The 288,358-nt window shown below is 35.4% G+C and overlaps 2 protein-coding genes across 23 annotated transcripts; one reads left to right on the forward strand and one right to left on the reverse strand.

Annotated features, from left to right (window-relative positions):
* Positions 1-6,225: 6,225 nt before the first annotated feature.
* Phf14 (PHD finger protein 14) lies at positions 6,226-235,911 on the reverse strand. 22 transcript variants are annotated; one of them, XM_074064656.1, is made up of 21 exons: positions 235,423-235,911; positions 234,994-235,104; positions 227,173-227,963; positions 218,781-218,925; positions 198,107-198,266; positions 192,850-192,961; positions 188,394-188,531; positions 178,609-178,755; positions 177,675-177,945; positions 177,267-177,373; positions 176,116-176,211; positions 174,172-174,275; positions 171,733-171,864; positions 167,653-167,821; positions 154,231-154,281; positions 153,992-154,113; positions 90,259-90,285; positions 89,490-89,607; positions 82,189-82,248; positions 81,085-81,175; positions 46,535-46,737 (listed from the first exon to the last, which is right to left on the reverse strand). In XM_074064656.1, coding segments are annotated over exons 1-21 (2,961 nt in total). In that variant the 5' UTR covers positions 235,424-235,911; the 3' UTR covers positions 46,535-46,729. The 22 variants fall into 22 exon arrangements, 21 of the variants coding, with proteins under 21 accessions (XP_073920763.1, XP_073920766.1, XP_073920767.1 ...); XM_074064654.1 differs by having other exon boundaries at positions 90,259-90,288; XM_074064657.1 differs by lacking the exon at positions 90,259-90,285 and having other exon boundaries at positions 235,423-235,910.
* Positions 235,912-271,562: 35,651 nt separating this feature from the next.
* Ndufa4 (NDUFA4 mitochondrial complex associated) lies at positions 271,563-280,452 on the forward strand. The gene is made up of 4 exons (XM_020180319.2): positions 271,563-271,728; positions 272,722-272,810; positions 273,513-273,573; positions 280,159-280,452. The coding sequence occupies exons 1-4, from the start codon at positions 271,687-271,689 to the stop codon at positions 280,213-280,215; spliced, it is 249 nt and encodes an 82-aa protein (XP_020035908.1). The 5' UTR covers positions 271,563-271,686; the 3' UTR covers positions 280,216-280,452.
* The last annotated feature ends 7,906 nt before the right edge of the window (positions 280,453-288,358 follow it).

Consider the following 288,358-nt stretch of genomic DNA (forward strand, 5'->3'; position numbering starts at 1 on the left):
AATGCATTGTTATTAATTTTATTTTCAACTTTCCTCTTTGGGTGGAAAAAACCTTTTATTCAACCTTGTAATTGGGGACACCTAATACACCTAAAAACACAATTCAATTTCAGTGATAAATTCGTCAACTGAGCTAAATGAAGCTACATTTTGGGAAATGAACTCACAACATTTTCTGTAAAGTAGCTTAAAGCTTAAGTGTAGATAGTAAGGTATAAATGCCACACAATGGGACTTTTATATAAACTTCTAGTTCCATTCACTAAGAATAAATTTGTTTCTTCCTATCTCTTCAAGTTATGTTGGTCTCTTCAGGGAGACCTGGTTATCTTGGGCCAGGCCAGCGATACTTCTGAACATTTGTATATGAGTCTACATAGTGCATCTCTATTTGGGAGCTGTTCTGTTTGCTTTATGGCTTTCATCTTCCTGTCTTCATGCTCTGCATGATCCTGCTGCTCACTAATGATTTATTTCTCTAAATGAAAACAGAAAAGTATTATGTCCATTGCTAGACATTAGTTCCATTTTCTTTCACTTTTTCAGCACTGTGATTTCCTATAAATTCTTCCTAACTTAACTGGCTAACTAGTTAAGTAACTATATTAGTTAATAATATAAAGCACAAAGGCTCAGACATTTTTAGTACATTAGTCTTTTGATAAAAAGACAACCTAACCTGCTCCCCCACCACCACCATCTTAAATTTATTTTGTCTGCTGTTTCAGTTGCTATACATGCTTACCTTTTATACCCAGTTGCCTCATAACTTCTTTAAATATCTCTTTATAGACACTCATTGACTTATGATGGAGTTATGTCCTGATATGTCCATCTTAAGATGAAAATATTGTGAAGCTGAAAAATGCATGCAATACATGTTCTGTATCAAGCATAGCTTACAACACAGTACACCATAGTGTCTGCTGTTTCCCTGCCAATGCTGTCCAGCAAAAAGTTACACTTCTTTTTCACAACTTTAAACTCCAAAAAAATATAAATTGCACTTTTGTAATTTGGGAACCACCTGTATTTTGAAACTTCCAGAGCTGGATTTTTAAACTGTGACTCTGTTTTGTAATAAATTTAACACACATTCATAACAATTACCAATATATTTAGATTTATTCTTCCTTCCTATATTATACATCTAATTATCCATGATTCTTTTAAAATTTTTATCTTTCTTTGTCTGGCTCACTCAATTCTGACTCAGTTCCTCTCCTAGTGGCTTTTCTGTTCTAGAAAGTCTACCTTCCTGAGAACTATGTTTCCAATCCCCCACAAGCAAGGATATCTACATAGGTCCTCGGTTCTGCAAGAAGACAGTCCCAGATGAGGTCAGAGAGAGCAATTGAAGGCTGATGTAGAGACAGCTGTGGTCAATCTTCTCTGGAGAGCTGTAGCAGAGATCATGAGGTCCAGTCCTTGGCACTATAACTGCTGAGCAGCAGACGGGGAGGGTCATGGAGTTTTGCTGGCTCTGTCCAGAACATTGTGTTCCTGCTTGCGACTCTATTGTTTTGGGCTGTACAGCCTAGTAGACTTACTTTTTGACCCTCCTACAGGTTTTCTGAGATAACATCCTTTAAGAAGTCCCTTTCTACTTAAACCAGGGAGAAACAATTCTGTGCTTTGTCATGAATAAATCAGACTCAATCAATTTTTATATTTGAAAACATGTTTACTTTGCTCTTGACATTGATTCAGTGAGTATGAATTGATAGGCTTACATATATATATTCCCTCAGGCTTTTTATATTGTTCCATTTTTGTCTTGCATTTATATATCTGCTTCTCATTCTATTGTGAATCTGTTGCTTTTCTCTGGAAAATTTTTTTCTTTTTTTTCCCTTCTGGATATTTTAACCAGTTTTTTTCCTTCTTAATCTAGATGTTTTGAAATGTGTCTGCCATTATCTGGGTATGAATTGTTCCCTCCATCCTACCTAGTACTCACTGAGCTGTTTCAGTCTTTTATTTAAATGCCAAGAAATATTGTCTTTCCTCTGTTTAGAGGCCAATTTCTTGGCCTCTCCTGAATATTTTATTTTTTCCTTTATATTTTCCATACTTTTATTGACTGCATGCCTTTATTTAAGCACAGTCTCTGTGTTTTCCAACCCTTATAAGCATACAAGTCACCCTAGCATTTTATTGAAAAGAAAGATTCTGATTCCGTTTTATGGGATGGGCCTGGATCTTGTATTGCTAACAGTTTTCCAGAGATGCCAATGCTACTGGTCTGCAGACAGGACACGTTAGGCATTAGAGGTGCAGAGAGATGGGCAGTGACATTCTCTAAGGTCAGTTTTGAATCTTCTTCCACCACTCACTAGTCATTGACCTTGGGGAAATCGACTGTTAAGGACTAGTTTTTCCCTCTAGAAAACAAAGATCTTAATCTCCATGTTTCTGGCTTCTTGCAATGATTAGGTGTGATTTTTTTTTAGCCTGTACAAACCATAGGAGGCATGAAACAGTAAAAGGACAACCCCAGGCTTCTGCTGTCAGGGGTAAGCTTTAATGATGCAGGACAGAAGGTATCCTGGCACCCAGGCTTCCGCCAGTGATGAGGGCTCTATTCTCAGCTTCAATCTCAGCCATGAAACTGTTCTTTGAGTTAAAGGGATTAGAACAAAGTGTCCACACCTGTTTCATCCCCACATGGATGCAAACCCCACCCAGAGAATAGTAACAAGTACACCCTATTTCAATAAAGAATAACCTGCAGTGTTAGCCATACAAATAGAGAAAATAAATCATTCAGTGATTAATGTAGTATATTGAAAGAAAAAGTTTCTGTTAAAAAAAAACTCATAAAGGCACTCTTAAAGTGAAAATCATAAAAAGTCATGAGCAGAGAATAAAAATAAGAGCCTAATGTTTGGAGGAAAAGATTCTTGCCCTATAACCATTTGATTCTTATGGTTGCTCTGAACAAACATAGTGAAAAAGGAAGGAAGGTGGGGAGGGAAGAAAACAATGACTGAGTAACTGTTCTATACCAAGTAATAAGCAACTATGAACATGTGCTACGAGTTCCACCAGAGCTGAATCCCAAGCCCCGTTCTCTCAAGATGCCAAGAAGGGAGGACTCACACAAGAGAATAAATAGCACTCAGCAACACAGCATGAGAAGGGATAGGCCCAAACAAATGTTTTAAAAATTACTAGTATTACAAATTTAGTTATAGATACAAGTTTGGTTATAATCTTGCTGTTTACACACAAAGGCAAATGTTTGGTTACAATTTCACTGTTTCACTATTCAAATGCCAATTTAATTAGTAGGCCAGTTTAAATATTTGGTCTTGGCAATGATATTTTTAGAAGCAGAGAAGCTGGAATAACTTCTGTTAGACAAAATGCTATAAGGAAAAGATCACCAGGTATTTGAGGAAAAACAGTAGTTTCCAAGAAAAAAAATCTTAGTTCCACAAAAGCACAAAAGATTTATCATAAAATTGCTTAGCATTTTAGCTATGTTACTATCCTCTGAGAAGTAAGTCATGAATTATATTGCATGAAAAGATTTTGTCTCAAACAAAGTTTGGCAGGTTATTTTTAAAACTTGGCTAATCATTTTCACCAGTTTTCTTAGTGAAATTTTCTTAGAAAAATATTTTTCTTAGAAAAAATAACTTAGAGATTTGGAAGCTAATTCTATTCAATATAAGGTATAGTTTGCTATATAACAAATACAGGACCTTTTCAAGAATTTCTCCAAGCCATGTTCTCCTCACAGGAGGGTTGCATGAGAGAGACCCCTGATGGATTATTTCAGTCAAGGTTCAGATCTCTAGAATAGGTGAGATTGGTATGCTGTGCCCTCTATAGCATACACCTTCCGTGGAATGTCTTCTAGCTGCTTGGGCTATATGCTCACCAGAACACATGTAAAGTGCCTGGTACTAAGGTGAACTCAAATCTACATCTAGCTCTTTATTTCACCTCCCTCCCTCTCTCCTTCTTTACTTTCCATCCTGCTCCTCAGAACTAGATTCCAGGAGTAAAGAGGTAAACATTCTCTCCATACCTCCATAGTTTTTTCAAAGTGTGCACATCTATCTCAAATATAAATATATTTGAAAAAATACAGGGTCCTAATTCCCATAATTTGAGATAAGAATGCTACGGTCTAAATGTTTATGTTCCCTCAAAATAAATATGTTGACACCCAATCCTTAATCTTAGGGTATCCAGAGGTACAGCCTTTAGTAATTGATTGGGTCATGAGAGTAGAACCCTCATAAGTAGGATTAGAGCCTTATAAAGAGATCCTGGAGAAATCTCTCACCTGCCATGTGAGGGAACAGTGAGAAGGTGGCTAGCTATGGGACTGAGTCTGCTGGTATCTTAACTTGGACTTCCAGCTTCTAGGACTGTGAGAAATATGTTTCTGTTGTTTATAAGTTCCCCTGTTTCTGGCATTTTGATATAGCAGCCTAAATGGACTAAGACACTAGGATCAAGAGTTCATTGTATTCATTCATAAATATTTCAGATTTTTTTCTTTACTGTGAGAGGGAGTCAGAATTATATATATATATATATATATATATATATATATATATATATATATGTATGTATATATATATATACATACTTGAAGGGTAAGGGTGGTGTAGAAAAAAAATCAATGTACATTGAGGTAGATGCAAAGCCAAAAATCCATTTTTTTAAAGTTTTACAATAAGACCCTACACAAGCTCTGGTTCTACGCCAGCCCTGGTTTGTGCCATCTCTACCTAAGTCACATATAGCAGTGAGCTTCTTGTTTTGCCTACGAAGTAAATTCATCCAAAACCAGGAATTCTTGCAAGGAGAGTCAGGAAAAGAAAAAGGTCAAAACTGAATTTTCTAGAGCATCTTGGTTAAAAAGGGACTTGTAACCAACCAGACCTGGCTGTCTCTACACTAGACTCTATTATTGAATTTTCCAAACCTCATTTCCTGTAAAATGGAGCTAAAATACATCTCATAAGATTGATAAAATGAGTAAGAGCATAACCTGGTGCTTGGGATGTAGCATTATATCAGTCAGATACTGATGTATATAACAAAGAACTCTAAACTTCAGTGGCATGACAGCAATAAGCCTTTCTTCTCATACTTATAGATCTGACACTGCCTGTGGTGAAACTTGAAGCTGTAGGTATACAGGTAAGCTGAAGAGGCTCTGATCTATGTCTCTCTTCTCCTGGGATCAGCAGGCTCCTCAGGCATGTTCTGCTCACAGTAATGATAGAAGCACCCCCACAAAGTTACACCCCAAGTATTTGCTTATGTTAACCACTAACACTTAACTGGCCAAAGGAAATTACATCGCCAAGCCCAATACCAGTAGGGTAGAGAAGTGGGAAGGGAAAATGAGTATTTGCTGAAGACACAAACTATTATAGTCTCCTCCCTTGTTCATATTTATTCATGTCCTTCCCATATGCAAAACATAACTCATCCTTATGCAAAGATTCACAGAATTCTCATCTAATCACAGGCTCATGTTCAAAGTCTAGGATCTTGTGATCTACATTGCATCTAAACATGGTACTTCTTAATCCAGAGACCTCTTATTAAATAGGCAAGTTATCTGTCTAACACAAACTGAATGTTACTATGATTTGGATCTTAAATGTCTCCCAAAAGCTCATGTGTTGAAGGCTTGGTCCCCAGCTGATGGCACTACTGGGAGGTGGTGGAGACTTTAGGAGGAAGGACCTAGTTGGAGAAAGTTGGTCATTGGAGGCATGCCCTGGAAGTATATACCGGGACCCTGACCCCTTCCTCTCTCTTTCTGCTTCTCAGATACCATGAGGTAAGCAGCTTTGCTCTACCATGTGCTCCCCACCATGATGTTCTTTCCATCTCTACTCTCACTGACATATTGTTTTATAAACATACTTATTAAACACACCCTGATTTCTTTACATAAGGAACAACCTTCCCTGCTATCATTCTTACAATGGCTGCATTGGAAATAGGTGGAATCCTCCAAATGTCTTCTGGTATCACAACTAAATCTGAGGTGACATATAACAAATTTATAAAAGAAGAGTAAAGATACAGAGATTCAGCAAAAGGAGCAAACTTCATGATTGCATTTAGACAATCATCTATTCTCAGTAAGAAAATTTTAATAAAGATCTTCAAAAATATTCATGGATCAATTCACTATAACATAGTGAACATTGTTAATGAATATGAACAACCACAAATAATTATACTTAGACCCGCAGTGTGAAGAAAACAATTAACAGCCACTTAATTTAAAAATATGAAGGAAATGAATGTTCATAATAAATGCCATGCAATTATCTGAAACTATACCTTCTCACAGAACCATTGGGGAATCAAAAAATTTATTCACTGTCATCAGTAGACCTTCCAATATTGATACATAGAACTACAAAATACAAAGTTAAATAGAATTATCTAAACTTATGCTTTTGATCCTGTCTTTGTCATTGCTAGCACCAAGAAGTGGCTTCTGATTTCTTCTCAAATAAGATTAAAAGTCTAATAGATACCCCACACACCAGCCCCATACAAGTATAGAATATTCTCTGAATATACTTTTGATTCTTTCTCAGTTCCCTGTGGCCTCCTTTAGCTCTTCATTATCTATGACCTACATATGACAATTACCCTGCTCTATCAGACTTAATTCTTACTCCCTAATCTTTCAAAGCCTTGTTCCAATGCCATCTCCTCCATAAATCCTTTCCTAATTACTTGCTCAGAATTATTATTACCTTTTTATAGTTCATTATTTATTCCTCATTTGGGGATAATAATAATTTTTCTCAAATCATAACCAGAGTCTGATAGGTCTAAGTCAGTATCCCATTCTGAATGGCAAGTTTCACAGGTAGCATATGGGTCTTATCTCACTTTGTTTCTTGTACTTGGTGTTTATAGTTAAGTATATTTCTTTATTACTGAAGACTTCTAGCAATTGAATTATTTATAAAATGATCCTGATTTACCAATATGCTCATACCCCAATTAGACAAACTTATCCATCATACCCTTCATCTAACCTAATACTCTTTTTCCAAGTGATTCTACAGTCAATCTCATGATCTACATACCCTTCAAAACTTTCTATACAATTTGAAATAAAATCTATGTCCGTATAGTTGTAATACTACTGGAAATCATTTTACTTGTGACAATCTCAACAGATGCAGTAAGATAAGAAAGTTGGGATTGACCTAATTATGGGGAAGAATTTTCTAAAGAATCGTCACAATTATCTCATGATGAAAAATGTAAAAAACCAAGAAAAGCATATTTTGTTCTGGATATTGTAGGGTTTCTGTTTTAAATGGGTGGTAAATCTGAGTTACCTTTGGAATGGCATGTCCTGTCTAGCCACAAAAAATGATGTTCACAAAGTATTTGTTCTCCTAAGATAAATCAGTTGAATCTATTCCTCTGAGTAGTTCTTCAGAATGAATCAGTCATTGACAGATAAACCCATATCTCTGGCATTTGGAAGCTGAGGAGACCTTTCTAGAAGATCATAGACTGCAGACTGAGGTTGCTGCAATTGACATTCTGCACATGTGTGTCCAGAAACCAACTCTGCTTCCCTGTGCCCTCCTGTTTCCTCATGAGCAGGGTCCTTGACAAGGGAACGTCTCACTGCTGAATCTTCATCAAGGAGATGCCGTTAGGCCTGCATCCTTCCCAGTTGCATGCATTCCAGTGGAAAGTGTCGCAAGTCAGGGTCTTGCTGTGGAAAAAGGAATAGAAGAACTGAGTGGAGGTGGGTGGTTGCTGACACTATTTCCATGTGGTCTATTGCCACTTACCAAAAAAGGTGCATTCCACTTCTTTTTTTTAAGTTTCTGCAATTAAATATTCAATCTTATATCTGAGTGAGTTAAGAAGAAATATAAGACTCTTCTTGGCTAGCTCAAAGGAGACACAACTAAGAATAATTATCTGGGATCTGAACACAGATCTTTGTGCCTGTAGTGCTCTACCACTTGAGCCACAACTCCAACCCCTTTTGCTCTGATTATTTTGGAGATAGTTTCTCATTTTTTGCCCTGGCTGACCTGGACTGCAGCCTCCTATTTTAAGCTTTCTGCCGTATATGGGATGACAAATGCTTGCCATCACATCCAACTTTTTTCTGTTGAGGTGGGGTCTCATGAACTCTTTTGCCTAGGCATGCCCGGGACCACAATCTTAGCTTCCCAAGTAACTAGGATGACAAGTGCTCACCACCACACCCAGCTACAATGATTATCTTAATAAGGGATGTAATAAGTATGTGTTATTGGTATAAATACATAGTTTAAATCAGCTTTTCATACTGATCATCATTTGATGCAAATCTCTCTCCTTGTGTTCACATTCCTTATCTTCTTTCTGACATCTTATTCTAAACCTCTCCTCTGTACTCATTTTATCATAGTTCTGTCCCAGAGAAACTACCAGGTACTGGAATAATCTTGTGCTCTGCGGCTTTGGCCTAATGCATTAATAACTGGTTTTCTGTCTCCTCATTGCTTAGTCCTCAAGATGAGGTCCTATGGTTCCCTCTTTCTTTATTGACTCTGAAGTGTTTACTTGTGCAGTTATGTCTTCCATTCATCCTGTACCCAAAAGAAAGGACAACTATTAAAATGCTGCTTCTAGCCATTATTTTGATACCCAAACTATCTCCAAATCCTACTTACTAAATTTCAAGAAATGTCTCCTTTCCTCTCCCTCTTTGGAACCACCTCTGGCTCTTCCAGATTTCTCTGATGCTTCCTAACTCCTCACTAACTCCAACAAAATTGTTCCAATTCTCGTACCTCCCACTGTTGGGCTTATTTTGTAAAAACACAGACATGATACTATTTTTCCATTTAAAAATCTTTAATTTCCCATTTCTTCAAAATTAAATTGAAAACATGATTCTCTTAATAACAGGCAAAACTATTCATTGCTCTATCTTTCTACTCTCATCTTTTTCCACTGTCCCCATATACCCTTATCCCTAGTCCTCCCATACTTGTATTTGTTCATCTTGTGCCTGCTTTTTGATATGCCCTGTAATCATTGAGAGCACTTCCACCCCCCAAATTTATATAGGAGTTACTACTTATTCAGCAAGACCTTTGTGCAATGAAAATAATTCTTTCCCAAGAAGTATTCACAGGTGTGCCTTGCACTGTCTTTGTTTTGTGTTAGTATCTTGCTATTAATTTGAAGTATAACATGTTCTAAATGTGAGCATGTTACTGCAACATAGAGTGGTTTAATCAAAGTTTATATTCCCTTTACTAAACAAATGGTGAATGATAATAGGACAAGAGATTTCCAAAGAAGCCTTTATGGGCACATATTTATTCAGTTACTCTATCATTTTTTTTGAGGACTTACCATGTGTCAAGCCTTTTTAGAGTAAGCAGAGAATACAAAGATAAGCAAGACATTGTCATAAAGTTCACATTCTGAAGAGGGGGTTGTGGGATGAAGATAACTAACAATATAACCATGTACTATAATATTAATTAAAGATATGAATAAAAGGGAAAAGCTATAATAGGAAAGTGATAGAGCATTCAGGGAAGGTCACTCAAATCATCACATGCAATCAGGAATCTAAACTGGGTGAGAGCTCTCACCAGGCATGTAAAGACCCAGGAAAGTGTAAGAGCAAGGTCCTGTGGCAGGAATGGCCTCTCTGCATCCAAGGATCCATTAGTAGGCCTGTGCAGCTGGAGCTAAGTAAGTTGGAGGAGAAGGTAGAGGAGAAGACTAGAGCTGAAGCTAGAGGGAAAGATTGAAGGGCCAAGTCAGGGGCTATGGGTGAACTGACCATGCTAGGATTATTCCCTATCTATCTTCATGAAGTCGAGTCTGAAGGCATAAAGACTAGAAACAGAAAGACCCAAATGAGGCAGACTTTATGCTCTTTCACACCTGCCATTCTAGACCTTCCCAAAGATAAGCTGTAGAACAACCACAACAACTCCCAGGAAAAGAATTTACAGTGTTTGGAGGTTTTCTGCCTTGGTGGTCTAAAAACTGACCAAATCCCAGATATTGCAAGTATCCACCTCTATGAAACAAAGGGTACAGGGAAGTAAAAAGAAGCTGCACCAAGCCTCTTATTGGACCATAGCTACTCTGTTTGGAGCTTAAAACTATGTCCCACAAATGTTATAACGTAAAGATTACCCATGAAGCTAATTTAAAATAGATTTCCAGGTTCTCTCAGCATTCACAAATATGCAACCTTTGCAAATACAGAATTCACAAATAATGGGGATCATATTGGGTAAAGGAAGGAAGAAATTTTCATGTTTTGTTGGTGTTAAATAAGAGCCCTCTAAAATATCATGACTAGACATAAAAAAATTCCCAGTGGTAGCTATTAGTGATGATAGAATTTACCTTCTATACTTCCGTTGTTATTACTCTTCTAACTAATTAAGGGTTCTTTTAATAATGAATGTCTTTTAGAAGTGGCCACATTTAAGAGTTTTCATCTGTAGTTACTCAAACACATATTTTCTAATTCCTCCCCAAGTCACATGAAACTCTTTTCTGGATCAAAGTAGCTCAGAGATAGAGAGATGTTTAGAGAACTCCTCAAACATCAAACCCAGTGGCTGAGGTTAAATAAAAATGGGCAATGACAGAAGTATTCCTGAGATACAAGACTCTGTTTCGTTACAGCTGCCTTCCTCTTGTCATCTACATCTGTTAGAGTGGCCAACCCCAGTGACAGACAAGAACTAAATTTGAGATTTAACAGATTTGTTCTTAAACAACTGATCTTGCATAACAGGACTGAAGCAAGCTGTCAGTTAGGTCCCTCTCCTCTGGACCTATGCACCCTTCCCACACTGCCATTCCTGCTGACCTATTACCCTCTACATCAGAGAATAAAATGCTAGCTTGTGATCTGACTTGGTATTTTCCTTGAGACTACATAATTTGTAAGTCAAGGACTCAATGTCTAAAATTCATTTCTTTTCCTAACTTGTTAACATGTAGTGCTGGTTTATCAAATGAGATGTACTGCAGATTTTCCAGCTTAAAGTGCTATTAGAAATACAGATAACACTCTGTCACACATACCACAAATCCCACAAACTGACAAAAGGATAAAGAAAGACATGATGCAAAAACCATTACCATGGAAACAGCAGCTACGAGCCAGACATAATGGCACCTCCAGTAGCCCAGCTACTTGGGAGGTTGAGGTAGACAGATCACGTGAGCCTAGGAGTTCGAGGCCAGCCTACACAACATATTGGGACCCCATCTTTAAAAAAAAAAAAAATAAATAGTGGTTATTTCTCTGGTGATTAATTCTCTGGTGATTTCAAAGTTTCAAAATGTAGTTAAGCCACAACCAATATAACTCACATGTTTATTTACTTTTCTGTATGTATAGTGATGAAGCAGTCTTGAATTTCATCCCAATCCATGATGGACTTTGATGGGTATTTAGGCAATGATTTAATTTCAAAATAAACCTAGCTATCCTTGAAAAATAAATAATCAGCCATGATTTCAAGTGTCAATCTCCCTACAAACCTAATATTTTAAATACTAATTATTTTTATCAATTCCTTTTAACCAAAACATCTCCTTTCCTTCTTGCATCAGATAGAGCCCATTTGTCAAAAAAAACCCAATGTTATTTACAAGACTTTAATAGAGAAGAAAAAAAACAAGATTGTATTTTTTGTCTACTGCCTTCAAAATGACCATCCAAATAAATATGAAGGTGAGGTTCAGGACTATGTATTTACCACTATCCCCTAAATCTCATTTATTTGCAGATGCCATATTTTATACATATCAGATTAGAAAAATAAATGGAAAATTTCTAACTTAGTCTATCTTCCTGGCAGTAAAGACAAAGGGAAGATAAAAATGCATTCATAGGAAAATGTTACAAGCTGAACAAAAAGGTACTCTACCATGGCTGGTAGCAAGAAAAGGCATTACAGATGAATTTGTATGTCTTTTCCACACCCCATTCTAGTACATGTGCAAACCCTAATATAGTCCAGCAGATGGCATGAAGCTGACTCTACAGCTTCTGAAAACTGTAGAGTGCACATTCTGAAGGACCACAAATGTTAAACAACACCAATATACAACATTTGAGCTCTTTCGTTTTCTTTCCATTAAACATAGTTCTAGAATTGCCTGTCATATTCCATTTTCTCACTTCTTTTACTATACTGCTGAAGTAAATATGAGTGTTCTGTGTCAAAGTAGACAAAAAATAACTAGAGAACACACACATATTTATTCTGTTTAGTTTAATCTGCTATATCTATTTACCTTTCAATACACAATTAACATGCACAGTTCTATTGTTTTTCTATGTGACTTATTCGTAGTGGTATAACTTAAGGTAAATCGAACTAGCAAATGTGGAAGACTTTAGAATGGGAAAGAAGGACCTAGTAGTCTTTATGATGTCCAAAGTTCTCTTAATTATTCACCAAGTGCTGCTAGCCTTTGCTTCAACATTTCCTAAGAAGTATTCTATGAACAATCCAAATGTATTGTTTCTTATAAAATATCCAACAGGCAATGTTTCTCCATTGACTAATTTAGAAAATTACTCAAGAGGACACTGATTTTTACAGCAATGTTAATTGGAGAACCAGAATATCTCTGAAGAATAAAAACAAGATGCATTCTTTAAATGAATGGTCACAAAATTCTTCAACATTTTATTTTCCCCTAAGAACAATGTCCCAACTAATAGATTTTATTCTGTAACACTATACAGCCCATCTTGGGTAATTCTTAAGATTTTATTTGGTAGATTTTTTCATCTTAATTAGCAAGCTAGAGTGAGCATGTGTTTTCCAGTTACGAATATCAGTGTGTGTGTGTTTCCTGCTGACTACATCTGGTGCCTTCTCACTTCGTTGCAATTAATATTTTATATTGTAATTTGTTGGTCATATACTACATGTCCAGCTAGATCATAAACTTCACAAGAATATGCACTTTATATGCCCGGTATCTAGCAGGGCCAAATATGTGGAAAACGCTCCTTAATGCCTGTGAAGTAAAAATGTGTTCACTTTAATAAACATTCAACTGAAACCTTTCGGCATACCAGGTGTGTATAGGCCTTGTGAGTGTTCTTTTACAAATAATATCAAACAGCTAATAATGCCTCATGATATGTTCTTTCAGCTCAAATGCCTTCCAAGAGCTGAAGAGGCTCTTTCCAGTCTGGCTCCCCATTGCCTGCAAGAACATGAGCAACAGCTTTACATCAGAAACAAAGTAAGAAGAACCCCAACTCCTACTTCTTGGGAGTTGGATGGGGTTGAAATAAGCATGATTTCTTTTGAAATAGCAGCAGTATCAGCTTCCTACTGAAACAGCCAATCAGAAAGGGCAACTGACAGTAAATAGTACACTCCTCTTGATTGATGGTTATCAACAAGAATTCTTTCTTACCATTTCTAGGTGTTTCTTCATAATTCCACACAACCATGTTTACTTACCTTCTTTCCCCCTTCCTTGACATATTTTGCAATTGTTAAAATTCATACTGAACATAAAAAACAGGGAAAGGAGAACGTACTCAGTAAAGATAAGATCACATGACATAGACACATCTCAACTAGTCATTTGAGCCACCCACCTACTATTTTTCCAGGTATATACAAACATACTTAATACATGCATACTCATTTTTTCCTTTATTCGTTTATTCATATGTGCATACATTGTTTGGCCCTTTCTCCCCTTGCCCCCACCATTTCCCTCTTCCCCTGACCCCCCATACTTCCAGACAGAACCTGTTCTGCCCTTTTCTCCAATTTTGTTTAAGAGTAGACATAAGCAATAATAAGAAAGACAAACTGTTTTTGCTAGTTGGGATATGGATAGCTATACAGAGAGATTCCTAGCATTGCTTCCATGCACAAGTGTATTACAACCTGAATCGATTCATCTCTACCTGACCTCTTTACTACTTCCCAGTCACCTTCACAAATGGACCTCTGTCATTTTAAGGTTACTGTATTAGCTCCTCTGCAGTGAGGACATCAAACACTTTCAACTTTTGGGTTTCCTATCTATCCCCATTCTTCCTGTATGTGCTCTCCTCTTACCATGTGACCCAAGTCCAACAATATTGTTTCATTTGCCCTAGATCTAAGGTCCACATATGAGGGAGAACATATGATTTTTGGTCTTCTGAGCCTGGCTAACCTCACTCAAGATGATGTTCTCCAATTCCATTCATTTACCTGTGAATGACAAGATTTCATTCTTCTTCACAGCTGAGTAAAATTCCATTGTGCATAAATTCCACATTTTCTTAATCCATTTGTCAGTAGTGGGGCATCTTGGCTGTTTCCATAACTTGGCTATTGTGAATAGCGCTGCAATAAACATGGGTGTGCAGGTGCCTCTGGAGTAACCTGAGTCACATTCCTTTGGGTATATCCCTAGTAGTGGGATTGCTGGATCATATGGTAGATCTATGTTTAGTTTTTTAGGAAGCCTCCCTATTGTTTTCCAGAGTTGTTGCACTAGCTTGCATTCCCACCAGCAGTGTACAAGGGTTCCTTTTCCCCCACATCCTCACCAACACCTGTTGCTGGCGGTGTTTTTGATGATAGCTATTCTAACAGGGGTGAGGTGGAATCTTGGTGTGATTTTGACTGGCATTTCCTTTGTGGTCAGAAATGGTGAGCAATTTTTCATGTGTTTTTTGGCCATTTGAGTTTCTTCTTTTGAGAAAGTTCTGTTTAGTTCAGTTGTCCATTTCTTTATTGTTTCATTGATTCTGGGGGAGGTTAGTTTTTTGAGCTCCCTGTGTATTCTGGTTATCAGTCCTTTGTCTGATGTACAGCTGGCAAATATTTTCTCCCACTCTGTTGGTGGTCTCTTCAGTTTAGAGACCATTTCTTTTGTTGTGCAGAAGCTTTTTAATTTAATGTAGTCTCATTTGTCCATCCTTTCTCTTAGTTACTGAGCTGCTGGGGTTCTATTGAGGAAGTCCTTGCCTATACTTATTGCTTCCAGACTATTCGCTGCACTTTCCTGAACTAACTTCATAGTTTCAGGTCTGATATTAAGGTCCTTGATCCATTTTGAGTTGATGCTAGTACAGGGTGATAAAGAATGCATACTCATTTTTATTTTAAAATGGAATCACACACTATAAACTGTTCTACACCTTGCTTTTTTCAATGCACATGTTCATTTTAGTTCTTAGAAATATTTCATTGTGAATTTATACTATAATTTAAACCATCTCTTATTGGCCAACATTTATACTGTTTCCAATTTTTGACTAAAAGGTACTTCTGTGAACATCCTTCCATCTCTCTTTGCACATTTATATAGGCATATCAGTTGAGAAAATTTCCTAGTAGTGGAATTAAAAAATCAAAGGGAATTCACATTTTAAATTCTGCTACATATTTCTAAACTACCCCAAAGCAATGCAGCAAATGACTATGCCACAAATAAGTTATCTGAGCACTCCCCTCTTTCTCCTTGACAAGCTCCTTCTTCACATACATTTTATTATTAAGAAAAAGAAACTCTTTAATTATAAGCATTGATGGAAAATTTATAAAAGTATGAGAGTAGGGAAAGAAAAAAGGATAAAGACATTATTCTTTACATATCATAGATGATTATAACTTGTTATTCAATTATTTTTGTGACAGCAGTGGCCAAACACATACCATAACAAAATATGGGAGGATAGGAACATAATCAATATAAGTCTGAGTTCCAATTTGCTTTGTCTGTGAGTCTTCTGCTTGCTGAGATAAAGGAGGCAGGTTATTGGCTTCAACTAGGGGAAAAAACCCTATTACCCACAATTCCTTCCAATGTCTCTGCTCAGTGATATACCAGTGACAATACAATAAATCGGCTTCTTCATGAGAGCCAGACATAGTACAGGTTAGGAAGGTAGCACTTGCCAGCCTGTATCATCATACATCACCCGGAGGTGCTGCTGGCCAGGCTCTGGAGAGTGACAGTCCTCTGATTTTTCTCTTTTTTTGTCACAGACTCCTCCAGACATCACTGTCTCATCGAATGTAGCTGATTCTTGGCTATAATTCCCCTCTTTCTGCCACCTTCCATTACTTGTTCTCAGATAAATCTCCTCACTTTGGTAGCAAGGTTGAAAATACAGCCCCTTTCCCCTAGCACTGATCAATACCTGCACCAAGATAAGCCAGCCAGTAAAGGGTGGACAAGAGCAATAGGACTGGTTCTTTGCATGATTACTTGTGATACTTAAGGGGCTTCTATTCTCCATGGTATAATCCATGATAACACTCCACAGTTTAAGATGATGTGATCAAAAGTTGGTCATCATCATGATAAACATTTGCAAGAGAGGTTTTCAGGCACATTCCTGTTATCATTATTAATTTATAACCCAAATTTTCCAGGCCTTACCCTTATGGGTACAAAACAGAATCACGATACTGAGGTTAACGGTGATTTCAACGACATTGACTCCATGTACTTAGGCACTTCCCTATAACATATGACCCAATCATTTTGTAGAGTCTCTGGTGGATCACACTAAAATGTACACATACCGAGTGTCAGTTCCATCCAGAGTTAGGTTGTGACTGCCATTTGTCTTTGGTCTGCTCTATGTTCCTTTGCAACTGCTATCTCCAAAGACAATTGAGGATGCTGTACTACTTACCATGTTTGCTATGAGAACTTGAATATCATGGTCAAAGTGACAGTTGCGCCATCTTTTCACCCTTCCAGGAAGTAATGTGGTCCTGTTTCCCTTGAGGAAGTGGGATGATGCTCTCCTCCCAACACTCCTATCTGTATCTGGGTGTAAATGCAGCATTACTCACATATTTTGCCTCACATTCCCTCATGGAAACTGCACCAGCAGTCTCAGACTTGAGTCCCTCCTTGCAGAACTTTGATATAAGTCTCTAGAACTGGGCCATCAGAAGCAAAAGACTTGGCTTGGACCCCCTTCATTTCTGTTTCCTGTCTTCTAGAGCGCTACTTCTACTCAAACCTATTAACTCCTGAAAACAGGCTTAGGGGACCCTACCACTACTGGCTCCTCAGTGTCTTAAGTTGCTTCTATTTCACACATATAGTGTCTGATGCAATTCCATGATCCCCAAAAGAACTTACACAAAAAGTGAAAAGTAGGCTTATGCAATTAAAGTCTTCACTAACTAAATTGTAACCACTCTCTGGAATTGCCTTCTAGACAAAGTTGTCATTTTTGTTTAAATCAATTTAATATATCCCCAAATTCACAAAGCACATCTGAGCATGCTGTGTTCCCAACAGTAATGTTCCATGTAAAAGCAGTAATAAAGACAGTGCCTGGACTGAAGTATACAGATCTCTACGATCACTCCCTTTATCTTTCTCCAACTCTGGCTTCTCCCTTTCACACCCACATTCCAGTCATTCTGAATGACTTTCAGTTCCCCCCAAAAGTTTTCTTTTTCCATCCTATACCCCTTCCCAATAGCATTTAGTGCAGAATATATTCTTCTCCATCTGTTTGTCTTTCAGAACCCCAAGTCAAGGACCACTGCGTGAATTTGGATTTCCTCTCTTGCTTCCCCTTGCCTGTCAGTACCTTCAGAGATTTGATCACTTCCTCCCTGATGTACACCACCTGCCATAGATAGTGCTATGATAACACTACAATGTTGTATTTTACAGAACATATTAACCTGAAGGGAAAGACTATTTCTGCAGCAACTACCTCAATATCTGGTACTCAACTAAAGTTTATTTGATGAATTAATCTCTTAAAAACCAAATAAAAGCACATGTAAATGAAAAGAATAGTAATAAAACCATTTTCCCAAAATGTTTCATTTAACCATCAAGTCTTACATAACTTTTAGAATAGGAAAAAATATGGGAAATGGATGTAAATCCATAATATGGGATATTGTTCCTGATGCCCCCAGCATAGCCTTTGATCCAACTCTGACTGCAGCTGAAGTATAGAGATGCTAGGTGAGTCTTCCAGTGTTCTTGCCCTTTCTACAATACTGTATAGGCTCTGTGTCTGTACAACATGGCTCAAAGCAAAAGAGAATTAATGTCCTCCTCCCCAAGTAAATACTTGAAACCGCTGTATCTAGGGTGGACAATTACAGAGGCATACTGGATGATTTTTCACAGATTTGGGCAGAATTGAACTCTGTCACTTACACTGCTAACTTCAGTACCAATCTCTTCTTTAACATTGCCTTCTTCCTGCTTGTCTTCCCTCCTCCCTTACTTATACTTTGTGGGATCACCTTCTAAAAATTACTTGTACCCAAATCTTTATTCAGGTTCTGTTTTCAGTGGAATCTAAAAAAGGCTATGGTCCTTGTCCTGAATAACTGGCTCACTCCCTCTGGCAAATTAGTGCATGAAAAAATGTACCAGACAATGGAAAGGTACATAAGAGACTTAACAATTAAGTGCAATAAATGACATTTTTGAAACAAAAATTGTAAGTGGACTAAGGAAAGTCCCATAATGCTTTGTGCCAGGATAAGAGTATACAAGTCATGGCCTGGCTCCTGTGTACACAGGATCTCATAAATATCAGAGTCAGATTCTATTTGAGTTATACTCATTCTTCCCTGTAAATTCATTCACATGCATTCATTAAAGTACTTAGAAAACAAAAACCCATTCCTTAGCCCAGATGGAGGAAGATACTTGTTTTAACCAGCATTTCGTAATTTATGATTGCAGGGATTAGGAGCCAGCCTTCCGGCTTACTAACTGCACCTGATGTGACTCGGCAGGAAACTTCTACCAGAGATACACATTCTCCATAAGCTGGTTATCCTCATATACACTTAATCTTTTCCCAACCAATCCCCCCAAAAGAAAATAAATATTTGTAGATTAAAGGAGAACTGCCTTCTCATCCTTTACAGCTGCTGGTGTGCAAACTGGTAAGCACAGAGTGTTTAATTAATGGATAGATACCATTAGAGAGACAGCTGGACCTGCATCCAAATGAGTTTGGATTAAAGGTGCCAGGAGATAAAGATCTGAAAGTGGAAAAGCTGAACTGCAATCGGGTTCATTTATAAAAGAGGCTGTTAAAGGTCAACTGTGTTTTCTCGTGCTAGAGATAAAGAGATGCTATTAAAAACAATTGGAAAGTAATTCATAAGGGACCAGTAAGTCACTCATGTTAAATTAATTTGTCTTTCTGATAGCATTGGCACTCATGATGGGAAAGTAAATTTACGGAAAATCAAGATCTTTCAAAAACAGCCATTGATCATGTCTTTCCTGAAAGGCCACTAGAATACACTACTGCATGCCAGAACTGCTGGTACTCTCTGATCACAACACATCCATAGCTCTTTGCAGCCCCTGTCCAGGCAGAAAATTATCCAATTATTCCTAAGGATAGTAAGTGCAGTGGCATTTCTGTAGACATGCTGAGAAGCTAGAGCCTGCTGATGCCTTCCCGCCACCTCTAGTGAACTAATCTCTAAGCCCCAGAACAACCCATCAAGAACCTACTTCCACTCTCCTGGCACTCACAACATAATAAAACATTCTATCCCACTGTTCTCCATTTAAAAACTCCCTATCTGTGCCCCAACTCCAACACCCCATGGGTTCACACATTTGCATACCAGTATGAAAATGCTTTAGTTTACACGGAGAATGTATCTCTGGTTGTGACTGGCAGTTTATTTAACTCCCAATAGCAACATGACATATTTTCTTTGTTCATTTCCTCTCCTGGGTAAATCCTTCCATTCAAGCACTATGCACTCCTTTCCTCCTCTCAAGTTTCCTGACACCAGCATGTGACGTGACAAGGGGCAACTGCTCTTAGTGCTCAGAAATGGCAGCCCTTTAAGGCACATCTTCATCTTTTTTCTGGGCAAGATGGAGGTTTGTCTATTTGCTGCTAGGCATGGGGATGAAAACAGGAAAATCCACTCCATCAGACTGTGTTCTTCGTAGGCATAAACCTAGGGGGATGATCAGGTTCTCCCCCTCTGCTTGTTGCCAAAGGAAAACTGCTTGTTGCTCTCCTTTCTTTCTTGGGGTTGAAAACTTATTGGAATCTTTCCTTCTTTAATAACGTCATGGGAATAATGAGCAATTCTGCAAAGGTCTATTGTGAACAACCTGCCTTTCCAGGCACACACTAATGACAGCCCAGTGCTGTGAGCTGCTCACTGTTTTCCCAGTGTCAGTTAGGAGTATCAGCAAGGAGAAACAAAAGGGGGTTAGAGGCAGTTAATGTCTCCCATCTTCCATTGCTCATCATTTGCAGGTTTTAATAACAGCTTTGCAATTCAGAATCTGCACTAAAAGGAATTTCTTGATCAGATATCGCAGGGTTTCTTCTGTGCCTGTTCCCTTTGGAAAACTGGAGATATGGACACATTCAGCATTAACTGTACTAGAATTCGTGTACCTGGCTTATGTTCAGATTTCATAAACATGTTTCTAACAAGATGTGCTTTGGGCTGCAGTTGGTGGAGAAAACCCCAAAAACACAAGCAACAAGGTAAGGAGGCTTCTCCCTCCAAAGGAAGCTAATGAGAAATAGTCCATCAAAGAAGAGGCCAAGGATAACGGTTAAGCAGCAGCAGAAGCAGCTACAGCTTACTGAGAACCTGCTATGGTGTGTACTCTACTACTTGTTTTACTTCATTATCAAGTACTGCATATATTATGAATTATTGTTTTCATTTTTCAAAGTATTTAAGTAAAGCTTTCCTAAGATGAAATGGCTGGTAAATAGAAGAGACAGGTGGCACTGGTGCTCTTGTGCTAAGTGTCTGAAATCGTTTGTTGTGATTCAGAGTTTACCAATGAAATTATGGTTTGAGAAATAACCAAAATGTACAGACTGCATTTTTAGTGTTAGTCTGCCCAGTCCTCCTCCCATCTTAATGTGGAATTATTCCTGGGGAATATTTCTTCCACCATACCAGCCATTTTTCTAAATGGCATCTGCTCTCTTCTTACAGCCTCCCCCACCGCCACCCAGTCTACACTGTGTGGACCTAAGGATGCTCACCTGCCCAAGCAAGCCTAGTCCCCAGGACTCTCCCACCTGCATGGCCATGATTGAAGTGGGCATGTGAGAGAGTAGCAATATTAGTAATAACTGATAATATTAGTGATCTATGCCAGACAGTTTACAATTTAACTCCTCTTGTTCTCACAACTATTCTCCAATGTAGGTATGGTTACTATTCCCAAAATACAGAGGTGGAGAGTGAAATACAGATGACTACCTTGCCCAGGGTCACATAGAAAGTCGAAAAGCTGAGATTCCATTTGCATTAGCTATTGCCACACAAATTCTGAATTAACCACTCATGCCTGAAAACAGCAATCATTTATTCTCCCCAGTCTGGGGGTCAGATGAGTAGCAGCCGGGCTCAGTTGTGTGGCTCTGAAGGTCTTGGCTGAGCTCACTCATGCAACTGAGTCAACAGGGGTCAGCAAATGCAGCCTGGACCTATCAGGCCAGCTCTGCTTCTCTTGTGTCTTATGCCCTGCTAGGACCTGAGAGCTGACCCGGGCATGTTCTTCTCAGAGAACAGGCAGAAGCAGAAGAGGCCTCCTGAGGCTGGACTCAGAATCAGCACACTGATATTTCCATGTCATCCAAGCATGAAGACAAGAAGCAGAATGTGTAGTTGGTACTTTGTGAGGAGAACTTCATAGTCAAACAACAAAGATTCAGTGAGAAGTGAGGAATCAGTGCCAGTGCCACCATGTACCTCAAAAACTATATAATTCTTTAGGAATTTTCCATCTCAAGCTTGGGACTTTTTAGTTCCTTGTCAGTAGTAGCTAACATTGTACAACATGAATCTCTAAGCTCACAGCACTCACCTTTCACAATTTAAGAAAGAAGCAGGTCTTCAGAGGAATGTAGAGAGGATGCAGAGACAAAAGACTGAGAGAAAATTTCAGGGATGCCCAAGACCCTTGGATCAGCTGTCCTCAAGCCTCTGCTTTGTCCCTATCATTTCATTGTTTAAGTCTGCTTCTGAAGTTGTCATGACAAACTCTTGAAAGTTATTTGATTTGCTGTCAAACATTACACTAAAAAATCCTAAGCAATAATAATAATATTCTGTAACTAATTAAAAATAAACTGCAATGATTCATGCTAACACCTGAAACACTGAACGTACACTACAAAGTATGATTTGCCCTGGTTTATGTTAGAAACTGAATGTCAAAAAGAATGGAAAGGATTAAACAGCTAACCTCAAGGACCTCATTATCTAGGAGACACCATATACATGCAGCTTGTGTCACTAACAAAGCAAGTTGTTCCTAAAGGGGGATATAAGGAGGGGTGGAATTAAACTCTGATTTGGGAAAAAACAAGAATGCCTCATGGAGGAATTGGTATATGCTGTCAAGTCCTAGGAAATATGGAGGAACTCTATAATCTGAAAGTGAAAATGATAGGTGGAAGTGAAGGGCTTTGGGTAGGGAGAAAGTTGGTAAGGGTAATAGGCAAGGTCACAGATGTATAAAACTACATGATATTTAATGAAGGCATCAGCATCATTTGATGGCTGACAAATATTTAAGTGAAATGTTAGAAAGAAGAATTTGCCAGCATGGCTCTAAGAGTTTTTGTAAGGGAATGGGGGCCTTGTTTACTGGCAAAATTGTTCTGCCCAACTTAGCAGGCATTATGCCCCTGAAGTGCCATGGATTATCAAAGTGCCCCTTAAGATTGTCCTCTTCCTTTTATCTTGACACTGCACTTGTAAAGCAACCTTTTCATCATAATTTTGTTTCCTACATAGGCTGTCCTCTAGGGAAGAGAAGGAGCAAACCAACCTACAGTAACATTCCAAGCCACTTGGGAGTTATTTCTTTGCATAAATTAAAAAATTGACAACCTAGTTTATAAAACAAACTCTTGGGAGTCTAGTATATAATCAAGGGTCTTTATTTTGCATAGGATAAACAAAGGTTTTCTTGGAAAATGATCATTTGGCTCACAAAGGAGGAGTGTCAGGCACCAGGGATGCTGCAGGGCCTTCAGGGCATGGAATGTGGCTCCATGTTCTGCTTTCATCATTGTTTAGAGGCTCACTACGTGTGCAAAGATACTCACAGCTCACAAGCATAGGATCATGTGGTCAGAAATGGTTGAGAATCTTGCTCCAAACTCTGTAAAATGGAGGGAGGGTAATTCCTTGATAAAGTCAGTGTCATCACCTTTGTTTGTTATGAGCCAACTATGCTTCTTGCCCAATCAGCCCCAAGGATAATAGATGAAATTGAATCTGAACCTAAAAGTAGAGGTAAAGATAAGGACCCACCTCCACACTCCATACTTCTTTCCAAAGATGGAGTGTCACAATAACTTTTACTCATTTTTTGTTAATCAAGATTTGTGGTGCTTCAAATTTAACAAGTTCTGACAGGATGAAGTCTGTATAGGTCAACATTATGGGTAACCCATCTATGGAGAGGTGGAAAAATGGGGCTGAGCACCAAATGAAAAAAAGTAGATGTCTTTATCCCCTTTTATTCCCTGGGGGGTGCACTCATGTGCCTGCAACACTGACCCAGGATTTGGAATCAGCAGTGGCCCAGATGCTCGGGGAGGATGGCACTGAGAGGTGGGGCATCCTCACAGCATATGCAGCCAAGCTCCAGCTCAGCTCAGACAGCTGATTTGCTCTTACTCCTATTCAAGAATTTCAGCATTGCTTCCAAAACAGCACCAGCCCTACAGTACTGCCCTCAGGCAGCAAGGTTTCAGTCATGAATGATTTCTCTTACTAAGTTAAACCAGGAACTACTGAGGCAGGTCAAAAACATCCCATTAATATACTGCTATGTTAAGAGTAGTTAAAACATGGTTAATTGTACAACATTGTGAAAGTGAGGCATGAAACGCAATGAATAAGGTAATGGACATGGGAGATCAAATCTCTGTGGCTTCTTCTGTGTGTGCCCTTGAGCATGGCACAGCCTCTTTAACACAACGTCCTCATCTGTGAAAGAAGATAAGTAGACAAACTAATCTCTGGGAATCTTCCCATATTGTAAAATCTTCGATTGCACTACAGTGCCCAATTCCCAGCTTTTTCCAGGATTGATGCTGTAACTTGTTTGTTCTCAATGTGCTTCATTATTAATAAGGCTGGTGGGAACCACGGAGGAAGGAACAGTCTATATAACTGAGTCATTCTCACTAACTAATTTATACTGCACAGGAGAACATTCAGAGCTTCACATTCAGAATCACACAAATCTGTGTTCAAATTATGACTTCCACATTGCCCAGTGTGAGGGACACTGGGAACAGAAACAACAGGACTTGGTTCCTGCTTTTAGGGGATGTTTCCTTCTCCTTGAAATTGAATCTAGGAGAAACAGGAAATGAAGATGCTAGTGTAGTCTAAGACACCAAAGAGAAAATGTACAGGAGGCAGAGAAATAAGTGAGAATGGAGGCCAAGAGTTAAATAACTTTAAATTGGCAATAAAATTGGTACCTTTTTTGTTCTTTCTACAATGAGGACTAAAAACTCAAAAGTTTTTAACCTGTAAATTAGTGATGGTCTCAAAATGATTTTTCATGAGAAATCTCCTTTGAACCAGTTATAACATCTGTCTGATTCCCTTGCTAACAATGAGTTAAATAAATCCGTAACATGCATTAAATAAATCCGTAACATGCATTGGGGTTCAATTACAGTTCTAATGTTCTATGGACACAAATAAGAAATGGAGATAGCCAAATGAGGTGACTGCAACCTTCTCCTGCCACCTGCTGTGAGTAAGGCTATTCCACTCAACCTCATCCCCACTTTATTTTATTCACCTGGTTCTCCCTACATGTGTTATATATTGTTATCTTTGACAATTAAGGAATACTTTTTCAGGTAGCTGTCTTTTGTGAAGAAGGTGGAACAGTGCCTATGGTTTGCAATCACCTAGGACTGGGCTTACATCCTGAACTGACACTACTTTACTCCAGTTACATCATCTTCCTTCAAAAAGATGTATTGAAAAGTATCCAGCAATAAGTGACTAATAAATAATCTATAGTAGCCTATCCAATGAATCACTAGGCAACAACAAAAGAGTGAGGAGGCTCTTATATAACACAATAGAAAGGTCATCACGATATTTTGTTATGTTGAAGAAGCAAGATACAAAAAAGTTGAAGTAGCATGTCACCTCTAGGATAGGAAGAGAAGAAAAGAATATACTTTGATATATTATTTGTATGTACTTTTGTATTGCATGTATAAAGAAACTTTAGAAGAAATCCAATAAATTATTAAAGTAGTTCACTATAGAGCTGGAGTGAAAGAGTTCAGAGCAGGGTAGGCAGAGATGAGGTGGTAAATAGATTGTCAATGTACACCTTTTAGATCAGTTTGAGTATAAGCAATGTGAATATATTGCTTATCTTAAATTCAAAAGAAATTTGGCATGTCTATTTTTAAGGCAATGCAAGGTGCTATTGTAAACAAATCAAATAAATCACAAAACTCAAAGGCTTAATGCATGCTCATTTCTCAGACCAAAAGCTTGTGGTCATTTGGGGATCCAGTCTCCTTTTGAAATAGCTCTCCATCTCCACCTCCACCTCTGCATCTGACTGCAGGGACAGGAAAGGAGGCATGGGCCTGGAACTGGTGCAATCACTGCTACTCACATAACTGACCAGAATACAGCCACGTTGCCAGCCCTGACTGCAAGGAATGCTGGGAACAAATTTGGTGAATAGGTAGCCTCTCTCTGACACCAGTAGACTGAAGGTCAGTGTTCCATTTATGGATCCAAGGAAGTATGAGAAAGAAAATTATTTGTTTTAAAATGCTCCCAAAGTGGGCATTGCTAGTACCAGTGAGGTGTCCAGGATGGAGGTTGTATTTACTTAGGGAATTCAGAATGAGCAAATAGGTAACTATTATCCAATACATCTCCAATTGAAATCCCTGAGTTGCTTAGAGACACCTTTCCGAGTTATCTGATTCTAACCTTTCATTACCTTTGAGTTATTTCTACGGACATGCAAACGAATTGTCTGGTGGAGTGTCAGCCCTTTTCCTTTAAAAAACTACTATGGTTTCATTTGAAAATTCATTTCAATATTCCTGATCTATAAATTTATCTATCCTCTAGATTCTCCTTTGAACCAGTTATAACATCTGTCTGATTCCCTTGCTAACAATGAGTTAAATAAATCCGTAACATGCATTTTTTATCTCTATGAAAGTCATAATTCTAGACTTTTGAAACATGTCCAGTAACATCATTAATTGTTGAGGTTTTGTGTGGCTGGCTTTTGTTAAGCTATCTTATTTTCTTTCTTTGGTTTATTTATTGTTTTCTTCTCTTTAAGTTATGTCTATCATCACTGCCAGACAGGCTGTTATGTACTATAGCATAAAATTAAGGTAATGAAACAATTTTACTATCTTCCACTTCCACCCCCACCCCAACTGTTAGGATTCTCTGCTTGCATAATATCATTAGAAAGCCTGTTTTGCTGACATTTCAAGCTCCCACAGAAAATGCTGTGAATCTTCTGAGAAAGCCTTATTTGCAAGATTTGTTCAACAAAGAGGTTGGATAAGAATCTTGGATTAAACCTTCAAAGCAGCAGGCTTTTGGTTATTTTTTCCAGATTAACCTGGGAACACTTTGAAACCCTTGTCCTAATCATAATATGATTTTTTAATTCATTGGTTTTCATGAGAAACACTTCCGTAAACATATTTCTTTATAGATTTCCTTCTAATTAGCAATCTCTTTATTTTGCACTAAAATTTCCATATTTAAACTTTATCTGCAAAGGACATTTAGTATGAAGTATTAGAGAATTAGGCAACTAATGAGAAATACATTTTTCCTACTGATAACATATCAAAATATATTAGTCTACCCATTAATTTCTAGCTGCTTTGCCTCCAGGAAGCTCAGGGCCAAATTTGCAACTTGACTTTAACAACTCAGTAGGACCTACCTGTCTGCATTCCACCACTCTCCAGTCTTGGAGTTTATATGTTACCTGTTCCTTCCTTTATTTATTTATGTTTATTTCTTTTTGTTTTGTTGTATATATTTCATAAACCATCTTTATTTCTTTAGGGAATAGGTTACATATAAAGAATAAATTTGCATTGATAGATTATACATGCTTCTGTTTAAAATCTTTTATGAGGTATTCCTGGGGGAATCACAATTTCTCTTATCATTGTTCTTTCCTGGTGTATTTCCTTCAGAGACAATCAGGCATTCACATTAGATATCTTATTTAACTTATTCGTGTGCTGTGTAACCATCAAATATACTTTAGAAATGGAAACAAAATCTCATCAGTCTTTTTATAGACCTCTCATGGGCTTAAAAAAAAAAGACCTGGCATTATGTTTATAGGTTAAGAATGCAATTGAACAGCTTACATCTCAAGGACTTAGGTTCAATCTACTGCACTGCAGACCCTGTTTGAGAGGTAAAAATTTCATAAAAAGAACCTGAAGTGTTGTCTTAGAAGGCAAAGGAAAACAGTTTTGTTTGTTGCCTTCCTGCTGTAGTGGGGAAGTCTCATTTAATACTATGACATGAAAAGCACACTAGTCTTGGAGCCCCAAATCTTGATTCAAATTCTAGTTTTGTACTCATTAAACTGTAATTTCCTATTCTTATAAAATATGGATAATAATTCACTTCACTTTTAGACTGGTTGTGAGGATTCAGGGTCAACACATTTGACATTGAATTGGGTTCCCTGATCCTTTTCTATTTTTCAAAAAAATTATCTCAGTGTATGCACGAACCCCCAGACTTTTAAAGCCTCTTTCTTCACGACTGGCTACCACACTCGCACAACCTTTAGCAACAGAAGTTTAGGACTTTAGATTTTACAGTACTGGGGAGATACCTGGCTGAATGTTTGGACATAATTCATTTTTTCTTAACTAATTATGAGGAGACTTTCAATTACACATTTATTTACCTAGTAGTGCCAGACTGTGTTTTCCAAAGATTGCCTATGAGATCTTCTTCGATGTGAAAGTAAGGAATAGGAAATTAGGTTTGTGAAAGGATTTGATACTCAGTTTTAGAGTCTTTCACTTTCCAACATGGACTCTAGCATTTCAAATTATCCTTTCAATTCTTATCTACAGTTTTTTTGGGGATGGACAGGAGGGATACCTTTTTTTGTAAGGAGAAGTGGAAAATCAACCTGTAGGTTCCTCTCCAGGAGTAGTCTCTGGCAAATTACTTTGGGGGTGAGGATGTGTTCCCTAGCTTTAAGGCTACTGCTTTTGGCAACTACTACTTTGGGGTATGATCATAGGAAAACCAGTCACAGGTCTTATATATTAGTAGAAGTTAAAAAATCAAAAATGGTGCTGGGTTCCTATGGTGGTTAATCTTGACTCTCAATTTAATTGGATTGAAAGTTTAGTAAAGCCACCCTTGGGGTGTCTGTGAGGGTGTTTCTAGAGCTGATTAGATCATAAGGCCCCTGTCCTAATGAAAGATATAATCCATTGAGGGACTGATGGATTCAAAATTTGAATAGACTATTGGGAAGTAGAACTGTGGAAAGTGGGACTTAGAATGAGAGAGGAAATGGGTCACTGGAGGTATACCTTTGATGGGTATATCCTGACCCTGGACCCTTCCTGTTACTCCTCTTTTTTTTCCTGGCTGCTATGAGGTGAGTGACTCTCTTCCACCACACCCTTCCTCCAAGATGTTTCTGCCTTGCCACAGGCCTAAAAACAATGGAGCCAGACAACCATAAACCAAAATAAATGTCTTTCCTTAAATTGTTCATGTCAACTATTTTGTAACAGTGACAAAAAGTCTAACAGCTCCATAATGGAAAAAAATTGGGGCAACTCTGATTCAACAAAGTTTCCTCATTGTATTTCTCAGAATATGTGCCTCTCTAACAATGTGGAGGATATAAAATGCAACATTTCACTAATAGATTTGGATATGAAACTTTTTTTTTCTAATGAAGCATGATATAAGAATAGTGTTCAATTGAATGTGCTTCCATACAAACACCAACTGTTTTAGTGATCTATTGCTGTATACAAATTGCCATAAACTTAGCTAAAAACAACACACATTTATTATCTCACAGTGTATATGGGTCAGGAGTCTGAGTATGACTTAGTTTGGTCCTCTTCAGGACTGTGATCAATGTACCACCTCAGGGCAGCATCACATCTGAATGTTTGACTGGAAAAAAATTCACTCCTCAATCAGATTATTGGCAGAATTTGCTTCCTTGCAGTTATATAGCTGTAGGACTGAAAGTCTTGGTTTCTGGCTGTCTGTGACCTGTAGGCCATCCTCTGTTCTAACAGCCCCCTTCATTTCCTTGTCACTTGGATGATCTTTCATTAAAGCCAACAAATGAGCAAAATTTTGTCTTTGTCTGTTTGGTTTATAAACTGTTCATAATCCATAAATCCATATAAACAGTTTATAAGCCACTGTGTGGCTTATAAATTACAGAAATTGATTTCTTACAGTTTTTGAGGCTGAAGAGTCAAAGATCAAGGTCCCCAGAAGATTCAATGTCTGCTGAGAGCCTGCTTTCTGGCTCATGAATAGTGCCTTCTCACCGTGTCCCCAGCTAGTGGAAAGGTCAAGGCAGCTCTCTGGGGCCTCTTTTATTTGGGCACCCATTTTCATGAACTTCCCAAAGACTCCACTTCCTAATGCCATCACTGTGGGCATTAAAATTTCAACTTAAGAATTTGGGGAGGGCACAATACTCAAACCATAAAAAGTCACCTCACAAGTTGAAATTACCTTCTTACATAATTGCACAAATGTGCTATGTTGACTCTTTCATTTTTTATCATAATAAGTTGGCTAGAAGCACATGATAGGTTTTGTATACACTCAGAGATAGGGATTTAACAAAGGCATAAGTACCAGGAGATATTAAGTGCAGAGTTGAGAACTGAGAAGTCTAAACGGCCCAGACTAAGAAACTCGAAAACACTCTAGCATGGCTTCTATCCACTCAAGGCTGTGTCTCTAGGGTGAGGACTATGGGCTGCTTTAACTACTTGCCTGAGAAAGCTCAACATTGCTAAAGAATTTACTGTTTCTTCTAGCTAAATCCTAGCCATGGGCCCTGACCTCCTTTAAGCAAAGTACTTTGGAAAATGTATAAATCCTTTCTTTGTCCCTTTGAAATATAAATCTTCTACAATCCAGGAATGTCTGGTCAGCTTTCTCTTTGACTGGGGCAGCCTTAAGAGTTTGCTGGATTGCCTTACTTAGAGATTTGTGTATTATTGTGACCTCTATTGTGACCTACTCAGTCCAGCAAAACTAAACTTCAATGAGCACTTAGGGATTGTGTGTTTGTAAAGTGGCTGAGGCACTTCTCTCCCATAATAAGCATGATCCTGAATTTATTTATTTTAAAATCAATTAACAAAAATTAAAATACCAGGGGACCTGACTCTGTCCCATAGACTCTCCTGGTTAGTGGTTTGACGTACACACTTTCAGAGGAAAAAAATAGTCTCAGCCTTGCTGGAGAAGACAAACTAAGCAGTGTTGAGTAATACACCATTAACCAGCCTTCTTTAGCCCTCAGGGGGAGTTCATTCTTTTTTCCTTGAGGCATCAGGATAATCCTGAGCAGAAAACTCCTCCATTCACCCAGCTTAAGCCTGAGGTAGAAAAGCCAGTAAAATACAAGGAAGATCTGGAATTGGGCTGTATAGGAAGTATGCTTGCCTGACAAAGACACACAAGGCTTTGGGTGTTTATTTGAGCCCTTCTGTTAAAAGGAACCAGAAGTGACAATAGTGCCCTCCAGCCCCTCTCCCAGGCCACAGGCCACCAAAGAGCAGGGCCTGCCTCTGGTGGTTTCTAGAAGAAGGATCCTGTTCTGCAGGTATCTCTCCCATGAGCTCAGAGAGCTAGTTCCTCTTCATGCCTCCCAATACTGTCCCTCCACTCAGCTCCTCAGAGGGTAAATGTGATTTGTAGATCATGATGCATTAAACCAAGAGGAAAAAGACATAGAACAGGTGCAGAATGAGTACAGAGCAAGAGGGTTTTGTTAATGGAGGTATTTTGTTTTAATCATTTTAAGGGAAGCTGGGAGCTATTGTATTTTATAATATACTATATATAAACTATGGGTACTGTGACCTGAAATCTCCCTTTGACATTTTGTCTGTTCATTGAACTGCAGAAAAAGAAAAGCAAACCTTTACAAACCAGAAAAATATATCTTCCTAGAATGTGTTTAGAATACTTAGAGTTAATCTGTGCCTATCTTTTCTTTTCTCAAAGTTTTAGAAATAGCCTGATTCTTGATTTTTGTCTATTTAAAAAGTAAGTGGTTAAAGATTCTGTGAGAGCATTTCACGCATAGGTTTGTATCAGCATTAGCGTCCTGATCAACATGAATTCTGTCATTGTAAAATACGATTCTTAGGCTAAGTAATATTATTCTAAAGCTACAACAGCCCTAAAGTAACATCAAATTCTACACTGATTTTTTGACTCCTCTTTTCTATTTTCTGCTATTTGGGCCTAGTTTTCAGTAAGACTCTTTCTTCACGTGTAGACAGTCTCATTTGTATTTTTAACCCATTAGTGGTTTGGCTCTAAATTTTTCATCTCAACATTGCTCTGGGTGCATTACATCTCAGATTTTGCTCTGAGCATTAGTCATGGAGCTGGGGCTTCCAGGCGTAGACCTTGTACCTTGCCGCCTTCTCATTCAGGACCTCTGTGGACTGTCCTAGTCTTCATGATTCAGTACCATTTCCACAGCAAGCTTCTCTGACTCACATGGCCTTTATCATGAGCTTTTCTTTTCTTATTACTAGATTATAATATATATTTTTTCTTTTCTTTTTTAAAGCATTATATTAGCATATATCAGGTGTACAGGGGGAATTCATTGTGACATTTCCACATATGCTTACATGTATGCTTAAGTTCACCCCCACCATCTCCCTCCCTGTCCCCACTCCCCCACAATTACAACAGGTTCCATTGCTTTATTTCACATACATATATAAGTACATCAACCATATTCACCCTCCTTTATCCCCTCCATTCACCATCCCCCTTCTCCCAGGTGCCCACCCAGAGCAGGACCTTTTTTACAATTCTATTATATTTTCAGCTCATTCAGGAGTAAAATGTTTTAATAAAATTATACATGATGAGACAGAAGAGATATTCCATAAATTCGGAACTTCTGAGAAAATAAGTTATCTATAATGTACCACCATTCTGCCCACTGTTCCTTTAATCTTCAGAGATAAGTCTTTGTGATTCTGGTTTGGGAAAAATACCTTCTTCCAAGGGCCCAGCTGTCACTGTGCAGACCCTAACACTCTCTGTCCTTGGCTGATGAGATTTGGGGAACATGTGACTGAAAAATTAGAATCAGTAGATGCTCACAGGGCTTGTTATACTTCATGTAGAAATTATATGCTGAGGAGTTTCAGAAAAAGAGGTTCACAGAGAGGGAAAGAAGGAAATAGATCTCTCTTTTTTCTCTATTTTTTTGGCAGTACTGGGATTTGAACACAGGGCCTTCTACCTGCTAGGCTGGCACTTTACAACTTAGGCTATGCACTTTTTAAATTTAATTATTTTTTAGATAGGGTTTTGCACTTTCTGCCCATACAAGCCTCAGACCTTGATCATCCTCTCCCCATTCTCTGCATAGCTGAGATTACAGTCATGACCCACCACTCCTGCCTTGTCTATTGATATGAAGGTCTCACTAACTTTTTGCCCAGGCTGGCTTTGACCTGTGATGCTCCTGATCTCTGCCTCCTGAGTAGCTGGGATTACAAGCATGTGCCACCATGTCCAGCCCAAATCCCAAATTGGTATTTTCCCCTCAAATTATGTTTAGTGATTAGAGATGGTCCATTTTGTTTGATTGATTCTTAAATATTTGTTAATAAATAGGTGCTTTCCATTTCTAGAGTTATATTTCTAGACATTTTAATTATATCCTATTAAAAAGGAAATAAATAGCTGGAAGACTACAGAGGGCAATGCCTGCTCACTCATCAACTCTCTCCTTATGATTTAAAGAGGCTCAAGGAGATTTTTATTCCTTACAAATAAACTCTGAGAATTTTCACAATCCTCTTTTTATATTTAAAATTAAGCTTGATTTTTATTTTAAAGATACAGAACTTACGTTTCTTTCTGCTCCTTCTCCAAGACCCAGTTAAACTGCAGTCCAGAAATAAAGAGGGTAGTCTGGGATGTGTCTCAGTGGTAAAGCACTTGCCTGAGTAAAGTGTGTAAAGGCCTGAGTTCAATCCCCAGCACTGCAAATAAATACATAAATATAGGATTTAAAAATCACAGGGACGAAGAGAAAAATAGAGGAACTTTGCAACAGTAGGAAATAGTGATAAGTGGTAATTGACTTAAGTAAGCAGAGGAAGCTGAGACCCAGGTACCAGCAGAGGGGATGAGGATCAGATACTCCATGAAAATTCAAGAACCAGAGCCAGCAGGCATTAGGAGACACTAGCATGAAGAATGAAAGTGAAAATGAATGAGCAAGGAACATCACAGTCAGGTGAGCGTCCCTCCAGCTAATGGGAGTTCATTCTCTGCTGAACTTTCTCTGGAAAGGCTCCAGACCAAGGGACACCAGTTTCTTCTAAGAACAGAGGGAGACACTCCCTACTGACCACAGGGAATGTGAGTGAGTGTGTGCGTGAAGAGACCTCCACGACAGCCCTAGCTCCCAACCCCATCATACTGCCTGGAGACACACAATTCCAGGCATGCTTCCTGGAAGAAATGGCCAGCTTCACAAAAAACAATCAGAGATCCTAACATCTGGAGGATGTTGCTATCAAAGCCTCTTGCAGGAGCTCAGCAGCCTACCAGCTTCCTACACATGCACAGCTGCTAAACCAAATATGTGAGCAGGCAGGCAAAGATTTCCACACGCTTGAACAAACTCCAACATGAAATGGGAGACAGAACAGGAAAAAGAGTATTTGGGGGAAAAGGGGAATAAATGGCAATGCAAGATACCCCTTCAGCTAAATGAGTGTGGAGCTGTGTGCATTGACAGGAACATCTGAGTCATCCAGAGCAGCACATTTGAAGGCCAGAGTCCTTCCTTCGAGGAAGAAGGGAGTTGGGAAATGTGAACTTTGTGAGAGAATGGCTTCATTCATTACATGGGAGAAAAAGAAACTAATGATTTTAATTGAAGAGCAACTGACTGCCTCAGTCATAGGAAAACGCAATGGGGGGCCTCAAAAAAGTGACTTTGAAAATGACCTGAGAGAAAAGCAGACAAAAGATTTGAACAAACATTTAGGCAGAAATTATATATAGATGACAAATAGGCACATGCAAAAATGTTCACTGGTCATTACAGAATTGCAAACTAAAACTATAAGGGGAAAAACCCTCACATACCCATTTGAATGGCGAAGCACAAAACCAAACCAAACCAACCTGTTGAGGATGTGGCGATGTAGAGCTGTGGTAGCCCTCGTGCATTGATGGTGAAAGCGTAAAATGTTACAGTCACTTTAGCAAACCTTGGTTACAAAGTTAAATCTACATTTACTCTCTGACCCAGGAATCCCACTCATAGGCACACTCAAGAGAAATGAAAATGATGTCCTCAAAAAGATCCTTACATGAATATTTATAGCAACTTTATTTGTACCACTCGAAGGTCTCTCTGCTGGAGCACGGATAGCAAACTCATACATCTCGTATCACTATTGATACATCTACTGTTCTAAACAGGTACACTACTCAACAATAAAAATGAAAAATCTTTGGTATATGTAACAATATGGGGGATTTATTTTAAGTAAAAGAAGCCCCATTCGAAAAGCTACGTACTGTATGATTCCATTTAAACCCTACTGTGAAAAGAGGATTAATGATTGCCAGAGGTTGTGGGGAGGAGGCATTGACAGCTGGCTACAACAGGACACTAGGGAATTTTGGAGCACGATGCAACTGTTTCCTGTCTTCTGGTGGTGAGAAATTTGAATTTTGTTGTATCTAAATCATAGGTTTTAGAAATGAGGGAGAAATGAATGAGGCTTCTGGTTTGGGTAACAACTGGAGAGCGATATCGCTGAGGGTAATAGGAAAGTGTGACCAAGCGGCAGACAAGCAAGCCTAACACGAAACAAGACAGTTTCTGCCTCTGCAAGGAGAGTTGAAGTGGGCAAGGTGGTGGAACTTCTGCTGCTGACCGCCCCATTGTATGAATGCACCAGAGGACATGTGTCCATTTGCCAGCTGAACATTTGCATTATTTTCAGGTTTTGACTACTAAATAAAGTCTCTAGCATCATTTATGTCTCTCCTCAAAGATCTGGAGGACCCGTGTTCTGCATAATTGACAGAGTAGATTTCCTGAAATGCAAATGTAATCATGCTATCCCCTGATTAAAATTCTCCACTGGTTTCTTATTGCCTGCAGTAGTGATTCTGCACAGTCACTGCATGCTAGAGTCACCTGGAGCATGTGACAAGGTGTGGGACGCTCAGCCCACCTCCTGACTTAACTCACCAGAGGATGGAGCCTGAGTATCAGTGTTTTAAAAGATGCCCATGTGGTTTTAACTTTTAAGGCTTATATTTTTTGCAAGCAGCACTATTAAAATATAATTCATATATTGTGCAATTTATCCATTTAAAGTGTATAAGTCAATGGTTTTCAGTATACTCCGTCATTGATTCTTTTAACTTGTGATAAAAAATATATAACATAAAATTTGTGATTTTAACCCGTTATGTATACAGTTTGGCAGCATTAATGCTGCCAAATTTACAATTTACAATGCTGCACATCCACCACAGCTATTTCCTCAGCTGCATGTGATTTTAACGTTTCCAATTCTGCAGATGTAAATCCAAGTGCCTTGGCAAAACCCAAAACCTTTCACCAGAAGGTCTTGGCCTACCTGCACTTGGTTTGCCCTGTACTTTCCTGGATCCAGACATGCTCAATAGGCTTTAACCTTTGAAAACTCTTTATACTTGCTAAGGCCATTTTGTTTCTTTGAAAAACTACTTACACTACTACTTCTGATAAAATTGCATGCCTTCAAAGGCAGACTAAAATATTATTTTTGAGTTATTTAATCATGACAATTTTATACATTTATATATACATATATGTACTGATTTTATATATATACATAATATAATCTCTAATCTTTATTAAAAACCTGCTTAAGGTTTTGAGTAAGCCTCATCACTACCTCACTACTCATTTTCTTTGGGTTCTGAGCCAGGTGAGATGCACACAGAGAAGTCAATTAGATCTTTAAAGTATGACATTGGTCTGTTGCAAATGAAGCTGGACTTTAACTTGAAAATGGGCTGTAAGCTTTACACTTGTGACTCATGCCTGTAGTCCTAGCTACCTAGGAGGCTGAGATTGAGAGGATTGAGTCTCAAGGCCAACCTAGGCAAAAAGTTAGCGAGACCCTATCTCAACAGAAAAAAAAAAGCTGGGCATGGTGGCACATACCTGTCATCCCAGCTACGTTGGGAAGCATAAAACAGGAAGACTGAGGTACATGCCACCCTGGGCAAAAAGCAAGACTCTATCTCCAAAATATACAGAGCAAAAAGTGGTGGAGGTATGGTTCAAGTGACAGAACACCTTCCTTACAAACTTTGAAGCCCTGAGTTCAAACCCCAGCACTGCCAAAAGAAAAAAGAAAGAAAGAAAAATGGAAAGAAGGAAGAAAGGGAGAGAGGGAGGAAGGGAGGAGAAAGAAAGAAAGAAGAAAGAAGTGGGCTTTATACTATTATGTTACTGAATTGCAGTGGCTGACTCACCTGGGTTCAGGTATGAGGTTGTGTAGCAGAGAAGTGAAGCAAGAGGTGTGAAACACAGTAATCCAGTAAGTCACAACTACAATGGCTGCAGCTAAAGAGAAGCAAAGAAAGCAGCACTATCCAATTATTCCCTAAGACTGTAGGAGGTTTGACAAAGTCCTTAAGGACTAAGGCAGAAGCAATTGGTAAAGAATAAGGAGCCTGCCTTGCAATGAATATTGATGAGAAATCTAGATATTCATAGAAAAAAGAAAAAAGTTGGGCTTTTACCTTACACCATGTAAAACAACTAAAAATGAACAAAATATCTAAATGCAACAGTTTTAATAGTTTTTATATTAAAAATAGAGCTGGGCATGGTGGTACACACTTGTAATCCCAGTACTGTGGAGGTAGAGGCAGTAGCCTGGGCTACATAACAAAAACCTGTCTCAAAAACAAACAAACAAAAAACAAGCAAATGAGTCACTGATTTCTCAGCACTAGAAATGCAATTGGAAATGATGCCATACAGAGTCAGAAGTAATTAGGAGGTGTGAGTTGATTCTTCTTCAACCTCTTCTCCTTTTCCCACTGCTCTCAGCAAAGAACACGCCAATGGTGAAGATGCAATATGAACATGTGAGACCATAAGACAGCTCTCTAAGAACTGCCAAAAAGAGACACCTGTTCTATCTCAGCAGTGATAGAGAATGAGATGTATATTTTTGTTGGTTTGAGCCACTGAGATTTTTTGGATTGTTTTCACAGCACATGCTAATCTATCTTGACTAATACACTCATGAAGAATTCACTCATCGTATTATTCAGCTGTTTTCTTGTGCTATATAAATGAAAAGAGGATATGGAGCTCTATGGGAGATTCTGCATTTTAAAGGGAATGGCATGGACAGCTTGATTTTGGAGGAGACTAAGAAAAATGCAGGTGTGAAAGAAAGGTTCTGAACAGAAATTTTTCCCTAGGGAAAGTATACTGAGCTGGGATGAAAGAAGCTCAGATGTCTAGAGATGCTGAAGGCAAGCATTCTACTAAAACACTTTCTGTAAGACTATTCCTGACTGTCAGAACTAGATACAATTAAATATAAATCCCCAATCAATGCATGCCAAAAAGACATAGTCTTTAACAAAAAATTCCCTAGGAGAAAGAATCCTAACCCTGAGCAGATGTTCCACTTGTTAATTTAATTTTTACTAACAAGATAACAGTTTTGAAGGCATGGCTGAATGTACCAGTTTTGTCCCTTGTTAGTTTAATCAGAAAGCTATCTCGGTTCAATAATTCTCTGGGGATTGGAATGTGTTCTTCATGATTTGCAGCTCTGATTAGTTCGATTTTTCTGCCTAAGGTGTAAAAATGCGAATATGAACTGTGAATCTGTGTAATTTCTGCTTCTTATATAATCACCATTAAAAAAATCAAAACAAATATCTTCTTTCGAGTCTCACTAAAAATGCACTCTGAAGTGCATGAGACAGAATGTACTGTTATCCAATCTTCCACTGTCAAATTACCTACTGCCTGCCACACATTATTAAAAACAAAGCAAAATGTGTGTCCTCCATAGAAAAATGTTTATTAAATATATCCAATCACAAATTAATTGGTAAGAACAGAAAAACAGATATATTAAAAAGGATAGTAGTCTGGGATCTGCTTAAAGATCATCCAGTAGAAACAGGAAAAAGAAGATAGGTAAATAAAACAGGCCTGCCCCCCCAAAAAAAACAATTGCTGAATCTCACTTCTTGGGAATTCATTACACTCTCTAGTTTTGTGTATTGTGAAATTGTTGATAATAATAAATAAGAAATGGTAGAGAGATTGTGAACTTATAGAGAAAAAAAACCCTTCAAATATATCCACAGTTCAAGGACATAGCTTACAGAATTAGATTCCTTAATCAAAGAATTTCATTGCCTAATGTCAAAAATAATAATGATATTTTGCAAATAATAGGTTTCCTTCTTCAGAGCTCCACTACATGTTATTTCTTCATGGAACACAGAATGACAGGCTCCTGCAGGGGTGATTACCTCTTTCTGATCGTTAGGTACTACTTAAAAAGCCACCTTGCTCACTGGTTTGAAATCTGAATGTCCCCACAGAGTGTATCTATCTTTAAAAGCACCAATAATCTTACAAATTAGATTCAATACTAATTGTAATCTTTCAAATTAGATTCAGTGTTAAAAATAATAGTTGGAACTGAGCTGCATGATGAAGATACATTTTTTGCTTCTAATATATCCACTAGGAAGGTTAATATATTCAGATTTACACATATCTTTAATACAATTATGCATTGTTGCTAGAAACCATATCTTTCTTTGTGTTTGAAACAACACAGATGTGAAAATGGTGATTATTTTTACTCCACTGCCAGTATCAGTATAAGCAGAGTACATCATATTTTCTAGTGTGAGATACTAACCATCTGTAGGTGTAAATGAAAGATGTAAACTAAGAGACACAAGTGAACCTTTCAAACATCAATGTGATGTTGGCTGTGTTATTATGAGCCTAATGAAATCCAGTGCACACCAGAACACATAGGCGTCATGCTGGGAAACCAATGATCTAGCTCTCATCCTGACTGCAGGGCAAAGAATATCTCATCAAAGCTATAAATTTCGAGTGTGTTCCCAAATTTAAAGTCCTTAAGGAAAATGGCTTTCATGGCTCAACAGTTTTAAAGGGTTTCTCTTACTTGACTTTGTAACTGGGAAATTAATAGTTTTTCTAAAACAAATCAGAGTTATACTGCTGCTGATAGCACTTAACTTTCTTTCCAGATAACAAAGCCATGGACTCCACATTGAATTCACCATGGGGAGAAATTTATTACCTGCTCTGATTGCTCAGGATGGTCTGTGATGGAGAAGAAATTTGCTCATTCGTGGCTATGTAAAAAGTTGTTTTCTTGAGATAATGTGCAGTGGAGTAGTTTTCTAATCAACTTTCTCCATTCAGAGCAAATCTTATTTAGCTCAATATCAGGAATATTTGCTGCAGTTCCAAGCAATGTTAGCACCCAACCAATAGAAATAGGTAGAGGTCTCAGGAACCCTAGGCACTGTGGAAATGTCAAAGCAATTAATTGAATTCATTTCTTCTTTTTCAATAAGCTTTGGAATAAATCTGATGTAGCCATGTGAGAGATGCATCTCTTTTTTTGTGTTGTACACTTTCAATCTAAAGACAGTTTGTTACATCTGGGGAAAAGGAGACAAATTATAGTGGATGTAGGAGAATATAGATGTATCAAATATTCCAATTGATTAAGCACAGAGGAAAATCATTAGTGATTGTTTTGCAGAAAGAATACATATACACAACATGAATAATAGCTATTTTTCAAAAATTATTAGAGAAACAAAATTACCTAGACTCACCTCATTTCATCTGTATGATCAGAATGTTACAAATGAAAAATCACTATGACATGGTGTGTAAGGAAACACAACTCAAATCAGTCTCAGATATTTAAAAATTGGGCTGCTGGGTGCACACCACTGCTTTCCCTTTCATTCAAACTTTCTGATCGAAAGAAAATGGATAGAATTTACTAGCAGATATAGTCACAATGTAAATTTTTATTTTTTGGTGGTATTGGGGTTTGAATTCAGGGCTTTATGCTTCCTAGGTAGGCACTATACTGTGTGAGACACAATTTTTGCTCTGGTAAATTTGGAGAGAGGGTTTTGCTCTTGGCCAGGTCAGCCTGGATTGCAGTCCTCCTGTTGTATGCTTCCCATGGTACTTGGGATGACAGGTGCAAGCCACCTTATGCAAACTTTATACCCACACTGGCCTAGAACTGTGATCCTCCTGATCTCAGCCTCCTGAGTAGTTTGGGATGACAAGTGCAAGCCACCATGTCCAACTATTGATTGACATGGGGTTTCATGAACGTTTTGTCCAGGCTGTCCTCAAACTGCAACCCTCCCGATATCAGCCTCCCAACTAGCTAGAATTATAGGAAAGAGCCACTGACACCCAGCTAAATATATTTTTAACTGAAAAGTTCATTAAAAAAATTCCTAAAACTGAACATGAAATCTTTTAAAAAGCTTTAATTACAATGAAAGTTTTCAAATAAGGTATACTGACATTTTTTTAAGTGTCACATTTATAAATTTTTTATATTTCAATCTATTTTTAGTCTTTCATTAGCATTTTTGTAGACTGATTATTTCTAAATTTTATACTGTTTTACAGATATAAGGATGACACCCTAATTTTGTGACCCATACTGTACAGATTAGTATGACAAATATTCCTGAAAAGAATAGGCAGTATGAACTGTGACTTTTATTTAAAGAAAAAGATAATTGGCTCATATTTGGAGCTATTATGAATAAAGATGTTAAAAATATCCATGTATAAAGCTTTGTATAAGCATCATTTGTTTTTCATTTCTCTTGTCATTATTAGATCACAAACTAAGGCTATATTTAACTTCATAAAAGATCGCCAAATCCTTTTCCAAAATGATGTACTATTTTGTATTTCTGCCAACAATCTTAGACTCCCAGTTGCTTTATAACCTGGTTAATATTTCAGTATCAGACTTAAAATTATAGCCCACTACAGCCCGGAAGCACTGTTCAGTGCAAATACAATAGGATCCACCTATGTGAATTCAAATTTTCTATTTAACTACAACTTAAAGTGAAAACAGTTGAAATTTTATTGTTCTGAAATTTATTTTAGTAGAATAATTTAGTGGAATTCTGGAACTCTTTTCATCACAGCTCCCTCCCTCCTCCTCAGAACTCTGCCTGACAACATTCAGCCACCTAAGCCTGGACAAATTCATGCCTCCAGTTCGGGGCCCTGCTTAGGACCCCTTCTTTTCCTTCACCCTGTGGTTATTTCTAGGGAGAAATCTCAGGCAATTGTAAAAAAAAAAAAAAAAAAAAGAATAATTTAACCAAATCTATTTAAAATAGTATTTCAACCTGTAATCAGAATATAAAATATTGAGAAATTTTATATTTTTTTTATATTTTAGCTCCAAAATCTGGTATTTTATTCTTATAGCACATCTCAATGTGGACTAGTCACATTTCAAGTGTTTAACAGCTGTATGCAGCCAGTGGTGACTATATTGGATAATACATTATAGACTTGTTACTTGCTGTATACTGGTTACTCTTTGCCTTTTCCTGATAACTAATGATGTTGAATATGTTCTCATGTGCTTGTTGACTATTTGTATATCTACTATTCCTTGTCTGCTCAAATGCCCATCAACAGGATGGATACGCAAACTGTTGTACATTTACATGATGAAAAAATACTCAGAATAAATGTGAACAAATCAAATGTTTATGCAATAACATTATGCTGAGAGAAGGAAGCCAGGCATAACAGATACATACGATATGATTCTATTTGCATGAAGTTTTAGAACAGGCAAAAACTAATCAAGAAAGAAGGTAGACCAGTGGCTGTTATAGAGGTGTGTGATTGCAAAACTGACAGAACTTTGAGTGATGGAAATGCCCTATATCTTTTAAGTTTTTTTTTCTTTCTCTCAAGTTTAATAATGTTCTTGTATTTTAAAATTCTTTGCGTTAGGTGCACCAAGGTAAACTGAGGAAACATGTAGGGTGGAGGTGGGATGATAAGGCTCATGATTCTTGAGGGAGCACCCATGATGAAGGGATCTAGCTGTTCTTGGTACAAGTGGGACTGGAGTCTCCTGGGTTCAGGGACATGGGAGGAGAGCTGGTCCCAAACCAATGGACTTTCAATGTCACATACTTGAGTCAAGGCCTGCAGCCATATCTTCAAATCTTCCAAGTAGCTCTTCTTGGTGCAGAAGGACAAATTTAAGACCATTCACTGAAAGCAGTTTTGACAGGGACTTTCAACAGTTCACAGAAATCAAACTCTCCTAATGCTCTATATCTTGATTGAAGTGGTTACCTGCATATATACATATCAAAATTTACTAAACTGCACATTTAAAATGGGTGCATTTTAAATAGGGGGCTGTGGCTGAAGCCTGTAATTCTAATTACTCCAGAGGCAGGGCTCAGGAGAATTGTGGTTCCAGGACAGCCCAGGCAAAAAGTTTGGAAGACCCCATCTCAACCAATGGCTGGGTGCAGTGGTACATGCCTGAGCATAAAGCAAGACCCTATCTCAAGAATAACCAAAGCAGGAGGGGTTGACGGTATGGCTCAAGTGGTAGAGTGTCTGCCTAGCAAGTGTGAGGAGGCAATGAGTTCAGTTCTAATACAGAAAAAAAAAGTGTGCATTTTATGTAAATTGTACTTAACTGATCTAAAGAGTTAAAAAATATGTTAGTAGTATCTGCTCTGTGCTCACAAGCCCAGAGCAAAGAAAAATTACAGGATCCTTTCCTTAAGAATTATTAACAAGCTCAAAACACTTACAGAAAATAGAATATGTCTTGTCATTGAATGCCTACTGACAGCACAGTGATTCCAATAAAGTTTGGTTGAATGAATTTAAGAACTTGGCAATCTTAGTGGCCAGCAGTTTCCATTTGACAATGTTGTGGTGCAATGGCCTTTCTTGTTACTGCTGTTCGTTCCCTAGACCTGGAGACTGTTATCCTGAAGGTTTTTTTTTTTTTTTAATCGTTTCTAAGTGTGATAGAGACACATACTGATTGCCACTCATTTTATTTTTAAATTCTTGGAAGATAAGAAGAAACAACTCTCTTCATGAGAATGAAATTCTGTAGAGAGGGTAGATTTTACAGGCATCGAGAATTATAAAGGAATTCTTATTCTCTAGATATTCTTCAGGCTGCCTTAATGGTGGTTGTGTGGGCAAAGAAATGAGTTAATAGGGGAAAAGAGATAAACAAAATAGGTTGCTTTTGGTTGTATAGTGGTTTACCTTCTTTAGAAATCAGCTTACATAGATCATACACCCATTATTAACCTTTATGAGAACTTTTCCTAACTATGTATAATCTATGTTGCCACAACCTAGATTAGAATTTTTATAGCATAAGTACTTGGGTTTTGTGTTATGGACTAAATGTGTTCCTTCCCTCCTACCACTGCCTAAATTCACATGTTGAAGCCCTAACACCCAGTATGGCTCTATTTAGAGTAAGGAACTAATATTAAGGTTAAGGGGCTCTCATCCAATAGGGTTGGTGTTCCTATAAGACCCTTGAGGTTACACCCCCCCACCCCCATGTATGCATACAGCAAGGAAAGGCCATAGAGGTGGCAGGAAGATGATGACCTTATGCAAGCTGGAGAGAGAGGCCGTCCCCCATTCTGGCGACTGATCTGGGATTTGTAAGTTTCCAAAACTGAGAAAATAAATTTCTGTGTTTTAAGACACACAGCCTTGGGTATTTTGTTATGGCAGCCTAAGCTATTATGTAATATATTCTATATAATATAAAAACACATACTATGCATAATTTGGATTTAAATAAAGTTATGGACTTAAGATGATATCATGTAATTTCCTTGCAGTGGTGTGAGACTTAAACATATGTACATAGAGATGAAGGCACAGTTCTTAAAAAGCTGAGTAATTTTCCTAAAGGAAATTTAGGATGATTCTATTACTTACTTCATAAAATAAAGGATGTGTAACTTTGAAAAACTTTTGAAAAAGGAGAACTTAAAGCATTTTAAGTGGTTAATGATATCACTTAAATAGAAGTACTTAAAATGCCCTTAGGGAGCCAGGTGTCACTGTGTCTTTCACCTTTAACTGCTCATTTTAGAAATGCAGGCACCAAGAGAGCAGATCACAGAACACCAAGGACTGAATGAAGTCTATTAAAAATTTTGGCCAAAGATTTCTTGAAAACTCATAGAGAAGCAACAGATGCTTTAATAGATGCTTTGTTCTATCTTAAGCAGGAACTTAGAAAAAGTTTTTAAAAAAACTTTTTCCAAGTTACACACCCCTTATTTTATGAAGAGAATCATCCTAAATTTCCTTTAGAAAATTACTCAGCTTTTTTTTTTTTTCCATGTTTTGGAGCAACCAGAATGGTAATTATAATGGTTTCCTATATTTCACTTAAACCAAAGTCTTAAAAATGAATTGAAGTATAGCTAAGAAGTTGGAGGAGAGAATTAAAGGAGAGGCAGCAGAGATGAATGAGGAATTGAGAAAGACTGTGTGCATTTTTAGGAAAGATAATGGATCTTTGTGATATCACAGTATCTTTGTGATACCACAGAGGTGTGGTATCACAAAATGATGAAATGTGGTATTCTAGAGTAAGAATGTTTGGGTTTGAACTTTTTCTTTGCTAATTACAAATTACATAACTGTGGCTGATTTTTTTTCCCAGGCTAGGCCTCAGATCATTCCTAAAATGGCAAAAGCAATAGTGTCAAACTTATACAAGGATAATTCTGTGGTGTCATGCATGCTAAATAAACATTTGGCATAGCTCCTGCAACATAATAGTGCTAGCTATGACAGAAATCATGTCTTGCTTCTTTTTAGGTGACATTACTGATGTAATACCGATCTGTGTGAAAGTGGGTATTTTCAAATAAATTGATGTGGGGAAAATAGCCACATTAATTTTTTGCATATGTTCACTGCAAAGGCCCTCTGCTCTGTAGACTCTGAAGTGTCTTCTCAGCCACCTTTTCTCTGACACAAATCTTTGCTCCAAAATTCTTCCAGGGTGTCTGTTCTGTGAAGTGCAGTTGCTTTCCTGATCTCCACAGTTAGATTATTAGAGGTGAGTATTCTTCAGTGACTATCTTGCTTCACCTGTTTGTAGTTTTTCCCCATTTCAGCCTATTGTATCACAGGTGCCAGCATGTCCAACTGTCACACAATTACTGAGCTTGTCAGATGCATGTGATAAAAATATGGCTCCAGGCAAATACACTGATTCCATGCTCACAGGGAAGCAGCTTTATGCTGGCATTCTCTTACACACCTCCCAAAATTCTGCCTCTCATTTTAAGAAGCTCTGGCTTCAATAATCAAACAAAGACATCTGCCCAAACCAGTTGGCTCTGCAAAAAGCAAGTAGATTCATGGTACCTGCTGTAGTTGGCAATGATAGCTTAGAAATTAGAACTAGGGAGGATAAAATGGTTGGTTACTTTGAACTGTAATACAGATAAGGATCAGAGGAATTTTGGAAAATTCCTAAGCCAAAGAAATACATGCAGAAATTGTTCTTGAAATAGCTGAGAAAAGTGTGTCCTGATATAGTAGGTCCTTAGTAAATATTTTATAAACTAAAAATCATGGCACCACCTCTGCAATAGAGAATGTTAAACTGTCATTCTTTTCTATCTTTCCCTGCAATTCTAGAGCATCATGTGACACATAAATTAATGAAATCAGAAAATGATATTTCATCTTACAGCACTGGATGGTTTTAAGTGTTTTCATGTACACGCATTCTGTTCACTTTGAACTAAATTGTTTTTTTCTTTATATTGATAAATGGAGCTCTGGAAAGGCCCTTGAAGAATACAACAAAGAATAGTAAGAAAAAAAAAGACTCAGAATTCTCTTTTAGGTCATCTAGATGTGTTAACACTTAGGTTACAGACAAAAGAAAATCCTGTGGTCTCAAATTTAGTAAAGAATTTTCCTTCTTTAAAAAAATATTTCAAAGGTCCAGCTTTTAAATCAAAGTTAAATTGCTCTAAAAACTATACGAATTCCAAATGCAAGCTCCTGCTTCAATGACTTTATTGAGAACATGTTTGCAAATTAGATTGTACAATTTAACATTTTACAAATCAGAAATTTTATCTGCTACTACATAAGTTGCAAACTTTTCAAAACACTACAGAAAATTCCTTATTTCTTTGGATTTTTCTGTTCCATGCTGAGTTCCTGAGATACATTTTTTCTTTCAGCTTCATTTTCATCTTCCTGTGAAATAAATTTTAGAAAACATTAAAATATAAACTTAGGGTAGATTGTTAGCTGTACTTAACACATTTTAACTGTATTTTATCTGTAAAATTTTGAACTAATGTGATTCCAAAAATACTAAGGAAAATATTATAAATACATAAGATTATGTAATTTTTAAATGTGTATAGTATGTGCTGTTTTATTCTACACTTTAACTAAAATTTCTAGGCTATGTTTTAGATGCAACCAATTTATCAATGCCCTAAGAATTATAAATAGCTGCTACTGAAAAGTGTTCTTTGTAGGGGATGAACCAGATATTTTTACTTCACTCTTTGATAAAAAACAATAAATTTAACATCTATGACACTTTATGTGCTCCAGCATGGCATTTTGGTCCCATCTAGCATACTTTCTTGACAGGTCTGTCAATTTTCCAATTACTTTTACCACTATATGTTATGTGAAGATCAGTCAGGTCAGAAATAGGAAGCATGGGCATGTCAGGCTGTAGAATGCTTACAATCTTCTACAATTTCGATTCAAAGTGGTGGCCTCATAACTCACATCATGTTCCTGTGGAACACAGTGAATAAATGAAGTGACATCATAATGTCTGCCAGTGCAGGAATGAAATGCGTCTTGTGTTTAATATTAAATGGTGACCTTCAAAGTATAAATAATGAGTCCAGAAAATATTTCATTTTACAATTTGTAGCTCATATCATCATACATGTTCCTTCAGCAACATCCAAGTACAAGGCAGTCTTTTGCTTCTGATGTATGACCTAAGAACTTTCATTTTCATTAACCAAAGTAAAAGGTATTACCCCTGCCTTCACTGAGTTAAAGCATGAACAGCAATTTCTTAAGTATCTCCAGATAATAATAATTCAGTTATCACCAAACGTATCACCTTGTATCTCTTCATTTTATAAAACCCAAATTCAACTGAATTAAATAACTTTTGAGCTCTGTTTAATGAATTGACTTTATTAAATAATGTAAATCAAGGCTTATATTTTTGTTTTCTATGTTTCGTTGCCTAATTATTAAGCTGGAGAAGGCTTCCTTTATGTGCTTTTTCTGTCTATCTGTCCTTGTCTCTCTCTCTGGTGGGAATGGGGTACTTATTTATTTTGATGGTACTGGGGTTTGAACTCGGGGTCACACTTGCTAGGCAGGTACCCTACCACTTGATCCACTCCATCAGTGTTTTTTTTGTGCTGTTTTTTGAGATAGGATCAGTATTTGCCCAGGCTGGCTTCAAACTGCAAGCTTCCTGGTCTCTGTCTCCTGGGTAGCTAGGATTATAGGCATGTGCCACTGGCGCCCAGTGGGACCTGGATTTGAACTTAGGGGTTCTCTCTTGCAAAGCAGGTGCTCTACTGCTTAAGTCACACCTCCAGTACATTTTGCTCTGGTTGTTTTGGAGATGAGGTCTCACAAACTATTTGTGCAGGCTAGCCTCAAACTGCTATCCTCCTAATTTCAGCCTTCCATGTAGCTATGATTACAGGCACAAGCCACCACTGCCTGGCTTGTGCTTTGTTTCTTTAAACTCAACACTATCTGTGATTTACACATCAGTAGAGAAAATAACAGTATTACCAACCAGTCTGAATCATTATAGGTATGTGAGATGCCAGCAATAGGGTTTTGAATGGAATCACTTTGGCAATGTAACTTTATGTATTTTTCCAAACATAATGTATGTTATTTAATGTTTTTCCAATTTATCTTTATATTCAACTGACTCTTGAAGATGTATTGATGAATAGTGGCTTCTACTTTTAGACAAAAGTTCCTGGAGATTCCATCTTAATTACATTGTATTAGGAATCAAATCTTACTCTCCACCTTCCACTGCCTTCTTCAGGTGAGACATTGTCAGAGGGTAAAATCAGCAGGTAAAGTTGACAAATTTTGTTAGGTTGCAACAACTTTGTCAAGATGCTCCTCAAGGCGGCTTCATCCCCTTCATCTTATATTCTACCACTTACAGTATAAATTAGGGTACAATAAGTATGCAACTGGAATCCAATTAATATTTTCTGAATTATGTGGATTAGCAGACTAACAAATGAGTATGAGAATGCTTTTCCAAATGTGTGATTTGGAAAAGCGTAACATTGTCTTTATCCAGGAGTCACATTTTCAGCCATCCTGACTTACTATAACAGTACTGAAAACAGAAATAAGCAAAAATGTGTGCAGCAGTATGTGCCAATGCAGCCAGTATCAAGCTCATATCCTTTCATTTGTGGAGACTCAAATGGAGTCTTTATCATATGGATAATCGAAGTTTGCATACTAATATGATTTCTTGGTTTAACAAGCTTTATCTATTTTTTTCAGCAACCTTCAGTGCACTCTAACTCAAAATAAAATTGTAAAGGCTTGACAATAAACCTGAGGACTAGGAATTATCTACTCACTTTCTTTTCATATTTAACTGTGAACACAAACTATAGGACCACACTCTTAAGTGAAAGAAAATGTTGCAACATCCATTAATTTGAATGTAGCTTAATATATGGGTAAGATATAGACCAGTAAATAAGTATTTTAATATAATATCAGTCTTTTGTTGAATTTATTTTAATAATAAAGTATAGCTTATAAATGCATGCCTCTTCTACATTGCATCCTGTTTTGGAACAGGTGTATATCTGTTTCATACCATTATGTTGATGGCTTGTCTTAAAACATTTTGTCTATTTATGTTTTTAAGTAGCTTATATAACTAATAATAGCTAGTTCATTTCTTCTTTTATACAAGGATAGCTGTGCTTAGATGGAGAAAAGGACTATAAAGGGGGAGAGCAAAGCAATCAATTCTAATTGTTACAGTGTAAGATTGCTGTTGTTTAACATCATCAAAATAGTAATAGATTTTGATATAAACAAAAGCTTTAGAATTTGATCCAGTAAAAAAGCACCAGAAAAAAATATTTTTGGAAGTGTCCTAACTTGTATATTTAACATTACAGGTCAACTTTTGTAAGAACTTTAATTGCAGGTCAAGATTAACAAACCAGTTTTGAAACTGCAAAAGAAGAAAAAACAAAGCATTTCTTTACTACTGGATATTAAAGACAGCAAAGATGGCAGGGTTTTTTTTTTTTTTTCTTCTTCTTCACTCTTTCCTGAGATAAGACATCTGTTTGTTTCCCAATGAAAGAAGACCCTTGCTACATGGATCATTTTCTTAGTGACAGCCCTGACAAGTTTGACATTTGTTTCATGAAATGTTCTGAAGCAACCAGTGAGCAAACATACACTTTGAGGGTACTGGATTGCAGCGTGGCTTCTCTCTCCATGTTTAAGCTTGTTAATTCAACTCCAGAAAACATGCTGATTGTAACAACCTTGTACATCTGACAATTATATGGGGAATTTTAAGAATACACACTCATATAACAGCAATACCCTTAACACCAAATGACCAAACATGGTTCCTTAAGCTTTTTTGGTCTTTTTACATTGACAGAAAGGAGAATGGTAATTTCTAGGCACACAAGGAATTTGTAATGATGGTCTAGTGCCCCAGGTGGCAGTATGAGACTACAAGAGTTATTATGACAGAGAAATAACTAAAAATACTGAGTATTTATCTAAAGTAAATCCTTCCTATCAATGAAAAACTTTGCAAGATTCTGTTTAAATGCTGTTCATCTTGTACCATCAATTTGGGATTAAGGAGCCTCTCTATTTTTCTTTTACAAATACGGAAATAGTTCAAATATTTCTCAAAATAGTTCAAAGAACTGATGTCAATTAAAAAAAAAACTATTCATCCATCCTTCTTTTCCTTTCTCTTAAGAGGAAATTAACTCCTAGCAATGGGGAATTATTTTAGCACCAGAATTTCTATTGCACACCTAGTATTTGGTGTCAAATTATAGTCTGTGAATAGAGACGATTTTATTTTGACCTTCTAAACTGCCATGTTTTAAATGATTTCTTTTAAAGACAGGATTAGATAAAGGGACAATGTCCTTGTTGTTTCTTTACAGTCTTAACAATGGCTATATAAGTAACCCTATAATTGGGAAGCCTGGCAAACAGCACCTTAACCAAGTGATCAAGGTTAACATCACCAGTATATGTATTAACATTAACTCCTGATATGAGGCACTAAAAAGGCCACATCACATTTGGTCTGTAGTATTATCTTTCCCAATAATGAATAATCTCAAAACTAATCATAAGAAAACATCTGATGAATACTCTACAAAATAAGTGAACAAGTAGTCCCCTAAGTGTCAAGGTCACAAATGAGAAGACTTGGAACTATCACAAACTTCAGCAGACTGAGGAGACATGATAACTAAAGGCAGTGTGAAATCCTGAAACATAAAAAGGGCAGCAGTGGAAAAATTGGAATTTAGTTATTTTAAAAATTATCTCAGTTTTAATTTTCTGGTCTGTAATGGTATGATATAGCTAGCAGTAACACTACAGTTAATGTAATGATGGGCAAATGGGAATTCTTTGTACTATTTTTGCAACTTCACTATAAACTTAAAATTATTTTTTAAAAAGACTAAAGAACAGAAAATAAAAATGGCTACTTAACTAAAGTGTCCGAAATTTAGATAAAGTGCCTAAAATTTGTGAGCAAAGATTGTACAAGGAAGAAAACCTCAAGGCACCCATAGCTCCTACGTTTACATTGCCAATACAAACTGCTTGCTTTTTATTGCTCTACATAAAATTCCTTTCCCAAGGACCTAAAATGTTCAGAATGGTAATGTTATTGATTTTTATTTTCTTGTATGTGCTCTTCTGTTTTCCTTACTTTTCCACTGTAAACATGGGTTGCTTTCGTATCTAGAAAACATGTTTTCTTTTATCAAGTCCCTTTATAATCTGGCCATCTGAACTAAGAAATAAGTTAGAACAATGGTTATCCATGTTAACAAACACAGTGATGTCAGTTGCTTTTAGTTTGTGAGATCTGCATAGCAAAGACATGTAGTGCTACAAATAGGAAAAGAAATAAGAAGGTACACATAAGTACTGGGTTTAAGATGTTTAAGTTTTTAAAAAATACTTTAGGATTTCTAATATATTTCTTTGACTAGAAAAGGAACAGTTATTGATATTAGATTCAAATTAATATTCAAACTTTTCTGAATATTTTAATAATGTAAGTACATGTATGTTTTAGGGAAAATATTCTAAATGTTGGAGTTACAGAACAAATGAGGAAAAGCAATATATAACTTACTGCTTCAATTTGTTACAAAAGCTTCCTTCTATTATTCATTTAAATCATACATCAGCTATAACTTCCAACAATATTTAAGACTGCTTTAATACAGAAAATATGCTATTGCTGCACAATAAGGAAAAATTTATCTTAATAACTAGAAAATACTGATGATAATGAAAATGTTTTAGGCAAAATGAGCTCACTGCATGCCTCAGACTAAAATTAATTAGAGTTTTTAATGTTTCACAATTCCACCATAATTCTTTAAATGGTGCATTTACTTCATAGTAATAAACACTTGGATCGTTAAGTAAAGTGCAAAATGTGTCTGATGTGCTACATTTAACAACCTCTAGCCTCTTTTCCTGTACTTCTGCAAGTTTTCCAACGCACTGAGTAAGCAATGGAAGACCATAATTAAATGCCCTGACATTGCATATTTGAGATTCTTATTTCATTTAATACAAAGGCAATTAATCTACCATTTTACAAATGAATTCCAACTTTAGTGGGCCATGATAGATACTGAAGTGAACTTACAATAAATGCTTAATTAAATTTACTGTAAAAAGTGTATGCAAAAATTTTTATGACAAGTGGCATATTTAATTAAAAATTCTAGAGCGATACTACAAAATTAAAGTAGCATGGAGCATTCTTAGTAAAACCAACTGAAATATAAATGTCATTAAGTAGAATCTAGGGAAGGGTGTAGATCAGTGGTACAGTGCTTGACTAGCATGTGCAATGTCTTGTGATATTTTTTTCCCAGAAGGGGGGGGGGGAATGGGGCTATTTTATCTGTACTTACACAAACAAAAGAGAGTTAAAGGAATCTCTTTTTTATTTAATATGACAAAATTGTGCTTTATTTCAGCAGTAAATAAGACAAGAAAGTAATACACTTCTAGCTTCATGTATGAGAACACATGAATATCTATTTCTTTTGTTCAGCAATCATTTCTCTCTAATTCATGATTCTGGATCAGATCTAGTGAGCTTGTTTTTCTGAGTCTTTAGATGCTCCTGTTACTTTTTACTTCTTTCTGGTGCTTTTGGTAGCAACAAAATGGGGCAATTAACAGTAATACTTTGGGGATTTCTCATGTATGATTTGGGACCATGGCCAGGGAAGAAAGGCCCTAAGAATTGCTACTGCATTTTGGAAGATATATTTAAAGTAAGTGGAAAGTCAGTGAGTGGAAGGGGTATCAGGCATAACAGGTAGTATAAAACAAAGGACATGAAATGAACCGACAGGAACTGTGAGTTAGGGTAGACTCTTAGTGAGCATAAACCTAGCTTATATTTTCCCATAAATATTAAAAACAACAACAACAACCCACAAGGATGAAAAACATGTCATGCTAAGGGGAGGACACTAATGAGAGGGGGCAGCTAAAAGAAGGAAGAAGGTGAATATGGTTGATATACTTCCTATACAAGAAGATAGAATTTTTAAACCTGTTGAAATCACCGTAAGAAGAGGGCTACGGTAGAAAGGAGAAAAACAGAGATGAACCAATTTGGAATATAATATATATATATATACATGGAAATGTCACAATGAAAGTCTCTGTATAGATACCTTAAACAAACAAAAATGTCATTTCTTTATTAACAAAAATGGAGAACAGGAAGGCAAAACAGGTCTTGTCTGGGGGATTGGTAACAGTGAGAGGAAGGAAGATATAAGGAAAGAATGAAGGAGGGTGAATATGGTCTAAATACTGTGTAACCCATGTATATAAATGGAAAAATGAGACCCACTGAAACTATTCTAAGAAAACGAGAGGAGGAGGGATAAAGAAGAATGATGGAGGGGTGAATCTGACTAAGATATTGTAAGCACTTTTGTAAATGTCACAATGTGCCCCCAGTACAATAATAATGTAATAGGAAATAAAAAGTTTCTGGTGTGAATTTTAGGGTATTTAAGCTATGGCGCTAATCTGCAGGAGCCAAGAATACTATTAATAGTCTTTTCTTTTTCTGACAGATGAGTTCTTGTACAATGAGCATGTCTGTTAACCCGAGGAGTGTGAGGACAGAAAATTCTGTCTCTAGGTAGACTCCCAACCACTGGGAAATAAGCACAGAAGTATGTGCTAGAAATTGGCAGGAGAGGTAACTTTCCTTTGTAACAATTTTGGTTTGGTTTAAAAATTGTGTTTGATCTTGAAGTTTTAAAACTGATTATGGTCAGCATTGACTGTAAGAAAAAACAAAGCAACCCCCCCTCAAGTTTCACAATGGGTCAACATAAATATATTTTCAAATGAGGATGGCACATGTTCAATACATGAATTAAAAGCTTATGATAACCCAGGTGAGTGGTTCACACTTGTAATCCTAGCTACTCAGGAGGTAGAGATAGGGAAGAATCATGGTACAAGGGGCTACCCAGGGGAAGAAGTCGGTGAGACCCTGTCTCAACAAACAAGTCAGGCATGGTGGTGCATTTCTGTAATCCCATCTACACAGAAGGTGTAAGTAAGAGGATCACAGTCTGAAGCCAGCCTGAGAAAAAAAATGCAAATCTTAGTTGAAAAATAACCTAATAGCAAGAAGGGCTGGAGGCATGATTCAAGTGGTAGAGCACATAGCTTGGCAAGTGTAAAACCCTGAGTTAAAAAAAAAAAGTTTAGGACATACTGTGAACAAGACAATTTTAAAGAACAAGAAGTTCTTTAAAATAGTCTTACATAAATTATCTTCTATTCACTAAACAGAACACTTCAAAAATCACAAATTTCTTACTATTTAAATACAAACATATATGTGATACATATAAACTACTTTCTCCTCAGATCCTCAAAGACAGCAGACATTTATCAAGTTATATGGTTTGAACTTTTTGTGGTAAGTATAAGTGGAATTTTAAGTTCTCATAAATAAAAAAAAAATTTTACAGAATTAAGATAAGGAAAAATAGTGTGTAAAAATGTTCCAGATAGGCTATATTGCCAATTTATAGTTCCTCAGCCAACGGATTTCTATGTTGGGTAAAAAAAAAAATCACTGGTTTGTCTCACAACAATTTTCAGAGACACATGTACTATGTCATGTGACTGGAACTAAGTTCATCACACAAACCAGAAAACGTTGCTGGGGACCAGCTATTTATCCAGATGAGCTGTCTCCTGGGTGATGGAACTGGCCACTGTGGAAGAGGAGGCATCTTCAACAGAAGATACTGATAGACAGGTATTGTCCTTCACTGAATGAGGAGCAACTGTAACATAGACTGAAAAGGCACTAGATGTTTTAAAAGATATTTTTATTTGCTTACTCAGGTCCCATGTTTGCATTTTTTTGTAATTTCTTTTTGGCAGCACTGGAGTTTAAACTCAGGGCTTCACACTTGCTAGGCAGGCACTCTACCATTTGAGCAACTCCACCAGCCCCCAAGTTTAGTTTTGTATCAAAATTCTATAATTCCAACAGAAATTATGTCATTATGGCCATTTTAACTGATACCACAATTAGAAAATATTAAAAATATTTTATATTTCCTTCATTGAGTCTGAATGTTTTACACAAAGGATAGTTGCAGTATATCACTGTCAAACAGAATTTACATAAATGATGGTATGATAATCTTCATATCACTTCAAGATAAATAAAAGATACTTAAAAAGTAAAACATAAGATACACTCCCTTAATAAACATTGTATTATTTATATAGTAACTTAATTTTACTGAATGAAATTTATAAGATTCAAAATGAAAATTATAATTTTCATTAAGACATAAGATAGTTTGATTTAAAGTATCCCAATATTTAAAATTCTCTAAATATTGTTAAGTATGAAGCCAGATAAATTGTAAATATCTTAAATTGAGAATTTTGAGATCAAGAAACAACTTGGTATCTAAGTAATAAAATATTCAGCTAACAGATTTTTCAGTTGAAATATAAACTATCTCAATTTAGGATGCCTTTGATAAACAAAACCTTCATTAAGTAGGAAAATATCTAGGTATTCACTGATAAAAATTACATCAAACTCAAAGGTAGGTTTTAGGCTAACCTGATAGCAACTATGATATAGATGGGTACCTATTTTATTCTCTTACATGTCTCCTTAGAGTCTTCAAGCATAGAATAGTAAAGTTCAAACATTTCTAAGAGATCTTACCTCAGTGTATATATGAAAATAGTGATTACGAGATGGACAAAAATATAAAAATAATTCTTTACCACTTAAAACTGTCTAATGACTTAAAAGTAAAACAACTCTCTGAAATCTCTTTCAAACTCAATTGATTAAAATACTGTATTAAAAAAATAGTAACTGTAATGAAGAAACCTGACAAATAGTACTCTAACTGATGACTGAGGTCACATCACTGAGGCAGTGCACTAAGATACCACAGCAATTCTGGGCCGTGTTTGTGATACACAGCCATGATCTAATCTTGAGGAAATATTAAACAAACCCACACAGAAAGTATACAAAACAGCTGAATAGTACTCTTCAAAAACTAAGGATTAAGGTCATCACAGGCAAGGAAAGTATAAAGAATTCTCACAGACTGCAGGAGATTAAGGAGACATGATTGATGAAATCCTGTCCAGAAAAAATACACAAATGGCACAACTAGTAAATATCTAAATGCATGTAGTACTACGATCTATTTCTTAAGTTTGATAATTTTTCAACGTCTGCATAAGTTGTGGACATAAGGAGAAGCTGGGAAAGGGTGTATCAGAACTCTGCATACTATTTGCAAAACTCCTTTAAATCTAAAGTTATCTCAATATAAAAGTAAATGCAGACAAATAAATAATCTTTGTTAGATGATTAGAAATAAGTACACTTTGGTTTCAAGTACTATAAGGTCACATGTCAAAATAATATGCACTGGTAATCAGTTATGGATAAAGGGGTTTCAGAATTTCCATAATATGAACAGCTCATTACAAACGCCACATTATAAAGCAGTATTTACTGCCTGTTAGAAAAATGATAGCTATTCAGTAACATTGGACAAGCCGCACCAATAAAATTCATTGTCATGTTTTTTTAATTCTTGCAGTTTAAGAACCATAAGAACATGATTCCATGTTATGGAAAAATGTATTATGATTGTTTTCCAATTGTAGTTTCTTTACATAACAGATGTTCTTATTAATACTGTCATTTTATTTCAGTGCCATTAATCAGGTGTTTCAAAATGATGTCTTACTATAATCTAGAGGAAAAGAGATTCTTTAGCTTAACAAAAACAATTTCTCTACAGAAGCATTATGTGATCTAGGACTGACTTAATTGTGTACAAAATGTCATAGAAAATAAAAATGTTAAGGAGGATAACCAACTGTCGGTCTTGATTGCATTAAATAATTTTCTCATTTTAGAAGAGTCTGGATGGAATACATCTTGGCCTTGACTCACATTTTATCTTCTTAAAATACTATCTCTTGAAGTACCTTCTATTCTTAGAATCCTCCTGTCTTCTTCTACAAAAATTGGACAATGATTGTGTGTCAGACCCTGGACAAGGTGTGGAAGATCACAAACATAATAAAATGTTTTACTGTCTCGGGATCTCCACTCCAAAGTGGTAGCCAGGCATGCAAATAATTATAATGTGATGGAGAAAGTACATGATAATGTACTTAGGTAGACAAATGACATTGAAAACAAACCATAACATTATAGGAGAGTGTTTAATAGTTAATACTCTACAGAGATGGGTGATGACATCACAATAAGACACCCTTCCTCTGTCCAAAGATTAGTATCATGACTTGACAAAACAAATTATTTCTTAATGTAACATAAATGACTTTTATTCAGATAAACTCAACACTCAAGATGATAGCTTTCAGAAATAAACTCATTAGAAACTAAACTTTAAAACTTTACTCCCAAGTGAACAGACTAAATTGTCTCACACATCCTATTTCAAGTTGAAGGCTATTCCCCCAGAGTGAACCCACTAATCTTCACTGTTTTAGTGGAAATTAACAGCTCATTAGATGACCAAGTAACACATTTCCTATGACACATTAATTTTTCAAAGATTAAAGAAGTAGATTTTGCACTAAGAAAAAGTAAAAATACTACTTTAGAAATTTCACAAAAGCCCCCAAATGGCACTTTATTACTAGTGTCAAAAGTAACAGCCATGTTTCCATATCTTGAATTTACAAATGTCCTCTTAGCTACTGTTTTGCTTTTTAAAAATTATTAAATGTTGTAAGCTGTTTGTTTTAAACTGTTACCATAACAAAATGATCTACTGGTATATACTTAGATAATTCAAAGAAGTAGGCCATTTGGAAAGCTTCAAATCAATTATAAAGCTTGCCTGACAGTGCGTTCATTTAATCAATTGCTTCTTTAAGTAGCTTATCTTTTTGTTGGTATGAAGTACCTCCCAATATTTCATAATCCAGACTGTAAGACTATTAGGAAAACATTATTTCATAAAATGAATGGCATTTTCAAAAATCCTACTTGAAAAAAGATATCCAGCAAACTATATAACCTGTCTATCTATCCCCACTGTGACTGAGCATCAACTAACTATGTGTGGGCGCTGTGCTAGGCGCTAAGAAAATCCCTGTGGTATATGAGACAGATGTAGCCCCTGCCTTATGTGGCTTACAGTCTTTCTCTAAACCAATTACTCAAGTACCTAATCAGTGAAATCATGACACATGTAAGAAAAATACAGGACTATGAGACCTTTAATACAAAGACCCAGGAAAGTACCCCATCCTCCAAGAAAAATGACTAATAAACAGTGAGTCTTGGAGGATAAGGGGTTGCCCAAACAAGAACAGAGGGAAGTTTAAGTAAAGGAAACAGTAAGAAGGGTAAGTCAGTGGAAGCTCAATAAGAGAGAGGAAAGTAGTGGGAAATGACATGGAAAGACAGGCAATGCTGCTTTTCTGGTTCTGGTACTACACAGTGCTCATGGTTGGTTATATGACACTTTTATATTTGTCTGTTTCTTCTATGCATTTTTGGAGTGGTGGAAACCTGGGCTTTGTGGTCAGTGACTGACAAATCTAGATTCAGATCCTCACTTTGATGCATACACTATTCAAGACTACTTTGAAAAAATCACTTTAACCTTTCCAGACTTCATCTTTCTTATCTATGAAATAGTAATAACTATCTGTGGTTGGTCCAAAGCAAGTGCAGTAAACTATTCCCTCCTCTTTCTAGGGTTAACTTTAATGACAAGTTTTCATGAGTCTGCTAATGATATACTGGTAGGTAGTGGGGATCCTCTTCAAAAAGTTTTTTCTTAGTTGACTTAACATTAGCTAAAATTATAAATAACTTTAATGCTATTATTATATTAAATAGAACCCAATTCCAATAATTTAAATTCTATCATGAGCCTCTAGCAGTTTTGATTGAAATTTCTCCCAGTTGTCCTATGCATAATGTTGTAACTGCAAATTAATGTAAAATAATGCTTTTTCTCCTTGAATAAAAGAACAATCTTCATATAGCCGACTAACTGAAATAAAGACAATCTAGGTAGGACCAAAGACAGTAATGATATGTAGAAATTATACAGATACGGTGTGTTGAATTGACTTAAGACCCTTTTAGATATAGTTGCTTAAAAGGAAATAGACCATAAATATATACATAAAGTATTCTTATTTTTTAGAAATATTGAATATTCGTATTGAAAGACAAGTTGAAAGTAATTTATCTTCCTAAAGTTTAAACTTTGTTTCTTCTTGCATATATAAATGCCCAGATAGCTAAAGATACTCTAAAGGACAATATTTCAAATTGAGGATGTCTATATAAATATGGCAAATATAACAGTCTTCATATAAATATAAAAGAATTATTGAATACTTTATAGTCCAACCCACAGGAATGAAGCTTCATTACAATGTAAATTAACATAAATAACTTATTCAAATCTATTTATTTCTTTCTAATGTGTTTGACCATCATTATTATAGCAGACCCTGCTGGAGACATGAACTGGTTTTGAATAAGGCATGTAGGGACACCTACTGGGAAGTTTCTGGGAAAGTACCTCATTAAAAACAACAACAACAAAAAACACGAGACAGGAATCACTTTCATTGGCTTGGCTCTATACATTATTATATAGGAACACAATTCTTGGAGTTTTTATAGCCAGCTTGTGACTGTGTGTGTAGGGGGGTGAGGGGAAAAGTCAAAATACTGATTACAAAGGGAGGACAAAGAAAATGTCTTCCTTAACCAATTAAGTCTGTAACTACCTAATATTCTCAATATGCATAGTATGCCATGTTAAAAGTAGTTGAGCTTTCTGTTAAAGAACCCTTACCAATACAACATTGGATCTTTCTTTGGTATCTGAGTTTCTGAGTTTTCCCTTATCTTTTTTTTTTAATAATGTAAATTTAGTTTTCTTTTTGGTTTACAAAAAAACCTTAATTGACACATAATTATTGTAACTATGAGGTACAGTGTAATATTTCAATTCATGTATACAGTATATACTCAACAGATCAAAGTAACTGGTATATGCATCACCTCAAACATTTATCATTTCTTTGCATTTTCTATGTGGTATTTTTTTGAATAAACATGTGTCAAACATTTATTTAGCTCATCAGTGAAGGTATTAGAGGATGCTAACAAAACATGATTCCAAAAGCAGAAATGCCAAAAACACCAGCCTTAAAACTCAAAAACCTGTTTATTTCAATGGGCATAAAATATTTTCCAATTCACTTAAGATAAAAAAAATATAAACAATCACAACAAATCCCCAAAGATTATTATTGAAAGCAGACAGGCCTGTCTCATAATATGTTAACCTGTGAGTGTAGTACGAGGTCTTAATTAGCACTTTAAGTCCCCTTATGAAGGTCAGTACATTGAGAGCTATACAGTATTCAACAGCAACCCAGGCCAGAAATTAAAAGAATGTATGCTCACTGCCTACATTTGTCACATGCCACCCCTCTCCATCTTCAAAGCAGTAACAGGGAGCCAAATCCTTCTCACACTTCAACTATCCCTTCCTTTTCCTTTATTAGGGAGTGGAAAATACTTTCTGCTCTCTCCTACCTCATACACCCAGTGCTGGGGGGTAGAACCCAGGGCCTCATGCATACTAGGCAAGTACTCCACCACTAAACTACACTCCCAGGACAGCTTTCTGCCTACCACACAGTCCTTTCCATCTAACAGGTATTTTAAAACATACAATTAATTGTTTTCAACCACAATGCCATCTATTTTATGATGACTCTTCAATTTCTATCTTTAGCCCTAACACCTATAACAAGCTTTAAACTATACGTAACTACTATTAGATATCTTCATTGGGCTTTTTTTAAATAGGGACCTCATACCATGTCTGAAGTCAAAGTCTTGATTCCCCTCCCTCAGCAACCCTCTGTCCTTCAAAGTCTTGTGTCTTTCTTGGTCTATAATACCTAGTTGCTCAAACATAAATGTCATTTCTTAATTTCTTTCTTTCTCTCATAACTTTTTCCTAACTCCTATTGTTTGTATCACCAAAGGGTTTCTATCTAGTGATTACCATCTCCATGTTATCATCTGAGTTCAAACTATAGTTGTTTCCTGCCTAGATTACTCTGATAGCTTCCTAATAAGCTTCTGATTCCATTTTAAACTTGTATACCTGTTCTTTATATAAGAGGTAGTAATCTTTGTAAGTTATAAATTGTACCACAACCCATCCTTGTTTAAAGCTCTCCAACAGCATTGTATTTAGGAACTTCTGACTTTACGAATGATACCAGCCTTCCTTCCACCTCTCAAGCAGATTGTTCTCTATATAACATTTATCACAATGAAATGATCATTTACTTGCAAATTTATGCATTGTGTATCTTCCTTGCTAGCAGATTTCCTTTGTCTTACTACAGTATACTCAGGAACTGTGCTATTCTTATCATATTATAGGCTCCCAATGAATATTTCTTAAATTAGTGAATGAATTCCATTCTACATAGAAGTATATGAATCAAACAACTTTTACTTTCTGAGTACTTACTAAATACTAAGTGTCTACATAAATTATTTATAGTCCTCACAAAAGCCAGAGCATGTATCATTATCATTTTCATTTCCCTTTAAGGAAATTCAGGATTGGTGACATTAAGAAATTACCCTTGGTCACATATTTATAATCAGAAAAGCTGGGGTTCAAATTCAGCTCTGACTCCAGTATTTTCTTTTCAGAAGACCATGTGTACAATTAGAATTGCTCATGGTCAATAAATTTTATCTCATTTTTTTAAATTTTTATTGTTTTATTATTCATATGTGCATACAATGCTTGGGTCATTTCTCCCCCCTGCCCTCACCCCCTCCCTTACCACCCACTCCGCCCCCTCCTTCTTCCCCCCACCCCTTCAATACCCAGCAGAAACTATTTTGCCCTTATCTCTAATTTTGTTGAAGAGAGAGTATAAGCAATAATAGGAAGGAACAAGGGTTTTTGCTAGTTGAGATAAGGATAGCTATACAGGGAGTTGACTCACATTAATTTCCTGTGCATGTGTGTTACCTTCTAGGTTAATTCTTTTTGATCTAACCTTTTCTCTAGTTCCTGGTCCCCTTTTCCTATTGGCCTCCATTGCTTTCAAGGTGTCTGCTTTAGTTTCTCTGCGTTGAGCGCAACAACTGCTAGCTAATTTTTTAGGTGTCTTACCTATCCTCACCCCTTCCTTGTGTGCTCTCGCTTTTATCATGTGCTCAAAGTCCAATCCCCTTGTTGTGTTTGCCCTTGATCTAATGTCCGCATATGAGGGAGAACATATGATTTTTGGTCTTTTGGGCCAGGCTAACCTCACTCAGAATGATGTTCTCCAATTCCATCCATTTACCAGTGAATGATAACATTTCATTCTTCTTCATGGCTGCATAAAATTCCATTGTGTGCAGATACCACATTTTCTTGATCCATTCGTCAGTAGTGGGGCATCTTGGCTGTTTCCATAACTTGGCTATTGTGAATAGTGCAGCAATAAACATGGGTGTGCAGGTGCCTCTGGAGTAACCTGTGTCACAGTCTTTTGGGTATATCCCCAAGAGTGGTATTGCTGCATCAAATGGTAGATCAATGTTTAGCTTTTTAAGTAGCCTCCAATTTTTTTTTCCAGAGTGTTTACACCAACAGTGTAAGAGGGTTCCTTTTTCCCTGCATCCTTGCCAACACCTGTTGGTGGTGGTGTTGCTAATGATTTAAAAGCTTCAAGTATTTTATTTTAAAATAAGTCAGTTTTTAGATACTAATTACATGAATTTTGAAGGTACTCAAAAAGATCCTAAAAGTTTGTCTTGCAGAACTGAAAAAAGCAACCTTTAAATCCAAAAGTTTGACAGTTTTGTTCCTTGAAAAACAAACTGGGATTAACTTGGATATGTGAAAACTTGGATAAACATAGCAACTATCTTTGTAGTTTTTCCAAGAACAGGAGTCCCCTTATCCACAGAGGAACAGTCTAATAACTTTGTCTGTGGATACAACTGAACACTATGTACACAAGCTATACATACCTCATACCTATCTACCTATCATGAAGTTTAATTTATAAAGTTGGCACAAGATTAACAATAGTAACAATAAAATGGAACATTATCTAACAATATACTGTAATAAAAGTTACATGAATGTGGCCCCTTTTCCTCTTTTCAAAACATATTTGCACTGAACTCCACCTTTTTTTCTTGTAATGTAAGCTGACACAATGCCTATGTAATGAGATGACGTGACTGACGTGAGTGGCATTGGCACTGTCATTGTGATGTGCATATGAGTTAATAATTAATGGGTGGGTAGTCTATACAGTGTGTGAACATAGAACAAAGTGATTGTTTACATTAGAGGCAGGTGGAAATGGAATAGTGCAAGATTGCATCCAGTACTCACAACAGTGATCAATGTAAAACTTATGATTTATTTATTTCTGGAATGTTCTACTTGATATTTTTTGGACTTCAGCTAACTGAAATCACAGAAAAAAATAAGGGGAGGGGGAACTACTGTATTTTGATAATAGTTAGGATTTGTTGTGGCATGTTTCCTAAACCTCATGAGGATACAGAAATAGGAAAGGAAAAAATGTTGCCAGGATCAGCATCTGAGCAACATAACATTCTGTCATTATCTTGAGATGACTGTTCACCGGTCCTAAAAATAAGCTCATATAAAGAGGATTTACTGTCAGGGTCCATGGCTTTCTCTATTCTTTGACAGCTAGTAACACAAAAGCTTATTGTCCAGAGAAAACAGCTCTCATTTGTAAGAAGAATCATGCGTCTCTACAGAGCCAGGTCCGTGCAGGACTTTTAGGGCTCTTGGAAACATGGAGAGTATAAACTCAAGGGTCTTAAAGGAAAATTCCAGTACAGTATTTAATTGACTATAAAACTGATGCAATGCTATACTTAAGAAAAAAATAAAGTTATATATTTAGGTTTGTAAAAAGGAGAAAATACACAAAAGTTAATGATTTCACAGTGAAGTATATAGCAGCCACACTGTTTCATCAAAATGTAGAGGCTCAGAAAATGTAATTTTTCATAATTCTGATGTTCAACAACAAATCAGAAGATTTAAATTTATAACCCTCCATTGCATTACAAGATATTTTTCCTAAGATTTTACTTATTTTTTTTAGATGACTGGGTACCTTTTATCGTAGAAAATACATAAATAGAATATGGCTACTTTACTCTAATTTTTCTTTAAAATAGGAAATAAACCATTTGAATGTTCGTAAATTTTAATTTCTGCTTGAAATGCTTGCTGATATATATATAATTTCAAAAGTCTGATTAAAGCAGGAATACACATGAGTAATAATAAGCTCTTGGGACTGTGATATCATCTTATCCCCTCTGAATGTAGGTAGTCTGAATCACTGTTAGGATTTAGTACATGAGGGGTATGCTTCATAATTTGCATCACGTTTCACTCATACCACAAGCAGCGAAGTAAATATGTAGGAATGCGTTGATTTCTGGAAAGCAATATAGAAAAGTTGGGATCTTTTTTTTTCTTCTCCTTTGGTTTTTTTTTTTTTTTTTTTTGTGATAGTACTTGGGGTTGAATTTAGGGCCTCATGCTTGCTAGGCAGTGATCCTACCACTTGAGCCACTCTACCAGCCCTGTATATAAAACTTGGTAACAGTATTCAGCTCAAAAGCTGGCATTACACATTAGAAACACTCCAGCTAAAGTCAATAAACACATCACTATTATTTAATCTTGTTTTGGAGACAGTCAGCATAGCCAGAAAAGAGAAAGTATAAAATTATACAAGTTAAACCCACTCCTATTTGTTGTATATTTAGAAATTACAAAAGAATCAATTGAAACATTGTTACAAACAATTTAGTGAAAATGTCTATTGATAATATGAGAAATACCAATGATAGATAAAACAGTGAACTAGATTATTCAACACAATGTTTAAATTCTGTATCAGATTCTTTTAATTATCTCCCTTAATGGACTGATTAAAACAGGGAACACTGTCTCATTACATATATTTCCAGGAAGAACAAACTGATACATTATAAAACCATTTCACATTCAAATGACAAATCTAGTGCCACGGTAAATTACAACAGATTTTCAACAAATTTCTTTTGAAGATTACATTTCTCTCATGAGGGTCACAGGATTTTTAGAGCTAGCAGATACCTTTGGAAAAGATCATTTGATCCATCCCTTTTATTCTGTGGATAAAGAAACTAGTCCCAGAGGACATAAATGACTTTCCCAGAGTCCTGCAGCTAATTAATGGTAGAGCTGGAATCAGAATTCATGCCCCCCTAAATTGCAGTAAGGAACTGTCTACCATGGGGAGTTAATATTGGCTATAATCAATTGATAATATTTAAATCAAATGATAACAGAGCATATATGAAAAAGTTTGTGTGTGTATCCTATAATTCAACATATACTATAGTGAAAAACAATTGTTATGTTCTTATCTTACACAAAGTATCTACATGAGCACAGCAGACAAATAAATGTATAGGCTTTGGTGTTAGATAAACCTATGTGAATCCTGCTTTAGCAATTATTATTGGTATGCTCTTCGGAAAGGCACATAGCCTCTGAGTCTCAATTTTCTTAGCTGTAAAATACAAAAAACAAAAACAAAAAAGACAAACTAAACCTCCCAAAATGACTTTAGAGCTGGGTACCAGTGTCTGTAGTCCTAGCCACTTGGGAGGCTGAAATTGGGAGGACTGAGGCTCAAGGACAGCTGGGCAAAAAGTTTGCAAAACCCCACCTCAACCAATAGCTGGGTGTGGGGCATGCGCCTGTCACCACAGAGATGGTGGGAAATAAAGATAGGAGGACCGCAGTGCAAGAGGACCTGGGCAAAAAGCAAGACTCTATCTCCAAAATTACCAGAGCAAAAAAAGGGCTGGAGCTATGACTCAACTGGTACAGCACCTGACTAGCAAGTGTACAACCTTGAGTTCAAACCCACGCACTGCCCTCCTCCCTACCACACACACAGAGAATGCCTTCAGGTTTAAATAACAACAAAAATGAGTTTGTATGCAAATTATATAAGTGTTTGGAACATAGTAGATTCAAAACAGTGCTGGCTATTATTACAAAGTTTAAAATATATTTTCAAAAATTGTGGTCCAAAGCTGAACTCAGATGCACAAGATTGGAAAAATGATTTTTCTTCTAACCAGAGTAAAAATGGTAATTTTTGCTTCTTGTTCTTAACTATAGTTGTTTATATAAATGATAACTGTCATAATTTAAGAATTATTTAAACTTGTAATACATAAGCATTTTCTATTTGTTCATTAACCTACAAATATGTATTATATCTCCTATGTGCCAGGTTGGTCTAGGAGATGGTAAAACAATGTAAGTAATCTTTGACTTCAGGAAATCTTAAATTCCAATAGGGAGAAACAAGCAATAAACAGATTATTATCAGTAAGAAATATGTTAATTGGTAAATGAAATTATTGTTACAGTGGAAAAAATGATGAAGAGACAAGAAGTGTGGGGGCATACATTTCCTTAGGCAAGGTAGTAAGGGAAGACTTTTCATGAAAGAGGTCAGACCTCTTTGAGCTGAGATGTGAATGATCTGAAGGAGCCGGTCATTTGCTAATTTGTGAGAGAACACTGTCTCTCACATGGGGAACAGGAGTCAAGGCCCTAATGCAGAAATGAGCCCAGAAGGTGTGAGAATCATAAACGTCAGGATATCAGGCATGAGATGAAATGTTCAATTGACTACACAAACCAATACTTGTTATTCAACTTGTAATGAAGCCGTTGGGGGAGAGAGTTAAAATGTTAAGTAGGATGACTTGATTTTGAGTGTTTAGTTTACCCCAGTTGCAGTATAGAGAAATGGTAGAGACTATGTAAAAATAAAAATACGGAAATGAGAGAGCAGGCTATCAGAATACATGGGGAATGATGGTGACTGTTGTAATGCATAAGTAGTTAGTAAGAAGGGAAGAAAATGTGATATGCTTTGGAATTACGGTGGGCAGAGATGAAGGGAATAAAAAAAGCAGAGAAACTGGGAATGATTCCTCTGCTTTTTGACTTGTGAAAATTGTGGAACTGAGTTGAAAAAAGGCTATGGTTATGGTCAGAAGGATCAAGAACTCTATTTTGTCAACATTGCTTGAGATTATCGTTAGGTATTTGTTGGAAATGTTAGGTGAAAATCTCAATGTATGAATTTAGATTTTAAGGAAAGTGTCAGGATTGGTATTAAAACTTTGGAAGTCCCCAATTTTATATTCTGAGACTATGTGCAGTCATACAGAGGATGCCCAAGGACTAAGCTCTAGTAGTAACACAGCTTCAGCATAGGTGGAGACTTCACCTGAGAAGGCTGAAAAGGAACCACCAATACTGAAGAAAACCAAGAGTACAAAGCTCATAGACATCAAGAAAAAAATATCAAAAAAGAGTCAATGAGTCAAATGATGTTCAGAGGTAAAATTATTCAGACAGAGGCATAAATACTGATTTGACAAGACAGAGATTTTAAGTGATGCTACCAAGAACCATTTCGGTGGAGCAACAGAAACCTAAGTATGGTTAAAATACTTCAAAGAAGGACTGGGAGCTGCTGTTTTGTACATTGTCCATTCTGTTTTCATTTCAAGAACATGAGAATAATAACTAGAGTTATAGTAGCTATCTTTGAACCATAATGGAAAAACCAAAGAAACACAATTACAATCACTCCTGATACACTTTAGCTGATGACAGTACTACCTACTTCTGAGTGTTTTGTTAGGTGTTATACTTTACATATCCTTATATTTAATCAAACTTTTCTTACAACATAAATATATACCTCCCATCCCAAGCAGAATATGATAGATGCACAGTTTCTTGCAAACTGAAAATCTTGCAGCTTTCAGTTTATTAAATAACAAACAGGAGCTGAGGCATTGATTTGCATAAAGAGTTGACTGTATTTACTATGAACAGAACACCTTCCAGCATGTCATTTTATGTTTAAAAGTCCTAATTGTGCTGGAAATGACCATATGGAGTTCAATGTACATATGGAAGGAAAACTCACACACACAGCTGACTTCTATGAATGCTTAAAAAATGTAATCATAAGTTTCTTTATACCTGCAATCACAGATAGACAAACAGAAAGACAGAAAACTCCAAATTCTTTTCCCAATTTCAAATTAGTGTTCTTAGAATTCTCTCTCCATGTCTGTAATTAGGAAGTATATAATACTTTGTACCATTTCACTCATTTTTTATAAATACCTCCATTTCTGGAGGAAAAAGAAAAAATGGAGATGAACAAAGGAAGTCTTGAATATAGACAACTGTTTAGAAATACTGCAATTCAGAAATGGGGCAATCGTAGGAAAAAGGATGAGGACAAGGTTAGAGCCTCTGAAAGAATGGGAGATATGACAACATGTTTGTCAAAGGAAATATTAAACAGGTGAAGAGATTCCTCCTAAAAGAACAAAGATATTTCCTATCTGATATTCTTGTGGTGATAGTCTCTAAAATAAATCTTATACTAGAGTGAATGAACTTGTTCAAAGAACACTGTAGGCATCTATAGAATGATCATGATGAAACCCCCTTGTTCTATTAATGTATGCTAATAAAAATTTACTACTAAATATAAAGTCTTAGATCACGATAAAAGTATTTGATTTCAAAATATTATTTTATAATATGTAAATAAATATTGTGTTGTAGGAATTCTCATACATTTTGACTGCAAAGCACTAGAAATTATCATAAAACAGACCGTCCTAAGCTTTAGTTTCTAATAACACATTTAATAATATAATTAATAATAGTTTACAATGAAAAACTTAAGCTCAAACATTCAAGAGTTTATCTGCTATTATTTTAAAAATAATTTGAATATCTAACTTTCCTCAATTTACTCTCCAATGCTAATCAAACAAGTCTAAAATATGGTAATGTCTAACACATTAGACATTAATGTTAGAAACAAAAGAGAAAAAGATTAACATGTGTGGTGCTCTATTATGGTAATTTAGTTAATTCACTGATTTAATTAAGTAGGATAATAGTAATATTCTAGATATCTATAATGCATGTTACTTATCATGTTCTTTTATGTATTTTGATATAGCACATAGACCTATCTGACTAGAAAAGTAGTTGTTCAAATAATCTGAAGAAACTAAGTTTACTTACATAAATTATTGTTGCAAAATTACTATGAAACTGCTACTTGCTTTAGACAACAGTAGTATTAAAGCTGGAAAAATCAGCAAGTTTATATTACCATAAAATAATTTGGAAATGTTAATTTTTTTGCCTCTAATGAAGTAACTGGCCAATCAACATTTTGGAGATTTGCACATGTTCAGCCTATTTAAGTTTACAGCTGCAAGAATGATACCACAGTGACTTTTTAAATACATAATTTTCAGAAATGAAAGTTGATGTACATAAGAATTGATTTTCCTCCTATGGCCTAACTGAAATGACCAGTGGTATTTTAAAAATGAGAGACAGATGGAGAGAGAGAAAAAAAAAACATATGTCTGTAACAGTAATGAATTAAGAAAATTCCTACCACATTCTAAAAATAGCAAGTATATTTGCTGGGACTAAAAATCAGGTTACTTTAATAGTACCTTGGATTTTCTTCTACAGCCTTCACGCCCATATGTATTTGACAGATATCAAGAGAACCAGTTATGTCCTGACAGGGATACTGTTTTTCCCACCCATTATCACTTGGGTCTTTTACTTACAAGATACTCAGAAAATATTGTCAAATGAAGGCAGCCTAAGCTAGAAAAAGTATTACCAATATCTGAACAACGTTTGTGTTAGTCAGCTTTGTGCTGCTATAAATACCACAGACTGGGTAATTTATGTAGAAAAGAAATGCATTTCTTACAGCTCAGGAGGGTAGAAAGTCCAAAATTGAGACCCCAAATCTGGTGAGGACCTCCATGTCATGACATCACATGGCAGAAGGTAGAAGGGCAAGAGAATATATGAAAGCAAGAGGGGAACAAAACATGCTTTTATAGTAAGCTCTCACTTCTGGATATCAATATTAATCCATTCATGAGGCAGAGCCCTCATTACCTAATCACTTCTTATTAGGCCTTACTTCCTAATACTGTTGGTTGGGGGGTTAAATTTCCAAAACATGAACTTTGGGGGAACCCATTCAAACCATAGCAGTGGTAATATCTGGAAGGTAGTTTATCACTGCTGTTTTCTTTATCTATTTTTCTAAATCTTCCAATAATTCATAATGAATGTGTTACTTACATAATGAGATAAAATAATACACTAAAATGTAGCTCTTAAAGTAATCTGCTACTTTAATTCCTTATTGAACAAACCACAAATAAGGAACAGTATGAAAAATAATTAGAATAAATTAATACTGCACATTCATTTACAGGAAACATTTATGCTAAATCAAGTTTATATATTTTATTTACAAATGTCTATAGCACATCACCTTCAAAAATTGTCTAGGGATACATTTTAGTGTATGATCACAATTCTATAATATTTTGTTTTTCATATAATTCTATAATATTCTGCTATTCATTGCTGACAAAACCAATATGAAACCAAAGTTATGAAATATAAATCTAAATTCCCAAATTAAGGCAGATATTTCTGACACATGAAAATTTTTATAATATTAGTTTTTTAAGTAATGTGGATTAAAGAGCATATAGCTTGTTCCTATCCTGTACAAATACTGAACTGAACAACAAAAATTCAAGCAGTAGTAATTTATAGTCTTACATTTTGCATTAGCATTAATGTCTAAGCTTTTCAAACTGATAAACTTTTAAATGTTAGACAATTAGTAAGTCATAAGTAGTGTTATCACTGTATATTAAATAAAATAATAATCTGTTTTTGAGAACTTAAAAGTAAAATATATGAACAATTAACACATAACTATTTACTTATATATTATATATTACATTTCAGGAATATTATGAAAATCTTGCATTAAAATATGTTACTAAAGCAAAAATCTTACCAACAAACATTTTTCAATAAAACACTTCCTTTTTAACTTTAATATATGGAAGATACATTTTCAAGAAGGAAAATGCTGATGTTATCTTGGTTATAAGCTTGCTGGTGAAATGATTTAGATAGTTTTCTATACAGCATCAGTATAAGGCCTTTCTTTTCAAGCAATGAATTATAGCTGATACTTCAAATCTATTCTATCTGTATCTCCTAGTCTAGAAAAATGAGAAAACATAAGTATTTATTCTATATAAGCAGAAAAGACACAAAATGCAGATAAAAATGATCCATTATGAAGCAGTGAATAATTGCTATCTGTATCACTATAAGGACAGAAAAGGTCATCAAGTATTTCTACAGGCTTTAAACGTGAGAATACCTAAGGTTACCAAGAAAATAAAAAATATGCAGTTTTATATGCTTGGGGTAATATGTATTTAGAATTCATAGATTTTCATAAACAATAAATTTAACATTGTTGTCCACAGCGCATTTTGGAGAAAAATCAATCAAATTATTTGCTTTAACTGAGAAGTACTGGTAGCATCAAACCAAAGCAAAAAACAAAATCTAAGAAATCTTAATCTAAAAATAACAACCAGTGAAGTTTTTGTTTAAACTTCACTGTAAAGTAAAATGGCATTTTACTTTGCCATTTTTGATATATATATATTCAAAACGGTTGACCACTTATAATTTTCGAGGAGAATAATTCCAGTAGTCTAATAATCTAATGAAAACAGGCTAGAAGCTTACTCTGTCCTTTCATGAAGCACTATTTTTCAGTTTTGGCACACAAAAGGGTAAGGAAAAGGAAGTAGGTATAAAAAATCTGCATCACAACAAAAATCATATTAAGTATTAAAATTTCTAGAAATAAGCTCAAAACAGGCTTAAAAATGAATACAAAAATCAGAGATTACATACTACACTGATGCAACACAAAACTAATTACAAAGAATAAAATCTGTGTGTCAGATTAAATTTCTCTGTGGGAACCACATATCAAACAATGTTTTTGATGAAAGATAAACTATCGCATATCACAGTGGAAGGAAATTTCAAACTAATTTACTTCGTATCAAACTAATGAGAAATCTTAATTTTTTTTTACCTATACCAAACAATAAAATCAACTAGCATAATCATGAAACTTTGGGAACTGTGTAGGACTATAAGAAATTTAACTACAAATGTATGTCATAAGCACTGGACCTTAGGACTACACACACACACAAAATTACAAAATGTTAGGAGTTGGTATTCCTTGAATAATTTTTTTATCTTTATTATTTGCTCTTCAAGTTTTATATGAGAATATACTACTTTACAATTTTTGAAAAACACAAGTTTCACTGAAGAAACCAGAGAATTTCTCAGTCTCCTATATGTAATGTTATATCTATACATACTTACGTATTTACTTTTTCTTACTTTAGCAAAGATATCCAAAATATTTGCAGTCTATGAAGTGTAATACAAAGAGTTAAGAATGACAAATGCACTACTTGAAAATGTCAACACTTTGTAGGATATTATAATGACAGGATATGGCAAAAGATATGCTAATCCCCCACTGTCTTTTTTTTTTAAGGTTAAAAAGTAATAAACATGGAAATGACTTGTACATAATAAAGGAAAATATAATCTATTTTTTACTCGTGAATGCTGACAGAATTTCTGAGTATCTTAACTCATTCATAATACAAAATAGTTTACCAGCATAGTTATATTATTTGTAGGTTAAAATGATTAGATATGCTAGAATAAAGAGATAAAAATAGCTTGCAAATGTAAAAAACCTAATACTGATTTTTCAGCTCATATAAATATGAAGGGTTCTAAATCCTTTCAGCTTGCATCTTGAAAAAGATTGCTTGTACTTAAAATGCTGACATACCAGAACTATTTAGCAGCCACTCTGCCACCATAGCATATAACAGATTTGGCACTGTGGAAGTTGCAACAGCTGCTAACTATAGCCACACTTACACTGACCTTAATGTGATGAAAAATGAAGGATTTTAAAATACAAGAAATGGAAACAGGACTGATTTTACAAAGGAAAAAACTAGTTTTGAAGTAAGATGATGAGGAACTTAAAGTATTCAACAACGTTACTTATGTAAAACAACTGCTTAATAATTTTTTCCTGCCATTTGTCTCTCTCCCGCTCTCATTTTTTTAAATACCAGTAGCCTTTAACAAGACAAGCCAGAATGTATCATAGTTAATTCTTTACCAGTTTTCATACATCATTCTTTACCTTGATCGGCCAGGTGAAAATTATGTAAGCTATAAATTAGCTTTAAACAAGCTCTCAAACAGGCTGAAACTGGTTTTCAAATTAAAGAGCCTTCAGTATATTACAAGGTGCTGTCATTTTATTACCCCAATCAATTCTGTGTGGCCTGAGGTGGAAGGAAAATGAATGCTGTCTTCATTTGCAATGGGTTTATCTCCTACAGCAGACTCTGGAAACAACTGTAGCCATGAAATGAAAGTTAAAGTTACACTTAACATTAACAATGCAGGAAATTGTTACTCCTCAACAAAGTTGGAGTGTTTTAATGGGAAAAAAAACACATTGCTTTATTTTGAAAAATATACGAAACTAATACTTGGTTAAACTTAAATTAAAAAACATTTCCAACAATTACACTTAAGCAGCATGGTATTAAAATAATTTTAAATGGCCTTCAAATAAATAAGTTGAAAACACAATGGATATGCTATTCTCAGTGCTTCAAAAATACTAAACAGTTTATAGATTCACATTTCACTTTCATTTAATGAAAACCATTTATTTTTCCTGTGGAAAGAAGAGTGACAAAGGTACTGATCAGGCTCACCATCATCGTCACCAGACAAAACAGCCCCATCAAAACTTTAATAAGTAGTTATATATTATTATCTGCATTTTAACAGGAGGAACTGAGGTACAGAGAGATTGTGTCTCTTGCCTGCTCACTCAGCGTCAGAGCTAATTTGATTCTCTGTATTGCTGAAGACTATCTGACTAGAGTACAGGTACACTACACCCATACAAGAAACTAATTTCTCAGGACACACTGGGTCAAAAGGAGTATGAGGTACATTAGTGAGGGAAAGAATAAAACCAATGTGACCGACTCCAGAAGGGTTCATCACGAAAAGAGTGGTGAGTTCCACTGTTGGCGGTTAAACAAATTAGCATGTTTCTGTGTAAGTTCAGCAACACACATCTGATAGGCAGGTGCCTTTAGTTCTTAACCACTAAACACATTCAATGACAACATCACTGTAACTTCTTAAGTTCTCAATGGTAGACTGAACTAAGAGTGGACAGAAAGAGCATGGATCAACACTGACCTGGTCACACCTGTCAATAACAAGCTGGGTAACTACTTTTCTGGGTCTCACCTTCCTTATCTGTAAAATAAAGCTCTTGGACTAGATCAATATTTTTCAAATTATTTAAGCATATGAGTGGTAGTAAAACTAATTTAGTGGATATTGTCAGCTTTTTTTAGTCTAAAAAGGAAAGAAAAAAATTATCAGCATGCTTTTTAATCCATGCAATCTTTAAATTATATCTAATAAATGATATAAAATAAGTATCTCATTAAAAGTCTGCAAGTAATTGATTTAAATGATATCTTGGTTTCCATATAGGTGCTAATTCTGGTATAATTTAAGAAATCTCTGAAAATGAAAAAATGTTAGTCTTCATGAGCTTTTTAATAAAGTTTCGAGTTTATTGTCTTTCTTGTCTTAAAAATACATATTGGCAGTACTCAGCTTCTAAACAAGTTAGATTCTAAAAGTTCATTGTTAAGTTGATGATTTTAAACTTAGGACTTTTTCCCCAGAAATCTTTTAAGTAGGATCTAGCCCAAATATAAGGCCTATTTCAAATTCTGACTCGTGTCAAGGAAAGGAGAGAAATAAGTACTCCTTTCTTAGGCACTGGATAGTCTTAAAGAATTAAAGTAGAAAGGTAATGTGCCACTTTCTCTTTCTACTTAGCACTTTTCTGCCCAAGTGATTAATATGTTAAAATGCCCTACTTCATTACTGGTCCTGGTAAATATTACCCTTAAATTCTTCCACACTTCAAAATTATTTCCTACAAACTCTTCTATTTATTAAAATATTTCTGTCAGTATAATTGTATTAGAAGGTAAGCATCCAGGAAGAATAACTTCTTGATATGTGTGCAAAATAATGTAATAATGGTGTATGGCTTTGTGAGATAAGAATCCTAATGTATAATGAGTAGAACTTGAGGAAATTGCAAAGTTTAAATCAATGACATTGCCCAGAACTATACACTGCAAGTTCTATTATGAAGAAGAGTGCATCCCTTGGGAAGTTGCTCCTAGAGATAAGTATTTTCTCCCCTTTTCTGATCCTTAACATCTTCTAAAGGGCTTCAAAAAGAACTCTGGTGGCTACAGACTCATGATATAATATTTACAACCCTTTATGATATGGTCTAAATCTAGTACTCCAGCTGGTGGCGTGGCTCAAACAGTAAGAGCGCCTGCCTAGCTCCTGTGAGGCCCTGAGTTCAAACCCTAGTATTGCCAAAAAAAAAAAATAAAGAAAAATCCTATTTCAATCAAGTGCTTTAACCACTTTGCATTAAAAACATGTTAACTGAAAAGATTATGCTTTCTCCACTGAATTGCTTTTTCTGTCAATGATCTTTATTTATACATGTTTATTTATGCACTCCCTATCCTGTCCATTGATTTGTCCATTCTTTCAGTAAATACCACACAGTCTTGTAGCTTAATAATAAATTTAAAGCTGGGTAGTATCAGTCCTCTAATTTTGTTCTTTCAGTATTGTGTGGGCTTTACTGATCTACCCTTCCATGTAAACTTTAGAATCAGTTTGTCAATATTCACAAAATAACTTACCAGGAGTTTGGTTGAAATTGTACTGAATCCACAATTAAAAGTTCAGAAGAACTGACATCCTGACAACATTGTGTTCTCCTATCCATTGGCATTGAATATCACTCCATTTATTTAGTACCTGGATTTCTTTTATCAAAGTTTTCAATTTTTTTTCGTACAGATCTTTTAAATAGTTTCTTCAATTTCTACCTAAGTATTTCATATTTTTAGTGCTAATCCAAGTGGCAATTATATATTTAATTTCAGATTTGAACATACATGTCTCATAGCACAGATACTGCCAACAGGAATATGAAAAGTTGCTCAACATCATTAGGTATCAGAACAATGCAAATCAAAACCAACATATATCCATTAGGATGGCAATTATCAAAAAGGCAAAAAATAACAAATGTAGATAAAACAGAAATCTTGTACAGGGCTAGTGAGAATGAAGCTGGTACAGTCACAGAAACAGTATGGAAGCTTCTAAATAAATAAAAAGTAGAACTGCCATATGATCTAGCAATCCCTCTTCCTTTCATATCCAAAGACAATGAAGTCTCATTATAAAAATCATAGGGAACATCCACATGCAAAAAAAATTAATAATAATAGTCTAGACACAGACCTTACCTCTATCACCAAAATTAACATGTATAAAACTCCAAGAAGATATCATAGCATCAAATCAAGGGAACCAGGGCTTAGTGATTACTTTGCTTAGATCAATACTGAAAGTATGAGAAAAAGTTAATTAAGGGCTGAGTATGGTAGTGCATGCCTGTAATTCCAGCTACTTGAGAGGCAGAAATAGAAGGACTGAAGTTTGAGGTCAGCTCAGGCAAAAGTCAGTGAGATCCTATCCCCAAAACAAGCTAGGCATGGGGTATACACCTGTCATCTCAGCTACTCTGGAGGCAAAGAGAGGAGGATCATGGTCCTAGGCCAGCCTGAGCAAAAATATGAGACCCTAAGAGAAAACCAAACTGGTCTTTTCTGCATGTCTGTATCATGGCTTGCAGAAACTTATGCTACAAACATCTGTGTTTCAAACAGCCTTGGAACTATAAAGCAAAAACTGCAAGCTGCACCACATGCATTGAGTCTAAGCAAAATAAAGATTTTAAATAATTTCAATAATAACTAAGAGAAAAAAACTAACAGTGGAGAATTAAATGTTTTATGTCTTAGAAAAAATATGAATAATATCCAGGCTCCTTTTCTTCAAGGGAGTATGAAAGAAACTCTGTCTTAATAGAGTTTGCAATCTAGCTGATAAAAAGAACTAGACACAAAAAGACAACAGTATAAAGAAGTATCTACTAAGGGCCAAATGCAAAAATGCAAAATGAATTTAATCCTAAGGATTGTAGGGAAACTAGGACTTAAACTGGATGCTATGGTTTGGATGTGGTTTGTTCTTCAAGGGCTCAAGCGTTGGAGGCTTGGTCCTCAGTGTGGCAGTGTTGAGGTGGTAGAAGGACCTCCCACTGGGAGATCTCTGGGGATACTGTCCTTGGAGAGAACTGATGTAGTTCTCATGGGATGTTGGTTAGTTCTCATTAGGGCTGAGACTTTGGCTTCCTGTCTTATTATGTGATCACTTTCTCAGCACCTGCTGCCATTGTTGTGATGCCACCTGCGAAGAAGGCTCCATTGGAGTCAAGCCAATGCCAACACCATGCTTCCCAAACTCCTTTTCCTTATGAAGTATTCTGCTTCAGGATACTATTTTATTAAGTAACATAATGGAATATTACACTGGACATTTAATTTAAAAACAACAATAAACTTTGATGAGGCCTTTTGTAAAAGAGCTCTTAAAGAAGGGAAAGAAGGGGAAGGTTAGGGGAAGAGGGATAGAAAAGGAGGGAAAGAGGAAGAGGAAGAAGGAAATGAAGATTGGACAGAGTAGTTCTTTCCCACATTCCTTCCTTGGATTTTCTGACCTGGAAATGTGATCTTTCAAAAAGAGTGACTGGAGAAAAGGTTGTAGGATAGTGCAATGAGAATAGAAGAATAAGTACTGCTGGGGGTGTGGCTCAAGTGGTAAAGAGAGGCCCTAGGTTCAATCCCAAGAGGGGATAAGCAGGAAGCGGGTGAGGAGGAAAATTATAGATACCAAAGAGAAAAAGTGGCATTTATTTTTGAGACAGGAAATAAGAGGTTGATGTAGGAAAAGAAAAATTTTGATTGAAAAGATAAAAATAAGGATATGACATCCTTTTCCTCAGTGAAGTAAGAGAGGTTATCTCAGTGAGGGTACTGAGAATAAAACCAAATACTTGAGATATGAGGCAAGGATCTGAAATATCTGTTATAAAATATCTGATAAGGAGCTACCAATGAAGCTTGGGCTCGATAAAGAGGCATGAATTTCTAGTAAATCTAAGTCCACAAATTTCTCTAGTTATTTCTGTTTCTGGACAAAAAAAGAAACATTTAAATAAACCAATGAAGTAGATCCAAAGAAAGTTGGACAGTTTTAATAGAGGACTCTAGTGTTTATAAAAGCAAACATTAAAATGCTAGGTCACAGTTTTTTTTAAAGGAGAGGAGCAGATGAAAAATGGTCTTAAAAGAGTTGAGGAACTGGTACAAATTTTTGAAAAGTAGAGGCCAGGTATGGTAGCTCACACCTGTAATCCCAGCTACTCAAGAGGCATGGGTAAGAGGGTTGCAGTCCAACGCTAGCCCTGGGCTTAAACATGAGATTCTGAGAAACAGCTAAAGCAAAAAAAAAAGGGGGCTGGGGGCATGGCTCAAGTGATAGAGGCCTGTCTACCAAGTGTAAGGCCCTGAGTTCTAACCCAAGTACTGCCATCTTTTTTTTTTTTTTCAAAAAAATTAGAAAAGTGTAAGTGATAATTACAGAAATAAAAGGAGATAGATAGAAAAAAAAGATCATGATTCAAGTTATGGTGATAGGGTATTTGAGAGTCCTATTGTCTCTTTTTATTCTTTCTAAAAATGAATTTGAAGAGTTTTTGTTCAAAGTTGTCAAACTCAGACCACAAGATATTTTTTCATGTTGCTACTGTGGGTTTAAAAAAATACAACTAACTGTATTGACCCTGTTAGGGAGGTTCCTGCCCTAGGAAAGCTTTTTACTCATAAAAGAACACAAACATACATAGCAAATAAGAGTGCCATGTTTCCAGCTGCTGCTTGGAAAGGTGAAGGAGGAAGGGGTAGAAAGGAAGACAACATTTGGGATTTTGGAGCAGTTAATTCATGAACAAAGGAAGCTTATCTCACTGCAAAAGTTAGGTACATGTGCAGTAGACTTGGAAGCACACAAAATAAATGAAAGATTAAGATGGTATCCTTTAATACAGTTTTTATGCTTTAAACAGATGAAGACAGTGAAATTCACAGGGAAAAGTAGGAAAATGTCCACACAGCACTATACCTTCTGGGAGATTAGACTTTTCTAAAAATATCTACCTTTTTCACACTCCTAAAATAACTCAGAGGGAAAAAATAAATTATAATTGAACTAATGACTGGATTGTGGGTTAAATTTTAAACGGAGTTATTAAGTAATGGTTTGTTTCTGTGGGTTATTGAAACTGATGCAGTAATAAAATATGGTAATGGTGAAATGCCCCATACTCATGACTTGTTTTACTCTGCCTATACATCTTGGAAACTTATTTATAAATATATCTAATAATCTGAATTATATATCTCTCTTAGAAGTAGACTATAAATAATATAATTTGTCTTTAATAGTTGAGAGGCCAGACCTCCCCTCAAGAGTACAGAAGTGAACAGATTGCTGACAAAAATGCCTTCATGCAGCTTGAACTTCTCAAAGTGATTCTAAAACTTTTTAACCTCTATATGCATACTTTAAAGAGTTTTCAAACCAATGAAGCAGATAATCATTTGTAGCTGTTACTGAAGTACATTTAACAACAACAACAACAACAAAGCCCACTTTAACGTCAACGAAGGTATAAGACTACAACATAAACCTTTAAGAAACCTTCAGAGAAAACATTAGATTAGGTTGTATCTTAGGTGACTGGAGATAAGGTTTAGCATACAAATATAGTACAAAGGAAAAGAAGAAACAGTACATTTAACCTACAACAACCTAAAGAAGTTTGAAATCACACACACACAAAAAAGATGGCTAAGCTAAGTTACATGTACAAATGCAACAGAATAAAAGCAGTTATACAAGAACCATTTTAACTTTTTATAGGTAAGGTAATAATTTCGTACTCTTTGGTTAACAAACAAAACTGTCAGCAAAAATTTAACCTAAATGAGTCTAAATGACATTGTATTTAGTATTAGTTTACTATAAACAAGGTATTTTTTTTTATTGAGAGGGATTTTTACTGCAAAGAAATGTTGATACTGGGAACAAAAAAGCTACAAGAACATTCTAGTGTGTACACACTGTGGCTGACATTGCACAAGTCAGAATATTCTTAAAATATCTTTGCAAAGAGACTGAATGTGGCTAATTGTAGTTATTTTTCACAATATAGGTTTTCACAGACTTACAGCTAGTGACATACATTAAACAGTAAGTTTTGACTCAACTAAAATATAGTGCCTAGTGGCTAAAAACAAGAAAAATCTATCCACTCCACCCAAGCTCAACAGATTAGGTGCTGGTCTACATAAACCATTCATGTTGTTAGGTGGCACTTCCCTTAATACAGATATATATTTCACTGAATTTTAAGAAGTAACTGGAGGAGCTATATCACCTTCCACATCCATCTGCCCACACTTTAGAATAGGAGCGTCTTCACTCAATTTTTCGGTTTTAGGAATAATCTCTAGGTTTTCTTCTCCTATCTGTTAAAAAGACCAAAGCAGATCCAACTTACAAATAAAGATATTTTTTCTTTCCTATTATTAGTCATGCTTATTTACAACAGAACAATTATCTAAATTTCTACATTATAAAAATCTAAAATGGCTTTAGGACAAAACATAAACTGAAAATCTCTTGTGATAAGAAATAGAAAATATCTGTTTCAAAACATATATGAGCGCTAGCTTCTAAACACAGGCTCTGGAATCAGGCTGCTCTGGGTTTGAATCACTACATACCACCTCTAATCCTTAACTTCTCTGAACCTCATTTTTTTTTTCCCATCTGGATAAAGGAGATCAGAAAGGTAACTATCTTAAAGGCTGTACTGAGAATTAAATGGGATTATACATTTAAGTGCTTAGATAATGCCAGGTGCATAGTGGTGCTCAATAAATGTTAACTGCTATCATTATCAGTAGTAGCATGAGTATTTTCTTATTTTAAGTATCTTCATATGACTTGGCCTAGCAATTACACTGAGAGTAAACTTCAAGTTAATAAATAGTACACAGGCTTTAAAAGTTGGATTAGAAGACAGTAACAACATGGAAAATTGTTATGTGTATATGTATGTATATACATACATACACACACACACACACACACACACACATATGAAGGAAAACTATTGGGCTGGTGGAGTGGCTCAAGCAGTAAGAGTGCCTACCTAGCAAGTATGAGGCCCTGAATTCAAACCTCAGTGCCACAAAAAAAAAAAAAAAAAAAAAAACATGAAGGAAAACTATAACATAACAAAAAGTGTTATAATTTTTAAAAAGTAGGGTACCACCAAAAAAAGAATTCATGAAGGAAAACTATTACATAGCAGGAAGTGCTATAATTTTTAAAAAGTAGGGTATAGTAGGAGGATATTATCATAAACATGGGCAGAAATGTGTTATCTTGAGGTGTAATAATTGAAGGTAATTTTAACTATTTTTCTTCTCTATTTTAAAAAAATTCCAAACATTTCACAATGATCATGTCTTACCTTTATGAGAAGATATTGAAAGAAACAAAATGTAGATAATTTTTTTCCTGACCCAACTTTCTTCAGAAAAGTGGAGCCAGAGGAAATAAAGAAAAAAGTAAGGAGAAAAAAGATGCATTATTCTTTAAATCAAGATTTTATAAAAATCAAGACTAGTTTTTTAAAATTAAACAAAATTCCTCTTTTTTTGTTTTCTATGGTTGTACACTGCAACATTTAAAAGTTTTTACAGTATATCAAATATGTCATAGTTGAATTCACCTCCTCCATTATTCTCCTTTATTCCTCCTCCTCCTATTCCTGGAATAGTTCTACAGGTCTCATTTTTCCATTTACATACAAGTGTACACAAATTATTACTTTCTAGCTTTTAAAATTACACCTCAAAGAGTCTTACACAAGGAATACATTATATTTAACCATATTTCCAAAATAATCTTTTACTTAGAGATCAAGCAATACATATTTTAATAAATACCATTTAATCTTTGTAATAAAAGAATGCTATATAGAAGAAGTGGCCAATTAAAATTCATTGATAAATTATGTTTTAATCATTAGACAAAAGAATAATATTTTAAAAGGCACAAAGTCTTTGTTCTTAGAAACATTCGATCAAAGACAGTAGACAGATCATGAAATGTTAAATCTCAAGTTTTCCTATAGCACTGAGTTTTGATTACCACTGCAGTGAGAAAGTAAGACTGAAATCAACCTAGAGAAGCCTAGGAAAAAGACCAGAAATGGTTTTCTAAGAAGGTGGGAAGCCAGTAGAGAACAGATTCACTTAAGACAGGAAGAAGTTTTTAGAAAGGAGGAAATTGCCAACAAAGTGGATGAAACATGAAGTAGAATAACAGGGGAAGATTCAAAACCTGGCAGAGCCAGTGGCTTAAATATGATGGCATATTTGAGATCATGCTCTTAATTAAATAAATACATAGTTATATGATCTTCTGCATGATTCCACAAGACAATTCTATATTTAATGTGATATATGAATTATTATTAATATACCTCTTTACTCTAGCAAGAAATTAAAGGATGTTTTTCTGCATGAAAAAGTCAGACATGAACTTACTCTAATGTAGAGCTTTAAAAGAGACAAGATTTTTACTTGATAATATATGAAGGCAAAAAATGAAACAGAAGTTACTTTTGAAATTACTATTGAAAAGCATTTCTTATATTAGAAAACCAGAACATTAGCACTAACTTTGAACTTTCAATCTGTAGCTAAACTGCTTGCCATTTACTGGCCACTTTTATTACTCCATGTTCTGCCCTTCAACCTTTTTCAAATGGGTAACCCGTGCCCACTAAGCTAAAGCAACTTGCTGAAGGTCACAAGTATTGTCAGGATCTGAACCCAGTTTGCTTCTTTTTTTAAACTCAAAAACTTCCTCTACACCATTCTGCATACTTTTATTTTCTATATAATTTAAACTACTACATTTCCTTACCATATTAATGCCTCAGCTTAGAACTCCATCAGTTTAATCACAAATTTTTATGCAAAAAGAATTATTATCACTTAGATATAAAACTGCTTATGACCTAATTTCAGAAATGTCAAAAATGAACATATTAAAAATATGTTCATAAATATTAATAAATATTTAAAAATTAGCATAATGCACTGTCTCCATCTTACAATCTATAATTCCTTCTTGATCTTAGTAAAGATCTTCCTAGAAATCAAGATTTGAATGTTTCAATAAATTTGATTTCAGAACTCAATTCCATTATCAATCGGAGTTCATTCTTTGAACTTTCTTAGCTTAGATTTGATTATCTTAAAGCCTACCTTACTTATAAGCAAGAGTATATACTTCTTAAAGTATGATAGATACGTTTGAAAGAAAAAAATTGAGTATTTCTACACAATGATGAAATAATTTAACTTAATTAGAAGAAACACATTACTGTGTATATCTGTGGAAAATATGAAGTCTCTGTTGAAGTCAGAATTTAAGCCTTTCTTACTCTTCAGGTGTTACTTTCACAACTCTGAGAACAGGCTAGTTTATTTCAACTGGGAGCAACCAACTATTCACAATGAACATGTCTCTATTCTTCACACAGTGTATAAACACTGGATTAACAAATGTACATAATTATTATTATTTCATATTCCTGATTTATACAGTGTTATGATCTCTGATGCAATGGGTTCTTGTACAAACAAGTTTTAGTATTTCAAGTGCTGGGTTAATAAGGTTAAGATATTCTTTATTGACATTTTAAAAGCTGTAATAAAATATTCTTTAGCTCAACTCTCAGATTTTTGGTAGGTAACTGATATTTTTCTCTAAAATAAAAAAACACATAAAATACTACTTCAAACTAAAAGACAGCAGGACATTGTGAGTTTGAAAGGTGTTTTTTGTACATGGCACCCTACTGTACTTTGATTAATTGTCTCGGTTAGGATTTAGTTTCTTGTCACATATGGTATTCCACAGCAGGCTATGTAAATGCATCAAGTCCACATGCCACCTAACTTAGAAAATGGCTTGGTTTTTAAAGTTTGTACTATGTATAACTTAGAAAGTCTTTTAATATTTCAATTCTGCAAACTACTATAGATTAATTTAGAAAGAATTTGTTGATTTGTAGAGGTTTTAGCATCTTCCTTTTTCTGTGAATGTGATATAGAAATATATCAAAATATGTGTATCATAAACATTGATAAATTTTACCCAGAAGAAATCGTATTTTCAAAAAGACCCTTAAGGAATACTTTGCCTTGATTTACCAAAGTGCATATTTAATACGTGTCAGTTCATGGTTCTCATAAAATCTACCTCAGGTTATAGAACTAAACAGATCAGGACTGATTCCAATTCTATTATAAAGAATAGCCAGATTAAAGTATAGTATATAAATGTGAAAAAATAGCATAATTAAACCTACTAAAAAGTGTTAAAAGAGGGGAAGGAGAGCTAAAAAACAGTAACATAGATTGGGTGAATTTGATCAAAGTATATTGCATACATGCATGCAGCAAATATCACAATGAAATCCCTTCGTACAGTTTATTTGTGCTAATAAAAATTCCTTAAAAAGAACGGTCAGCAAACAATCTTGTTTGCCAAAAATTGTTACTTGATAAACACTTTTGTGTAAGCTCCAATGCTTGTACAAATGCTACACAAGTACAGAATTAGGACAGTTATGTGTTATAAGTTTTACCTGAAAAATTATTTCTCTATCAACCATACTAAATTCAGAACTTAAAATTCAACTTAATGTCACAGAAAATCCCAGAGGTCAAATGAATAGTTAAAATATTAAAAAGTCCTTTTTTATGGGTCAGTTATATGCTTCAAATTTAAAAGAACTTTAAAAGATAGTTCATTTTAATTTTATATTTTTCATAAATCTTCACAATACATAAAATTCAGACATTCAATTTCCAATATTACCAGGTTTAATTAAATGTGCTTGTTTAATGTATTGTGGCAAAATACTTCTTGAGGAGAGAGTTCAGTTCTTCAAAAGGCACAAATCTCAGTGACTTTACTTGAAAATAAATATATTTATATGTTGCTTTTACAGATCAGTTAAAGAATTGTAACTGTTAAATACAGAAAATGTGCAAAATAAAACAAAAATTTTTAAATTATATTGTCCTTACTTAGAGATTTCTAATTCAAAAGATTACCACGAAATAACACTGCTTCAGCTGTGTGTCATGCATTTGTATCTCAAGAAATTTCTCCATAAGAGATTTAGATGAGATTTCTATGCATGTGAACCCACAGTTTATAACTGCTCAAAAAGCAGAGTACACTAAAAGAAGAGTTAACCAAATGGAAGTCTTTGAGCTAAGACACCTCATGTTGGAGCAGTCAGATAAACCACCCGTCATGTATACTCTATGGCTTCTCACAAAACAGAGCTTAAGTAAGGATGGATAGATATGATTCTAACTGGCAGTTTCTGTAAAGTACAAGAATCCTCAGTGGCACCTGTGAATGCATATGTCTTGGAGGAAGCACTTTTTGCAGAAACTTTTATACATGTTCATTTAGCTATGTCAAAATAAGTTTTCATTTTGGGTATTTCAGCAGACACAAATTGTTGAGATCTGTATCAAGTTTATCTTGGGAAAGACTGAACAGTAATTATGCCCTATTTTTTAAAAATACAATACTAAGTCTACTTTATATTTCACATGTATGTAACACAACACAATGCTAAAATGTCAATATGTTAAAAGTTTGCTTATAGGTTATACGCATTGTTACATGTTTATTTAAAGATTATAAAAAGTTAATAATAAGCTTCAAAACTTTGTTAAAGATTCTATAAGGTAGATAAAATAGTGGTACTATGACTACTCAAAAATCACCTAAGATTATGTAAAAATATAAATACCCAACACTATTCCCTCTTTATCCGCTTCCTGCACGTTCAAATCCAAGTCACTGGGTGGTAAGCAAAATGGCGCTCCAGTACTGTAAGGATGATGTGTAACAGGAGACTATTTCCATATGAGGGGGACTGATCGCCTAAGAATATGCTAAAAAAAAATAGGAGCCAATTTTCTGCCAGACAACAAGTTATAAAGATGGAATGAGAGAAAACAAAAGTATTTTCAGTATCTATAAATACATAGAAATATAGACATAAATGTGTGTATGTATGAACATATACATTTATACGTCTAGTCCTTCACTTGGTCTAATGAAAAGAATGAGGAAGAACACCTTCCCAGTAACAATAAGCATATAAGATCTTGGGTTCTAAATACCATTCTCCATTAAAAGGAGCCAGAGTTCCTTGGAGAAACAGCTAATTCCAAGAATAGAGCAATAAGGAAGTGTCAGTCAAGCCTGGAACACCTTCAATGGAGATTCACTCAAAGATAGTAAAATTATGTGTAAAGGATACAAAAATTAGCTTGAAGAAGCCCTCTTTAACCAAATTTGGGACAATGTGACCATCAACATAAATAATAATTAATAACCAATATAATCTACTGAATAAAACAAAACTGACTACTCAAACAAGTGATTAAAATTAACATTTTTTCAATCAAAATCCTGCATAGAATGCACACAGTATTACATCTGGTATTCTTATCAAAGATGCATAAAATGAATTTAACCACAAGAAAACATCAGAAAAATGGAAAGTGAAAGGAATTCTACAAAATAACTGCTCCATATTTTTCAAAGTTTAAAAGTTATGGAAAAATTATGGGACTGTCCAGAAACACTGAGACTATAAAAACATAAAAACTAAATCCAGTGCATGAGTCTAAAATAGATTCCTTATCATATGGCAAAACTCGAATGAAATTTTAGGATTACATGGTAATGTATCAATGTTAATTTCCTGATTTTTTTGGTTACATTTTGGAAATGTAAAACGGTGAAAAAACACTACTAAATTTAAAGAAAAGGTGTGATCAATTGTATTTTCAGAACAATTGCTCTAGTAGCAGTAAATATTTATATAAATATTTCCTAGTAAATATTTCCTATCTAAATATACTATACTATTATCAATACTAAGAACATTAAGCATATACCCCAACATACATATATATTTTTAAATTTTTTATATACCTGATCTTTACTACTAAAATATGTTAATTATAAAACATACGCAGCCATGAAAATTACAATTGGATGTTATATATAATTAACTTGACTGAAGGTCACTTTTTGTCATACTTCATTTGTAGGCCTCTAGTGAAGTGATCAAAGGAAAATGAGTCTGGCAGAATTATTTAAATTGTTTCTAAAATACAAGAGACTGAGCACAGTATCAAGGCAATAACAGTAGCGAAAAGGAGCTAACAATAGACTGGAGAAGCGTTTAAGGAAGAAAACGTTTACAGGACTCAGGAAGAGAGTTGCTATGTGAGGTAAGGATGGGTTAGGCTTGAGAATAACTCCTAGTGTTTGACTTCAGTGAATAAATGTGAAGTAGAGATGGAGAAAACAAAATACAAGGAGATAGAGAAAGAAGAAAATATACTGCTTTTCCAGGCATACAGTTTTAATTTACAATAGAAACTATTTTGTGAATATCCAAATAATTTGTTTACAGCTTAAAAAAATAAAGCTGTAGAAGACCACTGTGGTAAACTATATAATATCATTTTAGGTAATGATAAAGACTATTTTTGATTCAACAAACTGACAGGAATTCTTTATCAATTTCAATTTACTCTAAAGAAGACAGAAAAATATATTTAAGTCATATTGAAGAAAGACTTTATGTCCATACTACGACAGACACCTAAATTCCTCTCTCTGTGTGTGTGTGTGTGTGTGTGTGTGTGTGGTGAGAGAAAGAGAGAGAGAATGAGAGAGAGAGACTGGGGATGGAACCCAGGGCCTCCCACTTATGCTCTACCACTTGAAACACACTTCCAGTGCTTAGGGTTTTTTATTTTGATCTTGACATAGAGTCTTGCTAACTTTGCTCAAGCAGACCTCAAACTCACGATCCTCCTGCTTCCACTTCTGGAGTACCTGGGATTATAGGCTTGCGTCCCCATATCTGGCCTCCTTTGTCTTTTTTAAGGGAAGGACAATTTGATCAACCCACAGCTGAAGAGAATGTCTTTATTCAAATGCATTCGATATTTCTGTCAAATGAGTGAAAGTATCAAGAAACGAGCTATTTATTCTTTCACAAACTTTAAAGATTCATATGCAATAATCTCAAACTACAGGTTGTTACATTTTAAGAGTAAAAGATTACTATTCAAAAGACATGATTTCAGAGATTGTTTTAGGGGATAAACTATTAAAAAACCTTATTAGTATTTTATTCTTTCTACTTAGCTAAAATAAATATCAGAAAAAATATGAAAACTAGAATTTTTTAAAGGAATAGGCCTTGTGAAACATCCATAACATTCTTTATACTGACTGTATTTTAAGATAAATCATTTACAAATAAAATTAGATTTTATTGGTTAGTCTGTTGGCTAACATAATATCTTGTTACTGAAGCATAATTTTCCAGGCATTGTCTCCTGTGTTACACTACCAGAAAGTGACTATTTTTTTTTTGTTTAGTAGAACACTATTTAATACATACAGTAATACAGAAAATACAAGAAACAGCTAAATATTCCATAAAGGAAATCCATGTAGGGCTGGTTTTTTTCCCTTAATTTAAGGGCAATAAAATCACAAGAATATATTCTTAAAATGATCATCCTTCATATTTCAGTTCTTTTTAAAGGTAAGAAACTGATGTGGTAATATGGAAAAGCTGCCAAAATGAATGGAACTAATTAATTCTTTTTCTTACAGACTTTTCTGACTTACCTTAGAAGATGAAGAATCACACTCCTGACAAATCCATCCATAGCCTGTTTGTTTAGGAGACTTTTTTAAAGGAGGATCCAAACAGCCAAAATGGTAGCAGAGTCTGCATTCATCACACCTGAAGGGTAAACATATTGACAGAATATCTAAATAATTTAAAAATCATTTATTTCAAAGATAAAAGGGCAGCTATTGCACGTTTCAACTCTAATATTATTAATTCTATCCTTTGCTCACAAGATTATTAATTTAGTATTTATGACAAAAGCAACCTACACCTGAGATAAATGTTTTAGGGAAAATGCAACAATAATATATTGACAAAACAAATATTATTCAGAACATTTTAACAGTAGAAATGTTATGAGCATATGAATGAATGTATATGTATAATTTTAAGTGCTCAAAAGTAACAACCACAACAATTTCAACTTTGAACTGAAAGAATTTCAAATTATTTGCCCATTAGACAATTTTAAAACTTTCACTGGCATAACATACATTTAATTCAAGGTTATGAATTCAATCCAATACACTATAATTATTTTAAATGTTTTAAAATTCTAAAGAATTCCAAGCTGCAATCAAATATACAAAGAGGTAAGAAACCACTCTGAGAATTTAATTTTATTCTGTCAAAATTATCTGTAAGATATCCAGTTCATCTGGATTTTCACAGTACTTTCTAGTACATTTTAAAAGTTATTAGCAAATGTTCTGATAGTGTCTTGCCTCCTATGATGTACAAAATCTAAGAAAACTATCATACCTATTCTTCGTTTCAGACAATCTCATCCTGCTGACAATGAAGAAAAATCTGTATTATTTCAGTGTTTTGTAAAAAGAATTTTGCATCAATTGGATAACAAGACCAAAATTTAACAACAAATAGCAAAAATGTATACATCTTAAAGAATGAGTTCTTTGTGCTTTTAAAAAAATTTAAAAATCATGTTTTCTTAACCAATCTATCAATTTTTTTATTATTCATCTCTTACTGATTTAAAACATCAAAAGTCAACAAACCTATAACTAAGAACCCGAGGGAAAAATTTCTAAAACACATATTACTTGAATAAAGTACAAAATTACTACTTGATAACCTTTATTAGGAACTAATTTATGCAAATAACACATAAAGAAAAACAACTGACTTAAAGAAATCACAGTGAAGGAAACTAAAATCTATTCTTCTTGTAAAATCTCTTATGCTCCAAAACCTAACCTTCAAAGGACCAATTTTGGGAATCAAGAGATTCAGAAAAATAGGCAACTTAAGTCATATTATTTCAGGTACAAAAAAGTTGAAGACACAGTGATATGTCATAAATTTAAACCATTTTTTCTCTACAACTTTTCCTTTATAAATAAGTGTATGTACTTTTCCAAAACCTTTTAGACTGAAGAAATGAACCTGGCAATTACATTTACTATAATTCTAGCTACAAGAACAGACAAAATCAAGTAGGACTAAGTACCTTACTTACTATGCCAATACTACAAATAGGCCATTAAAAATACATTAGAAAGCAATTAAAATATTCAAGTATCTGTTGTTCTAGCATTAAAAATAATAGATAATATGTAGCTAATTCCATGTTCTTTCTCCATACAACTAATGTGCATTTCAATAACTAAAATTTCAATTACATTATACATATGGGTATAGAAGGCATCAGAGTATAAGCATTTCTGAGTTTATTAGAAGGTTCAAATTTCTAGATAGCTGAGGGCATACTACTTCAAATATGGAGACTTTCAATAACCTTTAATGGGAAAATTTAAAAGAATCACATTATTTGTTTCATCAAGGGAATACATTAAATATAGCCTATTCTGTCTTTGTCATATGTATCATCAGCATGATTTTATAGATGCTGCTATATGTCTGTGTCAAGTTTCTGTTGTTTGGATAGATTTTATGTTCACCTTTTCCAGATATTCAGAGTCTTTATTTGTTTGAAGACTATCAGCTACTGCTACCTGATACTATCAGTGTATTTGTTTCTAATTTTCCTAACAATAACTTGTAGATTCAGAAAACAAAGCACTAAAGCTATTAAGACTATGCAAATTGACAGTAAAAAAGACAAGAAAATGATAACTTCTACTATGGTAAGCACATGGACTCAATTCTGGTGGTTAACTATGATCTTTTTTTCTTAACTTCAGATTTTCAGGCAATTTTCAGTATTGTTCAGACTACCAATAATCCTAGTTCTTGACAGATGAAGAGTTATAGTATTAATGTTTTCACAGTTCCCATCAAATTACAACTGCTATATATTTACTTAATAATTGCATAATAATTTAGACATTATTTCTCATATATAACTCAAGGCAACAATCACAATGAATGTAAAATAAACCATAATTCATTATTCATCACCTTCATGTACACAGGGATTTTTGTTGGTATACCTAAGGATTTCCATCTCATTAATTAAGAACAAGTTTGGTATACTGGTCTAGTTGCAATCTGTTGCTGGTTTCAATTACTTGTAAAATAAAGCTATTTTTCAGTTTAAGAACTAATGAAAAAAGAGAGAAAAAAGGTTTTATTTATTAGCTCTATCAGGAGACAATTTGAAGTATATGCCATTTTGAAATTACTTAATCCTTCCTTACTGATTGATCCTTCATTAGAATATCTTTCAGAATGACTTACTTGACATGTGGAACTGTAATGTATTTTTCACGATTCCAGAAAATTAGAAAAGTTCTCTAACATTCTAACAGAATTGCAACTCTAAAGACTTAATAGCAAAAAGTAGTGGTTAATGCCCCAAAAAGCTGCCAAAATCCAAGAGAGAAAAAGAAAAAAACAAGGAAATAATCTCATCTGGAAAATAAATAGTTTTGTTGATAAAGAAATACATACACAAATACAAAAGCCAGCTCTTTGTAGAGATTTCTAAAATTATTTTTATTTGACAAAAAAGTCTCATTGTTTCCATTCTAGAAGATTCAATTGAAAAAAGCCATAGTTTTATGAGCTGTTAACAACTATGTCCTGGATATGAAGCCAACTCTAGCAGGATTTGTAAGAATTAATATATCACAGACAAATCTAAGCAATGTCATTAAGAGCCCTAGAAACTGAAGTACAAGGTAGATGATCAAAATGGTGAATTGTTTACTTCACACACGTTACACACCACACACAAAACCTGACTGTGATACAAATGAGATCAGTTAAAAAATGCAAAAAATAGAAACTTTATATGAATCTATAATCACCTACTACCTGTAATAGTTACTGCTATTGATCAGTTTTATTTACAATTTCTAGATCTAATATATACTTGAAAACACTAATTGCAGCACGCATTTAGCAAAGCAAATTGTGAATGAAATGTTTTCTAAAAGTCTGCAAAAGGAATCACTGACCACAAAAGTATAGTGATATAATACAATATACTTTATTAAACACAAATATCTATGTAATAAAACTTTATATCAATAGCACATTATGAAATAGGAAGACAATGTCTTAAAATACTAAGAGATTATAGAACTAACCTACAAAGAAACACTGAGTTTTTAAAATAAAATGCAACGTGAAAGTTCAAAGAAGTATCTTTAAAGTCTCTAATAAGTATTTCCACATAAACACTATGCAGCATTCTAAAATTTTAATTTTAAATAGATAAAATGAATATCATTTATAAGATATTTGATTGTTTAGATTCTTACTAAAGATACTTCCTATATACTAGATTAATATTAGATATAGATATAAATAATAAGGCAATTTTATATGGTCTTTTACACATTGATTTAATAAAATGCAGCGACCAAATAAAAATAGCTCTATATGCATTTAAAATACTTACTTAGCATTATGATTAAGTATAGCACCCTAGACAAAGAAGAGGAAGAAAATGATTTATCTTCACATGTGCTATGATCCATACAACAGCATTCAATCAGGAGTTTATTGACTACTGACAATATGCAAATATGAAAAAAAAAAAAAGGAAACAACTGATACATTTCTTCCTGTGCTTAAGAGACAGGTTAATAATCAGTGTTCTGAAGGGTTTAACTCTTAATTTCTGCTAGGGAAATACATTAAGTAATAATTTTAAAATCTGAAACACTGAAGTGCACCTCCTATGCAAATAATTTACAGCCAGTGATAACCTGAACTTCCAGGAAAAAGCAAAATCTATACCATAGACTTGAAAAGGAATGTACATTTTTTTATGATAAAGTTGATATTGATAATCATAGCTATGTTCTAAGTAAATGGAACATTTTATTTAGATCCCCTCCAAATGTACACAAAGCTAAATATAACAACTTACTCTGAAAATGTATATCATTACACCTGTTCACTTGAAAAAATAAGTATCAACAAAATTGATGAGTTTAATTTTCTGACTTTTGCATCATTTATATGTAAATATAAATACAATAAAAATTTTAAAATTAGTCTTGAATATTGGCATTACTTAATACCTCAAACACATAAATCTATTAATGAGGGATGGATTATTTCATTGAACAGTGACCAATTACTTCACTTAAACGTCTTAATAGATGGACAAAGTATAATACAGGCTTTCACACAATTCTGCATCCTACCAATATTGAAATAACACTATCAATAAGTACAATAGTTTAGTCCTTATAACTTACAACAATTTTAGTGCAAACTACCTGTATAAGCACTTTCAGTACAAAATAAATGAGACTGTCTTTTAAATAAAGTTTCACAAATATCAAACTAATATAGAGACTTCAACCTATTTCATTATTGCCACTATAGATTTCTATCAATGCAGTAATGAATGAGGAAAAAAATTGTTTACACATAAAAGTACATTAACTGAAAAAATGGAAATTTATTCAAATCCAAATCCATTTAAAGAATGGGATGAATTCAGTTATCTACATCTGCAGCAGCCAAGTTCAAGATTAAAAGTGAAAGGAAGAAAATAAAGCAACTCATATGAAAATATACAATAAGACCAAGTATCTCTTCACAGCATGAGAGAATGATTAGACATTTCCATACCTGAAACTCATCTGCTTTGTTCATTAATAAACTGATCTCCATCTGCTCATTCCCTTGGACAATTTTTTAACAGTATAACCTGCTGTGTTCAAGCTCCATATAACTGCATTTTCCTGTTCATAATTAACTAATTAAGCTCTAATCAATAGTGTATATCCCGATTTTACAATGTAAATCAGATAAATGAGATAATGGCTAGGGGTCAATCTCATTTTATTTACAAAGCCCAGCATGAGCATTCAATTTCATTACATCTTATGTACCTGAACAGCAGTGAATCTTATTGGCAGGACTACAGAAAACCTTGGAGTAAGCATTACAGGAAAGAGGCCTGTATTTTTGTAAAGTATTTTCAAAGCATGCCAGTCTCAGGTCACAATCCTGTAATGTTACATAATTTTACAAAGTGTTGATTCAGACAAACAGAAAAAAAAAAAGATTCTGCTTGCATATGCCATGCAATTCTAAGTTGAGTCTCCTAAACAAATTTCAACTGTCAAAAACAATTTCAGAAAATTAAACAATTTTGAATAACGTAAATATTCCATACTGCTGCAGAGTCCATCTGAATTCTTGAACAGATATTGGTGAAATACTCATAAAATATTCTCATATTGTGAATCAAGTAAAAATTACTGGTGAGTTTTGTTTAGCAAGTAACTTTAAATGCTTAAAAAGAGTGGTTTCAGTTGGCAGAGTAGATAGCTCAGTGGTGGGTTTTATCTCTACCACCTCAAGTGGTTTCATTAAGTAATATGATATAAAAGTGGGGAAATAGGATAATGAATGCAAATATTACTATTCATTGGTGAGCAATCTATTTTAATGTAAGTATAAAATCAGATAAGCATTCAAAACACATGAATAACACATAAATGATGAATAAATATAATTAATAAATATGAAAATAACTTCTAAAATTAACATGGATAAAGGCTAATACTATGTTTTGTTTTCATTTTGAAATACAACCTTAATTTCAAGTCATTTTTTTTTAAAGGAAGTGGCAAATTTTGGACAAAGGCTATATCCCTGATTCCTTTCTGTGTCTTTCCCATAAGAGTAAAATAAAATTTGAATAAAAATAAGGAAGTTATATTCTATGTGTTGTAGAAGAAACTACAAAAACAACTTTATCTAAAAAGAAATATTTTTTAAAATTTAAGGGTCCTTTTAAAGAGACAGACCTAAACCACGCTTAATATTAATCAATGTTAATATAACATATAATTTTTTGAAAAAATAATGTATACACATGTTCTCAAAGTGTCCCTAATCAGCTAAGTGAATACCATCTAAAAACTTGTTACAAACGCAGATTTTCAGGCCTCGTCTGAGACCTACAGAATCATAAACTACAGGGAGACAGGGAGAGAAAGTATGGTGGGCACAGGGAGGTTTCCAACAATCCTTCCTGTGATTCTGAGGCATGATAAAGTCTGAAAATCACTACTATTTACTAACTGTATCATTCCTGTTTGCATCTGAAAGACATTTAATTTCCTTTCTGTTATTTTATTGTTTTTTCCTTTCCCTATTCTGTGGCAAATAACCACCAGGTAACTGATGTGCCATTTTCTCTTAAACATGTTTGTGAACTATGAACCATTTAGCAATATTTTCTTAAGTACACATTAATTTTCCCCTTTGAATAGTAACGGACTAATTATGGGCAGCAAATAATTTTGTACTATAGAAACATGACAGTGTTTAGGAGATTAGGAGAAATTCTACTCCTTTCAAAAATTCTACCCTTTTACAGAACCTATCCTCTTATGAATTATGCAGTTTATATTTGTAACATGTAACAAAGGTCCTTGAGGCTAGCACCAGACATGGAAGAGCATATCCACCAGTGAAAACTGCAAGATGGAGAATGATAATTATGAAGTACTCTAATCAGAATCTAGGTGAAAAGGATTTTGATTTACAGTGAGACCAAAACCACAATAACCTAATGATTTCTCAATAAATAAATAAATAAAAAGACCTAAAATAAGGTAACCATTAGTATTTTCTCACCATATATTAAGAGGGTCAAAACCTCATACATTAGCATAGTTCATTCAGAAAATGGTAATCTGTTATTTTTCTTAAAATCAGCTGGAGTTGAGTCATAGTAATAATTACCAACTTTTTCTTAAACTTACGTAGTGATAAATAGATCCTTTCTTATTATTTAAAAAACCTACTGCTTTTGTTAATGACTAATATTTTTCTCCAATATTATGAGATCTTTCAGTAAGTTAATAATACGTTTAGACATAACTTCATACATATTTTACTTTTATTAAACATCTTAACCAATTACATGGTTCCTATAACTATAGATTACTAACATACAGCAACCTTATAATTACACTTGCACTTGATTATCTATAACATTGCCTATTCTATTCCTAAAGTTTAAACTATTTTCTATTGCCACTATACCTGAAAAGAGATCCAAAATACACTTATAAATCAGGAAATTCCAAGAAACATGTTGACAATTTACACATATATTTGCATTTCAATTTCAGCAAAGAGTCTCTTCTAAATCAGTTCAAGATTGAATGATGGAATATTCAACAGATTTCTGTCGTTGACTTAAAATTGGATGATTAAAGCTTGAAGATCAAATTTTAAATCTGTAAACCCCTGCAAAGATACAGATGTTGATGAAGATCTTTCAGCTGGCAGGTTGTACAGTCAACAAGGTTTGTATCTCCCTCCTTATTTCACAACTTTGTATTTAAAGTTGAAAAAACTAAAATTATACTGAACACAGAACGTTCATATTAAATAAAACAATAAGGACTGAATAAATTTGGCTATTTCTAAAAAATACCTAGAGATCAACACAGATATATTTTTATTCTTGAGCTTAAAATCTGAAGTTGTGAAAATTTCATGCTAATATTAGTTCTTTCACACTATGACTAATGAGTCAAAAAATAGGATGTCATATACTTCACATGTCTTTCACTTTTGCTGAATATTATAAATTGAAATAAGCTTTAATAAGAGTCTGTAGTTGTTCCCCAATACAGCAGCATTTCATATGCAAATATCTGTAGTTAAGTTGGATGAAACAGATTATCAGACTAATGGAAAGCATTGTCTTTCTTGTTTGTTACTGGTGTTATTCAACAAGGAGAGCATAGTGCATTTAGGTGCCACAGGCTTCCGTAACTCTTCAGTGAGTCCAAACATTGTATACCATCATTTGCCAGAGAAGCAAGAGGAAAAGACATTTACTTAATAGGACAATTCTGACAAGACATTTATCCAATATGTTTCAACAATGCACGTATCAAATATTTCTGATTAGTGAGAAAAAGGATAAAGGAAAGGAAAAAAATCCGCACTGGCAAATTAACTGCCTTGTCAGTCCAAAAAACAAACCAATGGATTACATTCTATCCAAACCTGACAAGCAAAAAGCAACTTTTTGCAGTGATAAGCTTATGGGAAGGACAAGAGAGCTGTTCTCCTTTACTGTATGTATTCTATTGAGAGTGTTATCCACTTTTTAAAATCACACTTATAAAAGAGGTTTCCGGGACTGCCTCCGAGGATGAGCTGTGGCAGAGTTGGGTCTCATGAAGGGTATCTACACAGTAAAGTGATAAGAAAAGAACATTAACATTTAAAGATCATAGCAGCTCTGCACTATGTCTTATGAAACATACTAATAATACCACAGTAGATTCAAATAACATGATTTGGTCCAAAGAGATAGATAATTTAAACCTAATGCCATGATCTTTATAGGTTCTCATTAGTTAAAATTGAACTATTTTATCTTTGAAATGCTGAGTTGCCTCCTCTTGTATTATTCTTATTAGTTTTGGTTGTCAAAATAAACCTATTTTACTAAAACAAAAAATAATATAAAAATACGAAAGGCTTGTATTTATAAACATATATGATCAATAAATGTTTTTAAAAAATAGCAGTTTGCTGGGCTTTTTTTCACCAAATATGGCCATTTAACAATGCTTAAGAAAGCATGCAACCTTGGTGAAAACAAGCAAACCTAATGTTACAAATATAGTCTCAAGGAGAAATGTTCAAATGATGTTTACCCCCGTGCCTATATGGCCTTCCTTTTTAAAAGACTACATTAAAAATATTTGGTTACCGTTATTTGCTACCTTTGTATCTTTATTTTCAGAGGAGAAATCTTACGGGCTTAATTATTAGAAATAACATTTTTTGAGTATGATAATCGTAAGAAATTATATTTTCCTTCAAACATTTAGATCTATATAGATGAGGTGGAACTCAATAGTCACACATCAGAAAAATTTTATTTTTTATATTTAGCTACTAGAGAGATGTGTTTAATGCTTCTAAGTTCCATTGAGAAAAAGAAAGTGAAAAGTGGCACACAGAAAAATCTAAAGTACTAACAAGAGCTACCATGCCAAACTGAATAACCTGTAAAGAAAGTGAAAACAAAGCTTTACAAGAAAAAAAAAACAAGATGTAAAACAATTTTCAGAGAAATGCTGTATTTACCAACACATAAAATAAGAGAAAGAGCTGAATTCTCCTGTTAAGTAATAAGATGCATGCTAACTTTTCTGAGTATGTACAGCACATTCTGAATCTGAAATTTTGCTAAGCAACTGGCTGCAGGTTAAGCACTACTGGAAAAGCATAATGCAAGAGGAAGCAACCTCATCCCTTACAACAGAAGTGTGATTCTTAATTATATGCAAAAATAATGGACTGACAGACAACTGAAAAATAGTTGTGTTTGACTTTGATACTCATTTGAGTATAGATGCATTAAATACCCAGGAAATCCTCCTCAAACTTCAATTAAATACAAGTTGAAGTTTAACTATGAGAAAAACTACAAAGCTGTTGCTAATATTCCTCCATTCTAAATTTCATTTAATATTCCATATCTCTTAATGCCAGAATAAGGAGTATGACTTGTGTTGGCTACTATCTCACTAGTACAAAAGACTGTGCAGTATTTTAAGTCAAATATCAAGTTTTGGCCCAGTATTTACTCCGTAAACACATAGTAATCTTATCTGCAAACTAGTGTAGAAAAAAGAGAATTAACTTTTTTCAAATGGCTTTGCTGATGCATGCACCAGTAACTAACAATGTATCTTGTATTGTAGTGATTGCCTGCCAAAAGAAATATCTACTACATTTGCCTCAAGAAAGTCAAACACATTAAAGCAGTGCAGTGGGGTGAAGCAGTATGCCTAGTAATTAGTAGATGAGCTATAAAGTGAAGACAGTTCAGAACAGTCTCTAGTTGTCCTACTTTCTAGTTGCGTGATCTTAGGAAAGTAAATCTTCTCAGTTTCTTCACCCACAAAATAGGGACAAAATCAGAATCCATCTTATGAGACAGTTGTGAGAATTAAATGAGATAAAATATGGAAAACACTAACAAAATGACTGGGACATGATATCCTCAATATATCTTGGCATCTAATATTTAGCAGTCCAGTACATTTGTAAAACACTACAATACTATTTTTGTGGAAGGGAAGAAATTATATTTTACTTTAAGATACAACAATTTACATAATTAATTTTAATATACACTAGGACACTTCCTATTTTATATTATTTAGTGTCTACCTCAGTCACCCTGTGTCTAAAATGGAGGCAGGCATACCTCGTAGGGACTGTAGGAAGAACTGAGTGAGATAATACACCTGAGAGCAGGGAACAAAACGGGAACCTAATATTAGCATTACTGTAACTCCCAGGCCCAAAAGACTTTTTAAAGCAACACTTTTCTGTGGTAAAATTAAAAATGTTTAAAAAAAATTAGGGGGTTTTTGGGCTGGACACATAGCTCAAGTGGTTTAGCACATGCTTAGCAAGCATGAGGCCCTGAGTTCAAACTCCTGAGTTCAATACCACAAAATATATCTATAGATAAATAAGATATCTATCTATCTATCTAATCTTCTATCTATCCTTGTATCTTATTCCCTACATACCAAAATCTATCAAACTCCAAAATTTGTATCTAACCCTATTTTCAAATTCATTTAACCTCTTATTTCATTACTATTATATAGTTCATACATCCAAAGCAATACAAAACTATAATAAATCAAAAACTCATTATAGGAGTAATATATAAAACAGGATGCTCATGAAACACCTTAAGAAAAGAGAAAAAACAGAAAACACAATAGCTTCTAATGCCAGAAGTCAGATTACACTTGTTTTGTGTGACTCCAAGGGTTGGAATTTTTAAGAAAAGACATGCCAGCCCACTTGGACAGAGAAATTGTCCCTTTCTGACCAGAGCAGTCTCAAAAGGGAGGCAGCTTATACTTGTCTTTGGCAGAAGCTTGTTCTCTGCTGCTTAGTAGTGGTACTGGGCAGATGATTCAAGCATTGGATGACTGGTGAGATTACAGACTTCTGGGTTCTTTTTAGAACTAGATATTTTTTGCTTTGGAATCTCTTGAGTTATAAAAACAAAATTTGAGGAAAATGAGGTTAAATGCCATCATTTTGCCCATGATAAAATGACTTTAAAGGTAACTTGATTCAAGGTCATTCATCTAGTCCATAGCAGAAGTGTGGGTACAGTCTCAGTCTTTCGAGATGATTAATATAATCATTAATGTATGTAATAAATAATCTTTTATTTATTACAATGGAAAATAAGAAAAAACTACAAAAATGAATTTTATTGAGGAATGAGTGAAATGAGAGATATTTCATTGCTATACATGCTTGAAATTAAGACATTTACTATTCTAAAACTGAGTATCCCAGAAATACCACACTTCACTATGTAATGTATATCATGTTCAGGCTCTTTTAAGTCTAAATTATGTGTCTGTTCTACACTTATTTTTAAAAGAAGAAAAATGTAAATATTCAAAATTCATACTATATAACAAAATAGCCAAGAATCACAAAAATTCACTTAAAGGTTTAGTGTTTTAAGGTAGACTTTAAAGTCAAAGAATGTCATACAGTGTGAGGCACACTAGCCATTCCACATGTCTAACAAAATCATCAAATCATCTTAATTATAGGAGAAAAGGTATACCAGGTAAACATTTTCTTTTTAATCCATTTTTTCAGAATATCACCTTAATAAGAAAAATTCAGTGGTAGCTGGGCTACCTTCATTATTTAAACATGATTATTATAAAACATAATCATCTCTTCCCCAATCATTACCAATAGAAATATATCCTTAAAAGCAATTTTATTTCATTCACAAAACCAAGTATATTTTCTAATTTCTTCTTTACATTCTAATCTTTTCATGATGCACAATGAAACATTTTAACTCTAAGACATATAGCCACGTTTGAGGCCCTCAGTTTAAACTTCAGTATCACAAAAAAAAAAAAAAAAGACATAAAGCTTAAATCATTGATTGTTCCTTTTTTGTTTGTTTTGCTTATTGTTTGTTTTGTGGTAAAGGGATCTAACCAAAAGTCTATGGATGCTTAGGAAGCACTTTACCACTGGGCTGCATTTACAGACTTTGATTTTTAGACAAGCACTTGCTATGTAGTCCAGGCTGGCCTTGAGCTATTGATCCTCCTATCCCAACCTCTAGTGCTAGGGTTACAGGTATGCACAACCATCCCGGGCTGCAGGTAACTTAACAATGGTGATACAAACCATTCAGTCTTAAACTTTAGATTATTCTTTGTTGTAAGCCTTCTGTTGTTCTAAATTATTCAGTAAATAGTCAAGATGGAATAACAGTATTTAAGTATTTAGAGAATGAATTAAAGAAGAGCATGGTACAGTGAGGAATGAAGAAGAAAGAGAACACATGACTTAGAAATCAGTGAAGATGCTAAGAGACCTTACTCAATGATTGGAGTTCAAGTGCTTGCCATTTTATTTGGCAAGATAAAGACCCAGAGGTTGGAAGAATTGATATGGTAGAGCTGCAGAACCCAGTGACACAGTAGTAATAAAGGTGAGAAGCAAGGCAGACAGGGTAGGACCTAAGCAGGGGCTGTCAGAAGTGAGAAAGAGAAAGAAGAAGAAACAACAAAGCAGCTAAGATGGATGGAGTTACATAGCAAAGAATAGACACTGGACATTGAGAAAGGTCTCAAGGATACCAGATGAATGGGAAAGGGAAAGGATGCATGTCAACAAATGTTATGAAAGAAAATTGCTCCCTAAATATTCTGGTATTTTTGGCTTTAGATAATATCCAAGATATTTTTTTAAATATCTTGAACAAAATCATTTAAAATTGTGCATAAAAGTAAATACACTAAGATGCTGTACGATTAAATTTATTTTTGTATTTTACATAATGTATAATTCTATAATGCAGAAAACTTTAAAATTTTAAGTTTCTATTCAATATTCTTTAAGTATTTTTAAATTAATGGATTTTATTTTTTTAGGACATTTCAGATTTACAGGAAAACTCAGCAAGTAAAACAGATTCACATATATATCCCCCTATACACACACACAAACACACAAGGCCACGCAAACCTCCCTTTAAATTCCAATTATTAAAGTCTACATTTTTCACCTCATGAGCACTTTGATGACTTACGAGTAGCGAAAGATGAATGAGATAGAAATAGAGATAAACATGCTACAGTTTAGGAGTATGCATACTTCATTGATTCTCATTCAGTGCAGTGATACTGAAGGAGTCACTGAGTTGGATACAGTTCATAAACAATGAACTTTGAGATTGTGAAGGGAAGGACAACTTTCATCCTCCAGCAGTGTGGATCTTTGGTTAAGAGAAAGTATTCAAGCAAGAGCTGAAGAACAACGTGGTAGGGATATTGTTGCAGGAGTTCAAAAGTTAGGTTAAGTTTTTGAATAAGCTTGATCATTCAGATTTTCTCCAAGTCCTCAATTTCTAATTCACCAAGGAGTTACACTGGGACTTAAAATCCAGTGCTCAATCCTGCTTAATTATAATTCCAACTCCAATCAGGAGATTCAACTATAATTTCCTATAACAGATCAGGTGCCAGTTCTCTTTTAAGTATAACTCTGAATCTACCAACATTAGCTTTCATTGATAGAATATTATCTATTCTAGGTATCAAAGCAATTCTCACAGCTATAATATGGTAATATAAATAAAACAAGTTACAAAGTTCTAGATCTACTATTGTTGGAGCAAGATACTATTGTAAAGTACTAGGTACCAAGATAAAAACTACTGAATTGGCTTAAATAATTTGAAGATGAGTTTTCCACACTAGTATTAGGGTAAGTTGATATTCCAGAAAACCCTGGGATGAAAATACCAAAAGAAACTGGCAAATTCAAGAAATGACTTCAGGGCCAGGTATGGTGGTACATGTCTGCAATCCCAGCTACCTGGCAGGTGGAGACAGGTTTATCATGATTGGTTACTAGTCAGCCTGGGCAAAAAAAAGTAGTGAAAATTCATCTCAAAGAACAAGTTAGATGTGGTAGTACTAGCCTGTAAGCCCAGATATTGGAGAGGTACTGGTAGGAAGATCAAGATTCAAGGCCAGCCCCTGGCAATAACTGCAAGACCCTATCTAAAAAAACAATAAAGCAAAAAGGGCTGGGGTGTGGCTCAACTTGTAAAGCACTTGCCAAGCAAGGTCCTGAGTTTAAACTCCAGTACTGAAAGAATATAGAAACCTTGGGGGCCACAAGCACAAGGATATTTACATTCACTTTTATCTATAGACCACGTGGTAACCCAAATAATGGCTCCTAGGAGTCCATGTTCTAATCTCCAGCGCCTGTGAATATGTCACCTTACATGGTAAAAGGGGTTCTGCAGGAGTTAATAAGTTAAGGATCTTGATATGAGGGGTTGTCTTTGGGCCTGACATAACCACAAGGATCCTTAAAGAAGAAGCAGGAGTCAGAGTCAGAAAGCTAAACAGATGGGACTACAGAAGAGGTTATAGTGATGCAAGGAAGGGATCATGAATAAAGGAATGCATGGAATCTCCAATTCTAGACAGGTCAATGAAACAAATTTTCCCCTCAACACCCTAAAAGGAAACAGTACTACCCTGCTTGACAAACTGAAATACATTTTGGACTTTTGTCTCTAGAATTATATGAGGAAACGTTTATATTATTTTAAGCCATCAAATGTACGATGATTTGTCACAGCAGCCATAGAAAACAAATACAGACCACCCCAAGTACTTCAGGTGACGATCTAGGCAAGGTGGTGCAGGCCTAGAGGAGGGGAGCACTCACCATAGTGGGAAAGACAAAAACCTCACTCAGACCCTTCTCCCTTAAGGAATAAAAGTTATAAAGAAATAAAAATTATAAAGGCTGTCAACCCTGTTGCCACATAGAAATCTCACTGTAGAGAGAAATATTCTCTGCTGTTGGAGGAGGAACAGTGAAAAATCCTGGACCCAGAATACCACACCTGTATGTTTAAAGAACTCCTACCACAGGAAATGGAAACGAAACTCTCCCACACACTATTACCAAAGAAATAAGACAGAGTATAGGTGCTATAAGAAAGAGACACCAAATCATTGAAAATGTCCCCATACAAGAAGGAAGCTTCAATTCTTTGCAGCCTAATGGCTGAGTTTGAACATGGAAAACAGAACTCCTTTTGCTTCCCTCACCCATCATATTAGCTGGCACAGATTAACCAGGACCAGCAGTCTACTGCTAAAGGGGAAGAAAGGGATCAAGCAGGCTTCCTCAGTATTATAGGCATATGGAGAAATATAAATCTTAAAGGCAGAACAGATACTTAGGAAAAAATACTCTGGCACTGTAGTAGATAAATCTGAAATCTTTGGTACACTGAAAATAAGCAGAACAATAAGAAAAGATAAGACCAACTTAATTCCAGACTAAATTTACTCAATTCCATTACATTGAAAGCCTAAAAAAAGGGGGTGTGCTCTTTTGGTCAGTTCATGATGTCCAGCATTTAATCAAGTTATAACATACTGAAAAATGAAGAAGTGGAGGAGGTAGGAAGGAAAGAAGGGAAGAAGGGAGGCAGGAAAGAAGACTAACTATCAAGAAAAAAATTGATCAACTGAATGAACTCAGGGATAACAGATATACTAGAATTTGTTCTCTGGTTACAAAGAATTTAAAGTCGAAATCATTAACAAAAAAATGCAAACATTGAAATAAAACACAATAACCTATGAGTTCAGAGGAAATAATGAGGAAAATGTAAGTTCAGAGACTAAAACCTGAAACCTAGTTTTGTATGGCAGAACCTTATCATACTTTCTAATTATAAGAAAACCAAAGGTCTTAATTAACAGGCACCCTGAAAGAGATGGTCAAATACTGCACTATGTCTGAGATGTCTAGTGCTGATGCTATCACCAATCTAGTTAATGGGTCACCATGAAGAGTAAAACAAACAAATGAACAAATCTTACACCTAGTTTTTAATTTTGCGTTGAGAGCTTAAAAGATTCTGAGTTTACCAGTATCTCAGCTTCAACATTTTAAAATACTATTTTGGCCAAGACAACTGCCTCCTCCCAAAAGATTCTAAAGGTTCTATGATCAGGCTCACCTATATAGAAGGAAGTACTTGGTTTTATGAAGTCCCCACATTGGGGCAGCTCCAGAATAGACTTCAAAAACTTATTGAGTTTAGACAAGATATGGAAATTTGCATAAAAAGCAGATGATATTTAAATTTTAAGGTATCATTCCTCTGTTACTTACCTTTGCATATCTCCACCACCAAGTCTGGCACCTGGTGTAATTGGAGTATACAATAATCACTTGCTCATTGTTGAATAAATGAATGAATGCTTTTATAAAATTGTTCCCACATGGTTAGAACTTAACAACATGAAAGAGTAAATCTAATGGCCAGAGAGAGAGAGCTGATATAGGCAGTATTTGGTAGTATCTAGTGAAACAGGTAGAGACCACTTCAAAAAAAAGGTGGAAGACAAAAAGCAAATAAACGTTGTACCCTTCACTTGTTATGCACTAAAAAGTATTCCTTCTCCACGAAATAGAAAGGGAACGAAAACTGCCAAACACATTTTATGAAGCTAGTATTACACTTATCCCAAAACCAGGCAAAGACACCTCCAAAAAGGAGAACTATAGGCCAATCTCCTTAATGAACATTAATGCAAAAATCCTCAACAAAATGATGGCAAACCGAATTCAGCAACACATCAAAAAGATTATTCACCACGACCAAGTAGGCTTCATCCCAGGGATGCAGGGGTGGTTCAACATACGAAAATCAATAAATGTAATAAACCACATTAACAAAAGCAAAGACAAAAACCACTTGATCATCTCAATAGATGCAGAAAAAGTCTTTGATAAGATCCAACACCATTTCATGATAAAAGCTCTAAGAAAACTAGGAATAGAAGGAAAGTACCTCAACATTATAAAAGCTATATATGACAAACCTACAGCCAGCATTATACTTAACGGAGAAAAACTGAAACCATTCCCTCTAAAATCAGGAACCAGACAAGGATGCTCACTATCTCCACTCCTATTCAACATAGTACTGGAATTCCTAGCCAGAGCAATTAGGCAAGAAGAAGGAATAAAAGGAATACAAATAAGTAAAGAAACTGTCAAAACATCCCTATTTGCAGATGACATGATCCTATACCTTAAAGACCCAAAAAACTCTACTCAGAAGCTTCTAGACATCATCAATAGCTATAGCAAGGTAGCAGGATATAAAATCAACATAGGAAAATCATTAGCATTTCTATACACTAACAATGAGCAAACTGAAAAAGAATTTATGAAAACAATTCCATTTAAATAGCCTCAAAAAAAAGTCAAATACCTAGGTGTAAACCTAACAAAAGATGTGAAAGACCTCTACAAGGAAAACTATACACTTCTGAAGAAAGAGATTGAGGAAGACTATGGAAAGTGGAGAGATCTCCCATGCTCATGGATAGGTAGAATCAACATAGTAAAAATGTCGATACTCCCAAAAGTAATCTACATGTTTAATGCAATTCCCATCAAAATTCCAATGACATTCATTAAAGAGATTGAAAAATCTACTGTGAAATTTATATGGAAACACAAGAGGCCACAAATAGCCAAAGCAATACCTAGTCAAAAGAGCAATGCAGGAGGTATCACGATACCTGACTTCAAACTATATTACAAAGCAATAACAATAAAAACAGCATGGTACTGGCACAAAAACAGACATGAAGACCAGTGGAACAGAATAGAGGACCCAGATATGAAGCCACACAACTATAACCAACTTGTCTTTGACAAAGGAGTTAAAAATACATGATGGAGAAATAGCAGCCTCTTCAACAAAAACTGCTGGGAAAACTGGTTAGCAGTCTGCAAAAAACTGAAACTAGATCCATGTACATCACCCTATACCAAGATTAACTCAAAATGGATCAAGGATCTTAATATCAGACCACAAACTCTAAAGTTGATACAGAAAAGAGTAGGAAATACTCTGGAGTTAGTAGGTATAGGTAAGAACTTTCTCAACGAAACCCCAGCAGCACAGCAACTAAGAGATAGCATAGATAAATGGGACCTCATAAAACTAAAAAGCTTCTGTTCATCAAAAGAAGTGGTCTGTAAACTGAAGAAAACACCCACAGAGTGGGAGAAAATATTTGCCAGCTACACATCAAAGGACTGATAACCAGAATATATAGGGAACTTAAAAAACTAAATTCTCCCAAAACTAATGAACCAATAAAGAAATGGGCACGTGAACTAAACAGAACTTTCTCAAAAGAAGAAATTCAAATGACCAAAAAACACATGAAAAAATGCTCACCATCTCTAGCAATAAAGGAAATGCAAATTAAAACCACACTAAGATTCCACCTCACCCCTGTTAGAATAGCCATCATCAGCAACACCACCACCAACAGGTGTTGGTGAGGATGCGGGGGAAAAAGGAACCCTCTTACACTGTTGGTGGGAATGTAAACTAGTATAACTACTCTGGAAAAAAATTTGGAGGCTACTTAAAAAGCTAAACATTGATCTACCATTTGGTCCAGCAATACCACTCTTGGGGATATACCCAAAAGACCGTGACACAGGTTACTCCAGAGGCACCTGCACACCCATGTTTATTGCGGCACTATTCACAATAGCCAAGTTATGGAAACAGCCAAGATGCCCCACCACCGACGAATGGATTAAGAAAATGTGGTATCTATACACAATGGAATTTTATGTAGCCATGAAGAAGAGCGAAATGTTATCATTCGCTGGTAAATGGATGGAATTGGAGAACGTCATTCTGAGTGACGTTTTAGCCTGGCCCAAAAGACCAAAAATCGTATGTTCTCCCACATATGTGGACATTAGATCAAGAGCAAACACAACAATGGGATTGGACTTTGAGCACATGATAAAAGCTTTAGCACACAAGGGAGGGGTGAGGATAGGTAAGACACCTAAAAAACTAGCTAGCATTTGTTGCCCTTAATGCAGAGAAACTAAAGCAGATACCTTAAAGCAACTGAGGCCAATAGGAAAAGGGGACCAGGAACTAGAGAAAAGGTGAGAGCAAAAAGATTTAACCTAGAAGGTAAAACACATGCACAGGAAATTATTGTTGAGTCAACTCCCTGCATAGCTATCCTTATCTCAACCAGCAAAAACCCTTGTTCCCTCCTATTATGGCTTATACTCTCTCTACAACAAAATTAGAAATAAGGGCAAAAAATAAGGGTATTGAGGGGGTGTGGGGGGAGAAGGAGGGGGCAGAGTAGGTGGTAAGGGAGGGGGTGGGGGCAGGGGGGAGAAAATAAATAAATAAATAAATAAATAAAAAGTATTCCTTCAACAGCTATGTCACAAAACACCAGATTAGGCCACAAGGCCAGGACGTTTTACGATTAGGAGCCTTTATTACTAAACCAAGCTAAAACTAATGGGGTACCAGATGGTTACACAAATAACAAAGACAAAGGGAAACTGTCACCAAAGAAAAACAAAAATAAACTCTAGCTTCACTTGCTCTTGCTTGATTTAAAAATCATTAAGTTTAGGGGTTACATAACTGAACAATACTTTGTCTCCCATTAGCCTCACTGCAGGTTATGACAACAATTTCCCATGTTACTTTGCAAAAATTTAAACGCCACTTTTGCTAAAAATATTAACTCTTTACTGGAGCTTACAGATACTCCACTTATAGATAGCTAAAATGGGATAAAGCCTGGCATCTCATATAGCATCTGCTCCCTTTAGGGTCAAAACCCTTGGGTCAGACTATTTAATTCTGCATGAAGACATGATGATCACTGAGAAATGTTTTGTCCAAGATTATAATAAAAAAGTTAACTTGGCCTATTGCCCAGTGCAGCTGTTATGTGCACTTTCTCAGCAGCTCAAGCACCTTCATCACTAAGACTTACAAGGAGCAAACTAAACCTGAGGCCTGGATGTTTATACAGGCTAATGATGCCAGCTGTAACTCAGCAGCAACTCTGCAGAGTTGACCACTCATTAGCCCACCAAATTCATGGCCAGGATGTTTGTGCACAACAAGAACATCTTTTGAAACTCTGTCCATGAGTAATGCAAAATTACTAGATCAGTACAGCCCAGGAATAAAAAAAATCAGTAAATCTTGTTGTTGTAACCTGATCATGTCTTTGATCAGCATTAGCTCCCTTCCCAGAACTGACTGATTAGGAATCTTCAAGAGTGGAGTCCACTCCAATTTTTGTTCCTTTTTTTACTTTTTTGCAATTCCTTCCATAGGCAGTTTGTTTGCATTCCAGTTCAAGCTAAGAACCACCACAGCAGGACTCTGGCTTAAAAAGACATTCTATGTAAAGCAGTGGTTCTCAAAATATGTCTATAGAAGAGCAGTGTCTGCATAAATTGGGAACTTGTTACAAATATGAAGTCTAGGTCATTACCTCAGAACTTCCAAAACAGAAATTCTGTATTTTAATAAGCCTTTCCAGTGATCTGAGTACACTGTGAATTTTAAGAACCATCTTAACGTAGACAAAATTCAGCTGATATGAAGGTAACCACAAAGAAAGAGGCATAGAAACAAAAGCCAACTGTTTTTTTAAGGAAAGAAAAAATTACTCCATTGTTTTACTTAGGTAGAGAACTGACTTTCAGTAGCAATAAGTATTACTTATATTCATAGACACAGTTGGCAAAACAAAGGCTTAAAAAAAGAACAAACAGCACAACATTAAATAATTACATTTTTAGAATCTTCAAGTTGAGCCAATGGCTCAACTAAGCCAAGCACATCAATCCAGTTCATTCAGTTCTTCTGCTCTTATAAAACATGATTTCTTACCACACTTTCACTATCTACTCAGAGACACAGTGGCTTAATTGAAAGTTAAGGTAGGAAAATTAGCATTGACTACTTGAAGGTTAAAGAACAAATCTATGAATAGTTACCAACTCTATTTCAAGAGTTTTATTCCTCTCTAAATTTATAATCCCGAACTTCAAGTGTTATCTGTATATTTCTAACTCAACAAACCTCACAACCCTCCACAACACCATCCACTTTATATGTTTCCCAAAAATAATCATGCCACACATTTTTCCATTACTAGTCTACCCGTCTCTCAAATTATTTGGCTTAAAGTCAGCCAGTTTGTTTTAAAATGCCTGTTTTCCTTACCTCCTTTTTTGGTTAACTACCTGTTGTACTCTCAGTGTTTTTTGGATCACTCTAATCCTTTCCATTTCTGCTTCTATCTTCTACCAAGGTTTCTGTCACTAAAATTCTAGCTGCCCACTGCTTTATCATATAGATCCCTTCAATATTAATTCTCTAAAATGCTATCCTATGTATTATCCTGTGCCTTTGGCAACCCTCTACCAGGATCCTTAAAAACTTTAGCCTGAATAAAGGCTCCCATTTACCTCTTCTCTAAACCTACAGAATATATAACTCCTATAGTCCTGCCCAGTGTATTTATTCATGTTCATTCTTCCTCTTGAAGAACCCTCCCACCACATCAATCACTTAAAACCTACTCATTCTTCAAGATCCAACTCAAACGTCACCTTCCTTCATTCATAGGAAACTTCTACCTTAGTCTTTTAGGAATGATCTGATCTTATGCTCTTCTAAGTTCTTAGGACGCTTATATGCTTCTACACAATGGATGAATAAAAACAGTTTTCAGAGTCTTTATGACAGATTAGAATGCAAATCTAGTGAGAAGGAATAGCCACCTTATTTTTAAAATGGGAACTATTTCTTTACAAACAAAAACTTCAAAAGAACAATCAGAAATCTTCAGTCAGTATGCTCAATGCTATACATGAAACTCAACTTTCCTTTGAAAAAGATCGACATTTATAAGCCATGTCACAACAAGGTTCTTGATATAATCAGGCAATTCTGTGATTCATTAATAATTTATACAAATGAGTAACCTAAAAGGAAAAATGTTAGTCTGAAAGTTTTCAGTCACTTAAAAGGTAAGCTACTGATTGATGAAATTCCACCTGGATGTGACTACATCCCATTGACTTAGGCCTTCCTAGGTCTATCTTCCATGTACAGGTGTGCTGATCTGATTCACTGCACAAGTATAGGGAATGCCTAACAGTTTCATTTAAAGCAATAATCCTCTGCTTGATATTACTTGTAGAGAACATACTTAAAGAATTACTTTCTTAGAATCAATCAATCCTATCAATTGATTGTGATTTATGAATTAAATCACACTTATAGTTCTTCTTACATTAACCTAGTACTAAAAATATGACACATATACATATAAAGAAGGCAAAAAACTGGACACTAAAATCACATAAGGTTACAATTTCAATAGAATAATCATGTGGTAATAATCAACCACATAAACTTGATCCTCTTCTATTCGCCCACAGTACTTTTCTCAAACCGCCTGTGTATTTTAGGAATATAGATGTAATGTTAAATAATTCAGAAAAGACTGTTCCTACAGTTTGAATTAAATCTTTTTAAGTAATCACACCCTGTACAAATAATATATGCTAATAAAACAATTTTTAAAAAGAAATCATAGCACAGTCAGATAAAGTTCAAAGAAAAATTGTAAGTTAAAGAATTGACAGTACCTAAGAAAGGCAGATAAAACTGGGTTCTTCACTTTTTAAAGTTTTTGTAAACATATGTTCTTTCTTTCACCAAAAAACTAGAGTTAGGATGTAATAAGAAAATGGTTAAATAACAGCATACCCTTGTCTAGGATAAAACTAAATATAATAACCAATTTGGGTAAGTGAAGAAAAGTCGTTTTTTGCAAAGAGAAAATAAAGTCTGAAATTGATAGTTTAACTTTCTGATGACAACACATGCAAGGGAGAAACGTTTGACAGAATCCCACTTTTCAAAAAAAAAATGCAAGGTTTTTAAAAGAAAACTCCAGATTTGTTACTAAATAAGTATTTTGAAATTTTTGGTAAGTTTTTCACTTATTTATGTTGCTGTTGCTAATTCTAGTTTTATTAACTAATAAAAATAACAGCTACAGATGAAGACCATCTCATCCCAAACCTATTCTTTATCCTGAAGCACTACAGCCTTATCCTGTAGTGCTTCAGGTAGTGGTGGCTGATACCTGTAGTCCCACCTAGTCAGAAGACAGAGATTGGGAGGATCATAGCTCAAGGCCAGTTGGGCAAAAAAAATTATCAAGACCTCATCTCAACAAACAAGCCAGACATGGTGGTCCTCACCTGTGATCTTATCTATGTAGAGGCCATAGGTAAGAGGACCATAATCTGAGATTAGCCCCAGCAAAAATGTGAGGCGTTACCTAAAAAGTGATAACTAAAGCAAAAAAGGGCTGGATTGTGTGGCTCAAGCAGTAAACCGTCTGTCTAGCAAGCATGAGGCCCTGAGTTCAAACCCTAGTACTATCTTGTCCCCTCTCCAAAAAAAGGATAAACAATGAATTATAAAATAACATATATGTATCTACTTATTCACAAAATGTGATTTACTATCAAAAATATTTTAATGCTTTAATTTCAGAAGGGGTTAGACAATTTTACAACCAACCATTCTATTTTAAGAGCAGTTTCATACAATGCAAATTAAATGAGCAAATTGTCAAGCAGTATATAAAATACAAAAAATAATTAAAATAATTGTGATAATAGCAAAGAAAAGTAAAGAGTGAAAAATATTTGCCAATTTTACTTTTGTGTACATATGCCAGGGCTGAAGGAGTGATTCGAGTGGTAAAGTACCTGCCTAGCAAGCATGAGGCCCTTGAGTTCAAGCTCCAGAACCACAAAAAAAAAAAAAATTATATATATATGTGCCAAAAAAACTAGGTACTTCTAAGTGCTTAATATTAATTTTAAATACTATTCTCAACAAGCAGTCAGCCCTTATCTGAAATGCAAACCTCACCATTGAGATATATTTTTGATTTGCTAATATATCATTCTCCACTATCTTCCTATTCTTCATGGTTCTTTTGTTGTACCTGGGGCAGTGTTTAAACACACATTGTACCCAAGAACCAAGGAACATCTGGAATACTCCATTCACTGGAAACATTTTGGTGCCGTGACTTGGATCTACTAAAGGGATAAGTCCTGTTCTATCCCCTCCGTTAGCTACAGCACTGCCTTCTGATCCCTACCTTTTTGACTTTCTTTCATGTCTCCCTCCCTTGCCTATCTTCTGCAGCAACTGAACAGAGATACTGTTCTAGCTTTCTGGAATAGTGGTAGGTTCTCAACATTGGCTGAGACCTCACTTACCATCCCTACTTTATGTGTTGACACTTTGCATGTTTCATGGAATTTGATCCCTTCTCAGCTTTAACCCAAACCTCACTAGATTAGACTTCTCATTATTTGTATGTTTTATTAGTCATCCCTTCAAAGGTCATAAGGTAGAAAGTAAGGGAATCCATGGGAAAACTATGCTTTCAGTTTTGCTTGGACTGAATGCAAATTAGAAAACATATGAAAGTTCCCTCTAGCCAGGAGACCCAAGCTAGTTTCCCTGACCCTCCAAGATTGAAGGCCCTGGCCACTCACCAAATACTATGGGCTATTTATTTAAAGGGGATAATGGAATTTAACAATGTCCAGTTGTGGGGTGCTCATCCTAGAATGAATAGAACCACCATGGATCACAGAATGTATGCCGTATACCCAGAGATAGAGAAAGATCACACAGCAGAGCTTCTGACAGAATTGTTTGGGCTCAGGGACATGCCAGGAAGGACAGCTCCTACCCTCGGGTCACTACAGGAAGGACGAATACTTCCCCTATATATAGTGTGTGTACTATACTAAGTACACATTGAGGCAGTCTCAAAGTGGATGTATTCAGAGCCTTGTATGGTTGGGTTATGTGATCTCTTCCTCTCTTTTACAGAAAGAGGAAAAACCTTGGAATTCACCCTGGGTTGTATTTTACACCACTGGAAGAAACTCGACCCCTATGCCCCAAGTGAAAATGTTTTGGTTCTGCTTGATCCCAATATTCTTTAGGAGATGGGGACCAATGGGTTCCTAGATGAGAACATCATACAAGTAAACCTATTCAACAGACCTTTGAGAAAATCGGTTCTCTATGTCCCAGCATTCATAGCTTTATGCATGAATCTTTGGACAGATTTTAAAATGCAAAAGAAAGTTGCCATTCTCTTACATTTGACCCTTTCACCACTCCCTAATATAGAAGCCCCACTTCCAATGGAGATAAACCGGTTTTCTCATCCAAAAGGGAGATAGATGCCCTACCCAACTCTTCCTCTAATTAAATCTAAAGCTCATGTCTATGCCCCAAAAATGTGTGAAAAGTGCTTACTTTCCCTCTCACCGTGTTTGACAGTTTATATTTGCTTTCTTCCTAGGTCCTTACCTAATTGTCTCGTCGATAGCAACAATACTGTCTTAAAAATATTGTTCTGCTCTTAGTAACATTCTACAGGAGACTGGCTTAAAAGGACAAATATTTTGTATTCTGTCAAGATAACTAGTTTGTTCTCTGCTAATTTTTCTAGGCTTTTGGCTATATAGGAAACTGACTCTTAACAAAGTCAAGGTTCGTGTAAGTATCATTTATGTCAAGGCTTCTAAATGGCCACTTTATAACTGTGGTTAAACAAACAACTATTATTTTAAGTGATTATAGTACATTTAACACTTCCTATGTCTGTGACTAGAGATGTATAGAGTTATGGGGCTAAACTTTGTCTATGTTCTGTAAAAATTATATACTTAAAAGCCGGACACCGGCGGCTCACATCTGTAACCCTAGCTATTCAGGAGGCAAAGATCAGAAGATAGCGGTTTGAAGCCAGCCTGGGCAAATAGTTCGCAAGACCCTATCTAGAAAAACCCTTCACAAAAATAGGGCTGGTGGAGTGGCTCAAGGTGAAGGCCCTGAGTTCAAGCCCCAGTACTGTCAAAATATATATATATATATATATATATATAAAGTGAGCACTGAAACTTTGGCATTTCTGCAATTTGTCATCAAATACCATTCAAATCGGGAAAACATGCCATTTGAACAATCTTGATATTTAAACCCTGGCTCACATCTGTTTGTCTTAACTAGATAAGCATTATTGTATATAAGCAACCAGGAAATAAGTCTATTTGTAGTCACTAACACTGTCTCCTAAACTTGTAAGAGGCCTTAAGTTTTGACTTTTGTCTGTGCTGCACACCTATTATCTCACAAAGAAAGAAATTTTCTTTAAACATTCTTGTTGGTTTTGTTTTGTATTTTCCTTATAAAGCACTGAACAATTGTGTTGACATTCTGCAGCAGGGAAACATCTAGAAAAGCAACCAAATCAGTATTTTTGAGATGCTATGATCCAAGTAAGAGAAGCCTAAGAGCCATTTCTTCTAAACCTCTTCATTGCTTGAATTTGGCCAAAAGGGTTTTATTGCATTGACTTCAAGCTGTAGATTCACCTCACATGTGGTATCAAGTCAGAGTAACTGGACAAATCTCATCCCAGTAGCAAGGGATAACTGAAGCCAAACTGTTCAGACAAATAGTTCAGAGAGACTGTTGAGAGACAAGGGGAGATGTTATCAGAATCAAAATAAAGTCAATCCAGGCATGGTGCTGCATGCCTCTAATCCCAAAACCCTGGAGGCTGAAACAGAAGGATCATGAATTAACAGTCACTTATGCCAGCCTTTCCAAAAGTTACTAATGTCAAAGTTATAGAGAAAGGGTGCTGATGTATGGTTACTGACACCAAAAGTCCTTCCATGTACCTGACAGAAGGCAAACTCCTATCTTTTGACTCCCTCTTACATTCTGCTTTATAATGGTGTTTATTCTTTGCTTACACAACAGGTTCTTTTCACTTCTATATTTCAGCAATTACAACTTGTTGCCTTGTCACATACTAGTTTGTCATTGGCTAGGAAACATACAAAGCCAAATGGGCCAACACCCCAATTCCTTCAAGACTGAGGAATGCTTAAACACAAGAGAGTTACAACAGGTACTTAAATCTGGTTTTGCTTAAAAACAAACAAACAAAAAAACCAGTGACTCTTCATTGGACCTGTAAATGCTCTGCCTCCATTTTGTACCTGACTCCTATGCCCTGAGCATTGTCTTTTCAGGTCACTTTGGATTCTTGGAAAAACAGAATTGATGGATGAACTTTTGGTGACGCGAGTCCAATCTGCCCCCAGGCACCAAAGACTTTCTTATCCTGATAAGGCTCTGCCGGGTCAATCCTGAGATAATAATCAACTGGATACAACTTTGACTAAGACTGCACATCCCTCCTGCTCCCCTGCTTCTAATTCTGTTTATCTGATTCAGGCCTCTAATTTTTAATGCTCTTGTTAAATTTCTCATCCCTACACTGCAGAATGCCATTTTGCTATTGGATTCAATGGCCAATAGACTCCTGTTGGTTCAGCTACGAAAATATCATATTCTCAGCTGGCTCTAAACTCAATCAACTTTCCTGAGTCCTGACAACAAGCAAGACTCTAGACCTTAAACACCTATCACCCCTATTAGCAGGAAGAAGACAGACTGATCTCATCATCCATACCCCTCAGGTTCCTGAACTAATGAGGGGGGAATATTAGTGTAGGCATGTAAGTAGACACAAACAGGAACAAGGAAATGCTCCACACTGCAAGATTCTATTCTAAAACCCTAGATGGGCCCCACCCTATATATCCTCCCTATGGAGCATGGGACCCCCATCAAGGTTGAGTGTGTGATTTGAGGATTTAATGACTAATATATGACCTTCCACTGGCAACACTAAAATGGGAAAGTCAAAGAGGATCAAATGGGACTCAGAATCAAACACGAAGGTATATGAATTCCCATATCCTGGCAGCCACTGCACAGTGTCAAATCATTCTGAAAGGGGCACAGGAAATAGTACCAATTTTCACACCACCTAGTAACTCCACCCTACTGAATAAAGTTTAATAGATCCATCAGCTTACACCCAGTCAGTCCTTATCTGAACTGCCCACTTCACCCCTCAATGTGTACTATTGCTTTGCTAATAAATCATTCTTTACTATCTTCAAAAAAAATCAGAAAAACTTTATGGGGTAAGTGTTACTTTTCTTATTTATCAATACTAAGGCTTAATAAGACTGTACTGTATGAGTAAATCACACACTGTTATCAGAAATTATTTGGGGGAACTTAAGACAGCCAAACACTAGAACAAGAAGGTATAGAAAATTAACAAAGCAAATACTTTCATATATAGGATATAATACTACTATAAAGGAGTAGAATTTTACAGGATGTTACTGTAAAGACAAAAGCTCAAAAATATTTATCAGAAACTGATCCGCAATTTCACAGACTGATCAGACCAAATAAATAAAATGCTACAGGATAAAAGTAGCAGGAAAATGTGGAAACATAATGACATTCAGTGGCATGACCCTGTCGGAGATCTACTATTCAAGGATTTACACAATGAAAAAACAAGATTTTTACAGTTAAAGCAGAAATTGTTCTCATCAAACAACACTTAAAATGATGAAAACATATGCACTTCATTTTTTAAAGTACTGTGTATAGGGCATATGACCTGCCTGGAACTGAAGGGGGGAGGGGATGAAGGGTGGGGGAAGGAGGCAGGGTGGAGAAATGACCCAAACAATGTATGCACATGTGAATAAATGAACAACAACAAAAAAAAAAACACAAAGGGCAGACAAAGTGCGGGAACAAAATAAGAACGAAAAAACAGGAGCAACAAATAGGAAACATCACCAAATACAGTAGGTATTAATCCCGCTTTATTAATAAGCACTTCAAATGTCAATGGTTAAAAGATTGTCACAAAGATTAATAAAGTGAACCAAAAATAAGATCCAAAAAGAAAAGGTGCTAAAAAAAAAAAAAAAAAAGATACAATGGCTCTTTAAAAACTCAGATTATAACTTAGTAACAGAATCTATATAAACAGTTTGATAATGAATGCTGAATTTAATAAATCTGATTTCCAACCCTAATGCTAACTATGTGACTTTTTATATACCATCCATTCAAAAAGAAAATCACTGAAAGACTATAGCATGCCAACAATTACCCTGATTCTTGAGATTTCCAGAGAAGTAAAACTGTATTCACATCACAGACTGATGTGGGGAGGGTAAACTGAACAAAATGTAAGACTCTAAAATAGGAGAGATTCAGTACAGTGTGACAAGCATCATCATACAGCTATGCATAAGTTGCTAATGAAGTATATCATATTGAGGGGGAAGACGATCTTTGCTTAAAAAGTGGGAGATAGGCTGGAGCGATGGAGGCTCATGCCTATAATCCTAGCTACTTGGGAGGTTAAGATCAGGAGAATCACGGTTCAAAGCCAGCCCAGGCAAATAGTTCATGAGAACTATTTCAAAAACACCTAACACAAAAAAGCGTTGGTGGAATGATTCAAATGGTACAGCACCTGAGTTGAAGCCCCAATACTGCCAAAAAAATAAGTGGGAGATAGAAGATTTAGGAAAGGATTAACAAGGGCTTACAGCAAATGTTAAAAATAAGCAGGAATTTACCAGGCAGATAATACTGGGAATAAATGTGAAGCAGAATGAAAGCCAGTAACAAAGATATAGAGGAATTTAAAGAGTATTCCACAAAGTCCACATATGTAAGTATGGTTGGAATAAAGAGAGTTGATGGAGGGCTGGTGGAGTGGCTCAAGGGGTAGAGCACCTGCCTAGCAAGTATGAGGCTTTAAGTTCAAACTCCAGTGCTACCTAAAAAAAAAAAAAAGAGTTGATGGATAAGTGACAAGAGTCTAGACATTTTCCTGAAGACTTGTAGGGCAGACAAAAGTAATTATGTAACATGAATATATGTAGAAAGGGGGATATGGGATGCATTGCCACATTTCTCTTATATGTGGATGATAGATACAAAGGATTAATATATACACAAAAACAAATGTGATCATATGCACATTTATATAGAAATATAGAGAATACGTTCATAATGGTCAGACTATTCAATGGGACTCAGGGTAGGAGGAAGAGAAAAAGAGAATGGTAAGAGAATCAACAATACCAAAATACGTATCATCTGTGTGGTTGATGACATAACAAAATTTAATAAAACCTGTTGAATAATGGGGGTAGGAGGAAAAGGATAAGGGGGCGTAATAAAGAGTGTTAATCTGATCAAAGTACAGTATATTCACAGGTGAGATACCATTAAGAAACCCCTTTCAACAATGAATGTTTCCATTGAAACAATGAAGTACAGGATTGTAAAACAACTCCTGTTAAGGGGTAGGTACTTATGGGAGTGGGAAAGGGTAAATGGAGGGGATAACAGAAGGTGAGTATGGTTGATGTACTTTATATACTTATATGAAATAGAACAGTGAAACCTGTTGCAATCATTTTAAGCTGGAGGTAAAAAGAATGAAGGAGAGAGTGGTGGGAGTAAACCCAACCAAGATACAATGCAAGCATATTCAGAAATATCACAATGAATTCCCCCATTCAACTAAAAAAGAATTTTTTTAAAAAAAGAAAAACTATAAAGAGAAATTTTAGAAGGTTATCTGAAAAACCTCAAATGTATGCGTTGAAGCAGAATTAAAGATGCAGATGAAAGGATGGGTCACTGTGAGATTTAAGAAACTGAGTCACCAGTTTGTATATTGATTCTCAGGTACCTAAAGAATCTGGACTGGAGTGTCTTACAGGTATTTGGCTGTACAAGTCAGAAATTAAGGAGGAATGGAGGGACAGCCTAGTTACAAGTAAAAATTAAGGAGCATTCAGCATTAATGTGACACTTAAGAGATGTTAAAGGAATAATTTCATGCCTAACTCACTTACCATCCAAAAATAATACCATGTTCATTTCTTGTTCCCTTTCGATCTATATACGTACATATTCTAAAATAAATTTCTTCATTCCTACGTAATAATCTTGTAATCTAAAAGATGTACAAAATCTTACTGATTTTCAAGTTTTATCCTCCTCTTCCTATACAATGTTTTAAGCTATTTTTATTTTTGAATTTGTGAGTTTTTGGTAGGGCTTATTTTGCTGCAATAAGAAAGCTATATGTGTCCTTTTACATAGCATAGCATTTCTTTCTTTAAGTATTTCATTGTGATAAATTCCCAGCATGAGGGTTATTGTGATAACAAAAAGAATATTTATAACACTAACATAGCCAAAGTGGTAAGAAAACTGAAATTTCTCCTTAAAATGAAAAAGTAGAATTATATATGAAATAAGCTAAATTTATAAAAAGCATTTTAAAATTCCTGAATCAAAAATATTGTGTTATTCTTACTAGTTGTTAGTATCTGAAACATTTGATAATTTGTAAAATTCTCACGCTAGGAAATAGGTTGTCATGTATATACTTATATATGAAAAAATACAAATTTCATTCTAAAGTTAATAATAACTGCATAAAGATTAATTTTTATACTACAAGAAGCAAAGCAAAACTATATTAGAATGTGTAAAATTATGTCCCAACAACAGTAATTATCCTGGTTAACTTTTAATTTTTATATTAGTTTTAAATTTATTTAATCTTTTTGTCTCTGACTTCTGAAAAGAATAATTCTTACATATTTAAAATTCTTGTCCAGTGCCAGAAAACTATGTGTCACGATATACACACATACGCACACATACACACAGACAAAGCCACGAGCATAAATGAAGTCACCCAGAGACTAGTTACCATGTGAGAAGAATACTGGGAGTCATTTGGCTAGTTTACGGATATAGTTCACATCAGCAAGAGACTCTGAAAAGAATTACTGCATAGGTAGACTACTTAGAAGTCAATCCCTGGAGTGAAGTTAAAAAAATATGGCTTTACAGCACAGTATCTATATCTAAAACAACAAAAATAATGGTGAAGAAAGGAGGGTAGCGCTTTCTATTGTTATAGAATTACCCCAGAAAGACAAGTCAGGACTTTTCAACTTATTAATAAATTTCTTTCAGGTTAGAATGAAAAGCAGACATAGACAGTTGTATATTACAAAAAAAGCATAGCCTTATTTCTTTAACGCTAATCAAAATTAAATTCAAATACAGCAGATATAATTTAAATGACTAATACCCAAATAATGAAAATGGACAAAAAGTAATGGTAATTATTTCAATGAAATAGGTATTATAGTTACAAACACAGAGGAATATTATGGGTAATAAAACTCATTTAAGAATTTTAGACCAGGTGGGTGGCACATGTGTGTAATCTCAGCTACTCAGAGCAGAGATTGGGAAGATGTTGGTTCCATGCCAGTCCAGGCAAAAAAACATTAGTGAGACCCCCATCTCAAGCTAAGCTATTGGTTGGCGTGGTGGTACATGTCTGTCACCAGGGAATAGGATCTAGGTTTGAGGCCAGCCCTCCAAGGAAAAACCACAAGACTTTATCCTAAAAAAAAAAAAAAAAAAAAAAAAAAAAGCAAAATGGACTGGAAGAATGACTCAGTGATGGAGCACTTGCCCTAGCAACCACAAGGTACTAGCAAACCCCAGTATAGCAAAAAAAGAAAAAAAAAAAACTTTAAGTGTGAACAACATAGCCCTGAAAACATGAACTGAATTAGATAAAATATATTAAAATAAAAAATGATGACAAAAGCTACCATCCCAATCTAAGGCTTCAATATTTTATATATAAAAATAACACAGCTAAGCCAAATTTCCATTAATATCTAATGACTATAACTTTATATTAAGTATCAATTTAATTAAAATCCACATTCTTTTTTCTCTCTGGATATAATGAAGTATATAATGTGAGAAGTATTAGTTTGGGGCCTGGAAATTTGATATTAATTCAATTATTCAGATATGGTTCTTACACGCTAACCAAGACATATGAACTGTATGTATAAGTGACTGAGAAGCTCCCATTCCAGAAGAAAAGGGAAGTGTATTTCATATAAAGGACATAACATAAACAGTAAAACCAAGATGATACACAAGTTGGTGGAGTAGCTCAAGTGGTAGAGTGCCTACCTAGAAAGTATAAGGCACAAACCCTGAGTTCAAACCCCAGTAGCACCAAAAAAAAAAAAAAAGTTCATATACAAATAACAGTACAGATTTAGGAAGGACAAAAATCCTGAGATGGTCTAAATATAAGTAACCTTAAGCTGTGAGTAGCTGGAAAAAAAGACGGACGTCAGTTTTTAGATGGCCTTAAAAGCCTTGTTATGTCTGAATTTATCTTGAAGGAATGGGAAGTCTCTGGACAAATTTAAGCCAACAGGACTAAGCTCATGTTTTAGTAAGACACCTGGATAAAAGCTAGAAATTGTCAGCTAGGTAAGATGTTGGTAATTCCAACAGTCTAGGAGAGAGTTGACAAAGGCATATAAGCACTATGTACTTGTATTCATGTACTTGTCACAACAGTTCTAGAGGGAGAAACTATATTCTAGATTACATGTAAGAAAACTAAAGCACAGAGACTGTGTAGCTAGATCAAAGTCACACTCATTAAGAGTTTAGCAAGGATCTGGAACTAAATAATTGGCTTCATAATTAAAACACTTAACCGCTATGGTTTTTTTTTCTTAAAGTGCCATTTTGCTACTAATAAGAAACTGAGTAAAAAGCATGCACTATGAAAATCAGAAAAGATAAAGTTTAAAGAAGGAAGATTGGTTACCAGTGTTAAATGATGAAATGAGGCCAAATGAGTATTTAGAAAATAAAAATGCCAGTAACTTCAGCAATTTAGTTTACAAGTGATTTCTAAGAAACAATTTCTGCTTTGGAATCAATCACCAAACATGTATTTCAACCTCAAATACTATAACACTACACAAAATGTTACAACATTGAAAAGTAACTTCAGGATGTTTTAAAATTAGCATCCCTGATATTCAAAATTGGTCTCAGAAAACTTAACAAATTTTTTTAAATCAATGTAAGAATACGACATATTCTAGTAAAGCAAAACAGCATTTTATATGAAGCTACTGCCACAATATATGATAAAAAATAATACTTTTAAATAAGATAGTATCTCAGTAGCTCTTTCAAAACATTTTAAGCAAAACTGTACATGATCATTTAATGGGAAAGACACATAATATGCATGACCTATCTAGGTAATGTATACCATGTTAGTTGTTACTTCATAATAACACATCACATTAGTTTTTCTTTTCAGATATAAATATCACAACATATGATAAAAATTTACACTTCAAACTGGGGGAAAGTAGCATTAGCATATATAACAAAAACAAGCAACCAAACAAAAAAATTCAACAACCTGAAAGAAAACGTTTACAACTTATACAGACGTAATAAGCTCATTAAAAAAAAAATCTTCCCATGAAGAGGCAAGGGATATGGAAAGACAATTCACAGCTAATAAAATCCAATGGCATCAATCTCAGTTAAAACATACAATCAAAATGCCAATTTCTAACCATCAAATTGACAAAAATCTGCTATGACATCACTACACATTCATGTCAAGTAGGAAATGAAACTATTATCTATTAAGGTGGAAAATACAAAAACACTTGGGCCTAGCACACTCACTTTGGCGTGAAAATTAAAGAAAAATAAATATTTACTAATGCAGAAATATTATAGTAAATTATGTAATAAGCACATTACGATATATTTTCTTGCTATTTAAACATTGATTTAGCTCTATTCCCAGAAAAACGTTCATTATATGTTATCAAGTTTGAAAATAAAGTAAGCTTATAAATGCTTGGAGAAGGGGTAGAAGGCCAGCCAGTGGGACCTGAATATTTTGTTTGTACTTAAGGTAAAGAAGTATGAGTAATTATACAGCAGTCCCTCTTATGTCCACCAGGGATATGTTCCAAGATTTCCAGCCGATGCCAGAAACGGTGGACAGTACTGAACCAAATGCATCTATTTTTTCCTATATGCCCTTCAGTATTGCCACATAGTACCACAATTAATCTGTCCTCCAGTTTTATGTTTCTTTGCCTCCTTTGCATCACTACTCTTGCCCTATAATGGACTAATAGTGCATATAGTGTGTATGCATGGGAGAAAGGGAGGATTCCTATCCTAGCCAGGACAGCACAAGATTTTATCATACTACTCAGAATGACATGCAACTTAAAACCTATGAATTGTTTCTGGAATTTTCCTATTTAACATTTTCATTCCATATTCAACTACAGGAAAATGAAACTAAAGATAATGATATTCATGAAATAATTATGCTAATTTGGAATATACAAAATAAAAATAAAATTCACTCGTTTCATGCCTTTCCATTATGGTTTTATTAAACTAATGTTGTTTTTAATGCTATTACAAGAGATTCCATGGTTCATCTGTATTGTGAATTTCCCCAGTCTGATCTGCCTTCTTATCTAACACCCAAAGTCTCCTATCAGAATTCCACATATGTTATTAACTTTTTAAAACCAACTTTTCTGGTTATAAAAAATGCATTTATTATTTTAAGAATCTCTGAAGATACACACAAAAGGTTTTAAATATGTTATAAAATTAAGACCATACATCTTAAGCAAAAATGGGATTTATGTGTGTGTGGTGCTGGGGATCAAACCCACAGCTTCACACATACTAGGCAAACAATACCATTGAGCCATATTCTTAACACTTTAAATCTAATCCCACAACTAAAATATTCTTTATATAAATGAGTGAGTAAGAGAATAGAAGCTTATGGTATATCCTAATTCACCTACCCATTCCCCTAAGAATAGGTATTTATGTTAGTTCAAGATAACTTTTACTATGTACTGAACACCATGAAGAATATTCTTACATAAGAATTGTGCTGATATCTGAATATTCCCTGGTAAGATTCCTACAAGTGCTGCTCCTTTAGAAACAGTATTCTCATGTTTACTGCCTTTGATTTACACTGCTAAAATATTCTTCAGAAAAGTTATGCCACTTTAATTTTCTATTACTAGGACATGAGGGTACTTTTAACTTTTCATGTGATTGTCTTATTTCCCAAACAAGTGATACATTTCTTGCAAGTACTTATTTTTATTTTTTGCTATCACCTTAGTCCAAACTGCCAGCAGCTCTCTGCAGTCACTTATGGTCATCTTCATAACTGTTCCAGCACTATAACACAAGGAATAAGTAACAATAACTAGTTATTTAATGAGATGAATGAATGAAAATATATTGGCCACCTCCTTAGAATTTTCCTCTGAACTCAAAATTCAAGTCTTTGTACAGGATGCTCTCTAATGGACTTGCTCAGCAAGACATACTTTAATCATCTCACTAACAAAGCCCTTAGTCCTTTGTAGTTGAAAGGATAAAGATATATATCCACACCACATAATGTCCTAATTAGTTCTTTTGATCTAGAGGACAGATGTTTGCAAGGATTAAATAAGACAAAAAGGAAGGTAAAGGAGTTTTGAAGAAAATATAAACCATGCCATTCTGAGACACTGAGGAGAAAAAGCAACAGAATTGGTTTGTCAAAAAACTAAATCTAATTACACCTACAGAGTTCATAAGGTTCCCAGTTGAAACGTTATTTAGTTTGGTGAAAAGCAACAACTAATGGCATACTGGCAGAGAAATTCTAATTTCTTTAATTGAAACTATCATTTTTATGAATATTCAGTTAATTCTGTGGGGAAAAGAACGTTTAATTGGATGCACTTTTTAAAAAAAAGAGATACTAACAAATGTATATATGAAAAATAAATTCTCAAGTTTTTTTTTTTTTTAAATAACTATGCTACGAGGTCCACACCCAAGTATTCCACATCAACAATAAAGCTAAAAATGTAATGGTGCAAAAGCCTTATAAACTGCATTTTGGAAAGCTGTTTTTTCTATCCAACTACACTCTTCACAGGTATAAGTGAAACTTTATTCACTCCCATTAGTAGAGACACAGCATCTCAAAGTTAACAGGTATTCATCTGTTAGATCACAAAGCCTATTCACACTGTTTCCTTGTAATCCGCTCTAAAACTATACACCCAAAGTGAAAACCAAAAGGACACTGTTGCATTTACATGCAATAGTTAGGTTTATCCAGTAACCGAAACTAAAGTTTTTCTCATTTATTGATGTCATTCACAATCAAGGGTTGCTGGAAAGAAAAAAAGAAGACAATGGAAAGTATTAACTTTAAAAAACAAGTCATGTGTAACAATATAACTGAGCTAAGTGATTTTTATGTACCGTTAACATAGTTTAAAAGGGAGAAAACCACATTCCTAAAATATTTTTATTAATTTATTTTGAAAACAGATTCTCATTATAGAATTCAGCGCTTGGTCACTCTTCCCCTACATTCCTATCCTAAGTTTGGTTTCTTTTTAATGAAAAAGAGAAAGTCAGCAAAATAAAATGCCACCATTAAATCATTTTACAACATTTTGTGTCAAAAATGTAATGGAAAATGCACACATCAAGGGAAAGGTTACTATTGTTCCAGAACATCTTTTCACTTGGTTCATGGCTCATCCTTCTACATAACTGTGCAGGAACTACTGATGGCTTTCTCTCTCAGTTTAATGTGGCATTTGAAGGATTACGGCATTTTCAGGAAGCCACAGTGCAGTGATTTTAGTAGTTATCTGGCTGAAGTGATGCTGTGATTTAGAATAACCGCTGCTGTTTATGTGCAATGGGAAAAGCCAGCTATCAGGCTAATTCTCACAGCATCCTAATTCTTGATTATGTATTTCTTAATAAAGCATAAGGTCATTTTAGAAAAAGAGAACAGAATTAAAGGAAATTCCTTCCTATTAAGAATACCAAAATACAAAGAGTCAATTCAGAAATTGCTAACTTTAATCCATTTCATTAAGGATAAATGTGACTTCTTCTTGAATCGTCTAATGCTTAAGAATTAAAATGAAAAATGAAAAATGTAAAACAGTAAATGAGAAAAAGCTATAAACACCTAGATAACAGGACAAATTTATCTAAAAACTGTTTATTTAAAAACTTAGCATTTTATTTTAAAACTTAATTTGTGTTTGAAGGATAGACTGCAGGAGGTCACAAAAGGTGATAATTGGCCAAGAAGACACTTCTCCTTCCCAGGAAAAGTCTGTTTGTACCTGAGACATCTCCACCCTCGGGCAATAAAAAAAGGCTATAAAAACCCAATTTCCAACCTGACCCACAGGACCACCAGTTTCCATGTCCCCATGTATCCTTTCTCTTCTCTTTTCAACAAATAAAACCTTTCTGACCTCTGCTGCTTGAGGTCACCTGTTTTCATTCTCAGAATGGACCCAAGGTCCCCCAACAACTCAAAATTCCTTCATGTCATCTGTGTATCATCTCCAGCGACCTACAAAGGGACACTTCTTCACCTGACGTCGATATAGGTTGCACCAAACTAGAGGGGACTGACTGCCTAAGAAGTGGCTGTGGTCCTCTGGCTCTCTGATGGAGTCTGTCCTCCAGAAGAGCCCCCAACCATGACTTAGCTACAGTAGATCTCTCAGGCCACCTCTCTCTCCTCTCTCCTTTCTCCTCTCCTCTTCTCTCTCTCTCTCTCTCTCTCTCTCTCTCTCTCTCTCTCTCGCTAGGAAGGCTTTCTCCCTTGGGAACCTGGGGAAAAAGCTCTGTGCCTTCTACAGTTGTTAAGGCAGGCAACCTGAGAAATCGGGGTCCAGCCAGGGGCATTTACCAGACTGCCAATGCTATGTGGGTGGAGTTAAACTTCAGTGCACAGAGGCTTTTTTCCTCTCAACTCTCAGTTCCCTCCCTCCTTAAACTCTCTCCCTTTCAGACCTGACCCACTTAGGAGGAGGTCTGAAAACAGCTGGTGGGAAGGGAAGTTTCTCTTCAAGTTATAAGGATGCCTTGGCCTGGGGAACTTCCTGGTGACACCTGAAGGCTAAAGATGCAACTTCCTGACCCGCCCTGAGGCTCCAACGGTGGCTAAGTATCAGACCCTTCCAGCCATGTCCCTGGCAAACAATAAGATCACTACACTTTCTTCACAGTTCCCGCGGCCAGAGTGGAGGTCACCCCTCACTTCCAGTGTTCCAGTACCGTCTTCAGCTTCTCATTCCTCTTTCCCAAGTAGATCAGGATGAGTGGCCTCCCCGTTCGTTCTAAACAACAGTGGGCTTCCTTCTTCAGTCTGGGAGAGATCCCTACATCCCCTGTGACAGACAACAACAAGTACTACTCTCTCACTTGAGCTTAACTGTTTTTGTTAGGCATCTGGTTGATCTGGTTAAGCAGGTTCCCTTAGTCTCCCCTCAGGGGAGAAAAGAGTTAAGAGGATAGAGATCTCAAAGTTCTCCATTTTGTCCCTTACCACAGCAGGGGAAAAAAAAACCAATGCCTTCAGACACTCCCTCTCTTCTTACAGAAAATATATATGTCTCATATATAGTGAGGACAAAAGTCTACCTCATCAGGAGTCCCCGTCCACACCTCCGCAACTCCACAGAGGGTCCTCCCTCTGGCCACGCAAGCCCTCTTGGTTACTTTGATAGAGTTGTTTATAAATTACAAGACTTCAGCTGTAAAGGAGAACCAGGTACCTGGGTCACAAGGCAAATAGGCAAAAAAAAAAAAAGATCAGGGTCTCCAACAGGGTGGCTGCAGCTGGATGTACCTAAATGTCTTCCCCATGACCTCAGCCACAAGTGGTAGTGGTGGAAGAGCACAGGAGAGAGGGATGCCCTCTCCCACATAGAGCATCTCCTCACCTAGGGATGCCTAGGTAAAAGGAGAAAACTCCTGTTAAGATGATCAGTTTTCCCTTTTTACATGGGGAATCAAGCTTCCAGGATCCCAGAAGGATTTCCCCCTCACCTGCATACTAAAACATTGGAAAGACCTTGATCCATAAAGTCTTCAATGAAAGTGAATCAAGTTTTACTGCACCCAGGCCACAATATCCTCTGGGAGATGGGGGAAAATGGCCAAAAGGAGGAAGCATTAATTATAATACCATTCTTCAATTAGATATGTTCTGTAAAAAGGAGGGAAAGTGGACTGAAGTCCCATATATTCAACTTTTCTTTTTTCCTAAGAGACCACCCAAAATGGCTAAGCAAATGCAGGCTAGATCCCAGACCATGGTGACCCTTTAAAAAAAACCTCGAAATGCCCTTGAGTATCCAAAACCAAAAAAGTCATCTAATGTGCAAGGGCCCCCTGTCAAAGGGGGCCTCCCCCATGACAGAAATCAAATCTCCAGGGGAGCCACAGGGAATATAGCCAACCCTGAGGAGAGTGGTTGATGCCCCATCCACTCCCCCTCTACCTCCTTACCCAGCTACGTCACACACCCAACATCGTCGCATGGTACTCTACCCCCTCCAGTTAATTCCTGGAAAGGAAAGGGCTCATGTTCCTTTTAGATTAAGTGAACTTAAAGAAACTTAAAAAAAGATTTTGGAAATTACACAGAAAACACAGATCAGTACATCCAGGCATTCAGAGAAGTCAGCCAAAACTATGAACTGAGGTGGAAGGATGTAATGCTATTGTTATCTCAGACTCTCACTTCCTTGGAGAAACAGCTAGTACTAAAGCAGGCAGCTGCAGCTGGGGATGATTAGCACTTAGATAAATGTGGCCCTGCAGGCCTATCGCAGACTGAGCCCTTACAGAAGGAGGAGGGGGAGGGGGAAGAAAGACAGAGACACTGGATACCTAAAAGGGAAACCGATTCCGAATTACCACAGATCAGGCAATGTCTAGGTATGATCCTAAGTGGGACCCTGAAAATGACAAGGATGAATGGACCCGTAACCACTTCATCCACTGCATCCTTGAGGGTCTAAGGAAAGCCAAGATAAAACGCTTTAACTACTCCCAAGTCACGGCTGTACAGCAAAGATCCTTATGAACTCCAGTAGCTTTCGTACAGAGACTTAAGGATGCATTACAAAGGCATACCAACATTGTACCAGAGTCATAGGAGGAGGAGATTATCCTAAAAAATTAATTTCTAACAGTCATTACCAGGTATCTGTAGAAACCTTCAGTGGTTGAAGGGAGCAGAGATCTAGACCAACTGGTCTGTGTAGCCACATCTGTATACTATAATAGGAACTTTAAAAAAGAAAAGAAGGACATGGACAGGGAAAAAGAAAGTGTGGGGGGGAATGGCAGGAAGCTCTGATCACAGTCTCAAGAGAGGTACCCTTGGGGCAGAGTCCAAACCTGAGGACATGTTTTCAATGGGGGCAGGCAGGCCATTTTAGGAGGGAGTGCCCCTGGAGGAAGCCACCTCTGAGACCCTGCCCCATCTGATGGGGAAATCACTGGAAGGCATATTGCCCTCAGTTCCCAGGGAAACAGAGGCCAGGGCCTCCCATCCAGGCTCCTGTGATCACCATAAAAGCAGAGGAGCCCCAGGCAATACTTAGTATTAAAAAGCACAAGGTCAGCCTCCTTATCCATACTGGAGCCAGCATTTTAGCTATGCCTTTCTCTCCTGGACCCAGGTCCTCCAAGAAAATTACTGTTCAGGGCGTATCAGGCCAGCCCCAAGAGTGTTATTTCACTCAACCTCTAGCCTACTCCTGGGCAGATTTCTATTTCTTTCATTCCTTTTTAATTGTCCCAGAAACCCCTACTCCTCTGGTAGGGTGAGACCCTGGGTGAGACCTTCTATCTTAATTGGGGGTATACTCCTTTTACCCCCAGGAGAGTACTTTTGCTTGCCCCTGATAGAGGAACAAGAAGACTCCATGGTGTGGATGGATGAATATACTGTGGCACAGGGACACACAGCAGTCCCAGTCCTAATTCATCTCAAGGACCCCTCTTGGCTTGCCCATCAAAAACAATATCCTTTAAAACAAGAAGTTAAGGAGAGACTAATTCCCATAATCAAAGACTTAGAGACAGAGACTGCTAATAGAATGCTCCAGCCCACATAATACTCCTATTCTCAGTGTCAGGAAGAGACCTAACAAATGGAGGCTAGTCCAAGATGTCCACCTGATCAATGAAGCAGTAGTGCCTTCTCCACCCTGTAGTTCCAAATCCCTATATGCTTTTTGCCCAAATACCCCCAAGTACTGCTTACTATTCTGTCCTGGACTTAAAAGGATACCTTCTTTTGCATTCTCTTACATCCTAACAGTCAATCTATCTTTGCCTTTGAGGATCTCACACGAAAAGCTGGACAGGTAACCTGGACTGTCCTCCTCCAAGGATTCCCCCAAACACAGCCCCATCTATTTGGGTTGGCTCTAACCCAAGACTTGGCAGAGTGGCAATATCCACAAGCTACTCTACTATAATATGTAGATGACCTCCTCCTCTGTGGACCAAATGAGCCTGTCATTTCACCAGCCACTGAATCCTTACTAAACTTCCTAACAGATAGAGGTTATAAAATCTCTAAAGAAAAAGCCCAATTGTGTCAGTCTAGGGTTACATATTTAGGTCTTGCCCTGGAGAAAGAAATGAGGGCTCTAGAAGATAGTTTCTGTCTGATCCTGATATTTCCTCTACCTAAGATTCTAAAACAATTGAGGGACTTTCTGGACAGGATACTGTAGAATTTGGATACTTGGATATGCAGACTCAGCCAGGCCCTTATATCAAATCTTTAAGGAAGCACAGAAGGATCCCCAGCCCTTTATTGAATGGGATGACAAGTCAGAAAATGCATTCCACTAGCTTAAAAAGGCCCTTTTTAAGGTCCAGGACAGCTCCAACCCTGAGTCTCCCAGTTCAGGACAAGTTTCAATGATATGTCTATAAAAAGGAAGAACTGGCTGTGGGAGTGGTGACACAGCTCCAGGGCATCACTCCCCAGCCAGTGGGCTACTTAAGTAAAAAACCAGATCAGGTAGCCAAGGGAGGACTAGGATGGCAGTTGCTACAGTTAGCCTTCTAGTGCCTAAAGCTCAAAAACTTATCCTAAACCGGCCCCTGACAGTTTACACCTCACACGACCAAGGGGAAATTTTAAACTCAAAAGAGAGGTTACTCTAATAGTTTAAGGGATAACAGCATTGATTGCAGCCCTAGCTGGGATCAGCTATGGGGGTGACTGCCAATTATGTAACTATAAAAACCCTAACCAAAGTAGTGGAGGGCATCTCAGACCAGGTAGGCCTTGCCATTTAGGACATACAAAAGTCTTTAAACACTTCAGGCACTGTAGAGGAATGTGAAGACTACATTGTCCAACAGGCTAAGTGGCTCCAGGAACAGTCCCTCGAAACTCAGGTATCTACACAGGTATGGGACCAAATAAAATCCTGGCTCCCCTCCAGGACATGGTTCCTACCCTCTGTGGGGCCTTTAGTTGCCATTATTCTCATACTTGTGTTTGGGCCTTGCATTTTAAATTTACTTGCCAAGTTTGTTTCCTCTCGCCTAGAATCAATCAAACTACAGATGCCCCTGATGGAGATGAAAACATGGTCCCCTGGATATCCCCTCTGGTCAGCCTTGATGCTGCAGGCTCCTTCATCACCCCCTGTCAGGAGGAAGCAGTCACTGAATACACTTCCCTTGTCCCTATCCCTAACAGCAGTTAGGGTGTTCATTGAGAGGGGGGACTTGAAGGATGGACTGCAGAAGGTCCCAAAAAGGTGGTAATTGGCCAAGGAGACACGTCTCCTTCCCAGGAAATGTGTGTTTGCACCTGAGAGACATCCCCACCCTCAGGCAATAAATAAAAGATTATAAAACCCATTTTCCAAACTGACCTACGGAACACCAGTTTCCAGGTCGTGCTGCATGCCCCCATGCGTCCTTTCTCTTCTTGTCTCAACAAATAAAATCTTTCTGACCTCTGCTGCTCAAGTTTGCCCCTGCTTTCATTCTCAGAGCAGACTTAAGAACTCTCAACAGCTCAAAATTCCTGCATGTCATCTGTGTATCATCTCATTTTAAAGTAAGCTTTTTGGATTAAAAGAAAATACATTCAACTATAAATCATTTTTAGAAACTTAATAATTAAAAATAAATGAAAAGTGACTTCCTTATTATTAATGCAGATATTTTTGACAGGCTATGGTCTATAAAATGTATAGCTAAAATCAAAATTAAAAATATATTATGGGTTAATAATATTATTAAAATAGCACTGGTTGGTGAGATGTTTATTCTATAAATTATTCAGAATTCCTTACACTTGGATTTTACATTTCCAAATTTCTTTTTCTTCCTCATCTTTACAGTATGACAAAAATAATGGAGTGTGAGAATTAAAAGAAAATTTTCAAAACAAACTAATGCATCGTTCATTTATATATGAGGTAACTGGTTCCCAACGAGGCCATCTGCATGCCTCATAGTTTCACAGACTTGCTGCAGAGCCTTATTAAAAATTTTCAACCTCTTATTTGATTGAATGATTGATTGCAGTGCTGGACACCAAACCCATGGCCTTGCATATGTAAGGGCTCTACCACTGAGCTGTACCCTCCACTCCTAATCTCTAAATTTTAACCCTTTGCTATTACTCCACATTTTTTTCTGCTTATTAAGTTTTCAAGGAAGGCTTATTTTCTTATTGATTTTTTTACTACTAAGATAAACATTGACCTAAATAAAAGCAGAGATAGGGTTAATAGGTTTTCCCTTAACAAGAAGATGACCACCCTGATTTTACTTGTCAACAAACAATCTCTATGTGTCAATAACATTAAGAAGAAAAGTGAGGTTATACTAATTGCATAAACCACATCTAGTGAATGAGTAGATAAGGTAGAATGTGGAAAAAATAGATTTGACTGCTTCTCTCTTGTATCCTTAGAGAAAACAAAAATTTGAAAGCATTTTTGCTCAAATACCACAGTGTTAACTAAAAAACATAACACATACACACACTCTTTAATATCTGAACAAGATGACCCATTATGTTATTCTTAGATTATATCTCCCTTATACTTAAAGTCTCACTTCCACGCATGCTGAAGAGAAAACCAGCTTAATGATGCAAAACTTCTCAACTGAGGAACAAACTGACATTTATTTTATGAAGATTCTGAAATAGACAATGTTCTGATTTTCTATGCTTCTAAATTTCAAAGGAATGGAACTCATTAGCTATTGTATGGCATTGTTACACTCATTTAAATGACCCCTGCTCTGTAATAATAATAATAACCCTCAGATCGCAGGTAACTAAGAGGATGAGTATATGTCTTTGTTTTTTGGGATTTTGTTTATGGTTTGGGAGGTCTGAACCCAGGGTTTTGTGCTTGCAAAGCAGGCACTACAGGGCTGGGGGGCTGGGGCTCAAGTGGAAGACCACCTACCTAGTAAGTGCAAGGTCCTGAGTTCAAACCATATAAAGCCAAAAAAAGGCAAGTGCTCTACCACTTGAGCCACAGTCCATTTTGCCCTGCATATTTTGAAGATGGAGTCTCTGGAACTATTTGCTGGGCCTGGCCTCAAACCATGATCCTCCTGATCTCAGCCTCCAAAGTATCTAAGATTACAGGTGTAAGCCAACGTTCCCTGGCTGGAAGAATGAGTTTATATCTTACCCAACCAAGGAACTGAAATACAAATTATGCTGAGATTATAGAATCTATAGCCAAACTGCTTAAGTTTGAATATCAGTAGTACCAATTTCTAACTACATAACTGTCAGGAAGTTCCTTAAACTCCTTATGCCTTGGTTCTCTTACCAGTTCAGTAGTGATAATAATATTACCTACTTCTGGGTGGCTAAATGACTTCAGATGAGCATATAAGCTGCTTGATACATCTTAGACATCATGAAAGTTCTTTATTAGAGCTATTCTTGTCTGCATATGTAGAACATTTACAATTTACTAACCAATGTACCAAATCCTTTACTTGTATCATCTCATTTAATCTTCCATACAGCCTAAGTAAAAGACAGAGTTCACAAGTAACAAACCCAGGTTTCAAATCCAGCTGAGTGGTATAACTCCTCAAACCTAATCATTAATTATACAATATTGCTTCCTAAAATACAGATAGTTTGAAATTCAGTAAATGCTAGGCTCCCTTTTTAAATATCTATTATTAAAAATATTGAGTTGAAGAAGGAATAAAATGGGAAAACTTTTTTCACATTATATAAAAGAGTCCCTTTAGCATTTTATTAGAAAACAACTTATAGCATAAAAGAATTTTTGGAAAAAAATCTAATTCATACATAATCAGAAGCATGTCTACATTATAAATAGAAGGCAACCACACCATATGACCACTCAGAATAAAAAAGTGGGTCAGGAAAGGAATAGGCTGTGAAAAATCAGATGATAAAGGAATGTCTGCAGTGACTATCAGAACTGGAGAAAGGGCTAAAACTATAAACAGGTACAGCACTGTGTAAAGTGGTAGGAATACTCTAAAACTAGATGGGAGGAATAGCTGAACAACACCATAAATTTACTAAAAGTCATTAAGCTCCACAGTTCAAATGAGTGGAACTTTATGGGATGAAAATCAGATTTAAATGGAGTTCTTTAAACTAAACAATTTCATATTTGTAAAAGGAAGCAAAGCAATTGTGTTGAATTTGTTTTCTACTACCCTAGCTAAATGAGAGACAAAGCAATATAAAACTGGCTTCCATTCTAAGATGCTTAATTAAGAAAAGTAATCACATTCTATATAATTCAGGTTACAGAGTAACCTGAAAGTTTTCACACAGGAGCTTGTGATCAAATAAACAAACACAGGTAGTAGGAACTTGGAGTATCACATACTATCTGAATATAAGAGCTGGTTTGTTAGACTTCAGTTGTAAGGTCCTCTCCTAAAATAAAAACAGAAATCTTCTTACTTGTTGCCACTTTTTTGCTTATAATAAGTATATACTATCTTAAAGTCTGTTCCTAATTTTGAGTTTTTAAGTTTCTAAAAGTAAAAAAACAGTAAGTTACTAAAATACTAAATTTGAAGAGATTATAAAGGATTTCAATTGTATAGCATTGTAAATATGTACAGGTATAGCAATTCATCAGTAACATAATTTAACAAGCATTTATTTTGAGTTGACTACATGTGCTATGCAGAACTACACAGCTATCAGGAATAAAGACCCAGACCCTGCTGTTAGATAGTAGAAAAGAGTAAAACTGATTCACAGACAATACCGACACAATTTATGAATATATGGATGACAAGATGATGTGGGATCTATGAGGGTTCCAAATGCAATCAAAGCAAGAAGACCTATATGGGCAACACAGATAAGGAAAGGTACTTGAAAGAAGTAAAGTGACAAAGTCTTACAAGAAAGAAGAAAACATGCTCCAAAATGTTGCAGGAAGCAGAAAAATCTTAAGCAAATAGTTGTAGGATATACACAAGAGAGGAGCATGACTAAGGTAAAGACAATGTTGCTGACATATAGCAAAGGAGTAGCTGACAACTTGGATCAAAGGAAGAACTTCCTCCAAAACCAAAAACTTACCAAAACTGATGTAAGATGAAGGAGAAAAAACTCAATAGTTTTCTTTTGAAAGGTATAATTTTTCTAAGAAATTGAGTTAATTATTTTAAATTTTCCATAAAAATCCCAGGTCTAGATGTTTTCATTGGAGAAGTCTATCAAAATCTAAGCAAAAATATATAGAAATAATATTTTAAGTCAATGCTTTAAAAACAAACTCAGAAAAGGGAGACACTCTGCAACTCCTTCCGAAAGCTAGTATTACATAATAAACAAGTCCTATTAAATACATTACAAGAAAAAGAATTAACAGCATAAGACTTTCCTCAACAGAGATGAAAACCCCTTATCAAAACATTAGAAAAGACAATCCAAAAATTTACTTTAAAAAAGAGCCAAACATTGTGACCAGAAGGGGTTTATCCCAGGATTGCAAGGTTGGTTCAATTTTGAGTCTTCTGTGGGAAAGGGTGGAGAAGAGGGATAGGGGGAGCTCAACTGAAACACTGCTCAAGCCTCTGTGCCAAGTCCTTCTTACTAAGGATACTTAAGACATTTTGTTTTCTGAACTCTGACTTAGGAGTTTTCAACTTCCTAGCTCTGTCCTCTTGTCTTCTAGTAGTACCTGGGTCCATAAAACAACAGGAAACTTTTGTTTGTGGCTCTGTCAGCAAGGAGACTAAATCCTTCCTCTGGTACCTGTCTACACAGATATACCTGACCCTTACCCAGAGTGTTCAAAGCAAGGAGCAAGGGGCTTGTGACATGCAGGATGTCAGCAATTTTTGTTGTTTGGCCTCTTACCTAATTAATCACATGACAGCTCTGACCTCTACTGTGAACAGTAAGAAAATTTTTAAAAAATTAAAAATAGCTGTAAAAGTTAAACAATTAGATGTAATAAAAGATATGTAAAAATTCTACATTGAAAACTACAAAAACATCAATGGAAAAAAAAAAGAGTATCTTAATATTTGAACAAATGGAGAGATACACCAAGTTTGTGGATTGGAAGACTTAATACTTGAAGATCTGAGTGCCTCCCTGAACTCACCCATGCATTCAACACAAACTCTACCATAATCCCATAGTTTCAATATACATTTTGACTTTTAAAAATATTGTGATTAACACACACACGCTTCCAGGCTCATCCACTATCACCCAGCAGATGCACACAATACAATGTTTGCCTTTTCACTTCAAATCCCTGTCCTCTGCCCATCTTGCTGACCTCTCCACAGTGCACCCCACCCTGCTACTGTTGGTTTTTCTCCAACATCCAAACCAAACAGAACGTGAAAAGTATTTTTGTACCCTGTGTAACAAAATATTTATGCATCAGAAAGGATTTTTCATGTGTGTCCCATTAAAAAAAAAAATAATAATAATATATATATATATATTTATGTATTGTGATAAAACATGTTATGTTTATATAACAAAATATAGCACTCAGCTGCATGGTACTAAGCATAAATTAACAATATTGCACAGCCATCAATACCACCCATCTCCAGAACTTTTTCACCTTCCCCACCTAACATTTTGTAGCTATTAAATACCAACTCCCAATGCCTCTCAACCCTGGCAATTACACTTTACTTTCTATGCTCATTAATCTGTTTTAGTTACCTCATATACATAGAATCATACAATATTCACCATTCTGTGACTGGCTTAATATAAATGTCAATTTTCAAACTGTCTCCAGTGTTCGTTTTTATAACATGTTTTTGAATTTCATTACTTTTTAAGGCTGAATAATATTTCATTGCATGCTGCTTTTTTTGGACATCCATTCACCCAAGAAAGGATAGTTGCAGGGGAGGGGAGAGGGAGAGGGCTAGGCAGGTACTCTACTACTTGAGACAGACCCCCCAACTCAAACTTTTACTTTTGTGAGGAATTAAATATTGTCTTCCACAGCAACTGCAAACAACTTTGAACTTATAAATGGAAAATATTTTCTTCCATTCTGTGGGCTGCCTTGTTATTCTGTTGATAGTGTATTTGATACAAAAAAAAATTATTTGCTACAGAAAAGTTCTTAATTTTGAATAAAATACAATTTATCTAGTTTTTGTTGGTGTTCTTTCCTGTGCTTCTGAAGTTATATTCTGTTCTCTCTCTCTCTCGTCTCTCAATAAAAATAGGTTGTTTCTAAAATTTATATGAAAATGCATAGGAAATGGAATAAGAAAATAACTCACTATAAGGTCTCAGTGATCAAGACACTTGATATTAACATGGTAAAAAGAAAAACAGCACAATAGAATAGAATATACAGTCAAATAATAGACCCACATTGAAAAAGTCAACTGATTCTTAACAATGTCACCAAAGCAACTTAATGTGCAAAACAAGTATTTTCAATAAATGGCATTGGACCCATAATAATCAAACTTATAACTCTACTTAAGACCATATGCAAAATTAATTTAAGATAGCTTACATATTGCAATATAAAAGCTGAAACTACAAAGTTATTAGATGAAAACAAAGAAGATAATCTTCATGACTTGGAGCTAAGCAAAGAATAATTAGACTGAAAAGGAAATAATAACTATAAAAAAATAGTTGGACTTCTGCAAAATTAGCAACTCCTGCTCTTCAAATGGCACCACTAAGAAAATGAATAGGCAAGCTACAAATAAAAGAGAATATATTTGCAAGGTATACATCGGTTGAGCTTCCTTAAACCAAAAATCTGAAACCCAAAATACTCCAGAACCAAAAAAAATCCAAACTCTGAAGTACATCTGATTTCAAGCATTTTGAATAAGGGATACTCAACCTGTATTTGAAAAAAGGACTTACATGAAGAATCTATTAAAAAATCCTGCAAAAGGATGAGTTCACAAAAGAAGATATACCCATGCCCATGAACACAGAAGAAAGGTGCTAATCATCATTACTGACCAGGATACGGTTAAATGAAAACACAGAAAATTCTCCTACACATCCACTGAAATGCCTAAAATCAAACAAAGATTAAAATTTCCATATATATGAAACAAAGTAAGATACACAACTTATCTATAGTGGGGAAGAAAAAAAACAGAAAAGATGTTGCCTTTCAGATTTTTTAAGCAATGAAAATATTCTATACCATAATAGGAATGGGGATTATGAGAGTGCATTCTTTTGTAAAACTTTCCCAACTTATTCCCTTACTATTTAGGCATTTCATTCTATGCATCTTACCACACATATGCACATACACACACACACGCACATAAACAAAAATCAAACAACTACTGAACTGTTTACTCTTTGCAATGGTTTAAGAATAGGAATTCTGAATCTATGTATTTTTAGTTTCAGCCAATAGGTAAATATATTGCCCTGAAACTAAAAATGAGGGAACTTATGATGAAATCATTCATAAGTATTAATAAAAGGAAACAACATTTCCATGAAACTATTTATAATTATTTCATCATTTCATTATTATTTCAGAATTTACAACTTTGGGGAAATGAAACTTTTTTTATTTAGTTTCCATCATCTGGATTTAAAAACTATAAAACAAAACATATATAATAATAACTATAAAGGTTCAGTTAAGGCTTTTTATTCCACTTAAATTTTTTCTTTTATAGATCTATATTAGTTAAGATTATATTTCATCAAAGTATCTACTTAAAAGAATATCAGCAAGGAGGATGTATTATAAAAATTCAAATATAATACTTGTTCATTTTTTCCTACTCATGTTCAATTTAAAAAGGAAGGAAAATATTTTTCCTAATTCTGGCTCAGGATGATCACTCTGAACATTGCAGTACTACATCCTGGAACTATTCATATATTAGGTATTATTAGTATTCTTACAAAGTTTTACTTTTGCTTTTAAGCTGATTGAAATAAAAAAATATAGGTTTTTAAGTTAATATAATTAAATGGACAGGTTTTCAAAAGCTATTTTATTAAATAAGCACTTCTAAACTAAAGGATACCACATAAGGTAATTTCTCTTTTTTAAAACTTTAAAGAAAAAAAATTATAAAAAAAAATACAAAACTATACATAGAAAGAACTGCTCTGTCATAGACACAAATATGTTTCATGGGTGTCTAAGTTTTAATTTTTAGACTATGTTTAAACTAAAGATGAATATTAACTTTTTATCTCACAGTTTTATAAAGTGTTTGAATATTCAGTTTCAGCTGCATTATCATTTCCTCCTAGATAGAATTTACTTACTTTTATCATGCTTTAAGCTTAACTATGGATGTAGTCCATATACTGATTGTGAGTTATCTTACCAGTATTATTTAATGCTGAACAATTACTATTAAAGCTTCAGTAGCAGGTGGAACTTACAACTTTAAAGCATGTAACAAGATCTTTCTTTTGCAGTTTAACCCATTCCATATATCACTTGATAGCATATCTGTCTAGAATGAGTGGTAGAATGCAAGCTTTTATCCCTGGTCTATGGGTTAACATGTAGACTGGTCAGGCCTCTGTGCTATTTCTCTGTATCTAATTTTCAACCATGTTCATGTGCCATACAGACCACATGAGCTCAGCTAGTAAAAGTACATTGCAAACAAGACTAATGTCCCAGCTCCATCCTCTGAGCTCTGTTCCAGGTGTCAGTTGCACTAAACATTTGTGTTCACCCATTAGCGCAATAAACAGGTATTAAGCATCTTCCATATGCTAAATCATTAGAAATAGGGATTAAAGAAGAGATTATTAATAGTCTGACAAGTACTTATTACTCTACCTTGAAAAATAAACTCAGTCTACGGGCAATACCATTTTATCTTTATAAACTTTGTAAAAGCTAACATATTAAAATTTAAATAAAATTAGACTCCCAGTCGAGGAAAACAAATAAATAAATTAAAAAAGTTAAAACTTTAAAGAAAAACTATTCACCTAAACAAGATAGAAATCTATGAAGATTTTCTCAAATTAGGGACACAATGATTTTAAACACTCCAAAAAGTATAGAAAGAAATATTTCTAATTTATTGAGTTTTTATTTTATTTAAGTACTATATAGTGCTATTATTTAGTAAATAGATCAGAATATGCTTTAAAGCAATGAAAAAGTTATTTAAAAAATAAACATACATATTAATGATTACAAACCAAAAGTCCCAAAGAGGTCGTAAGAGAGATCCAAGATCGTGGCTAGGGTAAAGAAGAAGAAAGCCTAAGCTCCGTGATTCCAGGAACCTCCTTGATAAATTGGAGCGAGCTGCACTAGGGTAATTATGACTGTTTCTAGCCAAAATAATAACTGCCATCACATTAGGTGAGGAAAAAAATTCACAAAGACAGACCCTTAAATCAGCCTTTAATTACTCCGAACAGCTGCACAACCAACAATGCAGGTCTGGCCCCAGGGAAAACACTTCCCCTTCCTTGCCGTTTCTCTCTCTTTTTTTAATTTCCTCCAATTAAAGCATCAATTAGAATCAAACTCTGTGACATCCTGAACCCTCAGCCTGTGGAAAGCCTTGCGACACCGTGCTGCACGGAGAAAAGTTGGCCCCATTTCTACCCACCAGCGCTGGTGCCAAACTTGCTCCCATGTTAATTGGCAGAACGAACAGGCCAGGGACAGAAATAGCACCCCAAACTAGCTAACTACCAAGACCCTGTCAACACAAAAATTAAACCAAAGAAAAGAAAACAGGCAACTAAAACCACCAACTAGCCTATCAAAAACATAGTTGCACAGCACCAAGTGGAATAATGGGAAGAAGGGATGGAAATCACTCTGCTCAAGAAAAATAATTCAACCCAGGATTCAGTGGGAAATGAAGAAAAGAAATACCTGGTTCCTGACCCCAAACAATGAAAAATGTCACGAAGGAGTCCAGCAATTCCCACAAAAACACCCTCAAAGAAGAAACCTTACAAGAAGTCACTGTGAAATTCATGAAGAAGATACTACACATGGTTATCCAAAAACTGTAAGGTACACTCAAGAAATTTCAAGACACCAAAAATAAAGAACATGAGAAGACACAGAAACAATTAAATGAACTCAGAGACGACTTCAACAAACACCAAGGTGAAACACAGGACACTATAAAAAGTGAGATAAATGAATTAAAGATGACAACAAAAAACATAAAAGAGGAGTTGCCCAAAGATATGGAAAACCTCAAAAAAAAGAATCAAACAGAAACAAAAAGCACAGTGGAAGGCCACTGTAGCAGACTAGAACAAGTGGAAGACAGAATCTCAGAACTCAAAGATAAAATAGAAATTAAAGAAAAAACAGAAGAAATCTTAGTCAAACAAAGGAATATGCAAGAACTCAGCAACTCCATTAAAAGACCAAATCTGAGAATCATGGGCACTGAAGAAGGAAAAGAGGTAAACGCAAAAGGGATTCATAATATATTTAATAAAATAATAACAGAAAATTTCCCAAATCTCAAGAAAGTTTTGTCTATTCAGATATAAGAAGCCTCCAGGACACCAAACAGACTTGACCAAAACAGAAACTCCCCATGGCATATTATCTTTAAAAAAACAAGCAGAGAGAACACAGAAAGAATACTGAAGGCTATAAGAGAGAGAAAAAACATATAAAGGTAAACCAATCAAAATCACAGCAGATTTCTCAACAGAAAGCTTAAAAGCAAAAAGGAGTGAGGTATTTCGGGCACTGAATGAAAATAATTTAAGCCCTAGGTTACTCTACCTAGAAAAACTATCACTCTAAATTGACAGAGCAATAAAAATGTTCCACGATAAATAGAAACTAAAACAATACGTGACCATTAAGCCACCACAACAGAAGATTCTCCAAGGAATCCTGCACACAGAAGATGAAAGCAAACAAAGCAACAACAGAACAAGAAGTATCAAACTACAGAAGAAAAGACAAGTAAGCAGAGAGTAGCATTGATTCAGCTGCATATAATCAAATCTGTAAACAACAAAAACAAAAAAATGGCAGGACACACCACACCCCTGTCAATATTAACACTGAATGGTCAATGGACTTAACTCCCCCATCAAAAGACACCTTTTGGCAAACTGGATTAAAAAGGAAGATCCAACAATCTATTGTTTACAAGAGACCCTTCTCATTGAAAGAAACAAACACTAGCTTGGGTAAAAGGCTGGAAGAAGATTTACTAACCCGACTGCCCTCAAAAAACAGGCAGGAGAATCAATATTTATATCAGACAAAGAAGATTTCAAACTTACATTGACCAAATGAGATAAAGAAAGACACTTCATACTAATAAAAGGGTAAATAAACCAAAAGGAAATAATAATTATCCACCTATATGCACCCAATGTCAGTGCACACAATGTCATCAAACCTACTCTAAAGGACTTAAAAGCACATATAGACTCCAACAGAGTGGTAGTGGAAGACTTTAATGCCCCTCTATCACTAACAGATAAGTCACCCAAACAAAAAATCAATAAAGAACGTCTAGAATTAAACCACACCATAGATCAAATGGACCTAACAGGTATCTACAGAATTTTTCTTCCAACATCCACACAATATACATTCTTCTCAGCAGTCCACAGAACCTTCTCCAAACTTGATTATAACTTAGGTCACAAAACAAGTCTCAGCAAATATAATCCCATGCATTCCATCTGATCACAATGCATTAAAACTAGAACTCAACAACAAAAACACTAGCAGAAAATACGTCAACAATTGGAAGCTGAATAACATATTGCTCAATGATCAGTGGGTCATAAATGAAATAAAAGATGAAATTCAAAGGCTCCTGGAAGTTAATAAAAATGAAAACATGACCTACCAGAACCTATGGGACACAGTACAGGCAGTCCTAAGAAGAATGTTTATAGCCATGAGTGCATATATTAAAAGAACAGAGAGAGCTCCAATAAACAACCCAATGTTTATTTGAAAAATAAGAACCCAATGCTCCTAGAAAAATAAGAACAAGCAAAACCCAAAACAAACAGGAGAGAAATAATAAAAGTGTTGAAATTAATGAACTAGAGACCAAAAAATCTATACAAAGAATCAACAAAACAAAAAGCTAGTTCTTTGAAAAAATAAACAAGATTGACAAATCCCTAATACCAACATTCTTTAAACTTTTCCACGAAGTAAAAGGCAAAGAGCAGTTCCTAACCCATTCTATGAAACCAGTATTACACTCATCCCCAAACTAGAGAAGGACACCTCCAAAAAGAACTGCAGGGCAATTATCTTAATGAACTTAGATGCAAAAATCCTCAATAAAGTAATGGCAAACCGAATCCAAAAACATATCAGAAAGATCATTCACCATGACCAAGTTGGCTTCATCTCAAGAGTAGTTCAACATACGCAAATCAATAAATGTCATACAGCACATTAACATAAGCTTGATCATCTCAACAGATGCAGAAAAAGTCTTTGATAAGATTCAACACAACTTCATGATAAAAGCTCTAAGAAAACTAGGAATAGAAGGAATGTACCTCAACATTATAAAGGTTATATATGACACACCTATAGCCAACATCATACTTAATGGGGAAAAACTGAAAACTTTTCCCCTAAAGTCAGAAACAAGACAAGGATACCCACTCTCCCCAGTCCAGTTCAAAATAGACCAAGAAATCCTAGCCAGAGCAATAAGGCAAGAGGAAGAAATAAAAGGAATACAAATGGGTAAAGAAATAGTCAAAGAATCTCTATTTGTACATGACATGATCCTATACCTCAAAGACCCAAAAAACTCCACCCAAAGACTCCTAGACACCATAAACAGCTTCAGCAATGTAGCAGGATACAAAATCAACTTACAAAAATCAGCAGCATTTCTAAACACCCACAATAAACAAATTGAGAATATATAGGAAAAAATTTCCACTTAAAATAGCATAAAACAAACATGAAATACCTAAGAATAAACTTAACAAAGGATATAAATGACCTCTACAAGGAGACCTACAAACCACTGAAGAATGAGATCAAGGAAGACTACAAGAGGTGGAAAGATCTCCTGTGCTCATGGATTAGCAGAATAAACATAGTAAAAATGGTTATACTACCAAAAGCAATCTACATGTTCAACACAATTAACATCAAAATCCCAATGACATTCATCACAGAGAGTGAAAAATCTACCCTAGAGTTCATTTGGAAACACAAGAGATCATGAATAGCCAAGGCAATACGCAGCAAAAAGAGCAATACTGGAAGTATCACAATACCTGAGTTCAAACTATAATACAGAGCCATAGTAATAAAAACAGCATGGTACTGGCACAAAAGCAGATATGAAGACCAGTGGAACAGAATAGAGGACACAGATATGAATCCATACAGCTATGCCAACTTATTTTTGATGAAGGTGCCAAAATCATACAAGGGAGAAAAGACAGCCTCTTCAACAAATGTTGCTGGGAAAAGTGGTTTTCTGCCTGCAGAAAACTAAAATAAGAACCATGCCTGTCACCCTGTACTAGTACCAACTCAAAATGGATTAAGGACCTTAATATCAAACCCGAAACCTTGAAGTTAATACAGGAAAGACCAGGCAATACTCTGGAAGCAACAGGTATAGGCAAGGACTTCCTCAGTAGAACTCTAGCAGCCCAGCAACTAAGAGAAAGGATGGACAAATGGACCACATGAAATTAAAAAGCTTCTGCACAGCAAAAGAAATGGTCTCTAAATTGAAGAGACCACCCACAGAGAGGGAGAAAATATTTGCTGCCTATACATCAGACAAAGGACTGACAACCAGAATATACAGGGAGCTAAAAGAACTAAACTTCCCCAAAATCAGTGAACCAATAAAGAAGTGGGAAACTGAACTAAACAGAACTTTTTCAAAGGAAGAAGTCCAAATGGCCAAAAGGCACATGAAAAAATGCTCACCATCCTTGGCCATAAAGGAAATGCAAATCAAAACAACAGTAAGTTTCCACCTCACTCCTGTTAGAATAGCCATCGTCTATAACACCACCACCAACAAATGTTGGCAAGGCTGAGAGGGAAAAGAAACCCTCATACACTGCTGGTGGGAATGTAAGCTAGTGCAACGACTTTGGAAAACAATATGGAAGCTTAAAAAACTAAACATAGATCTGCCATATGATCCATCAATACCACTCCTAGGGATATACCCAAAGGAATGCAACTCCAGTTATTCCAAAGACACCTACACATCCATGTTTATTGCAGCACTATTCACAATAGCCAAATTATGGAAACAGCCAAGATGCCCCACTATCAACAAATGAATTATGAAAATGTGGTATTTATACACAATGGAATTTTACTCAGCCACAGTGAAAAATAAATTTTTTCATTCGCAAGTAAATGCATGGAACTGGAGAACTTCATTTAAGTGAAGTTAGCCAGGCTCAGGAGGCCAAAACCCGTATGTTCACCCTCATATGCGGACTTTAGACCTAAAACAAATGCAGTAATGTTATTGGACATGGGTCACAGGCTAAGGGGAGAGTGCCTACAGGAGGAATAGGGAAAGGAAAGGAAACCTAAAACCTGAAAGTGTTTGAGGTGCCCACTGTAGAGGAGCAAAAAAAGTAATCTTAAACTGACAGAGGCCACTATGGGAAGTTGACCAGGAAGTAGTGAAGAGGTCTGGTAGAGATGAACCAATTCAGGTTGTAATACACATGTTCATGAAAGCAATGCTAGGAATCTCTCTGTATAGCTATCTTTATCTCAAGGTAGCAAAAATGCTATGGCTTTCTTATTATCCCTTTTGTTTTCTCTTCCACAAAACTGGAGATAGGGCAGAACAGGTTCTACCTGGAAGTGAAGGGGGTGGGGGAGAAAGGAGGAGGCAGGATGTAGAGGCGGCACAAACAATGTGTGCACATATGAATAAATGTAAACACAATAAAAAATTTTTTTAAAGAATTCATAATTATATTCCTTTGTTCAACTTTCCAGTAATTTTTGGTGATTCAACAGTTCAGATTTAGAACATCAGACTTTTCTTCCCTTTTGATATAAACCTTGTTAAAAGAGTTAATAAGAAAAGGGGGAGGGTGAATATGGTAGAAGTATTCTGTATACATGTATATAAATGGAAAAGGAAGACCTACTGAAATTATTCCAGTTACAGGGGAGTGGTAGGATAAAGGAGAATGATGTAGGGGGATGAATTCAACTATGATAAATTGTAAGAAATTTTATTAATGTCACAATGTATCCACAGAACAGCAATAATAAAAATAAAGTATAAATGAAAAAAAGAGCTAAGAAGAAAATTTCTTTAGGCTATGAATTATTCAATATCTATATGTCTTTAGAGGATCTTGCTATACTATTTTATTATTATCTTCTATAGTAAATCTAAAATGAATATTAGGAAGATTAAATACCTTGTCAAAGATTTTTTAATGTAATTTCTTATGAAATGTTTAAGCAGCTCACCATTTTATAGTCTTTGCTTAGTGATGAGGCAAGAACAAAGAAGAGTAAGACAATGACCATATTCTGAAGATATTTCAAAGAAGGAAGCAGTGTCAAACCTATACCAGATAGAACACAGCCAAATTTGAATAAAGGGGTATATTACATAGATTGTAAAGGTGACAAGGTTACCATAATCAAAATCAAAGCTTTTGAACAATCCTTTAAAGAAATAATGGTATGATATTAATCAATTATAGAGAAATACAAAATGAAGCAAAACAAACACCTATTCTGAAGCCAGGTGGAGTGGCACACACCCTGGGAACTCAGGCAGAAGGATTTCAAGTTTATGACCAGCCTGCCCTTGCACATTAAGACTCTGTCTCAAAACAAAACAGAAAAATCTATCCTGGAAAAAGTAAGTTTAAGTAAAGAACAGAAACAAAGTTAATCTAAAAAATGTCCTTATGTAAGAAATGTCTATTTTTAAAGCATATGGAATTTTTAGAAGACAAAAACCACTTTAAGAACTAGACAGGCATCAGTGGCTCATGTCTATAATTCTAGCTATGAAGACAGAGGTCTGAAACAAGCTTTGGCAAATAGCTGCAAGACCCTATCTCGAAAATACCCCATCCAAAAAAGGCTGGCAGGGGGACTAAAGTTCCTGCCTACAAGCATGAAGCCAGTACCCCATCTCAAAAAAAACAAACTGGATTTGTTGCTTAGTTTTATTTTATATACATTTACATCATTACTTAATCAGATAACATTCCTATCCTAACTGTTTTTTTTTTTTCCATTTTTCTTTTATTATTCATATGTGCATACAAGGCTTGGTTTATTTCTCCCCCCTGCCCCCACCCCCTCCCTTACCACCCACTCCACCCCCTCCCGCTCCCCCCCTCAATACCCAGCAGAAACTATTTTGCCCTTATCTCTAATTTTGTTGTAGAGAGAGTATAAGCAATAATAGGAAGGAACAAGGGGTTTTGCTGGTTGAGATAAGGATAGCTATACAGGGCATTGACTCACATTGATTTCCTGTGCGTGGGTGTTACCTTCTAGGTTAATTCTTTTTAATCTAACCTTTTCTCTGGTTCCTGGTCCCCTTTTCCTATTGGCCTCAGTTGCTTCTAACTGTTCTTAATAAGAGGCAAAACTAGATTTCATTTTAAAGTAATCGAGTGATCCATTTTTAGTGATGTGAAATTCTATGAAAATAGTAACTTAATTATAATCAATTTTAGAATTATTATGGGTTTATTCAAATCAAGGAGAAAAGCTTTTTCATTATGAATTAGGCAATTCACAAGCCTTCAAACTAGTTAGAAAATTTAACTAAAACTAAAAAAAAAACAAATAAATCAAAATAATCGAAGATTGTAATATTACATATATGTATATGAATTCTTGCTGCTGTTCCTAATGATTTACGACATAATCAAATTTAGTTGGGAAGGAAGTATTCAGAAGCCAGATATTTAAAATATGAAATAAATAAAAGTTCTAACCACATTGCTTAGAGACTAAATTGACATACTAACTTTGCAACCAAAATGGTTCAATACCTATATAATTTTCCATGTATTCAAACAGGAGGAGAATCTAGCAAGTAATTAATAGTATGGAATTAGCTGTAAGAGTAAAATAGCTTTCTAGACCATTTCCTATCCTCAATGCTTCTGAATAATGGCTACAATACAGAATAAAATTAAAGGTACTATTTAAGAGGACTCATAGATGATAGGATTATTAGCTTTACAAAACTTTTTTCTATCTTCTCTCATTAAATAATAAAATGTGCCATATTGAGTTTACTAAGCTAATATAAAATTGTGGTTTAAAAGTTTTTTTTTCCTCATTCTTAATTTGATAGCATAATTAAAAGCTTACAGAGAAGAAAAAGTCTACTTATGTATAAAATATGTCTTTTGAAAAATCAAATATATTCAAAGAAAGGAATCACTTCATTTCTACTTTTGCAAAAATGAGTTAAATAATCTCAAATCTGTGGTTTCTATTTTCTTACCTCATACGCATACATACAAAAAAATTACTATACTTTAGTGACATGAGAAATCCTTCACTATTAAGACTTTCAAACACCTCTATCAAACACTTATTTAGTAACTCAATTTGCTCTCAGATTAGAGTTTGTTAATTCAGTGAAAGAATAATGAGCCATTACTTATATGGAGTTTACTTAGTAAGCATTTATCAAACATTTAATGAGCACTAAATGTGGAAACAAATATAAATAAGGCATCACTAAGTGGACAAGTCCAAGTCCAATAAAGAACACCTCTCTCAAAAGAGATAAATGCCTAAAAAGTTCTTCAATTTAACACACCTTCAATTTGGCCTTTAGCATTTAAATTGCACATTACCATCAATGAGTATGTTTTTAATGGGAAACTCCAGGTAATTTTTAATTAAACATAAAAAGAAGATGGCAAAATGGATGCACTATTAAAAAATCTTTAAGATACTATAAACCATCATTTTCTGTAGAACCTTGGTAATTTTCACATTTCCCACATCTAGTGGAAATAGCTAAGCTAATCACTCTAGAGAACATGTAATGACAAATTTCAAATTTCCTTTTGCCTCTTACATTCTATAAATAATTGTATACAAAAACAGGATATATATTTTTTTCTGATAGGTTGAAAAATCAGCATTTATTATTACCAAAAACATATTTACCAATCATAACCCTATTTTAACATAAACATATATTGCATCCTTTGTGTAGCTAAATAATACTTAATTTTATAAAGTGATTTTACCATCACTTCACAATTTTTCACAAAATACCTAATTAAACAAAGTAAGATTTTGACTACGTACAACAGGAGAAAAACTGAGGCATGGAAATACTAAATTATTTATAAAACACCTAAGAAAAAGTTATAGGCAAAGCAGAAAACAACAGTTAGAACCTAAACACAGTTTAATGATAAACTGCATGCAATTTCCTAGTATGAAAAAAATACATGTAAATTCACATAAAAACATATACACGTAACTGAAAAAGCAAGAAAAATAAGAAATTTTCAAGACAGCCTGAATTACATAGAGAAGTGTGGTTTTTAAATTAAGATTGCTAAAGAGCAGGTTCTACAAAGTTATGGATATCAGTTCAAAGAAACATGAGAAAATAAGCACAGTAGAATTTGGAGGAAGAATTCTTAAATAGGTAAGGTTAATTCCAAAATAAATGAGATCCAAGGCAAAATGGCAAATATTAACTATAAGATTATTTTTATGAAATCCTATACCATTGCTTTATAACCAGCTTATCTTAACCTCAAAAATATTATTAAAATATTTTAATTCCCTCTTCACTGTCTCTTTAAAATTTTTAAAGATAATTTATAGTGTTATCTTCTTAATAAGACAAAACCAAGAAAGATGACTTGGTATATCCATCATTTCTAGAATAATAAAAATATTTTTACCTTCAAGAAGGCTTTCACAAAATTCCACACTCAAGCATATTATAATAATGCAACTAGAAATGATATTTTATAATAAAAATTAATGAAATAGAGAAGAAAGTTTTAATACTATTCAAAAATCTTATCAAGATTAGAAGAAAGACAATACCTACTTTTTCAACACAACTAAAATATGATGTGCTGGAAGTAACTTGCTATAAAATGATTTTCAAAACAAAAATCATATTCATATCCTAGGTTATGTAAACACATGCAAAAAAGTTATGAAAAAATGTATAAATCCTATAGCAAAAATTCCCGAATCATAATACAACTGAAAAAATTTAGTAAGAGCCAGGCACTGGTGGTTCACACCTATAATCCTAGCTACTCAGGAGGCAGAGATCAGGAGCATCATGGTTCAAAGCCAGCCCATGCAAACAGTTCACAAGACCTTATCTCAAAAAAACCCATCAACAAAAGGGCTGGTGGAGTTGCTCAAGGTGTAAGCCCTAAGTTCAAACTCCAATATCTCAAAAAAAAGAAAAAAAAAAAAAAACCTTAGTAAGAGGGTATATATTTATAAAGATTCAAATAATTAAAAAAGATCACCAGGTTTTTAAATTTGTAACTACTATTTCACATTAATCACACTCCTCAACGTTACCCCCAACCCCAATGAAATTTCCCCATATTAAATTTTATTTATGATAAAAGATTGTTATTTTTGTTTCCTTTTATAGCTTCATAAATGCCATTATATTATGATTATTTTGGGATCTCACTTTTGACACACTCCAAAAAATTACACTGCAATTCGAAGCATTCATGTGCATCTCCTGAACTTGGAACTACTTCAACCTACATGAACAATTTCAAAAAACATTAGGCAAATATTATAAACTTTCTCAACGCTGTTGAAGCACTTTGTATTTCTTTTTTGTATTGTATTTTTATTTTCTCCTTATCTTCTTTAAGTGATAAAAGATTTGATTTAAAAAAACTAATGAGTAAAAAATCTAATTTTAAAACTACATGCTTTTGTTTGATGAATTAACACAAATAGAAATTATATTATCAATGGCTGAAATAAATGACATTTTCAAAATAGATATTTAAAATCACATAACAATAATAATATATTTGTTTTATTAACAAAATCTTATTCTCTTTGAAATGTTCAATTTCTGGGTGCCCAGTGAAACCACCTATTTTCCCACCTCTCCCAACACTTTGAGTAATTTCTTCACTTCAGCCAAAGGGGAAAATAGCTGACATTAGACATTCTAACCCCTTAGGAATAGCCACTGTGCAGCATCTACTGAGATTCCTGATTGGCATTATGTTTGATTAAAAAGAAAAAGTACCAAAACAAAACAAAGAAGAATGCAAAACAAAAACCAAAATCTATCTAGGCCATCTTTTCACCTTTCTTTATTTCATAAGAGAGAAGCATTTAACACATTCATTTTGGTAAGCAATAAAGAGTTACTGAAACTCTTGCCAATTAAAAATCTGCCTTACCATCATTGCTAATAATCATCAGCTTTTTATAATATGCTAACAGAGTAGTAACTTTATGGCTTTATGAGATAAAACATAATAATCTTAGTACAAGGGAGTTAGATTAAATTATTTTTTGGCTTTTATGTACAAAGCATTGTCAACTTCTCTTGTCAAGAGAAAATTAATTCTCTTGTGTCAAAATCTAGATTATCAACATTATTTACATCTAAATCCAGAGTATAACCATGTATGACAGGTTAGTAAGTGGCTAAAATCTGTCTCTGAAGTATTGTACTCATTAAATTTTTATGAATTTCCTATACTGTAATATTTTTCACTTTATCTGTGATGAAAAATGATGAACATGGGACTTTAGTCACCTGTAGACAAGGTCTCAACATTCCGCTTACCTGACAAGATTTTCATTGTCACCAGTTCCTCTGCAAGTTGCACATTCAGTTCTTAAATCTTCAGCCTTGGGCTTCTTTTGTAGCACAGACTGCCTTTGTCTTCTTTCTCTAGGAACTCTTTCCTGCCATACAGTGGAGAACAAAAGGGAAAAAATTAAAATATGAGGGGACCAAGAATGATTTTAAACAAGAACGTTCCTCAAAGTTCAGATTATAAAAAGTGCTTAACTTATTCCGACCTCATGTTTTTCTTCCTCAGGAACAAAGCTTCGTTTTCGTCCTCTGGTTCTCTAAAAGAAAATGCACAAAAATATCTAATGTTTAAATAATGATAAAAACCAATTTTCTTGGTTAAATGTTACTGCTTAAGTCACACTAGGAAAATTAATATTTTTAATTAATGTTGTATTGCTCCACTGCATTTTGTTATAATTTATGTCATACAAAAAAAAACCATAACAAATTAAACACACTTCACAGTTTTGCTTTTAAATAAACAAGTACCTGATAGGAAAAATACATTTTCCAAAATTATTCTGAAGGTTTACTCTCAACACTTCATACTTATCACATAACTATGATTTATTTATACCATTTCAATTTTCACAACCTATTGCTTATCATTTCCACAGATGAAATGATGAACCTGGAGTCATATCACACCTATTGTTTTCCTATACATATGCATATCTGTGCAATATAAAAAGACAATTCCTGAGCAGCCATTAAAAAATAGAATGCAAAGATCTCACAAATCCCCAAATCCCAGTTAAAACAGAACTAAAAAAATATACATCCTATTTCAGAACATATTTGCCACCTGAAAGGGCAAATTAAAATCTCCACCCACATAGCACAGTCTCTAGATTATAACCCCTATATGCAGACCACTGCATTTCAAATAAAGTTTTGGAAGAGTAAACTATATTACAGAGAAAATATCAAATTACTCATTCTATTTCTATAAAGTTCTGAACATAATGCTCAAAAAGCCTTCAAACATTTCTACAATCTTTTCATTCAACCATTTTTCAGGTAACAAAGTAGCAATTGTATCATGTACTTCTGAATTTTTCAAGTAGATATGCTAATGCTCCAAATCATACTTTTAATTCTTTTGAAAAATTTAATTGCAGGGTGATTATTCCCTATTCAAAATACTTGAGAAATGTTTCAAATTTCAGATTTTCAGATTTTAGAATCTTTGCAAAGACTCTACCAGAGGGCATTCCTAACCCAAACACACAAAATTTGAAATGCTCCAAAATCTAAAGCTTTATGAGAACTGTTGCTCAGAAAATTTCAGATTTTGAACCAGTTCAGATTTCAGATTTTTAAATTAGAGATGTTCAAACTATATTTGCCACTTCTGCTAATATATTAAATCTTTAGCATATGATACGATTCCATCAGTTGAAACTTTCTTCATAGCCATATGCAGTGTAACAATGCATATTTATCATACAGCAAAATGCCAATTAGTCATTCTAGCATACAATCATCAATTCTTTTTCTATAGCCATGTATGTATTTTTATTGAAGTGTTACTTTAAAATGAACAAGTTTATTTGTAATTATCTAAAACAGTCATTTTAAATTAAGTGCATATATTACCAAATGATAATAACTGACGCATGTAAGTAGTAACTGAAAACAAAAAATGTAATTTCTAGCTAGAAAAAACAAGAATATAAAATCATACTATCTCAGCTCCAAAGAAGCACTCCAGAGGAAAGACTTGCTGGTTACACACGATGGAATGAGAAATAAACCTCAATCTGAGGCATCCCAATGCCTAACTTAGTGATTTTTCTTCCATGTTAAATCCAAGGTTAATAATTGAATCCTAAATACAGATAAGTAAAATTATTGAGAAAGCAGATCTCTTATTCTACAATTCTACATATTACTTAAATAAGCAATAATATTATTATGCTCAGTGAAGATTTCTCACAGTTCAAAACAAGTATATTAGAGAATTATGCCCAGTGGAAAGGAAAATTCAGATTAGTACAATGGCCAACATGACCATTACCAAAGATAATTCATAGCATATTTCCTCAGTGTTAATGAAATTACTAGTATAGTTTTTAAAAGATTGCTAAATCCAAACTTAAGTACTCAAAGTACCAAATTGTTCAAGCAAGAAAACTGTGAAAGGCACAGATTTCTTTCTAGTTTTAATGACGTGCCACCAACTAAAAGCATTTAAGAACTCATAAAGAAAAACATAAAAACTGTCTAAGATTACAACAAACAAGGTTTTTGAAGCATGGTGTCCTTGAATGAATCACAAAAGAGGAGTTTATCAGAGGGAGAAATGGCACCAAAATAAGCAAAAACAAAAACAGTAGGTTCAAATAACAAATTATAGTTATCAAAGAGCTTGCTTAGTATCTATAAGAAGTTAGCCATTTCATAACATATCTTGCTCTTGACATGAACTACATTAGGAAAAAAAAGTATCAGGATGATAATTGTAATATAGATACACTGTCTAAAAGTTCCAAAGGATTATGAATTAGAGATTCAGTTCCAAGTTTTTCCACATTATGTAGTAACTATTCAGTTATTAAAGCTAAATGAAAGCTTTAAACTCACTTGACACATCCTAACTTTTTTTGTTTTGTTGTTTTTTTAAGAATTTGATTTGCGATGGAGGTTTGGATCAAGTGGCAGATGAGTTCAAACCCCAGTACGATCAGAAAAAACTTTACTTGCTTAGAGAACAATCTGAGCTATTGAGGTCACCTGGTTCTTAGTGAGTCTATGGTACATTTACTTGAGAAGAAGTCGAAAATATTCATAGAAGAGACTGGAATGTATTAGATACAATGTATCTAAATTGAGAAAGAGTAAAATTATTACTGTTACCAGGCATCATTTTAATTCATTCTTTAGAGCTAGGCTTATTTCAATTTACCAGTAAGTCAAAAGTATGATGATTTTTCCAAAGTAAAAATAATTTATTTGACAAACTAAATTTAAAAGTAAGACAGTACTTCAACATCTTTAATATTACTAAACTGGGCTGCATATATTCACTTCTGAACTATTTTCTCTAAACTTGTTAAATCTCATTGTTGACGAATCAACATTTACACAAATAACAATAAATTATATATGGTTGGACAAGTAAGAATTTCTCCTTAAGTAATTTATATTATACATACTACAATCTTATATGTGACCAAACTTCCAAATTCAATGATAATAAGGACAATTAAGTAAAACACTGAAAACCTCTGTCAAGCTACATAATGTCAAATTTATGCAGTGGAATAAATGCCAGTAAGCTTTGTGGCAGCTATTCAAAATGTCTAAATATTACAGTTTATTCATATGTACACATGTATGTGTATAACTCGTAAAAATATTTGTTTCTAACTCATGAATTTATACTGAAAGCAAATCAGAGTTCATAAAATATCAAAAAAAATTTCTATGATACAGGAAAACAAGATGTGAACAAAGTGCCATCTATTTCAACTGACTATCGACAACCAACAGATGGAACAGTGAGCAGCACCAAAGTGGGTGGTTTCCCTTCTGTCAACTGGCTTTGGAGTTTATTTTTATCTAATTTAATTTATATTTCAGGGTTAGGGAAACACATGGAAGGATAAAAATAAAATGATTAATCTGGCTTAACTAATATAAAGTAAAATAACCATGGATATAAATACATAAAATAAATTTTTATATTATCAGAAATGAAACCCTTTTCATACATAAATAATATGGACAAAATAAATGAAATCTTGAAGTTCCATACTTCTTCAGTTTCTTTATTTTATAATCCCAGAAATAAATGAAAGTGGTGAATTTCCAGTAAACACAAAGTAAAACAGTAACCTTAATTTCTAAATAAGAGTACTTGAGATAAGGAAGACTATGGTAGGCCTCTTCCAATTGGCCAAAGTGAGTTAAATATGTTTTAGTCCACCACAAAACTGTTTGCTAAGGTTTGTTCTAAGAACCTACAACAAAGGTTTTACAATTGTTTAATCTTGAGTCTACTTATGAATAACTCTGGTTAATCCTCCATAAATATACCTTCTTTTACAAAACTGCAGTAATTCAAATACTAGTATAAAGACAAGTAAAATAAGACAATGAGATACAATGCACAATGTATGTTGGTCATTTCAATAGAATAAAATTCAAATGTTTCAATATTTTTCATAAACTGGCATCCAAATATATATACATATATAGATACGTGTATTTATTTGTGTGTATATATACATCTGTATACATATATCATATATTCATCACTTCAGCCCTAACATTAAATGGTTACTTTGTAGATGTACAAAACTAGTTCAAACATAACTGAGGTGAAAGTAAACTCTAGGATATTTTATTATCTCTCATATAAAGACTGTCACTTGGAAGAGGCTTAGTATTAGTAGTTTATAGTTTAAAACAGGAAAGAGATTAATTCCCTTTCCAAAATAATGATCTAAAATAAATACTGCACCCTATCAAGTAACAGGGCTTTCAGTGAAGACTGCTAAAAAGTACTTTGACTATTTATTGCAATTATTTTGCATAAAATAAAATATATAAAACATACCAAAATTTATGACTCAGGAAGAAAGTCTCAACTTCAAAGAAAATAAAAGATGATGCATGTGTGAGTGTTATAAGACTATGAAAAGATAGGTCCCAGCAAGTCCTTTCACACTTGTATAAAAGATAAAAGTCACCAGATAACATAGAATGTAAAGAAAATGAAGAGGAAAATGTGAAAGCTTTCAAGTTACATTAAAGTTATTAGAAAAAATGCCCAAAACTACAAACATCACTTTTAAAGTAACTTCAAAAGGGACACGGACAAGCTAATTTATATTTCTTCAAAAGTAATTTCCTTGCCTGAAAGGAAGAAAACATTTCCACATAAAAAGCAATGCAGAGAAAAAGTCTCAATAACAAGGTAGTTAAATAGAGGTACCCAGGGCTGCCTTACAGTAATCCTAAAGTTTCACCAGTGAAATATGATGATAAATCCACAAGGAGAGTGCATTGATTCCACTGAGGTGAACACCCTGGAATGAAGGCCCATGAATGTACACGCATCCAAACTAATGTTACATAAACAATTACTCATAAATATAAATACAACTAAGGTGAAAAATAAAATCATATGCTGCTAAGCTCTTTCACAATCTTGACTAAAACCTACTTATCAAAACTGCTATTAAATGTAAGACAGTCATATTTTTAGTAGCTTTAATATGGATAAAAACCTCTACAATAATTTTGAATAGGAAAATTTTTAGCAAAAACTTTTTTAGTGCTCTAAGATTTTGCAACAATTAGACTTGAATGAACCACAAAACAAAATAAAAAGCAAAGTTCAAGATTGATAAAGAAGGGCAAGGGGATAAAGGAATCAAAAACTGCTCCTTAGCCAGGTTCAGAAAGCCAAAGGCTACATGTTTTCTCTCATAGGTAGAATACAGACCCAATACAAATACAAGCAACATTATGAAAAACAGTTCACACAAAGGGGAAGTCACATACAAGAGAGGGAGGGTAAAAGAACAAAGTTAAGAAGGTAAATATCGTTCATAATATGCTTGATATACCTCCTAAATACAAATGAATATAGAATTTTTAAACCTGGTGAAATCAACGTAAGAAAAGGACTATGGTAGAAAGGAGAAAAATAGAGGGGATAAGCCAATTCAGGTTATAATACATGTAAATGTCACAATGAAACACCTGTATCTTAAACAAACAAAAATTTCATGTTTTTTTCATATATATAGATAGATAGATACATAGATAGATACAGATATACATATACATATATATACAAAAACAGAGAAGAGGAAGCAGGTCCTGTCTAAGGGGCTGGTCCAAGTGGTTGGGGAAAGAATTTAAGGAAAGGGTGTAGGATGATGAATATGGTGTAAATATTATGTACACATGTATGTAAATGGAAAAATAAGATCTGTTGAAACTATTTCAGGAATGGGGAAGGTAAAGGGCAATGATGCAGGGGATGAATTAAACTATGATATATTGTAAGAACTTTCATAAATATCACTATATACCCTCTTCTAATCATCTGATTAGATGAGGCCCTCTTCCATTTCATAAACATCATGTTACCTGCTGGGACAATTTAACCATACTCTCTAATGTACACTGTACTTTCGAATCCATATAACATTTTATTTGAGTCAGGTTTACATGGAGGGCAAAGACTGGCTCTTAATATTGATGCTCTATTCAGCATCCATGCCAATGCCTTAAATTATTTGTTGCTCTATAGACATTTGATGAAAATATGAGTAGGGTTCTAGAGTAGAACAGGAAGTCCACAAGCAAACTCTAGAGGGTACATATGCAGATTATAGACCTAAAACAAATGCAATAATATTATTGGACATAGGTCATACACTAAAAGGAGCCTACACATGGGAGGAATAGAGAAAGGGAAAGAAACCTAAAACTTGAATGTGGTTGATATGCTTACTGTATAGAAGCTAATATAGTAATCTTAAACTGGCAGAGGCCACTATGGGAAGGGGACTAGGAAGTAGTGAAGAGGTCTGGTACAGATAAACCAATATGGGTTGTAATATACATATGCATGGTACCAACATGAGGAATCTCTCTGTAGAGCTATCTTTATCTCAAACTAGCAAAAATGCTGTTTTTCTTATTGTCTCTTATGTTTTCTCTTCAACAAAATCAGAGAACAAGAGGGCAGAACAGGTTTTGCCTAGAGGCGGGAGGAGGGAGGGTTGGCCCAAATAATGTATATACAAGTAAATGTAAAAATGATAAAATAAAATTTAAAAAACACTAGAGAGTATTAAAAGACATGGACTCCCAGACAACCAATTACTGTTCTATAACAGAGAGCATTTCAACTCAGGAATAAATATGGCCAATCCTACTAACGCAAAAGAAAACCTGCCTATGCCTACAATTTTGAACTTTGTAAAGAAAATATAAACTAATATTTCTACATGTTAAAACAAAAAAGTTCATTTTAATGTCTTATCTTCCCATTTTAGACTCCGAATATTTAACCATGAGACAAATAAGATAAAGAGCAAATCACTGAGGCTGAGAATTGTGTTCCATGCATTAGAAATCAAAATATGCTCTTAAGTGTTGTGGGAAAGTGCTGGACATTAGAAAAATCAAAAGAAGTAAAATATTTGCAAAGGTAAAAAAACAAAACTCTTAAAACTAGAATATTATAAAATGATAAAATGGACTATATGATATCAGACAGTGAACACATCACAAATCAATGAAACAAGCAAACTACAAGGTCAATGAGATTACAATGTATTTTGGTTCAGTGTCAAATGAATGATCCTGGAAATGTGAAAGGAAGAAGAAACTAGTGAGAAAAAGTACTATAGTAAAATTCATAGTCAAAAGATTAGGACCACATAACATATTAATAAGTTCAAGAAAAAGACTTTTTTATTACCCAAGTAATACAGGAATCAGAGACAAATGCTACACATAAAAATGATTATTTTACAATTTTTAAAAGGAGGCAAGATAAATAAATTACATCAGTCTAAAAATAGACTTTTATGTAGGAGATGAACAGTGATTCTACAAAGACTAAAGATTTTTATTCCTACAATAAATGAAAAAATGCATTTAAATTATCCCCAATTATTCCTACTGGCTCTCAGAACAGATTACAAAATTATTAGGAAATTTTCTCCACAGTATATAATTACATATCCAAAAGTCATTTTATAAAACGATATTATCATATATACTAGATGTACAAATCTAAACCACAGGCTCAGATATAGTTAAAATGAGAATAAACGTTTCAATCATTTCTCTTCTTTACACTTAGTCCTCTTATTTGTAGTAATAAAAGAGTTAATAGTTACTGAGAAATTGAAATAACAAGATGAGGTATTTGCAGAAACAATCTAAGGCATCACAAAGTCAAGTCTCTGGAGCAGGAAACAGGGTATGAAAAAGGTTCTAAAACTGTATCATTCTTCTTTACTAATTAATAATTGTTTCTTGAACTGCCCCTATAATTCTATTATACATCTCACTGATGTTTTACTAGGTTTTTGTTTGTTTGTTTTTGATAAAGCAAAAAAAAAAAAATCCGCTATTATAAGTTCACAATATGTACCCTCACAATAGATAGGTTCAGAGTTCATGAACTAAATTGGTGAAAGTAATGTTGGGAAGAATTTTTGCCTTTAATTTTATATTTAATTATATTTTTAAATTTTTTACAACAAAAAAGTATTCACATATTTTATAGTTAAGATTTTAAAATAACAGCAACATTACATGTGATAAATTTCAAAAAGAATTGATAATATACTAACAAACATGAGATATAATGCTGCAATATGGTGCAAAGAATGCCTGTATATTTGTCTAGGAAGAATATTTTCTAAAAATGTAGTATTTTTTTATTTTCACGTGAAAACAGTTCTTTTAATATGTTATTTTTAATACTAAATTTTTAGTGTTGTATTTTTTTTCCCAAGCAAATTTTCTAGCTGATCATCTTGGGTTAGAAAAATAATTTTGGAAAAAAAGCAATACTGATACTGTTCACCTCGAAAAGCATTTAAATCTTATGGAAACTACTGTCTCAAAATATACGGTATTCTTTCAAATTTCTATAAATCCTTATTAAGGAAAGCAGAGTAGAATGAAATGAAAAATGACCTGTCTCAATATCCAAATAATACAAGTATAGTTAGGCTTGCCAAAGTGTTCTATTCCCTGTTGAACTCTGGCCATGATAAATGTCAACAGGAAAAAAGTAGATGCCATTCTTCTAACATCAACAAGGCAAGTATTATAGTATAAAGATAAGTCTATGTACCTATGTGCCTTAAACACTGATAAAACCGAGTGAACAGATCAAAAAGGTATTTATTGAGGGGAGGTGGCCCAAACAATGTATACACATGTGAGTAAATGTAAAAACGATAAAATTTTTAAAAAGGTATTTGTTGCTTAATCAAAAAAGGTGAGTTGCAATAAGCCACATGCTTTGGGTAGATTTAGAGTGACAAATTACAAAAACAAAAAGGAAAAAAGTGATGTTGATGTTCTTATACTATTTTGTCAAGGAAAACTATTAACACTCAACTAAAAGTACAAAGAAAAAGAGTGCTGATTCTAACATTTAACACGACCAAACTCAGATATGCAAGTTAGTATATATGTGCCTGGCTAGAAAAAGACAAGAAAATTCCTCGGTCAAAATATGAAGATCATGCTTACTAAGTATGCCACCTAACAATTAAACGTTTGACAACAACTCCATTTATACATCAACTAAATGTTTAAGCACAATCCTGAAAAAGACATGAGTTATTAATGAAGGCCATCTGGATTTGATTCCTTTTGTGCTACTATCTATACAACCACAGTTAAGTTACTTAAGCTTTCTGAGCATCAGTTTCAATATATGTAAAACAGGAGCTATAATATTTGAATACCACTTTATGTTTTAAGAAAGGGAGCAGAGTGAGGGATTAGTAAGTGTTGAGCCCTCAACAAATGTTAGATGTTATTACTGTTATTAAAATATCTTATATAAAAGTAAACTAATCCCTCTTTCCTCTTCTGACTTGCCTACCTTTGAAAAATACAATGAAGTAAAACACTCAAAGGTCAAGAAGTAGGAAGAAATACAAAATATAATGGTTGGTTTTATTAGCATAGTAGCATCACATCAGGATTTACTCAAATATTTCAACCTGTGAATTCCTTCCCTCCCCTTTCACACACTTACTAGTATGATGATGTTTTTAAACAGAGATATGAAGTATGAAATATGTGAAAGTAATTGCACCAGCTAAAGAAAACTACTCAATAAAAACAGGGCTTCAATCTAAAGCTTCCCTTACCATTTTATGTTTTTGATGATTTCTGAACGATTCCACAGATGCAAGAGCTTCAACAATAAAAGTGCTATCAGCTTAATTATAATGGAAAGTTTGAATTTTTAAAAATACTACTATTCCAAGAGAATACAGATTACCAAAATAAGAGAAGGATCATTTTTAGTGGCATGAAACAACGTGAAGCTCCTTTTCTAAACTGCACAATCACTGTGAACTAGAGGAATATAAAAATTGATGGGCTGGTAGGGTGGCTCAAATGGCACCTGCTAATCAAATGTGAGGCCCTGAGTTCAAACCCCAGGAGCACAAAAAAAAAAAGTTTCTCAAAAAGTCCATTAATGATGAAGTCAATGATGATCATGTTGAAAAGTTAAATTAATAGAATATGAAAAAAAGTCCATTGAGTGGCATATTATTTTGAAATGGAAGATATATATTTGATACATTGTAAGACCCTTTTGATAAATGGTATGACATACCCCCACCCAGCACAACAATAGTAATAAAATAAATAAATAAAGCTTTGTGTATATAAGGATTATATTATATATCCATGAAAGTAAATTTTTGAGAAAATAGTAACACTAATGGGAAAATGAGCTATATTACCATCATTAAGAACAGGAAGATGAAAAATTGACAGAAACTATTATATTTAGAGATGGGTTATCCCAGCCTGAACTAAAAAACAAAAAAAGTTAAATAGGATAGAAGAACACAGTTATGTAAAACTGTAACAAGGAGAAAGGTAAATCAGTTATTTCTTACAAAGGTTGCTGGATACACAAGTTAGTAAATTAAATGTTCATATGCCTGGATTTCCATAATTAATACTGTGCAAAAAAAAAAACCACTAAAGCACATAGGTTTCAACTATTCCACCTATTGATTCACAAGAAGTTAATACAACTTTGAAATACAAATGAAAAAAAGTATCAGTAAGGTCACAAGAAGAATTCAATTCAAATGGTATGATCAAGAACAAGATGAGTGATCAATCTTCTGAAACTCTCATTTTTACATTCTTGTTCAGCTTGGTGTGGTCCCTGACAGAACTGAACATTTTATCAAAGGCTTTCTGAATGGAGTAATGGGGAAAGAAGGGAAGACGTGAGGGAAAGAAGAAAGGCAACAATCATAAATGTTATCTAGTTATTTTCAAACTTTACTCTGTATAATGATAGCATCTAGGAAATTTGCTTAGCCTCAAACCTTAAATTCTAACTCATCAACTCTAAAATGAGTCCAACGTCATCCACATTTCAGTACACACCCCAACTGATCCTGCTGCAAGTAATCCATTGCCTCTAAAGTACCATGTCCAAATTGTATTCTCTGGTACAATACATCATATGTCTTGAAAAAATGAGTTATTTGATAAAATAAGTTACAGAAAAGAATTAGTAACTACAATAATCATGTTTATAAATAGTAGGATTTTTTTTGCACCTTCAATATGCATTTAATTTCCCATGAATGACAAAACAGTCACACTGAATATCCAAAAATTAATGACTGGTCATGGAACCCTCTCTTTTATGTTTTATCCAGCAGTATTCATAAAAAAGTCTAAAAATCTTGAGGCAAAGAGTAAGACGAAAGAAATTGGATGAGAAAATGTAAACGCTTCCTTATAATGCTAAGCGAGAAAAGCAAACAGGTAATGGAGGGAGAAAAAAAAAAGAAAACACAGAAGGATCCTTTAATCTTAAATAATACTGTTATGAACATGAATTTATAAATATAGTGATACCACTATAATATACCTAATTTCCTTCTATTTTATAACTCTAAAGTTAAAGATAACACTTGCCAAAAGAACTTCAACAATAAAGAATCTGGAAAAATAATTTTTCAGAAGATGATAATCTTACTAGACATATAAAGCAGTAAGAGCTTTTCTCTAAGATCTTAAAAATAGCTGTAGATACCTGACATCAAACAATTACACAAAATATTTAGAAATGGAAACTAGCAGGCTTATCTTAAAAAGGAACATTCTCTCTAGTTCTTTGTAACAAGAAACATTTTTAAAAGCTTAAAAAAATGTTTGAACTAGAGGAGATTACAAGCAAAACTATTACAATTTGCTCTATATAAAATATAGCTTAAAAACTGTTTGAACTATTACAATTTGCTCTATGTAAAATATCAAAACTATACTATTTCAATTAGCAAAGAAATACAAATTCCCAGATTTGTGTCATCAGTTTCACATGAGCCCATAACACAAAACTGAATAAAATAATATGAGTGACTTCTCATTAAATAAGGTAATCCAACTGATAACAAACAGGAGTTATAATGGATTTAAACAAAAAAAGAAAATTTTGAGACAACTGTAACTTTAAGGAAAATACACAAAGACTCACAAAAATGAAATGGTAACAAAACAAATGATGACAACTAGCCCTAAAAATATTTCTATATCTCCCTCAAGGACAGATTTTTTTTTTTTTTTGAAAAATGCCTGGCCTTGGCTCAAGGCAGAAAATAAAAAATGTCTCCCCTAAGAATTCATAACTCCAAGCCAACCCTTAAGGGTTTGGAGCAGAAATTTAGGTTAATGATGTAATAGAAGACACACATACTAAGTTTTCATTTAAAATAATCTCAGGAAAGCTCCAAGATCCTGGTAATAATGAACATAAATGCTTTCTGGAAGAAATTCTTCAAATCTTGGCCTCCAAGAATTTTCAAAGAGATAGAAACACAGGCAAAAAAGATTTGAATGCACATTTCCCAGAAGAATATATAAACAGATGTACAAAATTATTAGCATTAAGGGAAATGCCAACTAAAAAGGCAATATACATTTTTCCATGCATTACTTTGGAAAATATTTAAACACTGGATGAGTCTGTGAAGCAACAAAACATCACCCATTGCTTGCGTGAATGCAAACTGGTGTGGAAAACATATGTAATGATCTAGTGAAGCTGAAGATGCAAACAGCCTATAAGTCAGCAAACCTACAACCTTAAAATATACCCTGACACCCTGCAGGAGATGTTTACAAGAATATTTAAAACAAAGTTACCAGTAACAGAAGAACAAGAATTAATATAACTGCCTATCAGCAGAACTAAAGAAAAACTAGACAATGAGCTGCTTTCAATAGACAACTATTCATCGGTGAAAAGAAATGAACTACAACTGCATGGATTAGTATATATGAATAAAACCAATGTAATGTTGGTCAAAATATCAAGTTATAGAAGAAAAACGTTTGACCTCGATATAATATTCAAAATCTGCAAGATTAAACCACATATTACATATGAATGCATAGAGTTGTAATGTAATTATAAAGCAAAAGACTGGGAATGAGAAATACAAAATTGAGGAGAGAGATTATCTCTGCACTAGACAGGTGAGACCGCTGCGGGATTCATGGGGACTTCCAATGCCATGATAATGCTCTGTCTTTTAAGATGAGTGGTATGGCTCAGTGTTACAGTGCTTGCCTAATACATGTTCCAGGCCTTGGTTTTGATCCCTAGCACTACCAATAGGGAAAAAAATACTACAGTCAGCTGAGTGATGAACACACTAGTGGTCATCACTATATATTGTCAATTGAACTCATGAACTATATAAACTCTCAGGTAAATACAGTAGCATTTCATAAAATGGAAAAGTAAGTTCATTAACAAAAAAACAGTATCAATAAATGCTTCTTTGCCTTCTGAGTAAATTTTTACCTTTGTCTTTCTCCCCTTTTAAATTTTGGCCTCAGAATGTCATGATTATAATAAATATGGAATAAATTACCGTGTTTCTTATTGGAATCTTCTTGGGTTCTGGTGGAACATCCTGTGGAACAAATTTCACTGGTTCCTTAATTTGCCTCCGTGATCGTTTGGTCCCATCTGGTAAGGTTTCCATAGCCATGTCTGCTTCCATATCACTGCTCCCTGCCTGGTCACATTCTGAGCACTGCCTGTGTAAATTTAACACAACAAGCTTTAGCCATAGTTTCTATAAATACAAAATCCAGATATATGTGAAGGAAAAATATGCTCAGATAGTACAATAATGACAAAATATACAGAAATGCACATATACCTCTTCCCAAAATGACTACCAGGAATACATGAATCAATCCAATGTGTCCCATAAATATCATAAGAACACATGCAATAATGGTACATATTTCTTATTCAGCACTAATTAAGATAGTAGTTTCCCTTTGGAAATCATGACTTCTCCTTAAGTTACATACTATGACATATGAAAATCACAATCCTTCATGGATCCTGATTCTATTTCTTATCACAGTTATTATATTTTTAACTAGTTAGGGACAAACTGTGCTAGATATAACACTTAAAGAAAACTCCACAGAAACTCTAGGAAATATTTTAAAAAATGGTAAGTTATATATTGACAATAAAAACAGAAATCTTGTCACCAATTATAAATGACCATCTCAAAAACTTACAACTACTTGTTAAAAGTAAGTTTCCTCCAACTTTAAAGGAATAATCAGACAATAATTTTCTAAAAGTCTAATTTAAAGTAGTAGTCTCTTTATAAAAAGTTATAAGTAAAATTATATATATTTACATATGTTTATGTTTGTATCTTTGAATAAAATTTCTGATAATCAAATATTTTAAAGATCTCTTATAATTTAATTCATGTTCCATCAAAATTTGTATCTTCCACTCAATAATACCATAAGCTAAATATCAAACATTTAGTTTTGACAGTTTTAAATTCTGAACTCCAATAACAAAGTTAAATAAAAAGTGCCATTTATTTGGTTAAGGCAAAGACAATACTACCAAAATGCAAGTTAATACTTAGAATATTAATTTAAATATTTTTAAATTTCTGACTATTTAAGCATAATAAGGTAACAAATATTTAATAAGAAAAACCTGACCAATGAGAAAAAAATACATCGAATTATATCACAAAAAAGGACTGACTTCTCTGCCATAGGCTTTAAAATATGTATTACAACGTGATCATTTCTATCAGTTGAATGAGATGTAGTCAAAGTTCTCAAACAGTTACAATTCATTTTTAATATATACAAATCCCTGGAGTACAGAAACAAGTAAGCTTTTATCTGAATCACTTTTTTTTAACTGAAATATTTTCACTTTTGTTTTTTTTTTTTTTTGTAGTTATTACTCATTAGGATATTCCTTAATCATGCTCATCCCCATCTCCACCAAAAATAATATAAATTGATAAATAATTAATATAAATTTACTCTAGAGCACCTAAAGAGAAATGCAGTGCCCTGAACCCGCAAAACATTAAACAATTCAGAAAATCCTATTTTCAGACAAGTGCCACATGATCCATGCCAGATTGCCTACACAGATGGATACTATTTCTTCTCACTTCTTCAGCAATCTATTAAACACTATCATGTTCATCTTCTAAATATCCTTTAAGATACCTAAAAACATCTCTGCTACATTAACTGATATACAAGATTCTGTGAAGGAATAAACTAGAATAAAAGCAGAGCCCATCCAATTTGATGGAATCATATAACCTTTTAAAGGAAAGTCATAATAATCTTTCAAAATATCAAAACAAATACTTGACTTCTTTTAAAAATATACTATCCTGCTATTATCCATGAATGTAGATAAACTCACTTTAATCCTATATATATTTACTTAACACATTCTACTAGAAAAGAGACCTAAAATCTATAATTCCCATGTAAAGTATTATAGATAAGTTTAAGTAACAGAGATGGACTCATGTGATGGATTTATGTAAAAGAACAACCTGTACTTTCCTCCTGAAATATCAAGATATTTTTTCAATTTGCTGTATCTTCTCCATGTTCAACACCATACAACCACAACTTATGTTCAAAATGGTGACCTCAGGGAGTTTTAAGAATCTTAATCACTAAAGAAAAATAATTTTTACTGTAAAATAGTGCTAAGACAAGAAAGTTAAAGAAAAAAAAAAGATTTTATGAATCGTAAATGTAATATTTTCCAAACATTACAGATAACTCATGGTTTACTTTTATCCCTCTACAGTCTTCAAGAAAAGCTCAGAAAACACACCACAGTTTTTTTGGTTTTGGATTGGTTTGTTTACTTGCTTTGTTTTGTTGTTTTTGTTTTTAACATTTTTCCCTCTCTTTTTAGTGGAAAGTCTTGACAGGTACCTACATAAAACTTTAAAGAGTTGGCTCTAATATCATCTCCTCAGCCAAGTCACACCTCAGTTGTCCCCGAATGACAGAAGTATCCCTTTGAAGAACAGGGAAAAACACTGAACTCAACTTCTAAATTTTGACTTCTTAAAATTGTTACACGTGACCAAAACTTTAAATTAATAGTGGATGTAGATATGTGTTATTTAATGTACAGTAAGTACCCCATTCCAAAGCTGAAATTCTAAGAGTTAACAGGGTTAGGAAGTAAGAGAAAAAAAATATTGTCAATGGAACGTTACCAAGAAAAACAAAGAAAAAAATATTTTGTAAATACTTCATGGATAAAGGAGAATGGTAGAGGGGGTGAATTCCAGTATGATATATCTGATATATTGTAAGAACTTTTGTAAATGTACAGTGTACCCCAATCCAGCACAATAAAACAAAAATAAATACTTCATAGAAGTAAAAACAAATAGCACTGCTAGTTAAAGTTGGCATAATGGGGGTTTAGTGTATTAGCACAGGCTTGCACAGCATAGAGACGGCAAAAACAGAATCTGGTAACATTCAGAATGTATACCAGCGGGACTTGTGGAAGTTTAACTAAAGACTGGGTACAGTCACCAAATAAGGAACCAGGGACCGGACCCTTACTCTACTGAAAGGATTAGCAAGAATTACGCAGGAACTAAAACAGTAGTCAATCAGTGACATGCTAGTAAATGTGTAACACTGGCTCTCTGAAGGAGCGGAGGAAAGCCTTCATTTGTAGCATTTTTCTAACGTCCATTAGTATGAATACTCCCAATCATGGCGTTTCCAAACTACCACCTTGGCATCACAGAATGTGAAGTGGAGAAAAGATGTGTAATAATAATCATTACCCAGTTTTTCTACAGTACAACACAATAGACTTAAATAACCTCAAGGACACAGATACAACTTCCTAAGAAAATGAACAGAAAAGTAGTCATGAGAGATGAAACATATTTAATGTGCTTGAGGAAGATGTAACCTTTTGAATATACTACTACTCAAGGATTTGGGATTTGCTCTTTTCTAAAACTGGAAAGGTGTTCTACATGAAAAGAATACTCATGTTCATTTCTATAAGAAATCAATCTAAAAAACTTGAACACCTCTCACTTGGCCTAAAATTAAGGATAAAACTCATGATAGATATCATAAGCTTTTATGAAACATCTGTAGTGATTCAACATGGTTAAATCAATGAAAAAACTCAAAAGTTTTGTAAATTTTTCTAGACTTTTGAAGAATGACTGGTTGAACACAAAATTCACTCAATTTTAAAATAAAAGATAAAAGCATTTGAGAAATTCCTAATGATAGCACAAAAGAAAATTATAAATATACCACACAGAATAGAGGCCTTAATTATGAAGCCATTGCTAAGATAGAAACCCATTTGCTATCCATTACTAAGATAGAAAAATTAACTAAAAATTATTTTCTTAAAAAAAAACTGTATATACAGAAATGTGAAAAATCCCCTTACTATCCTCAGTTTAATATACACTAGCAAAAAATAAACTATTAGAATTATAACAATATGCTATGAAAATATCAATTCAAAAGTTTGGTGAATACTTACATTATGAATCAATATGATATAGTACTTCCTGTCACAGTGCTAAAGGTAGAAGTAAACCAATTCTAACATCTAAGACCCACTCCATTTTACTTACCAATAACTGTTCTTAGTCTTTCTTGGCATCCTAGTAAGAGGAGGATCCAGACATCCAAGATGGTAATGGAGTTTGCAGGTATCACACAATAAAAGAAGATGTTGGTCATGGTTCTTCTTACAAATTCCACAACTTTGATAAAAAGGTAGCAAACAAGGGTCAGACTAATTGTTATAGTGAAACATAATTTACTTATAACATCTGATAAATTTAAAATTTTCCATCTTAGTATTTCTTTTGTCAAGGTATCTTTTCTTCTGGAATGATGTATTTTTATACCACAGACCTTTTTATAATGTTAGTAACTGTTAGTTTTAAATGCTTTGAGAACATAAAAAAATAGATCTAGTATAAACTTAAATATTACTAGAGACAAACCTTTCAAAGAAAGCAACATTAAAGCTATTTCTTTTGACATCTTTAATTTTAATTATTACTTAAAATCCATTTAACATTTGTTCAACTTCTCTTCAGAAATAAAATTATGAAATAAAACAATTTTCTTACTTTTAAAACCTCTATGAAACTGAATTAATTACCTGACAAACAAAATTCAGTTTATTTTCTACCATTAATTATAAATCTTTCATATAGCCTTCATCATATAAACAAGATACTGACACGTGTGTGTGTGTGTTTGTGTGTATGTCTTTTCAAAATCAGATTCTGAGCCTTAAAATATACCAACTGATATTTGTTGAAAATATTAAGGAGTTTTACAGTTGTTTTTGTTGCTAGTTATTTTAGGTGTGTTTTTTATTTGTTTGGTTTTAGGAAATCTAACTTTTCTCATGGAAAAGGCAATTTAACCACTCCTACAAACATAAGCAGCATAAGCCTGAAAATTTAGGTTATATTTATATGTTGAGAATGTACAGGATAAAGGAAAAGTTGTTGAGAACCTAAAAGAACCATCAGTGCATAAAAAAGACCAAAGAACCAGGATGTTGTGGCTTTCATTCTTTTTGAGTCATTGTTTTTGGTTTTTTATTGTGCTGGGTGGGAGTACATTGTAGCATTTTTAAAAGTTCTTACAATATATCAAATATATCATACTTGAATTCACCCCCTCCACCGTTCTCCTTTATTCTCCCTACCCCTGATATCACGTTTTTAAAATATTCCTAGAATAAAAAAGCCAAAAAGCAAATCAAAACAACCAGTACCTGACCTCAGAATAATAAAAGGAAAATCACTCTGAAACAAATATGAATTAAGTCATAGAAGTCAAAAGTATAGTGATATGACTGATGGTTTCAAAGGAACCAACCATGCTTAGGAAAACTGTATTGATTAATGCTAATGTTTACATTGTACATTACTTATGGGCTCTTCTCATATTTTAAGAAAGTTACCTGCTATAACCTGTGGGAAAAGCCTCCAACAAAGAACAGAGGGTAGTCATGGAAACTGTTATTGTTGCTATTGCTGCTATTTCTAAGAAAAAAAGTGGCTGTGGGAAGAATATTTATGGATTTAACAGATATGTGTAAGTACATGCATATGTATATACATATATGTATAGTTTATGTGCATATAGACACATAAACACAAACATCATTTTCTAAACTTCTTTCACTTAATATAATCAATATAAATTACACAAAAAAAGTGAGCTCTTAATTTAGATACAGAAAGAAGTGAAGGCTTAATTTAGATACAGAAAAAGTCTTGATTATCTAAGATTACTATAATGGTGAACACTGTAAAAACATTGAGTACAGAAATTAAAAACTGCGTTGGTGGAGTGGCTCAAGTGGTAGAACACCTGCCTATCAAGTGTGAGGCCCGGAGTTCAAACCCCAGTGATGCCAAAAAAAAAAAAAAAACAGAAAGAACAAAAATATTTCTGGAAATAAAAGTACTGCACTGAGCAATACTTTTAGGATAGGCACTATCCTAAAAGTATTCATTACTTTTAGATAGTGAATATCACTTTAAGATAGTGATATCTAATATCACTATCTACAAAATCAATATAGACTGTATATATGATATTCATCATACCCACAAACAAAACTTTCCAACTCATCCAAGTAAAATAAAATATAAACTTTCATTTGTTTATTATGTTGGTTAACATAATCAACATCTATGTAATTATTATGAATAAATTATAAGTAAGTTTAAATAATTAAATTTAAGACAATAATTACATTTTAAAAGTAACTTTTCAATTCCCCAAAGAGAATTCTTCATTTCTATGGAGCTTATGCAGATATATTCCTAGTTGCTTCAAAGACAGAAAAAGCCATTTATCTAATCTTATTAAAGAGCAACAAAAATCTCTTCTATTACTCAATCTAGAAAGCATCTTTGATAAAATGAACCTCAATTAATTTCTGATATGGACATAATTCACTCTTAAATAACTGACTCCGTTCTAGTAAGAATTAGTTTAAAAATACACAATATCAGTCTATCAATTTCACTACTTGCCTATACAGGACTGTAGGAAGAGTAGATGTCTTTTGTGTGCCTCCTTCTTTTTTACTTGGTTTTCTCTCCTTGGGTGCTCGCAAAATCGCTGGTATGTTCAACTTCTATTGATTTGAACAAATGCAGTATATATTGTTTTAAGGATGAAATATAAAGTAACATTTTCCTATATTTTCCATTCAAGTCAACTAAATATGCTAGGACTGTGAAGGGTATATCTGCTTACCCAGCTATTATATTAATGAAAAAGAAATAAAATGAGATTTTGTCTAACAGTTATTTCCATTATAAACCCATAATTACACACTTTTATCAATTTTCAGGGACACACTAAAACATTATGAAAATTAAACTACTTTAAAAGAGTAAAAGATGAGGACAAGCACATAGGAGGTTTAAAAAAAAATAACACAGCACACTTGACAAAAAAGAATATTGAGGCCGTTTATTTTCCTCAACATCCCAGATATGTTGGTGCTCCATAGGTTAATTAGAAAAATTATCTTATTGGACCAAGCTCTCCAACAAAACGGATGAGATTCTCTTTGGGCTTCTACTAATCTCTAGTATGCTGGCTTCTCAGACAGCAAACATCTATCAAAGTCGTTTCTTAGTGGTCCAGTGGATCCACATCTATTCAGCCAACTGGAAAAAAGTATCGTACAAATGGTACAAATGAATCCTACCTCTGCTGTGCATTTTACATTTGCACAAGGAAATGTACAAACCTCTGTGAACAGACATTTAATAAATGAAAAATTTTTATAATAGATAATATTTTATACTACATAGCATATTATAAAACAAACTTACAAATCAAGTCAGAAGATAATGCTACTTGGCAAAATAAACTACAGTTTGTACTCAACATTGCCTTCTCTAAATATCAAATACAAAGCACCATAATTTTCCAAAAATCCATCAACAACCTATCAACAGAAACAAAGGTTAATTCTCCAGAGACAATTCTTCATTCTCACTTTTTAAAATAAGTTATTCTTTATGGTACAAGCCATAATACACTCTGTAAATAAAAGAAATTCTCTTCAAAGCTAGCATGGCATAGTACAATTCAGTATGTATTACTTTATAAAACACATAATATAACATGTAATACATATACATGAATTATATCATGAATTTGACTCTGTAAACCTCTGAAAAAAGTGCAATGAAAAATATCTGCTCTTTGAAAACCCTCCATCTCAAATAAAACACTTTCATAGTGAAAGAACCATAAAAAGTAGGTGTCCATCATCCATACTTAAAAAATATAATTGAAACTGCTTCAAAAAAATTCTTATCAGTTACAAAGACTAAAGAAACATTCAAAAAATTCTATTTTGCAATATTCTTCTACCAACACCAAGAACTTTAGCAAGCTAAGTGTTCAAGCATAAAGGACATTTTTTTTTACTATAATGACAATAATAGCTCCCACTGAAGGGAAAAAACTATACTTTAACATTTAAGTTTCAAAGACTATCTCTTACACAGCTCAAAACCAAATTAACATGAAAATGAATCTCTTCAGTTTGCCTTTTTAAAATTTAAATCCAAATAAAATTTTACAAAAATGAATACAGGAACATGAAAGGAAAAATTGTGAGAAAGAACTAAAACTGATAAAGGAAAGAAGAATGTAGTAGGAGAAACTATGCTTCAAATCTTAGCTCATCACAAATGACAGGTCAATCAGTTAGAGCAAATGAAAACATTCTGTAGGCAAGATAGCTGCAGAAACAACCAAATTAAGCTACAGGTTCTCAGTGGGTGGCTTCCAATGCTCTAGATGTATTTCAGGCAGAAATCATTATCCTGGAGGATTAGGCTCTGATCAAACACAATGCTGCAGTTAGTGAAGTGACAGCTGTGTCAGAAATCTGGTCTTTGAAAGTCATACAGAACGTACGAACTGAAGAAAGCAACTGGAAAGAAACTAACCTGCCCTGTGATTCGGCCTAGCAAGGCCCATATTCCTTGTCCTTCACTTCGAAGTTTTCCATTCAGGTTTTGTAATTCTTCTAAGGATTCGCACAGCTACAAAGTAAATAAATCAAATAAGTAAACTTCTTTGGATAGAAATTTAAGTAATTTACCAATAAATACCCAAGAAAATCTACATTTATATTCCAGATACTTTTAAAAGATTCAGATCACGGAACTACTTTTGACACATAGGGCTATACAATTATTTAGCAGCATCAACAGAAAATGAGCATTTTGTTCCACGCTACCATTTTTACTAATGGTGATACTTGTACATTTATATAGTTCATTATAGTTTGCAATATAATTTCACACATACTCTGCTAACTAATCACTATGTCCCTATCAAGATGCATTTTCATCATTTGTCCCATGACAAAACTAAGAATCACAGAGACTTTGTGATATGGCCAGGATCACAGAACTACCAAGAACCCCCAGTTCGTCTGAATCTGATCCCAGTACTCTTTTCACTACAGTGTGGCTAATTACTAAACCTTATGTCCTACTAATTTTTATCAGTTAAACTGTTTTCTAGTAGTAATTCAATACAAGTTTTAAATGTTCATGTTACTTAGTACTAGGATTTTATTGTACCTCAGATATAATGAGATACAATAAAAACTTACATTGATAATTATTTTTTGCCAAAGTAGAATTGTAATATAATTCAAACTAAAAACAGTAATTTAAAAAGTAACTTTCTAAATCTTCTACAAAACTCAAAAAGAGAAACTCTGTAACACTGTGTAGATTAGAAATAGGGATGGAGATAGATCTGTTAGTCTTATATCTCAACTCTGCAACTTGATTGCTATGTGAGCATGGGCAAATTACACATAAGCTCCTCAGAACGTAGCTCCCAACCCTGAAAATGGGTGCAATAATCATAACCTACACTACAAAGGAGAGGACTAAATAAATTACTGCACGTAAAGACATAGAAAGTGCTCATAAGAGACAGTAATGATAATGAAGATGATGAGAAGTACAAGACACTAAAGCAGAACTGCAAAATGAAATAAAAATAGAAATGCCATAAAATCACAAAAGAAATCTTAAACAAGATTTATTATATTATGCTGTGTATTTTGTAACCGACTTACCTTGTTATATTCTACATGAAGCTTTTCTTGCTCATTCTCTAATTTATCCTTTATATTCTTTTGTTCAGCCATATTTTCCTGAATTTGAATCATGCGCATATTTCTCTCTATTTAAATTAAATATCCAGTTTACTTTAGTAGAGAGTAAAAACTAATATAAAAAAAAATACACAAAGAAACTAGCCATAGATATGGTCACATGGGTAAACCTACACTGTTTAAACACTTATAAATGTATTGAAAAAACATGAACCTAGAATTTTACAAAAACCTACAACTTAAGAAAATAAACATATGTAATGTAGTTAATGACTTTCTAAAATTAAATATTTTAAAATTAATTATCAAATATTTTTATTAGCATATTATTCTTAGTGCAAAGGTACATGTGTCATTGTCTATACTGACCAAAATAATAATTCACAAAATCAGCTGTGAGCGCTGGCTGCTTATGCTTTCTTCTTCCATCCACACTAGAACTAGTATCAGAATTGTCCACTGGAAAGATATCTGTACTGATCCCCATTAATTCTGCTTTCCGCATCAGTTTACGAATGGCTGAAGCACTACTAGTGAGTGGTCTGGGCAGTTTTTCCCTGGGAACCCAGGCCTGAGGTCTGGTAGATCGAGCCAATTCTGCCTTGGCACGATATTGCTGAAGCCGGGCATTGATCCTTGCCTGTAGGAAAATGTGCACAAATTTTAAAAGATAATAAAATGGAACATACTTATTATGATTTTTACTTCTGTGCTTTGAAAAAGCAAAGATAACTACAATCTCCTATTCAAAGCAAATTATATGTACCAATGGTCCTTAAAGTATACTGTATAGTTCTGGAGTTACAATAAACTAGATCCATACCTAGTTACACCTGTCCTCATTTATGATTAGAGCTGTGACAAAATGGTTTGAGTAAGTTAATCTCTCCTTTTAATGCCTATTACAGCCTCCACATATTAACTTCATGTACATAGAAGTAAATTTTGAATGATGAACAAACTGATGAAATCCTCTGGATAAATAAACATCAGAACACACTAAAAGAAGATCTAGAACATTTGCACTGGTAAAACAGTTTCATCTCAGCTACTTTTGCAATGTGGAAATATACTTTATAAATAGCTGCTCTGTTTAGTAGATGAGAAGGAATGTCTTCAACCACAAACTCTACGAACCATTTACCTTAATCACAAGCCACTTCTTAGGTAACCAACCAAATTACATAATTATATTTTATATGCTCACATCTAGATGTCAATCACACATCGCTGACAAACACACATGAGATGTGAAATTTATAATCTTAAAAAGAAAACAGTAAGTTTGGCATGATTCCCATACCTGTGCTTCTGGCGATAGCTGCTTCTCTCTCTCTTGCAAAGACATTTTACAATAGGATTGTAGAGCCAAGTAGTTTTTTCTCTTCCACTTTCTGTCTAACCTATCTGCATGTTGCTTACAATAAGCAAAAAATGGATCTGCTATATCCTACACAAAAAGGGGGTAAAGAACATTTTTACTCCAGTAAATCATTAAAAAAATTGACTATAAAACCATACTTCCTTTTTGAAGAATCTCCTAGTATTGGTTACTCCTATAATAAATTACAAATGTTAATATTCATACATCAGGATAAAGAGTACTGCTTTAGAAACTTAACCTAATAATCAACTTTAAATTAACAATTTTTTATGCAAAGGGCCTTGTGAGGATGAGGGCCATACTTGGGCGATCCAGTACTTGCCGAGTATGTGCAAGGACCTGAGTTTGACCCAGCACCACAAAGAAAGAAAATAAAGGGCCTTGTGGATTCCAAAATACTGAAATCAAACCTTATGCATTATTTGGGTATATCTGTATAACTCTTTTTGAAAACCACAGTTTAAAACAAGATTTTAATAACCTTTGTTAGAAACCATCAATAAACATTATATGTACAAAGATTCATATTATAAAACAACAATATATTTAAAAAAATACAGGTAGGATTGGCCAAGACAAATAAGTGGGGCATTTTAAAATTACTAGCAATGCATGGGCAGATTCTACCTGGGGGGGAACACACTAATGAGTTAAAAGCTCTCTCTATTTGACTCCGTGAAAGAGAACAGTCAGGTAACAAGGGAAAGACTATATTCTGAAGAGAGAGGAAGAGCGTCAGGAGCCATAAAGAGGTAACAGAACAGGACAGCTGAAAAGCATGGGGAAACAGAGAGGACACAGAGAAAAGAAAGTCTGCAGCTACAAATCCAGGTCCCCAGGGGGAAGAAGTCAAACCTACAACCACAAAGTAAGCCAGGTGACCCTGGAGACAGAAAGGCAGAAGAGAAGCCCCAACTTCCTTTCAGCCTTCACCCACTGCAGGAATTTAATATGGCAGTGAGTACTCCTGCTTAGTAATAAAAGCAGAGTAACAAAAACAGATAGTAATGGAATAAAACAGAAGATCCAGAAATAAAACCACAGTTACCACCATCTGATTTTTGTTGTTTGGGTTTTTTTTTTTTTTGGTAGTACTGGGGCTTGAACTCAGGGCCTTCACCTTGAGCCACTCCACCAGCCCTATTTTTGTGAAGGATTTTTCAAGATAGGGTCTCATAAACTATTTGCCCAGCCTGGCTTCAAACCACGATCCTCCTGATCTCTGCTTCCTGTGTAGCTAGGAATACAGGTGTGAGCCACTGGTGCCAATTTTTAACAAAGATGCTGAAAACATATGATGGAGAAAACCAAGCTTCTTAAACAAATGGTGCTGAAAAAATTGGACATCTGCATTTAAGGAGACTGAAACTAGATCCCTACCTCTCACCCTAGACAAAAATCAATTCAAAATAGATCAGACTCTTAAAGTAAGACCTGAAACTTTGTCACTACTAGAGGAAAACAAGGAAATCACTTGAAGATATTGGCATTAGGCAACAGCTTTCTGAATAGGATTCTAATAGCTTAGGAGATAAAAGCAAAAACTGAAAAATAGGACTGGGCACAGTGACTCAGGCCTATAATCTGAACTACTCGGGAGGCAGATAATGGAAGGTCTTGGTTTGAGACCAGCCCAGGCAAAATGTTATCAAGACCCATCTCAACCAATCAAAAAAAATAAAAAGGTGGGTGTGGTGGCACAAACCTAGCATCCCAGCTATTTAGGAAGTGAATATAGGAGCATCACTGTCCAGGCCAGCCTGGACATAAATGTGAGACCCCATTCAAAAAATAACAAAAGCAAAAAGGACTAGGGGAATAGCTCAAGTAGAGTGCCTACCTGGCAAATTCAAGGCCCTGGGTTAGAACCCCAGTACTGTAAAAATAATAATAATAATAATAATAATAATAATAATAATAATAATTGACAAATGAGAAAATACCAAATTAAAAAGTTTCTGAAAATCAAAGGAAACAATTATCAGAATGAAGAGACAGCTTACAGAATAGCTTTTGACAGCTATTTTTCAGACAAGGGATTAATATGCAGAATACACAAAGAACTCGAAAAATTAAAAACGAACAAATAATTCAACTAATAAATGAACTGAACAGACAGTTCTCAAAAGAAACACAAATGGGAAATAACATGAAAAGCACATGTTCAATATCCTTAGCCATAAAGGAAATGCAAATCAAAGCAACTTTGAGATTGTACCTCATCCCAGATAGAATGGCTATTATCATCAATAACATAAACAACAAGTGCTGGCAAGGATATGGGGAAAAGGAACCTTCATAAAATGTTGGTGGGAATGTGATTTGTACAAGTACTGCAGAAATCAGTATGAGGTGCTTCAAAAAACTAAAAATTGGACTATCACATATCCAGTTATATCACTGCTGGGCAAATATCTGAAGGAATTTAAGACAGCCTGCAATAGGCATATCTGCACAGCCATGTTTATAAAGCACTATTCACAATAGCAGGGTTATGGAACTGACCTAGGTACTCATCAAGAGATGAGTAAATAAAAAAATGTGGTATAGGTACACAATGGAGTGTAACTTATCCATAAAGAAGAATAAAATTATGTCATTTGCAGGAAAATGTATGGAACTAGAAATCATGGATATTAAGTAAAATAACCTTTCATGCACTGCATGACGTCTCTCATACTTAGAATCTAGACCTACAAAAAAAAAGAATGATACCAATATAAAACAGGAAGACTATTTGAGGGCATGAACCAATGGGAGGGGAGGGTAAAAAAAAGAGGGTAAAGGTAGGTGAAATGTGATCAAAGTATTTCATACACATGTACAAAATAGATAATGCGGGCTGGCAGAGTGGCTCAAGAGGCAGAACACTAGCAACTGTGAGGTCCTGAGTTCAAACCCCAATACCACCAAAAATATAAATATATGTATCTTTAAAATAGATAGTAAAACCCATAAAAACCATTAAAAGGGGTATAGGGAAAATAAGAAAGAGTAATAGAGGAGGTGAATTTGATCTAAGTACATTATATGCACGTATGGAAACATCACAGTGAAACTCCTTAGTACAATTAATATACACCATTCAAAAGGAAAAAAATGTGGTAAATACACACTATGGAGTGTTATTGAGCCATCATCATGTCAGGTGAAGTAAGTCAGACTCGGAAAGACAAATACCACATGCTTTCTCTGGTATGTGAAATCTAGGTCTGGAAAAAACAATACACGAACATAAAAGGGGGACTTTTGAAGGGTGGAGCAACCTGTGGGAGGTGGGAGGGAAAAAAGAGACGGTGGGAGAAAAATATGTTCAAAGTACATTACGTGTATGTATAAAAAGGTTGTAATGGAATCCACATAAAAATTTTTGTAAGAAAATCAAAACAGAGGATGAGTAGGAAGAGAGGCCATAAGAAAGAGCAACAGAGGGGGTAAATATGACCAACATATACTATGTGCATGTACAGAAATATTACAATGAAATCCCTCACTTGGTACAATTATACACACCAACAAAAAACATGTAAACTAAGGGCTACGGGCATGACTCAGAGCATTTCCCTAGCATTCAGGAGGCCCTGGGTTCAATCCCAGAACTGCAAAAGAATGCTGCTTTCTTTCATTGCATATAAGGTAAAGCCACAGTAATGTTTAGGTTTTAAACAGATAATCCATTTTGATGTAAATGGAATAACAACAAAAATAATTTAATTCGAAACCCTGACTAAACAACGTTCTGATTATTTTAACTCAACTCCCTAAGAAATATGAAGTAGCAACTAAGCCAATATTAACAAGACCCTTCTGAATGGCAGGAAAAAAGCTCATGAGAAATAAAGCTTTGGCCAAAAAGTACTACTAAAACAAGATGACTGGATTAAAAGGCAAAGACAGACTAAGAGATTAGGGCAAAGAATATAATGCCCAGAAAGTTAAGAATTCTGTTATTCTAAAGCAGGGGAGGAAAAACTGGAAAAGGTGACATTTCTACTTTTTCCTTTCTTTATTCTCTTTTCTGTCATTTAATGCCTGCTACAAAGATGTGTTTCATTTGGTGTTAAGTACCTGGGTATGCAACAGTGCTGGAAGTAAACTGCTAGCTTCTTAGCTGTGGCAAACTAAGTTAGCAGCTGAGCCCCAAACTTGTCTTCCCAGAGCTTCTTACTGCAAAGCTCATTTCTTTGACAGAAAATGAAACTATGAGATTTCACTTTCCCAGTCATCTCACTGGTAAGAGTGGTCACAGTGATTGTTTTGGCACAGAAGATGATGAAAACTACTATGGTGGACATAAAAGAGAAATTTTCATTCTTAACAATAAAAGAACCCCATTCCTCCTTTTCTGCTTTAAATGCTAGAATGAAGTGCTTAGGAATTCTCATAATGATGTTGAGAACAAGAACTCATAAATTTAAAAACAACAACAAAAACACATAAATAAAAAAAGAAAAAGAAAAACATGATGATATTGGTAGAACAGGAGGGAAAAAATTATCTTGGATTGTTAAGTTGCTGAAACAACCTCAGAACCACTTGTGACTGGATTTATCATTTGAGATTGTTAACATACTATTTAGGCCACTGTAGTTAAGTATTCTATTACCTGCTGCTGAAAACCCAGGAGTCATACAAAAGTTCAAAAAGATAAACAATAAAGACATATGTCTCACATATGTAAATATCATAATGTATCCCCTGTACAACTATTATATACTAATAATAAAAAAGAAAAAAATATGCATTTGTAGTATACTACAAATGTGGCTCCAAAATTTCCAGAAACTTAAATAGGTTAATATAGTCAGTTAAATATTTGTAACATTCACACACTCAAAACTAAACCCATTATTTAAAAAGCTACACACAGCTACACTTACAGGGACTCATTCAAAACACCAGTTATTTTAAGCTACAGCCCTATAAGAATCAATACAAGCAGAAAGGCACCTTTTCAGTACTTCTCTTGTCTACCTAAAGGTAGAAGCTGGTAGAAGTAAGGTTGCCTCTCTCTGGGGAGTATTATTGGCAAAGACCACTCATGCCTGCATAAATAAACATTATCACACATTGTCTTGTCTCCTGCTTGTTCTCCTAGAAACTAACTTGTTCTTAAAAAAGCCTTTTGTCCACTTGGCCTCTTCTCTGTTAAACTAGAGAATGTCATGCTCCGACCCTCCATCTTTGGCTTTTTGGAGAGTTGTACTTTTCTCCTAAATAAATTTGTGAATAAATATGAGAACTGTGAACTCCTGTATAAATATGCGAATAAGAATCTGCCTTATCTTTGGCAAATCTGTCATTTCTCAGTTTAAGCCACAAGCCTCTATATAAAACTTCAGAGGAAAAGTTTTTCCTCTCTCTTTTAGGAATTGAGAGAAAAATAGTAGGTAATGCACTAAAAAACTGGTTCATCAACATTATCAGTTAATACAGAAGAAAAAAATGGTTTTCAATAAGAACAATAATATAAGAAACACATCAGGAAGGAAAGCCTTGTAAAAGGGTTTGGACAAGAGAATGACAACATCTAACTTAGAGATTAATGGGACTGTACTGACTGAACCAAAAATAGCCTCTATTCCATACTGAAGGGGTTAGCAAACTACAACTTGGTGGCCAAAATTGACCCTGCCTGTTTTTGTAAATAAAGTTTTATTGGGATGCAGCCATGTTCATTCATTTACGTATTGGCTACTTTCATACTGCAGTGGTAAAGGTAAGCAAATATGACACAAATCATCCATCTGCAAGGCCTAAAATATTTACTACCTTGCTCCATATAGAAAAACTATGCTACCCTCTGCTCTACAAAAGCAAGAGCAGGAAATGAGATTATTATATTAATTCAAGAGAAAAATGGTGACTTGGACTAGATAGCAACAATACATTAATAAGTGACCACATTCTGAAAATACTGCTGTGAGAATGTGGAGTGTGAGAGAAGTCTGAGTTAACAGCTGTAGAGTTAATCTAGGATAATTTTTAAAATAAAGCATGAATTTCCAAATAACTATGAGGCATACACATATACAGGCCACTGGAACGCCCATAAAAAATGACTAAATTTAAGCAATATAATGTCTTGACAAACTTATTTGAAATTATTTAATCCACCAAAAGTTCATTACTGCCAATCCTGGTTCTAGCAATAATAAAGCATCAGTTCAGTAGTCAGATCTAGTTTGAGTCCTTGAAGTTTAATCCACAAATGATTTCAATCCACTATATCAAAGGTTGTAGAAAAAAATCAATAAAATCTACAATCTTACATTATTTGAAAGAGAATTTTCTAAGTAACAATGTAAAATTATTCAGTATTAGCAAAAACACATTTTAATTACAGAAGAAACTCCTAAAGTAATCTGTAATATTAACAAAGTGAATCAAAAAGCATACAAACTTCAAACAGGTCTTCACTAATGTGAAAAATCACTATGTCAGAAGTTCATTTTAAAAAATCTGGTAAGGTGTACAACCTCAGTGGATACAACTGAGGTGTTTATCTTTCCCACTTTTTTTTAACCACCTATATAAAATGGCAATGGAAAAGTAAGACAACTAATCTGATAATCAAGTTTAAAAAGAAAAACAAACACTTCGTAGAAAGTTTACACGATAAAAAACTGAAACAGAAGGCAAGATACTCTTACAAACAATTGATCCATTTTAATGTAAAATGTTTCTTAATTTAAAAATACTGTTACATGGTGATGGACTGGCTCAAATGGTAGAGTGCCTGCCTAGCAAGCATGAGGTCCTGAGTTAGAATGCCAGTGCCACCCAATAAAAAATGCCGGGTGCTCATGGCTCACACCTGTAATTCTAACTACTCAGGAAAAAGAGATCAGGAAGATAGAGGTTTGAAGTCAGCCTGGGAAAATAGTTCTTGAGCCCATCTTGAAAATACCCATCACAAAAGAGGGCTGGCAGGGTGGCTCAAGTGGTATACCAAGCACCTGCCTAGCGAGCATGAAGTCCTGAGTTCAAACCCCAGTACCACACACACACAAAAAAATGCTGTTACGCTACATTCATTCCAATAGGTAAATGAACAACTGTGTACAAATAACCAAAACCTTCATTTTAACAGAATGAGTACTGTCAAATGCAAACCTCACTGATATCAACTCATACACGGTCTTGAGTTTTGAAACACTGTTTGGAAACCTTTATCAATTTCCAATTCTTGCCAGGTACGGTAGAGCACATCTGTAATACCAATATTTGGAAACATAAGGTAGGAAGACTACAAGTTCAAGACCAGTCTGGACTACACAGTAAGACCCTGTTGAAAAGCATGAAAAAAAAAATCCAATTTTTTATAACAAACAGGAATATATGTAAATACACTTAAAATCACTTCCCACAAAAAGAAATACAATGACCAGTGTAGCAAATTAGGAGGAAAGTGACATTTCCAGCATCCAGGACATCTACCTATTAATCATGGGAGGCAAGAAGGCAATGAAGAAGCCTCAGGCCCAATTTCCACATCCTGATATATTTCAAGTAAATTTCCCCAAGTTAGCTGATAAACACAGACGTACAGAGCAGATTGCACACTACTTGTCTAGCTCATACTGTTTTGCTTGCTTCATGTTAATTTGCATGCGTTTAGATGGAAAGGCACTCTCCAATTGCCACAGACCCTGTTTTGCCCTGCTGTCCTATCTTTGGCTTTTCACATTTTTGTTTATTACCAGGTAATCCTCGGGATTTATAGAGTCCTCTATGTCTAACTTGTATTATCCCACTGTGCCTCTGTCCATCATCCAAAATTGTAGCCATGATTAATCCACACAAACCTACTGTATAATTAGCCTCGATGTCTGCCCAGTAGCTGTGAAAATGCTCAGTGCTTATCCAGTACTCTTCATCAATTAATCAAAGTACAACTCTTCAGAATCAGAGATTGGAATGCAAACAGACACATGTATCAAAAATACAACTTTTCTGTAAGATTCATTTAAATGCAAATAAAATATATCATCACATACATGCCTCAATTATTTTTCAAACTTTCTTCATCAGATTATTTTTACTTGTTTCCTAGCTATGAAATAAATGTACTAAGATAAAAGCCAAGTATAACAAACACTTTATATAAAACTAAAATTTTATCGAATAAAGGAAGAAGAACGGGGCTGGACGTGTAGCTCAAGCACTAGAGTGCCTACCTGGCAAGCATGAGGCCCTGAGTTCAAACTCCAAAGCCACCAAAAAAAAAAAAAAAAAGCTGATGGTGAGGAAAAAGAGGCATACGCTGGAACTATGACTCAAATGGTAAAGTGCCTATCTAACAAGCACAAGAGCCGGAGTTCAAACGACAGTACCGCTGAGGGGGAAAAAAAAGAAGCCATCATGACTATATAATAAAAATTACTGAATAAGCAATTACATGCCCTTATAAAGAGCTTAAAGAATCAACCTGCTTTCAGGACTCCTTAACAGTGTCAAGTAAGTTATATTTTTAGATAGTTACCACATTAGAAATTAAAACCAAAAAACTTCTTAAATACTCATTAATTTATCTTAAAATAATCTGATTATAATAAATATGTGCTTATTAAAATGATGTATGAAAATTGAAAAAGCAAAGAAAAAACTGTTTTAAATGACTCAATTTATCCACAAAAAATTTGGTGAGAAGAATGGCACTGTTTTACATTTTTGCAATTTTATTTAATGCCTAGATACAGAAAATAAAAGACAGAAAAATTCTCAAAATGTGTGTATATATATATATATATATATATATATTTTTTTTTTTTTCTTTTTTTTTTTTTTTTTGTTGGCAGCACTGGGGTTGACACTCAGGGCCTCACACTTTAGGCAGGTGCTCTTACCACTTGAGCCATGTCACCAGCTCTTTTTTGTAATGGGTTTTTTCTAGAGAGGATCTGAAGAACTATTTGCCCTAACTGGCTGACCTCTACCTCCTAAGTAGCTGGGATTACAGTCGTGAGCCACAGGTACCCGGCTCAACATGACATTTTGTAAACTATGTAATCTCTGGAAATCTCCATTATTACTCATGAGTATAGAATTTTAAAAATAAGTAATTTTTGTAAAGTTATAAAAAGTTTTAATCAGACTCTTTGAAAGAATCTTAAGGGGGTTTCAAAAGTATACTATGAAAACAAATAACTGCTTAACCTAAAACCAGTAAACCTGGGAGGAATACTATAGAATTAAAATTAATAATATAGATTGTACCACAGATACTAAAGGTAGGATAACAATTTTATTTAAAGAAAAACAGGAGGAGGTTACCCATACACAATTTCAGATTCTCATAACTGACATTTTAATGCTTTAAAACACCTATGAGACCGGGAGCATGGCTCAGGTGGTAGAACACTTGCCTAACAAGCATGAGGTCCTGAGTTCAATCCTCAATACCACCAGAAAAATAAATAAAAATTAAAACAAAAAAACCTAGAATTATGTTTCATTTTATCTGTCAGAAGTCAGAACTCACTATAAAATTTTGAATGTTTTCAAAGGTCTGAATAGTTTTAAGACTGACAAAACCCTTACTTGTTTCTCAGGTTTTAGGTCAATGATCTGGACATAAAGATTTTAAGAATAAATTTTAAAATTTCTCTTATGCTTTACAACTCTTATGGTACATAAAAGAGTAATGAGAAGTCTTTTGAACATATTCATCAACTTAACAAGTGTGGGTTAAATATACATACCTCTTCTGCTGCTGCCTCTGAAAGCAGACCTTCCTTCTGGGCACAGGTCACATGAAAATAAGCTCTGCACATCCCTGCATCACAACTAATGCAAACTCCAGTTCTAGCAAAGCGAGGGTCTTCACAAAAGGAACACTCCTATGAGAGAATAACAGGACCACTTTCAGAATAAAAAAATTTTCCAAAACAGACTTCATTTTTCACACATAAGACAACTGAGGTGGAGATAAGTTAAGGCACCTGCTTGAAACAACAAAGAAAGTAATGGAAAGTCAGGCTTCAAATCAGAACAGTTTTATTCTAAAGCCTACCATTAACCTATACTAACTCTTAAACAATATAATATTGCTTCAAAGAGGAAAGAAAATAAATGAGACCATCCACCAAAAAAAATCTAGGCATTGCAGCTTAACAAATTACATATTTTAAAAAATACCTTTAAAAGAACTAAAAGTAGTTTTAGATAAACAATGAAATTGATAGACACACAATATAGCAAATTATTAATATTCTTTCAATATAAAAAGGGAAACTGTAAAATAAAAGGTACAAACTGACAAATTATCCAAAAACATCCCATCAAATTTACTTTTTTATCCTTTTAACTATCTTAACAATGGGGTCAACAGGACCAACTACTGGACAACTGACGAACTGTTTAATATATGTGTTCTAAGTAATTAAATATGAAAGAAACGTAAAGACGAAAATTATAACCTTTCATTAGAAACTGAAAATACTGTTTTACCCTATGACCGTATTTACTTGGTAGGCTGAGATGGGTGGATTATGGTTCAAGGCAAGTCAAGGTGAATAGTTTGCAAACCCCATCTCCGCAATAACCAAACCAAAATAGATTGAGAGGTGTGGCTCAAGCAGCACAGAACCTGCTTTGGAAGTGTGAAGCCCAGAGTTCAAACCCCAGACCCACCAAAAAACAAGAGAGAAACAAATAGTTATAGCCAATTAAGTAACTTGCTACCATATTAAGTATATACAAGCCTGCAGTTTACACTGCTAAAGCAGAGCTCTTTGTACCTCTTCCAGTTTTCAACGCTGCCTGATTCGTGGATCTTTTAATGTTCAAATAAACCCAGTTAAACTTATTTTGTCTAAAATTTTATAACTATATTTAGTGTCAGAAGAGGGATCCAAAGACCTCTAGCAACCCCCAGCAACAAGGAAGAATCAGGAGACCAGTCAGTATGTTTGCCGATCTCAAGTGTAACTGGAGATTGTGGGTGAGTTCCTCTCAGATTCAGACTCTACAATCATATGTGTTTGAGCTCTTCTACAGCAAGCATTTCTTCAATCAAACTGGATCCTGACCAGAATGAACCCAATAATTAAATTGACTGAGTCTAGTTAAGAGGCTTCGGGAAGGAACCTTCTCAAGATGGGTTCTTCTGAATCTAAAGCATCTGGGACTCTATAGCCTGAAACAATAGCTAATTTTATTTACAAAAATTACAAGTCCCAAACATTGGAAAAATGGATCAGTACACATTACTATGGAAAACTTAGAATTACAGTAATCTTGACAAAATTATTCACTGATGAGATGCACTAGAAACGAAAGGATCAAAAAAGCCTCAAAATAACGGAATTTTGCTTTTTAATGGTATGTGGAAGCTTCTAAAAACTTGAGTGAATCAACTATAGTAAGTTCAAGTACAACAGGAAAACAACTCATGCATTCAACTTTATAGAATCTTTGCTTTTGTGAAAACTTTCTGTATAAACAGTTAACAGAGAAATAACTTGAGTGTGGCTATCTTTGTTCGATATTACAACATATCTACCTAAAAGTGACTTCTCAAATCTCTTTAATAACTTACATCCTCAGAGTTTTGTTAAGTTGAATGACGTGTATTTAATGAACGTAAGTTATCTACTTTTGGCTTTTTATTACAAAGAAACTAAAGATACTTGCATCTGTTAATAAACATGTGCTATGCCACATTGAAAAACTGCACTATGAGAAAGCATATGCTTTTAGAAATTATGAAATGGTGTTCAGCTGCAGAATATTGGTATGTGATAGGCAGTTCATGGTTGCTTACTTCCTGATTTTCACTAGAAATTAAAGCTATTAAGTTACCCAAGTAATTTGTAATAATTAAAAAAGCAATAAATAATAAGAGAAATAATGTTGTAGGTAAGTGAAGCTATAAAGTATGAAGGATGTATTTCAGTAGGGAATGTGTTTTGTTAACTTTTTAAAGGTTTTTCTTTACTGATTTTTGAGTCTTAATAAAATAATTTCCTGTGTATCATATAATCTTCTAACAGATCTTTGATTACTTAAGAAAATGCTCTACTGAAAGAACTAGGGTTATGTGTCCATAAAATCTTTTGTTATTTGGGCTAACTAAATATTGCTTCAAAGAGAAACTTTTGACTATCTATTTATTTATTTATTTATTTATTATTGGAGGCTGAGGTTTGAACTCTACCACTTGAACCATACCTCCAGCCCTTTTTGCTTTAGATTTTTGTTGTTAGACAGGGTCTTGTTTTTTGGCCAGGCACCAATGATCCTCCTACCTCCACATCCTCTGTAGCTAGGATTATAGGTATGCCTTACCTTGCCCAGACCACCTTCTAACATTTTTGGCAACTTCCCAAAATCAAAATCCAAATTAAGATCTTTCCATTTTGAAATAAATTTGGGTTGTCCCAAAGAGCCCCTAGATTATTCCAAAAGAATTTATTCTCTCTCCTTATAAAAAGATATAAAGTAAATCAGGTTTATTCGAAATAGCTAAATTTGCATCAGCAGTATTTATTAAATAATAAATTATCTTCAATCCTCTTTGAGTTTTTTAATTGCTTCTAGACTTATGTTTTTAAAATGTGTCCCTACTGAAAATTACTTAAAACTGGTCCCTTCTAGGTTCTATGTTTGTGAGTTATAAAACTGCTTTAAAAAAAAGAGTGCAGAGGGCTAGATAATGTATAAGAATTCTCCCTAACTAGAAAATCTGAACAAAACGTTTTCTTTAAATTATAGCTAGAAGGCATCAGAAGTAGCAAGGCAGTGTAGAATTATCTGAGAACCAGGAAAGTAATTTCAAGGTTGGGATTTTAATTAATTCTGGAGAGGGACAGCTAGTGTTATTGAGCAATCTCAATTCCAAAACTGAAGCACAAGAGTGCCAAGGTAGGAGTGGGATAGAGGAGAGAAAAAGGATTATAAGGAAGGGACTGAACCCAAGGAGGATATTCCATATACAATATCAGAGACTTTCAAATTTCTGAATTTTCAGTAAGTTTCTGCTATGATCTGAAGATTGACATCCCATTGAAATTCATATGTAGGAGTCAATTAATACCCAATGTGATAATACTAAGAGGTGTGGGTCTTGTGAAAAGTAATGGGCTCTGCCCACACGAATGGGATTAGTGCTCTTAGGAAACAGCCAAGTGAGGATGTAGCAATAAGGCACCATCTTTGAAGCACAGAACATCGAATCTTTTGGCACATTCATGTTGGACTCTCCATCTTAAGAAATGAGAAATTTTTTATTTATAAATTACTCAGTATAAGGTATCTTAATAGAGCAGCCTGAAAGAACTAAAACAGTTCCTTACCCCATCTTTAATATGCTACTGATGCTACTCAGGAGTTTTCCTTTCCAATTTCCCCACAGAATAAAGGAAAGTGACATATTGGGATGTCTGTAGTATTTAAAGCATTTTTAATCGTTTATAATCCTGCCAAATTATCAACTATCAAAGCTAAGAATCATTTGCTAGGCAGAAGAAAATGTAGTCATACAAATAAAATGAGCTCTTAAAACCTGAGTAAAATAAAGGGTGCTACTTATGTTCTTTTTAATTTTGATAAATACCACTTTAAAAGTAAAGTCAAGATTGAGGATTAAGCTGGGCATGGTGGTAGCACATGTCTGTAATCCCAGTACTCAGGAGGATGAGGCAAGAGAATCATGAGTTCAAGGTCAGCCTGAGCTACATAGCAAGAATTTGTCTTAAAAAAATAAAAAAAGGATTGTATTTTATTCAGATGGCTATAAGCAAGGCTCTGCTCTGTGCACCAGGTAGCATATCATGTGCCAGGGAAACAGCAGCCATATCAGTTAATATTTTAGCCAAGAGGTCATTCTGAATTAAGAGTACCTGGAATAGGGGGATATGAAGGAAAAAAGTGGAGGGGGTACATTTAAGAAGGATATATTTGATATACCATAAGAGCTTCTGTAAATGCTGCAATGTACCCCCACCCAGCACAGAAAAAAAAAGCATATGGAAGAAGTTATGCATTATTACCTTTCTGGGAAATTTATCAATAATAAATGCATTAGGACTAAGGGTTCAGCAATATCATGATTACTAATAAGCACCTCTTTAGTCAATAATGATACAAATAAAATGCCATATAAACTAACAAGTGACAATTTTCGCTTTTAAACAATCATGAATACTTCTGTCTTACCTTGGCACCATATTTCGAATAGTTCATTTCTGTTAGTGTTACTGGTCTCAATTTGTCAATATCTCCAAAGGCCACCCCAGGAACATACAGCGCACAAACAATGTGAACCCATCTAAGGAGAGAAGATATGATTTTGCTACTAAATCTTTCCTCACATAGAAAACAAACATATAAGACATCTTAAAACACTGAAGAATTCTATGATCCGACGTGAAATCTTAATCTCAGATACATAACTAAAGAATAATATAATACCTATAGAATAACAGCACTTAATTATTTTAAAAAATGACTGCAATAAGCATTATTCTACCAGCAGATTAGCCAATACTTAGTAACTATAATTGTTTTTCACTTAAAATTCATTATACTTTGTTCTTAACTATTGTTCTTAAATATTTGCATAAAACTACTATTCAAATGAAACAAAACATTATTTTCATATGCATGGAAAGGAATTTACATGCATTATTGTGCACACTTTCAAAATTAAGACTCCTAATTTAAAAGAACTAAAGTTATTCTGTAGAAATTAGGTACAATTGCTCTTTATTATTACTTCTTTCCAAAAGCTGTTGGGTAATCCTTAACGACATATTTTAAAAGAATTTTGGTATATAGTTTGACTTTCTTCTGAGGTTAAAGTTGGTTGCTGAAAGTAGGTACAAAATAAAGTCTTAGTAACATAAAGATGTCACCTTTTCATTCATCTCATCTGTTCACCACATGACCTATGTACTATATAAATACATTTTTAAAGTCTGAATGACGTTGTAACACTAAACAAAAAACATGTTCAGCTTCAATAAAATGACAATTGGTTTTGGTTTCATCTTTTAATCTCTCTGAACCATTTTTTTTGTTTGATTACAACCAAACAAAATGTTGATCTGTATCATTTCTTTAAGAAAAAGAGAAAAATAAGATGGCAATGTCTATTACCTGTGTGAATATATTAACCACAAATTCTGCTTTATTACAGTTTAAAAGGCTGTAAATATTACATGGTTCTGGTTTTGTGAGACATTATGATTTTAAAGGACTAAGAACAATTCTATAGAGTTACTGAGGAAAACAGTTATAAATCTTTTAAAATATTATCTTTTTATTGGGGAAAAAAAATCCAAGGTTTTGAGATTTTCTTGATAGAACAGTTTAATCACACCTCCCAAATGCACCCTGTGGAGTGCAATATAAAGATACACATCTTCAACAAACAGCTGCTTTCTCAATTTAATTTGCACAGTTTTTTCATGCTCCACTGATGTATTAAATGTCGTTGTACTCTGTAGGAGTTTATCTTTGATAAACCCAACAGCTGGCTGCTTGCTTCAAACTGACCTTCTTAAAATGCTTTAGAACAAGTCATACAAGTACTGCAAATTTAAGCTTCCATTTCAGTGTGATTGGCACCCAAGTGTATCATTTTGCCCAACAACTCATTTGCGCATACCAACTTGAGTCCTTATTAAAACACATATCAAAGTCATTGAAAATCACTGCTAAGACAAGTTTGGTCCTTTTCAATACCAGCAAATACTTGTTTGTTCAATTTGTTTAGCAGCACATACTTCAGAACATTGTGATTAAGACAAACTGAGAAGGTAACACCCACGCACAGGAAATCAATGTGAGTCAATGCCCTGTATAGCTATCCTTATCTCAACCAGCAAAACCCCTTGTTCCTTCCTATTATTGCTTATACTCTCTCTACAACAAAATTAGAGATAAGGGCAAAATAGTTTCTGCTGGGTATTGAGGGGGGGAGCGGGAGGGGGTGGAGTGGGTGGTAAGGGAGGGGGTGGGGGCAGGGGGGAGAAATAAACCAAGCCTTGTATGCACATATGAATAATAAAAGAAAAATGAAAAAAAAAAAAAAAAGACAAACTGAGAAATCAAGCAACAACAAAAATCTTCCTGTTACTTTACCATTAGTTTTGCTTGAAGCCATGTTGATTGGGAAAAGGAGCAGAAAAGTAGACTAAGACTATATGATACTATACTTCTTATAAGACTCTCATTTCAGAATGGAAAGTATTAATCAATCAAATGATTTGGATATGCTCTGTGTTTGTAGTGCTTTAAATACATATACATACTTATCTACTATAAGTATATAAAACAAATCCAGCATATTATTTTTATTCCCTCATCCCATAATCTGTTTACTTGGCATAGAGCACTACAGAGGCAGATTGAGGTTATTTAGACATGTGTAAAGTGCTTACAGCATAGTGTTTGGCTCACTGCCTTCACTCAGGGAATATAAGGCAAAATAAGGCCTAAAAGTTTCCTATGTGTGGAGGCATAATAAGAAATGGATTCAGAAGGATTAAATGATTTCAAAATATAACAAGGGTAGTAAGTGAAAGAACTGAAAATTCCTTCCTTTTTGTAAATCATAATGCTTATTTTTTTAAAAATCAAAGAATTTAGCTCAAATATATTTCATTTCACAGCAGATTAGAGGACAACCAACAAAGGACACAAGGAAGGAGAATATATCTAATATTTCTCACAATCAGGTTCATAAGACTATTTAGATGGGGTAAAATATTCTCCCTTAGGTTCTGATAGTTTCCTTACATTGTATCACATTGTTTTCTACATAGAATTTTTGGCTCCCATCAAAAATAGAGGGAGGAAAATCTGATTAAGCCCATGTGATAGAAGTCAATTTCAAAGCCTTTTTTCATTCTTTATATACAGTATTCTTTCTTTTCCCCTGCTTTTCATTTAAAGATAGAATACTGTCTTTAAGAGGTATCAAGTTTTCTGGCTTTTTATTCCTTGAACCAAGCAGGAATACACCTTTCAAAATGTATAACTACGTATCATTTCCCTTATACCCATATCTTAGTGTAGACATCAACAAAATGTGTTCAAATAGTAGAGAAAAGAATTTTTGTCAGGTGTACACCAAGACAGGTATCTGTATATGTGACATCCATATTTCTCAGTAAATCTCAACAGTTAGAGTTTTTCCTTTTCTTCATTCAGAAGCAACTTTATAAATTGCCTTATGGATTATGAAAGCATGTAAAGACAGTTTCTCAATAGAGCTTTTAAATAGTTAACAAGAAAAAAGTGCAATCATAAGGCCAATCTCTTCCCCAAAAAGAAGCTTTATATTTCTCAAGTATACCACAATTTATCCCCATAAATTTCAACTCTCAATAAGTTACCAGAAAGAATTTATGTAGCAGCTGTTTACCTTAAGTAAGTAGCACAAGACTAAAAGAAAGCACTAGTAACAGCAGCAGCAACACTAGGAGAACCAAGGAGACAGTCACTGACCACTAATCATGTTCCAGAAACTGGTTAATTGTTTTATAGGAATCATCTCACCAATCCCTGCAACAGTGCTACAGAAACTGAGGGATAAAAAGATTAAGCCACCTGTCTGAAAGTATAGTTAGTTTAAACAAAAAAGAAAAAAAAACAGTCCAAATATAGACAGTTCAATTTTAAAGCACACACTTTTAATGCTTACTGAACTCCCTAATTCTAGGCCAAAGTCATTCCAACCATAAAATAATGCCTATCTGATACAGGCACAAATTCTTGTCAATACAGCTAATCATTTATCTATTTATTTTACTGATTTTTAGATGAGGAAGGAGAGGTAAGATTTTCAGCCATTTTCCCTGGAACTCAACACCCTGGGTTCCCCCAAGATCCCATGGTAGATTCTGTGTTATCCTAACAATCTTCTGTGGAAACATTTCCCAAGGTCTGTCCACTAATTGAGGCATATATGACCAAAATGTATTCTTTAATTTTGTTATGGCAAATGTATTAAATCTATCTTTTATTTTAGGACAAACTGTGTCCTACCATTTTCAATGTTAAAAATGGGGAAAGGTGATAATTTATACAAGCTATTTTATAATTCTTTCTTTTTTTTTTTTTTTTTTGTGGTGCTGGGGTTTAAACTCAGGGCTTTGCGCTTAAGAGTTAGATGCTCTACTACTTGAGCCATGTCCCCAGTCCTACCTTATACAGGCTATTCTGTTGTTGTTGCTTAAATACTAAGTATGCTTAGTAAAAAAAAATATTATATCCTTATTTGGCAAAATAAAAACTTAAGCATCCCTCTCCTATTACAGAAAAGGAGTGATCTGGGAAACACACAATATTGAGAATTATTCTTATATTGAAGTCACTCACCTAGATGGTGGTGAAATAAAAAAAAAAAACCCACATGAATGATGTCAACACTATTATGAGGTAACTCCTCAAATATGAGAAGAAACATGAGTGTAACTGTAACACAACGAACATAGGTCTTTGTGCCAAGTATCCATTTATCACCTCTCAACTCCAAAATCGTATTTCAGTACTTGCTCTATAATAACAGAATTCCTTCAGCATTTTTCCTTTATCATGAGAGTGATATTACGCTCCACGGCAAAGGGCACTATAACTGAATGGTAGAGAGCAATGTATAAGGAAAGAATTTCCCAACAGGGATGAAGTACATTTGTTCTGCCCCAGCCATATGCTCAGCCCTTCAGTGACCAAACAGCCCAGCCCAACTGGAAATCACTTTGTGCCATGGTCTCTCAATTCAGATATCATAGGCTCCAGTCTTCAAAACAGTGTCCCAGCTTCCTCTGCAACCTGTGCCCAGTCATTAACTTGTAAAAAACTAGCAGGAATACCATCAATTTTTTTGGGCATCCAGTAGGATATAACTACAATTTGTCCGACAAACTGTGAGCCCCAGTCTGGGAAAGAGGTCATCTTTCCAATTTTGTCATTCCTTAGATAATCTCCCTCTTCCCCAGGATGTCTTTTAGAGTTCTTTTACATTTTATGTTCACTCTTTTATCATAGCTTAATAATTCTTTATATTAAATTTCTCCATTATAAATCACTGTTTGATATACTCTTGAAGTGAGACAAATCCAAGTTCAAATTCGATTATTTACCAGATTGTGTCCTGAGCTAATAAATTATTTAAATGATTTGAGCCTCAGGCACTATTCCTGTAATTTGGGAAATTACCATTTGCCTCTCTTGGGGATCATTATTAAAATTAGATGAGTACAAAACCAAATGCAAATGCTCTGTAAATGGTCTTTCTTCTTCTTCTTTCCCATCTGTAGCCTACTGGCCATTTACTCAATGCCAAGAAAATACAAAGCAGCAATTAATGAAGTATGTAACTCAGAAAATCATAAAAGAAAAGGGGAGTCAAGAGCAGACATGCTTTAAAGCAGGTATATGAACCCAACGTAATTAGGACATCAACCTTCCAGCATCTGTCTCCTTGAAAATTCCATCTTGATTAGGGCACAGCTCACAGCTGGGAGAAACACCACATTTACAGGCATCACAAAACCAAGGTTCAGTGGAGTTTTCAGAAGCCGAACTCATAATAGAGTCACTCTCTCCATCAACTCCGTAACACCCTTAAAAAGAAAAAAAGTTATGATTAAATAGGGTTTATTTTTTAAACTCATATTTATACAATCACAAAGGGCTATGAAAAGGGAAGAGAAGTAGAGAAAAATTCTGAAAAACCAATGGTTTATAGAATAACAGTAAAATCTTTCACAAAAATACTTTTTTACCTAACACAGTTATATATAATAAAATAAGTGAATTTTTGGCAGTCCTGGGATTTGAACCCATGGCCTGGCATTCACTGAGTGTGTTCCACCACTTAAGCCAGGCCCTATGCCCTTTTTACTTTACTTATTTTTCAAATAGGATGTTGCATTTTTGCTGGGGCCAACCTGGACTGCAATCCTCCAATTTATGCCTCCTTTATAGCTAGAATGACAGGTGCTTGCCACCATGCCCAACTTTCTTGGTTTAGAAGAGGTTTCACTAACTTTTTGCCCAGACTAAACTCAAACTGCAATCCTCCAGATCTCCACCTCCTATATACCTGGAATTACAGGTGTGAGCCATGCCTACCCTAAATGACATTTTAAAATAGTTTTAGTACTATAGGAAGAGCATTAAAGGAGGTGAAATGTTTATAATGCTTTTAATTTTATTTTAATGCATAAAAATATGAGTTATTAAAGAGAAATGAGGCTAATGAGCTATAAATTAGTATTTATTAAGCTCCCTTTCCACTAGAGTACACATAAGAGATTTAGTTTGTGCAAAAACAGATTTAAAAAAACTCTGGAGGAAGCAGATTATAATACAAAGTCATACAACAGTACAGTAAATATTATAACTACATGAGGTACTTAATCTCATTAAAAATTTATAAATTCTTTTGTCTCTGAAAATTTATTCACAACTAAAATAGATGAAAAGAGGTTATTTTCTTTTTCTTCTTCTCATTTCACTAAATTTCAGTATTCAAGGGAGGGGGTGGGGGGGAAGGGAGGAGAAATGACCCATTGTATGCACATATGAATAAAAGAAAAATTAAAAAATAAATAAATAAAATAAATTTCAATATTCAGAGCACAATTAAATTATTTATCCAGGTAATATTAACAAAAATCTTCATGAACATAAATACAAAATTCAGAACAGTTCTTTACATTTTAGAGTAGGATATGATAAATTTCAATTCAGTACCTTTCAGTTATCAAAATCAAGAAGTTTCCTTATTAACTTAAATACACACATCTCAAATCATTACTTGGGCTTCCACATCTGTCAAAAAAAATTTTATAAAAACAAAAAAAATTCTCTTGGTTTTGAACTTAAAATAAAAGAGTAGGTAAGGTGTCAAAAATGTAAGCCAACTAGAATTTGATTCAGGCCCTCCTTGCTAACATCTTAGTAAGACCACTGAAATTCCCCAAATGTAATCCCGTCCATAAACAGCACTGATGAGGTTCCTAGTGCCTGACAAACCAATCGAGCTCACTAATAATTTCTTATCCTGAATAATTCTCAGCATCAATTTCTGCATTGGTACCCACAAAGCACTGATAAATATGGAGTCCAGTAAAGGAAAACTGAGTGTTTAAGAGATAACTTTATTGGACTACTTAAAAAAAAAAAAAAAACATGCTGAACTACTGATGTCTTCAAATAAAGAGTGTGTCTGTAAAGACTGCAGTCATGCACTCCTACACAGCTTTCCTTTTCTCCAAATGGTCCAGGAAACACACCAACTTCACATTATCCAATTTTTCTTCTTTTAAAAAGAAAGCTACTACCTTTATGTTAAAACCTCTTTCAGGAAAATAATTTAATGCATAAATAGTAATGAAATAGACTGTAATTTAATTATAGTCCTCATCACCTTTACACAAGATGGGGCATTTCTTCAATTTTCTAAGACACATTTATTACCTCTCAAAATGAGTCACTTCTAAATATAACCAAGTATCAACCATCCCAGGATACTTTTGACCAGACTTATTCTAAGAGGATAGTTTCAGAGCCAAATTCAAAGGAGAACCCAAATTCTAAGGTCCCTCAGAAGGTTTAACCACATTGGTAAATTTATATGCATCCAAAGTAAGATCGGGGATTATTTGACCTCACTATATATTAAACAGGTAATGGGAGCCTAAAATGAAGAATGACCTCTCACAACCATCAAATAGTATCTAAATTAAAATAAATAATTACATAAATACTGAGTCAAACAAATCAACCTGAAGAAAGAAAATGAGTAACATGAAACTAGAAAATAATTTAAAATCACCAACAGCAATGCACTAGGTATCAGTATTGGTCAATATTTATGCATTTTATTCATACACTACTATTACTTAACTTAGGTGAGTTAAATGACCTAATAGGCAGAAAGTAAAAGAGCTATTGTGCAATTGTGACTTATATAAGCTGTCTCAAGCAAATCCTTAATCACTGCTATCCTGATACTATCTGAAAGTTTTACAATAGTGAACTTTAATCTAAAAGTCATATAAAAGAATGCCAAAGAAAAGATTATAAAGAAACTAGATTATAGCACACAAGAAAGCAGAAGAATCAAAACTCATTAATAATATTCTATTGTAGTTGGCAATCACTGCATTTATCACTTCTTTTTTATTTTAATTTTATTTTATCATTTTTACACTTACTTACATGTGTATACATTATTTGGGCCACCCCCCCCCATCACTTCTGTTTAGATATGAACTTTTTAAATATGAAATCACAAAAGTGAAGGATTTATAATTTCTTCTTGGGAGCAGTTATTGTCACCAATAAAAGAACACTAAGCAACATGTATTCAAAGAAAACTCATAAAACAAAAAAATAAACATAGTCACTCTATTTTCTCAATGTGCTGTACAATACTACGGGGAAATCTATTTTCTTTACAAAATAATGTTCCTATAAAGCAAATTTGTTCAAACTACATACAATCTAGTAAGCAATTACCAAGATAATAAATCCCCCAAGGGGAAATCAAATTTATTAACTTCATTCAGCAAAATCAGGACAAATCACAGCAGTTTACTTGTTTGGACTCAGGGCCTCACTCATGCTGGCAGGCACTCTTACTGCTTGAACTACTCCACTAGCATAGTTCACGTGTTTGGAATAAAGCAAAATTTCAACTCTATTTTTAAAAATATACCATACACATGGCAAACATCTGCACAGTTTTAAAACACCTACAACCAACCTTAGGAATGATTTCTGAGCTACACTCCCAGGACACTCATCCTCAATAACCCAAACTGCTGGTATTGTGCAAGCTCAAGGAACAGTCAACAAGTATATAAGAATTTCTTCTCCAGCCTCATTGCCCCTGGAAAAATGTCCCACACTGCATCATACTATTACAGAGGTTTTACTGCCACTTTCACCTGCCACTTTTTCCAAATTTCTCTGCCATAACGGTTAGGTTCACTGAGCTCTAAACCAAAATTCTAGTACTTTACATCTACCTTAATCCCAAATACAGTTCAAAATCTTTATTCTTCCATACAAAATTTGAGTATGAAAAAGATTTTTTTCATATGTAAATGAAAATGAAATGTTTATTTTTCAACATGTAAAATAAAAAATTTATAAACATATGTTAACTGTTTCAAATGAGTAAACATAAAAAACATGTTTCTGTGTAACTAGAAACAATCTCCGAATAACATATGCAATCTACACAAACCAGATTTAAGGAAAAAATGATGAAAATGCATTCATAATTGTCTTGAGTTTTACAAAGGGCTGGATGATCCAAGTCAATGGAAATTTTCCCTACTCAGCTTTCCACAGGCACCAAAAGATGTGCAGTCTTCTGCCTTCTAGCTATGTAACTTTGGACACACTGAATCACTAAGGCTTAATAACCTTATCTACAATTTGTATTTAATAATATTTATCTTAATATTTCTTAATTTATAAAGAAAAAACAGGGCTGGGATGTAGCTCGGTGGTACAGCGCTTGCCTAGCATGCGTGAGACCCTGGGTTCGATCCCAGCACCAAAAAAGAAAAGACATAAAAAAAAAAACAACTTCTTCCCCTAAAGAAAAAACAGGGACACGAAAGTTAGCCTTTAAAAATGTATAATACCTGTTCGATATTTTAACATTATCACTAGAATTTTGACTATAAAACCAATAACTGCCAATATTTTAAATAAGTAATATTGTTTAAAGTACCTATAACATGTACTATACCTGTCAAAAAGATATCTTAAAACCTAAAAGAACCAAACTGTCCAATGATTTATAAAGTCCATTGAACATACTCAACTTGGGCATAATCTAATACCTCATACATGCTCATGAGGATATATTTTTACATACACTACAAAATAAAAGCAGTCTAGAGCAAGACAAACAGAATTACTTAAAATAAATAAGCAAACAAACAAATGGGGAGGAACATCTTCTGGTAGCCTTTACCACATTTAACACATAGCAACTAAATTTGAGGGCAACTGCTGGTAAGTGTACTACATAATGTTCTGTCATGCACTATGAGATACAGCTGACACTGTATTTCAGACACACTGCAATCAGTATGTCAGGATAAATGACATCACACTCCGGAGTACCTTGCTATTACAAGTCAGTTACAAGACCCTGTAGCAAAGGTGTTTATAGTAGTGACAGAGTGCAGCCCTCAAATTTCAAAGAGAAGAGATTTAACTACATTTAGGTGAAGTGAGTTCTCTAGAACATAATTACAATTATGCATTTAACATCCAACATTTGAAATACTATCTTTTAGCAAATCTCAAAAACTTCTCTTACTTGTAATTACTTATTTTTAAAAAATGAAGAAAAAAGATAAGAGAAAATGCATAGCATCAAAACATTATGGCTGTCTGGATATAAGGACTATAGTCAGTTCCCGACTAATAATTATTTTGACAACATTTCCACTTTACTATGGTACAAAATCCATACACATTTATTAGAAACCATCCTTCAAGTTTTTGATACTTTCACAGGCCATAGCAATATGCCACAATTAATGTTCTACAGTGTACTGTGTTGCTAGACTATGATGTAGAATGAATGCATTTGGTGCCTTTTCAAATTACCATATTTTCAACTGACAATGCTTTTATCAGCGGAAACCCCATGTTAATTTGCACAGCAACTGTAGTGTTTCTGTCTACTCTGTTCTATTTTATTTAATATTTTATTTAATATTTCTATATTATAGTGGACAATTTTCTCTAAATAAAGCATTCAAGAATCTCATATTGATTAACCACAAGATATTTAAGAGAAAGCTGCATATCTGAATTACATTATGGAAGTCTGTCACTTTAAACATTTGGAAGAAATTAGCATTACTAATTCCTGAAAAATATCTAAAAGCAAAAAAAGACTAGTTGTGTAGCTCAAGTGGTACAGCACCTGCCTAGCAAGCACAAGGTCCTGAGCTCAAAGCCTAGTACTTCAAAAAAAAAACTAAAACAAAAAAACCCAGAAAACAATAAAGTAAATCAAAACAACCCTAGTTTTTTGAAAAGATATCATATTGGAATTATAACTAACAAAGAAGTTGAATCAACAATTAATAACCCTCTAAAACTGAAAGCACTAGGTCCAAATGGGCTGGTGAATCCCATGAAATATTTAAAGAAAAACTATACCAATTCTCTTCAACCTCTCTGAGAACATAGACAAAGAGGGGAATTAAGGACAATATTAAGCTAGCAACAAAACCAGATAAAGATATTTCAAGAAAAGAAATTATATATCAGTAAATCTCATGAACATAGATGCAAAAATCCTCTAGAAATCTGAGTCTACAGTGCATAAAAAGAATTATAAACCATAACCAAGTAGGATTTATTCCAAATATACAAGGCTGGCTCAATATCAGAATACCAGCTAATGTAAAGCATAACATGAACAGGCTAAAAAACAAAACCCACATGAGCATATCAGTAAATGCAGAAACAGTTCTGAGCAAAAATCTAACACCCATTCATAATTTTAGAAAAAACTCAGCAAATCAGGAACAAAGAGTACCTTCCTCAATAGCACGTAAAGAATATCTTCAAGAAAAGGAGAAAGAAGGCAAATAATAATGAAATGCATCACATCTGTGTAGGAAGAAAACCCCATGAAACATGCTGAAAACTGAACAACACAGGATAAGAGAGAAAAGGGTGAGGAAGTACAGTGGAGAGGGGGTACATTGACTTAAGCACAAATGCATGAACAGGTATAATACCAAGGCAAAAATCCCACTGAATAACCGACAGACATCTACACAACAAAGGACAATGAAAAACAGGTCACATTGAGGATATGGCACAAAAGAAAGGGGGAGGGTAAAAACGGGAAGTAAAGAAGGTGAATATGGTTGATGTACTTTCTAAACAAGAATGAATATAGCATTTTTTAACCTATTAAAATCACCATAAGAGGGACTAAGGAACAAAGGGGAAAAATGGAGGAGATGACCTAATTTTGTATATAATATACATATACATGGAAATGTGACATTGAAATTCCAAGTGTAAACAAACAGAAATGACTTTTTTCAAAATCAAAGGACAGGAAAATGAGTCCTGTCTGGGGGGTTGGTACCAGTGGGAGGAGGGAAAGGGTGAAGTAGAGTGAATATGGCGAAAATATTATGTCCATATGTAAAAATGTAAAAATGAGACCTGTTGAAACTGTTCTAAGAAGAGGGGAAAAAGGAGAAAGATGGAAGGTGTGAATTTGACTAAGATATAGTGTAAGCACTTTTGTAAAATGTCACAATGTGCCCCCAGTACAACAATAATATAATAATAAAAATTTTCAAAGACTATCTTCAAAAAAAAACTACCCCAGCATCATACTTTATGTTGACAATTTAGAAGTTTCCCACATCTTCAAAAACCTACAGCTCTCAAGCTCAAAGCCCTGAATTCAAACTCCAGTCCCACCAAAAAACCAAAAACATAACCTATAGCTAATATGATAGTGGAAAATGAGAGGCTTTTTCACTATAATCAGGAACAAGGCAAGAATGTCTTCTCTCACTACTGCTTTGCAACATCAGGTAATATAAAAAGACAAGAAAGGGTGATAAAAGGTATACACATTGGGAAGGAAGAAATATAATTATCATAGTTTTTAGATTTCCCTTAGTTTTCAGATAATATGATTGTTCTGTAGAAAATCTGGAAGAATGGGCAAGAAAGAAAGGAAGGAGAGAAGGAAGGAGGGAAGAAGGGAGGAAGCAAGGAAAGAAGGAAAAAAGGAAAAGAAAAAGAAAAAAGTCTCCTGCAACTACTAAGTGATTACTGCAAAACTGAAGGATACAGGCTCATATACAAAAGGCAATAGATTAAATGTATACCAGCAATGAACGAGTGACATTTGAAATTAAAAACACAACACCATTTACATTAGCAGCCAAAAATAAAATATGCAAGTATAAATCTAACAAAATTCTGAGACACATATAAAGAAAATACAAACCTCTAATTAAATCAACGAACTAAACAAAAGAATGCTGGGTGGCAGTGGCTCACGCCTGCAATCCTATCTACTCAGGAGAAAGAGATCAGGAGAATCTCGGTTTGAGGCCAGCCAGGGCAGTGTGCAAGACCCCATCTTGAAAAAAATCCATCACAAAAAAGCGCTGGTGGAGTGGCTGAAGATGTAGGCCTTGAGTTCAAACTCCAGTATCCCAATCAATAAATCAATCGATCAAAGATATTCGGTGCTCATAGATAGGAAGCTCATTATCGTCAAGATGTAAGTTCCTGCCAACCTAATCAGCAGACTCAATGCAATCCCAATCAAATTTCCAAGAAGTCGTTTTGTGGTTAATAACAAACTAATTCTACAGTTTATGTGAAGACAAAAGATGAAGAGGAACCAATACAAATATTAAAAGAAAAGAACAGTCAGAAGATTGACACTACCAACTTCAAAAAGGACAATAAATCTATACCAATTAAGCTGTGCATGGTGGTTCACACTTGTAATCCCAGCACTTGGAAGGTTGAGGCAGGAGGATCAGGAATTTGAGACAAGCCTGCACTACACAGTCAGAACTTATCTTAAAAATACAAACAAACAAACAAACAAAAGCTACTGCAATTAAGACAATGTCATAGCGATAAAAAAATAGATGAATAGAAACAAAGAAAATGGAACAAAGCCTATAAACAGACCATATACACAGTCAATAGATTTCCAACAAACAAATGATAGCAATACACTGAGCAGATAAGTTTTTTCAAATGGTGACTGGACTCCTAGAGATACATAAAAATGCACAAAAATGAATCCAAAGATAGAACTTTTACCCTTAGCAAAAATTAACTCAAAAAATAGATCATCAAGGCAAGCATGGCAGCACTCTAAAGACTCAGGTAGGAGGATCTCAACCTTGAGGCCAGCCTGGGCTACCACAAGATGTCTCCAAAAAAAAAAAAAAACAAACAAAACCTCACAGATCATAGACCCAAATGTAAAATTCAGAATTATAAAACTGCTAGAAAATAACATGGGAGAGAATATTTGGATGTTCTTTGGTATGGTGGTGACTTTTCAGGTATAATATCAAAGGCAGGATCCATGAAAGAAACTGTTCATAAAATGGACTTCATTAAAATGTAAAACTGCTGTTCTGCAAAAGACATTGTCAAGACAATGAAACCACACATGGCAAGAAAATATTTCCAAAAGACTTATCTGATACAGAACTGTTATCTAAAATATACAAAGAACTCTTCAAACTCAAGATCATGAAAAATCCAAATAATAATGGGAAACAGATTCAAATAAACACCATTCCAAGGAAGATACACAAATGGCAAATAAGCATATGAAATGGGGTTCCAAGTCATATGTTATTAGGGGATCTATCTACCTCTTAGATTGGCCAAACACCAAATCATGGGCAACACCAAATGCTGGTAAGAATGTGGAATAGCAACAAGATCAATCAACTGGCAGCATGAATTAAAATAACTGCAAAAGATGACAATGTGGAGCCATTTAAAATATTACATTTCAAAGACTATTTCTTATTTGGTATAACCACTTTGTGGATGTCTTTCTAGAAGAACTATTCCCAAATTCATCAGGTTCCATTTCAACTTCTCTTTATAAATCAGATTGTATCTATTTTATGAATAAATAAAATACTTCTAAGTTGCTTTTCTTTCATTTCTAAAAGTAATATTAATGAATCCATGCTGAAAAGATTTTTCACAAGAATCAAAATTTGTTTCTACAGAGTTATCTCTGCTTAAATAAGCTTATTTTTATGAAGAACATGAAAAATGCTAGGCACAGTGGCTCAACCCATATAATCATAGCTACTTGACAGGCAGAAAGCAGGAGGTTGATAGTTCAAGGCCAGCCTGGGCAAAAGTTAGCAAGACTCCACCTCAACCAATGGAGAGAAATACTGGAGCGTACCCATCATCCCAGCTACACAGAGAAGCACAAATAGGGGGATTGCAGCCCAGGCCAGCCCAGACATAAAGCAAGACCCCATCTCAAAATAAATAACCAATGTAAGAAAGGTTGACAGAGTGGTTCAAGTAGTAGTAGAGTGCCTGCCTAGCAAACGTGAAGCCCTGAGTTCAACCCTGAGTGCTGCAGGAAAAAAAAAAAAAAGTGATTCCTAAGTACAAAGAGAAAGTTTCATTAACAGCCTAAAAATTAATTTACTAGCATAAAAGATGGTTAAAACTATAAATGCCTTAAAATTTCACAGAACTTAAAATCAATGAACTACAGTATGTGTAATATATTCAGAAATAAGTAATTTAGAGCAAGAATTGGGAGCCTATTGTTTGCATATCAAAAGAGAATATGATATTAATACATGGGTCACCTATTTTTCCCCAATAAAGTATGTTGCATTAGCTTACCTATGTGCTATCAGGAAAATAAATACATAGAAACACTATAGCATTTTCCATTTCTGCCACCAAATCGGTTCTTTTAACTTTCAGAGTTTCATCTGCCTGACCATTCTCTTAAAAGATATACCCATAGCACAGAATCTAAAATTCACTTACAAAGTTGTATTCTTTGTTCTTATTTATGTGCATTTCTTAGCATCCCTAGAAGAATATAATGAGATAGCAGGACTATATTTCTTCTTCCCTCAGTTTCCTAGCACAAAGTCTTACATTTAAATATTTACAGACTTAAGATAGATAAAGCTAGATAAAGATCTATCACTTAAATAATAATGCTTACATCAAATAAAGCTGCATCCTCCAAATCTCTCTTCCTCCCTAGGAGATAACAGGATTAGAGGAACAAAACATACTAAAAAGCCAGAAATGCTGATAGGCCCTAAGACTGAAAGATAATAGAGAAGTCCAGTAAAGGAGAAAAAAAATTCTAAACACTGAATTTACTTTCATTGAGAATAGATAATAAACAGTAGCTATTGTCATTAGAAAGCAAAATATCAACTGTTACCTAGAAATACTGCATACGGTAAAACTGAAGCAGGATAGAGTAGGAGGAGATATCAGGGAAATCTGAAAGTAAGCCAGAATCAGGAACTAAAACTAACAACAACAACAACAAAAAAAAAAAAACCCACTAAAAGATTTAAATATTTTATATATAAATAAACTGTCACATTAATAGCAGCCACTCAACTGGGAGTTGTCCTTGGTGACTTTTGCTTCCCTGCCTTTTGCCCAGCACTCTAAATTCACCACCACCTTACTGAGGGAGGTTGCAGAAGAACACCTAATTTGAGATTCCCTACATGTAGTGACTCTAGTGGGACATGTTCATGGCATATATGACTATGGAACTGCTAAAAGATGTTGACTCCTATGCAGGATAAAGCTTCCATGTAAGGTGACTCCTTACAGCCAGTTAGAACAGTTCTTGTTGTTTATACCTAAGCTGACGCCTTGTGGATGGGGTAAGGAGTGAAAATAGAGGGAGTCCTTGGAGTCCAAAGGACAGCTCCCAGATGACTATGTATGTTACTGTAGGAACTTCTACAAAATACTCTTATAAAAAAAGAATATATGAGACTACTTTGCTGGCCTCCTTCTGAATAATGTGGCCTACGGAGCTCTTGAAAAACCTTACATTTTAGATAAACACTGCAGAGCTATTCCTTTACATTATCCATGGAGCTCACAGGCCAATTAATGTACATATAAAACACCTAGAAATCTTGTTAAAATGCAGATTCTGGGTTAGAAAATCCAGTATGTGGTCTATGACACAGCATTTCTAACAAGCTCTTGGGTTAGAGATACTATTGCTCAATATTGTTGATCATAAATCCCACTTTGACTACCTAAGTAGTCAAAACAGGTAAGAATGACATTCAAATTAAAAGATTAGGGTCTGGAATATCTTTAGAATCTTACTTACTTTAGCTGCAGCAGCAGTTTAGATAGTGAGAGGGACCTTAAAATAATTAGTCACAAAAGCTGCTATTGGGATAAGACAGTAAAGAATTAACTGCTTGCCTACACTCTAAAGGAAAGAACACAAAATTAAAATTAAAAAGGAAATAAGACCATAAAGTGCTTAGACAGAAACAACAATAAGAAAAATCAAACTACATATATCAGGTGGCATATTATTTCTTTTCATTTTTTCAGCTCATGCACTACATAACATGGACTGGCAAGTAACTCAAAAGGGTTGCAGGAAATATATACATACACTGATCAGGCTGTCAGTTTTGAATCGTGAATTATCATTACTACTCTTTCCCAAGAGAAATTTAACCAAATAGCCAAAATAAACCAAAGCAGGGTTTGTGTTTTTAACGTTTTCCATTAGGAGACAAAATTGATATAAAGCTGATAGGAAAGGAAGAAATTCCTTATGGATCTACTAATCAACATAATTTCTTACTGTCACCATCTAAATATTACTAAATAAAACCTGAAAAGAAATTCAAGAGCACACATATGTCAAACCCTTCTTAAGCATACCACTCTGTGGTAACTAAAATTTTATGAACTAGTCAGTAGGACAAAAAGGAAATTATATTAAACAGGGCCCAAATATCACCTTTGATGTGTTTACTGACACTTTAGTAATTTTTAGTCATTAATTTACTAAGTTTATGAAAAATGCATCAATGTGTGTACATCTATATGCTCCTAGTTAGTGTCAGAGTATCCAATTTTATAAAACTAACACAATTAAACCTAAAGGGAGAAATAGGTTATAATTCAGTAATAGTGAAAGATATAAATATAACACTCTACCAATGGACAGATCATGCAGAAAAAAAAATCAACAAAGAAACATCAGTTAAACTGCACTACAGATCAGGTGGACTAAACAGATTTAGAACATTCCATCTCAATAGCTGCAGAGTACACATCCTGTTCGGCACAGGGAGCTTTCTCTAGAACAAACCATAAATTAGGCCACAAAATAAGTCTTAACAAATTTTTTTAAAAACTTAAGTACTATTCTGTATGTTTTGTGATCATATTGTAATTAAACTGGAAATCAAGAGCAAATAATAAAAAGTCTCCCAACAAAAGAAAACCCAGGACCAGATGGTTTCACTGCTGAATTTTATCAAACATTTAAGGAGCTAAAAACACCAGTGTTTCTCAAACTGTTCCATAAAATTGGAAGGGAGAAAACCCTTCAAAATTCTTTCTATGAAGCCAGGATTACCCTATCACCAAAACCTGACAAGGATGCAACAAAAAACAGAAAACTATAAACCAATATGCCTGACAAACATAGATGCAAAAATCCTCAACAAAATACTTCAAGTCATGAACACAGATACAGAAACCTTCAACAAAATACTAACAACTAAAATAAACAGCACATCAAAAAGTTAATATACCATAATAAAGTTGGTTTCATTCCAGGGATGCAATGATGATTCAACAAATGCAAATAAGTATCAATAAACATAATACATTACTACATCAATAGAATGCATGATAAAAATCATGACTATCTCAATAGTTGCAGCAAAATCATGTGATATAATTTAACATCCCTTCATGATAAAATCCTTAAATAAATTAGGTATAGAAAGATCATATATCAATATAATAAAGACTATACATGACAAACTCACAGTCAACATCATGCAGCATGCAGAAAAACTGAAAGCATTTCCTCTCAGATCAGGAACAAGACATGGATGTCACTGCTTTTATTCATTATAGTACTAGAAATTTTAGCCAGAACAATTAGGCAAGAGAAAGAAATGAAGGAATACAAATAGGAAAGGTGGAAGTCAGATTATCTTCATTTGCAGATGATTCTATACATAGAAAAATCTAAGGACTATTAGAAGTAATAAATAAATTCACTAAAGTAATAGGATATAAAATCAACATACAAATGGCTGGGTGCAGCACAGGGACTCACATTTGTAATCCCAGTTACATGGGCAGCACAGATTGTGGGATTACCCCATATCAACACACAAGTTCAAAACAGAAGACCCTCAGCAGACAGTGAAATAAAGATAAGCAAGTAGAGAGAGTACCCTGAACATAAGAGAAGTCACTGATCCTAACAGCAATGGTCATTCCTGCACTGCACATCAGCAATGACATTCAGGGATATAAGCAGGGATTACATGTTCATAATCACCGGTGGTGAGCAATACAACAAACACAGGCAGAATCACTGCTACTTTTGATGTTTCCTTACTCTGTATCTGCTCCTGGGATCTGAACCATACCTGAGAAAAACAAACACTGTCTTAGTCTAACTGGTGTTGCTATAACAGAATATCTGATACTGGTCAATATATTAAGTAAAGAAGTTGCTTCATGATTCTGATGGCTGAAGCAGCAAAACAGCCTAGCACTGGAGTCCTAGTAAGGATCCCCTATGTCACAACATGGCAGAGAACTAGAAGGGGACACAGTCATATGCAGAATGGACAAATATACAAAGAAACTGAGCTGAGAGCAGAACTTACTTTCTAACAACTCATTCTCTTGGGACATAATCTAGTCCCGTAAGATCTGACCCACTCCAGAATATTAACATTAATCCATTCATGAGGATTAAGCCCCCATGACCTAACTACATTAAGTTAGGCCTCACTTCATAAAGATTCCACTACCTCAAAACTGTAACACTAAGGACCAATTTTCCAGCACATGAGCCTCTGGGGAAAAACAAAATCCAAACCATAGCATAGACATACAGATAATCACATCTGTTGGCTGTTCTCAACTCACTACCACTAATATCAAGAGATCCTTTATTGCTGTGATTTATCTATGTATTTATCTATAGGTACAGACATGTAAGTGTGTGGGTTTACTTTACAAATATGTTTCTTTACTTTATTTACCCTCCCAAGTAACTATTTTACACCATTCTCTCTCTCCCTTAAAGTCCAACTCCTGTTCTCCTCATGTTCACTACCTGCTAAAGGCTTTTCTGCCTATTTCACTAAGAAAATACTTCAAAAACATCTGCATGCTCCAACCACTGCATCTAACAACCTCCATCTGCACACATATACCCTCTTTTCCTTCCAGCTTCTATGGCTTCTCTTACCTAATTAATCTCTTGGCTTAGTACCCCTCTAACCTTGAACTCTAAGTTCTTGCTCTTATAACAGTACCCCTTTTCCTTTCTATATCATCAACTGTCTCTTTCTACTGATCCTTCCCATCAACACACAACATGTTATACTCTCTCTGCATATGTGGTAAGCACCCTCTAGGACAGCGCTCAGTGAACAGCACTTTCTGGTATTGCACTCTTGGAATGTCTCCTCATACATTTGACTAGGATCGGTTTGTGTGAACACAGAACACAACAGAAATAGTAAAATATATTTCCCAAATTGTGGAGGAAGGTCCCCCACCTATGAAAGCATGGCAGGAACAAAATACCAAGAGACAAGTGGAATGAGGAAGAAAGGGCCAAGCTCAGATGTGAAATTCAAACCACGATCCGAGAAAAGAGACAACTAATCAGTAAGGTTCACCAAAAGGGAGACAGCCAGTCAAAAGTGGGCCAACCAAGGTATAAAACCTACTCTCAACCCTATCTCAGCACACTATGCTCCTTTGCATAACTGTCCACCATTCTATCCCCTTTCAATGGTGTCCTAATAAATTTTTGCTTCTTCTTACTCTCTGTCTTCATAAATTCTTGTACCAACCCAAGGCTCCCAAAATACATAATTAGTGGTCTGTGCAAGGATTAATATGGGGAGCTTAGTACTCCATACTGGGAAATTTGAGAACTCCTTTCTTTTCATATGAGAACCTTTGGTAGTACCACACTGGAGCTTGGGCACAATTGTGGGTCTCTGGCCAGGGTGACTCCCTGGTGAAATCCAAAGGTCTTCTCTTCCCAGGTGTCCAGAACCTATCGCCCTTTAGGGATAAAAGTCCTAGATTATACAGACTCTTTGATGGAGTGACCTATGTGTCCTGAAAGTTGTGGGTGTCTGGCCAGGGCAACATTCTGGCAAAACCAAAAAAAAAAAAAAAAATTAAGAAAAAGGGGTCTTGCTGCCTGCATTCCAAAAGAGTGAAGAGTCAGTCTGTCCTCTCTATTTCCAAGTCCCCACTCCCAACACTCAGTGCAACACTCAGTTGGTACCTGGCAAACCTGTGTGCACTTATAGGGCACTCTACCCCTCTCCTCACACTTTTATTTTCAAACCCTCTCATCTACTCCTCAAGACATCATTTTTGCCCTGCAGAAGGATTATTTCTGCCCTGAGAAAGGAGTTTCAATGCCTGTTACTGAGCACTCCTTGTCCGTTGTCCCTCCCCTTCTCTGAACGTGATTATACATACTGACTTCACATTCAGGGATCCTTTGAACTTTGAAAGTGGCAATCCGAAGGTCCTATCATCCTGGAGAGTCGCACCACAACTGGGGATCCCTCTGATGTGGTGGGAGCACTCCTGCAGAGCAGGCACCTCAATTTGTCCCTTTATTGATGTTTTGCCCCTTCTCTCTCAGTGAGAAGTCTCTCTCAGAAGAGACTTTGGGCACCAGAAATACTCGGTCTTTGGCATGCTCTCTTTTGTGTGAGGATTGCACTCAGTCATTGGAGGTCCTAGTATGTAGACCAGACGTTGTTGAGCCCCTTCCCCCTCGATGAGATGCCCCAACAAGATTTAGGTTGGTGGAAAATCCTCCCCCATATCATTCCTGGACTATATTCTTTGTAATTAGTATGATCCCAGCTCTTTTCTGTTCCACCCCACCACCCTATACAGTTCCTTCTCTTTCTTCCCTCCTGAACCAGCTGTAGTTTCTCCCTTCCACCTTATAGGACTCATTTGTCTGTCACTACTCAAAAAGTGGCTCAGAATTTGTTGCTATGGAGACCTTCTCCACGTTTGAAACTCTTAATAGGTCCAATGAATCCTATCTTGATTCTAATACACTTCCTAAGGAATTAAACGCTTCTCCTTGCTTTCTTTCCTCTGGAAATCTCCCAGATTTGCCATTCTTTTGTCATTCTCCAGGTTATCAAAAATTAAAACAAGCTTCCCCAGTTTGGGAGAGCTCCTTAAATTGGTTCTATCACCTTAGGACTCTGGGGGCCCAAGCAAAAGAAAAAAAATTATACATTTATGCAACATGGCTGTATATTCCATCTGAAAGTCCTTTGGAAAAAAACTGTGGTCGCAGACTTGGCAGGAAGGAGCAGGGAACTGCTGCCACCATGGCAGGAGCCACCGTGCCTCCTCCAGCAGCCCAACTTCTACAGCTGCCATCTTCACCATGATATCACTAGGAAGGCAGGCATGAGATCCATAGCATCTTGCTACCCCTTACAGAAAATTATAATTAATCTGCAGCTAAAATTTCTGAGAGTACTCAATTAATATACTCGCTTATATGTGTTATTTTTGCAAATATGTAAAAGCTTCTGTCTCCTGTAAAAAAATCAGTAATGTTATCTCACTCAGATCTAAGAAAATGCAGGCATTCAGGAATTAGTTCTCAGACTTGCAACTAAACAACAAAAAAGATGGCCATTTTAAGACTCAAGTGGTTGTTCTGGCTGCCTAATTGGGGGCTTATAAATGGAATCTTAAGGTTTGGTTGTTTATTTTATTTTAAAAAAATAGAAATGGTTCATAAGCATAGTTACTTAACCCCTAAGCCCATGCCTGTCTACCTTCCAAATGAATAAAAACTGGTCTATCATCCGTTATTTCTATAACTTCAGCAAAATCCAGGTACACCTCCTTATGTATGGACATTCACAACCTCTTAGAAACAAGAGAGGTATCCAACTCATGCCTTAGCTAACAGGAGTCAAAATTACACTAGGCATAGAGACAGAAGAGGGAGGAATTATTTCTTCCTCCTTAATCTACAAAATCCTGTCACTTGAGATACCCCAGTTTCAGATACTCCAGCCCAAACCCTCACTGATATATAAAAACAAATTGACTCTTGAGCCAATTTTGAGTCTTACAAAATAAGTGGGCTTTAGGTATGTTCACTGCTACTCAGAAAGAAACCTGAATTATGCTTGGGAAAGGCTGCTGCTTTTGGGTTAACAGATCGGGACAAGTTCAAACTAACATTCATTACAAGCACACCAAGTCTCTCAACTTAGAGAATAAGTCACCCGAACATGGCTCTCATGAGAAAATACCTGGTCATGGTTATCCTGGATTTGCCCTTTCTTAGACCTCTATGAATACGCGAACTAGATTTGTTTCTTCTCACCTCCAGATGCTACAACATGGGTTCCATCTCTACCACCTGACCCTCCAGTGTCTCTTAGCTCCCTTGACCAGGTTTCCATACAAATTTATTCTGGCATTCGATTAGACCCATGTTTTCACAGACTGCCCCATAATCCTCTGACAGAACAGCAAATACATAGTCAGGGACATCTCTGACCCTATGTGGCTTGAAGTAGTTCCAAGAAAATGAGACCTTTACCCCACTAAAACCAGAATTGGTTTTGTTGTTTTATCAGAGGGAAGTATACAGGAAGGTTCCCCTCCTCACTGAGATATGATGGGAACAAAATACCAAGAGACAGGTAGAATGAGGAAGGAGGGGCCAAAGTCAGGAGAGATCCCACACACAAAATTCAACACATGGCCAGGCACAGTGGCTCACATCTGCAATCTTAACTACTTGGAGGCAGAGATCAGGAGGACTGAGGTTCGAGGCCAGCCTCAGGCAACAAAAGCAAGACCCTATCTCAAAAAATACACAATTCAAAAATAAGACTATAGAATGGCTCAAGTGGTAGTGCACCTACCTAGCAAGTGTGAGGCCCTGAGTTCAAACCCCAGCATTACAAAAAAAAAAGTTTAAAACATGATTCAAAGAAGAGACAACCAATCAGTAAGATCCACAAAAAGAAAGACAGCCAGTCAAAAGTGGCCTAACCCAAGGTATAACACCTACTCTCAATCCTGTCTCAGCACACTATGCTCCTTTGCATAGCTACCCACCATTCTATTCTTTTTCAATAGCATCCTAATAAATCTTTGCTCCATCCTACTTTCTGTCTCAGTAAATTCTTTTACCAACCCGGGGCTGCCAAAATCCATGTTACAAATCAGGTCACAAAAGATATTAGCTGTCTCAAACAGTAACTTCTGTTACTGTTTCTGTCTCTTTGATCTCTCATTCTGAAGCTAACTATCCTGTCATAAAAACATTCAAGCCACATATGGAAAGCAAACATAGTGAGGAACTGAGGTCTCTGGTCAACAGCCACAGAATTAAAGCCTACCAACTATGTAAGTGAGCTCAGAAGCAAAGCCTCCAGCTCCAGTCAAGTCCCAACATGACTGCAGCCCATGCCCATGGCTTTTACCTACAACTTCATGGAAGACCCTCTAGAACTATCCAACAAACTGCTCCCAGGTTCTTAACCCTTCAAAACTGTGTAAAGTAATAAGTATTTGTTTTAAGCTGCTATATACTGGGAATCTGTTACCAGTACAATTGATAACAAACACATCTAAAATACAGATAAATATATTTATCCGTAAACGTCACATCCCTTTTAGCCACAGTCCCACCTTCCTGCTTCTCTTTAGTCACTTTTTTCACTTTTCCTTGCTTTGTTGTCATTTGAATTCTCTCAGATCAAGATGGCCAATAGCCCTCACATTTCTACTAGGTTCAATGGTAATTTCTCATTATGATGTACTTTTATTATGCCTGAAGAAAACATGATACAGAAAAACAAATTGAGAAGGGTGAAAACTATATCCGCTATGTATAGTAAAAAAGGAACCAAAATGTGTGCATTAATCATAGATAAAAAGAGACAAAAACACCAAAAAGTACCCAACATTCTTGAGGGACCTCATTACTAAAAACATACAAAAGGTCCTAGAAATATTCTAAGCATGTTCCCACTTTCTACTCCCGCTGCCTGCAGTGCTCCTGCCCCAAATACTTACATGACTTTTTCCTTTACTTCCTTCAGGTTACTGCTAAACTATTACCTTATCATTATTAGAAATGCAAACTTCTATCAATCAACCCAATCACTCCCATCCATAGCATTTCCTATACTTAATTTTCCTACTTAATTTTTTTCCATAATCCAGATTACTACCTGATACTTACTCTGTAAGGTCAGCAATTTATACATTCTTTTTATTCCATGTACCAAAAATTAATAGAGTTCCAAGCACACAGAAGATACTAAAAAACATTACTGAGAAAATAAGTTACTAAATAATAGTCATGGGACATATTACCACAGTGAGCCTCAGCTCTATGGCTCCACATAATGACAAGAGGAACTAAAAGGCCACAGAAATACTGCTTTGTGGTAGCCATGGCCCTGACAGGAAACAATTAACTGTTAAGAAAAAAACAATTTTACCACAGAGAAACCAGAGCACACTCTCTCAAACAAGTAATCAAAATAACATCACCAGTCACTACATAAATAAATATTATATGCTTCTTAATATGATGTACTTAGAACACAACATAATATCCATAATATTCCTGTCAACAGCATGTAACCTGAATCTAATAATGGAAAAACACATATAAATGGTCTTATATCCTTTAAAATGTCAATGGCATTAAACACAGAGACTCAGAAACTGTTCCAGATTAAAGGTGACCAAACAGAGATGAAAACTGAATTCAATTCATACAGTTGGCTTTTATTTTGCCAGAAATGGCAATGTTGGGACAATTGACAAAATATGAATACAGCCTGTATATCAGATATTAGAATTACATCAGTGCAAGTTTTCAAATAATACTTTCTATTGGAATAACACTAGACTTTTTTTCCTACTTCTGAATTTCATTTAAAACCTAAAAGTAGCCAGACACCGTGATGTATTTCTGTAATCCTAGCTATCTGGGAGACTGAGGCAGGAAGATCATAAGTTACAGGCCCACCAAAGCAACATAATGAGACAACATCTATCATGCCTCAAGATTTGGTATGTATTATTATCAATTATTAATTATTATCAATTATTAATTATTATCAATTATTATCAATGTTTCACATCATGAAACATTGTAGGAAAACCCTAAAATAGTATAAATGTAAAAGAACTGGTTTTATTCACTTAAATGCAGTGCCACTCAGCCATATCTAAAAACGAAAAATAAGCAGAATTACCTTCATGGACGGTAATACCACAATTGTCACACTGTATTATCTCATCAGCATCCTCACTATTATCCCCAAGACAAACACAGCAGATCAGAATGTGCTCCATTTTCTGAGAACTCCAGTTTTGACTCTTCTCAAGAATCAGCGAGTCCTAATATTAAAATAATAAAATATATTAGAAAAAAATTCAATTCAAAGGTAATTATAATAAAATTCTCATTTTAAACTATTTTAAAACACTATTTTTTTGTATTTCCAAATTTATGCTGCACTCTTCATTCTCTTACTAAGCCTACATAGGCAGGCTACATTTGAGAAGTACACCTCCCCGTCAAAAGACTCTAAAGCACCCTCTTTCACTTCTCCACAAGTTCCACAATTTTCTCTCCTCTATAAAATGAAAAACCAAGCATGCAAAAAGCTCTCATCTGCTTTGTCATTCTGCTTTGTCCCATACACTAGGAGAAAGGAGCAATTAATCCTATATTAATTATTAATCTTATATAAGGATTTTTAAAGTATAAGACATAGCTCCTACACTTTGGGAACTTTTAATTCTATATAGAAATGACAAGACACACATATGAAAGAGGAAGAAGTTCAGAAAACATGTAAGCACAAGGAGCCAGAGTTTAATGCCTGCAATCCTAGCAACTCAAAAGGCAAACATCAGGAAGATCAAGGTTCGAAGCCAGCCCGGGCAAACAGTTCACAAGACCCTATCCCAAAAGTACCCAACACAAAAAAGGGCTGGCAGAGTAGTTCAAGTGGTAGAGCGCCTGCCTAGCATGAGGCCTTGAGTTCAAACCACAGTACCATCAAAAAAAAAAAAAAAAAGGAAGAAAGAAAACATACAAGCAAGTATGTATGTGATGTCTGAATTACAGACTCAATGCTCCAGAAGTACTATAGATTCAGAAGTTTCAAGGTTAGCAAACTACAAGGGACAGATCAATAAGAGCCTGGGTAGGCCCTTTTATCTGCATATACGGGTACAAACAATCATCTAAAAAGGATCCAGATAGATTAGTTGCAAGAAGAGTCAGAGTATTCTATTAGGTTTATGTCAAGAAACATCTAGTGCAAACTGAAAAACGACACCTAGCTAATTAAAATACAAAGGAGAAAGTTACATTAATAGACAAGTACAAAAAGATAAAACAAATCCACTTGTTTTGATTTAAACCTTCTGCACTATCAATTTAAACTTTTAGAAGAAAATAATTAAGGAACCAGGAGCAGCGGCTCCCTTCTATAATTCCAGTTACTCAGGAGGAGGCAGAGACTGAGAGGATCATGGTTCAAGACCAGTCTTGGCAAAAAGTTAGTGAGATCCTTCCTAAACTAATAACCCAGGCATAGTGGTACATGCCTGCAATCCCAGCTACTCAGAAAGCTGTAGGTAGGAGGACTGTTCAAAGCCAGCCCAGGGCAAATACACGAGACCCTATCTGAAAAATAACTAAAGCAAAAAGTGCTGAGGGTGTGCTTATGCAGTAGAGTGCCTGTCTAGCAAGTATGAGGCCCTGACTTCAGAAGGAAGGAAGGTAGGCAGGAAGGAAGAAAGATAAATTCAGGTTGGACATGGTGTACATGTAATAGCCTATAATCCTAGCTACTTGATAGCTGAGGTAGGAAGACTGTGGTCAGAGGCCAGACATGGCAACAGTCTAAGACTATATCTGAAAAACAGAAGTGGAAAAACAAGCAAAATGACTTGGGATGTGGCTCAAATAGATAGGAGCATGAGGCCCTGAGTTTAATTACCAGGGCCACAAAAATTTTTTTAAAAAAGGAGGGGGGGAAGGAAGGAAGGAGGAAAAGGAAGGAGGGAGGGAGGGAAAATAATTCAACTGGCATAGTAGCTAGCTACTCATTAGGCTGAAAGGAGCAGGATCACTAGAGCCCAGGACCAGCCAGAGCAACACAGTAAGATCCTGTCAAGAAGGGGAAGGAAGGTGAGAGGAGGGGAGCAAAAGGAAGAAGAAGAGGAAGAAGAGAAGGAAGAACTGAAGGAAGGAAGGGAAGGAGGGAGGGAGGGAAGGAAAAGAAACTGACTCTTAGCATGTTTAATACACTGAGCTTAGCATTACATGTTACATAGCACTTTGGCTATGTATTCTCATTTACAAACCTAACCACATGCAAAAACAAAATGAATATAGTCACTAAATATATTTCATGTCATATTAATTTTTTATATTTTATACTCTATTTTAAACTTTATCAGTCTTCAGATTGGTAACATTTGTGACCATCGTTTCAAAAGGGATTTGTAAACACATCTGAAAACACTTGATAATAAATTCTCTCAAAATATTTTATATAGAACATCTAAAACCACAACTGATCTGTAAAACAAATTAGGAAACAATACAAACGTCACCAAGGAGGTAATGTTATTTTCATTGAGAATTCTAGTACGTAGCCATTTGTATTTTATTCCTCTTTGTTATAAAACTAAGCAAAATACTTTGAAGCAAACTACTGGCTAGCAAAGGCAAAAAAAATCCTACAGGGCTGGAGACACAGCTCAAGCCATAGAATACTTGCCTAGCAAACATAAGGCTCTGAGTTCAAATCCCAGCACCACCAAAGAAAACATTCCTATAAGGAAAACTCATGTGTTTTTATAGTGCATTGGTACAATAAACAAAAATCTGTTCAGATTTTCATACCATTAGTTATACTTAAAGTCAAACATTCTTGGGTTTAATTCTCAGTTCTGACTTAATTAATAGCTGTTAAACCTTAAAGATGTAATTTTCCCATGTGAAACTGAGGATGATAAAAATAAGACTCACTTCATGAGGCTGTGGTGAGAATTAACAAAATCATATATGGCAAGAATGTTTCTGGCACATACTTGGCGCCAGAAAAATACTCATTCCCTTCCTCCTTTCTCTGCACTTGTAAATGGTCAGAAACAGAAACATGAACTGACAATTTACAACAGAAGTGGGGGGGGAGGGGTCCTTAGAACAGCAAAATTTACAAGCCTCAATAAGGGCTGCGAATTTAAACATCATCCCCATGATAAGTCCAAAGCAGATGGGGTTTTTTGGTGTTTTGGTTTTGGTTTCTTTTTTTTTAAAGAATTATCATACTGCTAGGTGCCAGTGGCGCACACCTATAATCCTAGCTACTGAGGCAGAGATCAGGAGGATCACAGCTTGAAACCAGTCTGGGCAAATAGTTTGCAAGACCCTATCTCAAAAAAACCCTTCACAAAAAAGAGATGGTAGAGTGGTAGGCCTTGAGCTCAAACCCCAGTAGCACAAAAATTAATTAGTTAATTAATTTATAAAAAAGAATTATCACACCTGGGTTAAAAAATCATTGCCAAGAGCAGGTAGCTAGGGCCTGTCATCCTAGATACTTGGGAGGTTGAGATCAGGAGGATCGCTGTTTGAATCCAATAAGGACAAACCGTTTGTAAGACCAGCGTCTCCAAAATAACCAGAGCAAAATGGACTGGAGGTGTAATTCAAGCAGTAAAGCACCTGCTTTGCAAACATGAAATCCTGAATCCCAACCCAAGTTCCACAAAAAAAAAAAATCATAGACTAGAAAATGATCTAGTGAACAATCAGAGTTTAAAAATTAAGAGGCTCATGTTGATGAACTCTCAACATTTCTTTGGCAAAATTACAACTAAACCCTGGAAATATGATTTGCCCATGTGGGAAACAAGTAAATCTTATGGGTCAGAAAAAAATATCATGAGGAGTTCTAATTCCTTCATTTTCCAATTCTTATCAGAAAAACAATAAATATCTAAATATTCTATCTGCACCAATTTCTCTCTATACATATTGTCATTTAGGAGCAGAGAAAACAAAATTAACTAGAAGCTTTGGGCCCTCTGATAAGACTCTTTGTAGAAATGTAAAACAAAGAGGGAATGGAGACTCTATAGCCCTGTGATGTGCCTCTAAAACAAATGACTAGACTTTTAGGCAGTGTTTCAATGGAAAAATCTGAACGTTTTCTGGAAAAAATTATGATCTAAGTTTTCTTTATAGAGTACACATGGTTTAAGCACACTCATGATCAAATAAACATAAAACATAATTTATTATCAATTTTTGTTAGCCTATTTCTGAAGATGTGTATGCTCTCTCAAATGTCTACAGAAAATAGTTAAGATTTTAACACAAAAATTTTTAACTGTGGCTTTAATAAAAATAGAAATCAGAAAAGTGGGGGCTGGGTGGCAAAAGAGTACTACATAGAAAATAACTCCAATATTACAGAAGAATTTAATGGTTTCTAATGGTATTATTACATAAGGAGAATACAGCACTATAATAATAAATCAGTTACTTATTTTTTCCTTGGAATCTAAAAATTATCCCAAAAATCTAATATAACCTAGTATTCTCCATGGGCTGTAAAATATGTTTAGTGCTCATTTACCATGTATTCCACAAAGATTTTTTTTGGGGGGGTGGGTGAGGTGCTGGGGTTTGAACTCGGCCTCACACTTGCTAGGCAGGCTCTCTACCACTTGAACTACTCCACCAGCCCCCACAGAGATGATTTTAATATATATACAATGGACTAAATCTTATCTAAGTTATATATTTGTGTCCAAAGGAAGGAAATTCCATTACATTTCAAGTAAAAATCAGAATTAAAAGATGACCAAAAAAATCAGTATACTGAAAATTGACTAATAATTATTTCTTGAAGTTTTTAAAGAAAATTAAATTCTTAAGAATCTCAAATAATATCTGAACAATGTTACAAATGGGGTTATTTTGGAACTTAGAGCAATTTGTTTTACTTTGAAATGTGTAAAAAAAAAATCAATTAATATCAGACATCCCAAACAGAAGCAGCTATTTATAAATACTGCCAAAATTTTTCACATATTAATTAATAAAATTCAGGAGATGTCACTTCAGAGTCTTTTATGACAAAAAATTCTATTAAGCAAAAACATAAGGTTAAAGTTATAAAATAGTAATACAAAATCTAAACTATCTCCAAGTAATCTCTGTGAGAGAAGAGCTTTTCTTCTTTTGCAAAACAAAACGAAATGAGCCATTTCCATTGACATGATTTTCTGTCATATATAAATTCTCTTCCAAACTCTAGGTTCAAAGTCTTAAAAATTAGAACCATTTTCTGAAAATGATTATTGCCTCATCAAAAAACTGACCTCAGAAGATTAGCGAGCAAAAAAATATTAATGAGCCTCAAAAGCGTCAATATAAAAAGGACACAACCATATTATTAGAGGATTCTTTAGAGTACACCAAATTTAAAAAATGCCAAAGCCCATTGACAAAGGTGCCCATTTGCAGAAAATGTAAGTTATCGAATGCTCAATTCTAGAGCAGCAGTGTCCAAGGTGTGCTCCAAGAAATTCTCTTTCAGGAATTTAACAAGGTGACACCCATTTTCATAGAAATACTAAAATGTTACCTGCCTTTTTCACTCTTCTTCTCTCATGGGTATACGAAGTTGTCCAGAAGCAACAAGAAGGGGAACAGTCTTATGTACATGACAATTCCTGTGCTTCTGTATTCTTGATTTTAAAATTTATAAGTTTTATTTTGAAATCTAAATATTAAGAGATTCAATCTACATAAATAATAATAGGGGCCCAAAATAGTTCTTAAGTGTATAAAGGGATCCTGAGACTAAAACATCTGAGAAAACTGTGCTGTAGTATTTCAGGGTTTGTGGCATAAGCAGATTAAAGCCATTAAAAGCAAAAGTTATAAACTTAAATTCCCCTAAGAAATTTCAAAATTATAAAACTTTCAGAGCATTATTTACCTACAAAAGATGGTCAATATCATTTCTCTACAAATCCACTTGCCATAACAGCCAAGAAAAAGTTTGCCTGTGTATAAACTAAAATGGTATTTCAATTTTGTATTTTTTTATGGTGGAACTGGAGTTTGAACTCAGGGCTTTGCACTGGCAAAGCAGGCACTCTATCACTTGAGCCTCACCTTCAGTCCATATTGCTGTTTAATTTGGAGATGGGGCTCAGGAACTATTTGCCTGGACTGGCTGCCAACTGTGATCCTCCTGATTTCAACTTCCCAAGTAGCTAAGATTACTGGCCTGAGCCTCTGGCACCTGGCACCTACTTTGTATTTCTAAAGCCACATGTTTAGCTGTCTCTAATAAAATAACAAGAAAGATGAAGACACAAACATTAGCCACTGAGCAACAAGGATTAACTTTAGACATCTTTCTTAAAATATCAAATTTACAAGAATAAAAATTTAGAAATACAAATAATTCAAATTGATGGGGTTTTTAATTAAAGATTAGTATCTAGCTTGAGACATGTTAAACTAGAATCATCGAAGAATCAGTATCTGAACAATACAGTTGTAGGGACAAACCCAATTATCAACCTTTTAAGTAGAATGCTATTCTAAGGGAAATTACTTTCTGTAAATTCTTCTCCTCCAAGAGTATTTTCCTAAGAAGTACTTTGGAATCTCATTCCCAAAATGTCTCTAGGACAATTAACATAAATACTCAAGGTCCTATTATTTACTTAAGTCCCTTCTACTGAGAAAAAAAAAAAAACTAAACAGCACATGTGCCTCCCAATGCATTATAAGAATTAATCTGAAACCTCTTATGTAGTGTTATGAACTACAGGCTATTAACAGGTAACACGCACGGGTTACATATTTATAAACATATGTAGGTGTCACCCACATCTTGGCATAAATCTAATCCACACTGCCTCTATCATTAGCTAGACTACTTTTATGAATATCAGCCTACTGACAATGAAGCCAGGACAGCTATTGTCAAAAACAAAATATTAACATTAGCTCTCCATATATCTGCTTCCCTAAGACAGCATTAATAATATACTACAGCTTATTCTGTAACATTAAAAAATACTACACTAGCCAGGCACTGGTGGCTCATGCCTTGTAATCCTAGTTACTTGAGAGGCCGAGATCAGGAGGACCAAGGTTCACAGCTAGTCTGGGCAAATGGCTTACAACACCCTATCTAGAAAATACTCCATACAAAAAGGGCTCAAATGCTAGAGTGCCTGCCTAGAAAGCATGAGGCCCTGAGCTCAAAACCTGTACTGCAAAAATAAATAAATAAATAAAAATACTACATTTATCCCGAATGAGTTTTCCTTTTCCTAAAAATCAGAATTAGAATAGTAGGACTGGTGGCTCAAGTGGTTGAGCTTAGCCCTGACTTCAAAACTGCAAAAAACCAAAAGAACTGCAAAAAGAAAAAAGAAAGAAAATTTCCAAAAACAAAGAAACAAAAAAAATGGGTAGCACTTGAAAGCAAGCAAAATTCTTCATAGAAAAATGGGCAACCTGGAAGTTAACCAATATTTATAATCCAAAACGTTAAGCTGCTGTTTCTTTTCCACTGACATACATCCCCTGACAGCTTGCTATTATTTTGGTAACAAGAATCACCTTATTCTACATGAAACCTAAATAAAATGGATATTCACTACTATGTAAAATTTATAATAGGCAGAAAAATACAAAAGAGCAAATAAAGCATAAGAAGGGAAATCTACCAATTTGAGTTACTTCAATGATATGAAAAACAAAAAAATAAGTGGTAAAGAAGCAAATTTTGGTGACTATAAACATATTAACAGAAACAAGAGAATTACTATAGTTCTACATGTGATGTAACAGATGCATCTACATGTAAGACAACTCAATCCTTCTTTTGAAGAAAAACATACATAAAGACACAGACAAGTGAGACAAATGTGTTTGACTGAAGAGTCTTGAATGTTGCATCTCTGGACTCAATAGATAAACCTAACTTTCAGTAGAACTTCAAGTGGAAGAACTGAGTCATTACTGTAGTTTTATGATAGAAATGTTGGCTCTATGATGGAAATGTTTGTTTTTTCATTTCTTTGCAGAGAGAATTTGTTCACTAAAAATATGTAAACATAGTTCATATTTACTCCCAAAAAGTAAAAAATGAATTTCTAAAAGTCTTAGAAAATAATTAAGCTGTTTGTTACCCTTCTCTGAAGTATCCTAAAGCCATATATTTTTGTGTGGATATGGACAAACCTAAGTTGAAAGAAAGGTGACCTGTTTTCATAATCCACTCAGCACCATTTAGCAGTCCTATACACAATAGGGAGAGAGAATAAAAAGTCTACAGATACAAAAATACTTCTCTATTATTTCTCCTTGCAAACGGAGACTATGAGTTCCTTGAGAATGGTGACAAACAGTAGCTAAGAAAGGTTTGTTGACCAAATAAATAAATGTTACATTTTAGGGAGTTCATTCACTCCCACAGATAAATAGGATTTCAAGGAAGCCACTTAATAGAATGAGCAGAGTGATTTAGAGAATTCCCTTTCCCCAGACAGACAGATATCATAAAAATTGGGTTGATCTACCTCATTACTCTTGCTTTGAGATAGTGTCAGGCTATCATTGGTCAATTCCTCATCATCAGCACTGTTTCTGCTAAGGACTTTACTCTTCTTCTTCTTGCAACCCCCTTCACTAGCAGGGCTGCTATGGTCTTCATCATTGCCTTCATCATTCTCATCTTCATCACTCCCACTTCCCTCATCTTCATCATCTTCATTGTCTCCATCACTTCCCTCCTTCTGAGATGCTGATCTCCCTTTTCTCTTCACTACAGTAGGTCTCCAATCATTGTCATCTTCACTGTCATAATCGTCCATGTCATTCAGCTCTTCCATGGAAACAAAATCCAAAAGTGGTCGGTTTCGACGAAGATTCCATTTTTTTGGCTCACTGACTTGTTCCTCTGTAGTGGTTGTCGTAGTAGGGGCAGATGGGGATGTGTTAACAGCAGGAGGGCTTGTGGCTGATGTGGTAACAGTGGCAGAAATAGCCACATTATCAGACACTGTTGCTTTTTCTTTTTCCTTCTCTCTTTCCTTCTCTTTCTCTTTTTCTTTCTCTTTCTCTTTTTCCTTCTCTTTCTCCTTTTTTTTTCTAGGTCTTTCTCCATTTTCTTCTTCCTCTTTCTTTTCCATTTTAATTAACTGTTTGTCAGATGACAGTATTTCTTCCTCTGCAGAATTTTTAAGTTCTTCTTTTACTTTAACATCTTCATTCAGTTCTTCCTCCAAAATATTTTCTTCAGAATCACTACAGGAACCTTCACCACTGTCCTTGGAAGGATCTTCACTTCCATTACCACTCCCTTCAGAATCTGTTGAAAATATGAGAAAAAAAACCACACATATGTATATACATACACACATACACACACACACAACACTGACACAAATGAAACCATCAAAACTTGTGAATAACTTGCAAAACAATATGAACAAATCTAAGTCAAAGAATGGTAGACATTCCCAACCTGATTAAGTAATAAATCAATGAAGTTGATATAATGGTTTTAATTTAATATCGCACTAAGGAAGATGAATATATGAAGTGTGTGGTAAAATTTTCTTTAAAAACAGTAGTATTCTGTGTCATATAGCTCATGCTATACTTTGTATGCTAAAGGCAATTTTTTCCTAAAAGGAAATACGGTTTTTTTAAAAAGAATTGTGCACTTGATTTTAACATAATACAAAATTCTTCTTCCTGTTATAAACTGTATGGAATTATAGTAATGAAAGAATTACATCGAAAGCAAGATAAATCTGATCCCCAAAACCTTTGTTTCATTTATTTCACACTTTACCCAGTAACATGAACATAGATATTTATGACAGTCAACTTATATCACACCTCTAATTTACCAAATCAATTTTACACCAGGTATACAGGGGAAAAGAGACAACAGCAATGGCACAGAAGATGGAAAATCCAAGAGAAGTTATCAATGTTCCAGCTTATTAGGACACTGTTCATACCAATAAAAGAAGGGTCACCTAAACTTTTAAGAATTCTAGGCAATAACTACTATCAGCCCTAGAATGGCAGAAATTCATGAAGAAATGAATCCATCTTAGAAGTGAACAGTCACAATAGTTACTGATAAAGATAGACCATGGACATTAAAGAACTTATGCAGGCCTACTGCCTTTCTAGCAGATTTCTTCCACTAATGCCTACGGCAGCAGAGTCTACCTTAATCCAGCACTATACAGTAACCTTCTAATTCTCTTTGCACCCAATCAAATAAACAAAAATCTAAAACTTTTGGACAGAGAATAAATGGAAGTGGGGAAAGAAGATAGGAAGCAGGATTTTACACTAATAATAAAATCTAAGGAAAATGAACTGTTTATACCTATAACCAAGAAAATAGTAATGATAAAATAGTGAAAATAACATCAATGTTTTCACACCATTTTAATTTCTATGAAATGAATTTGCTTTAACCTCTATTATTAACTGGGCAGCAAACATAAAAAAGTTATCTGTAATTAATGTATCTAAACAATAAAACACGTCACAAATCTTATATTGATAATAAAAATACCCTGCAAGTTAAGTCACAGAAAAGATAAAAACTAACACTTAGCAAATTCTGACTAACCCTATGAAATCAACATCAATATTAAGATTATTATGAAGGTATCCAAAGCTTAGTCAAGAGTATTCTGAATTCTGCCCGGAAGCCGGGGAGGGGGTGGGGAACAAAGAATACACATGTAAGTAAATGTAAAAACAATTAAAAAAAAGAGTGTTTTGGACAAAACACCCTCATCCTAAACAATCTTGCATTATCATGCAGGTCGTCAACTCTCTACTTGAAATCTTTAGAGCCAGAGGTATTTCAAGGTTCAGAATTTGTCACATTTTAAAAGCAAGATGTATGCATGATATATTTGACTAATAACCTAGTGAGTTCTATGGTACTATTCTATTATAAAATACAGTATTTTTACACAGGGCAATGTATAAATATCTATAGAGCATAAGAAGTAAATACTATAAATAAATTTCTATTAGTTCTAGTTTTGCCATCAAATAGGTTTGTGCCAAATGTAGGAAATACTTTTGGATTCTGAGCTTTGAAGACTTCAAAAAATGTGGGCTCAACATCACTAATAAACAAATGACTTCAGTGCAAAGTTCTACAAATCATTAAAAAAATTATAAACCACTCACATACCCAACCTCCCAAAAAAATTACCTCTGATAAAAATAAGAATTTCTAGATATTTTAAAATAAAGAGCTATTAAATAATAAGCAGAGTTGACAGAACATTTCAAAGGCAGAGAAGGATCTCTTGTGCACACTGACTAAAGAGAACTGAAACACCCTACAAAAATGCCATAATTAGGACTGGCAGAGTGGATCAAGTGATAGAGCACCTGCCTAGCAAATCCAAAGCCCTGAATTCAAACCCTAGTACCACCACAAAAAAAAAAAAAAAAAAAGAGAATAAAAAATAAATACTATAATTAAAAGAGCTAGAAGATGGAGAAAAACTTTTCTTCTAGATCGAACTTACAGAAGCCTTTTTAACCAATAAAACTTAACACTAAATTTAATAAAAAAAAAAAGTACATATGGGTACCTGATGAAAACTAAAACCAATCCAACTTTGTTATTACTTGGTAAATTTTACAAAGTGTCAGGAAACTTTGTGATTTTGTTTTGGTTGCCAATGACAATGACAATTAATTATTTTCAAATGTAAAGTTAAACTGATACTCTTTGACTTTGCTCTGTAATCTGCCTAAATAAAGAGGAATTTTTTAAGATTCAAAAGCTTTATTTTTTTCTTTTTTGTAGGACTGGGGCTTGAACTCAGAGCCATCACCTTGAACCACTCCACCGGCACAATTTTTTGTGATAGGGTTTTTCAAGATACAGTCTCTTGAACTATTTGCCTGGGCTGGCTTGGAACTGTGATCCTGCTGATCTCTGCCTCCTAAGTAGATAGGATTACAGGTGTGAGCAACTGGCACCTAGCAAGATTCAAATGCTTTAGATTAATGAATTATTAGAACAGTGTAAAATTTTTCCACAAGTCCAAATACTAGTAGATTGTCCAACCCTTTATTCATCATATATACATATTACTCAGACTCCATATGCATGGATCAGGAGAATATCGAATTTGATCAAACAGATCAAATTATCTTTGTTTAATCTCTGAAAAATAACTTTCACCTAATTAGTCATCAATTCTGTTTGGTACATATACACTAGAGGGATGGAGATAAAGAATATTTATCTATAAGCATACATAGGTAATAATGACAATGCAAAAAAACTAAGCCCTTGGTCATCTACATTGGCTGCAAAGAAAAAACACTGATATTACTATAAAGTCAAAAAGTGACTCTGTGCCACTTTTCAATGTATTATTTCTGCATACTATATAAAAAATAAAGGAATAATATAGCGGAGAAATTAGCCAGATATTTCAATTAAAGCTATCTTGGATATAAGGATAGAGTTAATCTCAAGCCCATAGTAAACTTTTTCACATTTAAAAAGGGTTTTTAAAACTGAAATTCTATTTCCCATTTGGTTAAATAAAAAGTCACCTTTCTCAGGGGCTGGCAGAGTGGCTCAAGAGGTAAGAATGCCTGTCTAGCAAGCATGAGGCCCTGAGTTCAAACACTCAGGTGCCACAAAAAAATAGTCACCTTTCTCAAACACACAGTATGTCAGAATTTCTCCAAGCAACAGTCATTTCAACTAATAAGCAGTTAAGAAGCTTTCTACAGTTACAGAATTAAAAACAAACTTTTAAGAATCCCTTTGCAATATTCAATCATGAATAAAAATTAATTGAATAACCATTAATACCATTATAACCAATACTTGTTATCCCATGATAAATAAGTAATAAAATCATTATGATTCAATATAGTTTTACACTAAGTTTGCAATATAATCTTTTCTACACAATTTCATCAAACTTAGATATTCTGTTCATTGATAGAGTACAACAGGGATTTAATACCATAAATATACACAACAGACAATATACAGTTTACTTGTTAATTCAGAGTTATCACTTGGAGTCATCTTTGACCAACTCTGTGTATCTCTTGAAAACACCAGTCAACACAATTCATCTACTTCTGGCTTAAAGTAAAGGTGTATAATTTTTAGCTTTGTCAACAATCATTTGCCAATCTTAGAGGCAGGTCATTTTTTAACAATGCCATTTTTTTCCCCTATTTTATCATCTGAGAAGTACATGAATAAAATTATGTTTCTCACCAGGTGCCAGTGGCTCACAGCTATAATCCTAGCTATGGAGGAGGCAGGGATCAGGAGGATCACGGTTCAAAGCCAGTCCCAGGCAAACAGTTCATGAGACCCTATCTTGAAAAATACCCAACACAAAAAGGACTAGCAGAGTGGCTCAAATGGCTCATGCCTACATAGCAAGCATGAGACCTTGAGTTCAAGCCCCAATACTGCCAAAAAAAATTTTATGCTTCTCTGCAAAGGTTTGATAATAACCTTTTAGTGTTTCCTATACTTAATCTTAAAGAAAGCCCAACAGACAAAAATAGAAGATTTCAAGATGAAAATAAGAAGAAACCAACATACAGAACAGAGTTAACAAAAATTGAGTCCAACCAATCTAACCATTTCAACACTAAGTTCTAAGGAATTCAGGAGTATTCTGGGGGTTGTTTTGAAAGAAGATTCGATCAGATGAATATTTACCTACTGTTTCTTCACATCTAGTTTACTTTCCCATTTATAAGTAAGATATGGATTTCACAGCTTCAACGTATTTAAAAATCAGTGATAACTTTACTGTCTTATTTCCTACAAGTCCAACTAAACATACTATCTTAGACAGAGAAGAGAAAGGATTCAAAGTGGAAACAGTAGTAATTTGAAGTAAGCCAGTATCTCAACTATGAGGAGCACCAAAACACCAGAAGGAATTGTAGAAGGTAAGATCAATTTCTCTTCACTATTAATTATTTTAAACAAAATTGCTTTCCACTTCTTCTTTACAAAATAAGAACTATAAAGATAAATTTGTGGCCTTACATCTTAAGTCATAAACTCACTAGAAGCTAAAGATAAAAACTATGAGTACAACAAACTAGGTACTACATGATAAGAACAGAAAAGTATATATTTTTGAGTGCTTTTAAGGGATATATACATATTAGCCTAGCAAAACTTTTCCTAGCACTTTTTACAAATCATACAGTATGCATAATTTTTCAAGATCAGGAATTTCTACTTAACATGATATAAATTATTTACAGAAATTACTTTATATATGTATCATTTTCTTATTTTATTCTTTGTAAAGAAAAGTAATACTTATGAATGACTATCTCGATCAACAAAAAGAAAAATTTATCTAAAAAAAAAAATCAGGATTTATTGACACAAAAATATTTCTGGAAGACTTAAAGAAAATAAGTTTTGAAGTTTATCCCATAAAGTCATAATTTCTGAGACCTAATTTTTTCAGAGTACAACCTCATTAACAATCCAAAATACCATCTTGCCAAGAATATTCTTATCTGTCAGTCTTCACCAACAGAAGGAAGACATTTAAATTTGAATTCTTTTCCCTTTCTTTTCCTTCTTTGAAAGTAGCAAATATCAGTGAATCAACTAAATGGGAGATAAAGAGCTGAGATGCAAAGGTTAAAAAAGTTAAGATTAACAACAATTTTTGATTGCTAGGAGTGAACTCATTAGTAACCAAGATATCCAAATAGTTTTAGTTTAAAATTGCATCTATCTACACTTAGGATTTAAGCAGTGAAAAACTGTAAATTTTGGAGTCAACTCCAGTGAACCCACTACTGCCTGAGTAGCCTCATGCAAGTCTTTTAAACTCAGTATCCCAGTAACCTATGAGTATTTCCTTCACTGACTTATAAATGTTAAGTGAGATTATGCAAACAAAAAGTTCTCAGTAAACCACATGCAAATTTTACTTGCTGATGCTATTAAAGGTAATTAATAATAACATAACCTAATTTTTCCCTTCTTACCATCTTGGGGGGTGGGCAGGGTGGCACACACAAAGGAAAATCAGAGGAAAGGCATCACTAAACAGAGCAAACTCTCTGGAAGAATACTTAAAAACTGCTACAGAGGCCAGAAGTGTAGCTCGGTGTAGCTATAAGTGAGTCCAGTATGTGTACCTGAGGGCCTGGGGTTTGATCCCCAACACCTCAAAGAAAAAAGTTGTTAAAGGGATGAAACTGGAAAGGATTTTTCTCAATTCATTTAAATTTTCACCAAAAGGGATAGAATTACAAATCAATATAACTGCTCATGTATTTCACCAGTATCTTTCATATGAAATATTTCACATAATTTTGTATCTCAGATGCCTTCAATTAAAACTCTAGATATTAAGCAAATGAGTACACTGAAAAAAAGCTACAAAGGAAAACCATACTTTTCTATGTTTTCTAATCTTGTATTATGTGAATGTATGGCTTTGTAAGAATTGTTTAAATCACTAAACCTAATGATGAAACATGCCCAGAGATTTCTGAATGGCAGAATCCACAAGGTACAACACCAACTATAATTTAAAGTAGAATGAATTTTTCTTTTTTTTTTTGCTGGAAACAGTGGCTTAACTATAATCTCAGCTACTCTGGAGGGGAAGATCAGCAGAATGGAGGAGGTTCGAGGCCAGCCAGGGCAAAAAAAAAGATCCCACTGAACAAAATAACCTGGAGGAGGCATAGGTAGGAGAATCAGGTTAAGGCCAGAGTGGGCATTAACAGGAGCCCTATCTAAAAAATAACTTGCAAATATAAAGGGCTGGAGGTGTGGCACAAGAGATAGAGTGCTTGTCTAGCAAGCATGAGACACTGAATTCAAATCCCAACACCACCAAAAAAAAAAAATCTAAGTGTAATTTTTACTCTGGTCAACTTTATTCTAGTGTGAGAGCTAACAGACAAAAAGCACAGCTCCCTTCAGAGAGTGCCAAGTGAGATGAAAAGAGAAAAGCCTCATTCACAATACTCTTGGAATATTATTCCACTTTGGAGTATCTCTCAACTTTTTCCTCTTTTATTCCTTAATGAAGTAAGGATAGATATATTTTATGCACAATAGAAAAAATCCTTCCTTGCGTGCTAGTTATCTATGAGTAAGGATGAACAAAAACAGAACAACAGCATCTTAGGGAAATGTCGGAAATCTTATGAGAAAAGCAAATGAAGTTTATGTGCTTTCACTTTAAATCGACATTTATTTTAATCAAAACTGAGTCTTTCTGATTAAAGTCTAAAAAAACAAACAAAAATCAGCCCTACTCCAGACAGCTGGGCCAGGGGAAGAGAAAGGAAGCATTTACCTGAAGCATCTCCAACTTTAAAATCACTGTCATCTGAACTATCATAATCGAGAGCTTCTAGGAGAGAAGCTGCCAAGGGCTTCACCTGCCTCCTCTTGGAGCTGCGGTCCACTGTTAGGAAAGAAGATGACATGGTCATTGTCAATCACGGCCTGGCAGGACGGGGGACCTGGGTCAACCTGCGTCCTCTCTGCACAAGGCCAGGGTGGGGGACTGGGCGGGGACGGCCGATAAACCCAAGCTGACCCTCTGACGGGCATGCTTCCTCCATCCCTCGGGATCCCTCTGGGTGTATGGGATGAGTCCACCGACCACGCCTCCAGGGAACCGACGCCAGCGGGTTCCCGCGCACCACCCGCGCCCCCTGCCCCCTAGGCCCGGCCTCCAGAAGAGTTGGGCTCTGTCCCCAGAGGCCTGGAGTTCACTTACTAAGGAATCCGTGAGGTGGTCGTTTGAGGAGACCTAGGGAGGAGCTGCGGGAGCCCTGGCAGCCTGGAGCGCCGAGGTCGGGGTTGGGGCCGCCACGTCCGAAAGATGCTATTTAAAACCCGCGGCGCAGCCAACCTCACAGGGCGCCCCTGAGGGCCCTGTGGGCCCCGCTGTCACTCCAGCCCCCGCCCTCAGCCTCCGTCTGGCCCCGGCACCCCGCGCCTCCTCCCACGGCGCCCCGGCCGGAGGCGCCAACCGGCCCAGGCAGCCAGGCCACCCCAGCGGCCCTGGGGATTCACTTCGCCCAGTTAAAACTAGCAGGAAAAAATAAAAGGAAGAAAAACTTTATTAGCCTGCACCAGAAGCAACAAAAGACCCAAAACTTGTCAGTCCAAGCCCGACAGCCTGAGACAATAGAGAAAGCAACGACCCGGATGCGGCTCTGCCAAGAAGGAAGTGAAAACTCCAGGTTGAGTGCCGCCGTGAGAGCGACAAAGGCAGACGGCGCGTGCGCAGCCGCCCTCCCGCCCGAGAAGGAGCCGAAAAGAGCCGAGCATAGCCGAGTCTCGCCGAGCAGAGGCAGAGAGTCCACTCAGATCCGATGGAGGCTCCACCCACAGCCCCTGACTCTCCTCCCCCTCGGCTCCTAGCCCCGCCCTTCCGCTCAAATCTGAGGGAGGCTTTATCTCTTTCTGGTTGGAGGACAGAGGGCAGAGGGCGTGGGAAAGGGAGGGATAGGCTTGTGGTTGTTTCCAGAGGTGCTGGGATCAACGCAGAGCCTCATAAATGCTATAAGAAACTACTCAACCACTGCCACGCCCTACGATGGTTTTCAATTTTTTTTAAGGATTTACTTTAAAATAAACTTTCATCACAAGGTCAAAAGGACATTTGCTGCCAGGCACCCATGGCTCATGCCTGTAATTCTAACTACTCCTAAGGCAGAGACCCGGAGGATCACGATTCAAGGCCAGCTCAGGCAAATAGTTGGGAGACCTTATCTCCAATGGAGTACCCTACATGGGTAAAGCACTTGCCTAGCAAGTATGAAGCCCTGAATCCAAACTGCAGTACCACCCCCCGCCTCCCATCCCCCCACCCCCCACCCGCAAAAAAACCAGGACATTTACTACCTTAAGTCACCTTAACTCACACCAACAGCCAAACTCATCTGATGCTTCCATGTATTGCATCTCTTAAAATTTCTTGGAGCATGCAAAAAAATTATTTCGTGCAAAAGGGTAATGTAAGAATCATTTTAAAACTTGTTTAGTTAATGCTTTAACACTTCATAGAAAAAAAACTTAATAGAAAAAGTTATTCACTTAATTATATTACCCATTGTACTGTGCATACACATTTCCACATAAATAGAGCATACACAATACTTAGCTTTGCTAAAAGAAAAAGATAGAATACATGCAGGGGAAATTCTTTCTCAGGATGTGTGCTGAAATGGTGTCTTCTATCCAATTAGGGAATTTATTTTTTAAGAAGAATTTTGTGTGTGCGTGTGTGTGTGTCTTGAACACAGGGCCTATAACTTGAGCCACTCCACCAGCCCTTTTTTGTGGGGGGTTTTTTCGAGACAGGGTCTTGCCAACTATTTGCCCCACCGGCTCTGAACCACAATCCTCCTGATCTCTGCCTCCTGAGTAGCTAGGATTACAGACATAAGCCAACCGTGCCCCCAGCAAGAAGATTCAACTCCCCCCTCCCCTGCAGCACTGGGGTTTGAACTGAAGGCCTCGTGCTTGCTAGGCAGGCATTCTACCACTTAAGCCACTCCATCAACCCAAGAAAAAATTTTAAACCCATAAAAACAGGACAATATGTACAAACAGGTATAGAAGTCTTTCAACAGTTTCAAAAGGCACATTTACTCACATATAGGTTTAGTTTATACAACGTTATTAAAAATGTTAGGAACTGAAGTAATTTTAATAGCTTTTAAACTGTATATATCAAGGATAGAGAAACATTTCAATGAAGGTAATTCAATTCATTTATTCCTCATATATACTTGGAAGGGCAATGTTTGCAGCATGGGAAATACAGTGTTATAAAAGACTGTAAATGAAATTTGCAGAAATCAAACCATATCATGCAGTGGAAGAACCCACTTTTTAAAGAAACGTGTGAATTCTTTTTGAAATAGTAAACTGGAATTAAATTGTATAACATTGAGCTTGAAAAATATTTAGTAAATACTTATGCAGAGCCATTTATAAGATATACCTTCTACAAAATGTTCACTGTCTTTTCCCTACCAGAGCAGACATTACAGTTGAACATACAATCAGGCAAATTACTGTTTATGTAAATAGAGCTACCAGAGAAAATAAACACATGCTAAAAGGACAGGAAGTACTGGAGAAGGCAGCCTAGAGGAAGTCATATTTACATAGGTATCTGAACTCTCTAGGGAAATGGGGAGAGGCAACAGAGGTGTTTCTAGCCAAAGAAAGAATATATGCAAATACTCAAGGCTAAGTAACCATGTTGAGGTTGAAAATCTGATTGGTACATAAAGATGTTCAAACAATAAAGAAGAAAAATAAAATTTCAATGTTGGGAATATGAGGTTTTATTATTTGGCATGATTTGGGTCTAAAGGCAGGAAGGACCTCATTACCAGTGGAAAATAAGATATTTTAGTCCAAGACATGCAGTGGTAAGACAATTACTTAAATTATCACATGAAATCATCTATAATAAGGTGCCTGATAACACAACCCTGAATAAAAAGTGTGGTAATGGAACATTAAAATGGAAATGAGAAATAAAAGAACTAGACAAAGCTGGGTTCTGACAGACTAAGAAATGAGAATGGTGAAGGAAAACACAGGGTTTAAAATTCTTGACTCGAAACTTCTTCCAAAAAAATCACAAAAACAGGATTCCTCAACTTTGGCACTGTAGATATTTTGAGCCTGATAATTCATTGTTGTGTAAGGATGGCCTGTGTTTTATAAGATATTCCAGCTTCTCTAACTGCTAGCCAGTACTTGCCAAGAATGGCTCACCCTCACCCACTTTGTGATAACTAAAAATATATCTAGAAATTGCCTAACATCCTTCACAGAAAAAAAATCACAACTACACACCCATTCACACAACCACTGAGAGCCTCTGCTCTAAAAAAGAATCTCATCTCACAAAATCATGTGACCAAAAGAACCAACCATCAGACAGTGAAACTATACCCAAGTTAAGATGTTAGGCAAGTTTGGAAGAATTGAAGTTGTGTATTGGGAAGTAATGACAGCTTGATCATTGAGAGTGGGCTGCAACACCTCCAAAGTCTCCCTTTGTCAATACAATTGGAACTTTCTTTCTTGCCAAAGCTATCTGTCTTGCTAAAGACACTGTAATGATTGACCTCACCTGAGGTGATTACTTTGCAAAGCCACATGGATTCTTCTTATGTCCATCTTTATTGTATTTTCCCACAGCATCCTATAACTAATCTGATCCCCATATGCCTCAAGGAGTAAGGAAAAATTATGACCCAGAAAGAGAGAATGTTTTCATTTCTATTAGGAATAGTTTTTCTATATTTGGTGGCAGCATGATTTTAGTGCTATTGATGTTCCGAGAAGGTTTTTGTATGTGTGGAACGTGTGATTGGCTGCTGTGTAGACAAAAAGACTGCCAGATGTTTGTCCACAGGTACTTGACTTCCATTCCCATCTTCTCGAGCAGTATTGAGGTCCTATTAGAATAAAAACTACATTTTTCAGGCTCTCCTAGAAATAGGATAATAACTGGGTTCAGTGGCCTACACCTATAATCCTAGCTACTCAGGAGGCTGAAGAAGGGTAATCACATTTTTGAGGCCAGCCCAGGCAATTTAGTGAGACCTGTCTCAAAATTTAAAATAAAAAAGGACAGGGATGTTGCTCAGTGGTACAGTGTTTACCTAGCATGCATAAGACCCTGGATTCACTCCCCAATACCATAAAAATAAATAGATAGATAGATAGATAGATAGATAGATAGATAGATAGATAGATAAAATAGACTATAGTTGTGACTTAGGTAAGTTTGAAAATAGAAGGGAGGTAGTAGCCAATTCTCTGCCATTGTGGCAACAAACACCAATGAGCATGAGCTCTGTTGTGGCTTGAATTAGAAATAGCTACCATAGGCTCATGTTTCCCAACTTATGGCACTGTTTCAGAAGATGTGGAAACTGTGGAAGGTAGGTCCTCACTGGAGAAAGTACGTCATTGTAGCTGTGGCATTGAAGGATATAGTGGGTCCCCAGTATTCTCCCCTTCTTTTTCTGCTTCCTGGCCTGCCTTGAAGTTAACCGCTCTGCTCTGTCATGTGCTCCCTGCCATGATGGGCTGATACCTCTAAAACCATAAGCCAAAGTAAATGTTTCCTCCTTTAAGTTGTTTCTGTCAGGTATTTTGATCAGAGCAACAATCAAAGAAACTAATTCACTCCAACATGGAGTGACCAGACAACTTATGCAGTGTCCTGGGTGTTAAGGAGCTACGGCAGTCACAAAAGCAATAACTCTTCCTGACAGCAAATATACTTATGTCACTTGGTTCTAAATTTTCAGAGACAATTTCCTATTTTCTTTCCAGGCATCCACTGATTTTAAATAGTTTATTAAATTCTTCTCTTCTTGGCAATATAATGTTTTCTGTTTCTAGTGCACTGTAGTTTGACTGATACACTACTCTTAAGGAAGATTTGTAAGTTATTCAGAACAATTCTCTTCCATCACCTTGAAATGCTAATTTTACAATCTGAAAGTATAGCCACCAACAAAACCTCTGTCATTCATAACCCCTTGAGGAGATTATAAATCTTTACAGAAAATCCCTGGCTGACTTTATATTGCTGTAGCTAATATTTTTTGGATATATTCAAGAGAAAACAACGTTGATGAAGTTTAAAAAGTTCATTCTGCAATTTCTGAACTTAAGGAAAATCTAAGCCAGGCGCTAGTGGCTCATGCCTGTAATCCTACCTACTCAGAAGACAGAGATGAGGAGGATCATGTTCAAACCCTGAAGGGGCAAATAGTTTGCAAGACCCTATCTCAAAAATACCCGACACAAAAAAGGGCTGGTGGAGTGATTCAGATAATAGAGTGCCTTCCTAGCAAGGTCTTGAGTTCAACCAACTTATCTACAATCTATAACAAAGAGGGCCTTTCCTTCATGTTTGATACAGTTGGTAGTACTACTTATTAAGCCATTGCCTTTCTTTCTATCGTTCTTTCTTCTTTCTTTTTCCTTCTTTCCGCCCTTCCTTCCTTTCTTTCTTCTTTCTTTTATTTTAGCATGTCTACATTTACTTACATGTGTATACATTGTTTGGGCCCCCACTCCCTTAACCCCCACCCCTGGGCAGAACCTATTCTACCCTCTTGTTCTTCGATTTTGTTTAAGAGAAAACATATTAGATAATAAGAAAAACATAGCGTTTTTGCTAGTATGAGATAATGATAGCTATACAGAGAGATTCCTGTCATTGCATCCACGCACTTGTGTATTGCAACCCACATTGCTTCATCTCTGCCAGACCTCTTCACTACTTCCTGATCCCCTTCAGATAGTGACCTCTGCCAGTTTGAGATTACTTTATTCGCTCCTCTACAGTGAGCACATCAACCACATTCAAGTTTTAGGTTTCCTTCCCTTTCCCTATTCCTCCCATATGTGTTCTCCCCTTAGTGTGTGACCCATGTCCAATAATATTACTACATTTATTTTTGGTCTATAATCTGCAGAAAAGGTAGAACATGCGATTTTTGGCCTTCTGAGCCTGGATACCTTTGCGTAAGATGATGTTCTCCAGTTCCATCCACTTACTTTCATTCTTCTTTGTGGCTGAGTAAAATTCCATTGCGTATACATACCACATTTTCTTAATCCATTTGTCAGTAGTAGGGCATCTTTCCTGTTTCCATAGTTTTCCCATTGTGAATAGTACTGAAATAAACCTTGCTGTGCAGGTGCCTTTATAATAACTTGAGTTGCATTCCTTCAGATATATCCCTAGGAGTGGTATTTCTGGGTCATTTGACAGATCTATGTTTAGTTTTTTAAGAAGCCTCCATATTTTTCCAAAGTTGTTGTACTAGCTTTCATTCCCAACAGCAGTGTGTGAGGATTCCTTTCCCCCCTCCTCCCTCCCACACTCTCTTCCTCCTCCTCCCGATCCCCATCAACATTTATTGTTTGTGGTGTTCTTAATGATAGCTATTCTAACATGAGTGAGGTGGTATCTTAAGTGTAGTTTTGATTTGCATTTCCTTTATGGCTAGGGATAGTGAGCATTTGTTCATATGTTTTTAGGGCCATTTGGACTTCTTCCTTTGAAAAAGTTCTGTTTAGTTCAGTTGCCCACTTCTTAATTGGCTCATTAATTTTGGGAGAGTTTAGTTTTTTGACCTCCCTGTATATTCTGGTTCTCAGTTCTTTGTCTGATGTATAGCTAGCAAATATTTTCTCCCACTCTGTGGGTGGTCTCTTCAAATTAGAGACCATTTCTTGCTCTATTTGTCCATCCTTCTCTTATTGCTGGGCTGCTGGAGTTCTTCTAAGGAAGTCCTTGCCTATACCTATTGTTTGCAAGGTATTCCCTGATTTTTCATGTACTAACTGAAGGTTTCGGGTCTGATATTAAGGTCCTTAATCCATTTTGAGTTAATACTAGTACAGGGTGACAGCATGGATCTACTTTCAGTTTTCTGAAACTAGCAACATTTCCCAGCAACATTTGTTGAAGAGGCTGTCTTTTCTCCATTGTATGTTTTTGGCGCTTTGTCATCAAAAATAAGGTGGGCGTAGCTGTGTGGATTCACATTCGGGTCCTCTGTTCTGTTTCTAAGGTCTTCATATCTGTTTTTGTGCCAGTACCATGCTGTTTTTATTGTTATGGCTCTGTACATAGTTTGAACTCAGGTATTGTGATACCTCCAGCATTGATCTTTTTGCTCAGTATTGCCTTGGCTATTTGTGGTCTTTTCTGTTTCCGAATGAACATTACAGAAAATTTTTCAATCTCTGTAATGAATGTCATTGGGATTTTAATGCGAAGTGTGAACATGTAGATTGATTTTGGTAGCATAGTCACTTTTACTATGTTGATTCTGCCAATCCATGAGCACAGAAGATCTACCCATATTCTGTAGTCTTCCTTGATCTCTTTCTTCAGTGGTTTGTAGTTCTCCTTGTAGAGGTCATTTACATGGTTTGTTAAGTTTATTCCTAGGTATTTGATTTTTTTGGATGCTATTGTGAATGGAATTGTTTTCCTATATTCTTTCTCAGTTTGTTCATTGTTGGTGTGTAGAAAGGATACTGACTTTTGTAAGTTGATTTTGTGTTCTGCTACATTGCTGAAGCTATTTGTGGTGTGTAGGAGTTTTTGGGTCTTTGAGGTGTAGGAGCATGTCATCTTCACATAGGGATACTTTGACTATTCTTTTACCCATTTGTATTCCTTTTATTTCTTTTTTGTTCCTTATTGCTCGGCCTAAGAAGTCTAAGACTATGTTGAATAGGAGTGCAGAAAGTGGGCATTCTTGTCTCATTCATGACTTTATGGGAAATGGTTTCAGTTTTACCCATTCAGTATGAAGTTGGCTATAGGTTTGTCATATATAGCCTTTATAATGTTGAGGTACATTCCCTCTGTTCCTAATTTTCTTACAGCTTTTATCATGAAGTGGTGTTGAATCTTATCAAAGGCTTTTTCTGCATCTATTGAGATGATCAAGTGGTTTTTGTCTTTGCTTCTATTAATGTGCTAATTTGCATATGTGAAATCATCCCTGCATCCCTGGGATGAGCCAACTTGCTCATGGTGAATGATCTTTCTGATATGTTGTTAGATTTAGTTTGCCATTATTTTATTGAGGATTTTTGGCATTGATGTTCATTAAGGAGATTGGCCTGTAGTTCTACTTTTTGAATGTGTCCTTTTCTGGTTTTAGGATGAGTATAATGCTGGCTTCATAGACTATTTATGCAGTATTCCTTCCCTTTCTATTTTGTGGAAAAGTTTAAGAAGTGTTAGTATTACTTCTTCTTTGAAGGTCTGGTAGAATTCACATGAGAATTGAATCAGTGTCAGATCCTGAACTTTTCTTTTTTTGGGAGACTTTTTATTGCTGCTTCAATTTCATTACACATTATAGATCTGTTCTAGGTGGCTAATATTCTCTTGGTTCAGTTTTGGATAGTCATAAATATCTAGAAATTTGTCCATTTCTTCAAGATTTTCTAATTTATTGGAATACAGGTTCTCAAAGTAGTCTCTGATGATTCCCTGGATTTCCTTGGTGTTTGTTGTTATCTCCCCTTTTTCATTTCTGATTTTCCTAATTCAGGTCTTTTCCCTTCTCATTTTAGTCAGATTTTCAGGGGCTTGTTTATTTTTTCAAAGAACAAGCTTTTTGTTTCAGTTATTCTCTTATGGTTTTTTTGTTTGTTTGTTTTTTGGTCTCTATTTCATTAATTTCAGCCCTTTTAAAAAATTATTTCTCTCCTTCTGCTTGTTTTAGGTTTTGCTTGTTCTTGTTTTTCTAGGAGTTTGAGATGTAGTATTAAGTCATTTATTTGAGATCTTTCTGTCCTTTTAATATATGCACTCATAGTTATAAACTTTCCTGTTAGGACCGCCTTTGCTGTGTCCCATAGGTTCTGGTCGAAAGTGTTTTTATTTTCATTAGCTCCCAGAAAGCTTCTGATTTCTTCTCTTATTTCTTCTATGAACCACTGGTCATTAAGCAATGTGTTACTCAGCCTCCAATTATTTGCATATTTTCTGTTGCTGCTTTTGTTATTTAGTTCTAGTTTTAGTGCATGGTGATCAGACAGAATGCAGGGGGGTTTTCTATTTTCTTATATTTGTGGAGGCTTACTTTGTTCCCTAAGATATGATCTATTTTGGAGAAAGTTCCATGGGATGCTGAGAAGAATGTATATTGTGCTGTTTTTCTATGAAATATTCCATAGACATCAGTTAGGTCCATTTGGTTTGTGGTGTCATTTAGTTCTAGGATTTCTTTGTTGATTTTTTGTTTGGATGCCCTATTTATTGGTTATAGAGGGGTTTTTAAGTTTCCTAATTCCACTGTATTGGAGTCTGTGCTTTTAAGTTGTTTAGTGTATGTTTGATGAAATTGGGTGCACTGACATTCAATGCACATGGGTTGATAATTATTTCCTTTTGATATATTGTGCCTTTTATTAGTATGGAATGTCCTTCTTTATCTCATTTGATCAATGTAGGTTTGAAGTCTGCTTTGTCTGAGATATTATTGCTACTCCTGCCTGTTTTCAGGGTCCATTGGCTTGGTAACTCTTCTTCTAGCCTTTCACCCTAGGTCAGTGTTTATTTCTGTCAGTAAGATAGCTCTGAGATTCTGTCTTCCATTTATTCTAGTCTGCTGGAGTGGCTTCCACTGGGTTTTTGTTTGACTAAAGGGACTTTTTATTTCCAGGATTTCTTTGATTCTTTTTTTCTGAGGTTTTCCATATGTTTGTTCAACTCCTCTTTTATGTTTTGTATTGTCAACTTTAATTCATATATGTCCCTTTTATAATGTCCTTTGTTTCACTTTGGTGTTTGTTGAAGTTCTCTCTGAGCTCATTTATTTGTTTCGGTGTCTTCTCGTGTTCTTTATTTTTTGTGTTTAGTATCTTCTCCAGGAATTTCTCAGTAATATCCAAAATTTCTTGTTTGAGGGTTTTTATGTGGGTGTCACTGGGCTCCTTAGTGTCATTTATCATTGTTTTGTTGAGGTCATGAACTGGGTATCCATTTTCTTCATTTCCCATTGAATCCTATATTGAACTTTTTTTTGTTTGTTTGTTTGGCTAGGAGCACTCAGAATTACCCAATTGTAGCTCCAACATCTCAAGGAGGTTTCTGGGGTCACGGAGCTTTGGATTTCTGATTCCCTACCCTAGTCCAAGCCATTGTCTTTTAACTTCATGCTTTCTCCCCTTATCCATATCTTTTCTATATTCTACCTCATGAAGCTGGATTTGGGACTCTGCAAACCACATTTTTATGAAGCAATTAGATCTCTTGTATATTGCTGGAGAGTTGATATTGTAAACAGGAATTCATTAGTTAGATAGAGTAGAGCATGACCGAGGTGACCTTGCATGAAATTTACTTTACAGAAAGGAATCTGCAGCCACCTTCTCTATTGCAACTCATGAATGTTGCCATCGATCTAGTGATTCACCTGTAATCATTGGGAAGTTCTCACTGGATAGCCTTCTTCAACTTCATAATTATAAGTCACAGAAAAACAACTCCTGGGATAGCACTCCATATTTCAGTTCCTTTAACTCCTCCCAAACTGAACTAAGCAACATATTAAAAACATTATATATCATGACCATGTTAAATGCAAGGATGGTTCAATATATGAAAATCAATGTAACACACCACATTAAAAGAACAATGAAAAATACAAGAAAATCACAAATAATGCAAAAAAGGCATTGGACAGAATTCAGTGCCCTTCCAATACAACATTGGTCCTAGCCAGATCAAATTAAGCTAAGAAATAAAACACATCCAAATTGGAAGAAAAATAAAATTATCTCTGATTGTAGATAATATGCTATCATATGCAAAAAACCCTAAATATTCCATTTAATAACCTAGTGTGGAAAATAATTTTAAAAGTTACATCTAATAAACAAATTCAGCAAAGTAGCAGGATATAAAGTGAACATACAAAACCCAGTTGCATTACTATATAACCAACAATGAACCACCTGATAAGGAAATTAAGAAAACACTTCAAATTATAATAACAACAAAAGAATAATATGCTTGGTAATTAACTTAACCAAGAAAGTAAAGACTTGTACAAGAAATACTATAAAACAATACTGAAAGAAATTAAAGAACATATAAATAAATGGGAAGACACTTCATGTTCATGGATTAGAAGTCTCAATATTGTTAAGATGTCACTGCTACCCAAAATGATCTACAGCTTTAGCATAATCCTTCTCAAAATCTGCATACTTTTGCAGCAATAGGAACATTCTAAAGTTTATATGAAAACTTAATGAATCTTGATTACCCAAAACAATCTTGAAAAAGAAGAAAGTTGGAGAATTCACTTTGTCTGATTTCAAAAATTATTACAAAACTAATTATTTGAGTTACCAAAACAGTGTGTAGTACAAAAACAGACTCTTAGACCACTGAAGAAGAGTAGAAAGCCCAGAAATAAACCCTCACATATGTGGTTAAATGATTCTCTCTTCCTCTATTTTTAATAAATCTACACTCATTTCTTTTAGGCAGGCTTGTTAAGGTGTAATGGATAAGTGAAAATTATATATGTATAGTATACAAAGTGATGTTTTGATATATGAAAACACTGTAAGATGTTTACCATAAACAGGCTAGTTAAAAGAAAGAATTAAAAAAACATAATCAGGCTAATTAACATACTCTTTTCTTCACATCACCTTTCCCATTTTTGTAATGAGAATATTTAAAATTAAACTCTTAGCAAATCACAAACATAAAATTCAGTATTATTAACTATGCCAATATGCTGTACATTTGATCTAAAGAACTTCATCTTGCATGACTGAAACTTTGTACACTTTGACCCACATCTTCCCATTTTCCTTATCCCTCAGCCCCTGGAAATCATCAATCTTCTCTCTGCTTCTGTGAGTTTCGACACTTTCTGGAAATTTATAGATATATACTTCTTTTAGGTCAAACATTGAATATTTTATGCCTTTTGTGGTATCACATTTTCTTTATTGAATATGGCATTTATGACCTTGTGCTTTTTTTTGTTGTTGTTTTGTTTTTTTATTATTCATATGTGCATACAAGGCTTGGGTCATTTCTCCCCCCTGCCCCCACTCCCTCCCTTATCACCCACTCTGCCCCCTCCCTCTCCCCCCTGCCCCCACTCCCTCCCTTATCACCCACTCTGCCCCCTCCCTCTCCCCCCTACCCCCTCAATACCCAGCAGAAACTATTTTGCCCTTATTTCTAATTTTGTTGTAGAGAGAGTATAAGCCATAATAGGAAGGAACAAGGGTTTTTGCTGGTTAAGATAAGGATAGCTATACAGGGAGTTGACTCACATTAATTTCCTTTGCGTGTGTGTTATCTTCTAGGTTAATTCTTTTTGATCTAACCTTTTCTCTAGTTCCTTGTCCCCTTTTCCTATTGGCCTCAGTTGCTTTTAAGGATCTGCTTTAGTTTCTCTGCGTTAAGGGCATCAAATACTAACTAATTTTTTAGGTGTCTTACCTATCTTCACCCCTCCCTTGTGTGCTAAAGCTTTTATCATGTGCTCAAAGTCCAATCCCATTGTTGTGATTGTCCTTGATCTAATGTCCACATATGGGGGAGAACATACAATTTTTGGTTTTTTGGGCCAGGCTAACCTCACTCAGAATGATGTTCTCCAATTCCATCCATTTACCAGTGAATGATAACATTTCGTTCTTCTTCATAGCTGCATAGAATTTCATTGTGTATAGATACCACATTTTATTAATCCATTCATCAATGGTGGGGCATCTTGGCTGTTTCCATAACTTGGCTATTGTGAATAGTGCCGCAATAAACATGGGTGTGCAGGTGCCTCTGGAGTAACCTGTGTCACAGTCTTTTGGGTATATCCCCAAGAGTGGTATTGCTGGATCAAATGGTAGATCACTGTCTAGCTTTTTAAGTAGCCTCCAAATTTTTTTCCAGAGTGGTTGTACTAGCTTACATTCCCACCAACAGTGTAAGAGGGTTCCTTTTTCCCTGCATCCTCGCCAACACCTGTTGTTGGTGGTGTTACTAATGATGGCTATTCTAACAGGGGTGAGGTGGAATCTTAGTGTGGTTTTAATTTGCATTTCCTTTATTGCTAGAGATGGTGAGCATTTTTTCATGTGTTTTTTGGCCATTTGAGTTTCTTCTTTTGAGAAAGTTCTGTTTAGTTCACTTGCCCATTTCTTTATTGGTTCATTTGTTTGGGAGAATTTAGTTTTTTAAGTTCCCTATATATTCTGGTTATCAGTCCTTTGTCTGATGTATAGCTGGCAAATATTTTCTCCCACTCTGTGGGTGTTTTCTTCAGTTTAGAGACCATTTTTTTTTGATGAACAGAAGCTTTTTAGTTTTATGAGGTCCCACTTATCTATGCTATCTCTTAGTTGCTGTGCTGCTGGGGTTTCATTGAGAAAGTTCTTACCTATACCTACTAATTCCAGAATATTTCCTACTCTTTCCTGTATCAACTTTAGAGTTTGTGGTCTGATATTAAGATCCTTGATCCACTTTCAGTTAATCTTGGTATAGGGTGATATACATGGATCTAGTTTCAGTTTTTTGCAGACTGCTAACCAGTTTTCCCAGCAGTTTTTGTTGAAGAGGCTGCTATTTCTCCATCATGTATTTTTAGCTCCTTTGTCAAAGACAAGTTGCTCATAGTTGTGTGGCTTCATATCTGGGTCCTCTATTCTGTTCCACTGTTCTTCATGTCTGTTTTTGTGCCAGTACCATGCTGTTTTTATTGTTATTGCTTTGTAATATAGTTTGAAGTCAGGTATTGTGATACCTCCTGCATTGTTCTTTTGACTGAGTATTGCCTTGGCTATTCGTGGCTTCCTGTGTTTCCATATACATTTCATGGTAGATTTTTTGATTGCTTTAATGAATGTCATTGGAATTTTGATGGGAATTGCATTAAACATGTAGATTACATTTTGGAGTGTAGACATTTTTACTATGTTAATTCTACCAATCCATGAGCATGGGAGATCTCTCCACTTTCCATAGTCTTCCTCAATCTCTTTCTTCAGAAGTGTGTAGTTTTCTTGTAGAGGTCATTCACATCTTTTGTTAGGTTTACACCTAGGTATTTGATTTTTTTTGAGGCTATTGTAAATGGAATTGTTTTCATACATTCTTTTTCAGTTTGTTCATTGTTAGTGTATAGAAATGCTAATGATTTTTCTATGTTGATTTTATATCCTGCTACCTTGCTATAGCTTTTGATGATGTCTAGAAGCTTCTGAGTAGAGTTTTTTGGGTCTTTAAGGTATAGGATCATGTCATCTGCAAATAGGGATGTTTTGACAGTTTCTTTACCTATTTGTATTCCTTTTATTCCTTCTTCTTGCCTAATTGCTCTGGCTAGGAATTCCAGTACTATGTTGAATAGGAATGGAGATAGTGGGCATCCTTGTCTGGTTCCTGATTTTAGAGGGAATGGTTTCAGTTTTTCTCCATTAAGTATAATGGTGGCTGTAGGTTTGTCATATATAGCTTTTATAATGTTGAGGAACTTTCCTTCTATTCCTAGTTTTCTTAGAGCTTTTATCATGAAATGATGTTGGATCTTATCAAAGACTTTTTCTGCATCTATTGAGATGATCAAGTGGTTTTTGTCTTTGCTTCTGTTAATGTGGTTTATTACATTTATTGATTTTTGTATGTTGAACCACCCCTGTATCCCTGGGATGAAGCCTACTTGGTCGTGGTGAATAATCCTTTTGATGTGTTGCTGAATTCGGTTGCCATTATTTTGTTGAGGATTTTTGCGTCAATGTTCATTAAGGAGATTGGCCTATAGTTCTCCTTTTTGGAGGTGTCTTTGCCTGGTTTGGGATAAGTGTAATACTGGCTTCCTAAAATGTGTTTGGCAGTTTTCCTTCCCTTTCTATTTCATGGAACAGTTTAAGGAGGGTTGGTATCAGTTCTTCTTTAAAGGTCTGATAGAATTCAGCAGAGAATCCATCAGGTCCTGGACTTTTCTTTTTCGGGAGACTCTTGATTGCTGCTTCAATTTCACTTTGTGTTATAGATCTATTCAGGTGATTAACGTCCTCTTGGTTCAGTTTTGGATGGTCATATGTATCTAGAAATCTGTCCATTTCTTTAAGCTTTTCAAATTTATTTGAATATAGGTTCTCAAAGTAGTCTCTGATGATTTCCTGGACTTCCATGTTTGTTGTTATCTCCCCTTTTGCATTCCTGATTCTACTAATTTGGGTTTTTTCTCTCCTCATTTTAGTCAGGTTTGCCAGGGGTCTATTGATCTTGTTTATTTTTTCAAAGAACCAACTTTTTGTTTCATTAATTCTTTGTATGGTTTTTTTTGGTTTCTATTTCATTGATTTCAGCTCTTATTTTTATTATTTCTCTCCTTCTATTTGTTTTGGGATTTGCTTGTTCTTGTTTTTCTAGGAGTTTGAGATGTATCATTAGGTCATTGATTTGGGATCTTTCAGTCTTTTTAGTATATGCACTCATGGCTATAAACTTTCCTCTCAGGACTGCCTTAGCTGTGTACAATAGGTTCCAATAGGTTGTGTTTTCATTTTCATTGACTTCCAGGAACTTTTTAATTTCCTCTTTTATTTCATCGATGATCCATTCTTCATTAAGTAATGAGTTATTTAGTTTCCAGCTGTTTGCATGTTTTTTGTCTTTACTTTTGTTGTTGAGTTCTACTTTTACTGCATTGTGATCAGATAGTATGCATGGTATAATTTCTATTTTCTTATATTTGCTGAGACTTGCTTTGTGCCCTAGGATATGATCTATTTTGGAGAAGGTTCCATGGGCTGCTGAGAAGAATGTATATTGTGTAGAAGTTGGATGAAATGTTCTGTAGACCTCAACTAGGTCCATTTGGTCTATTGCATATTTTAGATCTTGTATTTGTTTATTGAGTTTTTGTTTGGATGACCTATCTATTGATGATAATGGGGTGTTAAAGTCTCCCACAACCACTGTGTTGGCGTTTATATACGCTTTTAGGTCCTTCAGGGTATGTTTGATGAAATTGGGTGCATTGACATTGAGTGCATACAGGTTGATAATTATAATTTCCTTTTGGTCTATTTCCCCTTTTGTTAGTATGGAATGTCCTTCTTTATTTCATTTGTTCAATGTAGGTTTGAAGTCTACTTTGTCAGAGATAAGTATTGCTACTCCTGCCTGTTTTCGGGGGCCATTGGCTTGGTAAATCTTCTTCCAGTTTCATCCTTAGCCTATGCTTATTTCTGTTGGTGAGATGGGTCTCCTGTAAGAAAAAAATTGTTGGATCTTCCTTTTTAATCCATTTCGTCAAGCGGTGCCTTTTGATGGGTGAATTAAGTCCGTTAACATTAAGCGTTAGTACTGATAGGTATGTGGTGATTCCTGTCATTTAGTTGTCTTAGTTGTTTGAAGGTTTAATTGTGTGTACCTAAGTTGAGGTTACTCTCTACTGTCTTGCTTTTTCTTTTCCTGTGGTTTGGTGCTGCCTGTCTTTTCATGGTTAAGTTGGGTTTCACTTTCTGTGTGCAGAATCCCTTGAAGAATCCTTTGTAGTGGTGGCTTTGTGGTCACATATTGTTTTAGTTTCTGCTTATCATGGAAGACTTTTATTGCTCCATCTATTTTGAATGATAGTTTTGCTGGGTAGAGTATCCTGGGGTTGAAGTTGTTTGCATTCAGTGCCCAGAAGATCTCACCCCACGCTCTTTTTGCTTTTAATGTTTCTGTTAAGATGTCTGCTGTGATTTTCATGGGTTTACCTTTGTATGTTACTTGTTTTTTCTCTCTTATAGCCTTTAATATCCTTTCCTTAGTTTCTGAACTTGTTTTAATGATGATATGTTGTGGGGTAGTTCTATTTTGATCTGGTCTGTTTGGTGTCCTGTAGGCCTCTTGCATCTGTATGGGAATATCTTTCTCTAGATTTGGGAAATTTTCCGTTATTATTTTGTTAAATATATCACGCATTCCCTTCGCTTGCACCTCTTCTCCTTCTTCGATGCCCATGATTCTCAAGTTTGGTCTTTTGATTGAGTCGGTGAGTTCTTGGATTTTCTTTTCACAGGTCTTGAGTTGTTTAATTAATAGTTCTTCAGTTTTTCCTTTAATTACCATTTCATCTTTGAGTTCTGAGATTCTGTCTTCTGTTTGTTGTATTCTGCTGGATTGGCCTTCCGGTTTGTTTTGCAGTTCTGTTTCATTCTTTTTTCTGAGGTTTTTCATATCCTGGGTGGTTTCCTCTTTAATGTTGTCTATTTTTGTTCTGAGTTCATTTATCTGTTTATTCATCGTGTTCTCTCTTTCACTTTGGTGTTTATACAGTGCTTCTATGGTTTCCTTTATTTCTTCTTTTGCTTTTTCAAATTCTCTATTTTTGTTGTCTTGGAATTTCTTGAGTGTCTCCTGTACATTTTTGTTGACCCTATTCAGTATCATCTCTATAAAATTCTCATTGAGTACCTGTAGTATGTCTTCTTTTAAATTATTCTTGTGGGCTTCATTGGGTCCTTTGGCATAGTTTATCTTCATTTTGTTGGAGTCTGGATCTGAGTACGTTTTCTTCATTCCCCTCTAGTTTCTGTACTAATTTTTTGCTGTGGGGAAACTGGTTTCCCTGTTTTGTCTGTCTTCCTGTCCTTGTCTTTGGTGTACTGTGTGCAATTAAGTATTTTCTAGCTTGTAATAATAACAATGTTAATATTTAGAATGGAAGGGTGAACTGAGATGGAAAGCAAGAAGTTAAAGAAATGGGAAAAACAAATACACAGACTGGAGGGAGAAAACAGAACAAGGTATCAGACAAGAAGGTTTCAAAGGTATAAACAGGGAGCTTTAGTGTACTAATTGACAGTAAGCTGAACAGACATTAGAGAGACAGAGAGAGGATTGAAAATCAAAAATAAAAAAAAGTAGGAATAAAAATAAAAAATAAGTAAATGAAAGAAAAATCTATTTATAAAAATGTATTAAAATAAAATGAAAAGACAAAAAATTTAAAAAAACCAAAAAAACTCCAAGTTCAAATGCAATGAAGTTTCAGTCTTAATAATTTGGGTGTCCATCTCAATCTCCAGTCCTGGAGATTGTGCCTCAGATATTGTTCTGTAGTTGTCTCATCAAAGAGGATGCATAAAGTAGAACAAAACTAGCCACACACACACTCGCACAAAAAATACCCCACCAAGTGTCCCAAGTTCAAATGCAATACAGTTTCAATAAGTTTTTCAGCTTGCAGGTGCAATTCGGTTGTTCTCTCATCAAAGGTAGGGAGACAGAGGAAAAAAAAGAGTCTGGAGACAGTTCTGAGAATGGTATCTGCAACTGTGGCTTGCCTGCCTGCTGCTGTCAGCCTGCTGTTGCTGGAGGTGTTATTTATGCAGATCTCAGGGGTGAGCTTAGCACTCACCTGGCCCTGCAGGCTTTGTTTGCTCAGATTTCTCCTGTGCGTGAGCCTCTGCTACAAGCTTTTCCCTTTCCAAGCACACTGGGAAAGGTGACACTGCACCCACGTTCTAAGGCCTGCGTGTTTATTTACAGTTCATGTGGGAGGTGGGTCTTCCTCCCTCTCCTGTGCAGTTCTCCTCCCACCTCCACTTTCACAAGCTTTCCTGCTCCTGATTACTGGGCAGTGCTGCAGCTCCTGCCAGCCGCCATGTTTGTTTACAGCTCATGTGGGAAGTGGGTCTTCCCTCCTCTCCTGTGGAGTTTTCCTCCCTTCGCCACTCTCACAAGCTTTCCCACTCCTGGTTGCTGGGCCCATGCCACCGCTCCCCCCAGAGGCTCTCCGGCCCACCCGGCTTGTTTATTTACAGTCCCGGGAAGGATTCCCTTCCCCCAATCTTCGGCGCTCAGTGCACCCCACCCTCTTTCCTGCGTGTCTTATTTGTTCTCATTGCTTATTACTCAGTTTCTCTTTTTTCCCTGGCTGGAGGTCAGTCTGTCCAGGGGGCTATGCTGCTCTGGCCCAGGCTTGTCTGTGGGAGTACCGTGGTACCGCAAAGCTCACCTGGTCCGCATCTTCCCAAGCCGTCTGGGCATAGGCAACTGGCGGCCTGGGGGCCCTCCTGGTTTCTCTGTTTAACGTGAAGTAGAGATTCTCTGTGCTGGTTGGAGGTGTGGAGGGGTCAAAGTTATGCCTCTTCTCAGTGATTATGCCTGCAAAGTGTGTCTCCAGCATCTCTCCAAGATTTCACTATAGGAGGTTTGCTTTCTGCTTCCTCCCTCTAGCTGCCATCTTGGAATCTCCCCTGACCTTATGTTTTTGTCTGCGCATTTGAAGAAGCCCTTACAGATTAGATTTAGCAGGGAAATTCCTTCATAATTCGGTCTGTTCAGAGATTCTAGAAGGACCTGATATACTGGGATTCTCAGGTGGTGAAGGTTCATTTTTCTGCACTTAGATTGAAATCAAAGGCAGAAACTCAAATAGCAAGAATCAGAGAAGCTTTATTTGCAGATGTGTGACAGGAAAGGCTGCATGGGGGGGTAGGCAGCAGGACCAGAAGCCAGTAGTCCTCCAAGTTGAGTTGGACATCAGATTTTATAGTTTTTTTATTGTCAGTGAGAGGAACATGTTTCAGCATGAAGACTTTGGCACCAACAGGTGTTTCTTAGGAAGGAGACATGGCGTTTCTGTGGTGTGAGCAGGTGTTTCTTGGGAAGGAGAGAGGGCTTTCTCCCTGGCTAATTGCCATCTTTGGGGGAACACGTGGACCTTCTGCAGTTTGTCCTTCAAGTCCCCCCTGTAAATGATTGCCCTAACTGTTGTTAGGAACAGGGATGATGAAGTCTATTTAGTAACTGCTTCCACAGAGGAGTTATCAAGGGGACCACAATAAGAGATCATCTTTATTTTTATCAGCATCTGTAGTTTGATGGATTCTAGGTGAGAGGAAACAAACTTGACAAATAAATTTAGAATGCAAGGTCCAAACCCAAGTAAGAGAATAATGGCAGCTGTAGGACCCAGAAAGAGTAGGAACCATGTCATGGGGCGGGGGGGGGGCAATATTTTATTTGTTCCCATACCTGTGTGGATACCTGAATTTTGAGGGACTGTTCCCAGAGCCATTTAGCCTTTTAGGGAATGTAGTTTATATGTTTCTTCACAGTGCCTGAAGTATTTATATGTATAACAGGAAGTATTGGCAATTGTGCATACCCTTCCCTGTTTAGCCAAAAGAAAATCCAAGGCTGTAGTCCATGAATCTAAGAAAAAAACTTGTTTAAGTCCAAAACCAAAAACACCATCTTTTTGTCCCTATTAAAGTAGAAGACCCTGGCCAAAAATATGAGTTTGAGCCTAGAGGGCTTTAATGTTATATAGCCACACATGCATAAGAACCGCTTCTTTAACCCTCTTGGCTTTGATTAATTTTTGAGAGGTCTGGCACAAATGACTCCATTTGAACTTTGACGGCATTCCCCTCTTGTCTCCAAACTACTTGTCTCTGAGCAGTCTCCTCTGAAGATTTTTCTCACTGGTTATTTTGATCCTTCCTTGTGAGGATTAGCTTTCTCTTTAAGTGTCCCACATCAGCAAGAAGCAACAAGCAGGTCAGGTGGGAGTTAGTGCCAATTAGACTTTTTTGGCCAAATTTAAGCAACAAAGAGGTTTAGAAGGATTTGCTCTTAGGCAGTGGACTTCTAGATAATGATAATACAAGACAAAAAACTTTTTTTTTAATTTTTATTTTATTCATATGTGCACACAATGTTTGAGTCATTTCTCCCCCCTTCCCCCACCCCCTCTCTTATCCTCCCCATCTCTCTCCCCCACTACCCCCTCACTACCCGGCAGAAACTATTTTGCCCTATCTCTAGTTTTGTTGAAGAGAGTATAAGCAATAATAGGAAGGACCAAAGGTTTTTGCTAGTTGAGATAAGGATAGCTATACAGGGAGTTGACTCGAATTGATTTCCTGTGCATGTGTGTTACCTTCTAAGTTAATTCTTCTGAACTAACCTTTTCTCTAGTTCCTGGTCCCCTTCTCCTATTGGCCTCAATTGCTTTAAAGTATCTGCTTCAGTTTCTCTGTGTTGTGGGCAACAAATGCTATCTAGTTTTTTAGATGCAAGATGAAAATCTAAAGCTAACTTGTTTGACAGATAGGTACTTGTTAGAGTCATTTTTTATGGACTTGATTGTAAATGCCACAGAAGAATCAGAACTGTAACAACAAAAACTTAAAAGAGCCATGGTTAAAATTCTGATGGACAATTTAGCAATTAACAGAACAAGATGTCAGTATTTATTTACATTTTGTATTTTGGAAGGCCTGATATACTTGAAAAATGTAAATATACTTAATGTATAGGAGTCAGCAATAGCAGTAGAGCTCTCTAGATGTTATATATACATGTTAGTTGTTGCCCTTGGAGTAAAACCTTACATTTACCATTAGTTGAGGGGGCAGTGTCATAGCCGCAAATAGCCTAATCACATGAACATATAGAGTACTAATTGCACTGTAATCACCTAAGACAATAGTTGTTTAACCACAACTATGAGATCACCTAGAAGATTGTACATAAACCAATTCTTAAATGAATTTCTAGTTACGACTCAGTTATTTCATGACAAAAATCAGCAGAGAACACAAGTAAATTTTATGAGGACAAAGTGTAGAGTTAGAAAACCTGATGGCTGATATTAATGGATGACTAATGACATACAGCAAGATTTTGCTGACCTGTAGCCAATAGAGTAATCCCCCCCCCAAGCCAAAGTTAACAGGCTTAATCTGACCATCACAGGCTAAGATTTCCTCCACCTGACAAGTGGAAGGAGTTGATAATGCCCAGTGTTTGAGAGGTAATGACACAGAAACCAGTTTTTTTTTTTAACTACCTCTAATTTGTTGACTTTAATAAAGACTTGTGGTCTCAAGACCTCTAGTGTAGGTTTTTTTTTTTTTTTAATGCTTCTTCTAGGAGCTAAAGTTTGCAAGGTAGATAATGACACCACATTTTTTTTTTTTTTAACAATGTTTTTCCCTCCTTCTGGCCAGCACTCCTGGTCTCACAAAGAATATTTAGGCCAATCCTGGGTGTAGCAGAAAATGAGGATTTTTTTTTTTTTAGGCTCTCAGAGTTAATATTTTTTCAATGCCTTAATAAATAAGTGAGGGTGAGATCCCTTGAGAATTTGGGAAATTTGAGCTCCCATTAAAAAGAGGGATAAGGGAGACTGGTCATTTTAAGGAGGGTCTCTTGTGCCTAGATGTCCCCAGAGCCACTGGGAACCATACTGTCTTGGGGAGAAGGCATCCCTTTCTCCCATCTCCCTCTGCTACCGCCATTCATGGCCAGGGTCATGGGGAAGACATTTAGGTCTGCCTGGATTGTGACCACCCTTACTGGTGTTACCTTTGACCAAGTCTTTGCTTATTTATTTTATAATCTTGTATATCTAGCAATTTTCCAATTATTAAGAGTTCAACAAGTTTTTATTGAAAAGGGTCCCAGGACAGCCGGGAGGGCTAGCACAGGTAGGGGAAGAGTTCCTTCCCTAAGGGGGAGACCACAGGAACATGTTCTGTTAAGTGCTGTATACTGCCCACTGTGTTGCTATGTTCTTTTGCATTTTTTGTTGTTGTTGTTGAGACTTTGAGGATTTCTCCTTTCCCCTAACCAGAAGGCTGGAATTTTAACTCTAAGGGAAAGAAACTCTGCTCCCATTTGTTCCTGGTGGGGGGTCACTAGTCATGTGCCTGAGGGTCTTAAAACAGCTATGTCTGCCTGAAAAGTCAAGCTGCAGATAGGGCAGAAGTATTTTTTTTTTTTCTCCTGGAGTATGGTATCTTTTTTTAAGCCCCCAGGAGGGCTTGCATCAGGAGAGGGAGAATGTGGGTGAGGCAGATAATGTTTGCCTAGGAAATATTGCTGATAAAAATCTTTCCTTGGGTGGTTTTGACCCAAATTGAACTGTTGTCTAGGGCAGAAGGGATGGCCACTCATTCTGATCTACTTGGGAAAGAAATAAAGGAGGAAACCAAAAGTTAAGATAAAAGCCTTGGTGCACTGAGGTTTTAGCTATGCCCACATAGCATTGGCACTCTGGTGTAAGCCCTAACAGGCTCAGAGCTTTGCTCCCAGAGTCCTGAGGGAGAAACCCTCCTTAACAAGAAAGAGAGAGGGAAAAGTCAGCCTGAGAATTCCACCACAGTGAAGCGTTGGTGGGGGGCCTCTCTAGGAGGACAGACTCCATCAGAGTGCTGGATGATCATGGCCACTTCCAAGGCAGTCCCCTTCAGTTTGACACAGCCTGTACTGACCTCAGAGGAAGAAGAGGCTCCCTTTGTGGTCACCACATGATATTCTGGGATTCGGGTAGTGAGAATCAAAGGCATCTCAGGTAGACTGAAATCAAAAGCAGAAACTTGAACAGCAAGAATGAGAGAAGTTTTGTTTGTAGAGATGTGAAAGGAAAGGCTGCATGGGGGGCATGCAGCAGGACCCAGAATCCAGTAGTCTGCTGGGTTGGGTTGGATGCCAGGTTTTATAGTTTTTTTTATTGTCAGTGGGAAGAGCATGATTTGGTGTGGAAGGAGAAGGGGCATTTCTCCCCAGCTAATCAGCATCTTTGGGGAACATGTGTACCTCTTACAGTCTGTCTTTCAGATCATTTTGTGGGGTCCAGAGAAGAGCTTGCTGGTGGAGTCCCTTGGCAGGCTGATCTGGTGTCTGGGTCCATAGGTAGGTGGGCCTTAAGCCTGTGTCCACTAAGTGAGCCTGTAGCCTTTGGTAGAAATGGGTGAACCTGAAGTCTAGAGTCATAAGGGCCAGTCTAACACCAGGACACAGGGGCAGTCTGACTCTGCAGTTCACTGAGCAGGCCTGGTGTTGCATTCATAAGAAAATCAGGTACTGACATGACTCCCTTTACTCCATGAAGGTGAATTCTATTCATAGAAGAATTATACACAGTGCTAAGAGTTGGAATCAGACTAAATATCCAATGGTAGAAAAAGAGATAAAGAAAATATAATGGGATAGTATCCAGGATATCCCGACATACATTGCACGGGTGAACCTTGAAGACATGCTAAGTGAAATAAGCCAGTGACAAAAAGACTAACACTTATGATTCCCCTAAATTGAAGTACCTAGAATAGTAGAAATAATAGAAACAGGAATAGAAACAGGAAGCATGGTTTCCTCATGCTAGGGGGAGGGAGAAATGAGTCCTTCATGAGTATAGAGTTTTAGTTTTGCAAGATGAAAGAGTTCTAAATATGGATGGTGGTGATTAGTACATAATGACATGAATACACTTAATATCTCTGAATGAACACTTAACAATGGTTACAATGGAAATCTTAATGAATATTTTACAATTAAAAAAACCTAGAAAAAGGCAAAAGGTTCACAAAAGTACTATCTGTACAATATCAATACATAACTGTTCAACAAGCACCCACAAATATATGAGATCAAATTTCTATTTAAAACTTAATATTTTATATCAATCTGAGCTATTTTGTTTCCTTGATCAAATCCTGACTGATCTGAATTCTGTATCAGAAAGAACAGATCTTTAAGGATGGTTCTTTTACAATGCTTCTTTGTTATATAGCATTAGTTCTCTGATCTGATTAGACTGAAAGGCATAGAGTTGGGGCATGGCTCAAATGATAGTGTGCCTGCCTAGATTGAAAAGCATCAATGACTCTGTTTCCATTCTTAAGGGGACACTAGTAGTCCACAGTATGTCATGGCAGAATAGTTACTTAAATTTTCATCAGTAGATACCTGTAACTAAGTGCCTATAGAAGGTAAGTCTTTGCATGACCAAGTATTTGCTGTCATTAAAAATTTTACTGCTAATAACAAGTATAATGGAGTTGGTTATTTGATTATAAATGTTCTTCAGGATTCAGAAGATCAACTTCCCTATAAATGACCTGAAAACTTCTTAAGATTTATCTTAAAGATACCTTTTACTGCTATGGTCATAGGGATAAGACTTAAGAAAACCAAACTCAAAATTTAAAGTAACCAAAATCTAAAATCTATGAATGACTGAATCTTTGCAATTCCAGGCTTTATAGAGTTTCTTATGTTAAAGTTAGGATGTCCTTGGAAACTGGGATGGAGATATGGGACTATATTTGGATGAAGCTGGGGACTTTGAATCTGAAATTCAGGCCTTTCTGTGCCTTAAGTTGTTAGTCAAACCCTGACTGAAGATACTGTAATAGCCTCTCATGAAGTAGTTACTTTGTGAGTGTATACTGTTCCTTCTAAGGACCTACTCTTACCACCTCTCATCACTTTTAGATATGATACCAGACTCAGGTGCAAACAGACTCCAATGTGTGAAACACAAAGTGAAGAGATGCATTACACACCTATAGAATTGGTGTGTAATGACAAATTTATAATGGGAATGGATTCTAAGATTGTGGGATCAGGATAGAAGGAATATAAAGTTGGGTCAAGCCAAATTTCTTATAATGGCCCCACTAAGTAGAGATCCCAGAGTTGTTATGTTAGTCTGAGGGGTGTCTGGGAGTGGCTCTAATGTTTTTCTTTGTTGGCTGGCTAAAACCTGAATCAAAGATAACCTACATAAAAGGAAGTTGAAATGCCAAAACTGTCCTGGTACAACATAAAAGAAGGTACCAGAACACTCAGGAAGATTAGAATGATAAAGTAGGATTTACTATGTAGAATATGTAAGACTTGCTGACCCATCCACTAAATATTTCCCTTGTGAGGGTCCAGAGGACATTCAAAGTCTTGAGAAATATGATTTGTGAGAGAAGCTCTAGACTAGGCTCTCTGGCTTAAGTGAACAATCACTACCATTGATTGGATCAGAAAAGTGGTAAGAGCTAAGTGTAAGCACTTAAATTACCAAACATAAGGTAGGCATACTTATTGCAATACACAGGAAAGCCAAAGAAGTAAAAAAGAATAGAAATAGCTACAAAAATGTTTGGCATTGGCTACTCAATAATGGAGTTCCTAGAACTAAAATAGCTGATAAGCCATCTTGGCATGCTTACAAAGAAAATTGTAGATGAGTAATCAAAGCTTGTTATTAATTACCATACTGGAGAGTTGAAGCTTCTTTTTTTTTTTTTTTTTCATTTTTCTTTTATTATTCATATGTGCATACAAGGCTTGGTTCATTTCTCCCCCCTGCCCCCACCCCCTCCCTTACCACCCACTCCACCCCCTCCCGCTCCCCCCCTCAATACCCAGCAGAAACTATTTTGCCCTTATCTCTAATTTTGTTGTAGAGAGAGTATAAGCAATAATAGGAAGGAACAAGGGGTTTTGCTGGTTGAGATAAGGATAGCTATACAGGGCATTGACTCACATTGATTTCCTGTGCGTGGGTGTTACCTTCTAGGTTAATTCTTTTTGATCTAACCATTTCTCTAGTTCCTGGTCCCCTTTTCCTATTGGCCTCAGTTGCTTTAAGGTATCTGCTTTAGTTTCTCTGCATTAAGGGCAACAAATGCTAGCTAGTTTTTTAGGTGTCTTACCTATCCTCACCCCTCCCTTGTGTGCTCTCGCTTTTATCATGTGCTCATAGTCCAATCCCCTTGTTGTGTTTGCCCTTGATCTAATGTCCACATATGAGGGAGAACATACGATTTTTGGTCTTTTGAGCTAGGCTAACCTCACTCAGAATGATGTTCTCCAATTCCATCCATTTTAACTAATGCTCATCATTGATCCAATTTATAGATCCAAAGTTCCCTTGAATGAAGAAGGGACTGAAGTTCCTTAAGTGTGAACCCAGATACATAGGCAAAATTTACACTATATATTGTCCTTTTAGCCTTCCTCAATAAAACTTAGCAGGCTGAATAAGTCCTGCAGAAGAGGAAATAATCAGACATTTCAGGGATTACTAGACACTATCTTTGAACTGACATTAATTCCTGGAGACAAAACTTCTCTAAAGTTCATTAGTCAGAGCACATACTTACATAAGTCAATGGAATATTGGGCTCTTATCCACTTTAGGTTGTACCTATTGTGGCCCCAAACTTATCAGTAAGTTGTTTCCACAGTTCTAGAATGCATGATTGCAATGGATATACTCGGTACCTGGCAGAATTCTTACTTTTGTTTTTATTACTAAGAAAAGAGAAGTGGAGGCCAATAGAGAGGCCTCTAAAATAGTAAGTCAAGAGCAATACCACATATGGGAAGATGGAAGTGATTAGAGTCATTATCATGGGTTTTGAAGACATATGGGTAGTGATTTTTGCTACAGTTCCATTGAACTTACCTATTAGGACTGTGGAGAAGAAAACTGGTTCTTGGAGAATGACAATGAATTATTGCAAGCCTAACCAGAGGGTGATTTTAATTTCAGCTGAAGTTCTAGAAGTGGTTTTATTGCTGTAGAAAGATCAATACAAACCTTGGCTCTTGGTGTTTAACCTATGAACTGGCTAATTGTTTAGTATCTATAGCTGCTATTGAAAATATCAAAAGCAATTCGCTTTCTATTGACTGGTAATATACCTTGACTGTCTCATCTCAGAGTTATGTAAATTCTCCACCACTCCTAAAAGAGCCTCCAATTTATATGTTTATTCCACAGGAAATAATGCTGATCAGTTCTCTTGACAGTATTGTATTAATTGGATCTCATAACAAAGAATTAACAACCAGTCTAGACATATTAGCAAAATATATGTGGGCCAGCTGGTAGGAAACAAATCTGCTGACTCAATCATGTTTCTGCCACTTGAGTGAGTGAAACTGCTAGGCTTCCAGTGGTCTGGGACATATCAAGACATCCTTTTCAAAGTGAAGAACATATTATGGCATGTGTCTTCTCTTGTGAAGAGGTATAATACAATGTAGGCCTCTTTGGATTTGAGTGGCATTTACCTCATTTGCACGTGGTATTTACCCATCTCTTGAGCAACTTGAAAAGCTGCTACTTTTGGGTGGGGCCCAAAACAAAACAAGGCTCTGCAATAAGTCTATGCTACCATTCAATTTGCTCTTCAATTAAGATGTGCACATATTTGTTGGTACTTGAAGGATATTACCATGCTACATGAATTATTCATTGTGAATTGGGTGGTGTGTGAAAGAAAAGCCATAAAGTTGTGTGTGAACAGCAGCATTCCATTACCAAATGGAACTAGGACAAGCCAGATAGGTTTGACCAGGTCCTAAAACATAAGTTGCATTGAAGAAGTGTCACAGATAACCATGATCCATATTCCTTTAATATCGGCTTCTTCCCACTTAACATGCACATGTAGCTCCATGCAGAGCTGCCCATTTCTAGTTCTTTTTATTTATTTATTCATTTGGGTTCTTTTTAGTGTTGAAATTGAACCCAGTGGCTTGGGCATGCTAAGCACATACTCTATCACTGACTGGTACCCAGTTAATTGAAGAAGAAATATTAGAGCCTCTTTTATAGATGGTTCTGTATGAAATGCTATCAATATACCCACATAGATAGCTGTAGCCCTATAGTCCCATTCTGAATGTGCCCTGAAAGACAATCCACCTAAAACTAGAACTTTTAGCAGTTTACCTCAATATTCATTTTATTTGGAAAGATGGCCAGAAATACAGATCTATACTGACTTGTGTGTATGTGGCTATTGTTTTGACTGGATGACTAGGGATTTGCAAGGAACATAACTGAAAAAAATAGTGACAAGAAGATCTGGGAAAGACACATTTGGATAGAGGCTTTGACATGGATGGTTATCAAAGAGCTGATAGAGGAGAGGAGGATATGAGCTATCATGGAAGGGTACTCTTTTGTTACCAATGGCCTAGACACTGTAGAGACAGATTTGATTTCTTTGCCTGCATTGTTTCTGTAGACTTACAAAGTGCCCTACCATAATGATACTCTGCATAATGCTTCTGACCAACAATCTCATTTTATAGCAAATGAAATGTGGCAATGGGCTTATATTAATGGAATTCATTGATCTTACCTTATGCTTTATCATCCTGAAGCAATAGGTGGAATCACCATTTGAATGACCAATTACAGTGCCAGCTGAGAACAATACCCTAGTGAACTGGAATAATTTCTGTAGGATATTGTATATATTCTAAATTAGTGAACAATGTATGTTGCTATTTGCCAGACTCAACAGAGTATATATGAGAATGGCTCTTCTTACTATGATCCCTACAGATTCATAGTGAAATGTTGACTTTCCATCTTGTCAACTTTGAACTTTTCTGGTCTAGAAGTCTTAGTTTCAAGGGAGGAATGTTTCTGTCTCGAGATGCAGCAATGATTCTATTAAACTAGAAGTTTAAATTGACTCCAGTTCATTTTCAGCCCCTTTTGCTGGTCAATAAGCATACAAATAAGGGTTTATACTATGAGGTTAGGTGATTGGTCCTGATAATCAAGGGAACATTTGGATATACAACTCAATGGCATTAAGGAGAAGTATGTCTAAAAAGCATGAAGTCACTTTTTAATATTCTTGTTGCTGCAAAATTCCTTCCTCAGTTTCTATATTTCTGGTCTAGCTTTGTTTGAATTCCATGGGAAGGAGTTCTAGCTTCTTTAGAACATTACATCATTGGAGTCTAGAGGCAACATGAAACCAACAGGGTTACTCTGACCATGTGCCTCTTCTCTTCCCAATTGCTTATCTGTTAACTTTAGGCAGCAAAGGAAGCATTGCTTCCACAGCTTGGTAGTCTATCAATTCTTTAAATAAGTCCCTTATTATACATATATATATATATCCTAGGAGTTCTGCTTCTCTGACTCTGATTGAATCCTGACCTATATATCTACCTTCATTTCTGATTTGTTTTAACTTTTTGTACTGACTCATCCCTTCTGGCTTTTTCCTCATTTGTTTGTATTCTCTGGAGTTTTGCCACTGACCCTCTTTTCTTCTCACACTTTCCTTTATACACATTTTTTGTAGACAACAATTTCCATTATTAACTCTCATCTATAGGCCCTTTATTTTCAAGCTGTATACACTGAGTCCAACATTCTCTTGAGGTCAAGACTGATATTTCTTCTGGTTTTAAATGTTTCTAACTGTAGATATCATTTAGGTACTATGGACTCAACAATTACAAAACTGATTTCATACTCCTGATCTTGTAATGGTACCATTATACACCCAGTAACTTAAGCCACATACCAGTGTTTGTCACAGAATTTATCATAAAGCTTTGCAATTATGCATCTGCCAGTCCCACTAGACTATATAGTATTAAAGGAAAATACTAGTGTATTAAGTCTTCTTACATTAAGTACTAAGCACAATGAACAGTACTTAGCAAGCATTCAACATATGTTTAATGAATGAATAAATGAGCAAATGACTGAATGAACTAAGGAATTCATGGAAAAGATAAAGATTAGCCAGACAGGGCAATGTATGCAATGCCAGCACTCAGCAGGCTGAGGCAGGATTGAGAGTTTAAGACCAGCCTGAGCTACATACTGAGCTCTAAGTCAGTCTGGACTAAATAGTGAGACCCTGTCTCAAAAAACAGAGAGCAAAGAAGCAAAGATAAAAATTGAAGAGATAACTGAAGGTAATATAGAAGAGGGATAAAAAATAAAGTAAAAAGGCTATAATCTGAAGACCTAAGTTTTTGATGTAATATTTCAAAAAGTACAAACACAAACTTTTCCTAAAATAATATTGATCCAGAAGGTTTCAGTTATAAGAACTATTATTTAAAATTTCTAGTTTCTGTGCTTTTTAATATTCATTGACTTTAGTACAGAAAGTGCTTCAACTATTTAATTTAAACTGATGGCAAGGAAGCTTTGATATCTATAATTCCCAGACAAAAATACATTTTCATTTTTCTAATAGAAATTTTATAATTAATTATAGCTTATGCTAAATAATCATACTAGTAGAAGAACATATTTGTTTTTAGATTAAGGATAGCCTCAGAATCTTTATTAGCAAGTAGTATAATTTGCATTTTTGCTATCAGAAAAACAACTTCAGTTGTCAATTTATCTACTAGAAAAATAATTAAAAGCCTAAATGCAAGCGGAATAAAAATATAAGATTCTGTATTCAATTTATATTAATATAATTGTATTCCATGGCTCACTTATCAAATTATTTTTCTCTAAAGAAACCACTTCTTTACTGTCATGCATTAATAACAGCCCATAAGCACTATAGCTTCCAGAATTTTCTAGGCCTGAATCTTCAGGGAAAATATACAAGAGAAATAATTTATCTTGGGTACTATTGGTAGCTTTTTTTTAGAGCTATTCACCATACAATTTAATTTAGTTTGGACAACTATTATTTATGTTTTTGTATTTTAAAATTATTCACAAAATTAAATAAAACAAAAGAACAAGAAATCCAAAGGGTCCAAATGTCAGAGTTGGATATTGGAAGACAACTCCAGTTCATTTATTAAGATCTTATGCCCTGCAGTTGCTTTATTTTGGGTATAGATATAAAACATTTTATGATAATTCATTGCCTAAAGAATAAAGTTCCAAATCTCAAATTCTCAAGAATCCGGATGAATTTCTTCAGTCTCATTTCTTGCATCTCCTCCCTGTGTGACTTAGGTCCACATCACACGGTACTCATCTCAATTCCTCCCACATGATATGCATTTATACTCTGAACTTTCATTTCTCTCTGCTTTATTCAGGATATTTTTATCTATATGAAATTCAAAGTTCTTTTTCTGGCTGATCATTCTGTATAGGCTTATACAATGTCACAGTCTTCACTAAGTTCTTCACATTCCTCTGTTTTAATTCTGTCTGTATTATTCATATTTTTGCTTTTGTATGCTCCATTGCCCAAATCAAGTCATCTGGCTAAGCCTGATCTCAACAGGGAGATTAAATATAATCTTTTCCCAGTAAGGTCATTAAATATCTGTGAACAAAAAGCCACTCTAGAAAAGTCTGTCCTTTGGGCTATAATTATTTTAAGTCTCCCTTTTATATTCAGGTCTCACTTTTCTTTTCTCAAAATATACTCACCACTGGAGAGAACCTAAAAGTCCTACAGGTCATTATTTCCAATCCAAAGTCTAAAATCTATGAATAAATCAATCTCTTTCTCTCTCTCTCTCTCCTTCCCTCCCTTTCTTTTTCCCCCCTTCCCTTCCCTTCTTTTCCCTTTTTTTCTTTTCCTCAAGCATGATAGTTAAGAGCTCTAGCACTGAACTGCACCCTAGTAGTTTCTATATTTGTTACAGGTCTCTGATACGGAGGTCTATGAAGTACTAAAGACTTCATTTGCCCTATGGCATTCAAAATACAAAGGTAGAACACAGACTGGATAACTACAATGAATCATCCTATTCAGAAAAGACACACTGGTCTTGAAGTTTCATTGGGTAGAGGTGATTTATAACTGAAGACAGGATACTCCCTATTTAGGACTATTTGGAGATTATTTCCTTCTAGGGAGAACATTAGAGAATAGGACCTCCTTGGAAGATAAGCACATCTTTTTATCTGCTTCTTACCCCCAGAATATTGGGGAGCCTAGATATCATTTCACTTCTCAAATACTCAGTATCTTTAATCTAAAGCTAATAGCTCTTTTACCAGTATGTGATCTATTTCTATTTAATTCCAGTCATCAATGGCCAAATCCACAATTCTTTTTGAAGCATACTATGTTGCATTAACGAACTACTAAGCATACGTTTGATGACTTAGAGGGATACAGGTTTATTTCTCATTTTCAATACATGTCCACTGCAGGCCAACAATGGTCCTGTTCCAAGTAGTTCTTACTCTGACACTCACACTAATAAGAGCATCCACTATCTAGAATATTGCTAATCATGTGGCAGAGGGAACTTGGTACATGCAGGCTCTGAAAGCTTTTGCTTATGCATGCCATGTTACTTTTCATATCTCACTTACTAATAAAGCAAGTCATCTAACCAAGCCTAATAATACTAATGAGGCAAATAAATAATATCTCCTACCAGGGAGAGGAAGTAAGTATTTTTATAGAATAGAATCTAGCACACATATCATTCCTACTTCTGAAGCTCACATTGAATTTTGCAACATCTCCTCTACCATAACTCCTTCTAGAGTCACCTCTATTTTACCCAACCCAATATAGGTAACATACTCTTTCCCCTAACTTCAGTGTGCAAAATTCAGACTTTTACAATTTGATGTGCTGGTTAATATTTGGTGGAACTTTTATTTTGTAGCTCTTTTTTGCTAACATTTCCAAAGGCATTATTTGGCAACTCATAGTATTGCTACCTACAGAAATGAGGTCAATGACAAAAAAGTAAGTTATTGGATCTTACTCACTTCCAAGTACTTTCTATGTCTTTTTGGGCCTTTTTTCCTTTTTTTTTTTTCTTTTTTGGCAGTACTGAGGTTTGAACTCAGGGTCAAAGGCAGGCACTCTACCACTTGAGCTACTCTGCCAGCCCTGTTTTGTGTTGAATTTTTTCAAGATAGTGTCTCCAAACTTTTTTGCCAGGGCTGGCTTTGAACTGTGATCCTCCTGATCTCTGCCTCCCAAGTAGCTAGGATTACATGCGCCACTGGTGCTTGGCTTGTGCTAATTTTTTTTAACATAGCCATATTTCTTACTGTAGTCTATACAACATACCAGGGAGATCTTTAGTACCTATCTGATCTCATTTTTCTCTTACTTTATTTTGGTTCAGCCACATCAGCCTCCTTTGGGTACATTTAAAAAAATTGTTATTGCTTTATAAAATCTAAAAGCCATTTCTCTTGCCAATTAGAATGTTCTTCCCTAGATCTTTACCAAGTTATCTCCTTCTTTTCTTTTAAGGTTTCAACTCAAATACCTTCAAAGGGCTCTTTCCTTATCCACTCTAACTAAAGCAAATTTTTCTCCTCCACCCTTCCCATGCCATTTTTCTCTTATTTTTCTATTTTACTAGCTTATCTATCACTATTTAAAATTATTTTTATTTATTGTTTGTCTTCCCCCAAAAGCATGTAAGGTCTGATAAGACAGAATAATTTCCTTCTTCACTGCTGTATTCTTAGTGGCTAAAACAGTGCCTGGCACAAAGTAGGTACTTAATACTAGGTTTGCTGAACAATGGTGCCACCCATGGAACTTGCCACCCTGTTGGCCTGCCAGTTGACCCCACATTTCAATATGTGGTTGCCTGGAAAAAGACAACAGTCTTCATAAGCTTTATGACACATCATGTTAATAGTCATCATCTATTTTTTTTCTTACCTGCTGATCATACTTTCTCTCCCAAGTATTTCATGTTGAATTTCCTCAGCTCCAAGTCCTTTTAGTCTTTTCTCACTCAACCTTCCCATTCAGTGACATGGCTTATTTCCCACCAGTAAATGGATTCCTAAATTTATTCTTCCAGTCTAGATTCCTTTTCTGCCCTATTGAAATTCACTTGGGTCTTACATAGACATTTATCATTCTCTGGTTTCTTATTTCAATCATTGGCATAAATATCCACACATTTGGTCACAACTCAACTTCTGAAATTATTCTTAACACCTCCTTTCTTCCCATATTCAACCAACCACCAAGTCCTGTTGGTGAAACCTCTTAATAACTGCAAGCTTTTTTTTTCTTTTTCCATTATTACTTTCCCTATATTAGTCCAGGCTACTATTCTCTCTCACATGGACTATTGCAATGGCCTCTTTGCAGGTCCCTCACCCTTCATGGTTGTCCTCTCTATCCATTCCTTATAGACAAAGCAAAACCTCAGAATCTTCTTTTTGGTGAACTTCCAAAGTTCTGAGTGTAAAGCCTTGTGTAAGTGGCATTGATGCAGATCTGGTCCCCACTTTGCCCTTCCTCTTCAAGCTCCAGCCATGCTAGACTTCCAGCTCCACAGTTCGCCCAAGCTTGAGACCTTCATGTGGGAGACCAGTAACTAAATAGACTGAGAAGAAACTTTTACATGAGCATGGCCATGTCAAGGTCCTTTGTGCTGAGAAGGCAAGACCCCAGCATGAAGGAAGTGAGCAAGGTTCAGCAAGGCTGCCTTGCAAGAGGGGAGACTGAGGCAGTGGAAATAGACTTTGACATGAGCACAGCTCTGTCAAGGGCCTCTTGGCTGATAGGCATGGACCCAGCCAAGGGGAGGCAAGGTTCAGCAAGAAAAACAGGATGTGCTGACCTAGTCCGGATAGTCTGTACTAAATAACAACATACCACAGCTGCACTGTTCCTGCCACCTATGAGACTGGACCTATGAGATCCCAACCTGCATTGCACCCCACTTTCTCACACATGCTGTATAAATAAATGCGCTTGGAAGCCTCCGGCATCTCTCATCAGGAGTGTCGGACCCTCCCAATCCCGGCTTTTCCCTATGTCTGTCTTTGTGTCATTTTCTTAATCCCCAGTCACTCCCAGTCAGGTCAAGGGACTTGCTCACGCTGGCGTGAGACTTCAGGTAAGTTATGTCTGCTCCATACACCTGCATCTGCCATCTTCACTCGGTTATTGCCTACTCCTCTTTCTTTTTCGGAGGAGCTTCCTACTCTTCCTGCTCCCCATTACTTGCTTGATCAAGCTACTTAGGGGACTCCAGGAGATCAAACTGTCTGCTGTAACTCCAAGCACCCCATGAAGACTGTTCCAGGTAAGACTTTGGGGTTAAAAATAATAAATGAAAATTGAGTTAGGGTAGTGGAAACTGTTATCTGTAAGAACAGGACCAGCAAAAACATTTTAGGAATGCATTTTCTGGACCAAAAAAAGGGGATAGTGGCAAGCTGCAAAGTCTTTGTGGTGATGCACATTAAACAAAGGGCCAAGATCCGAGGGTTTAGAGATTACACTGAAGCGAGATTACACTACCGCCATATTTAAGTCATTTACAAGTTCTTAACTTCTGCCTGTAAGCGACTGTCTAAAACAGGAAGCAGCTGCTGTCTTAAACCGCAGCTGGTGACCTTAGCAGCTGGAGATCCGACCTACCCTCCAAGCGCCTGGCGCTGAGCGTCTAGAGGCGCCGCGCCGCTCCCTCGGCGGCTGTCAGGGCCGCCCAGCGCGCGCCCGGCACGCGCGCCCCCAAGCGCGTCGGCGCGCAACCCCGACTCCCAGGCGCCGCGCCAGAGGCCCTCTCAGCTGAACCAGCCGCCCGCTAGCCAGTCGACCCGACTTCGCAACTCGTGGCCGCCTGGAAAAGTGCCTGTTTGGCCCATCGAAGAGTTCTAGTTTCGACGCCAAAAGTTACCAGACAGAAATATGCACAGTATGGAAATGAAGAATGTTTCGCCTTGGAATGGAATGGTGACGGTCGGCCTAGGTTAGGGTGGGTGCGTGAGGAGTTTGATTAAAACAGGCAGTATTTGGGACAGCTGTATCCGGGCCCTCCTGCCGCCGGCTCTCCTCCGAGCCAGGGGTCCTTCAGGTAGGAGGGGCTGGGTGACTTTGGACGTCCGCACAGGCTGGTAGTAGAGGGTGTTTAGTCTCTGGCCTGATAAGAGTATTCTAGCTTTTCGGACCACAGACCTTTGCTGCAAACATGCTCCGCCAGATCGTCAGCCAGGCTAAGAAACATCCGAGTGTAAGTTCGTGACTCCCTTCCTTTCTCCGCATTCACGGTGGTCTCTCCCCCGGAAGCGTCCTCCCAGCGCCTGTCTGTCCTTTGGGGTAGACCCTTCCTCGCCTCCACTTGTTCTGGTTGACCCAGGCCCTGGAGCGTTGTAGGGTTTGGCTGGCCGGCCGAAGGTCCTCACCTACATAGGTAGCGTTGGTTGTTCCGAGAGGGATGGATGTACACTGAGTCGTTAGAGTAACCAAGGTCAGGCTCCCTACTTGTTAAGCTGCTTGGAGAATGTTGTATTCACTGCATTGCACCACCAGGCCTTCAGCAATGTAAGGGGTCCTTGATGTTGGACTCCTCACTTCGTCCAGATGCCTTGATATTTGGGGAATTTGGTAGTGCAGAATTTCATTGCATTTGTGTTTTTTTGATGTCTCATTTTCCCCCCAGCACCAAAATCGTGCTGTGGACCTCAAGTATAGGGCCTTTAATCTTTGTCTTAAGCCCAGTTCTTTAAATACTTAGCAAGAATTAGTAGCAGTGCGCTTCCGGAGTTTATGCTTAACGTCAGTATTTGTAATAGACGTGTTTCTCTGCTAATTCCGAGTCGCTTCACAGAGCTTTTCATACATCTGTTGGGTGACACACAAGTACTTTCCAAAGAGATTCTTTCCACCCCCGAGTCTTGACATAAAAGAAGGCAGGAAATTTAATGGGAATGATGTATGAATGTTAGAGAGTTGAATAAGACTTGGTAGATTCTGTTTGAAGTTTTAAAATGTATGTATTATTTGCTCCATATTAAGAAATAAGATACTTAAGCCAAAATCATTTGCAAATTACAGAACAGTTCTTACTTCCATCTAGGGTTACCTTTATCTTAATTTTAAGATAAATTAGCAAAATAGCTGTTTTGAGAATTGGAAATTAGTGTGTTGAAAATATTTCTTTGGTTAATGTCAAGGAATTTTAAGATGGCTATTAATTTCTTGTCTATCTTATGTTTGGTTCTAGTTGATCCCCCTCTTCGTGTTTATTGGCGCTGGAGGTACAGGAGCAGCACTGTATATGATGCGTCTGGCATTGTTCAATCCAGATGTCAGGTAAGTGGTTAGAAATGTTTAAAAGCTTTGATCTGTCAGGCAGGTTTAGGATACTGTCTTTCTAGGGGAGTTAATATTACATAGTAGCAGGAACCTGACTTTTATAGCCATACAGTAAGTTCAGACCCCTGTACTGGTGTTGTTTATTTTTTCTGGTTCACAAAATTGTCTAATTTTCCTGAGTTTCATTTTCTTACTGATAAAGAAGAATTCCTAATACAACATTTTATAATAGTTTGAGGATTAAGATAATAATTGTTTCTATGAAATACTGAATCATGTTTCCTGGCACATGAGAATTTTTTTTAATCTAGTATTCCACAATAGGTAATATTTCCTTTTGCAGTTGAAAAACAATAAGCAAAGAAAAACTTGATTCAGCATTATTTGATACACTTACATATATCACTTTATAACAATAAAATGGAAAGCTTTAGTAGAAGCCAAGGAATAGAGACTAGGACAACTACCCCAAAATGTTCTGTCTTCTGCTCTTTTTTTTTTCTTTTTAAACTAATTGATTGCATGGGGTTGTTTACAGATTATATCCCTGTTTCAATTAACTTCATAATGAGAATAATAACACACTCTACCTAATGGAAAACAGATTGATCTATTCAAAATGTTACCTTAGGAAATAGAAAACACTCTTTTAAATAGTGCTTTGTTACTATAGCAATTATGATGTTTTGTTCATTTTAGTTGGGACAGGAAGAATAACCCAGAACCCTGGAACAAAGTGGGTCCCAATGAGCAATACAAGGTAAGTGCAAAATTGACTCAAAATTGCTGTAAAGTTATTGCAATAAATTTGGCTGTGGAATATTTTTCTTTGAAATGGGATATACAATTAAAATCCCTTATAAGGATTTTTTTTTTTTTTTTTTTTTTTTTGCCACTCCCTCCACACACACCTGGGACAAATGACCCTGACTGCCTAGGCCTGATCCTGTGGCCTGTCGCCCCTCCCCCCTTCCTGGGGAAGTGGCAGCGGGCCACAGCCATCACCACGTGTGGTTGGCGGCCCAGGATCTGCTGGGTCTTCTTTATGGGTTTTCTTAGCTATGGCAGGTGTTTTTGCTGTGTCCAGGAGCCGGCATCCTGTGCACAGGTGTGCCTGTTTGCTTTCCCTCCTCCCCTTGTGGGGGTGGAATTAGAGCGTAAGCATGGCAGCTGCAGGTTTTTGCAAGCGCTTTTATAAAGCAGCTGTAGTAATAACTTAAGTCATAAGGTACCATGCTACAGGTTTTTCATGGGAGGCAGGGTCCAGTAAGCCCAGGGAGGGGAAGGCAGACAGAGGCAAAGAACATGTGGTGAGACCATGGAGGAGGCAGAAAAGGTGAGCTAACATCTTAGGTAGGGAGGGGAAGGCAGAGCCTGGAGGCATGACACATGCTTAAGGGATTAGCCATCACCTGTGTCTCTAGGTTGCTCCCATTGATTGGTACTGGCATGCTTTCAGGAAACGAAACCTCCATTCTCCGGTCACTGAATAAAGCATGAGCTCTCTCAGAGCTGGAACCACCTTGAGGTCAGAATTGGCAAGGAGTGGCTCGCTTAACTCCACGACAGGGAAAGTTTCTCAGGAGGATAGGAGGAGATAGGTATGGTCTGTTTATGTGGGGAAGGAGGAGGTTTGGAGAGGAATTGGCTGATTTAGAAACTGGTTTACAGGCTGATAGAATCTGTGCAGGGGAACAGAAAGTACAGAGGGAGGATTTGAAGTCAGAGAGCTGGATTTAGATGGAGGTATGAAAAGGCTTGGACATAATGGAATCTCTTCCCATCGTCCCGATTGCTCACAGTAGTTATATGCCCTGTAAAAGGTTGGGATTTAAAGACCCGAAAAGGGGCCAGTGACTTTGGTTGTCTAAAGGATAAGTGGGCCAGATTTGAGTGCAAAAGCAGATCAAATTTTTGGTTTTATATCTGGGGTCAAACCCAAGGTGTCTAAATTATTGAGGAGGCATCTCAATGCGGAGTCAGACAGCAGAGAAGATGTAGAGGCACCCATTATGAGGGACCCGGTCCCAGTATGGGAAAGGAGGATATTATGTACTGTGGAGCATCCTCACACAGCACAAATATCCGAGAAAACGCAAAGTGCACGTGACCCAGCTGTCGCTGAGTTCAGGTGGTTTGCAGGCCAGAGGCTGGCGGCTTGGATTACCTAGTCCTAGGTTTTGTAGGGTCCTGGACCCTGTAAAATCCAAACCCTGTGGAGAAGGGGATCCCTCTACCATCTGAGCTGCCCAGAGATAGCCCAAACCATGGGAAGTGTTCTAAAACCCAGAGACACCAAAGGGAGAGGCCGTAAAGGGAGCCCAAGAAGGGTAGGTGGACTCACCAAAGAATGTCCAGTGTTGGATGCAAGCGAGGGTGATCGGGAGGATGAGTCCTGGCCAGTCACGTCCTCAGGGTGGTCGTGGGGTGAGTCGGAATCGGGGTCCCACCAGGATTAGTGGGGAAACCCACCCCAAGTCATGGCACCAAATGTAAGGAAATATAGGCCCCAAAATGACCACGTGGAGAGGAGTGATCTGGCCAAGAGATTCTTTATTGCCAGGTGGGAGAGGGAGAGAGCAGAGAGCCAAGAGCTATAAGGATTTTTGAAGACCTGCTAGATTGTTCTGTAAAATCAAAATGGAATATTATAATGAATAGTCTTTAACTCTGGATGTGATTTAAGATAATCTTTCAACTTTACTGTTTTTACTAAGATTAAGAGGAAAGATAGGAGAGTTTATTTTTTGTGGTGTTGGGGTTTGAACTCAGGACCTCACACTTGCTAGGCATGTACTCTTAGCACTTAAGCCACACTAGTCCTTTTTTGTGAAGGGTTTCTTTTCAAGATAGGGTCTTAAGAACTATTTGCCTGGGGCTGGCATCATGATCTCTGCCTCCTGAGTAGTTGGGATTGCAGGTGTGAGCCAGTGGCACCCAGCAGGAGAGATGTTCATTTTCTTAGTTCTTAGATAGTCTAGCTAGTGGTTCTCATTCATTGTATATACAGATTGTTAAAATAGTCTCTTCTAACCCCAGGGATTCTGATTCATTTGGTAGGTATGGGGATGGAGAATTTGCATTTCTAACAAGGTTTGGTTGACTGTTTTTTCTTATTGGTATGGTCGAAATATTTTAGATAAGGATTAATAGGAAGAAATGAGAGTCACTTGAAAGTTACACTTTGCTATGAACATCTTAGATAAGCTTGTTAATATTTATTCTCAAGGAACGGTCTATGTAATTGATCTAGGAAGGTGGAAAGATGAAGAGTCATGTCATATGATTGCATAAATGAAAAGAAACTAAATCTAGGAATGTGTAAGCCAGGAGTGAGTGAAGCCAAGTTTACTGTGTCTAAACTCAAACAATGAAGGAGACTAGATTCACTGTCTCTTACTGAAGAGAATTTTTTTTCTGGCCCACTAACATCAATTTGGCTATATGACTTTCTCTGCAAATCATGAGAAGGGGGAAGTGATCCCTGCCACTTTTGAACTATTGTGTGATTCCTTCATTGTTCTTTTCCATCTCTCTTAAGACCAAAATTGACGGGAAGGTAAGCCTATGTTTGGAAAGAAGAGAACATGGAGCAGTCAACTTTCAAAGGGCATGTAGTATGAGTAAAAAATAAATTTTTATTGTAAGCCACCAAAATTGAGGTGGCTATGACAAGATACCGTAGAACAGGTGGTTTAAACACTGGAAATTTGTTTCTTACAGTTCTGGAGGCTGGGAAATCTAAGATCAAGGTACCAGCCAATTGTGTTCCTATGAAGGGTCTCTTTTTAGAGGTGGAGAAAGATGGAGCAATCTCATGTTTTGTATAAAGGAAATGATCTAATCACAAAGGCTCCACCCTTAGACCTAATTACCCTCAAAGGCCCAATGTATAAATATCACGTTGGGGATTAGGATTTGCATATATGAGTTTCAGGAAATATTCAGTTCACAACAGAGGAGGTTTTTTGTTCTTGTTTTTTTTTAATTGACAAATAGCTGCTAAAGCTAATAAAAACAATAAGAGATAATGAAAATAGGGTTTAAACATTAAAGGCCCAGCAACACATGGGTGAATAAAATGCTGTAGAGCCAAGATCAGAGATTTTTATTCTAGAGACTCTCAAGATATCCATAATTAGGTTGAGAAAAAGAATAGGAGCATGGAATCAGACAGTAAAGCAGATTTGAAAGTTACTTCTAGAGTGAATTTTAGGTATGTTGCAAATACATCAGAAGCCTGCTTAGTTTTGAGAAAAATTGACGATATCAGAGCAGTCCACTCTGCATTGGGGCTTGATTCTGCTTTTTATTCAGTGTTAGTGAGTCATAAAACTTGATCTTCGTTGGCTTTTAGTTGTAGTGATTAAGATAAACATTCAAGCTAGGCATCTGTGTCTCACACCTATAATCTTAGCTAAGTGGGATGCAGAGATCAGGAGGATTGTGGTTCAAGGCCAACTCGGCAAATAATTCTAGAGACCCTATCTCAAAAATTCTCAAAAATACCTAACACGAAAAAAGGCTGGTGAAGTAGCTCAAGTGGTAGAGCACCTACTTAGCAAGCACAACTGCCTGAATTCAAGCCCTGGTACCACTAAAAAAAAAAGATAAACATGTAGTGTCTATTAGTGCCTGGCATCTGTTAGAAGACCCTAACAAGTGTTTATTTTCTTCTCATTATCATAAACCTGCATGCACTTCTGTAAATATTCTTTCTGATATATGTTAACATATTAGAGAAGAGCAGAATTTCTTTTTTAAATGTCTCATTGTCTAGGTTAATTGTTTCTTAAGGCTGTCAGAACAAAAAACACCACTGCTTTATGGCTTACTCATAATTTTCTGTTCATTATGATTTAGGGTGTATCTGTGTGTATATATCTCTAGGATAACTTGGTAATAAGTTTTACAACTTGGAGATTTTTCTTTTTAAGAGTTTGTGAGCCAGAGGTAAACAGGTAAGAGTATGCTTGAAGAAATAATGGAAAAAGATTTTGCAAACTTTTTTTTGTGTTGCTGGGGATCAAAACCCAGAGCCTAACACATGCTAGGCAAGTGCTGTGCCACTAAAGAAAATATTTGTGATGCTTCTATAGTTTGAATTCTTTTGTAGATAAATTATGTAGTCTTCAAGTAACAATAGTACAACCTCTTTGCACAACCTAAGATTATAGACTTATTTGGATTTATGTGCAAATCCTAATTTCTTTTTTTCAGTAGAAATTCTGGACCAGTTTCAAATACAGCTTTTTTTTTTTTTTTTTTTTTTGTGGTACTGGGGCTTGAACTCAGGGCCTTCACCTTGAGCCACTCCATCAGCCCTTTTTTGTGAAGGATATTTTTTTTTTTTTTTTTTTTTAAACAGTAAGCACAATTATTTATTCAAGAGCAAAACTCTGGGGTGACAAACACCCAAGACAGAAACAAAACCACTCACACACTTGAGACCTGAAAACTCACACTGATTTGGTGTTTCTACAGTCCACTAAAAAAAAAAAACCAAACAAACAATACTATAACTTCAGGTACCACAGAGCAAAACAATTATAACAATTATAAAAAAATTAAATGTCACAAGGTATATTCACAATGATGTACAGAATATTATCTGCTTAAACTGACTTCCTCCAACTTCTCCCACATAAAGTATACTGTTGCAAATAAGATGTCCTGTGTGCTTTATGTTGCCTTCTCCAACTAAACCACTGTAACTGGTATCAAATTTCAAGCAAAACTGGTACATGTCAAGATCAACACCATTATGTAGGTTTTCTAAATAAAGCATCTTATGTAAAAAGCATTAAAATAACCAGGTAGAGCTGCCAATTGTAGTACATCAACATGGCCAATGGCAGTGAAGCCATCCATTGTAGGAGCCCAACTTTAAGGAGTTTAACCACTATTTGTAGGCCTTCTAAGATAAAAAGCTAGTTTTAAAGTAGCATCAGCAATATGTACTAGCATCAGTCAGTAAAAGGAGCAGTCTCTCTAACTGATTCTTAAAAAAACTGCTTGGAAACTGTTCCCACTCATGTATATAAATAATATCCATCTCTACTTGGTGTCTTTTTGTTTTTCATTCCAACACAAAGAAAATGGTAGTGAATATAGTCCTCCTTGCCTGTGAAGGATATTTTTAAGATAGGTTCTCAAGAACTATTTGCCTGGCCTGGCTTCAAATTGTGATCCTCCTGATCTCTGCCTCCTGGGTAGCTAGGATTGCAGGTGTGAGCCACCAGCGTACGGCTCAAATATAGCATTTTTGAAAAGTTACTGGAAGTTAGGTTGGTTTTTTTTAAATGTAATCACAGTAAAAATTTATTTCTAAAGTTAATTTTAACTTAATATAAGGAAATTTGAGGAAATTTTAAATGTACAAAAATGAAGTATTATTTAAAATCTTATCACCAGAAGTGATTGTGTCAGTTTGACATTGATATAATCTGGGTTGGGAAATTAAGAAAACCTCTGTGAGAGATAGAAAATAGAAAAGCCACTGTTGCAAACCAGTTTATGTCTTAAGTGTTGCATATACCAAACAAAACATTAATTACTTGCTTCGCTGGTAGATCTTTCCCATTAAATTATACCATTTAGCCAAGTAGGAATGGCAGTTGTCCATCTTTCTGTATTCTACTGGAGGTTCTCCCATGTGCTTAATGGAGATGAAGTAAAAACCTACAGAATTGGAAGTAGAAGTACATATGACAAGGGATTCTTACTCATTTTGAATAAGTATTTTTTTGTAGGTTGTAACTAGCAGTATACAAATATTGCTCTTCTGAGACAGATTGAATATTTTTACCTTGCCAAAACCATCATTAAAGACCTGGAGTTTTATTTTTATTTTTTTAATTTTATTTTATCATTTTAGATACGTAGTATCTTCCTGTGAATGAGTTTTAATTTTTATTTGTTTTTTTGATGGTACTGGGGTTTGAATTCAGGAACTTGCACTTGGTAGATAGGTGTTCTATCACTTCCTTTTTGCTTAGTTATTTTTTTAATATGGTCTTGTGTTTAGGCTGGGTCAGCCTCTAACTGCTTTCTCTGGTCTCTGCCACCTAAGAAGCTAGGATTACAGGTGTGAGTCATTTCCTTTGTCTGGTGGATTTTACATGGTTAGTTTTTTTTTTTTTTCCTGTAGTACTGGGGTTTGAACTCAGGGCCCCACATTTCCTAGGCAGGCACTCTACTAGCTTGAGCTACTCTGTCAGGCCAGGTATTCTTAATGAATCCATTTCTGTAATTGCTACTACAGAAAATTGAATGAAAAGAACCCTAAAACTTCTGTCATCTTTCTACATTTAATAGATTATCTAAAATATTTTTCTTTTCCAAGTTCTACTCAGTGAATGTGGACTACAGCAAACTGAAGAAAGAAGGCCCAGACTTCTAAGTCAAATGCCTCACTATAAAGCTGCTTAAAATGAAGGTCTTTCAGAAGCCATCCGCACAATTTTCCACAGAAACAGGAAATATTTCTCCTCTGAATGCATGATATCATGTTCATTTGTTGGATTTATTACACTGAATAATAAATCTCTGAAACTTGATGTGTGTCACTGATTAATGCTAAAAGTCTGCTCTGAACTTTATAATGAGGATGTGGAAAATAAATTTAGAATTTATAGAATTTCTGTAATGTCCTTGTATTTGTGTAATTGAAAATGAAACTTTAAGCTGCTTAAATAAAACTTTGATTTTGTGTGCAGGCCATTGGTCACTTCACTAGAGCATTTAACAACTGGAACTGGGTTATATGAAGAGGAGTTGGGAAGAATATTGAAGTTTCTGTGGCACTGGCAAAATGGAAACCTCTGGATCTTTGTTGAAGTGCATGCAGTTGTTAACAGTGTATTTTACATTGCCATTCTCTTTGCTGAAGTTATTCTGGTACCATGGTTATAGTTGAATCTGAGTCTATCATTGTTAATCATGGAGCTAGTAGTCTAGAGAACTTGAGAATTTCTGCTGCTGAGTCTTGCATGTTTTCAAAGTCTGGGAGGCCCATCAGCGATTTTAAGGTAGGGGAAATGAGAGAGTGACCTTTTTAAAAATGGTCTATGGAATTAAATTGGAAAAATAGTAAACGTATATTATGTTTTTACCTGTTACATAGCTCAGCTCCTTTGGCTAGTCAGATGATCTGATGAGCAGAACATTTCAGTGGTGACTAATTAAGAACCATATTTTCTTTTCTTTTTAAAGTATAAAGCAGAGAGTTTACTAAGATAGAATAGTATAAAGTGGGAGAGTAGAGGCTCCAGCGTTGGGGGGAGGGTTGCCAAAAGAGGGTGCCCCAAGAACCATATTTTCTATATGAGGTTTTTATATAGGTATATATGTAAGTTCTATCAGAAACTTGAGGAATTTAGTGAGATAATTGTGACTTTAACTTAAATATATATAACTATTGTTTATAAGGTAGGGAGCTCATTTAACATCAGGAACTGAACTAAGCATTTGAATTACATATGCATCACTGAAATAATATATTTAAACAGAGGAGGAAATTAAGACTTGGATTAAATTACTAAAATTCTAGTCAAGTGGTGAATATTGAGTCTGTGTAGTCTGCATTTTTTTGTCACACAGTAGGTTAGGGCTTTACCACTATTGACTTTCAGCCAATTCATTTTAGTGTGCGTACGGTCCTGTGCATTGTAGTATGTTTGGCACTGATCCTGGGCTCTACCACTAAAGGTCAATAGCACTTCTTTTCCCTGTCCTCTGCCAGGTTGTACAAAGCAAAAAATGGTTCCAGATATCACCAGATGTCCCTTGGTGAGTAAAACTAGCTAATTCCTCTTTTTTTGGTGATACTGGGGTTTGAGCTCAGGGCCTCACACTTGCTAGGCAGGTACTCTACTACTTAAGCCACTCTGGTAGCCCTTTTTTGTGTTGGGTTTTTTCCAGATAGAGTCTCATGAACTATTTCCCCAGGCTGGCTTTGAACTGAGACCCTCCTGATCTCTGCCTCCTGTGTAGCTAGGATTACATACATGAGCCTCCAGTACCTGGCCATTTCTCCCACTCTTGAAGATTAGCCACTTTAGTACAAATCACTAACTTCAAAGCCTTAAGTTGTGTAAAGCAGTGGCCTTAGTTACATGTAGTAAAGTAGATGAAAAACAACATTTCTAAATAAATGCAATAGTAATGATGATTCTGCTGATCCTTAGTAATTCTTTTTTATTAGCATATAATAATTGTACAGGGAGATACATGTGTCACTTATGTATGTGCTTACAACATATAGCTTAGATTCACTCTCTGCATGGTTCTTCCTTATCCTCCTTTCTCCCTTGGAACAATTTCTACAGGTTTTATTCTATTTTCATACATTCATACAAAATACATTCACCATATTTGCCCTCCTTCACTTTTTCCTTATGCTGTTAATGATTCTTAAAGTCGCATCTTTGTATTCAGTTTCTTTTCTAGGGTTTTGCCATAAAAGAATGAATGTTTAGTTTGGCATGAAATATATGCCTTAAAAAGGAAACTACATTTTATTATTACTACTTAAGAAGCTACACTGGTAATACATGTAAATTGACACTTAAGAATGCAGGGGATGCCAGTGCTGCCAAGGAAGATGACATGCTTTCTTTCCCCCTGGAATGAATTTGTTTAGAATTGTGCTTTTACAATGCTTCTTATTTAACAGGAAATTCGATTCCTTTTTCAATGTCCTTATGTCACTAGACAGAGCTGCATTTAAACACAGATGACTTCAATTAGTACTTAGGTATATTTGAAAAGTTGGAGTTTTCAGAATTTATAAATGCTTCCTAAGTAGTTCTTACAAAAAAAACCCTGCAAAAACTATACCGAATTTCACTTTTTCAGGTTTCTTGATCTGTTCTGATTAGATTTCCCCCATTATTCCACTAAAACGCATCTGTTGAGATCATTAGTGACTTCCATGTTTCTAAATTCAAGTCATTTATCAGTTCTGTCTTTGATGAACAGTTCCAGTCAACAAAGTTCCTCCTCAAAACACTTTATTCCCTTGGTCTCTAGAGCACCATCCTTTGTTCCTTCTACAAAACTGACTTTTCAACTCAATCTCTTGCTGGCCATTTCATCTCCCTAAAGGGAATGATCCAAAGGAGAAACTGGACTTTTTCAGTATCTGCAATCTCTTCATTTAGTGTCATCTTCAAATACCATGCTTGGGATGGCCAAAGTAATTTATCAGGTCTTGTGAGTGTGTGTGTGCGTGTGTTTATCTACCTACCACTTTACCTGCTTCAACTTTAATGCTTCTAATATCTAATGCGTGTTAACTTTAACATGTCCATCTTAATTCCCCACATCCGCAAATATGCTGTACTCAGTCTGCAGTCATACCTGTTAATAGGAACACCATCCTTTCAGTGATCAAAGCCAAATTCACAGTCTTCATTCCTTCTTCACGCTCTAGTCAATGTATCTCTATATCTTGTTTGTTCTGTGTCTTAGTCTGTTTTGTACTGCTGTACTAGAATACCACAAACTGAATATACTCAACAGAAATTTATTAGTTCATGGTTCTGGAAGTCCAAAACTGAGAGCCTGGCATTGGGCAAGGGCCTTTTTTCTGTATTTTCTAATGGTGGAAGGGCAAGAGAGGGCAAGAAAGGAATGATAATGCTTTTGTAGCAAATCCACATGAGATAATTAGCCCAGTATACCATTAATCCATTAATGAGCACAGAGCCCCCATGATCTAATCATTAAGAGGCCCTACCTCTCTACACCTGTATTGAGGATTAAATGTTGAACAAACCAACCCTGGGGAACATACTCAAAGTATACCTAGAATATATATTTTCAACCTAATGCTTGCACTACCACCTTTACTGAAAACTATCATCATCTAACCTAGATTATTAAAATAACCTTTCAGTTGGTCTCCCTGTGTACAATATCTTCTCAGCATAACCAGAGTGCTCTTTAAGACATAAGTCAGAATATGACCTTCCTCTGCTTAATACCACCAACATTTTTCCATTTTTACTCAATAAATATAAAGTACTTAAAAAATCTTAACCCTACAAAATCTGCCATCTCACCCTGCCAGCAATAGCCATCTCATCCTTTTTTTCCAGTACTCTCCACTTTGCTCACACATTTCTGACAAGTAGACATTTATGATCTTCCATACATAAACATGTTTCTGCAGCATTTAAAAAATTTTTTTGGTGGTAGTGGGGTTTGAACTCAGGGCCTTGCATCTGCCAGGCAAGCTCTTCACCACCTGAGCCACACCTCCAGCATAAACATGTTCTGTATCCAGGGCTTTGCATTTACTCCCTTATTTGGAATTCTTGTTCCTAAAATTGACACTGCACTCTCGATTTTTTTCCAGTTTTTACTGTGTCGCCTTTAACCTTCTCCCTTCTCCCCTCCCTTACTCTACTTTCTTTTTGAAACAGTGTCTTTCAGGTTGGCCTGAAACTTGTGATCCTCTTGCCTTAACCTCCTAAGCGCTGAGATTATAGAGGTGCACTACTGTGGTTGGCTCAATATCATTTTTTCAGTGAGGCCTATCTTGTCCAAGATTTCACACCCTACCTCACTTTTGTCACTTCTTATCTCCTTTCCCTTTATTTTTACTCCACTAAAACAAATTACAAAATATGTAATTAACTTGTTTGAAATATCTCCCCTCATTTAAAGGTAAACTCCATGAGGTTATGTATTTTTGTCTGTTTATTGAGGAGCCCTGGACATGTCAGATGGTGCGTAGCACCTAGGTAATGTTCAATAAATATTTGTTGAATAAAGTTCATCAAATGTCTAGAATGGAGTATCTAGTCTCAAGTGGTACAAATGATTCTGGACCAAGTACAGAGAATCTTAATTGGAGATGTGGAAGGCCCTCTGAGTTGTCCTACCTCACCATCACCTCTTCCCTCCAGCTGATAGTTTTTAAATGGATCTTTTTTATTTCCAAGTATTTATGTTCGCACTAAGAAGATCTCTTATCCTGGATTTTAAAGACTGTTCATTAAGAAAAAAATATCACAGCATTTCAATCAGGATGAGCATGAGTTTACAGATAAAGGCACAATAAAACCAAAAGGCCTACAATTTACTTTTTAAAAAGAAAAACAGAGCCAGGCACCAGTGGCTCATGCCTGTAACCCTAGCTACTTGGGAGGCTAAGGTTGGGAGGATTGTTCAAGGCCAGTCAAGGCAAACAATTTGTGAGACCTCCATCTCCAAAATCACCAGAGCAAAGTGGTAGAGCATCTGCTTTGCAAACACAAGCCCTGAGGTCAAATCCCAGTTTCACCAAGGGAAAAAAAAATTTCTTAGTGTTCACAATACCATAGTAGTTGTAAAAAAAGCTGTCTGTTTTTGCTCTTGTTTCCATTTTTTCTTTTCTTTCTACGTGTAAAAGCAACAGATATTCAAAAATTGAAGTAATTCATACAAGACATTTTTTATTGTTTATTCCATACAAGATATTTTTCACGTATTATAGAAGGCTTTTAGTGGTTTGAAGGGTATATAATCCTATAATGTTTTATTAAAAACGCTCAAATATGGAGCATGAGCTTCATTATTTTACAAATAATAGTTGCTATTGAACATGATAGACCCTCTATGCTAATTTGAATTTTAAGCCAAATCAAATAGTTATGTATATTATATGCACATTTGTAAAGTGATTTAGTAGTCATTTTAATGTTTTTCATTTTGGCTGTTTGTCTTTTTCTTCTAGAATGGTTGGAAGAATTCATTTCCTATTTCAGCTATATAGAAGGTGGGTGGGAGGGGAATTAAGACAAGAGTAAAGGCTATAAGAGAGTGTCCCATGTCAGGATGAAACTGGTAATAATAATAGACACGTTTTTGAGCTAGGCAACACACTAACCTCATTACATGTATTACTTCATTACTACCTATAACATTATAGACACTTTTCTTATTTATTCTTTTTAAACAAATGAGAAAAATTAGTCATAAAAATATGTCAAAAGTCAAGCATAACTGGGAAATGGTGGAACTAGGACTTGACCACAGCAGTTTCAATTCAGTGTTCTTGCCCTGAACCCTCTAGACCTATCTCATAAAGTTGCTATAATTAAATGAGATCATGTTTGTAAGAGGCCTAGTATGTCTCCTGGCTGGATAAACATTGGATAAGCATCAAGTATTTGCTATTATAAACTCTGGGATGCATTTCTTCTCTTCCTCCAAAAAATTTAAGGAAAAATTTCTAAAAGTCATATATAAAACTTAATGTCCTTAAAGGAAAGGATAATTAGGTAAAAGCTTATCCAACTATTAATAATTGGATCTAGTGATATTTTACCATAAATATCATTGATTGCAATATATGGACAAAGTGATCGCCTTTTATACCAGAGCTGTAAGCCTGAGAAGTGATGTGATTTACATTTCTTCCTAGGTTTGCTAAAGCAATGTCTGTCCATATAGCAGTCATAATGTTGTTTCACCCTCTTTGATCTGCATTATGACTCAGGGAATTAAATCTTGATATGCAGGTCATCTGCCTTAGTTTGAAATCAATACTGAATTAACCCATGCCTGATATTTAGAGAATGATGCTATGTGAATGGCAAATAGCATTTGAAAAAATTCATTGCAGGTTTTTTCCCTTGCTATTGTTTTTTAATCTTAAAAGGCAGCAGAGTGTAAACTGTATAATAAGCTTCTGTTTTACTGTTTGTCAGATAAAGCAATGAGTTAATGCTACCCATCCTAAGTGAAGACACATAGCAAGCTGGCCAAAGAGTCATTTATCCTTCCCAAATATGAACTATATTTATATATCTTAAATTACAAAGCAATTTTATTAGAAGAATCCTGTTAAATTGCCTTAATCCTATAATTCTCATAAGGGGTTTATATGATGTTCTTTCATGATTATAGGTAGTGATGTGCTGGTAAATTTAACAACCAGCTCTTCAGGAGGAAAAATCCTGATTAGTGGTATTTGTCAAAGGCTTACTGTGATTATGGCCTTCTTCAAAGATGTCTGTGTTCTAATTCCAGAAACCTGAGAATGCATTATGTTACATGGCAAAAGAGAAGTTGGGTTACAGTTGAAATTAATAATGCTAAACTGGTGAATTTAAAATGAGACTATCCTGGATTATCTAAGTGAACTCAATGTAATCAGAAGATCTTTGAAAATGGAAGAGGAAAGCTGAAAAAGAAAGTCAGAGGGAGGGATGAGTATGGAAAAAAGGCCAAAGAAATAAAATGTTGCTGATTTTGAAGATGAAGAGAGTGGGCCATGAGCCAAAGAATGTGGGCAACCTTCAGAAACTGAAGAAGCTATTGAGTGGATTTTCCTAGGGCTTTGAAAGAAATCCAGCCCAAAGAGATATAAGACAGACTTCTGACCTTGAGAACTATAAAGATAATAAATCCTTGTGGTTTTAAGCCACTAAATTTGTGGTAATTTGTTATAGAAACAATAGAAAATTAATATACACAAGGAAACCAGTTACAAGGTACCATCTTGGCATTAGACCACAGGTTAGGAAGAGATGAGAACAACTGACTTTTGGGAGCTGAACACACTCACATCACAGAGTGGACACAAATAAGAGAGGTTTTGTTCACTTTAAGCTTATATTTCATACCAAAATATAAGCCAAATTTAAAAAATGACTTGTTGCAGACTGGTAATCTAACTTAGTAGAGAGCTTGCTTGCATGCATAAGACCCTGGGTTCTATCCCCAGAACCAGAAAAAAAAATGACTAGTTGAAAACCATATAGTATAATAAAATTCTGGAATTCACTTTTTGCTTTTTTTTCCCATGTGGATATAGGGTAGCTAGAAGCTAGGAAGTGAGCAATTAGGGAGAGCAGAAGAAATGGAATAGGGCCATCAGTTATCAGTTGAACAACTCTGGACAGGCCTTTTCATGCAGACAGTATTACACATATTGTTCCATATGTTTGAGCAAAATATATCTCCAACATGATTTTAGACTTTTATAAAAGTATGAAAACTGCTGGCCAGTTTAAAAACTTTGACCAGAAATGAAGGTGATTGTCTTAATTTAAAAATCAAAATCTAAGAGGAAAAAGATGGTGCTTAGAGTCTTATAGGCCTTTGTTTTGAGTCTCTGAACTCAGTAGATGTTTATCGTTGGCAATATCTTTCTTAGAACTTTCTATAAAACAAGGCTTATGGGCAAAGTAGTTTATGTGGGATCAGGTGTGATGAAGAAGGGAGTGAAACAGCAAAGAAAGACAAGCCAATGACAAAGTAGGTTGTTGTATTCTCTACCCCTATGGATGATTAATGCTTAATGTTACAAGACTTCTTGAGAAGTCTTATAAGTGCATTCCAGAACTCTTGGCCTAGAGAACAAAGAGAGTAGTAATATCCTTTGGCTCCTTTCCTCCCAGGTCAATGACGGTGTCACAGGCATTAATTCCTTTACTCTTTTGAGATATGCTTGTGGAATGCCAAGTACACTTTCTTAGGTCTTTCATAGGGTCATAGAAATGAGGGGGAACTTAGCACCTGCCCAATGTAAGATGCGCAGATGTTGTCAG

The sequence above is a fragment of the Castor canadensis genome, chromosome 2 (genome assembly GCF_047511655.1).
Source record: "Castor canadensis chromosome 2, mCasCan1.hap1v2, whole genome shotgun sequence".
Lineage (NCBI taxonomy): Eukaryota > Metazoa > Chordata > Mammalia > Rodentia > Castoridae > Castor > Castor canadensis.

Coding starts and splice junctions, on each gene's coding strand:
- Phf14 (XM_074064654.1), bottom strand. Junction 188,532..192,849: donor ATTCGAAATATGGTGCCAAG/GTAAGACAGAAG, acceptor ATTCTCTCATAG/GAGTGTTCCTTTTGTGAAGA. Junction 178,756..188,393: donor CAGAGGCAGCAGCAGAAGAG/GTATGTATATTT, acceptor CTTTTTGTGTAG/GATATAGCAGATCCATTTTT.
- Ndufa4 (XM_020180319.2), top strand. CDS start 271,687: ATGCTCCGCCAGATCGTCAGCCAGGCTAAGAAACATCCGAGT. Junction 272,811..273,512: donor TTGTTCAATCCAGATGTCAG/GTAAGTGGTTAG, acceptor TGTTCATTTTAG/TTGGGACAGGAAGAATAACC. Junction 273,574..280,158: donor GTCCCAATGAGCAATACAAG/GTAAGTGCAAAA, acceptor TTCTTTTCCAAG/TTCTACTCAGTGAATGTGGA.